A 243,793-nucleotide genomic window follows, 5' to 3' on the forward strand; every position below is an offset into this window, starting at 1 on the left:
GTGCATACTATATGGCTGCATTTGGATAAAATACTAGAATAACCCAAAATAATCTATGGTGACAGCAAGCAGGTTAGTGGTTGCCTGGAACCAAGTGTGGGGAAGGGGGATTGACTATAAAGGGGCACAAGAGAACTTTCTGGGGTGATGGAAATGTTACTTAGCTTTACTGGGATGGTTATTACACAAGTGCATTCATTTCTCAAAATTCATTGACCTGTACACTTAAAATGAGTATATTTATTACATATAAATTTTACTTTGATGACTTATTTTCTAAGTTTTTAAAATGTAGCAAATGAATATAATTTATTCAAGTCATTAAATCCATTCAATTTATTTGTGAAGAGAAACAAGAGATGGTAGTCGCTTAAAAAGTAGTTGAGATAGAGGCAGAGTAGTTGTTTTTAGAAGGAAGATCCTTGAGCATATTTAAATGCTAATAGGAAAATCCAGTGAGAGGGAGTTGAAGTTAAAGGAGAAGGGGTAACAGCGACAGCAAAGTGAAGGAACGAGATAAAGCATGTATCACATCAAATGAAAGTAGTACGGTACCATGGTGCCAAAACCACAGGATTCCCTAGTCTGGGACCTTCCCAGTGTAGAAAGTATACTGCGAATATAGTTTGTGTTCTAGAATCAATTCTTTCTGACATTGAGTTGAGCTGATTCTTGATGGTGAGACTATTAATAGGAGGTACAGGTTGATTATATATGGATAGAAATGGCCTGAGCAAATTATTTAAACCACAATAAGACACAATATATCTATTCTTCTGAAGCCTGGTGGCAGTAGGGCTTAGAAAAGGGCTCATGATAAAAGGAATGAGAATAAAGTAAAAAGATGTAAACAGGCTGGGTACAGTGGCTCATGCCTATAATCCTAGAACTCTAGGAGGCCAAGGCAGGATGATCACTTGACCTCAGGAGTTGGAGACCAGTCTGAGCAAGAGTGAGACCCTGTCTCTGCTAAAAATAGAAAAAATTAGCCTGGCATGGTTGCAAGTGCCTGTAGTCCCAGCTTCTAGGGACGCTGAGGTAGAAGGATCGCTTGAGCCCAGGAGTTTGAGGTTGCTGTCAGCTAGGCTGACGCCACAGCAATCTAGCCCAGGCAACAGAGCAAGTCTCTGTCTCAAAAAAAAAAAAAAAAAAGACGTAAGCAATAAGGTTTTCTTTTTGTCAGACATTCATTTTGTACTGCAATGAACATTATTTTCATTTATTACAACCACCTTGTTGGCATACTCATTTTATAGAAGAGGGAACAAGCGCTGGTCAACTAACCTGCTCTATATCACACAGCAAATAAATTATAAAGGTGGGATTAAAACCTAAATCTGATTTAAAACCCATAATAGACTGGAAGGCCTGTAATCCTAGCACTCTGGGAGGCCGAGGCAGGAGGATTGCTTGAGGTCAGGAGTTCAAGACTAACCTCAACAAAAGTGAGACCCTGTCTCTACTAAAAATAGAAAGAAATTAGCCAGACAACTAAAAATAGAAAAAATTAGCCGGGCATGGTGGTGCACACCTGTAGTCCCAGCTACTTGGGAGGCTGAGGCAGGAGGATCACTTGAGCCCAGGAGTGTGAGGTTGCTGTGAGCTAGGCTGATGCCACGGCACTCTAGCTGGGCAACAAAGCGAGAATCTGTCTGAAAAAAACAAAACAAACAAACAAACAAACAAAAAACCCATAGTATTTCTTACCATTAGGCAGTTCTGCCTCAAATCTTTCTTGAAAAATGTTGTTATGTATTGTAACAAAGGAAATCAAAACATCAACCTATCCTAATCCTTTTGCTTTCTTAACTCTTACCAAAGTAAAATATCTTCAGGTATTAATAACAAATCTAAAAGTATATTAAACATTTCTATTTTTTTGATCAATTGAATAAATGGCTAAATGACCTCTTAATACTAATATTTTAATGTTAATCTCATAGAGGAAAGAGTTAGTATTTGGAAATATTTTATGAATAGTTCTGCTGTTGAGATTGTACTCCTAGTGAGTGGAACTAACTGAGCTATGCATTTTAAAACATTTATTTAATACATGCTGTGTGTAAGTCACTGTGGAAGGTGCTTTGGAAACCACAAAGATGAATGAGGCATGGTCCTTACTCTTAAGGACCTTACAGTGCAGGAGAAAAGAGGTTATAGTACATATCTACCAGAAGAAACTGACACATATGCCATAAAGGGGCCAGAGATAAAGAAGTGTTGGCAGTTCTCAGAATAATTTTTATCTGAGGAATTAAGGACATTAGAAGCAAAGGGACCATTTAGCAAACTATTTTAATGGTTCAGCCAAAAGATTATCAGTGCTTGAACTAGGGCGGTCAGTGGAGATAGAGAGGGCAAGAGGCTATCAGAGCTATTAGGAGCAGAAATTGCTGACTGGTTGAAAGTGAAGAGTGAGGAAAGAGGAATACCAAATGAAGCCCAAGGTTTTTTTTTCCTTTTTTTTTGAGATAGAGTCTCACTCTGTTGTCCTGGGTAGAGTGCAGTGGCATCAACCTAGCTCACAGCAACCTCAAACTCCTGGGCTCAAGTGATCCTCCTGCCTCAGCCTCCTGAGTAGCTGAGACTACAGGTGAGTAGCTAGGACTATAGGTGTGGGGCATGACACCCAGCTAATTTTTCTATTTTTAGTAGAGACGGGGTCTCACTCTTGCTCAGGCTGGTCTCGAATTCCTGAGCTCAAGCAATCCCCCAACTTGGGCCTCCCAGAGTGCTAGGATTATAGGCTCATGTGAGCCACCACACCTGGCCCAAAGCCCAGGTTTTTGATTTGATTAGCCACGTGCATGGTGGAGCCACTTACCAAGCTAAGGAGCTCAAGAGGAAAAACAATTTTATAAGATTAGGAAATAGAAAATGTCAGTGTGCTCATTCCCTCCTGTTCTCCCTGGACTTCCTCCCTGTGGGCTACAGTTGAGCTGTGGCCATTTCCTCCACCAGAGGGCCAGCACTTGTCAGCCCTACGGAGACAAGGGCTTCCCCACTGCTGTTAGTCCCTTAGCATCACCATCTTGACCTTAATTCAGCCTAATCTTTATGTATTCCTTTAACTCTCCTCAGTAACCCTACTTGGGTATGCCAACTATTTCCTGCCAGGACCCCAACACATCATATTTGTATGTTTTTAAAATAAGGTTTCTACTTATAACTGTTTGTAAATGCATAGGAAATATATGGAAGGATGCACATCAAACTGTTAGTAATGGTTACCACCTGGTAATGGGAGTAGAAGAGAGAAGGGATGAGGGACAAGAAAAGAGGGCTTACTTTTATTTTATAACATTTGAATTCCTTAAAAGAAAAGGCTTGTATTACTTTTAAAATAAAAAAACTAATCATTTTAAAAGAACATCAATCAGCCTAGTGTGAGTTCAGTAAATACTCTGAAAGTAAAGAAGAAACCTCCAGTTAATTCCCAAAAACCATTCCGTCAACCAAATTACATGAAAAAACCCCCTAAACTTTAAAAAATATTTAATGATAAATACATAGTGACAGAAATGATTAAATTCTCATATGAATGCAGCATCCTAGGAAACTCTCCATGTTCATGGCTCCCAGCCCTTCCCTCCAGGCTGATGGGGCAACTTGAGACCCACTAAGCCGGCAGACTCCTCCACTGAGCGCTCACCCTTGCCATGAAATTCTTGATGAAGAGCCACGTGTTCTCGGATGCTGCGCAAGAGGCACAGATAGGTGGCAGCTTGGAAATGAAGCTCATGTTGGGCTCTGCATAACTTCTCACTGGTGACCTGGAGAAGTAGCAAGTCAGAAACTCCATTAACACCCCAGATACAGGTCTACAGAGAAAGAGTTAGGAAACTAGCATTCTCTAGAGTGAAAGTAAATTGCACAGAGGAATTTACAAACATGTATATGTGTATACTTAATACACTTATAAACCCCCTCTATAATTGTTTATTACAAAAGCTAACCTCCAGTTAATCGGAGGATTTTTTAAAGGAGTTTCATTGAATGTCCCTGTATTTTAATACTGAAAGAAGGCATATAGTTTCAACTCCTTCATTTTATAAATGAGGAAACTAAAGCCCAGAGATGCTCAGTGATTGGTTAATGGCAGAGATGATCATTCATGTCACCTAAGGAATATAATACGGAACTTTCTCCATTTCAAACACATGAAGAACTGCTTTAGTTTATGTTTCTGTGGCTTTGGTTAATGTGGCACAAACCTTTTATTTCAATGAAAATTGAAAACTTATCTTGGCTGAAACATAATAGCTTTGTCTTCAATGGTAACAAATGAAAGTTTTATATATAAAATATGCTTATATTCATATTACTTAATTATACAGTCAACCCTCCGAATCTGTGGGTTCTGCATCCTTGGATTCAAACAATCTCGGATCAAAAATAGAAAGAAACAACAATGTTTGAGTCTGTACTGAACATGTAAAAACTTTTTTTTCCTTGTCATTATTCCCTAAATAATACATCAACTATTTACACGGCATTTAAATCATATTAGGCATTATAAGTAATCTAGAGATGATTTAAAGTATACAGGAGGATGTGCATATGTTCTGTGCAAATACTATGCCATTTTATGTCAAGGACTTGAGCATCTTAGGATTTTGGTATTCTGGGGGTGGGCAGGAGGGTTCTGGAAGCAGTCCCCCACAGACACTGAAGGATGACTGTACTTGGCTTTCACAATTTACTTATCCATCTGAAAAATCCAGATTCTAATGACTTTAAGAAGCTGGAAACTCCATATCCATTCTAGAGTTCCCAATGATTCCAAACTGTTTTTTCATCATACTTAACTTTGAGATTAAGTCAATACACTGTCTTTTACTTGACTGGTTTTGTGTTCTGAGGTTGTGAGAAAGGGAACGGTGAGATGGGGATGTGCACATAGCCTTGAATGACTGAAGGAGCCCTGTCCAAGTGTGGATTAGTTTCCGGGCACCACTGCCTATATGATCCCCTTTCCTTCCCTATATGAATATCTAGGACTGGAATCTGAAAATTAGAATGTGTGGTTTAAGATCTGCAGATCACATGTGTGAATGTGGTACTTATGTGTTCAAACATAGAATTCATCTGGTTTAATCAAATTTCATTTTTTTTATTTTTTTGAGATAGAGTCTTACTCTCTTGCCCCCGGCTAGAGTGCAGTGATATCATCACAGCTCACTGCAAACTCCTGGGTTCAAAGGATCCTCCTGCCTCAACCTCCTGAGTATCTGGGACTACAGGCACACTCACCTCACTATGACACTCACCTGGCTGATTTTTTTTAATTTTTTGTAGAGACTGGGTCTCCCTATGTTGCCCAGGCTGGTCTCAAACTCCCGGCCTCAAGTGATCCTCCCACCTGGGCCTCCCAAAGTGTTAGAATTATAGGTGTGAGCCCCTGCACCCAGCCAAATTTAACTTTTTAATTAAAATTTTATAAGACTTTCACATTGACACCAATGTCAAAGTATTAACAAGGGGTAGCATCCATTTCTATTATATAAACCCAAATCTGTAGTACTTGAAACAGGAATTGTAGGTTAATGTAGGATAGGAGAATACTGATCTTGATTCGGCTGAGCCTGAGTCATGAGAGGTCAGGAGAAAAGGGTCAGCAGCATACAGGACAGAGTAAATGAACCACGGAGACCAAAAGAGACCAAATACATTGAACACTACATTTTCCTGAAGGAGAAAGCAGGGGTTCCTCCCTTCTCCATAGGGAAAGCATAGAGAAAATAGGCATAGACCGTCATTGAGTTAGCTCTGAGCCAAAATGGAATAGAAACCATTCCCCATATCCTCACATGCATTCCACACAGGGGTGTTTCTAGAATTTCTAGCATGAATTTCATATGTATTTCCAAGGAATTTCAGAGCCATTACCAAGTCTCTCTAAAGAGTAATGTTACTTCCATAAGGCACAACTATTAATATAATCATGTCACCTCCTTACAAATCTTAGAATGGCCTCTCATTACCCTACAATAAAATTTAAATTCCTGCCCACCTCCTCTTCTTCCTCACTTTACCACCACACCCTAAGACTCAACCATTCTCAACAGTCAATTCTTCTCCTCTCCAGGCTTTCAATTCTGCAGCTTTTATACCTGGATATTCAACTTCCCTAAACCCATTTACTTGCTAACTGCAATTTATCCTTCAGGTCCCCAATTAACTTATTCCTGAAAGTGTTCCCTAACCACCCCTTCTTTATACCGCAGCCCCCTGTTGTCTACACCTCTAGCACTTATTTTGTCCTAAGTGCTTCATTACAGGCCTCCTCAGGTGGACTATAAGCTGCTTAAATGACAGGACCAAATGCATCTTATTCTTCGTGTTTAGCCCAAGTTCCCAGCATAGTCCCTAACATTGTTATTTTTTAAAAACTAGGTGAATTTTAGTTCCAAGATTTTGCATTCTGACTTCCATGGCTCAGAAATTCAGTCAAGATGATGGGTCTCCCTTTTTCCATATTGCTCAAGGATACGAAGTGTCCTTCCCTAAAGCTTCAGCTTTAGGGACTCTCCAATTTATTTCTGAGATAGGTTGCAACTTCTTTCCAAGCCAGAGCCATAACGCCAAAGGCAGCAATTAAGTGTAAGAATCCTATTTGGGAGCCTGGTAACCTAGGTTCTAGTTATTGTTCTACGAGTCCTTGTACAGTTCACTGGCCCTGAGCCTCAACTTTCCCCATTTGAAAAATAAAAGTATCTTCCACTGGCTTTCGCCTAGGGGGGATATGGAGCCTGGGTTTCACGATGGGATTTACCAGGGGATGGCCTCCCGCGTGTTTAGATTTATATGCTACAAGTAAAAAATGTTTCTTGTCATATTCCAAGCTAATGCTTTAGCTGATGGTACAACCTCCTTACAGGTTTCTAGCACCGCTCCTACAAGGCACCATTTTCTTTAAGTGGTGCAGGGGACTACAACATAAATAAAACAGTTCCTGCTCTTCAAGAAGCTCCCAATATTCCTCACCTTCCTACAGTTTTTTTCTGCCTCAAAACATTGCTTCTCAGAATAGTTCTTTTATAGTGTAAGGGTGAGCAGAGTGTTGGACAGACGCTGTGTCTTAGTCTAGTGGCGCCCCTCCCTTCACCAAGCCCATCTTCATTCTTTCCCCCTCCATTTCCTCCATCCCACTTTCCTCCCACTGTCCCTCCGTACAGGCCACAGACCAGCCAATGAAGTCCTTCGGGGCGGCTCCACCCCTCCGGAGGACAGGCACGACGTCCCCAGGGCGACTTTGCGCCCTGCTAGGCTTGGTTGGTCCCTGGGTGGAGGCCTGGGCTTGAGTTTGGTCCGCGCAGGTCTCGGTGGAGGTTCGGCCTCAGACAGGCCAGAGTGAAACTCAGCGCCCCCTACCCCCGCCCACACCCCACTCTTCCTCCCGGGACGTGGGACGTGGAGCACCCGGGACATGGCTTCCGTACCCGATGTGCACGAAAAGCCTTCATGAGGTACCGATAGGCCGCGGTGTCGCGATAGGGTCGGCCAGTAGCTGCGTTCAGGTAGCGCAGCTCCCGCAGAAGGCCTCGCAAAGTGCGCGCTGGGGACCCTAAGGCCGCCATTTTCCTGCCCTTGGATCCCGGTTCCTGACAAACCTCCGCTAACCCCGTCACCGCGCGCGCGCCCGGCCCCCCCGCGCCCAGGCGCTTAATGGTACGGTCGGATCCAGACTACCGGCTCCCCTATCGACTGACGAGCAGTGGAACGTCTCCCTCCCCTATTTTTACCAAGACATATTAATCGAACGCCGAGGGGCGCCCTAACGAGTTAAGAGAAAAGCAAACGAAGGCCGAATGTAACTGAGTACCAGGTCCTGAAACCCTGAGAAAGGCTGGCGAGGGGAAAGGAGGTCCTTTCCTTACTGCGTCATTTAAGACGCCGCCAGGTGACCGACCGCTGAATCTCCGGAGGACCGGGCCTAGCGGGAGTGAGTGTGGATTTGATATGGAACACGCCGAGAAGATATTTTTGTAATGATTTCTAGAAGAGATATCAAAATTCAGCATACCGACAGACTTCTCAAAATCCCTACGGGACCTAAGGCTCAGAGGAAGGAAAAGAAGTATGTTGGTTCTCGAGAACTACACCCCAACATGTAGTAAAACCACACACACACGCTTCTCATTTGGAAAAAGTAGAATTAAGTTGGCAGATTTTGCTATAATTGTTTAAGAAAGGAAAAGAGAATTTTAAACACAAAAGGCCAGTCCACCCCAGATGGGACTCGAACCCACAATCCCTGGCTTAGGAGGCCAATGCCTTATCCATTAGGCCACTGGGGCTTCTATGAACGAGGCGCTTAGACAACGTATTCAATTTTTTTCCTCTTTGGTACGTCAGCGTCACTTAAGTTTCTTTTTACCCTATCCTGGGAAACCACACCTAACACCAAGACGAAGGCCCGGCATGCTGGGAGTTGTAGTTCAGAGAACAAAAGCCTGCGTTACAGCTCCAAAGGCTTTACCCGCCGAACAGCACCGCTACGCCGGGCGCAGGACGGGCGCGCGCACGCTTTTGTGTACGCGCTTGCCTGCGCAGTAGCCCCCGCGCCTGCGCAAAAGCGGGCATGCGACGTCGCAGAGCCGAGCTCGCTGGGCAAACTTGCCGGATCTTCGAGACTCGCCCTTTGAGCTTCTGCTCCGTTGCGATATTACCGGAAATAGCCAGGCCCCTTCCGGTGTTGCGACTTTCCGGGTTTAGCTTCATTCCAGCCGGCCGTTAGGTGGCGCGCGCATTGGTCAGTTTCTGCTTCCGGTTGAATACTTAGGCCATTTCCGCAGAGCCTGTGACGCGTTAGAAACCTCTTCCTTGACCTTGAATTGGCGGGTCAGCGGTAGATATGGGACAAAGGGGAACTAGTAGTTAATTCACTAGGAATTAGTTACTTAGAAGTAATTAGGAGTTAGTTCATTTTCTGGTTGTGTTCTTACTTGTATACCTTGGACAAGTCACTTCTCAGAGTCTCAGCGACCTTACCTTTTGCATTAAAGTCTGTCAGTGGCTCCTTGTCCCTAAGATACAATTCAGACTACTTAAATTGACATACTGGAGACTTCTTAAGTTGACCGCCACTTATATCTTAACCTTCGTCTTTCACTATTTGTTTCTTGCCACCCTCTGTTCCGAGTATCTGAACTCTCATTGCCTCTTCCCAGCCACACATCGCGTGTTATTCCCTCTGCCTTAACCGTTTGTGTTTATAATATATTCCTCTTTACCCTTTCGGCTTCAGCTTACTCCGGAAGTCTAGGTCAGATGCTTCCCTAGGCCCTTATGGTCAGTATGGCAAGATTAAGATGATTCACTTCACCTCTTCCGGTCTCCTGTTGCTCCCTTTATTTACTCTCATACATAACTCATCGTGCCATATTAATAGTTATCAGTTTCCACCATCAGACTGGGAGATTGTTCAGCTCAAAAAGCCCTGTGCTTCCAGAAAAGTGTGTTCGTTCACCAGGCTGACTCCTTAGTAGGATAGTCATGACAGCTTAGTCTGGGGCTCCTAAAGGGCCTGGCACCTTATGGCTCCAATGGCTAGGAGACATGCTGTTGAGTAGGAATGACAAACACAAATGGAACACTAGTGGTACATTAATGAGTAAAGCAGAGTTGGTGGGAAACCTGGTGAACTGGAGAGCACCTAGCCCACCCATCCAGGGGTGGCCACTACTCACCTCCATTGACTGGTGCCATTTAGGAAAGCAATTTTTGTGGGGTTTTCTTTTTTTCCCCCCCAAGAAAAGCTGGAAGTTCTTTTTTTTTTTTTTTTTTGAGACAGGGTCTCACTTTGATACCTGGGCTAGAGTGCAGTGGCATCATCATAGTTCACTACAAACTCAAACTCCTGGGCTCAAGCCATCCTCCTGCCTCAGCCAAGTAGCTGGGACTACAGGTATGCACCACCATGCCCAGCTAATATTTCTATTTTTAGTAGAGATGAGGTCTTGCTATGTTGCTCAGGCTGGTCTGGAACTCCTGGCCTCAAGTGATCTTCCTGCCTGGACCTCCCCAACGTGCTGGAATTACAGGCGTGAGCCGCCACCTGACAGGAAGTCCATTTTTTAAAAATGCTATATCTTTCTTTCTAAATATCAGCCAATATTTTTTTTTTTTTTTTTTTTTTTTTGAGACAGAGTCTCACTCTGTTGCCTGGACTAGAGTGCTGTGGCATCAGTCTAGCTCACAGCAACCTCAAGCTCCTGGGCTCAAGCAATCCTCCTGCCTCAGCCTCCAGAGTAGCTGGGACTACAGGCATGTGCCACCATACCTGGCTAATTTTTTCTATATATTTTTTAGTTGTCCAGCTAATTTTCTTTCTATTTTTAGTAGAGTTGAAGTCTCACTCTTGCTCAGGCTGGTCTCGAACTCCTGAGCTCAAACGATCCACCTGCCTCGGCCTCCCAGAGTGCTAGGATTACAGGCATGAGCCACCGCGCCCAGCCTATCAGCCACTAATTAATACTTTTAAAGTACTACATGCCAAACAAAACACTTAGCTCACAGACTTCTAGTTTGTAAAGAAAGAAGGAAGAAAAAAAGGGAGTAAGAGGAAGTTGAGAGAATGTAAAAATACATGCTGAGCCTACTTCTTCGGGAAACAAGTTGCTTTGGTTACCTGGCCTTACCTTTTGGAAAAGAAGCTCCTGAGAGGCCGGGCGCGGTGGCTCACGCCTGTAATCCTAGCTCTGGGAGGCCGAGGCGGGTAGATCGCTCGAGGTCAGGAGTTCGAGACCAGCCTGAGCAAGAGTGAGACCCCCGTCTCTACTAAAAAAGTAGAAAGAAATTATCTGGCCAACTAAAAATATATATACAAAAAAAATTAGCCGGGCATGGTGGCTCATGCCTGTAGTCCCAGCTACTCGGGAGGCTGAGGCAGTAGGGTCGCTTAAGCCCAGGAGTCTGAGGTTGCTGTGAGCTAGGCTGACGCCACGGCACTCACTCTAGCCTGGGCAACAAAGTGAGACTCTGTCTCAAAAAAAAAAAAAAAAAAAAAGAAGCTCCTGAGAATAAATATAAACAGAGTAAATTCATTTGTATTGACTTAACCTGGGAGATTCTGTTCAAAAGGCAGTCTCAGTACAAGTATCTCTTCAGCACCCTCAGCTGATGACCATACTGGCTAAATTATGGAATGAAACCACAACATCTTAACCTTCTGAAGTTTGTTTACCTTTTTGAATGTCTCCCACATTTTATGTATTTTCAAATAGGGTTTTCAGATAGTAACTTTTTTAGGGTGAACGTACAGTGATAGAATTAAATCACCCAGGGAGTTTGGTGCCTCGCTGGCTTATGATGATGTAATATAACTCACTGGGACCAGTGGGACCTGTGTGTGGATTAGCTTTGGTCTTTAGGGCTATCCCTGGAACAGTAGATCTCTAGAATAGAAGCTGCAAGTGATGTCAGCCTTGTTCAGCGATGGGCCACCATTATGGCATATTGTACACCTGATGATATTCTGAGGCAGCTCTCTCAGTTGCCTCTATATTTCCAGTAATTGAAAGAAGGAGATCCCATAGACCCTCCACAGAGGACAGTGTTGTTCTAAGACTCTTAGAAACCCAAACAGTTTACCTGTTTAGTTCCTATTCACTATGCTTTGTTTGTTATAAGACTTAAGGAAGATTATATGATTCACTGAGGTAAAACCTGAATATCAGGTTGTCTCTGCCTAGCATCATGAATGTAATGAGAATAAATTGGTAAACTCACAAGTCTGAATTGATTCAAATGAAATGGAAGTGACCTTGGAATTTATTTAGGTGCTACTCTCTTATATGTGAGGAATCTTAAGCTCAGTGAATTACACAAATTCATTCTGCTAGTGACTTGACTACCAAGCCAGTGCATTTTGTTCTTGTTACAGCATGTGACTTAGGATTTCATTGTGGCATCAGATGAGGATAGGGAACAGCTTCCCATGGCATCCTGGCCACCTTGTCTTTCCATGCAGGCCATGTAGACTGCAGTTGGGTAGCCCCAACATCTATTTCCCCACTTTTGGGTAGAGTGCCCTGTGATTGCTCCTGATACAAAAGGAGATGAGCCAGGTAAAAGCTACCATAAGGCAGTTTCTCATCTCTGTTTTTTGGGAAACCAGTACAAGGTCATTTCTCACCAATTGCTCTAGTTTCAGCTGAGCACAGAACTTTCCATTTCACCCTGATGGTACAGCTGCAGACTTCTGTGTAAGTCTATAAAACTGCATGACTATGGTTTAGATTTGGTTCCTCCATGGCTGAGTGATCTACCACTGGAGGTATCTATCATCTGGCCTCTCTGATTCAGTGTCATCCTTTTGGACTGAGGAGATGGAAGTGGACACCATGCTGGCCTTGCTTTTGCTGTCCATATAAATAATAAACTGTCTGAATCCACTGGACTCATCGTCTCCATATTGACTGAATCTATGGAAATTTGGCAAGCCAATCTAGAAACCACTGCAGTGTTAGGCACTGAGCTATTGCTTAGGGACTGCTCAACCACTGGAAAATGAATTTGAATGTAAAAGGAATGACATCACATTTGGAGTCACCCTTGATGAGTGAATAATAGAAATCAACTGGTCACAATGTCTATCAATGGCAATGAATAAACAAAATGTGGTATTCCATACAGTGGAATACTCCTCAGCAGTAAAAAGGGACAAACTACTGACGTATGCAATAAGAATCTCAAAATCATTATCCTGAGCAAAACGAGAGACACAAAAGCTACATACTATATGATCCATTTATATAAAATGCAAATTCTAGTGACAAAAAACATCTTATTTGTGGTGGTAGTTTCATGGCTGTACAACTGTTAAAAACCATTGAATTGTATACTTTATTTTTTTATTTTTATTTATTTATTTTTTGAGACAAAGTCTCGCTTTGTTGCCCAGGCTAGAGTGAGTGCCGTGGCATTAGCCTAGCTCACAGCAACCTCACACTCCTGGGCTTAAGCGATTCTACTGCCTCAGCCTCCCGAGTAGCTGGGACTACAGGCATGCACCACCATGCCCAGCTAATTTTTTCTATATATATTTTTAGTTGGCCAGATAATTTCTTTCTGTTTTTAGTAGTGACGGGGGTCTCGCTCTTGCTCAGGCTGGTCTCGAACTCCTGACCACAAGTGATCCTCCCACCTCGGCCTCCCAGAGTGCTAGGATTACAGGCGTGAGCCACCACACCTGGCCTGAATTGTATACTTTAAATGGGTGAGAGTAATTTTATATAAAATATTTTTGGTGATTGTAATTTTACTATTCTAGCCACACAGAACACCTGGGCTCTGTGTGTATCAGTTAGTTATCTGTTCTTTCTGACTTGATTTCCCATCTGTATTAAATGCTAAATTGCTATAGCAAAGAAGCTTCAAACACAGTGGCTTAAATGAAAAATTAAAAAATTATTTCTGTCTTACAGGATAGTCTAGAACTAGTTACTCTAGGTCCGTATGGCAGCTCTCCAAAAAATCATCTCAGGACCCAGCCTCCTTTCATCATTTTGCTCTTGTCGCCCTGCCTCTCCCAGGGTGCTGTTCTCATCAGTGTGGCTTCCACGCTCACATACTAATGCCAGGAAAGTGATTTCCTTCAAAGCAAGGCATGAAGAACTTATGTCATTCTTATTTTGTAAGGACAAAGTCACACTGTTACATTTGGCTGTAGGAGAAGCAGGGAAATGTAATCTCTAAATAGGTACCCACGTAATATTTAATAATAGCTACAGCACTACTATTATAGAAGAAAAAGTGAACGTAGTTGGGGGGAGCAACTAGCAGTCTGCCAGACGATCTCTCTCCTAGGATCATGCCTCAGCCTTTCCTGACCTGTCTGCCCCATCACAAGTTCGTGTTCTTTAACTTTGGCTGGAGTTCTTCGTTGCCTCTGATACTTTAAGTCTTTTTTATCCTTTCAATCCCCAGCGCGTTATGGGCTTTTTCAAACCATGGCACTTTCCCTGAAGGCCTATTCAGAAGTCTCCCCTTATCCACAGGAGATGTGTTCCAAGACCCACAGTGGATGCCCAAAACCTTGAACAGTGCAAAACCCTATGTACACTATGTTTTTTTCTTATACATACATATCTATAACAAAGTTTAATTTATAAATTAGTCACAGTAAGTGATTAACAACAATAAATAATAATAAAATAGAACAATTATAACAATATCCTGTAATAAAAGTTATGTGACTGTGATGTCTGTCTCTCTCTTCCTCTCTCTCAAAATTTCTTATTGTACTGTGTGCACCTGTTTTGGGACCAAGGTTGACTGTGGGCAACTGAAACCACAGGTAAGCAGTGGGGAGACTAGTGTATTCCATCAGATCTGCTCTTCCACAGATTAGCCCACTGACAAGGAACTCCTTCTGCTACCCTCCTACTTGCCTGCCCTGGCTTTCTGGGAGGAGAAAGACTTTCTGAAAACCATGTTTTTGTAGTGGAAACCACAAATTACCCATGAAGAAATCCAAGATAGGGAGGTTAAGTGTCATTTTACTCAAATATTAATATGATCTTAAATATAAGTCACTCCTCCATTTTTCTCAAGAAGACTTTTTAAAAAAAGTTTTGGACAACATGACTATATTAACTTTTAGGAACGTAAATGACATAGCCAAATATCTACACATACTATTTATTAATTTAATTAGAATTACATTTTTAAATACAATATGCAGATTCAGAAAGCACTTTTCGAATCTGGACATTATGGTGCACTAAAAATGTTACAAGTAACAAGTACTCATTCACGTAACCCTTTGAAGACTTTGGTTTTTGTTTTGTAATTCGTGGTTTCTGCTACATAAATACTCTGCATTATTGATTTTCAAAGGAATTTTTTAAAACCTTGTTTACAACAACATCAAGCAATTGAATATAAGTGGTCATATCACACATTTATACAAAGACTAAACCTGTGTAAAATTTCCCTGCCACTGGCTACTATCAAAAAATAGAAAACAATCAGTGTTGCAGGGTGTAGAGCAGCTGGAGCTCTTGTGCGCTGCTGGTGGGTATGATATTATAAGAAACATAGTTGGTATTTGTGCCTGGTTCCTGACACAGAGCTACTAAAGTCCTTGGAATTGCCCAAGTTATAAATAAGCGGATAGGGGTGGCTTTTGGTCTAATGGGGTGACTGGGCAGGCCCTAGGTGGCTTAAGAATGGGGGCTGGTCATCAGAAAGACCAAGCCCTGATTAGAAGCTTGGAACTTTCAGCCCCAGCGCTCACCCTGTGGGGTGGGGAAAAGGGCTGAAGATTGAGTTCATCACCAGTGGCCAGGGATTTAATCAATGATGCCTACACATGCCTACGTATGAAACCTCCACAAAAGCCCCTAAACGATGGGGTTTGGAGAGATTCTGGGATGGTGAGCACACTGAGGTGCTGGGAGGGTGGGGCACCCAGAGTGGGCATGGAAGCTCCTTGCTTCCCCCATCCTCACACATTGCTCTGTGCACTTCCTCCACTTGGCTGTCCCTGAGTTGAATCCTTTATAATGAGCTGGTGACAGTAAGCAATGCACTTTCCTGAGTCCTGTGAGTCATTCTAGCAAGTTACCAAACCTGGAGGAGGGAACCCCCTACATTGGTAGTTATGTTGGACAGAAGTTTGAGTAACCTGGGGACCCAATACTTATGACTGGCCCAGGTCTATGAGCAAGCGTAGTCTTGTGGGACTGAGCCCTTAAACCTGCAGAGTGTGACACTAACTCTAGGTTGTGTCAGATTCTAATGGAATTGTAGGACATCCAGTTGGTGTCTGGAAAGTTAGAGTGTTGGTCAGTGTCAAGAGGGAAAATAAAAACCTCATTTTGTGTCAAAAATGATGTGAGAAAAAAACCTAACAGTGGTATTGTAAAATGGCGCAACCACTGTGGAAAACAGCATGATGTTTCTTCAAAAAATTAAAAATAGAACTACCATATGGTCCAGTAACCCCACTTCTGGGTATATGTCCAAAAGAATTGAAAGTAAAGACTCAAACAGATATTTGTACACCCACGTTCATAGTAATATTATTCACAATAGCCAAGAGGTGGAAGCACCACAAGTGTCCATCAATGGATGAATGGATGAAGAAATGTGGTATACATGTACAATGGAATATTATTCAGCCTTAAAAAGCAAGGAAATTCTGGCACATGCAACATGCATGAATCTTGAGGTAGTCATGCTGAATGAAATGAGCTAGTCACAAAATGACAAACACTGTATGATTCCACTTATATGAGGTATCTAAAGTAGTCAAAGTCATAGATGTAGAAAGTAGAATGGCAGTTACCAGAGGTTGAGGGTAGGAGGCCAAGAGGAGCTGTTGTTTAATGGGTACAGAGTTACAGTTCTGCAAGATGGAAAGGTTCTGGAAATCTGTTTTATAACAATGTAAACATATTTAACACCTAAAAATAGTTAAGATGGTAAATTTTATGATATGGGTTTTTAAAAAAATATAAAAATGAAAAATTTCTCTGCCACTTTTTAAAAAAACTGATTTTGTCAGGTGGCCTCTATAAACACCCCAAATTTGCATTAATTGGGGTCATCTAAGGATGTATGTTTGAAGCAAATACTTCTTTTTTTTTTTTTTTGAGACAGAGTCTCGTTCTGTTGCCCAGGCTAGAGTGCCATGGCATCGAGCCCACAGCAACGTCAAACTCCTTGGCTTAAGCAATCCTTCTGCCTCAGCCTCCCAAGTAGCTGGGACTACAGGCATGCGCCACCATGCCCGGCTCTATTTTTTTCTATACATATTTTTAGCTGTCCAGATCATTTCTTTCTATGTTTAGTAGAGACGGGGTCTCACTCTTGCTCAGGCTGGTCTCGAACGCCTGAGCTCAAGCAATCCTCCCACCTCGGCCTCCCAGAGTGCTAGGATTACAGGTGTGAGCCACCGCGCCCAGCGGAGCAGATCTCTTGATGTCCAATCTTTAATCTCTGCAACTACAGCAGGGGCTGGCTACCTGGCCATGCATACAGACATCTGGGGCAAATTTTGATGGGAAAGTATAAGGACTAATGAAAGAGGGTAGACATGAGAGAATATACATATGTTTGCATGTGCTTCTATCGATTGCGATGCTATAGATACAGATGTGTGTCCTAAAGCAGTGATTTCTAAACTTTTCAAATTGTTTACTCATATTGTTAAAAATCTGTGCAGCCCTGTCTTTGTATTTATTTTAAAATTATACATATGTACTACTGAACTATGTACTATGTACATTATTAAAAATGCACAAAATAGAAATAAAGGATGTTTTTAAAATGAGATACACCATATTTTGAAAATATTTTTATTTTATTTATTAACATAAAAAAAGTCCTAATTTCTCCCCGTAAAGAAAGATTATTGTGTATTTTATTGACAACAATGTAACTCATTATGTTTCATTATTTTGAAAAATCTTTAACACATTATTTTTGGCAAAATCACATAATGATAAACATTTCTAAACATCTATTTTTAAATTTCTCTCTTCATAGCATAAATTCTTTTCAAATGGCAGTTAATGTCTCATTATAGCTTAAAAAAAAGTCACTTTTAACTTAAAAAGACCAATTCAGTGTGTCCATTTCTCCTAAAATATCAGCTAGGCATCTGTATCAGTCAGGGTTCAGTAAGAAAAACAGAAACCACTATAGGCCTTTCAAGCAGACAGGAATTGGGGGCAGAGGGTTTAGATGCTTAGAACACTATTAGAAGGGCTTCGGGGGTTAGGGGTTAGGGGAAGTTTGTCGCCACACAGGAATTCAGAGTATAGGAGGGTGGTTGCTGCTGTCATCCAGGTCAGAAAAATGCAGGAACCCCTGGTGTTGATCACAGAGGCCCCAGAGCACTGAGATAGGGGCTGATGGGTCACTTGGAGCCTGCGGCAGGACTTGAAGTCTAGCGTGCCCTCCACATTTGCTAGGTGCTGCCAGAGAAAACGGTAGTACCACTCTCTCCTTGCACCTACGAAATTTTGAGTAAGCACAACAGAAATCACATGCAGAACCTTGAAGGCAAGGGAGTTTGGGAAATATGGTTTCCATAATCCTAGTCCCTGTGATATGGAGAGTAGCACAAAAGGATTGGGGGGTGAAGGCTGTTTGCCCCAACACGCAACAGACCGCCCTGCAGCACACTGCTGACAGCCTCTTGTTACTAAAGGAAAGGTCAGCAAATGAGAAATGCTTATCTCTTTTGTAAAAGACAACTAGGTGATTCATTTTGATGTTTGATGACTCTCATACATGAGCTTTTCATGGCTACTTCCCATTCCATAGTAGTATCTGTTATTTAAAGGTCTTACTTTTAATCAAATTAACCCCATTGATACCATCCTGTAGCATATAAATTGCAGTACATTATGATACCCAGAAGGAGATGTGACTCTTAGCAAGCGAGCTGGACCTGCTAGATGCAAGAAAGAGCAAGTGATTCCTTCCCACCACGGCCACCTGTGAACCTGCTGGGTGACTTCTTCCTCTCTTGCATGAAATTGGGGGTGGTTCACAGAGCTTTTCCAGGAAATAGAATAATCATCTTCTTTGGTTTAAAAAAAAACGTCCAGTCTGTATAACATTAAAACTCCCAAGTCCATCCCATGAAACTTTGCCCCATTGCTGGCTTAGGCTGCCTGGGGCTGGAAATGGGCCGGGAGGGCAAGGCGAACCTGCTTCCCGGGCCTGCTCTGCTCCTCAGACGCAACCTTCTGCTGCACAAGACAGCAACTTTGCTTTCCCGTGAGTGCCCCTACAAATTGCTTGTAATGGTATGCTTTTTTCTAGGTCTAGGTGAAATCATAGCTTTTCCAGGCTCTTTCAGGTAACAGACAGGTTAAAGAGCTTTACTTTTTTTTCTTACTTAAAAAATAGTCTCTTTTTCTAGCTATTAGCAGTCTCATCCAGTGTTATATGGAAACCTCAAATGTCATTTTAAGTTCAAGCTTCTCCCCGCCTCCAGCCCTGAGTCTGTGGCAGAAGAGCTCACGGCCAGCGTCACTTCCCTCTGTCACACTCCTTCCTCCATGCCGGCTGGCTGACGCCCTGGGCTGCTCTCCTGGGGAAGCAAGGGGAGAAAGGAGAGGTCAGATCTAGGAGCCTGGGACTGGCAGATTCCAAATGGCGCTTCCTTTCTCACAGGCGCTTTCTCGTCAGTTCTGGACCGTGTCTCCACTGCCAGGCAGCTCTCGCCTGCTGTCCCCTGGAGGCCATGCCTCCTCTAGCTGGACGCCAGGATTCCTGCCCCAGTCCCTTTGTTTCCAGCAGTCTTCCCCTCCACTGAGGTTATCCCATCCCTCTGGGTGTTCCCTTGGGCTGGACCAAATCTGCCTCCCTTCCTGAGAGCCACAGCAGGCCCAAAAGAACCCTGGGAGCGCAAACCATTCCAAAGGCAGCCATGTCTCTTCTGTCTTCTCCAAGAGCTGGTCACCGACGGTTTGTCTTTAGACATTTTAGGAGTCAGATACCAGTCCCTGTGCCCCTCAAACTCCAGAAGATGTGTCATGCTTTCCAAATGGTCCTCCTGAAGTGCCCCCTCCTTTGGCGGGAGGTGAAGAGGAAGCACCTCCACTGTCTCCTGCTCGGGGCGAAGGGAAATGTCCCCCACATGGACTACTGCTTCCAAAGCAGTCTTCTTAGTCCTCTGACACAGCCTGGAGGTGCACGCTGAGCTAATCCTTCCCGACGTGGAGCTAAGGGTTTTACAATCTCTTAGCATGTGCCGCACAGGTGATCCACCTCCTTCCTTTAGAATGTGGAAGAACTTGGCACCTACTGTTTTGTTTTCAGCCTTTGGGGTCTCTGGTGAAGCTGACACAGAAAGAGTCCCATTTTAGTAAATGAAGTTACCATTGTTAACCCCTCCTCCTGTGGGACTCTTGTTTTTGCATTAGGATACCTGATGCCCTGTGGGTGTCTTATGACAGCCTGACTTACGAACTGCACTATGAAGGTACAGTTAATATAGAACTATTGAATATTTATATATTATATACTTATATTAATTTGATTATTTTTACACAAAATATATACAGGACTTTTTGTTTTTGACATTATGGACAATTAGATGTGCAGAGAAATATCTGTCAATATAGAATAGCTTAAAGTGTTGGGTGAAATTTTAACAAACAAACAAAAATACTTTTTTAAACCCTGACTGAGTTGGCAGGAAAGTAAAGGCGGCCAGAATAACCTCAGGTCAGACAGGAGCAAAGAGTAAGAGTACTGACAGCCGATTCATCCTGAGGGTATTCACTGTTCCTTGGAGCCTAGAGTCTGAATTTTTTTTTTTTTTTTTAGAGATGGGGTCTTGCTACGTTGCCCAGGCTGGACTCAACCTCCTGGGCTCAAGCGCTCTTCCTGTGTAGCTGGGACTACAGGTGTGGCCACTGCACTCAGCTTTAGTGTCTGGATTTTTAATTTGCCTCAGGCAGACAAAAGAAAAGAAAGCCTCAGCCTAGCAGCATGGGAGGGCAGATCACAGATGCCTGCATAATGCTTGTGCCCCAAAGAGTAGGGGATTGCTGAGAATGAAAAAGAAACAATCCCTGACCTCAACAAGAAGAGACTTTTCAGTCTTCACCACAGCTCTGGGCAGGGAACATCCTACAGGAGTTCTTAACCACCAGTGTTAAGCACGCATGTGCATTTGTGGCTGAAATTCATCCTATTTCTATGGCCCCGAAATCCTAAGCTGAAAATTCAGTTTGAAGTGGTCTTGTGTTGGTAATGTCCCTAGGAGCCTGGAAGAAGCAAACTCAAGCACTCTCTAAGAAGAACGCTTTAAATCCAGGCCTCAAAGAATGCCCATAGCTAATGTTCCAAAATACAGGGATATACGATTAAAAGAAAAAAAAATCACTAAACACATAAATAAGCCATTGTGAGCTAGTTAGCAGAAAACAATAAACTCCAACCTATCTGTTCAAGCACAGGCTTGTTAGAGCACATGACCTTGGCCTTGCCCCTCCTATACATCACCAGCTGAGACAGCTGATAAACCCAGGGGAAACAAGCCCATGGGTTAAAATGACCAGCTATATTACGAGTACAATCACATTAGAGGAGAAAATAAACTGAACTGTACCAGACACACCAGAATGGAACAAGACAGATCAAGAATCTAAAATAAGCATTATAAAGATCCTCAGAGAGATAAGAGGATAACAATAAGGAACAAGCAGTTACACAGAACCAAATGGCAATACTGAGCATGGCACAGGTACAGTCAACAAACTCAACAGAGCAGATAAAAACAAGACCACACAGCTGAAAAATGAATAATGATCCAGATCAGATGAAGGAATTTTCCCAGATGTACTTACTGAGAAGTAATAAAGAGATAGGAAATACGAAAGAACATTTAAGAGAGCTGGAGGATAGAAGTGTCACTATCTGCCCAATAGAAGTCTCAGAATGAGAGAAAATGGATGTAAGAAAGATTTTAAAAAATCATAAGTATAAACTTTTAAAAATTAAAGATAAAAAGGACTTCAATTCGAAGGTCTCATGGAGCACCAAATAGAATGGATAAGGAAAAATCTAAATTTTGATACATTATAGTGAAATTTAAGAACCTCAAAGACAAAAAAAATTTCAAAAAGCTTCTGAAGAGAAGAGAGTCTACAAAAGAATAAAATTTGTATTGACATTAGTCTTCCTAATGGAGGAAACAGAAACAAACAAAAAAATCAATGAAGTTATATTTCTAAGCGATGAAGGAAAAGAACCCAGAAATTGTACCTAGCTAAACTATTATTTAAATGTGAGGAAGCAAAGATGATACTTTCAGACATATAAAGCCTTCGAAAGTTTATAGCACAAAAATCCTTTGAAAACTCTCCTGGAACAAGTACTTTTATACTTAATATACTAACATAAGTATGTTATACTTAATATACTAAGTACTTACCAAGTACATGAAAAGATGATCAACACCATTAATAGAGAAATGCAAATCAAAAGGATGAGATACCACTTAATATCCACTTTAGATCTACTAGGATTGGATAGTTTTAATTTAAAAAATAGACAATAAGTGTCAGTGAGGATGCAGAAAAATTGGAACTCATACATTGCTGGTAGGAATGTAAAATGGTTCAGCTACCGTGGAAAAGAGTTCGGTGGTTCCTCAAAAAATTTACAGCTGGATGCAGTGGCTCATACTTGTAGTTCCGGCACTTTGGAAGGCTGAGGCAGGAGGATCACTTTAGGCCAGGAGTTCGAGACCATGTCTCTACAAAAAATAAGAAAAAATTGGCCAGGTGTGGTGGCACATTTTTGTAGTCCCAGCTACTCAGGAGGCTGATGCAGGAGGATTGCTTGAGCCCAGGAGTTTGAGGCTATAGTGAGCTATGATCACACCATTGCACTGCAGCCCAGGCAATAAAGCAAGACTCTATCTCTTAAAAAAAATGAAAAGAAAGAAAGAAATTTACCATAAGACCTAGCAATTCCACTCCTAAGTATATGCCCAAGAAAACTGAAAACATACATTCCTACAAAAACTTGTGCACAAATGTTAATAGCAGCATTATTTATAATAGCCAAAAAGTAGAAACAGCCCGAGTATCTAGCAACTGATAAATGGGTAAATGGTGGCTGGGCGCGGTGGCTCACGCCTGTAATCCTAGCACTCTGGGAGGCTGAGGCAGGAGGATTGCTCAAGGTCAGGAGTTTGAGACCAGCCTGAGCAAGAGCAAGACCCTGTTTCTACTAAAAATGGAAAAGAAATTTTCTGGACAACTAAAAATATATATAGAAAAAATTAGCCGGGCATGGTGGCGCATGTCTGTAGTCCCAGCTACTTGGTAGGCTGAGGCAGGAGGATTGCTTAAGCCCAGGAGTTTGAGGTTGCTGTGAGCTAGGCTAACGCCACAGCACTCTAGCCCGGGCAACAGAGTGAGACTCTGTTTCAAAAAAAATAAAGAAATAAAAAATAAAAAAATAAAAAAGGAATAAATGGGTAATCTGTGATATATCCATACAATGGAATATTATTAGGGATATAAATATCTGGAATATCAAATTTAATATTAGACAGGGAAAAACATCATAAAGAAAAATGAGGGACATTGTATTGGTAAAAAGAACATTATATCAAAAGATATAACCATAATGAACATATATGGACGTAATAATATTCATGGTTCTTTGAAAAATTATTAAGAAAGAATGGCAAGACTAAATAAGAAAAAGAGGGAGATGTATATAAACAAAACAGAGCAGGAAAACAAACATTGTAAGAATAAAAAAACTACGACAACATTTCTAAGAAATTTTCTGCAAGTGTTGATCATACATAGGTATTATGTGAAAAGCACCTGATCTAATTCAACTCATGTATGTACTAAACATTTCCAGAAAATTAGGAATAGAACTTTCTTCACTTCATAAAATCTATATGTCAAAAATGTAGAATAACACCATACTTAATGGAGAAAACTCAGATAAATAAGGAACAAAGATTTTAATGTTCCCATTAAAATAATGAACAAGGATGCCATTTTTAGCACTACCCGTTTAGTACAGTATTAAAGGACCAGTCTAATGCTCTAAGACAAGACATAAAAAGTGAAAGAATTGAGAGAGGAGATAAAACTGTCATTATTTGTAGATTATATTATCATCTCCATTGAAAAGCTAATAAAATAATCAGAATAAGAGTTTAGCAAAACTGCTGAATATAAAATCAACTTTCAAGGATCAATAGCATTCCTTAATACCAGCAATAACAAACTATTAATAGAAAATGAAGAATAAGATACAGTTCATGAAAGCAACAGCTATAAAGTACCTAGAAATCATTATATAAACAAGATCTTTACAGAGAAATTTTAAAAGCTGTATTGGAAGACACAGAAAAAGATTTGAATAAATGGAGATATAAGCCATGAGTGGAGTAACTTAAAGATTCTATTATTCTTCTTAAATCACTCTACAAACTAAATCCAATCCTAATCAATATTTCAGCTGGAGTTTTAAAGTGGAACTTGAAAATTTTATTCTAAAATTCATATGAAGAATAAAATCAACAATTAATTGAGTCAACATAAAAGAACAAAGAGGCAGAGACTATCTTTACTATTTAGTAAGGCATACTATAAGTCTACAGTAATGAAAAACAGTATAATACTGGTGCACAAACAAAAAGAACAGTGCAACAGAATAGAGCTGAGAAATAGACCCGTCCATGTATGAGAGCTTGGCATATGATAAAAATGTTACCACATTCATGGGAGAAGTATTCATAACATAAAATAGTGCTGGGGATTGTCTCACAAATACAGAAAAATAAAGCTAGACCCCCACATTACACAATACACAAAGGTGGACAACAGATAGATTATAAATAAAAAAGTGAAAGGTAAAACTATGAAGCTAATAGGAAAACATGCAAGAGGGTATCTTTGGGGTCTAGGGGTAGGACAACATTTCATAAACAAACTCCCCAAAACAAAAACAACAAAAAGCCTCATTTGATCTATTAAAAAAGTGAAGATTCCTGTTCAATAATGGATGTCACAAAGTTAAAAGACAGGTAATAGATTAGTGTAACCGACACATCTAAAATTGATAAGAGATTAATTTCGACAATGACAACAACAAAAGCCAGAAAATCCAAATGCATAATGAGCAAAGGAGATGGAGAAGCAATTCACAGAAGGGAAGACTACCTATAACCCTGTTTGTGGTATTAATAATAAGGAGTTGAAGACAACTGAGGTATCCACCACCAGGGAACAGGTATGTATAATGTGGTGGACGCACACTGGGGAATCTATGCAGCGGTAAGAAGCAACACGTAAGATATACACACAGCAAACATGCAAGATGTACATATAGCAGCATGGATAAATCTAAGAAGGCAAGAAAAGTAGGAAACAGCAAAATTTATAGCATAGTACTAGTTGTACAAATTAAAGTTGTATATACACAAAACACCACTACTTATTTCAGAAGGATGCATGCCTAACAAAGGGCACACATCAAAAAGGTAAGAGTGGTGCCTGTGGGGCACAGCAGAGGGGACACTAAGGAAGGGAGGGAAGGAGTTCTCATGCTGACTGATGACGACAATGTGCTAGGAATCAAGATATACGATTAATGCACTGCTTTGCATTTGAGGTACAATGAAGTAAAAATAACTTATACACAACACACACTCGCATATGGTTTGGAACTACAGCAGGCATTTGGCTATGAAGGGAGAGGCTGAGGGGCTGCCCGTGGAGCCTGCCCTAGGCATGGTGGAGTGAAGACAGAGTGCTGAATCTTGGTGACATGGAATCACCGGAGAAAGCTTCATCGCACCAGGGTTACCTCTACAACTACTCAGTTATACAAGCCAAAAGATTCCCTTTACTTAAGCCAGGGGTTTCTGACAACTGTGATGACAGAATTTTAACTGATCTTTACCCATGACTGTACTTTAAGCAGTAACTATACCAGACCTTTAAAAACACCGTGGCTTCACTTGTATATTTTGGAAAATCAGGGGAACAAGAGGAAGCATAAATTTAGGAAGTGAAAAGACAGAGAAGAGACAGAATAGTAGCAGCCACCATTTGTAAGTTCTCATTATGTGCTAGGCACTACGCTAGGTGCTTTTCACATCTGTCTTTAATCCAAACAACACATGCACCACGGGGTCTTATCACAGCACAGAAAAGGAAACAGGCTTGAAGGGGCCGAGAATCTTGTCTAAAGTGACACAGCTTCACAATTGGGTCTTGTGAACCCCAAGTCTGGCTAATGTCAACCAAAAGATAGTGGGGAAATGGTGAAGGGACACACATAGGCACATAGAGGTAAATATATACAGAGACAGAAAAACAAGCCACGTCAGGGCACATACCGATGAAGTACATCGTTTTTGAAGTAAGGACACTCATGACATATTGGAGTATACCTACGTGAGAGGTTGTCATTGTCCTTTGAAAAGCATACATATCACTTTCAATGTAACCCAACCCTTGCTGTACCCAGAATCAGCTCTTTTGCTTTTGTTTCCAATTTTCAAAACACTTTTAAAATATTTTCTCAAGTACTACTCAAAGTTTCATACATAGAGGAAGCAATGTCACAGATTCCAGACACTGACTTTCAAATCTAGAGTGTTAGATCGTTTATTGTCCATGCCAAATGAACTTTTGATTGTCCATCTGCTATACACACAGATTACAAATATCGAAAGGATATTGTGGTTTTACCTGTGATAGTAATCTAAGTGCCTAACAATAGGTGGTATCACAACTATGGAATACTATGCAGCTGTTCAAAAGAACATGACAGAACTCTGTGTGCTGATGTGAAATAATCTCCAAGACAATAGAGAAAACGCTAGGTACAGTGGATATGTATGCCAAGTTTATATTAAAAAGTCAGATACATATTTCTGCTTATAGCTGGAGAAATTGGTAGTTGGTTGCTCTGGGGAAGGGGAGCTGGGATCAGGGATAGGAAGAACATAATGCTTCGCACTCACTGTATACTCATGTACTTTGTACTTTTTTTTCCCACCAAAAGCAAAGTTAATCTCTTAAGAAAAAAATCTTTATTTTAAACCAAGCAGTTTATTGTGTCTTCCCTCCAAGCCAAATCCACTTTCAGGATCTCACAGGGTCTGGGTGGTATACTTTTCTTTTCCCTTCTCCAGTGATGAGACAGGAAGAGCCTTCTTCCTCTCCTTCTCATTTCTTTCTCCCTCTCTTCAACCAAGTCCACCTATTTGTGTCTTAAAACAAAACAAAACAAAACAAAAAAACCAAAATAACTTACTCATCCATGTTCATCGAAAATACATTTAAGTAAAAGGAAAAATAAAGTACTCATACCACCACTTTGTATTTTAGGGTGTATGTTCTTCTATATATTTTTCTATGCATATGTACACACTTACAACTGCTTTTCCATTTAATAAATAGACATCTTGAGGAATTTTTAAAGAAAAATTAGCATTAATTTTATTTATTAAACCAATCCCCTCTAACATGGCACTAAATTGTTTCCAACTTTTACTGTCACAAGCAACACTGATGAATACCCTTGTACACAAACCTTTGTATTAGGTTAAGTATGAAATGTCTGATTTCCTCAAGTAGTAGTTTGACAGTTGCTATCTCTGTTTCACTTTGACGCTTGTTTTATTATACAAGTCCATTTTTTCCTTAGAATAAATTTGTAAAACAAAGTAGCATCATCACCAGTTTGTTATGTTTGCCTTCCAGCTCCACCTGTAGTTGCTCCCTGCACCCTTTGCTCAACCAGCCGCACTTTCCCAGGCCAAAGCTCCAGTCTGAGACCATTTCTTTCCTACACAGAGAAGTGTAAAACATACTTCCTGCTTTACATATTTTTCTATACTACCCTGAATAATCCTACCTTCTGGACACCTGACCTTTATTCAGTTCAACCCTAGGGAATTGGTTTTATTTATCTATTTGCTTATTTCTTGGCTCTCTAAACCATTAGCTTATTCTGAAATCCTTTAACTCCTCAGGCTGTATTTTTTTCCTTTTAAAAACTTTTCTTGGTTTCTTTTATGTACGGAATAATAAAACAAAACTAGTACAAATGACAGTAAAGTTAACATTTATCTAGCACTTACTGTGTGTTAGACATTGTGCTAAGTGCTTTACACACCTGAAATAATTTACGGGTAATTGGAGTTACATGAAAAGTGTTCCATGGTCAAATACTATTGGGGGAAATAATGCATTAAAAAACTTTAACAATAACACCTTTAACATGTTAATATACATTTGCAAGATGGTGAAAACATAGTTAAGTGCAAATTATTTAACAGGGCCTTTTTTTTCTTTTTGGTCAAAAAACATCCTGAGGAGCTATTACTCCCAAGAACACACTTTTGCAAAACTGTCCTTAAATGTTAGCTAGAGGCACTTGCAGCCCACCCTCCTCCCCCAGTGCCTAAGAACCATGCCGTTTTGAAATTCTTACTTCTTTTCATTGTCGTGATTAATACACTGAAAATACACAAAGTAAAAAGAAAAAAATAAGAAAAAGCACCCATACTACCATTCTCCATATTTGGGATGTATGTCCTTTTCTGTATTTTCTATGCATACATACGTATGTACTTATACGTGACAAGTTGTCCAGTTTCTCTGACAAGTTGCTCTCTCTCCATCTTTTTCCCAACCCTCTACCTGGATTTCTAGCACTGACAACAGAGTCATACCCCTAGGCCAAGAAGCCAAGGTCCCTACCCGGATTTCTAAGGTTGAATTTTTTCGTTTTTCTTTTTCTCCCCACTCACCTCCAAAGTTTTTCTCTCAGTAATACTTTTCCTATAAGTAAGGCTTTAAAAGATGATCCCTTTTGTGAATAACTTCCATATCTATATGTCAAGCCCTGACCCAGGTAGCATCAAATGCACACACCCTGTCACCCAAAGGAAGGACCTAGTGAGCCACATTCAGACTCCCACACTCTGCCCTCCCCTACTAATCCAAAGGCGCACCTCACATCAGATTGCCTGCTTCCTGCTTCTTCCTGACTCTTGCCAATTCCCACCTATCCCTGGAGGCCCACCTTAAGTGCCACCCATTTGACCAAGACTGCGTAGATCGCTCCAGTCCCACTTCTCCCCCTACCCAATTCAAATGTCAGGTGGTAAAGGACCACACTTTTTCGACAAATTTTGAATCATTATCTTTTAACATGACTCATTAAAGGCTCATGCGATTGCTAATTGTTTGTGAATATACTGAGAGTGGGGGCTGTGTTTTTTATTTCTGTATCTCACTGTGCCCAGCGCAGTACCATACAGACAACAGCTACTCAACCACTACTGAAAGAATGTGATTATTTTTTTTCGAGAGACAGGGTCTCGCTCTGTCGCCCAGGCTGGAATGTAGTGTTGTGATCATAGCTCACTGCAGCCTTGAACTCCTGGGCTCAAGCAATCCTCCCACCTCAGCCTCCTGAGTAGCTGGGATTACAGGTGTGTGCCACCACTTCCAGCTAATTTTATTTTTTGTAGAGATGGGGTCTTGCTATGTCACCCAGGCTGGTCTCAGCCTCCCAAAATGGTGGGATTACAGGTGTGAGACACCACACCTAGCCAGCCACAAATGTGATATTAAAATCCAAGTTAACACAATAATACAACAGACACGAGAATAATATGTACATTCCTCTTTATTTAATACAACAAACAAGTAACACATACAAAAAGAAAAAAACACTCATGTAAAAGGCCCTGTCACAAAGGATAGACAGGAAACATCTACACTGAATCAAATAAGGCTCTTGCTTCAAAACAGGGGTTTGCTAGCTACACCTGGAATATGAGCAAGGCTGTTGCAAAAAAAAAAATAAAATAAACAAAAATCCCTGCACTGAAGGAGTATATCCATAATTTACTAAATTCACAGATCCATATTTAGGAATGTTTATGCTTTCTCATATACCCAAAATTCATCAGAGTTTTATGAAATGTGTGATATTTTTTGGTTAAAAAAATTTACCTTCCTCCCCCTTTTTAAGGAAAGAGTGACAAGAGCTTTCTAAAAACCAGAGACCAGCAAACCACCCAAAGTTTGAAATGTTTTACTATCAAAGTTCAAAGGGCATGAGGAACTGAGAATACAAAGGCAAGATGGCAGTGGGAAGAAGAATTTAACTTATAAGTCATTTCCTGGTAGCTGCTAGCATTTAATCAACCATATGGAAAATGACAAAATGGAAATACCTCGGCTCAGTGCAGGGTTCAGTAGCAGCAGTTTGTCCATATTCCTGCTCCGATTTGAGCTGGAAATCAAACAAGCACCAGTTCATCTCAAAAGAGCCTTATACAAACATACACACATACATACCCACACCCATTCACATGTCGTCACCACCCCCTTTTATTTAAATTTATTATTATTTTTTTTACTAAAATAATACAAAAAAGGGAGACAGGTATATTTACAAAAGTCCATGGCTGGTACAGTACATAATTTTTAAGACACACTAAATGCTACAATCTTTCAGGTCCTGAGATTATTACAAATATCAACTCAAAGCTTGTGTTCAGGTCCAGTTTTTAAAGGAGGGGAAAAAAACTCCCAAAATATTAAGTCACACACTTAGTTGAAATACAGTATACCCCTTCAAGTTAGCAAAAACACCTCCCTATAAGCAAATGCAATACAGTGATTCGTGCCTTTTACCTAGAGGATCATAAATTGTTTAGGCTTCCTCAAGACTGGTTTCGAAACATGTTGGCATCTATATCAAGTGTGGAGGCGGCTAACATCAGAGGAAGATGTGTAACTGGGGGGAAGTTCCTCTGAAGAGTGAACATTCACTGTATAAATAAGTCCTGTTTTTCCTTCTGCTACCAAACTAAAGTTTTTCCCTTGTCAAAATTCATACCATAAGGGTTGGAAATATGTGCTTACCCAGACTAAAAATCAGAATAATTATTTCCAATCAGTGACAGCAAATAGGTCTGCAGTTTCATAATGATTTTTACAACTGCAAATAAACTTTCTTGCTTGTAATAAAAGACAGAAAACACTCGTCACTTAGTTACCTTGGTAGACTTTTTTGTATTATTTGGGCCACAAAAGTTTCACCAGCCAGAGATTTATTTTCTTCTAAGTTTGACAGTGTTCAGCAAGTGAAATGCAAGAGAAAGCCCCAGATTTATATACTCTTCTTAAGGAATAATTTGGTATTTTTGATACTTTCTAAAATAAAAAATTTTTCAATGACGGCCAATAAAAGGACAATGCAAAGCTTGAATCTTTCTCTGGAGACTGGCCATGGATCAAAGGAAATTATTTGTAGGCTGGAAACCTACATACAGTGGTGGAAGGGCCCCATGATTATTTGAATGTCCCAAAGGTATATGTAATTAATTACACAGGCATACCCAAGATTTAAAAAAAAAAAAAAAAAGCACCCAAAGTTGGCCAACTTTTAAATTATTGAAAACAGTAATACCTTTGTCAACTGAGAATAACTTCGCTTTCTTTTAATGCCTCTTAACCAATATTGGGACAAACCTTGGTAATCTTGCAGGTATGGTAAAGAAAACCCAATTTTCTGACAGAGGGCACAATACCCCTGCAAACAGCAGAGATAAGCAAAAAAGGAAGAAAGTTTATGGCTGCAAGGACAGAAAATGCAAGATAGCTAAGATTTGACAATTTAAGGGTAGGTTATACATAGAAAAACATGTCCACTGCTTGGTCTTAGTTGATGTTGACTCCTGAATGGATTTTGAGGATAGATGGAGCTGTTAACTTTAAAAACAGTATTTCCAAGTTATCTTAAGTAATAGTCATCTTGTTTATATTTCAATTAGCTTTCTATTAGTGCTCTATTATAAAATCTTAAAACACAGATTTAAGATAATGTAATTATATTATCATTAGCAAAATGCGAGCAAATAATGAAGAGGGAGAGTTTTCTGAGAAACAAACATAAAAGTGGTACTAAGGATTCACATGGCCCATTTGCAAGAGTGGCATATTCCAGGGGAAGTATGAAAATAAGGCAGACGATTATGAGAAATAAGAACCCCTAACAAAGGTCTGCATTTCTTTTGAATAACTTTGAAAAGTATCAAGGGGGAAGGCATGAATGTAGCTACTACACATTATATAGTAGCAAAATCTGTTTTTTAATACAAAGGAGAAGAGGAGAAAAAAAATCCAGTCAGCAGTGATAACCACTGATGACCCTAAGTCCTGGACATACAGACCCAAATCATACCAATGGGATTTCTGAAAAGCATTCTTGACCTGTTTGGGTAACAGTTTGGAAAAGTGTCCAAAGCTTAAGTACTAACCCACTTTGAAATGGAACTATGTAGGACAGATTACAATACGAGGAAATTAAAAATAAAGATCACAAATAGCTACTTTCAAGCAAATGGTACTTTGGGAGTCTATGAGAAAAATGTAATTTAATATCAAGCTATTCAAAGGCAGTCTGAATAAAATCCTAAGAGCATCCTTGCCTGAGTCTTCTGCTAGGATGTAACAGTCTCTTGAAATAGGCCTGTAGGCTTTACTGGAGTTTGATGGGGACACAGGCTAGATCGCCAAAGTGAGTGAGAAGAGGATGTAAAAGACAGTTTAACCTTCTTTCCCCATTCTAACAACACACAACTTATATCCTAGTGTAGCAACTGGCTGATGAAATGGTTAACTTAAGAGTTCAGACTAAAAGAAGATGCAGACTAAAGGAAATGAAGAAAGAATTCAACATTAATATTCAAAGCTATTTTTAATTAGAGTTTGACCACCTGTTCAGCTCTATAAACCTGAACATTGTGTCACAGAATCTAAAACTTTCTCAGAATTGAACACTGGGATGACTTTATCATAACAACCCAAAGACATTCCATGATACTAACTACAGTTTTGCACCAGTGAAAGGGTTTGTAGTTAGTTTTTGAATATAGAATTAACATTTTATCTCTATTTTATGCTTCTGTTAATTTTCCCTAGAGGAACAAACACACATTCAATAAAACCTTTATGCCTTATTTCTTTGGGTCTTGATATTTGTTATTTGAGAATGGAAAAAGAGGAAAATGTGGAAAATAAGGAGTATGTTTATCTGCATAGTTGCTATTTAGAGGCTACTAAGGCCTTATCTGGAAAAAGCAACAAAAATCCAAAGAGTGATTAAAAAACCAACACATCATTTTACTGGGGATTAACCAGGCCTTAGCCAATTCTGGGAATTAACCCAGATGCTTTGTCTGCTTGGGCTCGGTTCTTTCTCCTAACTCACTTGAGCTACATGAAATGTGTTCCTCATTCCCCGTGTTCTCACTTTTCTGACCCTGAATGTGTTCTACAATTTAAATCTATATATACACTCCAACAAATGTTGCTCTGCATTTAGCATCCAAAAAATGCAGCATCCATTTTTTCCTGTTGTTTCAAATGATAAAAGAAAAATTCTACATAGTAATACTTAATATGCAGGGATGGAAGGTGGGATAAGATGATCTTCTTATCCACCTGGGAATTGGGGAAAACATGTTTCCTTCTACCCACACCTAGGAAGTGAATCCTGCCTTCCCTCTCCCATTTTCCTCCAACCTGAGCAGCTGGTGGCTCCACCTCTTTCACGGTTCGAAGAAGCATGAATTACAAAGGTAGACTGGCTAACCAGTGTCCAGCTGGCTGTGTGTAGTGTTTGCCCCTTCAGTGCAGAGCTGGATACACCTAGTTATAGGAATAGTACAAAGTCTCTGATTTACAAGAATGAGGAGACTCCCATTCATTCTTAGAAAGTGAAAAGCTTGTCACCAAACAAGTAATGTAAGGAAATTAGATCGAAAAGATGGAAAAGTGAGGCAGTTAAAACTTTCAGGATCACTTATCAACTCTAATAACCAAGCATCCAAACTTTACCTAACTTTAGCTCCACAACCTTGGGAAAAATCACACAAGTAATAACACCATAAAAGGCTAAAAAAATCTACTTATAATTAAGAAACTTAGCGTCACTTCCCCCCTTGTTAATCTGAAACTAACCATTTTATCCCACCGCATATATAATGTTTACATAACAAATATGTATCTAAATTAGAATTCCAGTGATTTTTTTTTTTAGAACTTAAAAACCATAGGGTGCTTTTTATACTCATCACAAGGAAAACATTTTTTAGCCTCTGCAGGAAGATAATAATACTATTTTTACTTATATAGGACATTTTAGAAAAACACAAAATATTTTTGAAATAGTAAAGTCTCTGATATCCCTGGGAGGTAGGTGAATATTATTATACCCAATTGTCTAATGGGTAATCTGAGGCACGAAGGTTAAATGATATCCCCCCTAGACATAGTAATTCAAGAGTAATATTTGCAACTGAACTCTGGCCACCTGACAGTAGGTTTGCTATCAGGTAACATTACCAGGAGCCTTTGCTTTTTCCTTTTTAGCCACCAGTCTCTTCTTTCCAATTAGAATTTATTTAAAAGGGGGCACTTATTAGATATATTTGTACTGGGTATGAGGGATGGTTCAACTTAATCTCCCTTAAGATGTCACATCTATTTGTTTTCAACAAGAACAGATGAATCTTTATCTAAGATTATGAAGATTATGTTATTTTGCTCAAGGGAAAAATCTAAATAACCATAAAATCAGATTAAGCCAAATGTAATTATCTGGCAAATAGAAAGAAAACTGAAGATCTCTCAAGAATGCTACAGATTATATAAGTGTTTTCCTCAGTATCGGAAGTCTTTCTAAGTTTATTAACCTTTTAATAGATATGCAGCTATATGATTTCTTCAAAAATCATTTCCTAGAAGAAAATATGATACATTTTTGATGTTGACAAAGTTGCTACCTTCCTTTAAAACTTACTCAGATACCATACCATAGTTGTGACACCAGCCCTCCCATGTGTTTAGTCTCACCTGCCATAGTGTACCTTACTAATCTGACCCACGATGTACTTATTGTGTTATTCCAATGCTTTCTCCAATATTGCTTATGCCAAGTTTGCAGGGCACAGAGCATGGGTTCCATCCAGGAATAGTCAATGAGTCCATTAAATTTATTTTATTTGTAATAACCGACTTATTATGTATATATATTTTTGTTGTTGTTGTTAACGTCTACAAATAGATATTCAAAAGGGGAAGATGGCACCTTGTGAGAAGATAATTGCCCAATCTGCCCATTTTAATAAACTAAACGCAATGGAATGAACAAGGCAGAAGTTCTGCAAACACTGAAAGGGGGGTGTTCGGAAAGGATGCAATGGTATAGCAGCTACTGGTTTTGTATGTATGGTTGTGTGGATCTTACATATATATCCACATAAAGAAAAGGAAGATGGTGGTGACAGCATGACATGATGTTGGCAAGTTTGAGATTCTTCCTCTTGAATCCCCTGCCTTAGCCTGTACTTTAAGATATCTGAGAACAGTTTCAAAAGAGGGGAAAAAAGAAAGAAAAAAGGCACTTAACAAAGACAAAGGCCTGAATTGAGCATGTTTTAGAGGAGTAATATAAACATTTTACCAGAGCTAAGAAATGATTTACAAAGACTTAAACTTTTCCCCTTAAAACTTTATAAAATAAAATTGCATAATATGTTTGTGATCAGTCATTTATCTACTACTGCACTTTTCTTCTGCTTCATTATTACAAAAACAAAAGCCCACCAAAAGCAAAAAACAAAACAAAAAACAATCATACATGCACAATAGAGAGTGAAAGTGCCTCTTTTGAGAACATTAGGTCAGCAGAAATTACAGTGCTGAAGCACAGGGAAAGTTCTCAAGTTTGGCCTGATTATAGAGTTTTCTCATTCTATTTCCAACTTCAAAAACAAAACAAAACAAAAACTAACAAACAAAAATGCAAACAAATTCAAAACCTAAATGATAAAAACAATATAGGGACCAGTGTGCTTTTATGGTACACTCCTAAAATAAAGTTTCCTAATTCTATACATGGGTCAAATTATAGGACACGATCTCCCAGAAATAAAGAACTGTAAATTAGATTAAAGTCAACCAATACAGGCAAAGTTCATCTTACAAACGTAGCAGCAAATATGATAGATAACTGGAGTTCTAAGAGATGATCCCAAAGGACACAGAGCTCTCATAATCAATGGCAGTTTGATTAACAGCAGAATTTTCATTTCAGAAAATGTCTTTAACCAACTAGAGGTGGAAAGAGGTGTGGGAGAGGGCCACCAGAGGAGAAAGACTAGAGGTGCCTGCCCTTTCCAACCCTGGGTAGTAAACAATTTAGATCTGCTTTGGGAAAAAAATATCCTGGGTTATAAACCATTTCCAATGAGTTGTTTTCAAACAGGTGTCAAACCCACAGTATCCAAACATGTATGTGCCCGGTTCTTCCCCTTACCTTGGTAATCCCATAAACCTTACTCAATATCTATAATATAAAAAAATGTAATTTGGGCTAACAACATCCATCAAAGGGGTGGTGGGCATGAAATAATGTACTAATACTCTGATCGCCTCAAAAAATCAGGACTTTGTGACTACAGACTAACTTCACTTCTTTTCCCAAAACCTTTTTCTTCAGGCTGTTTTAAAAATCATGATTTTTGTTTACCATCTCATCTCAGAAGCATATGAGAAAGAACTATAATTGACTTATAATGGAAATTATTGCTTGCATTTATTCTGGAGGCTCTGAACGAGCTTGACACTTTGCTCCCAGTCTCCAACTGAGGCTCAGCACTGCTGTCCCTTAGGACAACTTTGCTGACCACCATTATTGCTTGTGAATACTGAGGATTAACTTGTATGTACAGTAACAGCTTATATATCAGTGAAGGCCATTTAAAATATAAGACAGTTGAAAACAAACAGCTTAATCTTCCTGAATCAAAAATCCCACTGAGTGGGACATAATTATGTGTGCTGATTATTTTTGCATCTGGATGTTACTAATGCTCTTTAGAAATACACATTGTTCTATAGACATCCTTTCCAATTACTCACCATTTTAAAAAATAACGTAATTTGATTTTTAAGTGCAAAAATACAGTATGAGTCACAAGTCTCTGTGTTAAAAAATAACCAATTTATGTTTGTGTTTTTAGTAATAAAAACTGTAAAGATAGGTGACCATAAAGTAAGGACACCATTTTCAATGTTATGATCTAGAAAAGAAATGTAGGTATTTACATGTAGAAACTCTCTGATCATACTTTATCTATGAAGGAAATACAAGTATGTTTGACTCATTTGTACAACATAAAAGGAAGGGGAGGTCTTGATTGAAATGGATGTGAGCAGTCAGTGAAAATGGGGGCTGGGGGGTTAAGATGGGGACCTAACAGGAGTCCTCAAGGACTCAAGACTGAAGAGAATAGAATATAATTGCAATATTATATTCTTAGAGCCAAGGGCATTCAGATATTTTTACTGGTTAGCATAAAATGACACAGGAGGAAATAACTGATTATTCTGTTCTTTTCTAATGATGACAAAGACTCATCAGGGATTTTCATATGGCATGATTCAGACTTGACGGATTTAAGAAATTATTTTTTGACTCAAATTAGTAATTTACATGTGTGTATTACACACACATATATACACAAACACACAAATACACATATAATTATCAGCAGGAAGAGAGATTAATACGCACTTTCACTTCTCTCCTGGTATGAAAAATAAAACAAACGCCACCTTCCCAAAGGAAAACTCCCATCACTTACCCAGATAGTATTGGCAAAGACTTTTTTTTTTTCAAATTTGATAAACACAAGAGGTCCACTACATTGGAATAAATCAAGAATTGGGTAAGCTTCCCTAATGAAAACCAAGCAAACTTTTAACCAACATACTGAATTCAAGTCAAACCTCTCTGCAACATCCCAGCATCCTTGCAAAATATCTATAGGGCTTCATACAACATCCATGTTTGTTTTGTTGTTAAATAAATTCTTAGAGTCAAGAAATTAAATCAATGATTCCTTTGAAATAATTCTTTCCCCTTATTGTAACAAGTTCTTGGAACTAAAGTTTTTAGTTATTCATTAACTTTTTTGCTATGAAGCAAGCCAATGTGACTTTGAAGTGAAAATATAGGCATACAGATCTGAACAGATCTGTGGTTATTTATTCACAGTTCTGTAGGCTATTGGGGACTTTTGTTTACAAAAAGAAAAAAAGGGCCGGGCGCGGTGGCTCACGCCTATAATCCTAGCACTTTGGGAGGCCAAGGTGGGTGATGGCTCGAGGTCAGGAGTTCAAAAGAGACCAGCCTGAGCAAGAGAGAGACCCTGTCTCTACTAAAAATAGAAAAGAAATTTTCTGGACAACTAAAAATATATACAGAAAAAATTAGCTGGGCATGGTGGCGCATGCCTGTAGTCCCAGCTACTCAGGAGGCTGAGGCAGGAGGATCACTTAAGCCCAGGAGTTTGAAGTTGCTGTGAGGTAGGCTGATGCCATAGCACTCACTCTAGCCTGGGCAACAAAGCGAGACTTAGTCTCAAAAAAAAAAAAGGAAAAAAGGGCCCGGTTAATACTCTTATTTGAATAAACTTAATAGTATAATGTGTAATAAAAACATATGCAAGAAATCTTGCTACTATCAGTCTAATGTTAAGTTAGTTTGCCATTCATTATAAATGGACCAAGCTTACACCATTCTTGGATATAGTTAGAAAACATTCAGAAGCTTAAAAAAAAAAAGAGCCACCAGAATGATCACGAGGCAAGAAAAAAAATCTAATAAAATGTATCCAAAGAGAACCATAAATTTTTCCCTCATCCTTCGTTGAATATGCTATCTGCAAAAGGAAGCTATAATAACTAAAGAGGCTTCTCATCTGTAGGTTTACTCACATATCAATACTCTGAGTAAATATAATACCAATAAAGCTTTAGGATCCCAAATGCTCCAAACAATTCCACTACACTGGATATAGGGAGTAGAAATACATTGTGATTGTTACCCTAATGTAATTTCTCCCTTTAAAATACCATCTTAAAAATTCAAAAGCCATATTCATGCCATCTGAATGTCTAATAAAGAAACAAAGCATATACTTCTATCTGTTTATATCGATAGCTCATAATCACCTGAAGTACCACTAGTTAAAAGAACAGAAGAAGCTGTGAAGTGAAGTGCATTTGGGGGGAAACTTATAGTTCATGTTGCTGCAAGGGCTAAGAGCAACAAAGCAGCAGCCCTATATCAAAGATCCCCATTTCTTAAGAAAAAAATGTGAACACCATCACATTTTAACATCAAGAATGGAAATAAGAATAACCAGTCAATACCAGATGCACAAATCACCTGAAGAAAAGAGTTAAGTACCTGCTTCTGAATGGAAGATGAAATTGACCCTTTTACAAAAAGGTGACATCTAGGTTTCGTCTGTTAAGAGCAACAGGCTCAACTTCCTGACTTTGAAAAATCTAGATGATTTAATAATACACATCACTGTGCTAAAATAACTTTCCTGACGCATCTTTAGTCCACTGATTTACGTGCGGAGTTGCTACACACTGGAGAAGATTCAAGTTTGCTCAGGATTTTTGAGGGTATGATATTTCTTTAGCTACTATCTATATTAGACAGAGCCATTAAATTTTTTTGTGGCAAATTCGCTAAATAATCTACTCACATAGACATGATCATTACTCCTGACAAACTGGCCTAATTCCAGATATAGTGCCTTTTATTATGTATTTATGTCTACAAGTGTTCAGATCCAACCCCCAGGATGGATGGAGTTTACCCAAATCCTCTGGACTTCCTTCTTTCTCCCCCCCCCCGGAAAAATCAAATTTGTACATCTGTGGGTTTGACAACTGAGTCTCTCTCAAGTCAGTTAATATGGTAACTTTGTTTTTCTTTAGAAGAGACCAAAAGGTCACTAACTTTGCACAAAAGCATTTTTTCCTCCTGCACCTGGCTTTGCTCAAGTAACGTTTTCTTTGCTTTTTCCTCCTCACCACAGTGCTTGGGACGAGAGAATGTAAACATCGACAGAAACAGCAGCCCTATGACCACATAAGTACTTTCCCATCAGGTAGATTCCATCAGCCAACCAAACGTTTCATCTCCTTTGCTTGCTGGGAAGTCACTGAGATTTCCGTGGTAATTTAGTGTCCCCTTTACTTTGGCCTCCATCTGAGAAAAACAGATGTTAAATGGGTATGAGTCTGCATGTTACAAAAAATAGGTAAGAAAAACAAAGCAAAAAGAACCAATGATCCTCTTATTTCAAATGACTGTGGTTCACAGTTGGTTCTCAGTGTCCTAAATACTATTTCAACAAGTAATTATCATTTACCTCCTAGCCAATTATGTCAAATGCTGAGAGAGGATCATAAAAGAACCAGAAGACACAATTCCCACCTTTTCAAGGGACCCCCACATCTTTCAATTTCTTTAGAAGACAAAGTCAATTTCATTTTCTTGTAATTGAAATTAAATTTCTTGCCAGGATACAGCATTTGATAATTAATTCCCAATTATTTATGTAAATGAATGTAGCACACTGGTAGTGGAAAAAATCCAGCTGAGTCTCTGTTTTGGTCCTTACCTAGCAGTTAAGTGACAGGAAAGTCTGCTACTGGGACCAATGGTTTCTGTTTTTCAGAGACAGGGTCTTGCTACAGTGCCTAGGCTGCAGTGCAGTGGCCACTGACAGACATGATCATAGCATACAACAGCCTGGAACCCCTGGCCTCAAGAGATCCTCTCGTCTCAGCCTCCTGAGTAGCTGAGACTATAGGCACATGCCACTGTGCCGGGCTCACAATGGTTTCTATTTTTACATACTGCTGTTTAAACGTTCGTGGGGAAAAATGTTGATTACTCCATTTAAATCTCAGCTAAATTACCTACAAAAACTGGAGAGACAAGAGAAAAAGAGTGTATCTGGGCAAGAGTAGGGCCCAGTGACCTGGAGAGCCAACAGAATATAGAGAAAGTCTCTAACAGGTCATTGCCTTAGCAAGAAAAATGAAGCCCCAAAGATAACCCAAGCCTGATAGAAAAAGATAGGGAAGGAAACCTTTACTTTGAGGGAAAAGGCATGAATGGTAGAAATACACAGGTGAAAAAGAATAAACTATTGCATTACAGTAACAGAATCTTAAGGCTGGAAGAGACCACAAAAGTCACATTGCCAGGTCCACTCATGTGATATCTAAATCAGTCTGGTAAAACATAAAACAAAAAAATGGCCGGGCGCGGTGGCTCACGCCTGTAATCCTAACCCTCTGGGAGGCTGAGGCGGGTGGATCGCTGGAGGTCAGGAGTTCGAGACCAGCCTGAGCAAGACCCCGTCTCTACTAAAAGTAGAAATAAAAATTATCTGGACAACTAAAAATATATATAGAAAAAATTAGCCGGGCATGGTGGCGTATGCCTGTAGTCCTAGCTACTCGGGAGGCTGAGGCAGTAGGATCGCTTCAACCCAGGAGTTTGAGGTTGCTGTGAGCTAGGCTGATGCCACGGCACTCACTCTAGCCCAGGCAACAAAGTGAGACTCTGTCTCAAAAAAAAAAAAAAAAAAAAAAAAAAACTACCTCTATTGAAGAATAGATGTATCAATGAAACAAGATGATTATTTCAAAAGCTGCATAAACAGAATTCTATTAAAATAACTTCAGTGACAACATCTAAGGCTTTTCCATTTATAATATTACATACCTGCATTTCTAGAGAGAAATGATTTGGTCTGAGGTATAAATTCATAAGATGGCAAGGCACTTTTTTTTTTTTTTTTTTTGAGACAGAGTCTTGCTGTGTTGCCCGGGCTATAGGGAGTGCCGTGGCATCAGCCTAGCTCACAGCAACCTCAAACTCCTGGGCTTAAGCGATCCTACTGCCTCAGCCTCCCCAGTAGCTGGGACTACAGGCATGCGCCACCATGCCTGGCTAATTTTTTCTATATAGATTTTTTAGTTGGCCAGCTAATTTCTTTCTATTTTTAGTAGAGACGGGGTCTTGCTCTTGCTCAGGCTGGTCTCGAACTCCTGACCTCAAGCAATCCACCCGCCTCGGCCTCCCAGAATGCTAGCATTACAGGTGTGAGCCACTGTGCCCGGCCGGCAAGGCACTTTTTGAATGGGATTTTGCTCAAGGAAGCTTTGGTTAATTAGCAAAATGAAATAATCACATTAACAGGACTGTGAGATTCTTTAGACCATGATTTGGCAAATTACAGCCCAAGGGCCAAATCTGGTCTACCACCTGTTTTTGTAAATAAAGTTTTATTGGAACTCAGCCACACTCACTATTTACATATCGTCTAGGGCTATTTTTGTGGTACAAAGGCAGAGTTGAGTAGTGGTGACAGAGACCATATGGTCTGCAGAGTCTAATATATTTACTGTTTGGCCCTTTACAGAAAAATTTTGCTGACTTTTGTTTTAAACTAAATAAAATTAAGAGAATTAACATTAATTGAGCTTTTACTATGTACCTGGTACCATGTTAGAAGCTTTAAATCAATTATTTTTTATTAAATTCAAGTATTTTCATTAAATTCTCCTAAGAAGCTATTAAAAACATTGTCCCCAATTTACAAGCTAGAGAAGCGATAGTCAAAAAAGTTAAGAAGCTTGTTAAAATTGGCAGTTCTGGAATTAAAAATTCCAAGCCTGATTCTCAAGTTCATTGGCTTATACTTTAACGTTTTCAAAATAAAAAGTCTTAAATTTTTAAGCTTCAATTATTTAGAAAATATTGACAGTCATATTTCCTTTTTTCGTCTGGAACAGTGGTGCTACCCAGACAGCTTAAGATACTTCATATAAGAATCAACTACTGGGGTCTTTTTGAGTCATGAGATCCCGCATGTCTAATTCCTTGCAGGTGGTCACATTCATGTCCATTTACCCCATGAGTACACGATCCTCAGCTGGATAAATTATACCAAGGAGTTGTCCACACCCATGGAAGAACTGATTTAGTCACAGAGCAATTCTCCTTTAGCATTTAAACCTAGTCAAGGAGTTGAAAATCAGGATTGCTAACGTTTGTGTCTACTTTGTGTTACCTATTTCATGCCAGTGTGGTTCACTCAGGTCTTTTAGAGGATTAATAACCATCTGTTGCCTAAATATCGCTACACAAGCTCCCGTCTCTGCATTGTGGTCAACGGTAAACTGGTTCAAAGATCATTTTTAATGCAGTGGCCAAAAAGAACAGTGAGGCCCTAGTCAACTTTCAAAGTCAAGAGGGCAGCTAAGCAGTTATTTCTGCTCAACAGATCCTGAAAATGGGCTTCAGAATGGTCTTAGCAGTCTATGGAGGTCAACTGCTGGTGAGAGCAAGAAGCTGGAGGCCAATATGTTATGTATAGTACTCACTGTCTAATGTCAGATTTCATTTTCTCTTTTCTTTTTTGAGACAGAGTCTTGCTCTGTCGCCCCACGCTAGAGTGCCATGGCATCAGCCTAGCTCACAGCAACGTCCAACTCCTGGGCTCAAGCAATCCTTCTGCCTCAGCCTCCTGAGTAGCTGGGACTACAGGTATGTGTCACCATGCCCGGCTAATTTTTTTTCTATTTTTAGTAGAGACAGGGTCTCACTCTTGCTCAGACTGGTCTCTAATTCCTGACCTCAAGCAATCCTCCTGCCTCAGCCTCCCAGAGTGCTAGGATTACAGGCGTGAGCTACCATGCCTGGCCCTAATGTCAGATTTCAGAGTGATCTGGATGGGCTGCAAATACATAAGGCATACAGTTTGGGTCATATCTAATCACTGCTAAGATGCAGAAGTTTAATGGTTAAGAATACAGTCCATGCAGCACTCTGGGAGGCCGAGGCGGGTGGATTGCTCGAGGTCAGGAGTTCGAGACCAGCCTGAGCAAGAGTGAGACCCCGTCTCTACCAAAAATAGAAAGAAATGATTTGGACAGCTAAAAATCTATATAGAAAAAATTAGCCGGGCATGGTGGTGCATGCCTGTAGTCCCAGCTACTCGGGAGGCTGAGGCAGTAGGATCGCTTAAGCCCAGGAGTTTGAGGTTGCTGTGAGCTAGGCTGATGCCACGGCACTCACTCTAGCCCGGGCGACAAAGTGAGACTCTGTCTCAAAAAAAAAAAAAAAAAAAAAAAAGAATACAGTCCATGAAGTCAGACTTCCTGGGTTTATAGCTCAGATCAAACACTTAACTTGTATATTATCTTGGGGGAGTTGCTTACCTCTCTGATTCAGTTTCCTGTCTGTAAAATAGGGATCATCATCCACCATTCAGGGGCTTGTTGTAAGGATTAAGTTAAGCTAATCCATACAAGCAGTCACAAGACTATCTAGCATTTAGTAAACTTTCAATAAATGTAAATTATTATCACTACTATACATGACTTTTGTTAACTATCTTATGAATCCTCTTCTTATTTGCCATTTCTGTATAATAAACACCTTCAACAAAAAGGCTCTTTTCATATGTAACAAAAGATCTCATTTACCTATTTCCTTTCTCTTAAAAGGAATTTGTTGCCAATGAGGATTCAGTCATATGAAAATTTGCTTTTTCCAACCTTTGTCATTCCAATCACACTGATTTCAGGAAAGTATAATCCATATCTATAAAACTGCACTAATGATAAAGAGATGAAGAAATAGGTGGTTTTCTTACCATTAAATGTTTGTTGTAAGCGTGTAGGCAGAGGTGAGTGGGAAAGTGTTGCTGCATGCTGAGCTCCTGGCTGTAAACCCTTTAGTAAATCTGAGAAGAAAACAGATTTGTTAGTTATCTTACTTAAACTAAGATTTGAGCTCTCTTAGATCAAAATTGAAAATAATTTGATATATCTAATGCAGGCACAGCCCCTGACTTCAAAGGTTTTCTAAAACTAGAGCCATATATTTTTTAAAATTTACATATTTAACTTATATGTGTATACAAAAAACAAACTTGACTTCCTCTTATAAATTTCATTAAGATTGAAATGTGGCATTGATGGCTCATGTTAAAACTGCAAATAAAACCCCACAGTGCAATAATTTGACTTATTATATACAGATGAAATAAACTGCATTTCTTTAAAAAAACAAAACAAAACCCTATAATCTTCATTAACTCCAAATAGACTACTTTTAATTAGAATACATTTGAGACATTTCCTGTTCTATCAAACTAGATAGCCAACTAAATAAAAAAAGCCCCACTTACTCTGAGTTAGGCTATGGTGGAAAGCGGCTGAGGTAGATCCCGAGGTGGTTGTCACTCCAGCGGTGTCCGTTCCAAAGCCAAGTAGCTCCAAGGGAAACTGGAAGGGCATGGTCACTGGAACAAGGCCACCCAGCATCCCAAAAGGAGTCACATTTTGATTTGTTACAGACAAAGGTGATGTCATGAGAGTCAGAGGTGAGGCATTAGCCAATAATGATGCTCCTGCTGTGGACTGTGCAGAAACCAGGGGTCAAAATATATAAGAAATAAAGTGTTTAACCTAAATTGATTTATTTTATATAATATCTTCACGGATGCAAGACTGTGTCTTACATCTGCTCTAATAGAAACTTTGTGAGACAGGCTTTTCATTACCACTGTAGACTCCTTAACTGTCATTTTAATGCCGCCTATATTAACAAGCATTCACTCTTTTAATCTACTAATTCCTAACCTTAAATTCCCACCTCTCCAATTTTGTTCCTAGCCCACAGACCTGAACCAGGAGTAAATAATTACATGCAATTCCAACTGGGGCTCTGAAAATGCTCACTTTACTATTTGTCTTATAATCTTTTCCTGGCACAGTCCTGGCAGCTGCCATTTTAGAGTGCTGCTCTTTTAGAGCCTCCTACCTCTGTATCTTTTACTTTCATCATGTCACTTTAAAGAGGTGAGGCTATGCCAGATGTTCTTTCTCCTTAGCCTTACCTGCCCTTCTCCAAAGCTAACCACATGATCGACGTACACCGTGAATCCCACCTTGCAGAACTTTCTTGTACAAACATCTATTAATAGTAATGCATCTTCTCCATGTTTCCTCTGCCTTCTCAGATACAGTCTTCATTTCTTTTTACAATCATTGTTATTCCAGTTCTTCCCCAACTCCTAGCAACAAACTGATTTATTTGTCTTTCCTTTATTATCAAACATACTGAATTATAGCTTCCATTTTCCACATTTCTAGTCTCTCCTAACTCCTAAAAGCTGGTTTCCACTTACTACTTTTCTAAAATTAGACTCCCTAAGGTAAAAGGTAAATGAGAGGGTATTTTCACATTCCCCCACATGGCTTTTGATGCCATGTTTAGGAATAAAAACACTTAAATCAGAAATATGCTAACACTGGTCAGTTTTCATTGTGAAATTACTTAAATATACTCCTTAAACCACTTTCATTCTTTGAATAATTTTCTATAATTAAATTTTTCCCATTTTGATTTTTTTCTTTTCTATGTGCACTTATCAATAAAGATTTGATACAATCAAATTTTCTCAGTATCAGATATTATATATTATAGTTTCTGCCACTTTAAGTTTTCTTTTGTAGCCTTACTTTACCAAATCCAAATTTCCTCGGTCAAAAATTTTACAGTTCTAAATTTGATCAGGAAAACTGAATTCTCTGAATATTTTTAAAGTCAATAATAAATGTCAGCTATTGTCAATTTTGTGTTACTTCTACCAATAAGCATTATTAATAAAAAGCTGATTGTTTATTTCTTAATGTGTGAGAAAAATGTAGGCAATTTTCCCATACATATATGCCACATTACCTATATTTGTACCCTTAAGGTCCATGTGACTACTTAATAAAAAACGAAGAACACCCTCCAGAAGCCTTCTATTCTGGTTCTTCCACAAGAAGAAGGGGAAGGTTGCCTCCCCTTCCCTTTTCTCCTTTATTTGTTATCACTGAAGTTTACATACATAGTTCTGGCCTCTCATCTCAATTTCCATCCTGTCTATCCAAGAGTTCAGTGAATAATTCCACTTGGATATCTAACACCCACCAACCTGATATATCCAAAATTGAAATCATCTTCTCTAATCCCTTCCCCCACTTTCTGCTAACTGCTATCCTCAACAGTATCAGTCTTTCCAGCCACTCAGGCTTGAAACCTTAGTTTTCAGACATCATCAAATGAAAGCCAAGATGAGCTCATAGTCAACAAACCCATTCTTTTTTACCAAAACTTCCTCTTACACTTAAGTACAAATCTTCACCAATTCATGCTTGGACTTTACAGCTTTTCTTATTTGCCAGTTTTTTCTTCTACTGTGCCAACCATGATATACAAAACTGGATGCATTTAGGAAAAAAACTACCAAATTAGAAATAACATCTTAAAGCAACTAGGATAGAAAGGATCCTGTATCAATTTAAAAATTATCAAGAGTTGTTTCTCCTTTTTCATTATAATTCTATTGTAGCCTTAGGATGATAAGGAGTCTCCACGGCTGTGTGCTCCAACTGGAGTCCTCTAGCGAGGAAATACTGTTAATAAGGAGACCCTTTTAAAGCTTTTCTGGAGGAATCTAACTGAAGCACTAAAATATATGGAAAATGTAAATTAGGGCAATTTACACAATTAAATAACTTGAGTATTAGCAATAAAAAAATACCATCACATAACTATTTAGTATTTTATATTATACTTTCAAAGAACTTTCATGTCCACTTTGTTTATAAATCTAAATTGAAACATCAGATAATCTAAATGTGACATGGGCATTTATAAATTTCTCTATCCTAAAAGATGGAGACCTTTCAGAAGTGGGGTATTCCACTTATTGGTATCACTTGGGAGCATACAGGAGAAGCTGTCAGCATGAAGTAGGTAAATAATTCAAGATAATGCCCCATTATCAAAAATACTTTGCATGATCTCTACATTTCATTACCAGGGGAAAATATGAAGAGAAACTTTGGTCTTCCCATCGTGGGCATTAAATCTTTTTTAAAAACACATGTTCTATTTTGGTGAGTGCATTTGCCCCCATTCTCCACACCACCCAGAGTAATCTTTTGAAATGTAAATCAGACGATACCACTCCCCCATTTAAGAACCGTAAATCAGACCATACCACTCCCCCATTTAAGAACCTCCAACAGCTTCCCACTGTATACAGAATAAAATCCAAAGTCCTCACTGTGGCCCACAAGGTCCTCCCCAGCATGGTTCTTGTCTCTCTCCACAGTCCAGCCAGCAGGCTTTCACTTCAGGCTCTTTTCCCATCTCAGAGTCATCCTACTACCGTTCTCTGTGGCCTGGACTGGTTTTTCCTCTTCTTTCCATATGGCTGACTTCTGCTCATTCAATTCTCAGCTCAAACGCTACCTCCTCAAAGGCAGCCTTCCCCAACTCCTTTATCTACATCAGCAGCAATCACTCTTTATCATATCATCCTGTTTTATTTTTTTCATAACACTTTCCTACATGTGTTTTTCTTATCTTCTTACCTAGAATATACGCTCCAGGAGAGCAGGGATATTGAATATGCTGTTCATCCCTGTTTCCCCAGCACCTAGAAGAGTGCCTGGCACACAGTAAACACTCAAAATACATTTGCTTAATGAACAATTGATTTTTTTAAAGTGGCAAAGACAAGATTCATAGAAAATCAGTAAGATGAAGAGTTAAGAAAGAAGAGGAAACCCCTGGGTGGAAAGTTATTAAATAGAAAGCAGGTAGAGCTAATAACTTGAACGCAGAAAGATTTTACCTTTTGTCATTTGTTAAAGAACCTGTCATTTTTACTCTGCAAATGAGTAGATAGCTGCAGATGCCTTTCAGACAGGAGGTGAATGCTTTGCAAGCATAGATAGGAAATCTGCTTTCAGTGTCGGAGCGCTAAAGACAGGATCTAGAGGCCACAAGGTAGCTAATAAAGCTTGAATGAGATGCTATATTAAAAATAAAAAGAACCTTAGGGTTCACCAAAGGGTAGAAACCACCTTATTCAATTACTGACCTTTTCTTCTGTCAAACCAATAAGACAGGGGAAAAAACCCAACAAAAACAGATCAGATATGAAGGCAGGAATCCTCAAGTCTCCAAATCATAAAGCCATTTAGGAGAGGAAGAAAACAAGGAGGGAGTAGTTACTTTTCAGAAATACAGATTTTTGCCATGTAGTTTCCATGCTGACAAGCCAGTTATTTGCTGGCCGGTATATGGGTTCTTTAGGGATAAATGATCAAATACAGGAAGGTCTTTGGGAACAAAATAGTACTGACAGATTCTGGAGATGACAAAGGATGAAGAAAGATTTAATCTTAAGTTCAAGAAAACAAGTAAAAATAAAAAGCAATTTTTAACTCTAGGAAAAAAACCCCAAATTTATAATAAAATTGATAAAATTAAGAGTTTTGCATGTATTATTCTTATTTTAAAATACAGAGAAGAAAAAACTAAGAGAGTTACAAGTAGTTAACACTAGGAAGGAGGATATGAGGTAGGGAACTGCCATTTCTGTTATAATCCTTTTACTTATTTATCAAATTAAATATTAATTTTAAAAAGAATCAACGTTTCAATAAAGGTAATACAATGTGGATAATACTCTCAGACCTTACATATAACTTAAATTTTAACATATAATCCCTAAAATCAATTTGTTTGTTTTGTGTTATTTGCTCATTTCTGATGAAAGTAAAATTATATAGAGAAAACAGCAGTTAATCTTAGATTTCAATTAATGAAGCATCAGTTAATTGAATTTGTTCTACATTAGACTTCTGGAATCAAGTCATTCCTAAGCCTACATTAGTGGCAGAATGATGATTTGGATGTTTTTGTTTTTTTTTTTTTTTTTTTTTGAGACAATGTCTTGCTCTGTTGCCCTGGGTAGAGTGCAGTGGTGTCATCATAACTCACTGCAACCTCAAACACCTGGGCTCAAGCGATCCTCCTGCCTCAGTCTCCCAGAGTGCTAGGATTATAGGCATGAGTCACCTCGCCTGGCCAATTTGGGTGTTAAAGGCATAATCAACATCAGCCCTTAGACTGTTCTGAACAGCAGGAAACCTCTACAAATAGCAAGTGGAAAATCCTTTCATTAGATGTTCCTGCTCTACATAAACAGGAGCCAGTACAAAGAACACTTCTTTAGACAAGAGAATTCCATAAATCAGTAAGTCATGTTTTCAAAGAATATTTAAGAACCCCAAAATTATCATAAAATGGTATATTTTTTAAAAAGCTGGTTATGAAACAGAGTATTATATAAAACATACTTTCTTGAAGAGTCTAAGACAGTACCTACAAAGTACAAATAGTGTTGGGATGATAGGTGATTTTTATCTTCATTTTTCTAAATTTGCCTACAGTGAACATGTATTACTTTCAGGGGAGAAAAAAAGTTAAAGAAGCCAAATCATTAACATGAAAGACAAATCTGAGAAACTGTCAGAATACAAAGAAGTAGCAGAGAGATGAATAACAGTAGGAGATGATGATATGGAAGACATAGAGATGAAATATATGAATAATACAGAGTTCTCAAAAAACCTAGGATAAATGAATGAGAAACAATAATCAGATATATAACAGAATAAAATATTCTTGAGCTAAAAAAAAGCCAGGTCTGAGACTGAAAGGTGTTACTATGTTCTAGGTACACAATTAATGAAACCTAGAAAACCCCCTAGCCATAGTCTGGGGACACTTCAATTTCAAGGAAAAAAGAAAATCCTACTAGCATTTAGGCAAAGAAAATGCATTCCTTATAAGGGAACAAAAAACCAGAATGGCCTCAGACTTCTCTATAATCCTAAATACTAAGCAAGGATTAGTGGAGCAGTATTTACAAAATTTTGAGTAGAAAAGTTAGTGAGCAAAGAAGACTATACCTACTCAAGTGTGACAGCACAGAAAGAAATTATCAGGTATATATGAGCTAAGGTAAAATAACACTTGTGTTACCCTTCTTGAAAGGATTCCTTAAGTGAGGCACTCGGCTAATTGAGAGATAAGTTTAAATTAAAAATTCATGAATGGGGAAACTGTGGTATAAAAGGACCACTAACACTAACTTGACACAGAGAATTATACATAACTATAAAATTCATGCAAAATAAAAATTTTATTTGAGAAAATGGTTTAAGAAAAATCATGAATGTATAAATTTGGTTAAATAAAAAAATAAGAAAGTTGGCAGGAAAAAAAGGGAAAAGACAAGTGAATGTATGTTAAATTCATAAATTACTACTTTGTTCTGGACTTTCATAAGAGATATGGTTTTAAATATGTATTTTAGTTGTGTTTTAAAAAAATTTTTAAGTAAGCATGTGATACTTTGCTTGGGAAAAGAAATTCATATCCCAAAAAAACCTCCTCTGCAAGTGTATTCAACTGCCGCTGTGATATCAACATCACGAACATTCCATGGCCATAGGCTGTAATAAGCCTATTGATAAATAATCTATATATTATAATAAACTTATTAAAGTGACTCACAAGAAAGATTATAAAATCTTACATTTTATCACACGAATGCATAGAACATACATACCTGCACACTGGCTGTTACCGCTGAAGACCCTGAGGCAGAGGATGGTCTATGTGGAGTAGACAACGGTTTAGTAGCACCCTGTGTTCCACTTCCTGTTCCCCCAGATAGACTAGTCCTTTTAGTTCCACTTGAGTTAAGGTTGCTACCTCTGCTGGCAGGTACATTCATTGCAATTCCACTCAAGCTGTTCTTCCCAACAGTTCCAGTGGATGATGAGTTTGTTAGCTTTGAAGGGGCCTGGAGATTTTTTGTAGACGGAAGGCCTGATGTGCGATTAGCGGGCAATAAATTCAAGGTGGGAGACTGTCTGCTGATGTTTATTCCACTGGGCTGTTTATGGACTAGGTTGTTACTACTGGGGTGGCTACTCTGGGCTACTAGCGCATTTGGACTGGAAGAACTTGGGGCTACAGTAGGCTTGGGAGTTGGGTTGGATTTAGAAATAAGTTTAGATGATACTGAAGGCTTTGCTGATAGAGAGGGCTTAGGTGAGGCAGAAGGCTTAGGTGAGGGCAAGGGTTTAGGGGATGTTGCAGGCTTGGGAGATGCGGCAAGTTTGGGGGATGCAGCCATGGAGAAGGGAGATTTGAAACCCTGCGTGGAGATTTGTGACACCATAGCCTTGGCTAAATAGTTACTAGAGGTAGTGGTGCTAGGTGCTGTCCTAGAAACCAGGGGGTGGGACCCTTGAGAACCATTTCCAGATGAAGGGGTAGATAAGGGAAGGCGGTACATAAGTGGCTTATCTGAAGTCTTAATAAGTGGGGATGAACAGGAAAGTTGGGGATTATTACTTAATTTCACCACTGGGTTGGTCTGTGATTTACTAATGGTTGCTTGTAATGGAGACACATAGTTCTGTTGGACAGCCGAATGCTGGTGCACCTTTGTTACTTGTGTTAACGAAGCATCTTGGGCCTCAGACGTTCCCAGAGTATGAGGGGAGGCAGCAATTTGGGCTTGGGATGAGGAGACGTGAGTCTGTGAAGAGGAAGAAGCATGAATCTGGCTTGACCTCTGTAGTCCTTGCTGAAGTAGCCTGGCTGGCAATGGTTCTAATGAAACTTTAGGGTTCTGAATTGAAGAACCAGCAATAAGGCCTGAAGAGATGCCAGTATGAGCTAAATCCTGGGGTTTCTTTGGTACTGGCCCTGTGTGACCAGCAATAAGACTTGAAGAATGTGCAGTCTGAGTAGAATCTAGTTTTTTAGGAGTAGCCAGCGGCAGCTTACTCATGATACTTGCTAATTTTTCTTCTCTCAGTCCTGGACGAGGTTTTGTAGTTGGCATGCTTATCCTTGAGCCAATCGGAGGGCCCTTGTTCCCATTGTTGATAACAGCTAAAGCCCCAGAAACAAGATCCAGTGAAGGTGAATGGAAAGAAAGTTCTTCATCCAGCGAGTCATCAAGGCAGATGGTTTCTTGGGCTGGTGCGGAGCTAGAGCTGGCCGCAGCAACAGCAGATGTGCTAGAGCTCGTTGGAGGACCACCAACTGAAGCCATCAACGATGCAGGAGTTTTCTGGTCCTTTTTTGGACTACATTCCTAGCACAAGCAGCATGATATTAGAAAAAATAGAAATGGTTAATAAAAAACTACAAAGTTAATTTTAAAGAACTAAGAAATTCTCATGATAATTGCTGCCATACTGTGTGTGGTGAGCCATTCTAAGAAAAGGGCCTTTATTTTTTTTTTTTAACATTTTCTCCCCAACGAACAAATGAGTTGTATAAGAAAAGAGCTTAAAACCAAGTGGAAGGAACATTAACACTCTAATTACATTACTGATGAGACCCTCTACCACCTGTATCAGATCTTTAGATCCTATTCCAAATCCACCTATTCAAACACTATTCTCTTTTTATTCTCCTTATATTCAGGAGAAATTCTGTCTTTATATTAAGACTCCTTCCTCTTGTCTAGTGCACTGCGCTAGGATGGTGACCCTCACTTTCCACTTCCTTCCATTCTCTGTCCTGCAGCTACCCATAGCTAGTACATAAAGCGGCACATCAAACTGGCAGATGATTCAATCCAAGCATACTTATGTTTTTTATTCATTAGATGAGTTTGTAATTTATTTGTAAATTACTCATTTGTAATTTATTCAACATATATTTACTAAGTGCCCACTATGAGCAAGGCTCTATGCTAAGAAAACAAGGTATTAAGAATTAAAACTGGCCGGGCGAGGTGGCTCATGCCTGTAATCCTAGCATTCTGGGAGGCCGAGGTGGGCGGATCGTTTGAGCTCAGGAGTTCGAAACCAGCCTGAGCAAGAGCCAGACCCCATCTCTACTAAAAACAGAAAGAAACTAGCTGGACAACTAAAAATATACAGAAAAAATTAGCCGGGCATGGTGGCGCATGCCTGTAGTCCCAGCTACTCAGGAGGCTGAGGGAGGAGGATCACTCGAGCCCAGGAGTTTGAGGTTGCTGTGAGCTAGGCTGACACCACGGCATTCTAGCCCAGGCAACAGAGACTCTGTCTCAAAAAAAAAAAAAAAGAAAGAAAAGAAAACTCTTAATACCTAAGGGTTTTCTCAAAAATCTTAAAATTCAAGGAAGAGATGAGAATTAGACAATAGTTTATAATATTTAAAGAGCAAGAGAATTAAAAAGCAACTATTTCTTTTTTTAGAGAAATATAAAGTATTTGGCTTGTTTCATTTTTAAGATTAAGAAAAAATGATTACATAAAAGTCATTTCAAAATCTCTTCAGCTGGTTTCTTAAAAACAAACAAACCCAAATAAACCCAAACTCAGAATGTTTTATTGTATATGGATTTATACAACCATAGCACTTACCTTAAGCATAGTGGGGAAAGAATGGAAAGGAAGGGTCTTTACCATCACCTCCTAAGGTATTACAGTAAGGAAGCTGTTAAGAATGTTGTTACACTCTAACTTCCTTAGCAGTTTCTCTAAGCTTTTATTCTAAACCCCCTGATTAAAAACCTTAGTGCCCATCGGAAGCATGTGGTTTAATTACATTAAGGTCACAATTGTCTACTAAGATGAATGGATAATACAGATGAGACACACGTTTGCTTTGACACACCATACAATGACATGATCAGTGAAAATTCCATCACTGTAAAAAGTACAGAACTGACGGTAAGTAAATGTAACAGAATACTGGAAGTATTATTAGTATAAAATTGCTGTTTTTAAATAACTTTTTATTATCAATTTTTTCTTTGTAAAAATAACATCAAATCCACCCAAGAGAATACTGTATAGATTTATATTGGCAGAGAAAATTGTTCAAGATATATAATTGAGTCAAAAAAGCAGGTTATCTCATTTATGTGGAATGTTAATTCAATAAATGAATGGATGGTTGGATGGATGGATGGAAAGGAGGGAGGAACAGGGATCCAGAGAAGAGAAGGCAGATATGCACCAGAAAGTCAGGAGCTTTTTTGCTCTAAGTGAGGAGAAATTTCTGGATACTTTTACATTTCTCCTTCTTATATTTCTGTATTATTTGTCTTTTCTACTATATGCATTTCCTTTTTTTTTTTTGAGACAGAGTCTCACTCTGTTGCCTGGGCTAGAGTGCCGTGGTGTCAGCCTAGCTCACAGCAACCTCAAACTCCTGGGCTCAAACGATCTGCCCACCTCGGCCTCCCAGAGTGCTAGGATTACAGGCGTGAGCCACCGCGCCCGGCCTAGGCATTTCCTTATATTACCTTTATAACTAAAAAAAAAGTATGACGGGGTAAGGGTAGAAAATAAAACATTAATAAAGCTTTTCCATTCTTGGAAAAGGAAAAAGTTTAATCCCTGAGAAGCAAACAAATGAAAAAAACTGATGATTCCTCCATATCATCCAAATACATCCATTAGAATTCTGATAAATTTCCTACCCAATTATTCTATTAATCATATGTTTGAATAGATGTACTAAAATCTAACCAATCCTTTATGAGGGGTATTAAGTGTTTAATATTCTAATATAACAATGAAGTCAAGTGTCAATGAACACAACAGATTTAATGAAAGATTGGCTATTATCTGGATTAGAAGACAAAGTAGGTTACTAAGAACTATTTACTCTGTATTTAAAGAGGCTCTAAGCCAAAAGCTTGGAAGGCCACAGAGGAAAGAATACTAACCTGGCCATAATCTCACAAGCAAAGAAACTCATGTATTCAAAGAGATGAAAGCTATGGAGAATAGTCTAAAACCTAAAAAGTGTGGGCTTCCATTAAAATTTTAATTTCAAATGATTATGGATTTTATTTCTAGAAGTTATACTTGGTTCTCTTTCAAATCTATTTTGTTTATTTTTACAGGATATTTTTTACTCTCTCTTCTACTTCATTAAATAATTAAAAATTTTAAGTAAAATTATTTTATGTTCTAAACCCAACAAATCCACCATATGCCTTTCTTGGGGATCTAATTCTGTTGTTTATTGTGAGTTACTCTCACTCACAGTAACTTCTTTGCTCATGTACTCTGCATTCCAGACTGTAAGCTCAGGTCTGACATGGATTACAGGTGGTAAGCCTTTGAGGCCTAGGAAGAGAGCACATTATACCAGGGAGAATTTGCTTTCCCTAGTTGCCCCAGGTTATTATCAATCTGATGACTTTAAGTTATTGTCTCAGCATCTCAGCTTGGAGTTTTCCCAGATTGTACAGGGAGTATAAATTAAACTTCTAAACCAGGGAAATTTTTCAGGGAAGAATTTCTTCCTCCAATCCAGAATCCAGGCCAAAAAGGTACTTTTCTTAATCTTTCTGCTGGTAGGTAGACTTTTTCCTAGTCCTTTCTTTTACTAAAGATGTTATCCTTTGAGGGCCCAGCTCTATGCAAGTTTCATTCTAATTTCTGACCTATACAAGCCCAAGAAAACCTGATCTGTTACCCTTTAAGAAGAAATGTAAAAAGGTGATGGACAGAAAGTGGTAAATGCCCCCAAAGGCAACCAAAGTTTAAGCAACAAATTAACACTCTGTCAGCTCCTTCTTTGTTTTTGGCCTCTTTCACAACTGTGGTCTCAGCTACGCTTTTAAAGGATATTTGTTATATTTTATCCAGCATTTCTAAGTAGAATTAAGTTAAGCTTTACAATTCAATTAATGTACGCAAATTTCCCACTGCTACACAGTCATCTATTCTCCCAAATACAAAGGTCCTAGGATTCTTACAAAGTTGAAAACACCCATCTTATAGTACCTATTGACCTTTGCTAAATATATTCTTTTCATCTTAAGAATGTATTTCAACATTCACCAATTATGACTAATTAAAGATTTGGTTCAATACTTACTTTTACTTTGGGTTTAGGTGCAGGAATCACCTTTTTCTTTGCCCTAAAAGGTTAAAAAAGAGGCCATTTTAGTAGTAGTTATATCACTCATTAGAAAATTATAACATACAGACTTTTAATTATGTGGGTAAACAATTTCTTCTGCTATTTGGAAAACTCTTTGAAGAGAGGAACTATATATAAAGGCTCAGTTTACATGTGAATACAAGCAACATTTTCCCTAATTCAGATTAATGGGAAGAAAAACTAAACAATTAGTAAAATATGAAATGTAGATGATATTTTAAAAAACTTAAATATGAATACATAAAACTTAACTCAAAACACGCTAACAAAGCTGTCTAAGGAGACTCATTTCAAAAAACTGGTAAGCATCTACAATTATTTGTAGGAAACTAGAGTTTTAAGGAACTTCAAGCTCAAATTGTTTATTTTTTTGGGTCTTCCGGTGAGGACCGGAAAACCTGCTAGACAAATTTTAAAAGAGCTGTAACACCTTCAAGCTCAAATTAAACCTTGCCAAGAAGCTGTGAATGAGATTTAATTTAAAGAACTTTTTAACGTAAAAATTCAAATAAAAACATGTCAAAACGACACGGGGGAAAAAAGTAAGAAAAATGACTGTGGAACCTTAGATCTTTTAGAAACAAGTGAGAAAAGGTTTGAAGATTAAAAAAATCTTATGAGTCCTATATAGTAAGAGAAAGTGCTCAAGTGTTTGTTAAATAATTAAAGTATTGATAAGCTAAAACACCTTACCTTGTGCAACTATTCCTACTTTACCAGGATAAAATGTCATTCATTAGATTAACAAGTATCTTGATTAAAACTGTCAATTTACAACTTCATTAAGGAAATAGTAATTTTCAAAGTTTTTTTTTTTTGATGAAAACCACTTGGGCAAAAGACCTCCAGCCCCATCTAGCCCATAGATTTTTACTTTCTGGTACAAAACAAAACAAAAATAAGTGATGATAATGAAGCTATTAAAAACACTGAGGGAGAGGACCTACATTAAAGCCTGTAGAATTAAAGGAATGAGTTAGTAATACCTGAATTGTAATGCATATGTGGGTTTAGAACTACAGTGTCTCCCCCTTATCCAAGGTTTCAGTTTCCTGTTTCAGTTACCCCCAGTCAACCAACGTCTGAAAATATTAAATGGAATATCCCAAAAATAGAGATATCACATTCACATAACTTTTACTACCGTATATTGTTTAAAGTGTTCTATTTTATTATTAGTTATTGTTGTTAATCTCTTACTATGCCTAATTTATAAATTAAACTATCATTAAGTATGTATGCATAGGAAAAAACATAGTATATATAGGATTTGGTACTCTCCGCAGCTTCAGGCATCCACTGGGGGTCTTGAAACACATTTCCCAAGGATAAGGGGGGACTACTTACTGTTTAGGAAAATTAAAACCATAAATAATATTGACACAAATACATATGTATATAAAATTTATTTGAAGAATAACAAATGACTTGCAACAAAGTAAACCTACAATGTATGAAACCAAACTACTTAAAATTTACACTCAAAAAACGAGAATAAGAACTAAAAACCACAACCAATTCAATACATCCTTGATGATATACAGCTGACCCTTGAACAACACATGTTCGAACTCACGGGTCCATTTATACGCAGATTTTCTTCCACCTCTGCCATCCCTAAGACAGTAAAATAGTAAGGCCCTCCTCTTCCTCAGCCTACTCAATGGGAAGACAAGGATAAAGTCCTTTATGATGATCCACTTCTACTTAATAGACAGTAAATGTATTTTCTCTTCCTTATGATTTTTAAAATAACATTTCTTTTCTCTAGCTTAAGAATAGAGTATATTATACATATAATGCACAAAATATGTGTTAAAATGTACAAAATATGTGTTAATGGACTGTTTATGCTATCAGTAAGGCTTTTTGGTCAAGAGTAGGCTACTAGTAGTTAAGTTTTGGGGAGTCAAAAGTTATACATGGATGTCTGATTGCATGGCAGTTGGTACCCCTATGCCAGCAATGTTCACGGGTCAACTGCACTAACAGTGTGTCCTTCCCCAAAACTAAAAAATTCCTAGACAATTATATACGAGAGGAGGAATTTTATAATGTTGCCCAAAGGATGTTACACAGATCTCTTAGCAGAATATTGAATTAAAGCTTTCAGTAACTTGCTAATTTTTTAATAACCCTAAAACCACACTTGTAGGCTACAGAGAAGTAGTTCCAAGCCGTAGGTAAAAATAAAACTCTTGTGGAGTTGACTAATATTTACCCAAAAGTGTAACCACAGAAAAAACCTGCCTTTTTCTTGTATGTCAGAGAATAAGAGCTCTTTCTCTAATAATCACATCACTAAGGAAACATTCAGTTTTGAACAGAAGGAAGGACATGAAGAGCAGGTTAATTTTGCGGCATACAACCCTCTGCAGGGCAAGGAAGGTCGGTATGTATAAGGATCTGTCCTGGGAAGCTCAGGGCAGCAGAGGGCTGTGGGTTACCCATGCAGATGGCCGTGAAGAGGTAGAGAGGAAAGACACAAAAAGACTGAAAATGGCCCAGGTACAAAGGAAAACCCCTGGGCCATCTTGCTTCTAGGGCTCCCAACTAACAGAATCCCAGGCTGGTATGTGTCACAATATGGATTTAGTAGGTGTTTAGAGAGTAGCCTGACAGCTATTTCAATAGATAAATGTGTTCTGAGGTCCAAACAGTCAAAATGACTGTTTTTTTAAGATGGTGGTAAAACGGAGATTGCCTACATGTACATTTAAGTTCTACTTCAACTAGTATTTAATACATGATACTTTTGTTTCTTAAAGCACATAATGTGAATAAAAATAAATGAAGCAATCTGGAATCTGCATTTACTCACGGAGCAGAAGTAAGATGGTTATGTACACTTCGGCTTTCCTTAAAAAGCATTCTGGAAAAATTAAAAGGACACAGTTATTTTTTTATAACACATAATATGATACTTGTTTTATGTATTTTTTAATCACTTGACTTTCAATAGGCTTTACTTATATAACAAGTTGTAATGGTACAAATATACTCAATAATGTACTTTATGGAGAGTTTTATATCACCTCTATTTATTGAAATCTTTTAATAGATGGATAGATCTTTTTTGTTGATTTAAGAGGAAGCGCTCTAAGATCATAGGTTGAGATAGCCAAGTTTATCAATTTTTACATTCTTAACTCTTGAGGGCTACCTTTAGTTTCTTGAGATACCACTCTCTATACTGACTCTTTTCAGTGGAACCTAAGGCTGTGTCTCCTTTCCTATACTCTAAATGCCTTATTCAGTTCCTTATCTTCACATTACCCATATGAAGTCCCCCACCCAAAGTTCATAACCCTTTGGAAGTCTTCCTCCCTTCCCTTTTCTCTACTAGTAATTCAGGTGCAAAAAAGAAAAAGCACTCAATAAAAAAATCACCTTTATGCCTATCTTTACATCTTTATGTCTACATGACTAATTGGTTTGTCTTTTTTTTTTTTTATGTCAGCATATTATGGGAGTATAAATGTTTGGGTTACATATAATGCCTTTGCCCCATTTGAGTCAGAACTTCAAGCATACCCATCCCCCAGATGGTGTGCACTGCACCCATTAGGTGTGAATATATCCATCTCCCCACCCCCTTCCCACCTGCCTGATACCCGGTGAATATTACTACTAAATGTGCACATAAGGGTTGATCAGTTAATACCAATTTGATTGTGAGCACATGTGGTGCTTGTTTTTCCATTCTTGTGACACTTTTAAGTGCTTGACATTTTCAAACCAAAGATCATCTGAGATAACTGTACAGGATGTTGAACATGTATGTTCTTAGCAAAATCAACGTCACATGTGTGTGTGTTTGTGTCTGTGTATCTTTAATAATAGCAATAAGAAGAAAGTAAAATAAAATCCAGGAAGTCACATTTCTTACCTTGCCTGCATCCAGCCCTTAGGCCACAAGGGTTTCACCTCTGTCTCCATAAAGGATTTAAGATAATCCTCAGCAGATTGGCTTTTATTTGGCTCTAACTCATAGCATCCCAATTTGATCTCAACAAGGTTACATAACAAAGTTCTAAACAGATTGAAAAAAAAATATATATATATATAAATCTGACTATAAAACTGTAGAAAATTAAGTTTGAAACTGATTTATCAAAAAGCACATAAATCTGACAGCAATAATAGAGAATATTATCTAAAGTATTCAGAAAATGACATGAAGATAAATAATTTCCAACATACATCATTCACTGCACTATAGTCAAACCCTCAATATAAAAGAAATTTCCTTTGATAACTTTAATCAAGGCACTAAAGATTAAAAGAGATAGTTCTCTACTTGGGGTATAAAAGTATTGGTAAGAGAGATGGCTAAAGAAAGTCTACTGAGCATTTCACCTTCTGAAACCAGTATGACTTACAATATTAGAAGGTTAGCTTATAAAAAGTATTACAGTGTATGTGAAAATAAAAGTGATAATACTCTAAGGATATTAGGACCAAATTAATTTTTTTTTGAATAATTTTTCCCCCAATACTAATCTTTGGTTGCTTCCAATCTAGTTTTATATTTACCATAGATTCTCTTTGCTAGGAATCTTACTTCTGTATTATATATTTGGTTAAAAGTAAAAACTTATTAAATCTTACCTGATGGTGTCATCCCAATGGAATTTCTTTCTTGGTCCTATGACACGTTTCCCTGGTTTCTCATCATCATCTTCCTCGGATCCATTTTTTTCTCGTTCTTCATCTGTTTGCAATCTAAAAATGAAAAACATTTTATGAAGCGAAGTTTTAACCCTACATAGCCTATAATATGCTCCATAAACACTTGCTGAATTGCTTAATCAGCAATTAACTCAACTTTAAAAACTCTGAAAGTTACTATTTCCTTAATGAAGTTGTAATTCGACAGTTTTAATCAAGATACTTGTGAATTTAATTGATGACATTTTAACCTAGTGAAGAAGGAATATTCCCACAAGGTGAAGTGTTTCAGCTTGTCGGTACTTTAATTATTTAATAAACACTTCAGTACTTTCTCTCACTATACAGGACTCAAAGGATTTTTTTAAATCTTCAAATCTTTTCACACTGGTTTCTAAAAGGTCTAAGGTTCCACAGTAATTTATTTTACCTTTTCTTTTCCTCTTGTCATTCTGACATTTTTTTATTTGAATTTTTACAATAAAAAGTTTTTTCTTTAAGTTAAAATCTCATTCACAATTTCTTGGCATGGTTTAATTTGAGTCTGAAGTTTCTTAACTTAACTCAAAAGACACGGTAAATAGGGGATCTACCTTTCCACGTAATACTTTGAATTTGGAGGGAGTTATAAAGTAGTTTGGTAAATAATAAGGTCTTCAAACTATAATATAAAGGCACTCATCATTCAGGTCAGAAAACATTTGTGTCCAATCCTAGCTAGTCAAGTTGGTCAAAATGTGATATGTCTGAGCAGTGTCAGCTCTTGCTCTGCTCACATCCACACATGTAATCAACAGACGTCTTTTGCCTTTGACTCCACAGCAACTGAGTGGGAAGTGACATGTCATTTAGAAAACATTCAATTATATCATGTCAGTAGTGTATATGGATTTGTACTTGAAGACGAGGTCCATGCAGCACCAACCCCTAACAACTAAAAGTAGTCATCAAATGCAAAAGTCAGCCCAAACAGAAGAGATACATACTTGGCACACTTAGCTTGACTACGAGCCTGGCAGTCCTCCTGGTATTTAAATAGCTGTTCAGGCATGACATTGCTAACAGCCAGTTTCAGTTTTTGCAGAGGTTCTCTTAAACGATCATCCTGAGAAAAAAACATACTGAAAGTTTTTTTAAACATATTTACAAAATTTATTTTGTAAGCAGACCCTCAAAAGATGAAATTTATGTTTTAGATATTGATTACACATTTGAAATAGTAGCATATTTAAATATGGACAGCACTTTTTATAATGCACACTGGATATAAATCAGGATGACCATATTTCTCAGCCAAGAAAAGCCCCAGTTTTTGCCTATTGCCCTAGCATAATTATTAACAGTGCTCCTTTACACTCTTTTTTTTTTTTTTTGAGACAGGGTCTTGCTCTGCCTACCAGGCTAGAGTGCAGTGGCTTCATCATAGCTCACTGCAACCTCAAACTTTTGGGCTCGAGCAATCCCCCTGCCTCAGCCTCCCGAGTAGCTGGGACCACAGGCATGCACAACCACACCTGGCTAAGTTTTCTACTTTTTGTAGCGGCAGAGTCTCACTCTTGCTCAGGCTGGCCTCCAACTCCTAGCCTCAATCCTCCTGCCTCAGCCTCCCAAAACACTAGGATTACAGCATAAGCCACTTGTGCCCAACTCCTTTATACTCTTAAAAATGCCTCATGGACACTTTAACTATAATACAAATGATTAAATAGAGGGAAAAAAAACCTACTGTAATCCCAGCACTTTGGGAGGCCAAGGCAGGAGAATCGTTTGAGGCCAGGAGTTCAAGATCAGCCTGGGCAACATAGTGAGACCCTGTCTCTACAAAAAAACTGTTTTAAAATTTAACTGGGCATGGTAGCACGTGCCTGTAGTCCTAACTACTCTGGAGACTGAGGCAGGAGGATCATTTGAAGCCAGGAATTCGAGGTTATGGTGAGCTATGATCATGCCATTGCACTCTAGCCTGGGTGACAGAGTGAAAACCTGTCTCAAAAATAACTAAATAAAAATTCTACATTGTAAAACTACTACGGGTTAATCCCATTATGATAGGGAGCCAGCACCATAAGAAGAAACGCTGCTGTAGAACACACGATTTGGATTAGGTGACTACCAGCAGGATGTTGGCATCCTGTTCTCTCGGTTATTATTAGTAATTGTGATTTATGCTGCAAGCAAAAATGCAAGATCAAGGACAAAGTGAAAGAGGAACCTGGAAACTCTTATTCATGTCGATTCAGGGCAAAAAGGAAAGCAAGTAGGTTTGTATCTGACAGCTTTAATTAGCCAATTTATTATTTTCATTTTACAAATAACAATGTATATATGTAACTATTTGAAACATACTTTTATCATTATCACAGGTGCAGAAATATTGTAAGACTTTGTTTTTCTTCACAGAAACAACTGTTTTTAAAATGTGATTTTTGGTAAAGATAAAGATTTTTAAAACACAAATAATATTACCAATAAGCAATTTAACCCATTCTATGCATACCAATTAGTAAATATATAACACATATGATAGTGTCTGCTATAAAATCCTATTTTTAAAAACATGAATCAAGTGTCATAGCTCTTAAATGATCACTTTTGAAGAATTATATAGCTGAGACTATCTGCCTGGAAACAACCCAAATATCCATCAACAGTAAAATAGACAAATTAATTGGGATATATTCATACAATGGAGCACTGTATGTATATATACCAGTAAAAAAATGAATGGATTTCTACTACATATAGACATAAGATAAAATTGAATTACATAATGTTGAGTGGTAGAAAGTTTCAGAAGAAAACAGTGTATCTCTATACGGAGCTCAAAAATTATGCAGAACTAAATCATATAATATTTAGGGATACATATTTGTGTGACTGATACTATATAAAGAAAAGCAAGGATAAATGTCTTTCTTTCATAACCAAAGGAATATTAAATAACTTCAAACATCACACTTCAAATGTTCCTTAGAAAATATGTTATAATCTGCAAAAAGCTGATTTTCTACTTCTAGTTCTTTTTTTATTAGTACCCGTTTCTGTCACGTGAACGTACGGCAGGAAGCTCCAACTGCCAATGTCTAAAGGAGCCACGCAAAGGCACAAAATTTGAGACTTCAAACGAATTTCATTTGTTCATTAATTTGCTTTAAATTGAGAAAAAAACTATAGTTTCTGAAATCAAAGTAAGTATTTTATTAATAGATATGAAAGACAAAAAAAAAAGTGAGTACTGATATAAAGAATTCTGTTTGTCAATCACACCTTAGAAATTCTATGCCTTAGAAAACATTTTTTCTCACAAAACCTATCAATTAAAGTAATTATTTTCAGGGGATCTAACATGTCTTTAATAATCTCTTATGGTTATTAAATACATACAGTACGACCATAAAGCAATTAAGGTGCAAAGGCCCCAGTCAGAAACAAGTCTCTTTACCTTACAGGTTACCAGACCCCAAATGCAGATATTATTCTTCCTCTTACCTGGACATTGAGATGTAATTTCTTCAGACGTTTTACCAGTGTTTCTTTATTGCATGGCACAAAAGCTTCAAGGTGGGAATACACACCACTACGAATGACAGGGCCTAGTTCTTGTAGCTGTAACTCAATGCTGACCAAAAAAAAATCAACAATAAACCATATAGAATTTCTTTTAGGTGGCACCACATAGGCAAGAAGGCAAGAAGGCAGTTGATTGTTTTCATTTTACCTTTCCATGATTTCCTCCGGTTTTTTTTTCTGAGACAGAGTCTGGCTCTGTCACCCTGGCTAGAGTGGCGTAATCATAGCTCCTTGGACAACTTCAGACTCCTGGGCTCAAGTGACCCTTCCTGCCTCAGCCTCCCAAGTAGCTGGGACTACAAGCCCGGCTATCGTGCCTGGCTAATTTTTTCTATTTTTAGTAGAGACAGGGTCTCGCTCTTGCTCAGGCTGACCTCAAGTGATCTTCCCGCCTTGGTCTCCCAGAGTGCTAGGATTACAGGCATGAGCCACCACCCCTGGTCCTAATATTCTTCATGCAAAAAAACCCTACCCAATAACTAGTAATGAAGGCCGGGCGCGGTGGCTCACGCCTGTAATCCTAGCTCTGGGAGGCCGAGGCGGGTGGATCGCTCGAGGTCAGGAGTTCGAGACCAGCCTGAGCAAGAGTGAGACCCCGTCTCTACTAAAAATAGAAAGAAATTATCTGGCCAACTAAAAATATATATACAAAAAAATTAGCCGGGCATGGTGGCTCATGCCTGTAGTCCCAGCTACTCGGGAGGCTGAGGCAGTAGGATCGCTTAAGCCCAGGAGTCTGAGGTTGCTGTGAGCTAGGCTGATGCCACGGCACTCACTCTAGCCCGGGCAACAAATGACACTCTGTCTCAAAAAAAAAAAAAAAAAAAAAAAAAAAAAAAAATAACTAGTAATGCTACAGAAAATATTCCAAGTCTAGTTTAAAAGCAGAATAAAGCAGAATTTATACGACCACAAACAAGGAGGCAATAAGGCAATGCCTTTTTGGTGACAGGGGCAATGTCTAAATTTTTGGGTAAAGCCTAAAAAATCCATTATTAACCAAAAGCTTATTTCCTCAAAGAAATATTATACTACCCCTCTCTCCCCATGGCAACTGCTACCTGAGCATGTCACAGTTTCACTGAGTTCCTAGAGTATTCTTTTCCTTAGAAGTGTTTGAAAAAAATAAAGATTCAGAAGAGTTTCCCCTCTAGCTATATGTACAAGCTATCTTACCCATCTTCATTTCTTTTATTGTGTCTGTACTGCACAAACTATATACAGTATTTAATAGTTTGTTCAATTCATTCTAGTTCTCCAGTTCCCATTTCCACTTAAAAATCAGACTTTTGAGACAGAAAACAAGTTGTTCAATGTGTATTTAGTTTAATAGCTACTTTTTTTTTTTTTAAAAAAGAGGAAAACAGTTTGTAACAGCCATCATATTTTCAGCAGAACGCACCTACTAATAAATAACTGAGGTGTCTCCCAACATGGAAGACATTATACCTGGCAGCTGCTATCATAGAAAGATGAGAACAGATGTTAATTTGAAGGTCAAGACCAAATTGGGGCTCTTAGCAACAATCTATGTCTAAATCATCACATTGTATTATAGGAGAAGGTACAGACAGATTTAAGTACTTCTCATAAATGTAAGATGCATCTGAAAATTCAACAAATAGCTTTTTGGGATGAAAAGAAACCCTATTATATCAAATGTATCCATAACTTCTAAGATACTCTGCAATTTCAGAAAAAAAAAAGAAATATGGAAAAATTATTCCCCTTGGAATTGGTAATAGAAAATTCTTAGTATTAGAGAAGCCAGACAGATAATAAAGAATGGCAAAAAGCTTAAGAACTATAAGAACCAGAGGGTCAAATGCAAGGGTGCATATGGAAAACAATCACTATGGTCATGAGGTTCTGTGTATAAACATTTGGTTAGATACCAGTATGTGGTTAAATCTTTATTCAAAGTCTAGACTCTAGGTAGTAGGCCTTTTAGGCTTGTTCTATTATTAAAAATTAGTTGAGTTTAAAAATAAAATATAAACTCCAAGTACTAAGAGATTAAGGTAAGCACAGACTGACATAATGACCTACTTATAAAAGTCAGTGGTTTCCAAAAAGGTTAACTCAGCTATAGGAAGAGCTGACTCTCTGATGAGAATACAATTGATAAGTCCCTTTATATTGAGATTCAAGTCACTACTCATTCACAAGTTCCTTAAAGGAACATCTGACAAAGAGATGGCAACCAGGTCTCACTGCAAGTGTCCAGTACCAGCTCCAGACTACAAGCAGTACCTGTCTAGAGCAATTTGTTAGGCAGAACTGACAGGCTGAATCAAGATCACAGGCAAAGAGTGTCACAATTTGTTAGCAATGTTTGCTTCAGGTAACAGGGAACGAAATCAAATCAGCATGTTGTATATTTGTTGATCCAGGTCAAAATTCAATTAAGCAAAAAGAAACAGGGTTCCCCTATTCCAGCAAATTGATCCCTTTTTTCCCCTAGCATAAGGAAGCAATGGTGAGGCAGAGCCAATACACCTGGATAACTTCATAGGAATTACTATCCCAAATAACTATGTTCCATATGCCCTTAGAAGAGCAACTCAGTCCAGAAAAACAGTGCATGTTTGTGTAGGAAAGTGGAAAAAGAGGCCGGGGTAATAATAAAGCGACTAAAAGGGAAAAAATTCAACTCTGAACACTGGGGCTTGTGGAACTGGAGGCACACCCTCTGTGAAATAAAAAGTAGATGGGCTCCAAAAAACTAGAAGATTTAAGATAGACATGAGAGGAATGAACAAAGAAGCCTATTAATGAAATGCTGTATTCTGCTTATGTGAGATGCTACGTCCCAATGATAGTCTTTTGACTCTCCCAGGGGAGAAATAGTTGTTCTCTCTTACAGAAGAGTAAAATAAAAGAGAACAGTCTCAGTCACAAGAGAAGGAGCTGATCTAGCACACTCAGGGCTCTCAGGTGGGAAGAAAAAGAAGAGCTGGTCAGATCCCTGATTATAGAATCTGGGACAGCCCTGTTCAATGATGGCTACACTGTTCATTGAGTCTGGGGTTTTTAAAAAGGAGCTGGCACAGCCAGGAAGCATTTGCCTGGCTTCCAGGCATACAGACTGAATCTGAAAATTCCTGGCTAAAATAAATAAGAACAGGAATGAGAAACGTCTCTGCCACCATACTATCAGCACACTAGGTTATATGTTTTCTGAGTTTACGTTTAAGTACTCCAGGATAAGAGAGATTACAATTAATTACAACAGATATCAAGACCAGTGAACCAATCAGTCTTTCTTCATGTCTCATGAGAAACTATCTCCATTATGTATTTAAAAGTCAGGAATCATAGTGTTAGAAATATTGCTCTCCTGCGTCTTTCTATATGATGCTACTAAACCACCAAGAGCAGGCATACATTATTTTCCTCAGAAAGGAATAAAATTTGCTGCTTTCCTTGTTAGCACTTTTTTGCCCAGTTCTGTAGCCAATTATATATGTGATTCCTGCAACCAACGGTTAAAATCTACAAGCCAGTAGGTTTACAAGTACAGTTTATTTGACCACAATCTTAGAACCTATAGCTTCATTAATATCAAACTCGAAGAGTAAGAAATTATGGCTAAGTTAAATACAATTGTTAATTTAAACACAATCTATATCATATATCAGCACTCATTTTCTCATTCCCAATCTAACTTCTTTTGTCTTCTCCACATTATCTCCATCATACCTCACAACCCTGACTTCTTTAAGAAACCACACTTTCCATTTGGCTAGAAAAGTTTTTATGAATTATAATTAAACCCACTAGATATCAATGGAATTATTTTCCCCAAGTATATGTAATGAAAAGCAGATGGAAAATCATGCCAAATCTAGTGATCCAGGAGAACCAATACATTGAGAAGCATAATTCTGCTGAGAAATTAACGCTAATCATATATGCTGTAAGGCTGAAAGGAAGAGCTAATGCATGAGACTAGCCAACCACTCAGCATCTGTATCTCAAAGGCCTACTACATTTTAAAATAAATCATTCTTAAGATTTTTTTTAGTAAAAAAAGAAAATTACTTACTCCAGAAGAATATTATTCATATCCTGTGTAAAGAATTTTTTCCTTCCTTCTTCATCAAAAAGTTTGGCAGCCTAGAGAAACATAAGAAAGACTGTCATCACCTGCAATAAACAACTATTTTTTTTCTTTGAGAGAAGGTCTTGCTACATTGGTCTCAAATTCCTGGGCTCAAGTGATCCTCCCATGTAGCTGAAATTATAGGCACGTACCACCATACCCTTCTGCAACAAGCAATTATCATACTTTGAGATGAATATCTAATGAAAAAAACCAAAGAACTTTATACTGGTAGGATATCACATGAGTTGTGATCAACAGGCAGACAAAGCTATTTGAGAGATCCAAATTCAACTGGATATTGTATAAGTTTCCCACAGCTGCTGTAATAAATTACTATAAAGCTGGTGGCTTAAAACAACAGAAATTTATCCTCTCGCAGTCTAAGGTCCAAAATCAGTATCACTGAGCTGAAATCAAAGTGTCAACAGGGCTGAGTTCCCTCTAGAGACTCCAGGGAACAACTCATTCCTTGCATCTTCTACCTTCTAGTGGCTGCTGGCATTTCTTGGTTGCAGCTGTAGCTCTGCAGTCTTCAAGGCCAACATCTTCAAATCTCTCTGCGCAATCCCTTCACCTGGCCTTACCTCCCTCTTCTAAGGACACATGTGATTGCATTTAAGACCCATGGGATCTAGGAAAACACTCCCATCTCAAGATCCTTAACTTAATCACACATGCAAAGATTCCACTCCCCTTTTGCCATATAAAATAACATTCACAGATTTCAGGGATTAGAATATGGATATCTTTTGGAGGCCTACTACAGATATTTTAAAAATTCATATGACCCTAAGAATACGAAAAAACAAAAGATCAATTCCCATAAAGGTTAAAGTTCTTTAGAATTAAATAGAAAAGACTTTTAGAATTAGTATAGGTCACAGTAGGGTAACTACAGTTAACATTAATCAACTGTAAATTTCAAAATAGCTGTAAGACAGTAATTCAGAGTAAAGATAAATATTTTAGGTGATGGATATTCCCACTTAGTCTGATTTGATTATATGGATACATAAAATTATTACATGCATTCCCAAAATATGTACATAATACATATCAAAAAAATAGTATAGATCAAAGAAATGTGAAGTCCAATCATGTGATCAATCCAAGTTGAAGTTGCAGACGTCTAAGAGTAGACAAAACAATCTGGTAATGTATCTAACAAGAACATAGATTCTATGACCACATCCTTGAGTTATGGAGTCACTGACATAATTAAAAATAGGGTTCACTGTACTCCATCAGGATTGCTGACCAGAATATAGTCAACGATCCAGCTAAAATGTGTGTTTGGAGGCAAAAGGCTATATATGGAGGGGGGAATAACATTACGCATGGTCAACAAAAAAATTTGTAGAGTTGGTAACCCCCAAGAGGAAGCTAAAAGCCAAACATGTAGTGAATAAATGAAGTAAGATGGAACTGATGGTACAACTGTTGAAATAAAGGATTTTTAAAAAGGCAATTTAACTGATGATTTGGTGAAGGGGAAAACAGTATTTAAAAAGAAGCAATGTGAATAATAAATTAGTACTACCTATTTTGTTTTTTTGAGACAGAGTCTCGCTGTGTTGCCCGGGCTAGAGTGAGTGCCGTGGCGTCAGCCTAGCTCACAGCAACCTCAAACTCCTGGGCTTAAGCGATTCTACTGCCTCAGCCTCCCGAGTAGCTGGGACTACAGGCATGTGCCACCATGCCTGGCTAATTTTTTCTATATGTATATTTTAGTTGACCAGATAATTTCTTTGTATTTTTAGTAGAGACGGAGTCTCGCTCTTGCTCAGGGTGGTCTTGAACTCCTGACCTCGAGCAATCCACCCGCCTCGGCCTCCCAGAGTGCTAGGATTACAGGCGTGAGCCACTGCGCCCGGCCTACCTATTTTTAATAGTTTCAATCATTACCACAGATCATAAAAAGTATGAAACTGAAAATTAAGTAATAATCTTCTCTTCATGATGCCTACAATACTATAGTGAATAAAGAAAAGACATATTTCCTTTGAGTAAAAATACTTATAAATAAGAATTTTTGATGACATTTCAAACTTTATAACCTTAAATTTTTGTATGACCTAGTTATGGAAAATCAGATTTAGTCATCCAGTAGTCACAAATGTGCATGCATATAAACAAAAACGTCATACAATACTTATTGGGTTCACTTTTGATGTACTGGTACATATACCTATTTTACTTCATTTTTTAAAAATGGTTTTTACCTAATGATACTAATGTGATTTCACAACCCATTGATGAATCACAACCCACAGTTTAAAACACAAGATATTATTTGTTTCCATATCTGTTTACTAAAGAATAAGCTCCTTGAAGAGCTATGATTTACTTAGCTTTGTTTCCTTGGTACCCAGCTTAGTATCTAGCACAAAGTAGTTAAGACAAAATTTAGCATATATACCTTTCTTTCATATTTGATACACACATATAATATCTGTATTTATCTCAATTTTCCTAAATTCACAAAAGGATACGCATAAGACTTTTTAGTGCTTTGGGTGTCTTGTATATTTTTACTATCCATAAGTTTATTAAATCTTGCTATGAGCTCCAAGATAACAGAAAGCAGATGTCTCATTTTCTACAGACATTACTGATTGTCTACAATATGTCTGACATTTTATTATACACTATATAATTATCACCATGTTTAATCTCATAACAGAAATTGGTATTATAGCCCTCATCTTATAAACAAAGAACCTCAACTTTAGAGAGATTACATGATATGCCCCCAAATCACACTGCTAACGTACAGTGGGATCCAGGATTCAGACCAGCAGCTTTCTTACTTCAACTGTGCAACACTGCCACCCAGCACAAAGACACTGGCTTACTACAGCCAGTCTGGGTTCTACGTAATTAATAACAATGAAAAAATTAGCCAAGGTTATTATCAAAGGATAAGCACAAATTAATTAAATAAGCTTAAGGATAATATTTCCATCACTATGTTTCCTACCTTAACCAGATGACCAAAAACAAAGTTGGTAAGTCAAGAATCAGTTAGGGCAAAATTTACCATGGAGAGACCTGATCCAATAACCTGAGCAAGCCATATGCTGACTCTGTCAATCCATTGTTATTTGACAATTTTACATGCTACAAAGTAGAAGCAATTTTTCCCCCCCAAAGCTAAGCAGCAGCAGCAAATTTTTGAGATGTGCTTCTTAGGATAAAGATTGGGGCAGGGGGCAGAAATACAGGAATAAAGCTAGAATTAAAACTTCAAGAAAGGGAATAAAAAAAAGTCAAGAGGTTGAACAACGGAAGAATGCAGCAAAGTAAGAAAAGAGCAGCAAGAAACAACTTATCAGACAGACATGAGCATTTTTGCTGAAGATGAAATCTCATTTCCTGAAGAAAATGTACCATCTCATATTTCCAAGAAAAATATGGAGAATTCACAGGTATCAGTAAGTAAAATGAATCTTATTATTGATAATTTCTTACTAAGGGGTTGGGAAGAAACAGTATAAATCCTGGCATAACTACTAAAGAGACAGATGACATTTTTTGATATGAGACATGACAGAGCCTTAGAAGACTGAAACACATTCATCACTAACCAATTTTTGTTTAGGAAGTGAGCATGCACATAGAATACCGCAGAACATCAGCTACAGGGACTGACGGTCCTGACTTCAAATCTTGGCTCTGCCACTTAAAAATTATGTGGTCTTGGGCAAATCATTTAACCTTTTGAACCTAGTTTTCTCACCTGTTAAAGGGGAGAAATACTACCTACTCAATAATTGTTGGGAGGATCAGACTATGCAGTACATAAAATGTATCAAACCCAGTCAGGGCCATTGTCTCCTGAGAGGTGAATGGGGCCTTGGGAAGTGGTGGGACACAGCAGCACTGCACCCAATACATAGGGTTGGTTTTTGCCTAATAAAAATAGCTATTATTATTAATATTAATAATTACATCTTGAAAAACCTGAATCACATCACTAGCACTTTTTAAAACCTAGAAGAAACAAGGGTTTTAGAGATGGGGCAACATGGGACAGCAGAAAGCATATACTCTGAAGTCAAGCGAATCCTGGTGTTTAAATTCTGGCTCCATCACTTACTAGCTGTGTGGCCTTGGTCAAGTTATTTAACCTATCTAAAACTAAGTCTCTTACCCATAAAAAGGAAATAATACATATACTTCATACATACAGTTGAAAAGATTAAATAAGAAACCTATTTGATTAATAAACCTACAAATAGATTGCATACTTTTCAAAAAACAAGCACAGAAAATAGTAAAAGAATGACAACAAAGAAGGAGGAGGGAACAATAAAATAGAATATAAAAAAAATGCAATAAAGACCAATTCTAACAACTGAAGGTCAGATAAAATCTTTTGTTAAGAGAAAAAAACCTCAGATTAGGTCAATAAACTAATTTTCATTTCTATGCTATCTATAAGTAAAAGAGCTAAAATAAGGGAACTCAAAAAGACTAAAGACAGGCCAGCCACAGTGGCTCATGTCTGTAATCCCAGCACTTTGGAAGGCTTAGGCAGGAGGACAGCTTGAGGCCAGGAGTTCTAGACTACAGTGAGCTATTATTGCACCAATGCACTCCAGCCTGAGTGACAGAGTAAATGCAAATGATAGGAAAAGTTCTACCATGCTAAAATAAACAAAGAGAAAAGAGTCTACAGTAAAATCAGACAAAATTAAAATTAAGGTGAAAGCATTAATAGGACAAAAATGATAATCATCATAATGAAGATACAGTCATCAAGAATCCCATGAACCAAATAACAAGCACAGAAATAAACAGCAAAAACTATGGTAGAGACAAGTTATAACTAAAAGAAACAACGGCAATGAGATACTTTAACACACTTCTTTAACTCCTGGATGGATGAAGTAGATTAAAATAAGTAAAAACATAAAGGATCTAACTAGTAAGTCAAGACCTCAGAAGAAACACTAAAGAACAAAAAATAGAAAAAAGAACAAGGGCTGGGCGCAGTGGCTCACGCCTGTAATCCCAGTACTCTGGGAGGCCGAGGTGGGCGGATCGTTTGAGCTCAAGAGTTCGAGACCAGCCTGAGCAAGAGCAAGACCCCCCCTCCCCCGCCTCTACTAAAAATAGAAAGAAATTATATGGACAGCTAAAAATATATATATAGAAAAAAATTAGCTGGGCATGGTGGCACATGCCTATAGTCCCAGCTACTTGGGAGGCTGAGGCAGTAGGATTGCTTGAGCCCAGGAGTTGGACGTTGCTGTGAGCTAGGCTAACGCCATGGCACTCTAGCCTGGGCAACAGAGTGAGACTCTGTCTCAGAAAAACAAAGAAAAGAAAAGAAAAAAGAACAGAATTGATAAATAAAATCCAAGAGCCAGTTGTTGGAAAAATTAAATAAATATCTTGTTCCCCTAATCAGATATTTAAAATTCAGAAACAGTTTAGTGAAATAAATATAACATAGAGATTAATAAATTTTAAAATGTGATTTAAATAGAGAAATCCTAGGAGAAAAAAAGCAGGTTGTAGAATAAGTCCATACATTATAATCCCATTAACATTCATTCATTTATTTATTAATTTAGAGACAAGGTCCCACTCTGTTGGCCAGACTGGAGTGCAGTGGCCCAATCATGGCTCACTATAACCTCAAACTCCTGGGCTCAAGCGATCAATCCTCTTGCCTCAGCCTCCTGTGTAGCTGGGGCTATAGGCATGCACTACTTTTGGCTAATCTTTAAAAAGTTTCTGTAGAGACAGAGTCTAGCTATGTTGTCCAGGCTGGTCTCGAACTCCTGGGCCCAAGTGATCCTCCTGCCTAGGCCTTCCCAAAGTGCTGGGATTACAGACATGAGTCACTGTGCCCAGCCTATATTACTTTTATAATGGGGTGAGGGGAAAACCCAAAATGACTAAAATATGGAATAGGTTCAAACATGTTTAAGTAATCAAAAAAAGGACAATTTAAGCAAGGCTTGGCACATTTTAAGACAAAATATGTGAGATATATAACTAGATTTGCAGCTAGTTAAACAAATGAAGATTATGAATCTAAGTCAATCTGGAAAGTAATCTATTTCAGCAAACTACAAAGCTCAATTTTTATGTTTGCCCCAGTAGGAACACAATGCATGCTTACTAAAGCTGATTAGCTGGAAAAATATTATATAAAATAACTAGATGTCAACATAGTTTGGACCAAGTTTAGGTACACTTCTGCAATGTTACTGTATTCCTTTCTTCACTCTATTTTCTTTATGTGACTATGTAGCTTATAAAAATTGAATCCATGAAACCTATGCAGAAAAATACTTATAAGGTAAACAGCCAATGCCTAAAAGGAAATATGAAAAATAAGAAGTTGTTAGAAGGATTGTGGGTTATTTTTGTCTTTAAAAGAAAAGCATTTATTGTTATATTTGTAGAGCAAATAAAAATCAAGAGAATTATTACACTTACTACACGGAGGTCTTCGATACGTTTCTCAAGAAGTACAGGTAGACCCTCTGGGAGTGTAGGTACCACCTTGGGCATAACCTGAGAGGTGTAGATTGGCTGGGTGGTGTTTCCATTTTCTCCCCCTGATTCAGATAGGGGGCTACCATCAGAAGCAGCATCCAGTAATCTGTCCAAGTCGAAACCATCTAGCATCTCTAGGGCATTTTCAGCTTCCTGAAATAGTTCATGTTCATTTGTGCTAACAAAAATGGGAAGGTCTGGATCAGCGCTGTTAAGATTTAGGTCCTGGACGTCATTTCCCAGTGCTGCAGCAGCACAGGGGGGTTTATTCAGAGAGGAGGTTGATAAGGTCACTGGGATTTTAGGGTTAGATTCCTTCTTTAATGCATCCTTCTCTTTCTGAAATTTTCTTATCATGGCAGCTATAAGAGAATCTTTATAACGTTTCTTCTTTTTTTCAGACTTGTGTGAATTTAGAGCCACAACTCTGTGAAGAAAACAGCGATCAAATTAGGCTGTGTGATTTCATTTTTTTAAATGATTTTCAGCACTTTAGCTGAAATTAGAATTGCCTAACAACCAACCAAGTTCTCATCAAACATCTTCAAATTGGCTTGTGCTACAAACTGCCAAAGAAATACAAAATCCACTGTCTTTATCTGTGAGCCTTTACTTACTACCATGTAGTCTTCCTAGACCCTAATCTGTCTGCTAATGCCTTTTGATTATTTTTCATTTTCCATTCTAGAAACAGCCGTGTTAGACAATCAGACAGGTACGTATAACTTTCGGTGATAACCTCCCTACAGGAACTATGGGGAAGATCTCAGTTTAGCTACCACTTCCCTCGAAAAAATCTTTTATAAATCCTATGGCCTATGCTTCTAGGTGAACTACAGAATCTAAAAGATCATTAATACCTTGAAGGTAGGTATTTCAGTCTTTGTTATATACCCAAAACTTACAACAGTGCCGTAAAAAAATAAACAGGTACTTAATAAATATTTGCTGAATAAATAAGTTATAAAGTTTGAAAATAAATTCAATAAAAGGCATTATTTGTAGCCTATGTTTCCAAAAAAGTTTACCTGTAAATAATGAACATTTAAGAAAACTATTAGTGATATATACCTTTTTTTTTTTTTTTTTTTTTGAGACAGAGTCTCGCTTTGTTGCCCGGGCTAGAGTGAGTGCCGTGGCGTCAGCCTAGCTCACAGCAACCTCAAACTCCTGGGCTTAAGCAATCCTACTGCCGCAGCCTCCCAAGTAGCTGGGACTACAGGCATGTGCCACCATGCCCGGCTAATTTTTTGCTATATATATTTTTAGTTGGCCAGATAATTTCTTTCTATTTTTAGTAGAGACGGGGTCTCGCTCTTGCTCAGGCTGGTCTCGAACTCCTGACCTCGAGAGATCCACCCGCCTCGGCCTCCCAGAGGGCTAGGATTACAGGCGTGAGCCACCGCGCCCGGCCTATACCTTTTTTTTTTTAAAATGATTTCTTAATGACTCAAGGTCATGATTAATGGCTGTAATCCTATGTTTTGGAGGGGAGAAATACTTCCCTACATCAACTTTCTGGATACTGATAGCCCCAAATTCAAATATACCTCCCTGTTAAGGAGAGGAGGAAAACCTAGCCTCTCACACATGTCCTTCCCTTAGCTCTGTGAAAAAAGCCCTAGAAGTAGAGGCAATCAGTAATTTTTGATTGTATGGTACAAATATTTTATTCTTCTGACATAGGCTTTTGAGAAATTTTACTTGGTTTCTAGCAGCACTACCATTACCTAATGTCACAAGTGTTAAGAACAGCTAAATAAAATCAATGAAATTTTTTATATTACAACAGCCATAAACTATTTATGTATAGGCTACTGTTATTCCTCAATACCCAAGCAGCTACGCTTAGTTTTAGTACCAAAAAAATTAAAAGTTTTTTCAGTAATATCTTTTCAAACTGGTTCTTATTGGTAAAAAGTTGTAATAAACAAAATACTTAATGAACCAATCCATAAATTTGATCTAAAACACCATGAGTCTCTAAGGTGACAAAGCCTTCTGCTTACTAACAAATACTACAATATTATTACAAGTTAAGAGTTATTAATATTCATAAATAGTATATTAAATTAGACCCAGCTAAATTAATTAATTAGTGGTGAATATATCTTTCTAAAAGGAGAGACAGTCACACTGTGACACTAGTTCCCTTATTAGGTTTAATTTAACGTACCCCAGTTGTTTGGGTACTTTTTTCCTTGGCTTCTTCTCCGTTTCCCCTTCCTCTTTCCGCTTCCGCTTCTTCATCTCAATATCATCTTCTTTTATTTTGGGAATCTGCAAAATGATAAAAGAATGCATCATTTATCTAAGTATCAATGCTTTACTCTTTGATGTTAGCAATCCAGGATCCATTTTTCTCAAATGTCAATGTGCATTAGAATTGCTTGTTAAAAATGCAGATTCTTGGGGTCCACAAACACTCTTACCTCTAGTTTTGATTCAGTTATCTGAGGTAGGCCTTATAATTTGCATTTATTTATTATTTTTTAAAAACTTTCCAAGTCTAATGAGAATAATTCGCATTTTTAACAAGAATTTTAGTAATTCTGGTACAAGTCAGTCTTTGGACCACACGTCAAGAAACATTTATCTAAGGACACTATTCCTTTCCCAAATATGGTACATGCAAACTCTATAGAGTTAGTTACAAATTACATCTTAGGAAAAGTAACAGCTATTAAAAATCATTTTCTATAGTAAATCTTAACCTATCCCAGAAACTTAATTTTATACCAGAAACAGATTATTAAACCACATAGGTAGAGAGAAGTTTTTAAAGGAAATATAATTCTACTATGATATAAATACCAATTTTTCCATATCTACATAAGTTTAAAATATATAATTAACCACAGATAGATTCAATAAACAATGGTTTGTATTTTACTTTTCTTTACATTCACAGTTGTGGCACAAGTTAACATTCAAAAAATATATACTATTAATTGAATGTTCTCATTGCAATGTCAGATAAACTCACTTTGGGTGGCTTGTGCTTTTGGTTGTCTGTAATATCTTCTTCTTCAGTATCTGAAGCTTGGCGAAACTGCAGAGTGCCAGTGTTGATATAAAAGCCTCCATATTTTGTTGTCAGAGAAGCAGGAACTAATTCATCATACTAGATTAAAAAAAAATTTTCAGCTATATCCTACTGTCTTTAACTCTATAAATGCCAAAAAAATTCTTTCACCGTGGCAGCATCTTCCTTAAATCCTAACTGCAAAACTGACTACAATGAGGATATTTGTGAAATAAATTTAGAAAAAGTTAACACCTGAAATAAAAATTAGCTCTGATCATTCAGTATATATAAGAAAAAAACTTCTGTAGTAATAAAGCAAATTCTAAATATATCAACTGCTAAGAAAAATTTAAGGATTATGGCTACCATTACTTTTTTTCCTTCCCACTGCTACTATTTTTTTTTTTTTCATTTTTTGAAGGGGTGGGGACTCATGAGGAGGGGTGTTCAGTTGTCTTTTTTGTTGTTGTTGTTGTTGTTGTTGAGACAGAGTCTCACTCAGCCTCTCTGGGTAGAGTGCAGTGGCATCACTGTAACTCACTGCAACCTCCAACTCCTGGGCTCTAAGTGATCCTTCTGCCACAGCCTCCCAGGTAGCTAGGACTACAGGCGCGTGCTGCAATGCCCTGCTGGTTTTTTTTTTTTTTTCTCCTTTCTTTTTGGTAGAGATGGGGTCTCACTCTTACTCAGGCTAGTCTCAAACTTCTGAGCTCAAGCAATCCTCCTCCCTGAGCCTCCCAGAGTGCTAGGATTACAGGTGTGACCCACCACACCCAGCCCACTGCTACTATTCTTAATGACGAGTGGATCTGATGAGAAATTGAAAAAAGTTAAAACAGATGCGTAAGTGTCTCGATAAGGAGCAAATTTCATTTCCCACAACATCAGTATGAAATTTCATTCATAAGGAGATTATAAAGAATGACAAAACTATTTTTTCTGTCTTAGCTCTATGCTTTTAAGTGGAGAAAATTTTTTGAACATTTAAAAGAAAAATAGCACATACATTTTAAAGAGAAGCAGAAAAACAAATGCCCAGTTTGCTAAGCATATACTTGAGGACCTAGAATGAGCCAGGCACTTTGCTTGGAGCAAGGGACACAAATTGTCTAAATCAGATTTATGTCCCCAAAGTCTGGATTTTAAGGTTTATTACTATTATCTCACCTGATGAAGATGGACAAAAAACAAACATTAAATGAAGGTCAATCTTAACCAAATGAAGGTGATCAAAGGGGGAAAGAAAAAAGGAACTACTTATCTAACAGCTAAGAAGTACCTGCTACCTGGGGCCCCCAGAACTCTACTTTTGAGGTTCTTCATATAATCTAGTCTTTAAGAAAGTCAGACTTTTTTTTTTTTTGAGACAGAGTCTTGCTCTGTTGCCCGGACTAGAGTGCCGTGGCATCAGCCTACCTCACAGCAACCTCAAACTCCTGGGCTTAAGCGATCCTCCTGCCTCAGCCTCCCAAGTAGCTGGGACTACAAGCATGCACCACCATGCCCAGCTAATTTTTTTTCTATATATATATTTAGCTGTCCAGATCATTTCAGAAAGTCAGACTTTTAAGGAAAATTCTTTGCCATGGGTGAGGAATGTCTTATACATATCTTACTAGTTACTGTAAGAATATTATGGCAGGGCGCGGTGGCTCACGCCTGTAATCCTAGCACTCTGGGAGGCCAAGGCAGGTGGATCGCTCGAGGTCAGGAGTTCGAGACCAGCCTGAGCAAGAGCGAGACCCCGTCTCTACTAAAAATAGAAAGAAATTATCTGGCCAATTAAAAATATATATAGAAAAAATTAGCTGGCCATGGTGGTGCATGCCTGTAGTCCCAGCTACTCGAGAGGCTGAGGCAGTAGGATCGCTTAAGCCCAGGAGTTTGAGGTTGCTGTGAGCTAGGCTGACGCCACGGCACTCACTCTAGCCCAGGCAACAGAGCGAGACTCTGTCTCAAAAAAAAAAAAAAAAAAAAAGAATATTATGGCTACATACAAAAGTTGTGATTTTAACCTGTATTCTTTTTAATTATATGGAGAATGGAATAGGACAGAGGATCCAGTTTAATCATACTGAATTAAAAAGAAATAAAATGAGTAAAGAAAAAAAGAAAAAAATGAACTATTTTCTTATTGTTCTACTTGATACACTACTATAAAGATCTACAGGTAAGACCTCACAGAAAACGGCCAGTACAGTACAATCTGCAAGTAAAGGAGTAAGGAGTAAAAGATTAAAAGTGAAAAGACTTTGTAGTAATTATTTTGAAAATGTTTAACTGTGATTAAGAAAAATACACCTGTACTCTTTGCTTACGTGTACTTGTACAATGCTTTATATTTCTCAATGCTTCTCCATATAAATTATTTCATTTGGTCCTCATGATACCTTTGTAAGGCAAGAAAGGCAAATATCATTCCCATTTTATAAGTGAAAACCAGGTAAGTACCTCACCAAAGCAATTTTATATGTTTATGGCAAAGTTACTGGCTGCCTCCAACCCATCCAACACACCAAGCAGCTTCTTCGCATGGGAAACATTTATCACCCAGTAAACAGGGCAATTTTGATGTGGTCAAAGTCTATCTTCCCAGGCAATATTTTGCTCAGCTTTCCCTATCAGAACACCCTTCTGGTGAATAAACTCTTCATGAATATTTAATTTAGCCTTTTAAGAATGCGTTATGAGGCAATGGACACTGAACTTGAGAATCAGAAGGCCTGGATTTAGATCCACTGCCAATGACTAGCTATTGTGACCCAGGGCAAATCACTTAACATCAATTTTTCAGGGGTTGTAAAACAAGGACATTACTTCACAAAGTTCTAGTAATATTTTAAAGGGACAACCTAAATAAAAAAGTGTTACTCATGCTTCATATTATTAATAATAAATAAAAACATTTTCAGTCCTTTTACAATTTGGCAGCATAAATGTTAGACTAAAAATAATCTTCAAAAGCATTTATCTTAGGTATTTTTAGTAAGTAGTATATGATTCTGAAAATTAATTAGAAACTGATTATTTTCACTCTGTCAAATAATATACCAACACTGAAAGCTTACTGATAACACAATCAGCTAAAAGAATAAAAAATCATTTTGTTTGCCCATAATTGTTTTATGTCTGAATTATCTCATAAAAATAAGCAAATAATATGTTTAGGGTAACAATACTAAAGTTATTTTGTAAGTCAACCTGCATTTTAGTTCAATTTCCTCTTTTAAAACAGGGACCTACCTTGTCCTACATATGTCAGTAACTAATTATAAACTTACACCTACAAAATTTATCCTTACTAAAAGCAGTAGCTTTCCAATTTTCTTTGCCACAACCCAAGTGGAAAATACATTACACATCAAAACCCAGCACACACATAATAAAAATTATATAATCTACTAGTGATGTACTATGATAGCTCCTATTCTATTAGATTCCATTTTCTTTAAAAATACTGGTCACACTCACTAACTTGATCCATAATCCAATTATGGGTGGCTGCCAGGGTTAGGAGGGAGGGGGGAGCTGATAGGCAGGGCACAGAGGATATTTACAGCAGTGAAACTATTCTGCGTGATACTATAATGGTGGACACATGTCATACATTTGTCCAAACTCACAGAACACCAAGAATGAACCCTAATGTAAGCTATGGACTTTGGTGATAATGATGTGTCACAATGAAAGTTTATCAATTATAACAAATGTACCACTGTGCTACATGACATCAATAGTAGGGGAGGTTGTGCATGCATGGGGGCAGGGTGTACATGGAAACTCTGCACTTGCCATTTAATTTTGCTATGAATCTAAAATGTCTCTAAAAAAATAAAGTTTATTAATTTTTAAAAGCTATTTATCTAACTGTGAATACATGCAATGCCCATTTATATATGGCTGAATTCCTTCTTGGGTTATTTATAAACCAAAATCTACATATAATGCTAACACTGCTATTGATGTTTTATACTTGCTTTATGCTTTTCAGCATGTTCACATTCATTACCTTATTTGAGTCTCAAAATAATTCTGGGGAATATGCAAATCATAGCAGAGAAAACTGGGTGATGCTAAAAGACTAGCTGCTGGTCACATGGTGAATCACAAATGGAGTTAGGACTAGAAAACATTCCACACGCTAACTTACTGGTTGACAACCTTTTTGGTAATAGGAAGGGCTTCCCTACTCCAAAGGGCATCGTCAATATGTTACTTCTACAGACCAGGCTGCCTGGTATGACAAACAAGTTTATGTCAAGACACCAGATATAACTTAGAAGTATGACAAAGTATCCAGTATGTCTCATGCTTAAAGTTCTTCTTATCGCTCTTCTACCTGAATATGCTTTTTATCAACTTTACAAGCAAGCACTGTAGCAACAGGAAAAAGACATACTAATTTATGGGTAGTGTAATAGTAACCTAGTGTCACTTTCTGTGTATCCTAGTAATCACTGCACATTGCAGGGGACATGATAATCCCAGGGATTAGATTACTGATAAGAATGGAAGAACATATACCTTACCTACTGCAAAACATGACTTGCCCTCATTCATCTGCTGTGATCAAAGGACTACTACAGTCCTTAAATGCTCTCCTAAATTCCTCTTTCTTTTATAAGAGGAAAGAGGATTCCTGGGGAAAAGCTGTAGGGCTTGATCAAAACAGGCTGGTGATACAGACTGGCATTCAATATACCACCATTGTAGTTAGGCATGGCAGCAATAAAAAAAAATTAAGTACATTTTAAAGATGTCTACCAGATTAATTTCAAGCCAGTGGCATCAATATTCAAGATAAAGTGGTTCTCATCTTGGAAGTCATTTCAAAACACACCTGCCCAAGTTTGGGAATGTTAATAAAAATTCAAGATGCAAATACTCTTTGACCAATAAGTTCCACAGCTAGAAATTTATCCTACCCATACATTTGCACTCTATAAATATCCTCCATACACATTTACTTAAGATGCTAAATGCACACAGATCCCCAATTATTTGTAAGCATATAAAACTGGAAATAATTTAGATGTACATCAAATGAGATTAAATAAATTTTGCAATTTAAGTATATTCTCTATCAGTCATTAAAAGGAATATATCAATGTGTTAATATGTAAATATCATTAAAATATGTTGTATTTTAACAGAAAAGCAATGTCTAAAATATGACAGGTACTATGATCTTGTGTTAATTTTTAAAAAGGATAATAGGTTGTAGGCTTAATATACATGAAAATTTCTGGCCAACTACAAAAGACACTTATTTGCATTTACCTCCTGGGTGTGAGGCCTTTAAGGTACTTTACTTTCTACTTCATCACTATCTTGTGCTTTATTGTTGCTTTACCATAAACATATATTAATTTTATAATAAGAAAACACCAAAAATAAAACCAGAAAACCCACAAATACCAAAAATCTCTTAAGCAATCTAAACAGACTTCACCTCCAGAAATTCTAATTCAGTAAGTCTGAGTTAAGACAAGTATACCAATATTTTTCATCCCAGATTTTCATCCCTGATTGAGAAGCATTAGTTTAATACATTGGTTTTCAGCATTTGGTTAGAAATTTTTTCCTTTTTCCCTTTTATTAAATTTATTTTTGTTCTCAGTTTGGGTAACGGGTCATGATAGAATCAATGCTAATTACATGTCTGAACATGAGCAACTATTAAAGACCTCAAGGAACTGGAAAGGAGAACGGCACACTGAAAATAATGGTAGAGCACAGGATCAGCAAATTGTGCACTGAGCCGGCCAAACCCAGCCTGCCAGTTTGTTTCCATATAGCCTGCAAGCTAAGAAGGGATCTTACATTTTTCAAATGGTTGAAAAAAATATTAAAAGATTAATATTTTTGTGACACATGAAAATTACATGAAATTTAAATTTCAGAGTCCTTAAGTAAAGTTCATTTTGACACAGCCATACTCATTCATTTACTTATTGTCTATGACAATAGACAATACAGCGCAGAGTTGAGTAGCTGTGACAGAGAACATATGGCCCAGGGGACAAAGTCTACAATATTTACTATGTGGATGTGGCCTTTTACAGAAAAAGTTTGCTAAAACTTGGTCTAGTATAACAGTGTAATAATGACTCGCCACTGACCAACCCAACATAACAGAATTTTAAATCTGCAGTATTCTTTTTTAAAAAAAAACCTTTAAGCAGTTAACATAGCTTTAAAAAGCACAAATAAAAACATTCACTGAACTATTTAACTTACTTCACCCTTGACTTCTACTATCCCAAACAAAGAATTTGCTGCTATATTAAAGATACATTACTTACAGCCTCTGAGTTATCAATAAATGGATCTGTCTCATCATAGCCAAAGCCTATATCAATTAAATCTTGTAGCCGATCCTTCCGGTGTTTACGGGGTTTCCCACCCTGCAAAGAACAGATACGTTAGACTGATTCAGTATTCAAGCTGTTTCCATAAAGTTAAAAAGACCTGTTGGAAGAATTCAAACAATTTTTATATATAATCCCTCCTCCAGGAGGTTGGGTTTAAGTCCCCTGCGCCCATCTTGAGTATAAGTTACACTTAGTGACTTACTTCCAGAGTAGAGTATGAATGGGGATGGGGGTGGGGACAGAGTAACTTTATAGTGGAAAACCTGGCCAACATGACCTCACCAGGTGATCACAGTCAACATCAAAAGGGATAAGTCACGTTGATAGCATGTATCATTGACACGATGTGATAAAAATTGCACTTTATCTCTGTGGTCTTCCTCTCAAAAGCCTATAACACCAGCCTAACCTAATGAGAAAAACATCAGACAAACCCAAACTGAAGGACATACTACGAAAGTAAGTGACCAGTGTTCTTCGAAACTGTCAAGATTATCAAAAACAAAGAAAATCTGAAAACGTGCCACAGTCCAGATGAGCAATAAGGAGAAATAATAACTACATGCAATGTAGTATCCTGGATGAGATTCAGGAACTGGAAAAGGACATTAGGGTAAAAAAACTAGCAACATCCAAATACAGCGTGGAGTTTCATTAATAGTAACGTCCCAGTGTTAGTTCCTTAGTTATAACAAATATTATAAACAGTATGAACGTAAGATGTTCATACTGGGTGAGGATTATGTGGAAACTCTGTATTATCTCAGCAACTTTTCTGAAAATCTAAAACTATTCTTAAAATTATCTTTTAAATGTCATAGAATTATACATATAGACATACATACAAGAAAATGGAATATGAGTACGTGCAAAAACTGGTAAAACCTGAGGTCTATTGTCCAGTTACTTATACTGTGCCAGTGTCAATTTCCTAGTTTGGACAACTGTAAATATGTAAGATATCACCATTGGAGAAGCTGGGTGATGGGCACAAGCAACTTCTCTGTACTGTATTTGTAACTTCTTGTTAGCCTATAATTCTTTTTAAATAAACAGGTTTTTAAAAGTAAAACAACAACAAAACAACACAGTGCAGATTTCATCATTCAGGTCATATCTTACAGAACCTCTGGACTCTAGCTGATTACAATATAAAGAACTCATTATATCGCAGGTACAAAACGTCACATGTATTTCGAAGGTTATGTACAAGCTCATTATTAGGGCACTACTAAAACAAGTATGGTATGTTAGCTTAATCTTCAAGACTCATTTTAGATACTTAAATTTACTCACCCAAATTTAACTAAACTTTCTAAGCATCTTCTAACACACCTCTCTGCCCTATGATGTTTTTGGTGCTGGAGTGGGGAAGAGGATGCTCACAAAGAGGCAGAAAGAGAGAAAACAATTAGTACAAAGGATTCTGCTGACCAATATGCCACCAATGAGCCACAGTGAGCCTTGCAAAAAGCAGAAAGTGCAAGATAGGAATCTCTACCACCTAGTTTGGTTTCAGTTCTCACAGTGCATAGGGCTCAATGTAAAGTGTGATTCTAATGGTTAAACATGGGTAAGTTGTATGCAACATGGCCCTTAAAGACAAACTGCTTCATCTTGTTTCCATGCAAAGAAACAGTGATTTGTCCCAGTGCTTGAGGGGAAAATCAAGTATGTTGGACTTATCAGAGACGTCTCCAACATGGTACAAAGGTAATACTGACTAAATACCATGTTTGTATTACATACTGATGCTAGAAAACCTCATCCTCACATAAGCTATGATTCCACTGTACGCTTTTCAGTGGATAAAACCACACTGTTATTATACCATCACCACCAAGAGAGGCATTATGGTGTGAGATAAAGTAATAGTTTCCATGTTTTTAGATTTTACAAGTTAGGTGAAAGTTTCAAAACAATTCTAGGGACTAACACAGGGTGGCAATGCTTTTATTTTGCTAAATGAAACCATGGAGGGCATAATCTCAGAACGACAATCCCTCTCAAGAAATATTAACACCAATTGGCAACCATAAACAACATGCATACATGTGTATATATACAGATGTAGTATATATACACACACAACATATATGTGTGCTTAGATGCAACATACATGCTACATTGTCTTTATTTTTTTCATTTTGCCAGGTCTGCAAATGGAAACCTTTACATTTGGTTATGGAATTATGGTGAGAATCAGAAGTCAAGGGAAGGGAAGAGATACTTCTAGGATCAGAAGAGGTACTTCTATTGTGAAAAAGTTACACACAAGCAATTAAGTACATGAGGGACGGTTTTACCCTAAAAAGTAAGAGACGGAGGGATCTAAGAAGTATATAAAAAAGAGGACTAGCCCTGCCACATATTAAATATTTTAAAGTTATGGGAGTCAACATAGATATAACAGGAATATAATACAGCATTGTTCAGAAACATACTCTACTATATAAGAATTTGAGGCCAGGCACGGTGGCTCATGCCTGTAATCCTAGCACTCTGGGAGGCAGAAGGATCGATTAAGGTCAGGAGTTCAAGACTAACCTCAGCAAGAGTGAGACCTCGTCTCTACTAAAAATAGAAAGAAATTAGCCGAACAACTAAAAAATATATAGAAAAAATTAGCCAGGCATGGTGGCACATGGCTGTAGTCCCAGCTACTCAGGAGGCTGAGGCAGGAGGATCGCTTGAGCCTACAAGTTTGAGGTTGCTGTGAGCTAGGCTGATGCCACAGCACTCTACCCCAGGCAACAGAGTGAGACTCTGTCTCAAAAAAAAAAAAAAAAAAAAAAAAAAAAGAACTTGAGATTTGAGATGAAAAAGGAAGCATTACAACTCAACAGAGAATGATTAATAAATTAAATAAATGACATTAAAGTAAAATACCAATTTTACTTTAATGTCATTTATTTAATTTATTAATCAAATTACAAACTATTAAATTTTGGAATGATGGAGCAAAAATAGGACTGCTCAAACACTGCTGATAAGAGTATACCAACAAAACCTTTTGGAAAGCAATCTGAATCATCTGCCAAGAGACTCTGCAATACTCTTACATTTTCTTATCTTTATCTTACTTTAACCAATAATTTGGCTAAGTTACGTAGCTTACTTCAAACTACTACTTAGATTCAAAAGTATCTGTTAAGAACTTATGCTATAGAGAGAAATATGTTAAAATTTAAGAATTTAAATATGAAAAGTCCTTGTTCTCAAGGAACTTATGATAATCTCAACAAATTTACTGAGCATTCACCATGTGCCAGCCTTTGTACATTTTATAGTTATACATAAGCAGTTAAGTAAAGAGAGGAGAGGAGACAGATTAAACAAATAGCTACAGTAGCTATAAACAGTAGAAAGGAAAATCACAGGTTGTATGGAGTCCTTTTTAACCAGAGGACCTAATCAAGGCTTTTTGCTAAGACATTGACACCCAGATGAGCACAAGTGGAGTCAAGCACTAATGGAAGCCACTGAAAGGATCAGCACAGGGAGGTAAATGATGAGATTAGTGTTTAACAAAATCCTCTGGCTATTGTATGGGGAATTAACACAGATGGAGAGGAGATCAGTTAGAAAGGAAAAAAAAATGCAGAGAGATTTGCAAGAAAGTCACCAGTTACTGGGGACATAAAATATATATTTAAGTACCAATCATGATCATGATGATGATAGCTACCATTCACCAAGTGCTACCTTTCCAACTTTTTTCTCACCATTTTCCAACGTCAACACTTTGATTCATTTAAACTATCTACCCACTGTCCCCTGAACACACCTGATCACCTTTCCTGGTGCTTTCCCCTTATTTGGAAATCTCTTACTCCTCACTGAATCCTCCCATCCCTCACAGAGCAGCCTAAGTTTTAAATCTTTTCTCCAGGATGCTTTCTAATTAAAATCACAAAGACACTTATCTTTTTCTGCTCTCCTAACATATTTTTTGTCTAGGCATAACTAGCTGCCTATGAGATTTATCTGGGAAAAACTATTAATAAATAACCAGATAGGTTCTGTTGTAATGGGCACAATCAGACACATGCAGAAATGCAAATAATTTTCAGGCAATTATATTTAGGAACATCTATGTCTGGTCAAGGTGACTAGTTTGTTTCCACCGAAAATTATGACTGTTGTTAATAGTTCTGAGCCCATAATCCAATATTACAATAAAATGGTTAGTGCTGTTAAATAAATGTGAATCTTATCAAGAAGAGTAAACAAAATAGTTAAAGCTTTACTTGATCATAATATTAGTCTGACCAAAATGCCTCCCAAAATATGATCTTACAAACAATAAGATCTTTACCAAGCATCAAATTGATTACAGCATCACAATAAAAGTATACATCAATAAGCTATAACATACCCATTCATATAACAGCCATTTAAAACCAGTGTGGTAGAAGAGTATTTATTAGTATAGACAGTAACAAAAGCAGTTTACCAAATGTTATGTAGAGTTAAGGCAGTTCACAGAAAAGGTAGTATCAATGTTCCCCAAGCTTTTGAAAAGGTGCTCAACCTAACTGGTAATCATGGAGACAACATCTAAATAACAAAGATTGTTTTTTCCACTACCATAGGAACAGGATAATCTCATTTATGAAAAACACAACACAACCATATATATCTGTAGATATGTATGAAATATTCAAAGAATACACAACAAGAAGACAAACATGGTTATTATCTGTGGGGAAAGAATATAATTGGAGGCAGTAATGAAGGAAGACTTTGGCTTAACATGTATTATTTGAATTTGTTTTTAATAACATGAATGTATTCATGTATTGCTCAGGTGATTACCAAATTTTTTTAAAGAGCAAGAAAGCACACATGTAATTACATATAAATTTTTTTAAAATCCTGAAAGGATACACATCAAACCATTAAACTAGGCCGGGCGCGGTAGCTCATGCCTGTAATCCTAGCACTCTGGGAGGCCGAGGTGGGTGGATCGTTTGAGCTCAGGAGTTCAAGACCAGCCTGAGCAAGAGCGAGACCCCGTCTCTACTAAAAATAGAAAAATTATCTGGCCAACTAATATATATATATATATATATATATATATATATATATAAAAATTAGCCGGGTATGGTGGCGCATGCCTGTAGTCCCAGCTACTTGGGAGGCTGAGGCAGTAGGATCACTTAAGCCCAGGAGTTTGAGGTTGCTGTGAGCTAGGCTGACGCCACGGCACTCACTCTAGCCCGGGCAACAAAGCGAGACTCTGTCTCAAAAAAAAAAAAACAAAAAAAAACCCATTAAACTATTCAGTGGTCCTGCCTGGCAGTGGGCTGACAGCTGATTAGCTGATTTTTACTTTCTTCTTTTTGTTTATCTGTATTTATACATTCTTTTACAGTGAACAAAAAAAAAACCTTTGAAATATGTAAATGCCTACATATACATAGCTCTCTGGGACAAGAAATTCACAGTGTCTGGAAGAACTGGTTAGCTGGGAGCCAGGGGCAGGAGGGACATTTACTATTCATCACATCATCTTTTGCATCTTTTGAGTTTTTATTAAGTATATGTACTACTCATTCAAGAAATATTATCTGTTCAATACCAAAGTTTTGGACTCCTCCTCATATGGTTCTGTTTCCCAGTGCCACTGAGGGACACAAGCTTGGGAAAACCTGTATTTGACATACACACACCTGAGTAGCTCTTTCTTACTCTCCAAAAGCCAGGGTTCCAACAGCTTTGCTCCACCCATTAACAGATCTCCAGCAAAGCACTTCCTATTAGGCACATTCCAGTTCCTGCCTTCATCACAGAGGCTACTAGAGTACAGTTTTCTAGCCATAGTTTACTTTTCCTCACCTTTTGGACTTTCTGGAAAACTTCCACTCTGACCTGCCCTCCTGCTTTACCTCCCTTTCTATTCTCCACCCTCCAGTTCCCTCATCGTGCTGAAAGTCAATGATGTGCCAATTATAGAAACTGGAACCAAACTTTTGACAGCAAAACGGAATGTATAAATTACTTCACAAATATTAAAATTTAACCTAAAGGAACTTAGGCCAGACAGGCAAAGGATTATATTGGAGTATCTTTCCTACTAGACAGAGCTATTTTGAATTACTCTCTTTTTCAGCATCCTTAGCAAAAATAATCCCTGCAGGAGAATCAAAGTCATACTTCATAAATATTCTGGACTTTTGCAGGTGTTGATATCACACAATTTATACATTAAATAGCTCTTATAAAAATCAAAATGTATTTTCCAAACAACCAACCCCTGGAATTTCGCTACATCTAAAATGAAGAACCCCCTTTATATCTATTACTTTAGGCACTAGTTCATTGTGACTCAGAAGAATATTACTTACTGAGTCACTAGTACTTGCTTAACCTGATAATCAGTGTTTCCAGCCAATGCAGTTTCATTACACTGTAACACTAAACTGGAAAACAAGCAAACAAGATGTTCTTAGAACTGGACAACCCCACTGCCTCCAGATAATAGTTAACTGAACTAATAACCAACATTCATTGATCACCTCTGGTAAACAGAGCAAGCATGACACTAATTGCCAAGAAAGACCTTAGTCTCGGAAGTGAGAAGAAAACATACCTTGGTCACAACCCTCCCTATTTGTCCCAGCCCTGCCATAACCTTATCTCTTTATATCTATGCCTATTTCTTCAACCTACTACTAGAAAAGGATAGAGTTTCAAGTCAGTGGAAAGATAGCCAAAAGCTGACTACACAGCACAGAAATAGTATACACAGATTTCTATAATCACCACTTACAGATATAGGACCTTCCTCCCAAATACCCTAAAACTGCTGATTCTCAATTGTTCCTAAAGGATTAAAGAAGGCTGAAGAAAATTTGCTTAGCTCAAAGAGGCCAAAGAATTAAAAGGGCATGTCATGACAAGCAATTAGAATTGGTAACCACAATAAAGAAACTATTATCTGAGCTAGGAATTCTTCTTTGCCCTTTATTTGAGACCCTCTCTCCCTTCCCTCAGTTTGTTTTCAAAGGTTATTTTATGTTTTTACTGTATAAGTAATATCATACTATTGTTGGTCTACAGAACCCTAAATACAATGGTATTTGTTTTGCAACACAGTTTATTTTTTGGTGGTGTTAACAAGTTTACTCAAACAAATTCCTTTACCCAAAGCTCTACCAAGTTGATTCTTGGGACCAGACTCAACATAAGGCCAAAACAAACAGGAAAACCAGCCTAGGAAGTTCCCAAGGAAGCACTAACCCCTCACAGGTGTGGACGATTAATTAATGTAAGTAACTGATATAATTCTTGAAACTCCAGAAAGAATACATAAATGCTTTCAAAACATCCACTTGTATCAGTCTCATGGTTGAAGACACTTTAAAAAAAATAATCCATAATTATTTTAGGACGAAATTTTATTTCTTTCCACTCAATTGAGTAGTATTTACTGTGAAGAAGTCATTCATCAATTATACAGTTATCCAAAGATATTGCCATTCTGTAAAATATATCTGGATGAAATCAGTTTCATAAGTCATACCAAAAGAAAATCAAAATTTTTTAATTTTATTTATTTTTTCTTCTCTTTTATCCCTCAGCAAGTGTGAGAAATCAAATCTTTTTAGAAATATAATTTGTCTTTGTGTAAAAATAGTATTACTCCATTTGATCAACTGTTTATAAGACTGCTCAGAATTACTTTTATACCACCAAATCTACCTCTATTCTCCCTTTTAAAATAAATATGAAGCTAGAAGGACTCCGAGAATCCAAAATCACATAGAACTAAGCATGAAAAGTGGTATTCAAAGACTCCACGGCACAGTAAGTAGACTTTAAAGTTATAATGTAATTTCATGAATGTTAATAAATGCATGGCAGAATACATGTAGTCCCACCCAGTCATTCAGATTCAGATTGTCTTAAACGAGCCCCTGCTAGAGGCACCAGGTAATATGCTAGGTGTTTTAACTTAGGTCACTGAATTTATAACCAGTTCTAGGATAGCATGATCTTTCAAGATGGCTGGAGTAACTGAGAAAAATCACTAAGTAATCATCCAACAATTACAGATTATCCTATGTCCTAGAAGGCTAAAAGAACAAGACTATACCTATCAAATTGAACCTCATTCCCTACTCTCGAGTATAGATAAGGTATAAACCACCTAGAAATCATCTAAAAATTTAGTTGGAAACTGGAATGTTTAGCCTAAACACTTGGAGCCTTAACTGAGAATGAGGGAAGGCACAGGAGCTTCTTAAACTGCATCCTGCTTTCTTCCTACAGCAACTATCAAGACTAAATTTGGAGCCTATAGAGTGGTAGAAATGTCAAAACTTGGACTTAGCTATGTAGTAAGACTTATGTACAATTACCAATTTAGCATACTCCAGGTAAAAATAAGTACTTAATAGTCATATTGACCTTTTCCCAAAAAACTATTTAGCAATTGCTGCTGAATATGAACTGTCACATTATCCGAGCATTAAGAGCAACATAACAGGAAATATAACGTACCCCATAAAAATAGGACGGAAAGGAAGGGGGAAACCCTGTAAATTCAATTCAGGGTACTCCTTTTACAATTTTATACTCTATAATTTCTGGTATCGCCAATTTCAGCTACTAGAATATCTGAATTTGCTACCTCTGAACATCTATAAGGATCTTTGTTAGGCCAGGCACAGTGGCTCACACCTATAATCCTAGCATGTTAGGAAGCTAAAGCAGAAGGATTACTTGAGGCCAAGAAGTTCAAGACTCCATCACTACAACAAATAGAAAAATTAGCTGGGCGTGGTGGCATATGCCTGTAGTCTCAGCTACTAGGTAGGCTGAGGCAGGAGGATCACTTGAGCCCAGGAGTTTAAGGTTGCAGTGAGCTATGACGACTGTACTCTAGCTGGGGAACAGAGTGAGATCCTCAAAAAAAAAAAAAAATCTTTATTGTTTAAGAAAGATCTTTTGTGGCCCGGCGCGGTGGCTCACGCCTATAATCCTAGCACTCCGGGAGGCCGAGGAGGGAGGATCGCTCAAGGTCAGGAGTTCAAGACCAGCCTGAGCAAGAGCGAGACCCCATCTCTACAAAAACATACAAAGAAATTAGGCCGGGTGTGGTGGCTCATGCCTGTAATCCTAACACTCTGAGAGGCCGAGGCAGGTGGATCACTCGAGGTCAGGAGCTCGAGACTAGCCTGAGTCAGAGTGAGACCCTGTCTCTACTAAAAATAGAAAGGAATTACATGGACAGCTAAAAATATATATAGAAAAAATTAGCTGGGCATGGCGGCACATGCCTGTAGTCCCAGCTACTCGGGAGGCTGAGGCAGGAGGATCACTTGAGCCCAGGAGTTTGAGGTTGCTGTGAGCTAGGCTGACACCACGGCACTCTAGCCCGGGCAACAGAGCGAGACTCTGTCTCCAAAAAAAAAAAAAGATAGTTTCGCGATAGCCTAAAGCTCTAGGTCTAGATCCTAGAGCCAGAGAAGGTACCTTCTCTTAGGTCAGTTCTGACCTGATGATTTTCTTAAAAGGTTCCAAACAATTTGTTATTAATATTTATATTTAATGTTCATAATACTTGTGGCATGCTTTTAGGTTAATGTACATAAAACCATCATGTAAGACCTTTTAAATCTTTAATTAGAATGGAAATAAAACAGTAAGTTAGCAAAATAAAAATCTAGAGAAGAAATATAGCCCATTAATCTGGATTATAACAGGAGTAATATTTTATCCCTGCACAATGACAATGCTTGGATATATCCAAGTTATCTGAAATTCAATCTTATACATCAAACAACTTCTTCAGAACATTAGGTATTCTATGCCAAGTACTATCCTAGGGTTAACCAATAAAATTTAATGCTAACTTTGAGGGAATATATCATATACTAAGTCACATTACTTATAGAATCATATGCTAGGAATCTTTCCATTTGCAAAGGGCAATTCTAATCCTTGGTTTTGTAACCCACAGCAAAATAGGCTCTCTAATATTGTACTGGAGGGAGTAGCAACTGGTAACTGAGTAATATATACCAAAATTATAAATGCATAAATCCTCTGACCAAAATCTCCCACTTCTAGGAATCTGTCCTACAGATAAACTTGAAAATGTATAAAATGCCATTTTACAAAGTAATTTATAGCAGCACTGTTTATAAGAGCAAATTTTTGAAAACAACCTAAATCATTTGAGGACTGGTTAAATAAATTGTGGTATTTCCATATAATGAAATACCATGCAGCCTTAAAAAAGAGAAAGCTCTTTGTCCTGCTACAAAAAAACCCAAACTCCAAGATATAGTAAACACAAAAAGCAAAGAGCCGAAGTTATCTATAGTATTCTGTAATATGTATAAAAGGGTAGTGAGGGAGGAAGAGATGTATATGTAGAGAGATATAATATCTCTGCGACAGCCCCCCCCAAGAATGTTACTTGCTTAGGAACTGGGATTAGGTGGGTGGGCAATACAACAAAAGGAAGATTTTTCACTCTATATATTCCTTTAGTTTTTGAATTTTGAACCACGTAAATGTACTGTTTAGTTAAAACATTAAATTTAACCAATATATAACTTCTATAAATCCTAAAATACTATCTATATTTTTTATACATCACAATACAATATAATCTCACAAGATTATACTGTCACAGAATATAATCAGTAAGAGCCAGAAGGGTCTCTGAAAAATCTGAATCTATAAAAATCAATTTATAGATAAGAAAACTGTGGCACAAAGTTGTTAAATAATCTCACCAAAAGGATATAATTAGTAGGTGGCAAAGTACTGACTCCAATCCTAATCTATTCTCATGTATTTCTGCCACCCACAGTTTCTTAATTATCACAAGGAGCCAGCAAGTGGTGGCCAAGATTCTAGCTGCATCTTGGGGATAATATGAATGACAGCACTAGTGTGAGCTGATGTCCTAATCCCTGTAAGATACTGTTCAATGCACACAGAAAATCAGAGGGATAAAGTCTTACTTCTCAACTGGGTTACATTTTAGCAAAGTGCCAAGAGTACTAAAGATATGGGTACAAACATGGGGTGAGGAGTGGGGCTTCCTAAAAAGTCAATTACACTAGAAAATTTTAGAAAAATATTAAGCAACTTAACAATCAGGTAATTAAAAATTATTCTTACACTAAAACAAACACCAATATATTATGGCACAGGATATAGAATACACATAAATATTTAAGGTAAACATGACACTTCCACAGAATTTTTATGTTGTTTCTAATTGAGTCTGATCCAAGGGGCCTAGAAGTATACACATTCACTCTCAAACTCTTAAGAGGCAGGAAGTTTTGAGAACTACTACACCAAGGAAATTAAAAGAATGTTCTCAATGGCAGTGAAATAGGGTTGGAGCTAGACAGCCTATTCTTGCCACTGTGTAATCTTAGATCACTTACTTAAATCTTGAGCTCAGAGCCTCAGTTTCTTCATCTGTAAAATGTGGTCAATATCACTTAGCTTGTAGTTTTGTTGCAAGGATTGGAGATAATATGTATATTAAACAAACTGCCTAGGCTCTAGAAGGATTATAATAAACAATGGCTACTATTATAGCCATCACAAACCTATCAGGATCTTCATTTGACTGTCTAACCATTCATTTGGTTTCAACTTGGAGAAAAAACAAGGCAGGCAATAGATATTTATAAGCCCTCCCAGTTAGCCACAGAAATAGGCCAATAGGATAAAATTACCTAAGCAAACAGTTTATTATACTCACATATTTCATTTCAAACTTCTTAGCCAACATTTCCACTTCTTCCCTCTCCTGATGCTCATCATTAAATGGGTCTTCCGTGTGAATGAGCTTCTTCTGATTTAAGGTGAATGGGAAAAGAAATAGAAGTATTAATATTACTGCAACTATTATTTTTATATATTGGTTATTGTTATATATCAACTACTTCCATTATATTTTAATATAATTGAATGTACAATTATACTAAAAAATGTTCTATGTGTTATATAATTGTATTAATATTGTCAGAGTTGTATAGTTAAATTTAATCAATAATGAAAGATGATCTTTCCTAATACGAGTAAGTCATTAGAAGTAACTAAAAATAAAGGTTCATAGCAAAACATATTTGCAGTTTTAATAGACTCACTCATATATATTACACATTCCACAGGTTTTTAGTGGCTAAGAACTCAACAATCCAAATTGTCTTCTCCTGCAAAATGATCATATGGTCACCCTCATCCAAGTAACAAGGGGAAAAAACCCACAAACTTTAGGTAAAAAAATGAAAATCCCACTTATAACTCTAGTTTGCCATTTTCCCTAACAAAGATTAACTGTTTTGGTCAGAAAATGCTTCTAAAAGAATCTCTAGATTATTAATTGGGGTCAATGTTTAATTATCTGCCTGGGAATTATCAGTTGAGCATCTGTAGCTACTACAGCTATTAGAGACTCAGTGTGAACAATCTCTCTATCATCAATATCCTGACAATCGATATCCATTCAGGGAATACACAATACTTGTAAACAAAGCTAGAAAAGTGAAATAGCTGTTAAAAGATTATATTACTATGGCTTCCTTCTAGCAGAGAGGAGTGATAGTTTAATATAATACATGGTTTAAAAACATGCACACACAGAGCTAGGATCCACCCATTTACCAAAACAAACAAAAAGATAAATCACATCCTCAAATTTCCTGTTAGCAGACACATTTTATACATATGGTTTTTCAACATACAAAGAATTCAAAACAAGGAGTTATTTATAGATAAAAATACTATTTTTATCCAGTTTCAGAAGATTGATTAGAAAGGTAAAAAGAGGAAGGTTAGATGTTTTTACTGAAGTCTAATCTTCAAGTAATTAAAAACGAAAGTATATTACAGCTGAAATACTAGATACAGATTCAGCTGACCCCGAGTGGCATGAAAAAATGCAGACGGAATGATTTGCCCACTTTGGAATTGAGATACTTCATCCTGGATAGAAAGGCTGAGATATGATCAGTCTAAAAAACATGACAGAAAAACATGGACAGAATGAACACAATTCATCATACTTGGGACATCACAATAAAGGACTACTCCTTAAAGCTTAAAGGAGTTAATTTTAGAATCAATTTTTTAAATTATGGTAATAAATAATTAAATCCTGTATCCCAATAGAGTTACCAATGGAAAACATAAACATGATCCAAAAGGAAATAAACTACTGAGAATAAACTGATAAGGAAATAAGGAATACTAAGCACATTCAGGGTATAGCCTTAACTTGAGACTAAAGTTAAGGACTGATCAACCGCCATAGCTTGCTCTTTCATGCACTGGGAAGTCCAAATACTAGGTCTTACTATGGGTGTGACCCATTTTATATGTGTAAATATAAACACGTGGATGTACATTTTTCATAAGGGTCATCTTACATGGCATTCTAAAATATTTTATGTACTTTATATAAGCATCAAAAGTAAATCTTAGGCTGGGCGTTGTGGCTCATGCCTGTAATCCTAGCACTCTGGGAGGCTGAGGCGAGCGGATCGTTTTGAGCTCAGGAGTTCGAGACCAGCCTGAGCAAGAGCAAGACCCCATCTCTACTGGGAAAAAAAAAAAATAGAAAGAAATTAGCTGGACAACTGAAAAAAAAATACATATATAAAAAATTAGTCAGGGCCGGGAGCAGTGACTCACGCCTGTAATCCTAGCACTCTGGGAGGCCGAGGCAGGTGGATCGCTCGAGGTCAGGAGTTCGAGACCAGCCTGAGCAACAGTGAGACCTCGTCTCTACTAAAAATAGAAAGAAATTATCTGGCCAACTAAAATGTATTTATAAAAAAAAAAATTAGTCAGGCATGGTGGCGCATGCCTGTAGTTCCAACTACTTGGGAGGCTGAGGCAGAAGGATAGCTTGAGTCCAGGAGTTTGAGGTTGCTGTGAGCTAGGCTGACGCCTAGGCACTCTAGCCCATGCAACAGAGTGAGACTCTGTCTCAAAAAAAACCAAAAAAGTAAATCTTTTAATTATTCTTGACAATCTATAAAAAATTTTTAAAAACGGACTCATTTTCTTTATAGTTACTAACCCTCCTCTCCAATCAAGACTAAGTTAGTGTCTTTGTTTTTTCAGGTAAAAAAAAAATCTCAAAATCACCAACTGCCCACATTCAAAACTGATGCAGTAATTTTGTTCTTTGATCTTAGTTCAACACCATTTTTAGGAGATCTATCACAAATCTTATCCAAAATATGCAATATTATAAACAATGAAATACCACAGAATTCTCAAATAGCATAGTTACATTAACACTATAATCACTTATTTTCTTTTTTACAATAAATGTTCAATTAATCATGTTCACAAAAGGGTGTTCTGGTTAGCTGATTTTCTGGTGTACTAAGCGTTAAAAAAGTTTTCTTTAGTATCAATCACTGCCAAACTTATTTCTAAAATGCAATATTACCCTTTAGCCAGAAATGGTTAACAAATTAATCTTTCAGAATAGGGATGATTCCAATACCTGTCATCATTCTAAACCACCTCTATCACAGCACAGGACTGCATAAAGATAACAAGATTAAGGGTTAGCTAACCTGTGGTTTTGTTTTTCATATTTTCCAAGCATAAGCTTATTTAATCGTCCTTTTCCTCATTAACAAAAATAGAGCATAGAAAACGTTCAGATTGCATTCTGGTTAGTCAGGGTTTTACTGTTGATTTAGTATTTATGAAGGGCTGATTTAAACGTACCCTAATATAGACAGCATCCACATGTAACACTTTTTTTTTTCTTTACACAGCTCCACATCCATCAACTTTGGGATCTGGAACTAAAATCTCATTCAGAAAGAAATTTTACAAGATCTCCTTTCCTTCCCTGTTTATTTTCAGCCTACTACAAGGTATACTGTTCAATTACAATAACTCAAAATTAAAACTATTTTGAAAATATTACAACATCCCTAAAAATAAATGGACTCTCCTTCAGAGGGAAGGAAAAACCAGATTTGGGAACCACCACTTTCCAGACAAATTCTAATGTTCACATTTTACTTTCTGATGGTCTCTCTTCAGGATTTCCATTCATGGATCCAGAACAATTTTACTTAAAGAGATGTCTTCACTTTCTTATGCAATAAATATATTCACTGCGAGTAATTATAGAAAAATGTGGCAAATCTTTGTTGCAAAGGTGTACTGTATAAACAATGGATTTTTTTGTTCAGTGGAATAGGACAAAAGAGGTATGGCTGAATATTCAACGAGAAAATTGGACCAATAAACTCCTAAATTGATAGTGTAAATACAAAATTTAAATGGAATTATTCATCTTTCTCTTATTGCATGAGAGTAGTAGTTCTGGTATTCTCAAGTTAACAAAGCTAAGGTGTCAAAATAAACTTTTTTCCTAAACTTTCTCTTTTATAATTAAAAGATACATGTCTATTATTAATTTACCATGGCACGGGAGTATTACAGCATAAAGAGTTGTAAGAGAGGACTTTGTATTTCTACTATGACTCTAATTTTACTTCATTTTGGCAGGATCCTCTAAATTTAAACTGTGTTAAGTTACTTGCAAGAAATTTTGTTTTACTAAGGATTGGTACTACTATGGAAAGAAGTACCAATAAAATTTCATACATGGAGTTCTGCTGAATTAAACTAGGTAAACCATGTACAGTGCTCGCTTAGAGCTATGTCTAGCACATAGTAAGAACTTAGTAAATGTTAGCTATTATTATATATTTTTACCCAAAGATAATGCTTTTCACCTGTACTTTATACAAATTGCAAACCTACTTAGAAAAGCAGGTCAAATACAATTTATTTGAAAAATGCTCCAATCCAATGTTTTCAATACTTTTTTGGGAAAAAAATGACATCACATTTATAAAGAGGAGCAGTAAAACTAGTCTAAAGGGCAATATATTATGTGGAAGTGACCAAAATGATCTAAACCCTTAGAAATTCATCTTGACTGAAAACAGTTTAGTAAAGATTTGACCATACATTTGTAAATAATAATCAAAAAATTAGCTGGCCATAAAATAAACAAAATCTAGTGACACTGTTTAACATGATACTTCTGACTAAGGAGTCACCACCTCAACTATAAAGACAGTTGAGGATGAAAACAAAACAAGTGACTGTCTAGAGTCCATTAGACCTATGCTAAAGCAAAACCTAAAAAGGGCATAATTGCTCAACAACAGAGAAAATTGTTCTTTCTTTACTATTACTCTATCATTTCCCGTACTAACTTAACTTTTAAAGATCCATCAGCCTACAACAATAAAAATTAAAATTACCAACAAACCCCTGTCCTATCTCCATTGTTCACCAATTACATCAAAAGTATTCTTACATATTTTCAATAAAGTTTGTAAAAATTCAAAGCTAAGTGTTTTTATCATTCTCCAAAAATTTCAATGGCCAAATACAATATCCTCCTATAATCTAATGCTACACACTCAAATAAGAATATAATGGGTAGGTGCCAAATAAAACAGGAGACACCTTCCCATTCAATTACAACATGAACTCCACAGAAAGCAAAGCTAAAAATGTTTACCAATACTAACGCAAGGGAGAAAAATACGTAACCGGATAACCAACCCGCTTCTACATTCCTAAAGTGGAATCCTTAGTCTCTTAAAATCTTTAATTACTCTTAAAGCCCCTTCAATTAAAAAAAATATCACACGCACGCAAGCACACCTCAGCAGCCACGGCGCCCCGCATAACAAATAGTGATGAGGATGAGGATGATAGGGATTACACAATCTCTCTGCTTCAGAGTGGGGGGCGTGTCCCCCAAGGTTTTCTCTTCCTTTCTACCGGAACAACAGCTGGAGCGCCACATGGAGAACCCCAGCCGCACGGCTTGCAGGGCCCCAAGATTTTGGGTGGGGAGCAGAAAGGAAAGGAGGAAAATCTGAGGTTTCGAAAGGTGTAGAGGAAAACAGGCTTGGCGCGGTGCTGGGAGCGAATGCGGGCAGCGGGGTGTCGGCGCGGCCGGGTGAGAGCCTCGGTAACCCCGGGGAGCGGAGCAAAGCAGCGCTCACCGCCCCGTCCACCCGCTCGGCCCCTGCCCCCTCCACCCCACCCTCGGGGCGACCAGGACGTGCTCCGTGGGCGCCCGAAGGTGCAAACCAGCTGGGGAAGGCGGCGGGTCCTGAGGCTCCCGGGGTCTGGGGCAGGAGGGAGGAATCTTCTGTACCCGTTGTTCTCCGCACAGCAGCAGCTCCGGGTAACTGAACTCCACGCAGCTTTCGTCGGTGGGGTCCTTGAGCACCAGCTCCAGGCGCACTGTCTCCCTCGGCGGCCGCGGCGGCTGCTCTGCCCGGGAAGCTGACTCCCGCAGCGGGGGCGGCTGCAAGGGCAGCTGCGGGGGCGGCGGCGGCGGCTCGGGCCGCGGGGGCTCGCGCTGCAGCGACATGGGCGGCTCGGCTCGGCTGACCTCGCGCTGGGGGAGCGGCTTCTCCCGCGGCGGGGGCTGCGCGTCCGAGCGGGGGGCAGGATCCCGCGGGGCCGGCGGCTCCGCCCGGGCCGGCTCGCGGTACGGCTGCGGCTCCAGCCGGGGGGGCTCGCGGGGGTACTCGGGTTCGCGCTCAGCTCCTGGGTACTCGGCCTCGCGCCGCCTCACCGGTGACAAGCTAATGAACGCTACTCTGCGCGGCTCCGCCATCCCCACTGTTCTGGCCCTCGGCTTTCGCTCGAGCCGGCGCTCGCTTCTACGCCGCCTTGCGTGCCTGCCCGCCCTTTCCTTTGCTCTCCGTCGTTTTTCTTCCCTCCACCACCCTCAGCCGTCTCCGCCGGCGCCACGGTGAGTGCGGACCGTGCCCCCGTCCCCGCTACTATGTTCTGATGGGTTCCGCCGCCATCGCCAGGGTCGCCGCAGCCGCCATGTTGGATCCCCCACATAAATAGAAGCAGGCCGCTGAGCGGGCGCATGCGCAGAGAGGAGACGCTCGCGTCCACTGTCGTGGCTGTTGCTCAGTTTTCCTCTTTTCCTCCCAACAGTCTGGAGTCCAGACAGGTCGGCGGAAGTGACGTCACGGAACGACCTGTTTCCTTGGAAACGGAGACGCCGTCTGCGCCCTTCCTCAAAGGGAGGGTTCTGGCGTTTCCCTAGGAGCTTCCTATTCGCACCCGGAAACCGAAGGCGCGTTTGGAGCTTCGAAGGGCAAGCGTCGCGATGTGCTTGGGACCGACCCAGCCATGGCGCCGCGTCCCGCCAGACACTGCCTCCCGCTCTTGATTCTAGGGAGTTGGGGCTGTTAGCTGATTGTCCAAGATGGACACTGGGCAAGGGTAGAGGGACGAGCGGACTGTCCGCTGTGCCTGCCCAGTGCCCCCGCAGCCCGAAGTACCGAAGGAAGAAAGGAAATGCCCAGCTCCAGCCAGACTAGCCCCAGTGGCTCCTCTCCCGAAAGGGCTACGCTGACTCCCACGGGCCTCCCGTTCCTGGACCAACTATTGTTTTCCTCACCCGGCCGCAGTGGGCGTTACTTGGGGCAAGGTCGTAAATGCTCAATAACGTTGTGTAGATGGAAAATTAACACGCAGATGAACAGCCCTGGGCTCATTTGTAAGGTCTTAACTGTTGACATCAATAGAAAACTTGTTGAGGGGTTGGTGGTTATCTGAAGGGACGCACTCCCTGAAAGAATGCTGAATGACCCATTTGAGGCTGGAGGAGGAGTGTTGATTGGGCACGTCTTGTAGGCGCGCCTGTGATAAACTAATGGAATTCAGATTTAAAAGGGCGAGAATTGCCGCTTTAATCCATTCAGAAAGTACATTTGAGGACTCGCCCTCCACATCCTGAAGGGAGTCAAGCCTTCTGTTAATTGCATTAACTGGACTAACTGCTGAGGAATTTTGATTGAGTCAGTGTGACGTCATAAACAAATTGCGAGTAGGTTCAATTTTTTGCTCTTCCATTACTTTCCCTGTTTGTACGAAGATGGTGATGGAATTGACGATTCCAAAGGTCCCTCCCAGCTCTAAAATGCTGTTATTTCTCCTTGGCACCATGTTTTGCCTCCGTTATCTCCTTTCCCATTGCTCCTCTTCGGATTCCGAATTAGGGTCTCATTTTTGGATTGTCTTAGTAGTACTTAATTGGTCTTTCTGCCCTCAGTCTCTGTTCCCGCCAGTCTTGCAATGGGCCCATTTTAATGCTTCTAAAACACTGCTTTTGATTATATCATCCTCTGTCCTAGCTGCAACTTACCTACAAACGATGTTTTATACTTATATTCAATGTTTTCCGCAATTTAGCTTAGAGACTGCAAACTGGTGGTCTGTGGGCCAAATCGTCCTGCAGTTGTGTTAGTTATCCAACAGTACCTTCTGCTAACTTCTGCTAGTTGGATGTTTTTCTAACTTTTTGATCTACAAACCACAAAAGAAATAGATTTTATTTTGTAACCCAGAGTACACACATGTGTCCATATCTGAAATATAAGTTTCACAATACTTTTGTGTAGGATAAAGTAAAAACAAAGTTAATTTAATATAAAAATATTTTATAATACAGTGTAGAAACAAATCTTAATATAAATAAAACAGAAGCAAATTAAGAAAGACTTTATTTACTGCCATGGACGTCTTTGCCTGTTCATAGATTTAGTCCACTCCAGAATTCATGAGGACGATAGTACCAGGACAATCTGGTCTACTGTTGAGTGTTGAGCCTGATCTTCTTTATTTTTAAACAGATCAAAATTGAAAATCCTATTTCACATACATAGTTGTGAACAGTATTAATATTATAATAATGTATATCCACGTTCTTCTTAGCAATAAATTCTTCTTTAATCTTAATCCAACATCATGATAAATTTCATATATGGCAATCATTTTTCTGTGTAAATGAAGTACTAAACTGCAATAATTTATTTTCTTCATAGAATACCAAGGTTAATTCAGTTATTTAAGGTTTTGAAAACCAAATGAATCTTAAATACATTATATTTAATGTTTTAAGTTCTGTTCTGCTTTTAACAGTTCCTTATGATTTTTTGTGTCTCTACTGTTTCCTGATCATAGTTGCTGTTTTATCACTTGAAATTCTGTTATAAATTGTGTAATTTAATTTTTATCAACCTACATACTCTTTTGTGATTTTTTTTTAACCACCAAAATGTTTTTATTTTTGTCATTGACAACATACACAACACTGCAATTGTATCAGTATTTTGTTTGGTTTCTTAAGTATTAATATGCATTAAAAATATATGTTTTTATATTTAAGAAATGTGACACATTAGAGAAGTCCTGTATGAACATAATCCCTTCTCAATATATTTTCCTGCTTTGTTTCATACATAAATATTAATGATTTAATCTACAAAGTCATAAACTGTCAACTTTCATGGTATAGAAGTATATACAAATTTTATAGTTTGACAAAAGTGTTCTTATTGTGACTTTATAATTAACAACATGAAGTATTTGCAGTGTTTATTATCAATCAAATGACTTATCACAAGTTCTTAAAGTCTCCCAACTTGTTCTGCCAATAATAGACTTTTCCAGTGCACTTGGTAAAGATACCATGCATTTAAAAAATCAAAATGGTCAAAAGCCTAGATTTAAAGAAAAAAAGCAGAGAAAGTTGATATTTAAATATTACTAAGTCTTATTAAAACCACTACAGTTTGTGTGAAAAACAAAAAAATGCTACTAAAGAGTGAATGTTTATACCATTATATTTACATGATATCTAACAAAATCTAAAATTTGAGAAACAATAAAATCAGATTAAATCCATATTAGCCTTGCAAAAAATATTCCATAGAGATTCTGTTAGGAACAGAATCAATATTATGCTAAATTTTCTAAAATTTTTGAATCATCACTTTGATGAGTTAAAACTTTATGGGTAAAAATAATGACACAAAAGGACTTAAGAAAGCCATGCTTGGCCGGGCGTGGTGGCTCACGCCTGTAATCCTAGCACTCTGGGAGGCCGAGGCGGGTGGATCCCTCGAGCTCAGGAGTTCGAGACCAGCCTGAGCAAGAGTGAGACCCCGTCTCTACTAAAAAAAATAGAAAGAAATTATCTGGCCAACTAAAAAAATATATATATATTTAAAAAAAAAAATGAGCCGGGCATGGTGGCACATGCCTGTAGTCCCAGCTACTTGAGAGGCTGAGGGAGAAGGATTGCTTAAGCCCAGGAGTTTGAGGTTGCTGTGAGCTAGGCTGATGCCACGGCACTCACTCTAGCCCGGGCAACAGAGCAAGACTCTGTCTCAAAAAAAAAAAAAAGAAAGCCATGCTTATAATTCTTGATACAGAAAATTTGATTATTTGGTTTTTGTTTAATGACTGGAAATCCTAATTTCTTCAGAAAATATTAAATACCTGTTGAAGCATACCACCTGTTGATTTATTAAATAATCACTCAAGATGTATTAAGTGCTCAAATTACTTTTATGTAATAAAAGTAAACAGTAATTTGCATGTTGTCTGTGTTTTTCGTTTTATACACTATTTTTTTAGGCCTTCATTTATAGGGTTTGAAACTGAGAAAGAAAAACATTCTCACCTAATATTCTCATTAGATTTAAATTATTCAAACTACAAATAATATTAAGCTAAGTATTGTCATTCCTTTTAAAATCTTAGGTTCTAAAAGTTTTATTTTTCAATCAATACAAAAATGATCTGGTTCACATGATTAACTGCCCAATAAACTGTTTAAAAAACTAAATCTTGGCCAGGCACGGTGGCCTATAATCCTAGCACTCTGGGAGGCCGAGGCGGGAGGATCGCTCGAGGTCAGGAGTTCGAAACCAGCCTGAGCCAGAGCAAGACCCCATCTCTACTAAAAACAGAAAGAAATTAGATGGACAACTGAAAATATATATAGAAAAAATTATCCGGGCATGGTGGTGCATGCCTGTACTCCCAGCTTCTTGGGAGGCTGAGGCAGAAGGATTGCTTGAGCCCAGGAGTTTGAGGTTGCTGTGAGCTAGGCTGATGCCATGGCACTCTAGCAGGGGCAACAGAGCAAGACTCTGTCTCAAAAAAAAAAAAAACCAACCAAACACACAAAACCTAAATCATCTTTGTTAAAGAACAGATTGCAGATTACAAGAAATATTTTCCATGGTCTTATTTTAAAAAATAATATTCTGATATACATAATGAATCTAAATCACAATTCACAAATGATGGCTGAAATCCTGTCAACTTTCAGCCCAATACAACAATTGTTTCTGCATAAACAATTCAAAATTAAAGATTATAATGGAAATGTCAAGTCATTACTACACATCACTACTGATGGGCTCCACTATACTTCAACTAGGCACAGCAGATGTGCACATCTGATAGACTGCTTAGAAAATTAAAGCTATCAGAGCTATAAATAAGGAATACATAAATATGAACATGGCAATACCAAAGCATTAGGGCTGTTAAAAAATGTGAATAAAATGCTATTGAAACAAATCTGATAGTTCTCTCTGTAAGCCACTTTTCATTGATTTATAAAGCTATGGCTTTATAATTCTTTTAAAAAGGAAAATTTTTCTACAGTGCTGCATATGGTAATTTCATTGTACATTCTTGAGGATAATGCAATCTTCAGTTCCTCTTGCTGAGCTTGACATATCAGGATTTCTCCAGAAAATCAGCTCGTCATATTTTCCGCAGCCTTTAGTACTTCAGTAGCTCCTTAATAACTGATGATAAGGTCCTGGGTTAATTCCTTGTTCGTAAAGCTGTGTGCAAATAAACGGAGTTTCCATATCTAAGCTAGGATTCAGAATTGAAATTTGCAGTATAGGTGCCCTCATCAAGTTGGACTATGACTGCTTCGTAACTATTGCTTCTTTTAAATGTTCTATAGTGATAGACTTGATATTGTGTTACTGTTAGGTAGATGGCGAGGGATTCCGGGTCTCCTAGGAATGAAAGTGGATGCTGCCTGAAAATCACCCCCGCCAATGGGCTTTCAGAGAGGCTCATGGAAGATCTACATGTGCAGTAAGACACAGGTCATGCAGTTCCCAACTGTGCAATCAAGTGGTTCCATGGCCATGTCTGAGCCACCAGGGAGGTCCCAAATCTCTGCCCTGTAAAACAAGACGCAGACCGTAACCGGGCCCTTTTTGCACCCTTACTTTGGCTTTCCCTTTGCTGTGACAATGGGTCCGGTTGTCAACCATGACATATGTACTGTAAACCTATATCTTGCTCTTGCCCTGTAATCCTATCTTTCTTTCCTCAATAAACCTCATTTTTGTGCTTGCCTAACTTTGGTGTGTCTGGTCGTGCTTCAGCCATGAGCGCGCTAAGAACCGACATTTCAGACTAAAACCTTACAGTACCACCAGAAGTTTTTCATTTATCAGCTGATTTGTCACCAAAAGCACCACACTCATAAATGCGGGATGAAAAAAATTTTCAGCACTTAGTATGATTCATTTTTCTTTTGCCACATCAATAGGCAACTAAATACAAAGATTGTCTTTCTCAAGCTTTGTGGAACTAAGAAATTCTGTCAATAACTTTACCCGCTTTTTTTCTTAAGAACGTATTTGAGGGGCTTATTGACAAGTTCATCATACTGTATTTTCAGATGTCCTTTTAATTTGGAAGGTATTAGCTTTCATTTGCGGGAAATGCACTTATCTTTCTCTTTATAGAATAAGATGTAAAGTCAATGTTTGTTGATTAGAGTGAACATCTTCTCAGTATTTTCACTATTTACAATTTCAGATCCAGCAGCTAAATTTGAACATTTCTCTATTTTTCCCTTTCTTGTTCCTTTTTCTTCTAATAATAAAACAACCTCTTTGAGAGCAATTTATGCTAGTTTAATTAACATCATAGTTGACATACACACATCATAGTGATGACATCCTTTCCCAAAAACATACTGTAAGTTCTTCACTAGAATCCAACTGAAAATTCTGGGTTTCCTATCAACAAAGTTCTCCTGTACTTCATTTCATAAGTCACAGGTAGTTATGATAATATGAAATTAGGCTGCACAATGTTATCCGTCCAAAAATGAATGCGGGAGTTCCAGTGAGACGCCAGTGCATGTAGTCACCCCTCACTCCCTGCCTTGGGCCCTACTCTTCACCCACAGTTGAAGTATCATCAGTTCTGGATAAGGATCAGTATGGTGCATTTTGATATTTGCTATTAAATTCTGTTGTAGTCTATTTCTTTTTTGGAAAAAAAATGCTGCTTGTGACCCTCAAAACATTTTACAATTCTCTAATTGGTTGCAATCACCAATTTGAAATAGATTATCCAATTTAGCAGATAGAGACTGAACAGGTGAGGAAAAAGTAATTTTGTTACTAGGGACTCAGGGTAGAGCATGTCTACCTATGCATTTCTGAGCAAATTTGGAAAATTCCAACTGCTTTTGTTGAGTGGTGAGTGGGGGCCTTCAAGGAGGCTGGGAAGAGGTAAAAGTCTATTCCTGTTGAATGCAAAGTCAAAATGTCTTTAATTTTACTTAACTGTAGTGCTATAAGATCAAATCAGGCACTCTTGTTTTTGTTTTATAAATAAATAGCCTTGTGAGATGGAGCTGCTCATACCTTTTTGACAGCATTTGAGTTAAGACCAGAATGTCTGTGAAGATCCAAAGGAAGAGTGTCACAGAGAAGGAAAAGCAAGTGCAGAGTCTGTGAGGGGAGTGAGCTTGGTGGGCTGGAAGGAAGGTGAAAGCGGCGGAAACACAGAGAGCAAGGTGGGCAGAGATGCAATCTCCGTGGGAGCCAGGGGCCAGGTGATGGAATGGCATAAGGAATTGGGATCTTGTTATAAATGAAACCAGAAGCAATTGGAAAATTTTAAATAGAGAGGTGACTGGATCGTACAACAAACACATTTTGAGAAAGTGGGAGTAGTCAACCCACTGTGTTGAATGCTCCCAAGAAGTCCAGTAAGATGAGGGAGGGAGATGATTGCTGGATTTGGCATAATGGAGATTATTGGTGACCTTGATGTGTTGTTTTCTTTAATTTTCGCTTCAGGCAAAGAAGGTAGCATTAATCCTATTCCACAGTTTGTGGCACATTATCATCATTTGCCTATTCAAGGCCCTTTTCAACCTTTGTCTCTCTCTCTCTGCCTCTCTCTCTCTCTCAGTCTCTCTCTCTCTCTGAAATTCCTCTTTATTTCCATTCCTTGCCTCCAATGGCAAAAATTATATTTTTTATTATTTATTTTGAGACGGAGTCTCACTGTGTTGCCCTTAGTAGAGTGCCGTGGCGTCAGCCTAGCTCACAGCAACCTCAAACTCCTGGGCTCAAGTGATCGTCCTGCCTCAGACTCCTGAGTAGCTGGGACTACAGGCGCACGCCATGATGTCCGGCTAATTTTTCTATTTTTTTTTTTTTTTGGTAGAGATGGGGGTCTCACTTTTGCTCAGGCTGGTCTCGAACTCTTGAGCTCAAGAGATCTCCCACCTTGGCCTCCCAGAGGGCTAGGATTACAGGCATGAGCCACCGTGCCCGGACCCCAAAATTCTAAATATAACTTTTTATTTGCATGTGACCTTGGATATGTGTGTATTATTTCATGTGCATATATTTTTTTTGTCTCTTTTTTTGTTTTGTTTTGTTTTCTTTTTTTTTTCATTTTTTTTTGTATTTGTATTTTTACCACATCTGAGTTTCTGTATATATTTTTAATTTGTAAATTTCTTGTTATATATCTCATTTTGTTTGATTTGCTCAACACCATATTGTTTAGATCCACCCATATTGTCATGTGTAACACATCTAGTTTATAACTTTTCAGTAGTAATCTGCAATAGCACATTTTGCCTATTCACTTCCTCAGTGACAGACACTCAAATTGCCTCCAACCACCCACCCACCACCACCTCCACCACCACAGTGCAGCTATGAACACCCTCATTTGTGTGCTCTTTGGATCTGTATGAAAATTTGTTCGGGACGTAGCCCCAGGAGAGAGCCATTAGGTCCTAGATCATCCATACACACTAAGGGACTACCCTCCAGAATGGCCACAGCAGCGCATGACGGTTCCTGTATCATCCCCTCTCCTTCCACCAGGCTGCCACCAATAAATCCAGTTTAATTTCTGCCAGTTATTATTATTTTAATTTGCATTAGTCTGATGACTAAGGAATTTGACCATTTCTTCATATACCGGCTAGTCTTTTAAGTTTCCTTTCCTTTAAATTGCCTATTTATCATTGCCCATTTTTCCATTATGATTCCTGTCTTTTTCTTTCTTTTCTCTTCTTTTCTTTCCTTCCTTCCTTCCTTCCTTCCTTCCTTCCTTCCTTCCTTCCTTCCTTCCTTCCTTCCTTCCTTCCTTCCTTCCTTCCTTCCTTCCTTTCTTTCTTTCTTTCTTTCTTTCTTTCTTTCTTTCTTTCTTTCTTTCTTTCTTTCTTTCTTTCTTTCTTTCGACAGTCTTGCTATGTTGCCTGGGCTAAAGTGCCGTGGCATCTTCATAGCTCACAGCAACCTCAAACTCCTGGGCTTAAGCAATCCTTCTGCCTCAGCGTCCCGAGTAGCTGGGACTACAGGCATGCACCACCATGCTCAGCTAATTTTTTTCTATATATATAATTTTAGCTGTCCAGATCATTTCTTTCTATTTTTAGTAGAGATGGGGTCTCCCTCTTGCTGAGAGCTGGTCTCGAACTCCTGACCTCGAGCGATCCTCCCGCCTCGGCCTCCCATAGTGCTAGGATTACAGGCGTGAGCCACTGCTCCTGGCCACCAAGATCTATTCTTAAGCAAAAAAAAAGGAACATGCAGAACAATATTTAGTATACTACCGTTAGGATAAAAAGAGGAGAAACACTTTGTTAAAAGGGAGAAATAATGTATTATTTATATATGTTTATGTGTATATATAAACATGTCTGTGTGTGCATATATATGTGTTATTGTATATATACATATAAATGTCTCTGGACGTATATTCACAACACTGAGAATGGATCTTGGGAGAGACATTATGTGGCCCAGTTTTAGAAACAGAAGAGAGACCCTTAGGTTTAACTATGGAGACAGCCCAGCTATGCTTGTTTTGCCTTGCAGCAAACTCTGGTAGCTGAACATTTGCATCTTTTTAAATTTTTAAATGAATTAATTCTTAACATACAGAAGATGCATTCAACTGGATGAATTTTTCTTTTTGCACACACTCCTTTAACCACTGTCCACTCAAGATGCATATGCTTTCCACCATCCCGATAGGTCCATCTTGCCTTTTTCTAGTTAATATCCTTTTAGAGGTAACCCCCATTCTGACTTCTATCACCACAAATTAGTTTTGCCTGTTCTTGAATTTTATATGTACATGGAATCATGCAGTATGTACTCATATATACTATGTCTGGCTTCTTTCAACATAGTAGTTATCAAGTTCATCCATGTTATCGCATATTATCAGTAGTTTATTTTTTCTTGCTGCATAACATTCCATTTATGAATACACCACAATTTGTTTATACTGTGAATGTATTAATGGACATTTTATATACTATTCAGTTTCTACACTTATGAAGTGTAATAATTTTCTGTTTTAATTTTAAGGGAAATGTCATGGAATTAATATTAAATAGTTCCCTTGAGCAGGACCTGTTTTATTATAAATTGTGCTTTAAGTAGTGAAATACTAAACTAATAAAATAGTAGATTTTGTCTTGAATAGGTTCACTAGATTTTTTTTTTTTTTGAGACAGAGTCTCGCTGTGTTGCCCCGGCTAGAGTGAGTGCCGTGGCATCAGCCTAGCTCACAGCAACCTCAAACTCCTGGGCTTAAGCGATCCTACTGCCTCAGCCTCCCCGGTAGCTGGGACTACAGGCATGTGCCACCATGCCCGGCTAATTTTTTCTATATAGATTTTTTAGTTGGCCAGATAATTTCTTTCTATTTTTAGTAGAGAAGGGGTCTCGCTCTTGCTGAGGCTGGTCTTGAACTCCTGACCTCGAGCAATCCACCCACCTCGGCCTCCCAGAGCGCTAGGATTACAGGCATGAGCCACTGCGCCCGGCCAGGTTCACTAGATTGTAATCACGGGGCAAGGCTGTGGGAATTTCACTGCAGAAGCGGAAGGACTAAAAGATTCTGCATGAAAGTCATTCAGATGCTTGAGAGGAAAGAGCATTGAGTGTTATTTGCATAGCTGGAGTAACATTTTTCAGCTCCCCCCAACAATATATAAATGTAATATGGAAATTCAGTGTAGGGAGAAATCCAAGAGGTTTGGAAGAGTCAGAGAAAAGTTCATGAAGGAAACAGGGACTTGATGAGGATGTGGATGAATAGAATAAGTCAGGCCTGACCATAGAGTTAGAGATGGACTTAAACAGCCTGGTGGGTGGTAGGAGCTGCCATGTCCTAACAGAGTTGGAAGAAGGGCAGTAGGAATTAGAACTGAAAAAATATGTTAACAATTTTGGTTGCATGTATCAAAAAGAAATCAACTCAAGCTAGTTTAAATACATTAGTTTATACACCATATGTAGGGGTGCCGCCCAGAACCCAAGGGAAGGAATGGAGTCAGGCCCCATGAAGATGGAACCAGAATTAGGAACTAAAAAAGCCATGTGGACTCCAGACAATTTTCTCTCTGTCTCATTTCTGCTTCTCTCTGAGATCTGCTTCATTCTGCTTCCCTCTCTCTGTGGATTAGCTTTCTCTGCTCCTGAAGTGACATGGTTAAAAATATGGCCTTGTTATAATTCCCCCCAATTTTTTACATCTTCTCTGTTTAAGCCCAGACTAAGACTGGGAGCCCTTTCCCCTAATTCCAGAATCCTGGGGAAGGATCTGTGATTGACCTAGTTTGACTCAGGTGCTCAGTCCCAGAGGAAAAGTATGGCTACCAGGAGCTTCTGCTGGGGTGGAGGGTGAGTTGGGGGACAGGACACTGTTCCAAGAAAGGGCAATGGGCCTTCCAGGTGATCCACCTGATGTCAAAACATGAGATAACAGAACAAAACTACAGATGACACTTCATGGCAAAAATGTGAATCACAGTAATGGTTTATCCATAGGAAAAAAAAAATACAAGTGTAACAAAATTGATGCCAGAAAAGACAGAAAATCTAGACCAATTATTATAGAAGAAATCAAGAATGTTGCCAAAGAGTTAACTGCTCTTCTACTCCAAAGAAAAAAAAGAAAGACTAGGACCAGACAGTTTCACAGTTTGTAAAAAGAACAAAACAACTGAGACCAACTCTTGCTGCTCCTTGCTTGGCATTGAGGCCGTGGGGAAATGCCCTTTGAAGGGGCCCTTGCTCAGGGTGTGCACTGTGAGCTGGACCTGTTGACGTTGCAGCGGGCATCCATTTAGCTTCAGGTTGTCACTTATATAGTGACATAGCATTCTGCTGCCATTTTTAGCTGTGGATAAAGGGGGGTCAGCTGGCATGAGAAGTGTTTGGATTCTTTTTTTTTAGTTAAGTGAGATAGTTTTTAAACTGTTTCTTTTGAAACAAACTGTAGAACTCTTCATTGTCAGCAAAGTGGACACTGCATCAATGAAAGTTCAAGAACTTTCTGTACTTAAACACATTTGCAATGTTCTGTTACTTTTTATATTTAGAATACTGAAATGTTTTGAAATTTAAACAGTATTACATTAAAAAAACAATTTATTCTTATTATTTGTGATATTTGAATTACCTACAAGCTTTACTTACATTTATTTTATTTCATTTTTTAAACCACAGCTGCTGTTGGATTTTTTTTCATTTTGACTATCCATGAGCTGTAATCTTCTGCTACTAGTATTCTGTGACTCTTATCATTTTTGTTTTTGAATATTGATGCTATTTTCTTTGTTGCATATTCATAGTTGTTAATATCTTCATTGGGAAATGGACCCTTTATAATTCAAAGTGTGTTTCTTTGACTTGCTTAATGATTTTGACCCAGATTCAACCTTGTTTGATTGTGACACCTGCTCTCTTTTTATTTGCATTTGCCTAATGGTACTATTGCCCATCTTTTTATTATCAACATTTATGCATTACTTTGTTCAGAATGGGAGTAACAGCACAGAGTTAGATTTTGTTTTGTGATCCAATCTGCCAATCTTTTTCTTTTAATAGATGGGTTAAGCCCATTTACATATTTAACATGAGAGGTATGTTTGAGCATAGACCTGGCACATTATTTTATGTCATTCTTTCTGATTTAAACCTTTAAAAAAATCCTCCATGAGGTTATCTATTTGCTTTGTTTTGTGTGTGTTACTTCTGACAGTTTGGAAGGCTTACATATTTGTTTTAATGGAATAACTTTTAATGCCCTTAATCCTTAATTTCTCTGGACATGGCCTATAATTTCATACCATAATTTCAATGATGAAATTAATGTATTTTCTCTTTCTATACACTTTGTGTTGTAAAACACACTCATATACTTACCACTTGATTTATCACCTTTAAATGATACCTTAAAGATACCAATGTACTAACACTACTTTCTACCTTTCTGTGAGAGTAAAGTATTTGGCTATAGCTTCATATACACTGATTCTCTAGTTATCAATTTTTTACTGAGATTGTCTGTCAACCGTTTTATTTTTTTGTTCCTTTCCTTATTTTTTTCTTGTGTTAATTTTCTATAGACTCTAAGCCATGTTGTCTGTTTGGTTTGGTTACTCATGTTTAAGGAAGATGAACTTTTCTGGACCAGCTATTTTGATGAATATGTATGTAGGGGGACCCCTGGGCCATGCCCATGTAGCAGACATTTACCTTGTGACTCAGAGTTTTGCATTTACTCTTCTCCATCTTATTTGATAAGGAGCTGTGGAGCTGCTCACAATGGTATCTTCTCTGCTGCAGGGCAAAGTGCTTTCTACAAATATGGCTTATTTCTGTGAGTCTCTGTTTTGCTCAGCCTTCTCTGCTTCTCAGAACTAAATCTTAGACATTTTTTGTCTAAATCCATGCATTTATTATATTGCATGAAATATGGGGCTTTCTCTCTCTCTCTCTCTCTCTCTCTCTCACACACACACACACACACACACATGGATACTTCCTATCTCCCCATCCTCCTAACACAGGTGGATCAATTTCTGGTTGAATCAGCATTCAGTGCTTATAGTTTTATGACCATATAAATGCTTTATACAGATGATCCACGAAGTACACTATACTTTTCCTTAATAATTTTCTTCTTAACAAGAAATAATAATGTTCTTATTTGCTTAGTTTTCTATATAACTCACATCTAAACTCTATGTTAGTAAGTGTTAATATGTTAATAAATGAGGTATTCTATGTATTTAATCATGAATGAGCCACTCTGGAGCCTTTTGTCCGCTCCACTCAGTGCTGGTTGATGGCTGGGACTGTCGCAGAGCTTATGTCCTGTCCCCCTTTTCCTGGGCATTCCCTTCACCCCTCTCTTAAGTTTGGGGCCCCTGTTTCTTATATGCCATGTGTTCTTTTTTTCTTAGTTCGTTCCCATATTTTTGATGGAGTGCATTACTCAGGAGATAATTTTATGTTATATACATGGCTGAAAAGATATTCATTCTACTACATATTTGAATGACAGTTTCTAGTTGGAAATATCTTTTCTTCAGAATTCTTAAGGGATTGTATCGTTGGTGAACAGCATTCAGAGTTGTTATTGAGAAGCCCACTGTCATTTGTCAATCTGATTTTTGATTATTTGTTTGCAATTTGTGCCTACCTCCCTCCACCAGAAGCTTTAATTCTCTTTGTCTCTGGTGTTCCTATAATTTTAATCTCATTGATACTCGGGACTGATGCCCAGGTCTAATTTCAGTCTCCGAATAGCAGTTGTGACCATAGAGAGTGAACAAGAACTTAAACCTGGGATTATTTTTTTAAAAAAAATAGCTTTGTTATGCAAAAAGATCACCTAAATTATTGCACAGTTCTGTGAGTTTTGGCAAATGTACACAGTCATGTAATGACTACCATACACGTGTACTTTAACGATTTCCCCAGTGTTTTCCCAATAGGACCAATGGCCATTTACTCAGGTGACAGTACACTAGGGAATACCTAGCTATTTGGAGGATTATGAGATACAGTGTGTTAGTAAACAGTGATAAGTTGGGAGACCAGGTAATAAATGCAGTCCTGGCCAAAGTCCATCTTACTGTGGGTTCACTGGATCTGCAAAGTCACCCGGTGGTCATTTCCCTTCCACGGAACCTATACCAGTAACCACCTACTTCTAGTCTTTTGGTTATATGAGAAGAAAAGAAAAACCTTATTTTTTAACTACTTTTAGAAGATGCATAATGATTATTAATAAAGGTCTAAATTTTTTTTCAATTTTCAAGATTATGGGGCTACAAAAGTTTTTGGTTACATGTATCGATTTTGTTATGCTTGAGTCAGGTTTATGTGTGCCCATCACCCAGACAGTGTTCACTGTACCTATTAGGCAGGTTTTCACCTACTCCCTCCTCCCCCATACATGATTTCCACTGAATTTTACTTCCCTCTGTGCACATGTTAGTTCCAGTTTAATAGCAGTCCATGTGGTGTTTGTTTCTCCATTCTTTAGATACTAATAAAGGTCTAAATTTAACTTTTCATGAGCATCCTTCTTGACATCTATGTGTATATACACAGAAATATGTATGCAAAAATGGAATCACACCTGTCTTAGCCCATTTTGTGCTGCTATAACAGAATACATGAGACTGGGTAATTTACAAAGAACAGAAAGTTATTCTCTCACAGTTCTGAAGGCCAAGAAGACCAAGATTAAGGCACCAACATCTGGTGAAGGCCTTGTTGTTGTGTCCTCACATGGAGGAAGGCAGAAGGACAAGAGTAGGTGAACTCACTGCTGCAAGCACCTGTCAAAAGATCCCACCTTCTAACACTGTTGCATTGTGAATTAAGTTTCCAACAGATGAATTTTGGGGGACACATTCAAACTACAGCAACAAAAATGTTATCTGGTAACCTATGTTTACAGGCGAGAGCCACCATGCTGGCCTCTGGTATATGCTTTTAATTAATTTTTTTTTTTTTTTTTTGAGACAGGGTCTCCCTCTGTTACTCGGATGTGAGGGCAGTGGTGTTATCACAGCTCACTGCAACCTCAAAATCCTGACCTCAAGGGATCCTCCCACCTCAGCCTCCCAAAGTGCTAGGATTACAGTTGTGAGCCACCACACCTGGTTCCAGTATATACTTCTATGTATTAACTTTGTTCTTGGCTTGCTTTACTTTCAAGTGCCATCTATCTATTGATTTATATATATTTTCATAATTTTCCTCAAACTTTTTCTGGAACACAGTGGGATATAAGTAACTGACCAAATAAATACAGGAATGAATGTGCAAAAAAATATAATAAACAAATTAGATAAAATACACTCACAGATTATGCCCATTGCCCTCTCACTTGAGGCTGGGTATTTATTCCCTTTGTCTGAGGTTTGTAAACTGTGTTACCCTGCAAGGGGCAACGTAAGGGTGAACTTGCCTCATTTCCTTCCTCTCTTCTCCTTTGCCCCAACCACCAGAGCAGCCCCAAGGTGTATTTGGCATTCAAATTTGATTTAAAGAAAGGGTTTTGATGGTAACAAATATGCAAACTTGTCTATACACTGTACGCCTAATACACACACATCAGCTGATAGTATTCATTTTATTGTGTGCTGTCTTATATTCTCAAATTCCCTAAGACCAGAGTTAAGGTAGATTACAGGAACATCTCTAGGTCCCTAGCTCTGCTGCTCTGAGATCATCTCTGAATAGTCAGGAATACTGTTACAACATTATTATAAAGTACATATAGGCCAGGCGCGGTGGCTCACGCCTGTAATCCTACCACTCAGAGAGGCCGAGGTGGGTGGATCATTTGAGCTCAGGAGTTTGAGACCAGCCTGAGCAAGAGTGAGACCCCATTTCTACTAAAAATAGAAAGAAATTATATGGACAACTAAAAATATATATAGAAAAAATTAGCCGAGCATGGTGATGCATGCCTGTAGTCCCAGCTACTTGGGAGGCTGAAGCAGGAGGATTGCTTGAGCCCAGGTGTTTGAGGTTGCTGTGAGCTAGGCTGATGCCATGGCACTCACTCTAGCCTGGGCAACAGAGTGAGACTCTGTCTCAAAAAAAAAAAAAATAATAATAAAGTACATAAAAGCCTTAATGTATAAGTATTTTAGAGGATGAAAAAGAAAAGAGAGATGAGATGACTTTTCATCTAAGTCATATTGAGAGAGTCTGGAACATAGGAACTAGTAAATCACTAATTCACTTTTGCCATTAGAAAGTAGATATAACTACTGTAATATACTGCATGCTTGCAACTTTTTAAAAGTGTACTAAGCCGTACAGGAGGAAAGCAGTCTCTTGGCTTCTATGTACTTGGATGCATGTTGTGTGTATTGTACATATGGCAGAAGTCTGGGCATCTTGCTAGTTGTTGAGCTTCAGGATCCATTCTGATTGTTTTCCCCAAATTAGGCAGGAGGTGTCCCATTTTCATGGGTACAAACATTCCCATTGCCGCCTTTTATCTCTCAATACATTGTTCCTACTCATGATGTCAATCACATGTTATTGTGTTTAGTTGTGTATACTCTGTTAGACTGAGTTTCTTAAGGGCCCAGGACTGTGCATCATTTATATTTGCATCCCTAAGCATTTGGCATATGCTTAGCACACAAGAGAACAATAATTATATGGGAACCAGAATATATGAGGTCAGATCTCACAAGTCCTTTTCTCTACCAGTTACTGTATGTTCAGTTATTCAGTCAAAAAGTATTTGAGACCTTGCTGTGTGTGAGGCATTGTGCTATGCACTGGTCTATAACGTCTGAATGGGCTGCAATTCAGCAAAGAGCTAAACCTAATATGACTCAGCAGGAACCACCAGCCTCTTAGTGGAAAGGGATTCTTAGGGATTATCTACTTTCCTCTCTTGTAAAGAGTAACGTGTGGGGCCCCAAACTTTATTTCATTCACTGTAGGGCCAGGAAAGAGGAAAAAGCACATGACTTACCCAGGTCCCATACTCATCACACTCAATAGAATACCATAATAAGAACCAAATAATAAACTTTAATTTGAATATAATACAGTAGTGTATAGTAATTCTTTTGAAGTATAAAAATAATTGTAAAAATTATTTTTCCATTTGCAAGTAACTTATGCTACAGACTATAAATAGTACATTGAAGCTATAAACTATACACATTTCACTACATTCCTAAATGTGGGCCTTCCTCTCTGTCATCACATGTAAGAAAAATAGCCATGGAATACTACTCTTCAATCTTGAAACTTTGTCAAGACATTTCAGAAGTAACTGTCCTTAATAACAGAATTGGACGGTACCTCTCTTTAAACGAGTCTTTATGTTTTTTGGCTCAATCCTATAGATTAAAAATTTTTAAAAAATTAGTCTAAAATTCTGCTATTTTTGGAATATCTGGTTTTTGCCCAAAAGACAGGAAACTGTCAGAGAGAATCGAGAGTATTAAATTCAACAAAAGTTCATTTAAAAGTAAATCACCATCAATGGAAAAGCTTTTCAAGTATAGGAAATTTGAAATAATAATAATTCACTGTCAGATTTCACTGCCAAAATCTACTAAGGAGTTCTATCTGTCTTTTCCATTACTGTGTTGTCTAATATTTTAAATGAGGTAAGAATTATAAGAATGATTCTAAAAATTACAGCAGATTCTGCCCAGGTCTGACCCATCTAGTACCTTATGTGCTGAGAACCAGTTATTATTGGTAGGAACAACACAATAAGGAAACAGAGAAGCTTTGGCATATGAAAAATGATGTATCTTTGTATCCCAGAATTCAGTTATTCAGGCCAGTTTATTTTGATTTATGCTCTCAACTGATTAGATCTGGGTCTAAGATACAAGATAGGAAAACTGGCCATCTTCCTGAGTAAAGTGGAAATAACCCCTTGCGGCTGTCCAGAAGGTAAAGGCTATCTTCAGTCATTGATCTTCTCTCCTTGGCTGCTTTAAATCCTGTTATGTTTTAATCTCCGTTCTATACAACTTCATCACCCAGAGTGGGATGTCGGGATGTTGGTGGAATAAGTGAAACAGCTAATGGAGTGCTTATACGAATTTTTCTGACCTTAGTGCCTCAAGGAATTCTGACTTTGAATTCTCTTCCCATCCATTCTCTGTTAGGGATGATAGAGATGGCGCTGGACTTTCTAGACCTGTAACACTAGGTACCTTAAGCTAACAGAAAAAACTCACGTGGTATAGGAAGGCAATCTGAAAGGCAATCTGAAATATAAAAAGATGTGAGTCTGTTTTCTGGAAATAGGCTATGAGCATATGCTCAATTGTATAGTAGGTTTATGTTGTCAGAGCTCAGAAACATGGGGCTGGAATATGTCTTAGGACAGAGTTTAGCCATTAGGAGGTCTTTCAAAGGGTTTTACACAACCCATGTTTTATTATCATTATGTTAATAAATGCCCACAATGCACATAATCTTTGTAGCCCTACTTTCAAAATTGATGTTTATTCAGCAAGACACATTAGGAAAAATCTAACCTGTTTTGTTCCCTAAAATATAATGGAGAAGTGACTAACGAGATTTATATATTTTATTTCCTGAATATCTTTAGAGGTACTACACACATTTTTTGTCATAGTACTAACCTTTTTAAAAACTGCAATACTCCTCTTACTCCACTGTAACATGTTATTATCATCAATAATTTAATTACTGAAAGAGTAATCCCAGAAGCCTATTATCTATTAATAACTGGGCAGTTTGATTAAGGATCTTATCTGCCATTCTCAGAATCTCATAGCTAGTTATAATCTTTGTTCTCCCAAGATTAAGAGATGCATTTACAAAACCCTTTATGGAATTCCCCAAGAAAATGGGATGATGTACAGAGATGCCTAAACATAAAATGATAGAACAATGGTGATTCTTGAGTGTCAAAGACATTTGTTACTGCAACTATGAGAAAATGCCATGAAATGAGAACATAAAAAAAAGTTATGCTGTTCTCCTTAAAGTCAATAAATATTACATAAGGGTACTCTTATGTAATTTTCGGAAGAAAGGCACCAGATAAGTCCAAAGTCTTATTGCTCGTAGGATCATACAGGGGCCATGGACTATAGTATTTTGTTTAGCCAGGAGGCTAAATCTAAGAAAGTCAGTCACTGAACTTGAGGCTTGAAGAGCAAGGAAAGAAAATGTCAGTAGAACCCTGCATCTTACATTAAACTTGAGGAAACTGATTTCCAATTTTATGTCAAGGTGGAAGCTGGTTCCTAGGACTCTGGAGCTATTTTAGATAGGCACTCTATTTTCCTTGGCCCATTTCTTCATGATCCGGATGATGTACTCAACTTGAGTATTACCTGTGCTTCTCAGTAAATGGAGCACTTCTCGAAGGGTCTCTCTGAGGAAGAGATTTGAAAGGACATGTTTCAATAAAGAATGAAAATTAAGAAATAAAATAAACTCATAACTGTTCTTCATATTGTACTTCCAGTAGGGCATTTTTGGTAATAGACTCCTCCAGTATGCATTCATAAAGCAATTACAAACCTCCTAGCCTTTATTCTTATGGTGGCATAGTAAAACGGAAATTCCGTGAGATCCTTCTCACCAACCCGTGTTCCTTGTTCATCTGTACTATCTATGTATGTACTATTAATCTCTTGTCCTCTCTGAGATGACCTAAATATTCCCATTTCCATGCTTATTCTGCATGATAGAGTAGAAAAGTATACTCAAGAGTTGGGTTCAAATTCTAGCTCTGTCACTAAGAAATCACTTAATTTGTTTGAATCTTAGATTTCTCCCTTGTTTAAGGTAATCACCGTAAACTGGGTGTCACTACTGTATTTGTAAAATTTTACAAAGCCAGAGGAATAGGTGATTTCTTCAAGAAAGATAATACATTAATAAATATAGAAGAGAGGAACATTAAGGACTAAGACTTGGCAAATATCCAGCATTCATGTTTTAAGTAATTTAAATTTAATTAAACTTATATTTAAGTAATGTATACTAAAACGTCCCTATTGCTTTAGTAAACTTATAGGTGACTATGAACCCATTTCCCTAAGACTCTTCTCATATTTTCCATTCCTAATTCTTTGAGGCCTAAAAGATACAAGAAAAAGCCAATAGGTTAAAAAAAAAAAGTAGAAGAGTGAAAAAGATTTTGTTTATGAAAATGCCTATTTATTTAAAACCAAATATACATCTTGCTCTTATATTTAAGAGCTGTTAGTATACCCAGTGTCCCTAGCATATATGATTTAGAAAGATCTGATTCTATAAAACAAAGCATTTCCAGAGAAAAATGGTTAGATAGAAATATTTAATATCTTAACATTTTTTCATCATTCTAAAACATCATTATAATTTTGATTTTTCAGAAGATATCATCCAACAAAATAATTATTTTCCCTCAAAAACCAGCAGTAAATGAAAAGAGGCAGTATTTCTTGTCTGTTTACTTACTTGGGCTCTCTGCCAGCTAAGATCATCTGGAAAATGCCTACACAGGCACCCCTTTTGCCTTCCCAATATTCAGGGTTGGGATCCAGTCTCTCTAGGACATCAAAAGCTTTGGCTGAATAGTAAAACTGGCCCATCTGAATAAAAGAAAGTACTGGGTAATACTTAGTCAAAAGATTGCACAGAATGAAACTAAACATAAAGATGATAAGAAACAGAACTATATGAAATAAGTATATGTGGAATGACAATATTTTCAGTTAGCAAAATAGATCAATTTCAATTCCTAATTAAAACAAGAAGAAGGAAAATCACAGTTTGGGTACATAAGTTCAGTTTAAACCAGCTTACCTTCGTTCAGTTTTCAACAGTATATAGCATTTTTTCTATATATAGCCAACTTATGCTATAATCAACACATTCGTTATTTCTTCTAATTATATTCTAATCTTGAGAATAAACTTGACAACTGTGATTCGAACTGGGTATTTTTCAAGTCTCCTCAACACATTCTTTTCAAAGGAGTATTATCACTCACTTTATGCTAATCTGATCATGCTCATCTCAAGAGGGTGGTCTTTCCCTGATCTTGTTCCGAAATTCTCGGAATGCCTAGACACATACTGACTACTACTCCAAACACTAAATCTTTAAAATATTTAATTCATTTTGACAGACATCTTTCCAAATATACTACACATTTATTTGGCCTCACAGAACATGCTGAATACTATTAAATTTTGCTTTGATGAGTTTTCTTGATTGGCAATCATAAATGCATACTGTTGCCAATTTTATATAAGGCTTCAAATTGCTGGACTACCCCTCTTTACTCAGTGTGGTTTAGTTACTTCTCTATTCCTGCTAACAGTTTTTCTAAATCTTTGACAATTTCCTTAAGCCTCTACTGCATCATTACCTTAGCTTTATTCTATACTTCACAGGGAAAACACAACTTTCCTCTCTTCAGTTCAAATTATATTTATGCCTTCATTCATCCTTCCCTCTTTTTCTGCCTATCTCACAGGAAGGAGTGTCATTCTTTTCAAGGTGAATTCTTCTACCTATGTTCTCCTAAAAAATATTTTTATTGTGAAATAACACACAGATAGAATGGTGGATGAAACATAACATGTACAGCTTGCTAATTATAATGTGAATACAGTGTACACACCACCCAGGTGAAGACACTGACAGCAAAAGAAAAGCTCTCTGTGTGTCATTTCCAAACCATAACTCCCTCTTTCCCCACCAAGAGGAATTACCATTCTGACTTTTATGGTCATCAGTTCTTTGACTTTCATTATGGTTTTATCTCCTATGTATACATCTTTAAACAACATAATTGAGTTTTGCCTCTCAGAACTTTATATGAAATAATACTATAAATATTCTATTGTGTCTTGCATCTGTGACTCAACATTATGTCCATAAGATCCATTTATATTGTTATACATAGCTCTAGTTAGTTCACGTAAGAAAACCTTTTTATTTTGAAATAATTAGAGACCCACGGAAGTTACAAAGATAGGACAGAGGTCACATGTATCTTTCACCGCGTTTCCCCCAAAGGTTGCATCTTATATAACTATAGTACACTATCATAATACTAAAAACTAGGAAATTGACATTGGTGCTGTGTATGTTGATGATAGTCTTATTTCATCACATGTGTAGTTTCATGTAATCACCACCACTATTAAGATACAGAACTATTCTATCACCACAAAGATTTCCCTTTATAAAGTCATTTATAAATGATTTTATAGTCACACACATGCCCCTCCCTGCTCACCATCCCTAACCTCTAATAAACACTAATTTCTTCTCCATCTCTATAATTTTGTCATTTCAAGAATGTTTTATCCAACACATGGAGCAGCAGGCAAAAAAACAAAAAGAATGTTTTACATATATGAAAGCAAGCAGTATGAGACTCTTTGAGACTGGCTTTTTCTACTCAGTTTAATGTCCTTGTGATTCCTTGTTAATCCAAGTTACTGTGTTTGCTCCTGTTATAGTCACCTGGCAAAAACAGGAGGGACCCCCTCTCCTACCCAAAGTTTAGTTTGGATGTTGAGACTGATGACACCACAAACACAACATTAGCGTAGGGAAAGTTTTCTTACTTACATAATTGAGGTCTCTAGGGAGAGTAGAGCAGCCCTCTTAATAAGCAGGTCAGAAATGGCCTGAGAGAGCAAGGAAAGGAGGCTGGCTTGGGTGTTATCTTGGTTAGGAAGTGGGGCTGGGTGAGGGTTCCTGGGCATGGGTGGGGGCTTGTGTGGTCTGAATCACCCAATGGTGACAAAAAAGGGAGCACATAGGCTTATCATTTTGTCCAGATGTGGGGCATAAGGGGAAGAGGCAGGGGTGAGGTTTAAAAGCTGTCAGTAGTCAAACATCAAGAAATGGAGTCAGACTCTTCATTACAGTTTCTTTTTACTGAGTAGTAATCCACACCAAACCAGTTTGTTTAACCATTCACCTATTGAAAGACGTTGACTGTTTCCAGTTTTAGGTTATTACAAATAAAGCTGCTATTAACATGTGTGTATTAAAATTTGTGCTATTAACATTTGTGCATTTCTATAGATATAGGTTTACATTTATCTGGGATAAATGCACAGGAGTGCAATTGCTGGGTCAGATGGTAAGTATATGTTTGTTAAAGAAACTGTCAAAATATTCATGGTATATATTTTTCTATCCTTTTACTTTTTTTTTTAGAGACAGGGTCTTACTCTGTCACCTAGGCTGGAGTGCAGTGGCATGATTATAGTTCACTATAGCCTCGAACTTCTGGGCTCAAGTCATCCTCCTGCCTCAGTCTCCCAAGTAGCTAGGACTACAGGTATGTGCCACCATGCTCGGCTAATTTTTTTATCTTTTGTATAGGCAGGGTCTTGCCATGTTGCCCAGGCTGGTCTTGAACTCCTGGCCTCAAGCGATCCTCCTTTCTTGGCCTCCCAAAGTGCTAGAATTAAAGGCATGGGCTACCATGCCACATCCATCCTTTTATTTTTGACCTATGTATATCATTATATTTGAAGCGAATTTCCTATAGAGAGTGCACAGTTGGATTATGGTTTTTTTTATCCATTCTATCAATATCTATCTTATAATTGGCATATTTAAACCATTTATATTTAATGCAATTATTGTTACGCTAGGGTTAATTCTGCCATGTTTCTCCCATTTGTTCCGTTTTTCTTGGACAAAACATCTCACATATGTCCCTGTAGTTTGCGGCTGGAGAAAGACGTGACCAGGTAATCCCCACAGTTGGAGGATAAGAAAGCCTGTGTTTGACTTTTCTAGCCTTCACCTATATATAGCTTTTTCCTGATGTTTCTTCAGTGTAATATACCTTAGCCATGAGTATAACTTTAATATTGAGTCATATGAGTCCTTCCAGTGAATCATCAAACTAGTGGGTGGTCGTGGGACCACTGAGACACTGGGCAAATGCTATCTTTTTTTTCAAAGTAGTTAACTTCCTTTGATCTTTTTTTTTTTTTTTTTTTGAGACAGAGTGCCGCTTTGTTGCCCTGGCTAGAGTGAGTGCTGTGGCGTCAGCCTAGCTCACAGCAACCTCAAACTCCTGGGCTCAAGCGATCCTACTGCCTCAGCCTCCCGAGTAGCTGGGACTACAGGCATGAGCCACCATGCCCGGCTAATTTTTTCTATATATATTTTAGTTGGCCAGATAATTTCTATTTTTTTAGTAGAGACGGGGGTCTCACTCTTGCTGAGGCTGGTCTCGAACTCCTGACCTCAAGCGATCCACCCGCCTCGGCCTCCCAGAGTGCTAGGATTGCAGGCGTGAGCCACCGTGCTCAGCTACTTCCTTTGATCTTAACCCTATTCCCCTCTCATCTCCTCTAACACCTTACTCCATCAAAAATTAACCCACTCTCTTGAATTTTTAATCTTCCTGTTCAATGGCTCATTTTCTTCTGCCTACAGATATACTTTTTTATCCCTCCTCCCATTTTAAAAGAAAGAGAACTCCCCACTTTTCCCCTCAAAAATCCTAAATCCTGTTTTTCCTTCTAAGTTAGCACCACATTTGTCTCCTTAACCTCAATATCAAAGTTGTAAAGATTCTGGTACATTGCTTCTGCTTTCTAATCTGACTCTCTTCTCTGTCCACTCCTGTCTTCTCAGTCCTCATGCATTTCTTTCTAGCTTCAGATTTGACACTTTCTTTCCTTGGCTTTTGATTAAACAGGAACAAGAAACAGAGTAATGAGTAAAAAAGTCCTTGTTCTTCTCTTTCTTCTTTGTTCCTTCTGTCTCTTTCACTTGTTCTTTCTATTTGTATCCCTTAAATACTGGTGTTCCACTAGGTTCCTTACATTCTCTCTCATACTCTGCTGCTGCTGCTGTTACTATTACCACCACTAACTACTGTTAACTTCTAAATCTACACCACTAATCCTGATCTTTCACATGAATACCTAAGCTCCAGGCTCAGCCTGTTAATTTCCTACTTCTATTATCTCTGCAGGGAGCCCCAAAGACACTTCAGATTTAATACATCTAAAATTGAAATATAATAATTTCCTGTCTTTTTTCCCTCTGCCTCCTTTAACTTACTTAACAGCATTGCCATTCACCAACCCATATTAAACTATTATTTTCAAGTTTCCTATGTCCTGAAACCTTTTCCACTGATGGTGATTCACTTCCCTTTTTGGTAATGATTCACTTTGACACGAGCTATTGCTGATTAATACAATACTAGACTCTCTTTACCTGACATTTTTCTGTCTTTTAGATAGGATGAGATATTCCAAAAATAGGAATTTCCAGAATTCGAGGCTAATTTTTTTTAATGGAGACAAGTTCTTGCTCTGTTGCCTGGGCTAGTGCAGTGGTGTCATTGTAGTTTAGTGCAACCTCAAACTCTTGGGCTCAAGCAATCCTCCTGCCTCAGCCTCCCAAGTAGCTGGGACTACAGGTGTATACCACCACACCTAGCTAATTTTTCTATTTTTGCTAAAGATGGGTGTCCTGCTATGTTGCCCAGGCTGGTCTCAAACTCCTGGCCTCAAGTGATCCTCCTGCCTCAGCCTCCCAAAGTGCTTGGATTACAGGTGTGAGCCACCACGGCCAGAGGCTAATTTTTAAAAAAATCTTTTAATCTATAGGCTAGGGTCCCAAACTACTCCCTCTTCCCTGCCTTTCTGACTCCTTATAGACATACACACATACACACACACAGACATACACAAGAGAGCCAGTCCTTTACTAAATCTAACTGTTTTTAACTCTCTTTTTTTGGTTCCTTCATCTATCCTGTCTACCATTTGCACCTTAGTATTCCTCAAAGTTTGGTTTGAGTAAAACCAAACTTTCTTACCTGGGTAATCACACTCTCTTTCAGAGCTTCAATTAATAGTTATGCATTCCATAATAACATTTTGGTCAATTATGTACTGCAAATGTGATGGTGGTTCCATAAGACTATAGTATAGTATTTTTACTGTATCTTATCTATATTTTAGACATATTTAGAGACACAAATACTTACCATTGTGTTACAACTGCCTACAGTATTCAGTATAGTAACACATTGTACAAGTGTGTAGCCTAGGAGCAACGGGCTATACCATATAGCCTAGGTATGCAGTAGGTTATACTAACTAGGTTTGTGTAAGTGTGCTCTGTGATGATCATACAATGCTGAAATCACCTAACAATGCATTTCTCCGAATGTTTCCCTGTCGTTGAATGATGCATGACTGTACTTAAATGTTGATGATGATGGCCACTCCATGTCTCTAGCTGTCAGATGACATCTCTCTTAAGCTTTAGAACCAAATTTCCAATTATAAGATGAATATTTCTAACTTGATGGGATCTAAAGATTCACAGCCTTTAGAAATCTAAAACCTCCTCTCTAAATCATTATTTCATATACATGTAAAACTCTTAAATTCTGCCTATCTCTGAGTTCAGTTAATCCATAAAAATGATGACATTTCTAGTAACACTATGTAAATCCTCTCACTAACAGCCATTTAGTCTCTAGGACATTTCCCCCTAATAGTTAGCCAGTGCAGCAATATGATTCTGACCTTCAATTTTCCCTTTAGTCTAACGCAGACTCACCTTGTAGCAGTCATTAGCAATGAGTTGTAAGAGACTAAAGGACTCGCCAGAGGTTTCCATCTTGAGATAAAGTTCCCAGGCTAGTCTTGGTTTGTTATTCATAATATCTACACAAGAAAACAAAGCTTTATGCTTTTTAAATGTACAAAAACAACTTCTGCGTCTTGTTATTCTATGGATTTTATTCTACATTCCAAATAAACAAAATAATGGTAGAATACCTCTTACATGGAAAGCCTGCAATGTTGGCATTTAGCTGGCTCCCTATAAGAATTCTACTGTACTTAAAATATTTTAGTTAGGAATCACATAACTATGTCTTTTAGATTAGATTGACTTCCAGTAGTTCCCACTTTGCTCGTCTGCTTAAAAGAGCATACCTGTCATTCATTCAATTCTACTCACGGTTTCAGCCTCATTTAGAATATCTGATTGCTAAAATTTTCCTGTGACTACAAAAACTCAGTGAACATTTAAAATCTGAGTGAAAAAAAGGAGCAAGAAAAGATAGTGAGTGAGTAAGAAAGAGAGAGAGAGAGAGTATAGGCTCTATAATGTACCAAAAAATTGCATTTTTGACATTTTGCCACTTTTCAGATCTGAAACATAGTGAAAAGGTAAAATTAGTGTAATAATGTATTTCACAAACAACACTGTAAGCTGAGACTCTGGAAACTTTAACAAGGCTAAAGGAAGAACTTGACATCTTCAGGACTGTAAGAGCTTAGATCAATATTGTATAGTAGAACTAATCATAGGGTAAACTTACATAACATATTTTCATGGCAACCCTTACTGAATAGCATTAACAACCCTTAATTTCAGTGTTCACTCATTCTACACAATAAAATACAAAATAAAATTAGAAAACAATCATTGTCATTTCCAAACAGATTATGTAACAGAAAAGACATTGGCCTAGGCAAAGAATTTATGAAGAAGACCACCAAAGCAATCACAGCAGCTACAAAAATAAATAAATGGGACCCAATCAAATTAAAAAGCTTTTGTACAGCCAAGGAAACTATCATTAGAACGAATAGACAACCTACAGAATGGGAGAAAACATTTGCTCTCTACACATTTGATAAAGGGCTGATAACAAGAATCTATCTAGAACTCAAAAAGATCAACAAGAAAAATCAAACAACCCCAGCAACAAATGGGCAAAGGATATGAACAGAAACTTTTCAAAAGGAGACAGAATAGTGGCCAGCAAACATATAAAAAAATGCTCAAAATCTCTAATCATTAGGGAAATGCAAGTCAAAACCACAATGAGATAACACCTAACTCCAGTAAGATTGGCCTCTATCAAAAAATCCTGAAGCAACAAATGCTGGAGAGATGTGAAGAGATACAAACACTCTTACACTACTGGTGGGTCTGCAAATTAGTGCAACCTTTGTGCAAAAGAATTAGGAGATACCTCAAAGAGCTACAAGTAGAACTACCATTTGATCCAGTAATAGCACTATTAGGCATCTACCCAAAGGAACAAAAGTCATTCTATAATAAAGACATCCGCACTCGAATGTTTATGGCAGCACAATTCACTATAGCAAGGATGTGGAAACAACCCAAGTGCCCGTCAATCCATGAGTGGATTAATAAAATATGGCATGTGTATACAATGGAATACTACTCAATTATAAGAAACAATGGTGATCTAGCACCTCTTATATTTTCCTGGATAGAGCTTGAGCCTATCCTGCGAAGTGAGGTATCATAAGAATAGAAGAATAGGCCGGGCACGGTGGCTCACGCCTGTAATCCTAGCACTCTGGGAGGCCGAGGCGGGTGGATCGCTTGAGGTCAGGAGTTCAAGACCAGCCTGAGCAACAGTGAGACCCCATCTCTACTAAAAATAGAAAGAAATTATCTGGCCAACTAAAAATATATATAGAAAAAATTAGCCGGGCATGGTGGTGCATGCCTGTAGTCCCAGCTACTCGGGAGGCTGAGGCAGTAGGATCACTTAAGCCCAGGAGTTTGAGGTTGCTGTGAGCTAGGCTGACGCCATGGCACTCACTCTAGCCGGGTAACAGAGCGAGACTCTGTCTCAAAAAAATAAATAAATAAATAAAAATAAACAAAAATAAACAAAGAATGGAAGAATAGGCACCATCAAACTGGCACTGACTGATCAACATGAAGGTACTCACACAGTAGTAATATTCTTTGGGGGTAGGGGGGTAGGGGGTGGGTAAACTCACAACTAATGGACTCGGTGAGTGTTGGGGGGGGGAAGTCACGTCTCAAATCATGGTTGGGATGTGGCAAAGTCATAACATGTAACAAAAATGTTTGTACCTCCACAATTTCATGAAATAAAAAAATTAAAATAAATAAATAAACAGAGATATATAAAAAAATAGAAAAAAGAAAAAGAGGATTCCTCTTGTAATATTTAAAAGAAGACTCACAGCACCGAGCTAACCAACTGAGGTAAATGTAATCATTTTTTATCTTCTCACTTTGGATCAAGAGGAATACCTACAAGAAGAAGAAAGAAAGGGAATGAACATGAGGATGGTTTTGCAATAAAAATACCCATCACTGGTTTGTCTTAGATTGATAATCACTGTCGCCTTATAGATGATCAAATTCTATAAAGAGGCTGGGCACAGTGGCTCATGCCTGTAATACTAGCACTTTGGGAGGCTGAAGTGGAAGGACAGCTTGAGGTAGGTGTTTGAGACCGGCCAGAGAAACATAGTGAGACCCCACTTCTACAAAAAATAGAAAATTTAGCTGTGTGTGGTAGTGCACACTTGTAATCCCAGGTACTTGGGAGGCTGAGGCAGGAGGATCACTTGAGCCCAGGAGTTTGAGGTTGCAGTAAGCTATGATGACACCATGCACTCATGCCGGGGCAACAGAGCAAGACCCTGTCTCCAAATAAATAAATTTAATTTAATTTAATTTAAAAATTCTATACACACTGCTAAGTGAAGGATAAAATTGTGGTGATTTTAACAAATTTCACTCAGAAATAGACATTATAAGCTAACAAAAAGTTGTTAAAGATATAGAAGGTTTGAACAGAATAATTAACAGCTGTATGATACATATTCTTTTCAAGCCTACGTGGCAAGCCTCAACAAATGTTAAAGGACTAGTGTCATACAGACACAATATAATTAAGTTAGAAATTTAAATAAATAAAAAAATAGATATTCATCGAGCTGATACTTATGATTTTTATACTTTTCTGCACATGTCATATTTCCATAAAATTCCTCAAAAAATGGAAAAAATTAACATGGTTATAAAATCAATATCTATTCACATTGTACTTTTTCTTTTCTTATTTTTAGAGACAGGGTCTCATTATACTGCCCAGGCTGGAGTGCAGTGGCATAATCATAGCTCACTGCAGCCTCAAACACATGGGCTCAAGTGATCTTCCTGCCTCAGCCTCCTCAGTAACTGGGATTAGAGGCGCGTGCCACTATGCTCCACACTGTACTTTTTAATATAACCCAAGAATAAAAGAATCTTTAATAATCCTTTACCCTTGATGATTTTATTTCAGCAAGAAAAAGATAAGGATGTTTTTATATAGAATCATTCAAATGCCTTCAAAAGCAGGTACCCACCTCTTCCCCCTCTCTGGTATTTCCTGTTGCAGCTTTGGCTTGGGCATAATTAAAATTAAAGATGTCATCATTATAGAAGTAACTCTGAAAAACACCCCAAGAACAGGTCACATAAAGCATTACCATATAAAATATAAAACCATCCGTTATATCAGATAAACACAAAAATAATCTTAAGGAATTAGCTGATGCCCCCAGTGCCACCATAGAATAAGGGCCATCTCTAAGGGTATCTTTTCTTCCCTAACACATTATATACATATATAGTATTGTATATAAAGTTACACAAATAATTCTGTACTGACCTTAAATGAGTTGAGGTAAATTAAGACATCATCAAATTGCTTAAGCAGGAAGAAACAGGAAGCCATGCACTGCCTCCCTGGTATTGTATCTGAAATGGAGTGAGAAAAGAAACCACATATATTCATGAAACTAAAAGTTCTCTTTAGCTGCAATTTGAGTCATTTTATAATTTAGAGTTAGGAAATGTATTCCAAGACATCTTTCTAGATTCTTAAATTATAAATGCTGTTCAGTGGACAAAACCCCAGCATAATGGAAGTCATGGTACCTGAGAGTAACCAATGATCTCTCTGGGGATTAACTTCCAGAGTCCAAAATGAACACATACTCTGCAGGTATACTGGCTATAGTATTCTCTGAATTATTTTCCAGGACTTTGATTTCCTCATCCAACTCTAACATCTGCACGCTCAATTAATATGGCTTGGTCTCAATCATCACTTGTCTAAGACAACGTACGTAGCACTTCCAATCTCAAATGGAAAAGTAATTTTCCATGGAACCATCTGATTCTGATCCTGATCCAACTTTTTGTCTAATATCTACTTGAGGTAGTGGAGGATTAGTACAACCCCCACCCTTGCCACTGGCATTCCTAAGACTCTTTAACCGTTCAATGTTTTTCCTATAGCACTTAGTCTGATATACTATGTAATCAATTTACATATTATGTTTCTAATCTGTCCAACTAAACCGTAATCTCCACAAGGATAAGAAATTTTGTTTGTTTTGTTTATTGCTGTATCCTCAGCACCTCAATAAATACTTGTTGTATGAATGAATGAATGAAATGAGGAAAGGAAATATTATTCAATAAATGGTGCTGGTGAAAAATTTGTGAATATCTAGGGGTGATAACAATGTTTTCCAATCAGTTCAGCATGAATACTGTTAGAATAGATGCTGGCCATAGACAACTAGTATAGGCAGCCATATTGGTTTATACTGGCTAACTATCAGCCCCTTTCATAGCCCTTTCTCAAATCTTTCATAGAATCTTGACTGATGAAATCAATACTTTCATAATAAAAATGAAGCCACAAGACTACTAGTGGGAAATATAGGTGAATATTATATATAGGTGACAGTGGTGGTAAGAAAGCACTTTCTAAACTTGACACCCATGTAAGAAATGATTATAAAAAGATAAGCTTAAATTAAATATGATTTTAATATTTTTATATAGGAAAAAATACCATAGGCAGTTTAAAGGCAAATGACCCACCAGAAAAAATATCTGCAATGTGACAAAAGGTTAATACATAAAAAGCTCTTAAAAAATCAACAAAAAGCTAACATTTTAACTAACCTACCTAAAATGGATTCAAATTTTTAAAACTCACATGAATAAAGAGTAAATTTATTCTCCATTATTTATTCTCTCTTTCCACTTTAGCTATTTAGAAGAGCTAATTCCAATATTCTTTCCTATTTCTGACCTCCCATTTTATAATGCAAAGCCTAATTAGATATATTCCTAGACAGTGAATCAAACTTCACCAGTCAATATATGTCTAAGGCCAGTTATGAATCATGCTCATAAGTACTGATTTCAGACATACCACATTCACTAGCTGATCCTCCCACCAACTGGAAGAACTGCTGGGCAATTTTCATATGATCCCTCTGAAAAACAAAACAGAGCTGATATAGATGAATACGGTAAAATATTTTATTTGTATTACACTTTATGGTTCTAACATATTTGCCAGGATTTAACATATACCCTTATTTTAAATCCTGTCAAAAACAATACTAATTCTTGTTAGCATAAACAACTAAAACTGAATTAAAACCTACACAGGGTCAGATAGAAAAGAAGAAAAAAAATCCAATCCCCAAATTCTATCCGTAAATTATCTTCATTAAATGAAATCATTCATTTACTCATTCATTCAACAAATATTTATTGTTCTTTTACCATATATTAGACCTTGGCATAGGAGCTATGGATATAACAAGGAGTATTTATTAAACTCATTTGTTCATTTAATAAGTATTTACTGCTTATCTACTATATAAGGCACTGTGGAGTGAGCTAGAGATAAAAATATTTATTTACATTGGGCTTTGTTTCAAAAGAACAATGAATGCTGTATGAAGATGGATAAGAGCTTAATTTTATAGCGTTTTGGTGTTTATAAAAAGCTTTTCCAAAGAAAAACAATTTTCCCCGTTTTACAGATGCCAAAGTTATAGCTCAGAGATGTGCAAGGTTAAAAAAATTCCCTGCAATAAGAATGAAGCTTTGTAATGATTTTTTTGTTTGTGATTAAATAAAACCACTTTTTAAAAATTGGACTCTTTTAAACAAAGTAGCAATTTTAGAGTTAAAGCTGCTTTTTTTTTTTTGTTTCTAAATAACATAAAATTCTTACAGTGAAGTCTAGATTGGGGCATAGGAAAAAAAACTGCAGAAGAGACTATGCTGGTTGTACTTTGATATTCATTTTGATCTTTTACACACACCTACAATTTTGCAAATTATATTATCAGTGATTTCATACTCACTGAACCCATTTCCTGGCCAAGGGCTGCATTAACCACTCCTTTGAGGATATACTCCTAGAAACATGGAACAACACTGATTAGTTCAAGAGGAATGTGGACCTATCAGATAACTTTCAAGTTAATTCTTTGCATCAACTTAACACTTTATATAAATTATCAAAGGTTACCCAGAGTCACTTTTCTCTGTTCTATCCCTGTCTTGAAAGAAAGAATTAAGAAACTTTCATTTAGTTTCCAGCAGGCAAGTATCTATATAACAGAATTCACCATATTTGTAAATTCTCAATCTTAAGCAGAAATAACTCAGTGGAAGCACCAGGAGATAAGTTTCGTTTATTTCAATTCAATGAAGAAAAAAAAAAAAAAACCCAGTAAAATGTTTATGTAATAAGTTTTATCACCTTATCAGTCACTGCCATTCTCTGTGACCACATCATATATATTATAGTCCCTTTCCAATGTTATAATAATCTTTCTTAGCTAGTGATCCTTTTCCTCAAGAAAAAAAAAGTGTCCTCTGATTTGCATATGTAAGGTATTTTCTCTTTTGGAGTCCTGGAGCCTCTCTTGTATCCTTTTCTTCAGACTTGGTTCAGTTCTTTAATAGATACCCTCCTTAGCAGTTCTATTAATTTTCATTTAAGAGAGCTCATAAAAAAAAAAAAACCAGCATGAAAGATGCTGAAGCTTTTAACACACTTGAGAAATATACTTGTTTAGACTCCATGGGGTCTGGAAATATTTTTCATTCAGTTTCTTCATTTAATAAATGGCACACCTACTAGGTACTTAACGTACACAGTGTTGGAGATACAATATAGATACAGTTTGTGAATATAAGGAGATAAGAATATAATGGGGAAGAAAGACAAGTTATAGACAATTAGTGAGATAAGTGTTTATATCTAGTTGTTAGTTTCATCAGAATTCTGGATTTTAGTGTTTTAAGATCTTAATCTATATAAGAGAGTTTAAAAATATCAAAAAAGCCCAGAACATTCATTGTCATATCAAAAGTTTCAAATAACATTCCTAGATTGGCATATACAGTTTTTCCTGGAAGTCTACTAATACAAGCAGGAAACTTCTCTAATATGCCCTCCAGTTATATTTCCAAAGTTTCACTTTCAACAGAACTTGATTAGTAAAAATGTAAAACATTCTCAATTACCTGAGGGGTAGTAGGTTCCAGATCCTTGATTAAGTTATAAGCTTCTTGTACATCATCTGAAATATAAAAAATAAGTCATTATACTAGTCTGTATTCCAGCAAACTCTTCTTTTTTTTTTTTTTTTGAGACAGAGTCTCACTCTGTTGCCCGGGCTAGAGTGCTGTGGCATCAGCCTAGCTCACTGCAACCTCAAACTCTTGGGCTCAAGCGATCCTTTTGCCTCAGCCTCCCGAGTAGCTGGGACTACAGGCATGCACTACCATGCCCGGCTAAATTTTTTCTATATATTTTTAGTTGTCCGGTTAATTTCTTTCTATTTTTTAGTAGAGACAGGGGTCTCGCTCTTGCTCAGGCTTGTCTCAAACTCCTGACCTTGAGCAATCATCCCGCCTAGGCCTCCCAGAGTGCTAGGATTACAGGCGTGAGCCACTGCGCCTGGCCCCAGCAAACTCTTCTGAAGCAGTCCTCCAAAAGATAAGATCCTTCAGTACTCAAACATTCACGGGAAATATGATCTGTTTTATCTGTTTTCTAACTCTCCATCAAGTTCATTGTTGAGTAGTTATCCTAAAGATAACCAAATATCCTGAGAAAACTCATATTAGGCCATGAAGCACCTTAAAAAATGTTCAGCCTAAGAATATGGACAGGGTGTTATATGCCAATGGCATTGTATTTAGATAAGAACAACAACCATTTTTTAAAAAGGCATACAGATTAAGTATATAGGAGTGAAATGACATGAAGTCTGATATTTGCTTTAAAATACTTCAAGAACAAAAGAGAGGGTGTTGAATGAAAAAAGATGGGCAATATCTTGAAAATTGTTGAATCTAGGATGAGTATTTGAGTATTCATTATAACTCTTTTATTTGAAATTTTTCATAATAAAATTGATTTATAAAATATATATGCTGTTTCTTTAATTCTTGTCCAAAAGCATATTTCTTTTTGTTTATATATCAAATAAAGAGGACTGCTTGCAAGTCGATGTCCTTATTTTAATAAACACTTATATTTTCCTCAGTAAGGAATATGTTGTCTGGTTGGTTTCTACCATGCACCTAAAAAGGCCCACACTGTTAGTTCAAATCCATGTCAGAGTGCTACCACCAATGCATGGTAGCTACTACCCTATACTCATAACTGTTAGAAAAGGCTACTTTAGGCATGTGTCTAACAATTTTAACCTTACTTAGGGGCAATATACAGCACTTTGAATAATAGTATTTATTATAAGAAGCCTGGGTACAAGCAAACAGAAAGGCAGACAATCAGAGTTAACAAAAACAGGTAATGATTTAAAAAAAAAAAGACACAAGAAAATGTGGATGTACACTATACATAGGAGGAAACTAGAAAAAGAAAGAAGAACTACAAGAGAAGGGGAGGAAAAACAATGAATAAAAACCAAAAAAGAATGGGTAGAGAGCAAAGGACAGAAAAATAAAAGGAAAAAAGAAAAACAGAATGAAGGAGAAGAGGGTAGGAAGCAACAGAAGAGAAAAGAGAATAAAAAGAAAAGGCACAACAAATAAGCACCGATAAATTTGTGCTATGCCATGAACTTGTTGCAAACACATTTTTGGAAGCATTATGGATTTTAAAAGTTAAGCAAGTAGTCCCATCAGATTAAATATTCCAATAAACATCTCGTTATAAGTAAAACTAAGACAAATTGTTCTTACCTTGACGAAGGTAGTAAATCACTAAGTTTAGCCTCGCTTCAGGAATGACATCAACCAGGGGAGGTAAAACTTGCAAAGCCCCTTCACCTCCTCGGAAAACAACCTAGAGATAGAGAAATTGTTATTATGGCAAAAGTATGTATATATCTATTGGTGGAAATGTTTCAGGTGCTGCTACATATAACTGGATTCATGATATGCAACTAAAATTGCTCTGGGAATCAGTTAATATATTGAGAGCTTTTATTATTGGCTCAATTTATTATTGCTTAACTAATCCCTATGCTTCTTACGTTCTCTCTTCTTTTCCCTCCCCTCTGTTTTTGATCCTTCTTAACAGCCCAGTCATATTTAAACATTTCATTTTTCACCCTATCTAAAACCTGTTTCCACTATCATTCTCTATACCCTTGCCCTTCTTTATTTTTATTCATAACCCTTATCACTTCACATTATTATATATTTCTTTGTTTATCTATTACACCCACCAGAATATAACCTCCATATGACAAGGAACTTTGTATTTACTGTATTCTCTCAGCCCCTAGAACTGTAGAGTTGGCACTCAGTTATTGTTTAAAAGGATGAATATATTTTTGAAGCTTTTTCTGTACACATGACCTTGATTTCATCGGAAGAAAGCCTGTATCTAAATTATAATAAAAAATAGGATAAAGGTATACCCCTTCCTGCAAACATTTCCTTTTCTCTTCATAAGAACTGCAGAAAACTCAAGTACCCAATAATTAATGTAACTTTTTTCTCGACAGACATTTTATATTGAAACTCCATGAAAGAATTTATATAACCTTTTTGAGCCTGTTTCCTCATCTCTAACTAGCATTAGTAATGTCTACCTTTCAGGGTTATTATGAGGGTTAAGTGAGTTAAAGTGGGCTAAACGTGTGGCACATAGTAGGTAATATTTCACTGAATTAATTCAGTAAATATTCATTAGCACCTATAATAAACACTGGGGTTACAACAGGAACAAGTCACTCCCCTGTCACCATAGAGACTAGTCAAGTGGGGAGAGCAAATGAATAAATATGTTGTCAGATGATAAGTTCTATAGAGAAAAGCTAAAAAATCAAACCAAAAAAAAAAAAAACCATCTATGAAAGGACAATTTGTTTTGTGCACTGTTGTATTTCTAGAGCCTAGCATAGTGTCTGGCATATAGCAAACTATTTCACAAATAAATATATAGAAATCAAGGCCATCAGGCATGAACTACCTAATCTCCTATTTCTACCTCAAAATATCTATTTGGTCTTTTTTGATTCCTCTTTGAGATATTCCCTTTTTTTGCCAAGATTAATCCAGTCACCTGTCTTCTCGATCCCATGAGTTACAACTCCATCTGGACCTCATTTCTCCATTAATCATTGTATCTTCAATCTTCCCAAAGCCCTGGTCCTACTTCTCATCATTAAACATACAAAAGGGTTTTTGTTCTATTGAAAAATCTTCCACTTGGCTCCATTGTTCCCTCTGGATAGTGCTCTATTTTTCTCCTTTCTTTTAATGCCACACTTAAAAAGTATGTGGCTTACTGTTTCTACCTTCTCTCATCCTCTCACTCCCCAACCTCCCCCCAAATTGGCTTCTGCTCTCAGCAAACAAGTCCACAAATTAATGCCTTTAGCCAAATTCCATGGACTTTTCTGTCCTCTTGTTCTATGACATGTCTGCAGCTTTGACACTGATGCCTATAAGATGACAATAACAGAGCCATTTACTAAATGCACACTATGTATTACCTCATTTAAACCTCACAAAAAAGTAAGATAAGTACTTTAATTTTCCCTATTCTAACATACGAGAACACTGAGACTCAGCAATGTTAAGTGACTTACCTGAAGTTACAAAGCTAGTACATGGTATGGCTTGATTTTTTATCTCAGATTTGACTTCAGAAGTTGATTTTTTTTATTTCGAAAGATTTAGGGGGTACAAGTGTTTTTCATTACATGGATGAATTGTATAATGCTGAATCAAGGCTTTTAGTGTACCTGCCACCATAGTAGTATACATTATACCCAATAGGCAATTTTTTTATCACTCTCCCTGCTTCTTAGTTGCCAATGTCCACTACACCAAAAAGTTGATATTTTTAACAACCATTTATATTGCCCCAGTATTTTCCAGGTTTTAAAAAAAATTATAAAAGTAATGTGTGTTCATTGGAAAAAAGCTTAAATACAGTATTAGGAAATTATAAAAGGAAAATTTATAAATTTATTATAAAAGGAAAATTTCCATATTCTTTTTCTCTCTAATCCCACTCTCCAAGAATAATCCCTATTTACTATTTGGCATGTTCCTTCCAGTCACATATAAATACAGTGAATGGTTCTTTACCTTGGCTATGTATTATATCTACCTGGGAAGCTTTTAAGAAAAATACTGATAGCTGGGCTCCAGACCAACCATTAAATAAGAATTCCTGTTTCTTCTGAATTTTCTTGTGGCAAACAAAAAAGGAAAGGAAGGAAAGAAAGCAGACAGACAGACTGACTCCCTTGGGGTGGAGCCCATGCATCCTTAGTTTCAAAAGCCTCAGGTGATTACAATATGCAGCTGTAAACGACATTACATTGTCTAGGTGCTGCTTCTTATCTGCCCTTTCTTGTCTCATTTGCTGATCTTCCTTCCTTCAGCCCCATAAATACAGACGCTCTTTTGGAACCATAGTTTTCTGTTTTTAATTCTTTATTCCAAATTTAATTGCCGGGACTTCAGCAATTGAAAATCTTCCATATTTAATCATTAGGACTCTTATGATAATTCCTAAACCTAAAGTCTTGATCTGTCTCCAAGCTTAAATTCCAGACCACTATCTCTAATGTATCATTCTCCAAAAAAATTAATGTGGCTTCAATTTATAAACCAGATTAGAAGTGAAAAGATTAGATGCAGGAGCCCATAATAGAAACTATCCAAATAAAACTATATCTGTGATGAAGGCCTGAATTAGAGAAGAAATGGAATAAATATAAGACATTGCCAAAAAAGAATTACTAGGATTTAGTGACTGAGTAGGTAGCAGAAATAAAGGGAAGTGGAGTCTAAAACAGCAGTGTTTTTCAGCAAGGGTATTTGGAGAACTGGTGCTAATGAAAGGCATAGAGAAATCAGAGGAGAGAGGTGTAATGATCATCATCACCATTTTTAGATGGGGAATCTGAGACTCAACAATATTAGATAATTTTCCCAATGTCCCCAGGTGTCTGAATTGAAAGCAGCTTCTCTGAATCTCACTATATTACATGGTCAATAGAATAAAACTTAACCTGAGCTTCGATTTTTTTTGGCAATGGCCAACATAATTTAGCCATAAACCTAACCACCCCTATTTAACTTTAGTGTCCGCTATTCCCCAGGGCAAACTTACTGTTTCAGTAAGATCAATCTGCTCTTTCATAAGTCATCCTCATTCTAGCTCCATGTCCTTGACTAGAATGAACCCTCAAATGTCAATTATCCTTAAAAGACCTGAAAATCTTTCCCATTTATTCGAACCACAGTGATACGTTACTTTTCTTTGCCAAAAACCAAACAATTGGATCTATACTGCCTTGTACTTCTTTCCAAATGTTATATATATTCCTGCCCTCCCAATCAGGATTTCCTTGAGGAAAGAAACTAAGATTTTAAACTCATTTCCTCCACAGCAAGGAGGGGTTCCCTTGGAGGGGAGCATTATTTGCTGGAGCATCTCATTAATTCATCTTTCTAATTGCTGTGATGTACCAAAGTATAGGAGGACTGAAGGCAGTCAAGACGGGAAACCATTATTCACCAGATTGTGCCTGATGAGTTCTTTAGCAAATTCAAAGGATGAAGAAGCGTTGTCCATCAAGCTTTTGAGTTCTGTCTGAAATTTAAGAAGAAAAGCTTATGAAAATGACAAGTGTATAGTTCTTATACCACATATTTATATAATGCTTTATAATTTACAAAAAATTAACATGCTATTTCATTTGGTCCTCATGATTATAAGTCAATGTAATTATTGCTATCTACATTTTATAGATGAGAATAATGATGCCTATAAATCTTAAGTGACTTGAACCTTATATTAAGCAGCAAGTTTGAAAACTGCTGCACTCAAATCTGAAGACTTCTAGAGTTAACCTTTTCTTTCAGTGCCAAGGGTGATAAAGGAGCTAAGCCTTTAACAACTAAGGTTGATTCTTTTTTTTTTTTTTTTTTTTGAGACACAGTCCCACTCTGTTGCCCTGGCTAGAGTGCCGTGGTGTCAGCCTAGCTCACAGCAACCTCAAACTCCTGGGCTCAAGCGATCCTTCTGCCTCAGCCTCCCGAGAAGCTGGGACTATAGGCATGCACCACCATGCCCAGCTAATTTTTCTATTAATATTTTTAGTTGTCCATATAATCTCCATTTTTTTTTTTTTTTTTTTAGTAGAGACGGGGTCTCGCTCTTGCTCAGGCTGGTCTCAAACTCCTGAGCTTAAACAATCCACCTGCCTCAGCCTCCCAGAGTGCTAGGATTACAGGTGTGAGCCACCTTGCCTGGCCACTAAGGCTGATTCTTTAATCTGACCATTCCACTTATACACTGAATTCTCATAGTTCCTCCTTCCTACGGAATTGCCCTTTATTTACATAATGTAATTCAAAAGTACCTCCTATCTTGTTTTATTGTTTATTAGATCTATCATATCTATCATATCTCTTCTGTATCTCTTGCCCCCTGCCCTTTATTTACATAATGTAATTCAAAAGTACCTCCTATCTTGTTTTATTGTTTATTAGATCTATCATATCTATCATATCTCTTCTGTATCTCTTGCCCCCTTAACTCTCCTTAGAACAAATGGTCAGCCATTTCCACTAATATCCTAGACATCACTTACCCTTTCCTCAGGTTTCTGCTATTCCTACATTGCCAACCATAATTTTGAGTTCCTCTCATTCCTTTTCTAACTCTATCAGTGGGTAGCTAAGTTTTTCTGGATAAAGTCATTAAAGTCTTCATTCTTCGCACTAACCACCACAACCTTGTTCTGCCTGATCTCACAGTTGGGAGAGCACATTTGCTCAGAATCCTTTTATTAATCTATTCTCTTGTCCACAGTTGTTGTTTTGGGATTTTTTCTCCCCTAGTATATATTCAATCTACTTTGAAATCATGTAGTTCCTGGAAAACTTCACTGCACACTTGACAAAATGAAAGTGAAAAGGTAAAAACCTTTTAGAACTATGAGGATAGTATTGATCTTAGGCAGGGCCAGCCAAAGGACTAAGGGTGGGTGAGACAAGTGAGGTGCCCAGGGCACAAAACTTAAGGAGGCGTTTATTCATGTTTGTGCAAGTGGTGCAAGTGCTAATGCTTAAACTTTGTGCCTAGGCAGCTTGCTTGCCGCATCCTAGTCCCGGCCCTGCCTCACAGAGTGCCTGAAAAGGTCTCAGGAACCCCAGCGGTTGCAGATCATATTATAATGACTGCACTCGATTGTTCAAATTAATGTTTCCACTGAAAATAATTTTTAAAAAACAGGTAAATTATTAAAATATTTTCTTAAGAATATCAAAGAGATGACAAGAAAGAGTTACCATATAAAAAATGAAGGGGAAAAGCTGAACTCAGAGAAGTAAGAAAGCACAGAAACCATTTATGCTCTGGAGGTTTTACTGATTTTGGAAAATTAGAACTTTTAGTTGATAGTCTTGCCAGGCAACAAGGACAAAAAACAAAGCCCAGCACCACAAGGTGAGAAGTCTAAAAGGAGACCCTTTTCACAATCCGCTAGGACTCCAAAGAGCTACCTACAGTGTCAAGGGAAGGATGGTATGGAACTAGTACACCCCTTGTGCAGAATTACAGCTCAGTTAGAATCCTATGGGCAATTCAGGGAATCTCAAGTCTCGAATTTGGTTTAAAGGTGGTCCCAACCTGATGGTTCTCCTGGGTAGCGGGCAGAGCAAATACATACCATTTAGGGAGGAAAGTGCCTTTGTTACAGGGTTTAAATTATTCCTATAAGTAATTTTTCAAATACTGTGTCCAACATACAAAGATAACCTGACATACAAAGAAACCGGACTCCATTAAGGCAAACCAGGAGAAACAAGAGAAAACAGAATCAAACCCATAAAACTTCAGAAATTCAAATTATCAAACTCAGATCACAAAACAACCATTTTAAGAAATGTTTAAGAACGTTTAAGAAAATAAAAGGCAAACATAAAGACAGGAAACTGTAAAAAGTAAATATTTTTTAAAAAGCAAGAACTTCTAGAAATATAAAATACTGCTAATGAACTTACTAACTGAATAGCCAAGTATTCTATAAATGAGCCAAAGATTGTATATTGGCTTCTAGATTATTTACTTCTTCATAGCAGCCTATAACCTGTTAATTCAGAAGCCTTCTGGAACCAAACTCAAATTTTTACACATTCAGTTGTTTTAAATGTAGGCCAAATGAGCAGATTTCTAGGCTTTAAGAGTCTGCTGATTTGCATATCTAACAAAACTGTGCCCAACATCTGCTAGTCACAGATAAGGTAAACCCCAGGGATAGAAAGATCCCAAGTAGCTACTGCCCTCCAGAGCTCTCTGACCCAGAGACTGCTCTGCCCGCTCATGCTGCTGAGAGACATCATCTAGACATGCGAGTTTCCAGTCTGATTCCCCTCATGCCTGGAGTTACCTTGCCCTTCTCCCCTTCTGAATAGTGGCTCCTGTGCCATTGCCTCTGGACAGTTGCATACTATGAGGAACTTCCTCATTATCCCCATAAGGTTTGTGTGTGCAATCATCACCTCATGGTCTTATCTTTTTCCTTGATCAGCCCTGAAATTCCTCAAACCCCCTACACTAGGTTTGACAGCAGGCTAGACACATCATAAAATAAGAATTAGTGAGTGGAGGCCAGGAGCAGTGGCTCATGGCTGTAATCTCAACACTTTGGGAGGCCCAGACAGGAGGACTACTTGAGCCCAAGAGTTTGAGACCAGCCTGAGCAGTATAGCCAGACTCCTGTCTCTACAAAACGTTTAAAAATTAGGGCATGGTGGTGCATGCCTGTAGTCCCAGCTACTCGGAAGGCTGAGGCAGTTGAGCTCAGGAGTTTGAGGTTGCTGTGAACTAGGCTGACGCCACGGCACTCTAGCCTGGGCAACAGAGTGAAACTCTGTCTCAAAAGAAAAAAAAAAGAAAGGGTGAATTGTATGGTATGTTAAAGCTGTTTAAAAATAAAACTATAAATAGAAGATATATGTCATCATATCTATGTTAGAGTGAAAGTGACCTTTCTAAAAACATGACACCAATGCTAGAAACCATGTAAGAAATACTCCACATGAAACACATCCTTTTACAAATTTTCTCTCCTATTTAAAGCATATATTAGGGTTTTGTCTTTTCTAATTTACTAATCTTTGTCTTTTAACTGGATAAATTAATCCTTTTAAATATAATATAATTATAGGTAATTTGGGTTTAAAAGGCAAAATAGGCTTTTAGAAGATATTTTCAGAAAATGTGATCTTGGGCTAGGAAATCACTTCTTAAACTAGGTACAGAAAGCACTAAACAAAGAAAAAGATAAATCTGACTATGGTTCAGCCTACAAAATCTTTGATAATTGCTTATATTTACTGAGAGTTTACTATGTATATCAAGTCAAGGATGTTACGTACATCATACCATTTAATCTTCACGACAACCTATGATGAGTCAGTACTATTATTTTCCCTGTTTTATAGATGATGCTTAAGAAGATTAAGTATTTCACCTAAAGTCACATAGCTATTCTTCCAGGATTAAAATTTGGGTCTACCTTATTCCAAGCTCAACCCCATAATCACTACTCTAGAAGCCATCTCAGTTTTGGGGGAGAAGTTCTTCAATACTTTATTCTCTGAAACGAGCAGCTTTCTACCCCCTTTTACCAGCATCCTACATTCAATGCCTCTATTTCTTCATCATTTACTTGTTATTCCTTCTGCCACATCCTCTAAGAGAATTCCCAGTCTGGATTATTACTCACTTACTCCTTATCTCCTTGCAACCTAGCTCCAAGCCCCAATAATGATATTCTAATCAGAGTAGAAAATCCTCATAATGAAATCTAATAGCCTTTCCTCAGTCTTCACCATTATTGACCTCTTTTGCACCTCCTCCTTCTTTAAACATGATTCTCTTTATCAGTCATACTTTAAATTTCTTATTCAACAAAAACATAGTTGGCATCAACTTTGTGCATGCACTGTGCCAGATTCTGGGATATAAATGTCAAAAGACAACAGTCCCAAGCCGAATGTGATGGTGCACACTTGTTGTCCCAGCTACTCAGGAGGCTGAGGTGGGAGGATTGCTTGAACTCAGGAGTTCGACACCAGCTTGGGCTACATAGAGACCCCCTTTCAAAAAAAAAAAAAAGTCACAGTCCTAACCCTCAATGAGCTTTTCTAGATTGAAGATAAACAACTACCAAATAAGCATAATGGAGACATTTACACATACACATATATACGCCTATGTGCATGCATCTTTATGTGTATATTAAGAACACCTAAATTTGCAGTAAATTTTAGTGGTTAAGTCTATAGGCTTTAGAGACAAGTGTTTGAAACCTGAATTTGCCACTTCCGTTAGTTGTGTAAACTTGGACAAGTTATTCAAAGTATTTTAGGAATTAAACCAATCATTACAAATTATTTCATGCTTACCACAGAAGAGCAGAATGTTATTGGTGTTTGTGAGAGACTGAACCATATAATATAGACCCCATTACACAAATTAATAGAAAGCCTGATTTTAAATAGTTTAATAAAATTATCATAATTAAATACAAACTGTAGATTCTTAAAGTACATTTGACATAGCCTTCTGCTGGAGCCCGTTATACAATCTATATGTAAACTGTACTGACACAATTTAAAAGGAAAAAGCATGCCTTCTAGGGTTGGGAAGTATGGTCTAGTGTCCTGACTAGGATAGTTCTAAGTATATATAATATTGGTTAACCATGCTACCCATGCCAGACTATGGAAAGGACATGTGCAAACATAATGTAAACATTTAATAGATTGTATCTGATACCAAAATTGACAAAGTTCCCAAGACTGACTCAAGGTAGAATGGCAAGAATGTATTTCTTTTATTTGTTCTTACTAAAGGAGGAAAACTCAAGATCAAATTGCAAATCCAATCTACTATTAAACTGCTGATTGCTGGAAACATCAGCCAATTAGGCAGACTCAGGGGACTCTAGTTGAAATGACTATTATCCCAATAATGCATTTTATGTAATATACTCAATTGCATATTAAGCAATTTAACTGATGATCATTTGTTTTGCCATAACTGACCACCTTTATCTACATGAGCTCTGAAATGTGAATCCAGGCATATGCTAAGGACATGTGCTCTTCACACCACACCCTTGCTACCCCACAACTAAGCACTGTTTCACTCAAAGGTTAAATCTCCTGTCAGCGTGAAGTGTGTTAATTGTGCTCCTTGCTGCTACATTTTCTCAATAAATTTTGTTTTGATATAGTTAACTTGCTGGTTTAAGTTTCCTTTTCTCTTCCCACTACCCTAGGGTGGCACGATGCCAACTGGAACCAATTTTTGGGACAAGGGTAGGAATCTCAAATTTTGATACATGCAGAAATTTTACATTTAAATTTTGGTAGCTTCTAATATCAACTAAAGCAATAGCAATGAAGGTAATTTACAAGCATGGCCCCCTCATAGGACTAACCTAAAAATATCTATTTATATCTATGTATGTGTATGTAGATATAGTATAGAACATGTTCTCCATTACATATCTATTTAAGTATCTATCTATATCTATATAGATGTATGTAGGTATATATAATATGTTTATGTAATGTTAAATAACACTGTTATTTAAAATGTTATTAAAATTATGTTATTTAAAACATGTTAAATAAAATGAGAGGAGATGATAATGTATGGCCTCCAGTGCACTCTCAGTTTCCTATAAAGTGAAAACTATAATATCTTCTATCCACAGACTTGTCAGGAAAATTAAATAATGGATATAAAGTATTCTACACAGTACCTATGAGTAGCCAATTTCCAAGTATTTATAAAATGTCTACTATATTTGCCTCTTGGTGGTGACCTTAAAGAAGATGAAGGGTACCAAGCAGAGAAAGAAGGAAGTCATTCCAGGAGTGAGAATGATGTATGCAAAACTATAATGGTAAGAAAGTATGGCATGTGGAACAAATTCCATGGCTGGAATGGAGAGGACAAGTCTGAGTAGAGGCAGGAAAATTATTTAAAGGGCCAAAATAAGCGGTGAGGAACTCCTGGACTAGAGCAGTAGCAAAGGAGAAGAGAATAGATAAAAGAGATATCTAGGACATATAACCGATAGGAACTGGTAGATGATTACATGGAGATGAAGGAGAAGAGAGTGATGGATATCACAGGCTTCTGATGTGGTTTACTGGGTATATATTGGTGACATTCAACCACAGAGCCACAAATATATTTTAGAGGAAGAAGTGGAAGCATTTGGTTTTAAACATATTTAAGTTAATGTAAGGCATCTCTGTAAAACCATCTACAATTTATCAGACATGACAAAATATTCTTTTTAGAATACCTGATAAACATAAATATTTATACCATTAGGTTTTTAATTTATACAATTTGGCAATGACAAAGGGATATTAATCAAGAATCATATAGATAATACAGTTTCATAAATAACTTGGAAAGTATAAAGTAATTCAAATTGGAATTAAGCAAATTAAAAACACATTTCCATCACTACCTCGGCTGCTTTGCCGTTGTAAAGGCGAAAATGATTACAGGCCTTAAGATTGAGCGCGATGGTGCTATCGGGAATTTGCTGAAGGTAAACAGCCAGAACTTCTTGAGACACATCATAGTAATCCAACTTGTAATAGCAGAGGGCCACATAAACATTGAGGGCAAGGTATTCCCTATTAGATGAAAGAATTAAGGGTTAAGAATTTAAGTCTACTTCACAGAAATGTCAAATTACAAAGATCAAATGGAAAACAAGGCAAGAGGACAGTTCATGAATTTGCCTTGTGAGGAGAGAAGGCAAGATATAATCAGTGTGATTTTTTTTTATTTTTGCATTATATTTTGGTGTTTTGACATTAAGTACTGTAAAAGATGACAACTAGAGAAGAAAGGGAAAAGGTCATACTATTCATACTGAAAAACTAACATATGCTATAATTGAACATAAACACAAACAAGCACATACCACACAGATGGTGGCCAGAAAAGGCAAGCAGGTTTGATGGCTGGAACTGGGTGGGAAGAGGCAGGCGACTAAGAGGGGTATGCAAAAGAGGTGAGAAGGAAGGGGGATGAGGTATCTCGGGGATGGGCGAAGGAGGTCAAGTGTTTAGTGATAAAGTTGGAATATCAATTCTTCAGAATGGTTTGTTTCTAATTTTGTCAGCAAGTTACCTAGAATGTGACTACAACACTGAGATTGATACATCTAGACCAGTGGACCCCAACCTTTTGGCGCCAGGGACCAGTTTCATGGAAGATAATTTTTCCACAGATAGGGGCGGTGGGGGGAGTCAGTGGTGGTGGTGGTGGTAAGCTGGAGCTCAGGTGGTTATGCAAGCCTGACAATTTTTCCATGCAAGGGTGGAGGAGTGGAACTTAGGTGGTGATGGCGGCCAGGATCCTATCAGGCCACGGACCAGTACCAGGGTATGGGGGGGATTGGGGACTGCAGATCTAGACCACGCATTTTCAAAAGGGGCTGAATCACCTGCAAAGGGGCAAAAATTGGTTCTTATGAGGGGGTGAAAAAAAACATACCATTTTATGTATAAAGCATGGATATGTATACAGTATATAAACGGATATACAATATGTTTATATATATATATCAGCATACATTAAAATTTCATGGAAGAGCAATTAGGGGTGAAAATGTTTAAAAAGGCTCATTAGAAGGGTGATAATGCAAAAAAGGCAGAGAAAGCCTGATCTAGACAGTATCTAAGGAGTTCTTAATCTCACCAGATTATCAACTAACAGATTTGAGCACATGGTAGTACTAGATGCAATGGTCACTAGGTCCTTGCCAAACTAGTTACAGGAGACACTAACATAATGAAAGAGATTTCGAGTAGGCATAAAAGGACACAGACCTGTTATCTAGCAGTATTCGCTTATATATATCAATAGCTTCTTGGTAGTGAGATCGCATATAGTGGATTGAGGCCAAACTAAGTTGATCTTCTGTGATATCCTGAAGGTTTTGATGAAAGTTCATCAATTTTTTCTCATCATTAAACTAAAATTGTGAGAGAGAAAAAGACATATAAAAATTCACAGTACTGTACAGTTCAAGATATCATCACCTATGTGATAGAGATTTTAACTCCTGCTTCTTCCTCAGTCAGTGTGTCTCTATCTTCTCCCAATTTCCCTCAGGCTCCTCCTCTTCCCTTCAAAGAAAAGACTGCAAATAGCTTCTAGAGGCATAGATTGACACTGGAAAGCCTTTAAATTACAATTAATATTAATTACTTAACCTCTCCCCTTATCTTCTTTTTCTTTTGTCTTTCTTATATAGTTTCTTCCTTTCCCTTTCTTCTACATCTCTTTAGTATTATCCTGTAACAATTTTTATCGGTTCTTTTGTATCTCTTTCTCCTTGGTGGACAATAGGAATCAAAATGTCTTTCTCATTGTTACTTAGTAAAAAAATTTTTAATTTCTCTCTAGATTTTTTCATCCTCTCTTCAATTACTATACATTGTTGTTGTTTTAGGCTGTCAGAATTCCATTCCAATCCTGTATGGTTATTTTTTTAAATGGTAGCTGGAAATAATAGCTGCCTTTTGTTTATACAGGAGGTAGAACAGATATATTTTTGACAGTGACCCTTAATAAATAGATTGCACACTCCTGCCTGGTGTAGAGTTTGGCCTATTAGCTTAAAAATTTTTTAAAGAATCTATTTCCATGAAACAATAAATTCTGAAGCTGGCTTATTTCTAGTTTGGTCACTGATAAATTATAGATATTTTTTATATGAGTTATTTAAATCTTATTTTGTTGTACAGGCAAATGGACGCAACTACTACATTCCAAAGTCTAGCCTGGAAAGGTTTCTATTAAGACTAACTTTTCTAATCTGCCTGATTAACATATTTGGATACAGAAAAGTAGAAAGCGAAAGAATGATAAAGAGATATAATGGGCAAGCACTAATCAAAAGAGAGCTGGTGTAGCTGTACAAATATGACAGAAATTTTTTTAAAGATAAAGAGAGACATTTCATGATAATAAATGTTTCTCTACTAAGAAGACAACAATTCTAAATTTGTGTGTACTTAATGACAGAGGCTGAAAAATAAGTAAACCAAAAATTGACAGAAGTAAAAAGAGAAAGAAACAAAGAGACAATTATGGTGTGAAAGTTTTAAATGCACCAAAACCAATTATTTTCATATACTTCCTGTGGGTAATTAGATAAACTTTCTGCAAGGCAATTTAGCAATATCAATTAAAATCTTTAAAATTGTTCATACCCAATAATTCAGTAAGTCCATTTCTAGGATGTTCAGAAGGACATTTTTAAAATTAAAAATTAGAAACAATCTAAAAATACAAATAACTAGGAAACGTTGAATAAATTATGGCATATATGCTACATATGATAGAATACTATGAAACCACTTTAAAAATTATGGTTTTGGCTGGGCACGGTGGCTCACGCCTGTAATCCTAGCACTTTAGGAAGCTAGTTTTTTTTGTCAAAAAAACAAAAACAGACAAACAAACAAAAGAACAACTTATGGTTTTGAAGCCTATTTAGTGACAGAGAGAGACCCTGTCTCAAAAAAAAAAAAAAAGAAAAAAAGAAAAAAGAAATATGTATTAAGCATGAGTCCTATTCTGCAAAACAAAGAAACAAACCAAAGGATAAATATGCATGTAAAAATAATTATCTTAAAAGGAGACATAATACCAAAAAGTTAAAAGGTAGCTTATATCTTTTTTTTTATTTCAGCCTATTACGGGGGTGCAAATGTTTAGGTTATATATATTGCCTTTGCCCTGCCTGAATCAGAGCTTCAAGTGTGTCCATCCCCCAGACGGTGTGCATTTTACCCATTAGGTGCGAATATATCCATTCCCTCCTCCCCCCTCCCACCTGGTAGCTTATCTTGGAATATGGTAGATATTTCCCTTTTTTTTTGCTTATTTATATTTTCTTTCTTTGATACAATAAACACGTAACTTTTATAATTTGAAAAACTATTATTTTAAAAAATCATTTGATGATGATCAAAATCATTGCCATAAGGTAATTCTGGAAAGGCCGGGCATGGTGGCTCACGCCTGTAATCCTAGCACTCTGGGAGGCCGAGGCGGGAGGATCACTCGAGGTTAGGAGTTTGAGACCAGCCTGAGCAAGAGCGAGACCCCGTCTCTACTAAAAAATAGAAAGAAATTAGCTGGACAGCTAAAAATACATAGAAAAACTTAGCCGGGCATGGTGGCACATGCCTGTAGTCCCAGCTACTTGGGAGGCTGAGGCAGTAGGATTGCTTGAGCCCAGGAGTTTGAGGTTGCTGTAAGCTGGGCTGACGCCACGGCACTCTAGCCTGGGCAACAGGGTGAGACTGTCTCAAAAAAAAAATAATAATAATTCTGGAAAGTGTATTTATTTCCACGAGTCAGGACAAGATGGCTCTGGATCTTTTTTTAAAAGATGATAGAATAGTTGACACAAAATGACCACTGCTTAATAAGGAGAACTAAAACCTAACACCTCTGAATAAATTAAGAGGGTAAAGAACATTGATGGGGGAGGAAAATCCTATAAAATTAATATGTATATTCCACGTGTTCCAGAAATACCATTAATAAGAATTTCTAGTTAATTATCTTTCACTAGTGTTGGTAACAAGAAGGAAGAAAGAGAAAAACATTTTTAAAACAAAACATGTAAAATGAGAATAGAAATACCTTGTGAGCCAAGTGGAAGAGCAGGCGGTTTTGGAGCCGGCTTTTTGGAGCTGAAAAAAAATTCAAAGTGCTTATTAAAGAACTAGTAGTCTATGGCACTTAGTCTCTTACAAGGATGAAATGAGACTTATTAATAGATGAATCTTCCCAAATCTTTACCTGTCTGATCCTGATATGTCTCTGCTATCTGGTCTCTACCTGTAGTAGTGGTAGCAGCATCAACAACCACAAGAGAAGTGTTCTAAGATTCTGCTCTTCCTCACCACTTTGTTCTACCCGATTCTATTATGGTGACCCACAGCACAACACTCCACACATATAGTTACAGTAGGAGCCCACCTCTGTGTTGTTCATATACTAAAACAAACACTGGTAGTAGATAGTTATGGTCACCTCAATATATGTATAAACCCACTCTCATTCAGATGTGTGTCCCAATATTCTTTGTGAATTTCTTCTGAAATCTCCTTTTCTGAAATTATGCTGCCATATTTTCCTTAATACTAGCCCAGTCTCTATTCCATAGATCTTCTAACATGATAATGTGCCACACTGAAACAGGTAGCCAAGCAAAAAGCTTAACACCTTTCAATTACCAGATCTCCTTTGCACTCTTTGAAAATTTTCCAATTCTGGATTCCCAATTCTATATCTCTTTTATAGAAAAATGTCTATAATATCTTTAATGTATAAAAAAGAAAAAATATATATGGAAATAGAGCTAGCGACCTTGATCACCTTTTATATATCTAGTACTATTCTAGGCACAGATAAAGTCTAGAAATATGAAATAAAGTAACTTACAGGACCTTATAACTAAATTAGGAAAAACAACACTAGTACATACAAAACAATTTGGGTATAAATCAAGAAAGGCTTCAAGTTCCACATTTTCCATTAATTTGAGCTGGAATATGTGTTGGAATACGTTTTTCCCCAACAAATTTCCTAACATTCCCTTGCCTACTTTCTCTGCATTTCCTTGAATTTAATTCATCCACATTCTAATTATCCTTAATCTTCTCTCCCATGTTCCCCTTTTACCCTACTCTTATTGGCAAATTTCAGTATAATTCTCCTGAGATGATTGCATGACAAGTAAAAAGGCAGAAGGGAAGAAATCTGGATTCTTTAAGCTGCAGTTACAGGGCTTCTCACTTAGAAACAGGAAAAGTAGCTATAACATACATCCACAGCCATAAAAGCTTGAATAACTATAACTAACTACTACCAACAGCATAAATATCCTACTGTGATGGGGCTTAAGAAAGATACCTTGGTTGCCCTTTTTCTTCTCATCCTTCTGCTTTTTAGCTGGAGGTTGGGGGTGGGGGCAGGATTAACTTTCTCTCTCTCTCTCTCTCTCTTTTTTTTTTTTTGAGACAGAGTCTCGCTCTGTTGCCCGGCTAGAGTGAGTGCCGTGGCGTCAGCCTAGCTCACAGCAACCTCAAACTCCTGAGCTCAAGCGATCCTCCTGCCTCAGCCTCCTGAGTAGCTGGGACTACAGGCATGCGCCACCAAGCCCGGCTAATTTTTTCTATATATATTTTTAGTTGGCCACATAATTTCTTTCTATTTTTAGTAGAAACGGGGTCTCGCTCTTGCTGAGGCTGGTCTTGAACTCCTGACCTCGAGCGATCCACCCGCCTCGGCCTCCCAGAGTGCTAGGATTACAGGTGTGAGCCACCGCGCCCCGGCCACTCTCTCTCTTTTTAAAGAGCCCTTGCTACATTGCCCAGGGTATAGTGCGGTGGCTATTCACAGGCGTGATCATATGGTACTGTAATCTCAACTCTTTGGCTCAAGTGATTCTCCTGCCTCAGCCTCCCAAGTAGCTGGGAATTATAGGCATGCTCCAATATGCTTGGCAACTCTCTCTTTAAACATAAAGTTGCTCAAATCCAACATTCTTTGAAGAGAAAGTCTATTTTTTAGCTTTCTAATGTTAGTTAGAAATAATAAGAAATAAGTTTTTAAATCTCCAAAATGACTCTTACTATGAGTGAAGAATATCAGATACAAAGAGAGTCCATATTACCTTTAAATCCAGCTGCTTCAGCTTGTTTATACATCCCAAGAAAGAAGTAGGTGCAAGCTAGGTTCACCCAGACTTCAGGATTACAATTTTCCTCTTTTGTCGCATTTTCATATTCCTGAAATATATATTAAGCAGAGATCTCACTTTGGCAGTAAAGCAATCCATGGACCATTCTTCTATATTGGAATAGGATTTTTTACTGAGATTGAGCAACTTCACATTTAAGGAATTCTACATGCTCCTCAACTATTCTATACCCGAAAAGGTTAAATACTGAAGCAGGGCTGTTGTTCATAGCATCTTAAACTTGTTTTTCCCCCCTATTTATACTGATGTGGGCTAACAAACTGCAGAAATGAAAAATAATTGAAATACTTTATTTTCGCTAACTTAAAAAGACATACAGGCCAGGCGCGGTGGCTCACACCTGTGATCCTAGCACTCTGGCAGGCTGAGGCAGGAGGATTGCTCAAGGTCAAGAGTTCGAGACCAGCCTGAGCAAGAGCAAGACCCTGTCTCTACTAGAAATAGGAAGAAATTATCTGGACAACTAAAAATATATGGAGAAAAAAATTAGCCGGGCATGGTGGCACATGCCTGTAGTCCCAGCTACTCAGGAGGCTGAGGCAGAAGGACTGCTTAAGCCCAGGAGTTTGAGGTTGCTGTGAGCTAGGCTGACGCCATGGCACTCTAGCCTGGGCAACAGAGCAAGACTCTGTCTCAAAAAAAAAAAAAAAAAAAAAGACATACAAAAGATACCCTTTAATAAATTCATACATTCAATTAACTTAAAATTTGATAAATTTAACACACTATAAATTTAATTTCATTCTAATAGCCTTCTAGCTTTGTTTATTGGGCTTTACGTTTTTAAAAAGTTTTTTTTTTTTCTGCCAAGGACACTTTCTGAGGTTCATATTGTCAACTCCACTTTCCACATACTCTTAACTTTTTATCAGTCTTTCCCAAATGGCTTTTTCTCATTACATTTAGGTTACTCTTTCTTTCCTCTTACACCTTTCACAAGTACAACCAGCCTCTATTCTGTCCTTTTCACATCTTCCTTTTTCCTTCAGCAATTTTGTTCCTTTTGTTCTTCATCTCACCTCCTCATTACCTGTCCTTGCATATTTTCATTTTAGTTATGCAGGTTTTCAAATTCCCTTAGATTACATTTTGGGAGCAAGAATATATGGGAAATGTTTAAGCAATTTCATTTATGAATTAGAAGTTGCTTGACATAAGGCATCTATAATTTTATTTAGATCCATAATCCTATTTATTAGTCATTGTAGATGGGCAGAATTTACAATGACCAAGAAAAACAATTTCCAAAATAATTATACCTGAAAAAATATAAAGATAATATAATCTTTCATATGTCTAAAAATAACCGAGCAAAATCAAAGTCTTGTCTTTTGAGAAAAGACTCATGGAAGTTCTTATCAAAATGGCTATTTTTCCTCTTCTGAAGATTTACTTAAGAAATACTAATGCCAAATGCTGTTGAATTTCATTAGTATATACGTAAAAGTAAAAAGTAAACAAGATACAGGCTGGGTACAGTGGCTTATGCCTGTAATCCCAGCACTTTGGAAGGCCAAGGCAAGAGGATCACTTGAGCCCAGGGGTTCGAGACTAGCCCAGGGAACATAGCGAGACCCCATCACTAAAAAAATTTTAAAAATTAGCCAGAAAAGGTAGCATGAGCCTATAGTCCTAGCTACTTGGAAGACTGGGGTGAGAGGATCGCTTGAGTCTAGGAGTTTGAGGTTACGATGATCTCTGATCATGCTACTGGTACTCCAGCCTGGGTGACAGAGCAAGAACCTTCCTCCTAAAAAAATAAATAAATAAATAAATAAAATAAAAAGAGGCCAGGTGTAGTGGCTCACACCTGTAATTCCAGCACTTTGGGAGGTGAAGGTGGGAAGATTGCTTGAGGCCAGGAGTTTGAGACCAGTCTGGGCAATATAGTGAGACCCTATCTCCACAAAAAATAAGAAAAATTAGCTGGATATGGTGGTGAGCACCTGTAGTCCCAGCTACTTGGGAGGCAGAGGCAGGAAGATTGCTTGAGGCCAGGAGTTCGAGGTTGCAGCGAGCTGTGACTGTGCTACTGTACTCTAGCCTAGGAGATGGTGTGAGACGCTGTCCCTATTAAAAAATTAAAAGATACATACAGAGTAGTCCCTCCTTATCCATAGTGAATACATTCTCAGAACCCCAGTGGATACCTGAAACTGTGAATAGTACTGAACCCCATATCTGTTTTTTATTATATGTACATACCTATGATAAAGTTTAATTTATACATTGATATAGCACAATTATAACACTAAGATGTAATAAAAGTTATGTGACTGTACTCTTGCTTGCGCTCTCCATCTCTCACTGTCTCTGAAAAAAAATCTTATTGCACTGTACTTACCTGTTTTCAGACCATGGTTAGAAACCACAGAAAGGTAACTGAAACTGCAGAAAGCAATACCTTGGATAAGGGTATGTACTGGAACATATATAGAAGATTTCTGAAGCAATACAACAAAAAAGTGCCAGTGGATGCCTCCATTAACAAAGAAGTAGAATTGTGGAAGGCAAATAGAGTGACTTTTTTTCATTTTTGTTTCCTTCTGCATTGTTTGAACTTTACCATCAGTATGCATTATTATAATACAAAGTTTAATAACATTTTAAGTATTCCTGTGTTAGAAATTTTTTTTACTAACCTCTAGAGCTCTCTTATAGTCACCCAGGTGAAAAGCACAGTATCCAATCCACAAATTAGTATCCTCTTCTTGCTCCCCAACATGACGTTTGAACTTCAGGTTGAAAATTCATGGGGAAAAAAAATGAAGTACTTTGAATAGTAAACTCTCTGTTTTAAACAAATGCTATGTTAAGCTACTGGTGAATAATAGGCAATATAAGAATATAAACAAGAAAATACACAGTTTAATTAAACATTTACCTCTAGGACTTAGTACAACTATCTTCTAATTGTCAAAGAAATTTACATTTTCAAGTATTTCATGTTTGTTCTTCTGTATTTACTAACACCTTTCTCAAGAAAGTATTTGAGTTATCTAACAATTCTGGATGATATGTAAGGAATAGAAGAATCTTGTGAAATATTTAAAACCAAATAACTGAAGGTTAGAGAGGCTGAATAATGAACTCAAGGCCACACAGCCAGTACCTCTGGTGACAGGGACTTAAAGTAACATCTGACTCCAAAGCCCATGTTCTCATCCTGCATGCTCTACTACATTCAACCTCACACTTCAATCATGTCTCATTAAGACATATATATTTATTAATAGGTTATAACTTTTCACTGAGGACAAACCATTAAATCTTTCTATTAGTCTTGCATAGGCTAGCTTACCAGGACTGCAAGAGTTAAGGATGTTCAGAAGACGGGCCACATTTATGTCCATTATGAACAAATATTTATGAATTTCTCAGTCCTATTTTGGAGGAAAGGACTGAGACTTTAAAGGAAGATTCTGAATTACCATTCCAAAAGATGGGATTTTTTTCACTCTATAGGGTAATAAATCAAGTAGTGAGCCAATACATACTCACAGAGCATCACTACAGAACTTTAGGTACCTTAGTCATTATAAGATGAAGACATCCCTTTGATACTTTCTTGTCTAGCATAAGAATTTAATACTGTATCAAACTACACAACATTAGAAGTCCTCCTCTCACCAAATGCTGTGAATTTGAGTATAGTGTCTTAAGTATGGAGAAATTCTTATTTGAGGTCTCCTTGAATTTGCCCCAGGAATTCCCTGGAGCCACAGGAGAGCTCATGAGATTTTCTCACCCTATTCCCGTGCAGCATGGTACTCCAACTAGCTACCTAAGAAAGTAAACATAGAGAACAGAGCCTTCCTGACAATGTAAAGGCAATCTGGGATTATGCAATAAGGAAAATGTGGTCATTGCCTTAAAGAAAAGAGAGGAAAAGAACAGACTGACAAAAAATAGACATACACATAGGCATTCAGTCCACTGATTTCCAGAGCTAGAAAGCCCTTCCAAGTCAAATCCCCTACTGTAAAGATGACACCAAAAAAGCTAAACAATGTGCTCAATACCAGAGCACTAGTAAGAAACATAGGACTATACATGGAAGACTGAAAAATATATGTAAATTAAAACAATTATTGTTGATAGATTCAGAGTAATATGAATAAAGTAGCATTTTGGAGAAATGACTGTGGCACAACACAACCAGACCATGCTGTCAAAACTCTTCATTCTTTAGTATAACCCTTTATCCTTCTATAACATGTGATTTCCACAAAGCAGTTTCTCAAAGTGCAATCTCTTTGGACCATCTATATCAGAAGCACTTAAAGTACTTGCCTAAAATGCAGATTCCTGAGCAATACTGCAGACCTAAAGAATCACCAGGAATATACATCTTAGTAAGTACCCTAGATAATTCCAATGCATATTAAAAGGCGAAAACTGCTGCCATAAAGATTTGAAATACTTTCTGGGGATACAGTATTTTCAACAATAAGCATGGTGGAATTATTTAAATTTGACCAAAATTTTATAACACATCATAGGAATAAAGCATAAATTGGTCAAGGGTTGGGATAAACAATGTGTGAACTGACACTGTATTAAATATCCCTCCATATTTGCAAGTTGTATTTACTATCAATGGGACTAGACATAATCAAAAGTATCCCTCAAGAAATAAGTTTATTTTTTCTTAGTTCATCTGGAATCTGCATCTGACTATATTTTTAGGCAATTCCTTGAAGAAGCCCCAGAATGCACCCACCTGTTCCAACAGCATAGCAACAAGCATTCACCCAAGCATTCATCCATCATCTGGTATTCACCTTCTATGAAGTAACGTTCTTTGGACATTACCTCCAGTAGGGTAATAGCTCCAGTGAAATCTCTTTGTGAAAGTAGCTCCTCTAGTTTTGGAACCTTCCTACCTTTCTTCTTTCTCTTGTCAGTGTGCTGCACGTCCCCGCCTACAGCAGGTTTGGCCCTTGAAAGCATCTGTGAAAGAAACAACAAAGACAGCTGTATCGTCCAATTCCCATTACCAGTTTTAAGCTGAGAGTGACGGCTCCACGATTTACATGTCAAATGCTTAACAACGAACCCCGGGAAGCCTATTGAAACTCTTTTTGTGAGACATTTTACTAAAAGGGTCATCACCCTGCAATTGACCTGAACCAAACAGCTACTCTCAACTTCTCCAATTCGACAGGAGATGCTTTCGCACAGCTTTTGTCATCTCAGCCTCCCCTCACTCTACTTTCTATCGCACGCTCGGCGCAGGTGTGGGGAAACAGAGACGTACGAGAGGAAAAAGCATCGAGGTATTTACTGTTGCATCCCTGTCTCCTGCAGGAACGCAGGGAGGAGGGCAAGAGAATCACCCGCTGCTGACACACCTAGACTTTACCCAGAAGTGTGCTGGGAACCTGCAATTGCCAGTCCCAGGATCTACTCAAAGTTCTCCCTCACTATTCAGAGCTACTAACCATCTTGCTGTTGGTCCTTTGAGCCCCCTCCACAGACAGACAGCAAAGGCCGCGCCTCAGCGCGTCGCCGAATCCACACCGCACGCTCTGTCTCCAAGGCAACCCCGCGGGGAGGCTGGTCCTTCCGGGAGAAGAGTTCGTCGAAGAACCAGTGCCCTCTGCATCTTTGTTCCGCTCCGCTTCCGCCACCGAAAAGTGGAAGTTTCTCTCTTGAGAAGAGATCGTCGTTCTCTGTGTTGAGAGCGAAAATTTGGTTGTGTCTCTGTGAGCTTGCTTTAGGAAAAGACTAATTAGAATGGCATTTTTCAAATGTACGTTTCACAGGAAAGTGATTTTCAAGGACCACTTCCGTTGCACCGCGTTGGGCTCCATGGAAACGCCTGGTGCTGTCTGGCACAGGATCTTGGCCCCTGGCTGGTGCGGGAAGCTTAGAAAATTTCTGCTGAACCGAGGGAGCTGACATTAGGAGGCGGGAGTGCGCCAAAATATACTTGATTATTTCCACAGACACACCTACACACAATAAGGAACTGTAATAAATATTGTTCATTGGAAGGCTTAATTTATCTTACTCCTCAACCCAGTTAATACGGCTGCAAGGGCCATAAAAATCACAGAGTTGTGGAATATTAGAGCTGAAAGGGACCTTAGAGGATATCCAGTCAAGCCCTCAGAATAAACAGACTAAAGATTAGTTTAGAACAAACAGACAACAGATTAATCTTATTGATTAATAACTTGGGTGAAGTCAGGTAATTCACCCCAAATGTGTGTAGATAATCGTGGTATAGTTGAATTATATTACACAAAAAAGCTGGTTGCATGGATACCAGGCAAAGCTGGAACTTGCAACTTCATTACAGTTGCAATAGAGCAGTAGTTTCTGAGGAACTGTAAAAAACAATCCGGGTTGTGAGGATGGATGTATGATTATATAAATTTATTAAAAAGCATTGAATTGTACATTTAAAACAGTTGGATTATATTATATGTAAATTGCATCTCACTAATCTTGTCTTGTCTTGTTTGTTTGTTTGTTTTAAAGATAATCCAGCTCCTAGCTCACAGAGGTATTCTGGAGTTTCTGTTTCTTTAATTTAGCCCTGATGCACAGTGATACTGACTCCAGGTCCTCAGAAACCACTGTGGAAATCATGTCTCTGTCATCCACCAGGGCATGAGTTGCTGAGGGAATGCAAGATGTTATGAAGTTTTGGCATTTCTTGCTAGGGTGGATTTTCCTTAAGGAAAAAAAAATATATATCATCAAAAGAAGAACCCTCCATTCTCTGCTGCAGAACCACAGTAACTCTATTCATCAGTTCTATTTGAGTGTTGTTAGTTTTTTTTCTTCTTTTGTTCACTAGGTTCATGGATATTCTACCTTACTATAAAAATTTTTTAAAAACAGTGATTGCTTCTTTTGAAAAAGAATATTTTAAAAACCAAATTTTATTGGACTCCCCCTTAGTAAGCTATATGGACTCATGCGGAGATGATTATTGTTCTAAACAAGAACAATAATGACTCCTTGATGAAGCATTTGAAAATATACTCCTTAAAGAAAACATTTTTCAAGCTGGGTGTGGTGGTGTGTGCCTATAGTACCAGCCACTCAGGAGGCTGAGGCAGGAAGATCTCTCTTTTTTTTTTTTTTTTTTTTTTTTTTTTTGAGACAGAGTCTCACTCTGTTGCCCAGGCTAGAGTGCCATGGCGTCAGCCTAGCTCACAGCAACCTCAAACTCCTGGGCTCAAGCGATCCTCCTGCCTCAGCCTCCTGAGTAGCTGGGACTACAGGCATGCGCCACCATCCCCGGCTAATTTTTTCTATATATTTTTAGTTGTTCAGCTAATTTCTTTCTATTTTTTTAGCAGAGATGGAGTCTGCTCTTCCTCAGGCTGGTCTTGAACTCCTGAGCTCAATAGATCCACCTGCCTCGGCCTCCCAGAGTGCTCGGATTACAGGAGGAAGATCTCTTGAGCCCAGCAGTTTGAGGCTGTAGTGCACTGTGATTGAGCCTGTGAATAGCCACTGCATTCCAGCCTGGGCAACATAGCAAGAACTTCTCTCTCAAAAAAAAAAAAAGAAAGAAAGAAAGAAAGAAAGAGATACATTTTTCAATTATTTTAAAATAGTGTACTTTCTCTTATTACAAAAGTACTTCATAGTCACTGTGGAAATTTTGGATGATACTAAAAATTAAAATCTGAGAATTAAAATGAAGAAAATGAATTGTACATTTATAACTAAGAAACAATACCTATTAACATTTTGGTTCTTTTTAAAAAGTGATTTAACAAGCACTAAAAGGTAATATGTTGTGGCTGAACTACTTATAAGTTGGCAGACCTAGAAACCTATAGGTGATAATGGTTGAAGCTATGTGGTGAGCACTTGAGAATTTATTATACCATTCTACTTTTGCATAGAAATTTTCCATAATCTAAAATTTTTAAAAAGAAAAATGTATTTGAAAACTCAACAAATTCTCCTTTATGGGCCAAATTTTGACTGAAATGAGTTAAAGACATGGGAGTTGATATTTATTTAAATATAATAGGTGACTTGCAGTTATACCAGTTAAAATTAAGTGGGGCCAGGCTCAGTAGCTCACACTTGTAATCCCAGCACTTTGAGAAGGCTGAGGCAGGAGGATTACTTGAGGCCAGGAGTTCGGAACCAGCCTGGGTAACATGGTGAGAGACACCTCCCTCCCCACTCTCACTGCCCTCCCAACCATCTCTACAAAAAACTAAAAAATTATTAAATAGCTGGGCGTGTTGGCACGTGCCTGTAGTCCCAGCTACTTGGGAGACTGAGGCAGGAGGATCGCTTGAGCCCAGGAGTCTGAGGCTTCAGTTAGCTATGATCACGTCACTGTACTCCAGCTAGGGCAACAGAGTGAGACCCTGTCTCTAAAAAGAACAACAACAACAACAAAAAACCCAAAGAGCAACAAACAAACAAAAACTTAAGTGGCTTTGTCTATGTGAAGATACAGTAAAAATAATTTTCAACTTTTGATTGTTAGTGTAAATGTTTATTTGGCACAAAGATAATTGAGAAATCAGAAGGCAATATAAACATAATAAGATGTAAACAGGATAAATATCAGGTGTTCCAATGAGGAACACCTGAGAGGAAGAATATCCTACGTCAACCAGCTACTGATGTGCTGGATCCTGAGATGGCCGCATTCGCTTCATACCCTAGTGCTGAAGGCAGCCACTAGCAAGAACTGAACATGACATAGCATTGTATGCTTTGAGGTCAGGAAGACCTAGATTTGGATCATGCCTCTGCCACTGAGTTTTTATTTTCTTCTCTGTAAACAGAAGTAATAAAACTCACCTCACTGATTTGCTTAAGACTCACCTGACATCATTTATAAGTGAGAAGCAATATAAGGTAAGCAGTCAACATTCTTATTTCTCACAGTTTCTGCTGAGTGGCTTAGCTAGGTGGTTCTGGTTCAGAGTCTTGTGAGGATGCAGTCAAGCTATCAGTTGGGGCTGCAGTCATGTAATTGTCTTGACTAGGGCTGAACGATCCCCTTCCAACTGGCTCACCCACATACTGGGCAAGTTAGTGCTGGCTGTTGGTGGGAGGGCTCAGTTACTAGCCACATGGACCTCTCCCTAGGGCTGCTTGAGTGTCCACACAAGATATATATAGATATATGTGTGTATATATATATATATATTTTTTTTTTTGAGATGGAGTCTTGCTCTGTCACCTGGGGCCAGAGTGCTGTGGCATCAGCCTACCTCACAGCAACCTCAAACTCCTGGGCTCAAGCGATCCTCCTGCCTCAGCCTCCCGAGTAGCTGGGACTACAGGCGCACACTGCCACACCTGGCTAATTTTTCTATTTCTAGTAGAGACAGGGTCTCACTCTTGCTCGGGCTGGTCTTGAACTCCTGAGCTCAAGCGATCCTCGCACCTCAGCCTCCCAGAGTGCTAGGATTACAAGTGTGAGCCACCACACCTGGCCCACACAAGATATTAATAACAGATGGCTTCCCCAGAGCCAGGGCTACCAGAGAGAGCAAAGAGCAAAGTCACAACATTTTTTATGACCTAGTCACACTGTCATTTCTAATATATCCTATTGATTACACAGATCAGTCCTATTCAATGTGGAAGGGTGCACAGGTTTCAACTATCTGGAGGTGAAACTCTCTGGGAGCCCACTGGCTACCACATCAGGCCCTCACCACCAAGTTAACCCCAGCTCTGGATTACTGCACCCCTGTTTCCTCTGCCCTCAGATTAGGTTACTGAAAGAAAGTTTGTAGCCTGCAGTTCCTCTTTTTAGGGTTACTGGAAGAAAGTTTGTAGCCTGAGGTTCCTCTTTTTTTTGTTTTGTTTTGTTTTTAGAGACAGGGTCTCACTGTGTTGCCCAGGCTGGAGTGCAGCAGCTATTCACAGGTGTGATCCCGGTACTTATCAGCACGGGAGTTTTGACCTCCATTTCCATCCTGGGAAGGTTCACCCATCCTGATGCAACCTGGTGGTCCCCAGCTCCTGGGAGGTTAGACACCCAATTGGCATAGTGTACTATAGCCCGAAAGTCCTGGGCTCAAGTGATCTTCCCATCTCAGCCTCCAGAGTAGCTGGGACTACAGGTGCACCACTGCCCCGGCAAGTTCCTCATCTTAACACCACCAAAGCAATGTGTGTAAATTTATCCTCATAGAGGGATATGGCCTTTCTCCACTCTAAAATTAACTCCTCCACCTATTCCTACAGTTCCCAGCTTAGTTCTTCCAAGGGCACCGTGCTGTGGTGCAGGTTCAATCTAAGGAACCCCTGTGCCTGCCCCCTGACTTCCACTCTGCCCCAGCTCTCTGATCATTTGACTAATGCCTCTTTCGACTCCTGTATCTCTTGAAGAACACCTGTTTGGCATGGACTTTGGACATTCCATCTGACTCAAGCCTCTAATGTTTATGTACTTTTAATTTCTATGACTTAGCATAGCTGACTCATCGCAGCACGTGTGTGTTTTGCTTCTCTCTCCGAATGGTGGTTCAACTGATTCATATAGCTAGGTATCACCCGAATGTCCCCTAGCAACTTTGCTTTGCACTCTCCTCAAATGTATTTCTTTCACATATGCCCAGATCTTCCAGTAAAACAATAACAAACATATTTCCAAACAAGGTCACAAAGAAAAAGAAAATAAAATAATAATAACAATAAACAAAATAAAGCGATAAAAAACAAGGGTGATTAACAAAACAAAAAAGCTCCTCCTCTAGTTACCTGAGCAATCTCTTCCTTTCCCTTTCCTTGTCAATCCTCTAAAATGAATGATCTATAATCAATTAATCGTTCTATTTCTTTTCTATCCATACTTGATTTCTAACCTTTCATTCTGAGAAAACTCCTCTAGCAAGTGAGTTGGACTGTAAAAATGTATATGGGAGAATTTATTGACTTAGGGGCACACTCTCAGGACACAAGGTTTAGCATCCTGGCGCAGTTCAGGGGATGTTACACAATTGCTGCTAGGGTGACTCCCCAAAGCCTAGAAAAGTGATGGCTCATGAAGAGTAAGGTTGAAATGCCTAAATTGCTGTGTCACGCAGTAGAGGAAAGGATTAGAAGACTCAGAAAAGTGAAAATGCTGAAAAAGATATATCATCTTAGTCCAGAACACCCACCAGAGGATTATGCCCCACAGGATGGCTCAAGGAGCCACATTCATCAAGGCTATCAGGAATGCACTGGTGAGAGGGATGTCAGCAGTGCCAAGAGCTCGGTGGTGCTTCCTCCACTAGGACATAACTGGTGGGAGGAGAGATCCTGGACTTGGCTCTCTGATAGCAATCGGTTTGAAAAGGCCCTGAAGCCAAACATCAGAGGATGGCCCTTAAGGGCAGAAGGTGGTTTGCTCTTAGGGGTTTGTAATGACAAAATCAGAGTGGCAGCCAATGGGACCTGACCTATAGAGAATTGTAGAGATTGTGGATAGAACAGAATTTCTCTAGGAAAAACATAGATGGGTAGTCAACAAAGTGCAGATGGTCCTAAACTTAGGATTTTCCCACCTTACTATGGTTCGAAAGTGGTATGCATTTGGTAGAAACCGCACTTTGAATTTCGATCTTTTCCCAGGCTAGTGATATGCAGTACGATACTCTCTTGGGATGCCAGGAAGCAGCAGCGAGCCACAGCTCCATCAGCCACATGAGTAAACAATACTATACTCTACAGTGCATTCAATAAGTTATATGAGATATCCAATACCTTATTATAAAATAGACTTGTGTTAGGGGATTTTCCTTCAACTGTAGGCTAATATAAGTGTTCTGAGCGTGTTTAAGCCTCACCTATGAAGGGGTCCCATATAACCAGCTAAAGGAGGAAGGAAAAAGGCAAAGCTCGGCGTATGGATGGGTTAGCTCAGTATATGGATACAAACTGGAAATGGATGGCAGCTATATTACGTTCTCACTCAGGGAAGCCCTTGAGAAATAGTGGTGAGGGAAAATCTCCGCAATGGGAGGAGCTTTGAGATGTGCACATGGTCATCCACTTTGTATGTATGCATGGAGAACGGCCCAGGTTAGAACATATGCGGACTCATGGGCAGTGATAGTGGTCTGGCTGAAGGAATGGGAGCCTACAAGAAAAAGTTTGGAAAATCAGAGACAAGAAGGTCTGGGGTGGAGGACTGTGGCTGGACATATGGAAGTGGCACAAGTGAGAAGTTGTTTGTATCACATGTTGAAGCCCACAAGTATCTACCACAGAAGATGTGTCAACTAGACAAAATAACTTGGCCAGCCTTTGTGAAAAGCCCCATCCCCTACTGCTACATGGTGGGTATCTGAACAAAGAGGCCATGGAAGTAGAGATGAAAGTGATGTCAGAACCTAATAGCATAGACTGTTACTTGCCAAAATGAATATAGCTACTGCCACCTCTGACTGTCCAATCTGCCAGCCATAAAGACCAATGCTAAGCTCTCTTCCTTAAGGAGACCAATAAGCTACTTGGTGACCAGTAGACTACATTGGGCCCCTGTGGTCCTGGAGGGGCCAGTGGTTTGCTCTCACAGGAATAGACACTTATTTAGGATGTGGGGTTTCCTTTCTTCCCCGCAGGCCTTAGCATCACCACTCTCTGGGACCTTAAAGATTACCTGATCCACAGATGTGGAATCCTACATAGCAGAGCACCTGACCAATGACTCTCTCCATGGCACAGGAAGTGGAGGGGGTGAGCACATGAACATGAGATCCACTGGTAGTATCACACACCTCACCATCCACAAGCTACTGGATAAAGTACTGGAATGGCCGGTGAAAGATGGAGCTGAAGCACCAGCATGAAGGTGTCACACTACAACAATGACATATCTTCCAGTACCTTGTGGTATATGCCTTGAATCAGACAAGTTAGTATGGTGCTGTGTCCCCAGCAGAAAGAATATATGGGTCTAGAAGGAATGAGCAGAAGCCTGAGTGGCCCCACTTACCATCTTTCCAATGACCCGCTAGGATTTCCTGCCCCACAAAACTGGGATATGCAGTGTTAGAAGTCCTGGTTCCCAAAAGGGGCACACTCTTGTCTGAAGACACAGGAGGGTCCCACTGGTCTACAGTGATGGCTGTGACCAGGTACTTTGGTCTCCTAATGGTCAGAGACTAGCAGATAAGAAAAGGAATGGCCGTCTTATCAGAGGTGATTGATGCTGGTCAGCAGAAGGAGGTGGGGTGCTGTTACACAATGAGGGAGGGTGGAATATGTGTGGAATTCTGGTGACGTATTTGGGTGCCTTTTGGTACTCCTTTTCCCAACTCCTTTGACTGTGAATGGACAAGACAAGAGCAGCAAGCCTGGCCTGAGAATGTGCTCAGACCCTTTAGAAATGAGGGTCTGGGGCACCCAACCAGGTGAGCTACTGGGAGCAGCTGAGGTGATAGCTAAGGGTGAAAGGAGTTTGAATGGACAGTGGTGGAGAGACATGATGATGACCAGTTGTGGCCTTGAGGCCAATTGCAGTGACAGGGGCTAAGGGGTTCATTCCATTATCTTTGCTCTTGTAAGTTTCCTCACAGGAAGAATGGCTCTGAAAGAGCTGTTCTCTGAATACTAATGGTGCAAAGGGTGGACTATAGCTGACACAGTGTGGCACTCAGGTCCCCTTTAAGCCAGGGCTTGCTGCCCAGCTTCAAGGAATATGTCTAGCTGGTAGCCTCCAGCTTTGGCTCCTTTAGGATCCACTTCAGCATCTGAGCTGAAGTCATTGACTTCTCGGGTGGCCCCCACCAATGACTGAGCAAGGCAGTGGTACAAGGGCCTAGCCTTTTCTTCCCAAAGCTGGACTCCTGCTCCAGAGCATCCTATTGGGTTGGTGGAGACTGTAACAGAGGGAACAGCCTAGAAAAGGGTAAAAATATTTTACAAGCTCTCTTTAAAACCTCCCCTACTGTTTTTTGGGAATTATAACCTGCATCCCTGCCTGAGGTCAGTGGTTGAGGCCAGTGATCAGGAGGGACAAGAGAGTATCCTTTGTTCTTTGTGTCACAGGAAATGGCTCAATGGAATTGTCCAAGGAGAAGGTCACCAGATTGTCTTCCCTGGAGATAGGATGGATCAGGACCATCAACTGTAGTTAACAGCAATTGCCTGAAGCTGAACAACACCCCCCAGCCCCTTTAAAACTCTGTATTTCTGCTTGTAGATAGGAAAATGGTACTTTAAGATGGGAGTCTGCCTTTTCTTCATGTACTGGCAAATTAACAAGCCTCCCTTTCCTTCTCCTCAACCACTTGTCCTTGTTTTTCTGATGTAGCCCCAGGGACAAGTGCTGAACTTTCAGTAACAAGACTTTGTCAGGTCTGTATGCAAGTCTGACAGCTCCCGCCAACCAACTATGCTTCTTCCCTTCACTTTCACTGATGTTATACCCCAGGAAATCTTCTGCCCTCTTAACTCTGTTCCACGGTGGGCAGGTCTATGCAAACCTACCCCTAAAGTCTGAGGAAGCTGAGAGGCTGAAGAAAGAAGCTGACGTATCCAGCTTCTCAGGAAGTAACATTTACTAGTGACTTACAAACAGAATTCATGTCCTGGGAGGCCACGAGACAGTTGGATCCCCGAGCCATCACCCCCTAGACCCAATGTTTATATAGCACAGGGACAATCAAAGTTGACCCCTCAGAGAAAGGCAAGAATGCTCTGTGAATCTGCCTGAGTAGAAATCTAGGGGCATTCCCAGAACAGGGGTTAATCAGCATCCGGGATGGAGTTGCTTTAGCCTCCACAATTCCACATCCACCTCTCCTTCCTGGAGAACCCAATCTGTGAGAGCACACATTTCAAAATTTCCCAAAATGTCTCCCTTTTCCTTCCCACAACTCCTTAAATCATTTTTCATGGCTTTGAGGGAGATTTTACAGCTGTACTCCAACCACTCTAGCCAGACTGGACTCTTCATTGCTAATCTTCTGTATACCCATTGCAGCATTTAACCACTGATTCTCTTATATGTCATTTTTTTGTGTGTCTTCCTAAACACATGCTCCTTGAGTGCAGGGACTGTCTCTTAAACTTCTTCATGTTCAGAGTGACTAACTTCTTCTGTAAGGACCACAGAGAAGACAGTCAATAAACATGTTGAACTTAGTTGATTTGATAATAAAAGGTCCCTGGGAACCTATCATACCACAAAGAAGGCCAAATGGATTAAAAGACAACTATAGAAGCAGCAGCCAGAGAGAATGACAAGTCAGATGATTCTATGTGGGCCCCACGTTTGGCTGGTTTCCATAACAAAGTACTCTATTGCTGAAAGACACTGTTCATCTATCATGAATGACCACACAAAAGAAGAATTCTCATTAATTATTTTTAAAAAATTCTGATTTGGCAACCAGATTGTATTATTTTTTTAAAAGGTATTTTTCCTATCTTATCAATGATACATTTACTTTATTTGGTGGTGCTGGGAGGAAAAACTTTTTCGTCTTCCAAGTTGTGTCCTGTGTTTGGGGATCTACACATTAACTGGCAATAGACAGATTAAGGAGAAAAGACAAAGTGTACACATGCAGGAAGGAGCTTCCAGGAACAGAAAACTCATGGAATAGTCCAAAGCAAAGGTTTCTGTATCTCAACTTAACAAAAGGGAGGTTTTTAGGGCTTCAGTAGGAGAGTATGGAAGGTTCCACTGGGCTTTTTGATGCTAATGGTAATGAGACGTCTGTCTCCCTGGCACTGAATATTCCGAAAGGCAGTTAAGGCACTGTATTTTCTGGAGGTTCTGCTTCAGTCAGGCACAGGAAGTTTCAATGAGATTTCTCTCAACATCTTCTGTAGCTCAAGTGTTTTCACTTAAAAACAATCTTTATGCCAACTCTGGGGGTCTGAGTGGGTCCCCAGGGAGACACAGGTTCTTGTCCAAATATCTAGAGAGGAACTGATCTTAACTCTTGGGTTATGTTTAGACATGTCCGTCGGTGACTTCTTGCTATTAGGGGATTAAGCAGTGGTTTGGGGCCCCCATGTTAGCGGTTATAGGTAGGCAAGAATGGGCCAAGAAGTGATTCTTCAGAAGGCAAAAAAGAGGTAGAATAATGATCGTTGTTCTTTAAGAGGGCACGGTGGCGTAAGAGAAAGTTGCACATCGGTTCTGGACCAAGTGGGACCGCGATTTCAGATTTTGGGAACCTCGGTGACATCGGGCTCCACTTGATGGTAGGGCTTGTTTGTTCAAGTTACCTCCTCCAGTACAGAGTGAGGGTAATACCTAACTCGTGCGGTTGTTGAGAAGATTCACTAAACTGGAGGCAGCGCGCCCTGCTCGCAGAAAGCGCTCCGTTCTTTCCGGGAACTGGCGGGCTGGGGAACTTCCTCAACAGGGCTCTCAAGGCTTGCGTCGCCCGCCCCTATCGACGGGCTTATATAAACTCCAGCAGCGACCCACGATCATTCTAGTTCCTCTTCTTTCCGAAGAAGCCTCGCGGAGCCCAGCTAGGGAACCTCACCCTCGCCGAGCCTAGAACCGGGAAGAGGCCAGCGGGGCGGTCCTGCGGTCGCCAGCAGATTTGCCCGCGCTCGTTCACTTCCTTTCTTCCCGGCTGCCGTCGCAGCTGACTTTCCATCTGACGCAAGGACCCGGTGGGTGAGAGCTGACCTCTGGACCAGAGAGCCGAGCGGGAAACCGAAACTGCGGCGCCCAGCTAACGGCGGCGCAGAGCGCGCACTCGCGTGCCCGGGGCGCGCCCGGCAGCAGCACCGCCCGCGCCCGCCCCCCCGGACACTTGTAAGTTTCGATTTTCCTGCGAGCCGAGTCCCGCGCCCCGGAGGAGCCTGCACGTCGCGCGCGCCATGGCGGACCCGGCGGTGTGCTGTTTCATCACCAAAATCCTGTGCGCCCACGGGGGCCGCATGGCCCTGGACGAGCTGCTCGAGAAGTTCAGGCTCCCTGAGGAGCAGCTCTGCGACTTGCTGGAGCAGGCCGGGCCCGACCGCTTCGTGTTGTTGGAGACGGGCAGCAGTCCCAGGGTCACCCTGTCCGTGGTGGCCAACACTCGAGCCCGGGTCTGCCGTCGCAAGTACTGCCAGAGACCCTGCGATAACCTGCATCTCTGCAAGCTCAATCTGCTGGGCCGGTGCAACTATTCGCAGTCGGACCGGTGAGTGCCCCGGGAGGGAGGGGTGGCTCCCCGTGGCCCCGGTCGGGGCAGCTGCTCGGGGAGGGGCGCGCCCCCGCCGGGACCCAGCACCTGACAGCCTCTCCCTTCAGCTGCTGCCTTCTCCGCTCCCCTTGGGGAGCCCCAGCTGGGCCCGCGCTTCTACCCTTTCTTTTCCCTTCCTTCTAGCACCTCCAGACCTTTCCTTGAACATGGCTAAAGCGACAGTGCCTGGCGAAGGCCAGGCTAAATCTCCACCCCTGCCCCCCCCCCCCCCCCGCCTGTAAGAATCAGAAAAATAAAGTACTTTGGGGCAAGCCAGGGCCTAGAAAAGTGGGGGGCAGGTTTGAGAACGAAGGAAATGCCTCCACTCTCAGGTATCTTGAGGCTTTCCCTCTCCACTGCCTTCTACCCTAGACGTGTTGTGGTCGTCCCCGCTCCCCAGCCGCGCCCGCCACCCCGTTCCGTGTCCACCGCGGCGCGCTGCGGTCTCTGCCTGGCGCTCCCTTCCTCGCCGCCTTCATTCCTCGTCACCACTTTCCTGGTGTCTGGCGCCAGTCCGCACACCTGACCGGAACGGTCCTCTTCAAGGTCGCCAAAGATGTGGCAGCCTCTCCCGGTGCCCCTTCCACGTGTCTCTCCTCGGTGGCCCGCACCGTCGACCACCCCCTCGTGGGACCACGCTCTTAAATCGGTTTAAAATAGTGCAGCTTACATCCCAGGCATCTGCTTCTGTGTTTCCATTTACTCTTTTTTGCCACAAATATACGTCTGGTCCAAGGTTTCGGTTAAGCCTTTTGATGCAGTTGTCTTCCAAATCCCTCTCTAAGGGAGATCCCTCCCGTGGGTTCCACTGTCACATCCAGCAAGATGGCCTCCGGGCGCACGTTGCTGCGCGGGCCTCCCTGCCGGGCCCGGTGCTTCCTCGCCGTGTCTGCGGAGCAGCTGCGCCAGCATCCTGCCCCCATCCTGTCCCCACCGGTCAAACTCATCTCTTTCCCGCCAGGCCAGGCGTGGTCTCTGACCTTTTCCCCCACGTCTTAATCCTTCTCCTCCTCCACAAGCCGTTGAACACCAAGTCCTTTTTGCGGAGTCTTTCATTCCCTTTCTGACCAATTTCTCCTTCCCATTTCTGAATGAATGCCACCTTGAATTAATGAATGCTTCTCTCAGGCCATTGTTTTTCCTCCCATCTTTTATGTCCCTGTGTACTGTTGCTCAGTTATTTTTCTCAATAGTTTTCACACTTTGTACATCCTTAAAAAGTTTTTTTTTTTTTTGGAGACAGTCTCACTCTGTTGCCCGGGCCAGAGTGAGTGCCCTGGCATCAGCCTAGCTCACAGCAACCTCAAACTCCTGGGCTTAAGCGATCCTACTGCCTCAGCCTCCCGAGTAGCTGGGACTACAGGCATGCACCACCATGCCCGGCTAATTTTTTCTATATATTTTTAGTTGTTCAGCTAATTTCTATTTTTAGTAGAGACAGGGTCTCGCTCAGGCTGGTCTTGAACTCCTGACCTTGAGCGTTCCACCCGCCTCGGCCTTCCAGAGTGCTAGGATTACAGGCCTGAGCCACCGCGACCTGGCCCTTAAAAAGTTTAAATGGTGTCTCAGTATCCAAAATGATGGTCATCAAAACTTTTGATCGTGCACTCAACAGAACACTCTGTCATTCACCCCCAATATGTGTGTAATAAAACACAAAAGACCAGTGTTTTAAATGTATTAGATGAGATAATATTTTTTAAAAAATTTATCTGTTGAGAGCAAAAATCCTTTTCGATCACTCTAAAACTTAAAAAGTGCATTCTTGATGTTTCCTTATTTAAATACTTAGTATGTTTTGAGGCAACAATTTGAAAATCTGTTTTGTGTATAGAGGAAGTCATCTAAGTCACTGACGACTGAAGAAATAAGGAAAGAAAAATGGGGGTGGAGCATAGAAAAGGGAGGACCGTTCTAGCACATTCTAGCACTATACTGAATAACAACAGCTTTGAAAAGAGTGTTATCTTTTTCTGTTCTCATCTGTTCTGTTATGAAAAATTTCTCACCAACTAGTGTTGACCTTTAGTTTTAAATACATATGCTTTTTATCTTTTAATTTCTTACTATGGATATTTTCAATGTACTCGAAAGGAGAAATGATGAATCCTACATACCTGTCATTTCATTTCAACAGTTTTCAAAATATGGCCAGTCTTGTTTCATTTATTTTTCCCTCTCTGTCCTTATCCCCAACCTCAAGGTGTTATTTTAAAAGCAAATCACGGTGATCATTTGTTTTGTAAGTACTTTAGTATCTCTAAAAGATAAGGATAATATTTTATTAACATAATACAATGATCGCTTTTAAAAAAAAATCACAATTTTATTGTCATCTAATATCAAGTTGTGATTCAAATTTCCTTGATTGTCTTGTAAATCCAACTGGTATTTTCAGGAAGAAAAACTCATACAGACATAATTCATAATTGTTTCTATTCGATATGTTATATACCTGGTATATTTAGAAACTTTGTTTCAACCTATTGTGTACACAATACGTTTAGAAATTTAGTTTTATGATTTTATTATGGTATATTTTTGCCTGGTTTGAAACATCAGCCTTTTAAACTCATTAACTGGACCATTAACCTGCATTTTTCTATATTTTATAAGAGTATATATGATACAGGGATTATTTGGTCTATACAAGTTTAGACAGAACCTCTAGAGAATTCATTAAATTTTTTTTTTTAAGTAGAGTGATAAAATTTTATTTTCTACATTTATTGGTCTAGCCATATTTTTAATTTCCTTTTACATCACTTTTGAATTTGGGAATCACAAACTTTTAATTCGTTAATGTATAAAGTATGCTAACAAGGACCTCTGGGAGAATTTTTTTTTTCCGTCAGAACCTACAAAACATGTCCTCCCCACCCCAAGTGTGCTTTTTAAATATTCTCCTCTTAGCAACTTATAAAACTTTGTCTTCTAAAACTTCCCACTTGTGAGTCTAAGGACTTTCTTTGTGGATTACTGGTTAATGGGGTCCAATTGATACCCATGTTGAGATTACTATTCAGTTCAGTAAACTGGTCTCTATGTTGGGACAATTTTCATTTTGCTGGACTTACAAAATTTCGTCTATAGTACTATAATTTTTTTGTTTATTCTTTGGACAATTTATTCTTTCCTTGACATCGCTTTTCTTTTTTTTTTTTAATTTTAATAGATTTAGCGGGTACAAGTTGAATTCCATTACATATGTATATTGGATAGTGGTACAGTCTGGGCTTTTGGTGTACCCATCACCCTGGTAGTATACATTGTACCCCATAAGTACTTTTTCATCTCTTACCCTCTCCCACCCTCCCCCCTTGTGAGTCTCCAATATGCATTATACCACTCTGTGTGCCCTTGTGTAGCCATAGTTTAGCTCCCACTTATAAGTGAGAAATGCATCATTTATTTTTCTGTGCCTGAGTAACTTCACTTAGGATCATGGCCTCCAGTTCCATCCAAGTTGCTGCAAAAGACATTATTTCATTTTTCTTATCAATGAGTAGTACTCAATGGTATATATATGCCATATTTTCTTTATCCACTCATCAGTTGATGGGCACTTAGATTGATTCCATGTCTTTGCAATTGTAAACTGTGCTGTGATAAATGTATGAGTGTAGGTAGCTTTCTGATGTAATGATTTCTTTTCCTCTGGGTAGATATCCAGGAGTGGGATTGCAGGATTGAGTGGTAGATCTGCTTTTTTAGTTCCTTGAGAAATCTCCATACTGATGTAGTACTGCAATTTATAGATGGAATTTCTCCTATCTGTTCTGTGGTTCTTGTCTTTCCTTTTGTGATGCTTTTAGTTATACATTTTAGTCAACAACAGGGCTTGCTTCGATGTTGGACAATTATTTCTTTTGGTGCATTGCTTTGGATATTTCTATTTGCTTTGCTGAAATATATGCCCATACATGGAGTTCTAATCACAGTTCTGACACAAAAATAATCACCATTTATTGAGTATGATAAGCAGTTTAGAGATAATATCCAAGTTAGTGTTTACCATAGCTCCTGAGGTAGGTATTATAAGTCCCATCATTAATGTAAGGAATCTCAGACGTAGAGCTCTTTAGAAATTTACTGAAGGTCACATAGCTAGTAGCTAGCAGAGTTGGTATTTGAACCCAGATTTGAATGACTTCTTAACTAGCTACTTCCATTGTCCAGTAGCCATATGAGGTTATTAATTCAAGGTTTTTTTTTTTTTACAAGCATGATTTCTGTTTAACTGTTTAAAGCAGACTGTCTTCTGCTTGCTTTGTGGTTTCTGCCAATGTGGGTGGTTCCTCTGGCTTCTTTCCTGTTTGTGTGCCTTTTCCTTTTGGTTAATTGAAACTCTGGGTGGGGGTGGGTAGATGGGAAGAGGACTAGTTGACTATTTCCTAAATTGAAAAAAATACTGAAAAGCACAAAGATTAATATAATAAGCATTAGAGTATATGTACTCTGAATATATAAATTATATTATATAAAAGGATATATAATATAAGAAGCTTATAACTAAGAATGAATAAACGTTTACATTTTTCAATTTGGCTTCTTCTCTTTTAAAATAAACTAAACAATCACAACAGGCCTAAGGTTATTATTTTTCTCTTCCCCAGTCTCATTCCCCTCCTTCCCCAGAAGCATTCTCAATCAATGGTGTGAATCCTGACCTTCCATGATTTTATAATTACCTCACATATATATTTATTAGTTTTAATTTTTTTCTTTTAGAGACAGAGTCTCACTTTGTCTTCCAGGCTGGAGTACAGTGGTGTGATTTTAGGTCACCATAACCTCGAACTCCTGGGCTCAAGCAATCCTCCTGCCTCAGCCTGCCAAATAGCCAGGGCTACAGGTGCGCCTCACCATGACTGGCTAAATTTTTTTCATTTTGTGTAGAGACAGAGTCTTGCTATGTTGCCCAGGCTGGTCTTAAACGCCTGTCCTCAAGTGATCCTCCCACCTTGGCTCCCAAAGTGCTGGGATTACAGGCCTGGGCCACTGCACCCAGCCATCTCAAGTATATGAGGGCTATCCAGAAAGTATCCAGCTATTGTTAATATATCTTTCATATTACATGGCTGGATACTTTCCAGACGGCCCTCATACATTTGTATCCATATACAAAATGTAGTATTATTTTATGTGTTGTAGAATTTTTACTCAATGTTGTTTCAGAGATCTGTTCATATTGATACATAAGGGCCTATTTTACTCATTTAAACAGTTGATTCGTATTTCATCATATGATTTATACCACAATCCAGTTACCTATTTCCCCAATAATGTATATTTGTTACAGTTCTAGTCTTTTGCTGCAACAAGTCATGCTGCTAAGAATATACATGTAGGTGTCTCTTGGTTCTCACAGCAAGAGCTTCTCCAAGGTAGATCATTAGGAAGTAAAATTTTTGGGTTGAATGCTTGCACAGCTTCAACTTTTCCAGATTCTGACAAATTAGTATTAAAAGTGGTTGTGCCAATTTGTACTTTTGTGTTTGAGTGTCCCAGTTTCCCCATTTTCTGGTCAATTAACATTTGGTGTTTTCATACTTTTTTTATTTATGCCAATTAGAAAGGTATGAAATGGCATGATTGTTTTAATTTAAAAAGAATTTTCTCACTAAAGTTATGCGATAAGTCTTGTGAAAAAAATGTATTTTATATATTATGTTTAGGTCTTATAAAATATAGAAAGAGTGTGATGAATATCTGTATACCCACAAATCAACTTAAAAAGTAGAATATGGTAGTTAAACCTGCCTGAATTCTCTTCCTTGGTCATCTCCCTTTTGTAGAGATAGTAATAAGAGGTAAATGCTGTTCTGTAGTTGGTGTTTATTTTTTCCATCCATGTATTATTTTCCTACATATTTGTGTATGGTATTTTTAAACAATATTTAGAACTGTTCTGCCTGTTTTCAAACCTGCGAACCTACAGATGATATCAATATGGACGGTGCAAATATTTGCTCTATTTGCTATTATTTGCTCGACATGATAATTCTGAAACTCACTCCTAACATACAGGGCCCTATTTCTATACTGCTTTGAGGCCTGGGCAAAATAGACTTCTACCCTGGGCTCTGTGCTTTATGATCCTGGTTCTGGCCTCCCCTCCAGTTCTATCCCTGCCCACTTTTCAAGGAGTGTGTGGGACCAAGGAGTCGTGCCCATCTAGAACCTGTGGCCCCCACTGCTTTTCTACACTATGCTCTGGGTTGTTGGGCCCCTGGAAGTCTCAAGCCTACTGCTGGGGCCTGTGTGGGCTTCTTCCCTGGGTCTTCCCACGTGTGGAAAGAATTTGCACGTACAGACTAGTGTGTCCATTGCCTCTGTGTGATGGCACTAGCAGTGTGAGACAGAGCCCGGGGTAGGAAGAGAGCAATGGGAAGAGAAATTGGGAACCAGACCTGACTTCTTCCCCTCTGCAATATTCTGTTATAGAACTCAGAGGAGTCCATGAACTCTAAATTCAAACTTGGCCTTCCTGGTTGTTATGAAAGTATATTTGTTATGATAGGAAGATAGAACATATTTTAGTTAACTGTTAAATATTTAGATATTTGTATAATACATGGGCCTCCGTTTATAGCCTTGCTCTGGGCCCCACAAATTTTAGAGAAGGACTACTCTGATTCATTAGCTTTCTTTTGTATGAATGTAAAAAATTTACATATCAATTTTCTTATTAAAATTGAGATTGTTTTTAATGTTTTGCTATTGAACTATAATGTTTTGAACATTTTGGTACATGCTTCCTTGTGTACATGTAAAAGAGTTTCCCTAGGTATAGAGTAGTGGAATTTTCATACTTAAATTTTATGAGATAATACCAACTTGTTTTTAAAAGCATGTTTGCCAAGTTAGACTCCCATCAGAAGAATATGAGCATTCCCTCACTTTATGTCCTTGCCAACTGGTATCATCAGCCTTTTAAAATTTGTGCTAGTACAGTACAAGGAATGTGAAATTTTATCTCATTGTGGTTTTTGTTCTTCATATATTCTGGGTCTCTAGCCCTTTTAAATCCTATTCTTCATTTTTAAAAGTTTATCTCACGTGGTGTCTTAGTAGTTGCTTCTTACTTGCATTTTACTTTGTTGGCTATTTTAGTGCTCTATTTATTTTTGTTTGTAATAGCCTCTATTTATTTATTTTTACCATTTTTTAAATGGTAAAATTTACTCAGGAGAAGTCTTCCTGGAAGTTTCTTCTGTTACCGCTTGTGCTCTGTCCATAGAGTCCTGAGTCATGTTGTTAAGCTGGTGGCCTTAGAGACGTGCTATTTTCTGCAACATTGTGACACAAAGAGGATCACCCCTGAAGAATCATTGGGGAATTTTTGTTCTTTGTACATTTGCTACATTTTATAATTTTAATTTGATCAAATTCAGCTTTCAGTGTCTGCCGTTTCTGTAGAAATTAAGCTAAGAAGCTTAGCGACATTATAAGTGATACTGTGAACCATGACAAAATCTTAAGTAGTGACAAATAAGCACCTGATAACAAACAATTTCCTACTTTTTACGTAACATAGAGATTGAAAAATTAAACTTTTAAAATAAATATAGATTTGTTTTCCTTCCATTAAGTCGTTCTAATTTGCTTACTGCTCCTGCCCATATTTACTTCCAAATCTGTGTGATCTTTACCTACAGGCGACTTTGGAGGTGATAGTGGAAAAGGAGCAAAGGTTTCCAGAAGGACCTAGGATTTCAGGCCCAGTGGGAAGTCAGTGAAACCAAGTTGCAGTAGGGCAGCTGGACTTCAGTTGGGAGGACAGAGTAGCGACTGTATCATGATCTTTTAACTCTTTCCCATCCAGAGAAGAGATTTTAATATGTTTCAGACCAAGTCAGGGTATCAGGCCAAGAAAGGTCATCCAGGGAAGTAGTTTCCAAACATTTTGATCTCTCACTCCTGTCTGTAGAAAACATTTTGAGTATGTACTCCTAATATGTGTACCTTTATTTAAAAATTATATGATATACAACTTTTAATTTGTATATTCAATATTTACTAATTACATTTACATGCAATACAATGTACCCATTTAAAAGATACAGTTTAAAGAGTCTTGGCAAATGGATACACCCATGTAATCATAACCTCAATCCAGATATGGAATGTTTTCATCAGCCTTAAAGGTTCCCTAGTGTCCCTTCTCAGTTAACCAGTGAACCCTCCACCCAGCCCTTTTAGCCCACACCATAATTTTCTACTTTCTTTTAAAAAAAAATACACATAAGGAGTTCTAACATTTTTTCTCACATGCTGATGGATTGTTTTGGGTAGCGTCTGGGCTGTAGGTACGCAGCTTTGGAGCAGCACTTCTCAAACTTCAATGTGCGTCTGAGTCACGTGGGAAAGCCTACTAAAACGCAGATTCCCAAGTCACACGCTGGAAATTCTGGTTCTGAAGGAGGTGTGCTGGGCCTGGGAGTCTGCATTCTAACCACCACCCTAAAGGATTCTTTTGCAGGGGCCCAAACCACACTTTCAGAAACAAATAGTTCGCCAAGGACATACTTCCTGGAAGATTACAGATGCAAGGTTTTACGCGGCTTCTGAGCTTGAGGGAGTAAAAGAGAAATGAATTCTTTAGTCCAGAATGAACAGAAAAATTTTTTTTTAAAAAGTATTGCTTTCTCAAAGGTTGGGGTGATATGTCTGTTCCTTTCATGTGACAGAACCACAAGACATAAAGGAAAGCTTCGGCATTCTAGTCACCCCATCAACAAATATTTATTGAGCACATACTTTGCGTGGCAAACGGTGGACTATTCTAGAGACTTCTACGCCTTCCTCTCCTACTAAAGGGATCCTCAAATACTATTAACCAGTTAATTAATCTTTCTGTCTAGTTTATTTTAATATTCATGTTAATTTTCAAAGGGATTTATGTTGGGAAGTATGGGTGGGGCTGAAGAGGCCTGAGAGCAGAAGAGGCTTGTGTGACCTACTTTCTCTAATCATTAAGATTTTGGCAATAACACCACCACCTCCGGCCCTTTACTCTCCTTTTTCTCAGTACTGATGTGGACTTAGGGCGATGTTTCCCAGACTTTGCTGTGCATTGGAATCACTTAGGGAATCTTTTAAAAAATACTGATGCCCAACTCCTACATTCTGATCTAATTAGGGTATGAATTGGTCATTGGGAATTTTTTAAAAGTCCCTACGTGGTGCTATTGGGCAACAAAGTTTGTGAACCACTAACTTAGGGGGTTAGAGAAATAAGTCAAGACTAGGGAGACTGACCACAATAACAGAGAGATGACTCTTTGGTGCCACCAGCACTGTTTGTCCCACTCTTGATATGACCGTAGAATACGAGTAGATCTGCTCCATCCTCAGTGGGCCCGGGTCCCTCGTGTTGCCCTTGGCTATCCAGAGGAGCATTCCTCTCCCCGGGCTGAGGCTTGTAGCGGCTGCAGCCTGGGGCTCACCATCTTGCAGCAGTGGGCTAGGGCTGTCTTCTTTGTGCCTAGAATATTCTGGGTGTTACAGCTGTGGTTAAAGCAAGCCCATATTTCAGCTCCACCCTCTCTCCCCACATCCTTTGTTACCCTGCTCATGTGCTCTCTACTGGTCTGTTCTATTCCTCCTCCATCTTACTAGGGTTCCAGATTCAGTGAATCATCCCTACCCTCTAATAACATGACAATCTGACCTTGAACATCAGAAATACAAACTCTTGCTCAGGCTGGTCTCGAACTCCTGAGCTCAAGCCGTCCTCCTGCCTTGGCCTCCCAGAGTACTAGGACTACAGGCATAAGCCACCATGCTGGGGTTGTTTCTGATTAATGGCATTTTATTCTTTAGACCAATGTTCTCTAGATTTTATCTCTCACACATTCTGGTTCCTTTTTTACCTGGCTTACACCATGATGAGCCATTTCCTGTTTTCTATACAAATCTCTCTTTGTTTTTATCATGAAATGTTGAGGGGCAGAGAGGGTGAGAGGGGTATTTTAATACAAATTACTGTCAAGAAACAAGAGTCTCTCAGGTTGTGATCTCTTTCTTTTTGGTCTGGCAGTTGAGCTGAGAGCTAGCCCAGTGTGTACCGATTTGTGAAGCTCAAGAGCTCGGGCATGAATATCCAGTTCAGGAACCTAACCTAGAATCGAAGCTGACAAGCCCAACCGGCGATTCTCAGCCCTGACTGCACACTGTCGTCACCTGGGGTCCCACCCTAGTCAAATTAAACTGATCTCTGAGGGTGCGGCCCAGGTTTAGGTATTTTTAAACACTGCCCAGTTGATTATTATGTGCAAGCAGGGATGAGAACCACCATGCAGGCTAGCTGTTTAGACTGCACCCGCCATGGGGGAGAGCACTTACTTATTGCCTGGGTTAAAATAACATTTTGTTCTGTGGCTGAAAGAGAAAAGTGAAAAGGTCATTTGTTTTTAGGCTCTTGGCCTGAGATTCCTGAGAGACAATTCTGCCTTTTTCAAGGCCATCTTGCTCTTGTTTTTTTTTTAAAGTTATCAGCTCCTAACCCAACTCATGCTGTTTTTAAAAGTTTGTCTGCTCCAAGCTCCTGAAGCATTCTGCAAATGCTTGTTTTGTCCTCGGGGCAGTTCATAATGGTTTGTAGGCGAGCTCTTTTTTGTACTGGGAAGTGGGGAGTTCCTGCAGCTTCTAACCAACCTTCTGCAGGACCCATTGCCCTTTTGGGGGAAGGTAGCCCTGAGCCTCCACACTGCAAGTGTGCTCCTAAAACCAGCTTGTTACAAATGCAAATTCTCACTACCACCTACTGATTCAGAGACTCTGGTGCTGGATTGAGCCCATTGATCTGTGTTCTAACAAACTGTCTAGGTGCATGCTAACAGTTTGAGAGTCACCCAGTAGGTCTAGGATGGGGCCCAAGAATTTGCATTTATGACAACCTCTGAGGTGTTGATGATGCTGGACCAGGGAACCACACTTTGAGCACTGCTAGCTTAGCGAACCCCAAGAGGCCATGGGAGACTTTCACATTATTTCCTGGCTTAAGTCTACTGGGCAATATTATGCATCTGGATCTGGGACAGAATGAGCAGAATGAAGTGGAAGGATGCTTTGGGCACCTTAAAGCTAAACATGAGCTCCTTCAAGCTCTATTCATGTCCCATGCTACTTGTCCCTCCTTAATGCTAATTTTAACAGTTTTTATCTTTTTTTTTTTTTTTTTAAGAGACAGGTTCTTGCTCTGTTGCTTGAGCTAGAGTGCAGTGGCACAATCATAGCTCACCGCAGCCTCGAACTTCTGGGCTCAAGCCATCCTTCTGCCTCAGCCTTTCCAGTGGCTGGGACTACAGGCATGCACCAACATGCCCAGCTAAAGTTTTCTATTTTTTGTAGAGATGGGGTCTCACTCTTGTTCAGGCTGGTCTGAAACTCCTGGCCTCAAGCAATCCTCCTACCTCTATGCCTTGCCTGATTTCTCTTTTTATTGGGCCTCAGTTTCCCAAAGTAGGATTATCCCAACTAAATTAAATAACAAACATAAAGTTCCTTTCACTTAGTAAATGCATAATAAATGTTGGTTTCTGTACTTACCCCCAAATAGAAGGTGAGCACAAACTGCCCCATGTTCGTGGCTGATTAAAATGCTGAAATTACAGCAGAGATGGAGCCTGTAAGAAGTGGCTGGGGAGAAGTGTAGACTTGGGAGAATTCGGGGAAACGGATCAGGGCTTGCCAGGGAAGGGGCCACAGGTCAGACCAAGGCTAGACACAGATGTTGCAAATTGAAACTGGGTTCAAAGTGAATATCATGGAATCTAGAGGAATAAGTAGTGTGCTTGAGGATGGAGATGAGAAATGAGAAGTATATGGAACTAGGCCCTCAGATGGGCTCAGCGTGTGCTAGGTATGACTCTTCCTATGGACATGAGTGTCTTGGAAAGGCTTGGCAAAGTCTGGACACTTGGGGTTCCAGGCGGAGGGGTCCCCAGCCACCTGGCTGCCTTTAGTTATTTAGAAGAAGTGCTGACCTCAGGGACCTTGGAAGTGCCACACTTCTCGGCTAGGACAGGACAGGCTCAGGGTAAAAACGACCAATCCTGCATTTCCCAGTGACCTGCCAAGGTGCTGTAGACTTGGCTACAAGTTCAGGGTACCTGGACTGGAACTAAAGGGAAAGCAAAGATTCTTAATTCCTTCTGACTAACAGTCGTAAAATGTCTCAGAGCCAGAGGGCAGAACCTGTCCAGCAGTGGGGTGTTTCAGCATGGTCATTTTCAGCTCAATATCAAGAACATTAATGGCAATGGCTGTCTAAACAATGAAGTGAGATGAGGTAGTGAGGCACATGCATCTGGGCAAGCTATGATGGTGGCAGGGTTAGCGGGGTGGATTCTGCTTTGGGCTGGAGAAGATTACCTTTAGAAGGCCCTCCCGGCTGTAAGAGACTCTTCAGGTTCCTCCTCCCATGGGGAGGTGGAGTGATAAGGTGGAGTCTTAGCCCAGCTGCTGAGGGTTCTGGATGGTGGGGGCTGTTGGAAGCAGTCATCTGAAACTGTAGTGCAGAACCCAAAAGCCAGCAGAGAGCTGAGGTCGGCCTTATCAAGGAGCACTAGAAACATGCTAAAAGCTGCGGTCACTGATTGGAGAAAGCAAGGAGAGGGCTTGCCTGGGAAAATGGCTGGAAGACAGCTGCCCCTGACCTCTCCAGGAAGGGAGGTACCTGGGAAGGCTGGCCAGGTTTCAAGGGCTCGGCCTGTGGCTGACAGTCATTGATTCTGTGAATTTTCTCGTGAGGTTCCACTGCTAGATCTGAAGGCAGTCCGGAGAGTTTCAGAAATGTTCTACACACAGACAACAGCATTTGAATAAGTGACTTTTAAAGATTAATTCTTAGAGAATAACTTTTACCTAGAAGTTTACATTTTCAAGAAATCATCAATTTCGTTAAGATCATTTTGCTTTTATGTTTACCAGTGACAAACAAACAAACAAAAATAGTGTCAACAGAAAATATTTAATATTTGGGAAATGAAAGAGAACTATTAAAAGAAAATTTTTAATTCACATTAGAAAAAAACAGAACAAGACTTGAATAAATAGATATTTTCTGTTCCAGAATCAGAAGATGTAATGAAGTTAAGATGACATACTTAATATCCAATCTAATTTATGGAGTTAATAGAATTTAGATTCCCAATATATTATTTTATGGAAATTGACAAAACTCTAATAAAATTTCTATAAAGAAAATAAGGTGAGCACACTAAAGAGTTTTTTTAAAAAGGAATAAGCCAATGATATGATAAATTACTCTGTTTATATGTAGAATATGATGGAAAGGACATTTAAATTCTGTGGTATTGGAGTCAAAGCAGAACAATAGATTTAAAAACAGAGTAGGGATTCTAATAGTTCTAAACTTGGTAAAAGGTTAGCATACAATGATCTAGGATGACAAAATAATAAGAAAGGAATTATATTTAATAGATGTTATATGGGTGGATATTCAACACTTATGTCCTCCCGTGACATCATTTGTCATAATAAGTTCCAGGCGTTTTAAAGAATTAATGTTGAAAATATCACTATTAAAAGTAAAACAAAATGATGTATTATAGTTATCCAGCTGTGGTGGATGAATTAACTTTGCAGGTGTTAAAGCAGTAGGCTAAATTATGAATGGCAGAGTGGGAGGACCTGATCATATAAAAATTCATCAGTAACAATCTTAATCAATTCTTAATAAAAAGGAAGAAATGCAAATCTCCTTGAAATGAACAAAGCTGGTAAAAATTAATATTAAAAATATAAAGAACAATTACAAATCTGTAGGTTAGTACCCATTCTCTACTAGATAAACAGTTAAACGATATGAACAAATAGTATATATAAGAGGAAATGTAAGCATCAAGCCAACATTTGGGAATATTTTCAGTCTTGCTAATAATAAAAGTGTGAACAAATGAAAGTATAAGTCTATTTCATACTTATTGAGGTAGTAAAGTGACAAAACTCAATGTTAAAGTGCTTGTGGGGAAATACACACACTCCCAGGTTGTTGGTATGTTTTCTGGAGAGCAGTAGATGAAAATGAAATACAAGTTCTCAGGAAAATTATTCTGTTCTTTGTGGCAATACTCCCAAAGGAGTAACTCTCAGGAAAATAATGTAAAAGAAGAAAGGTTATTTGTACAAAGATAATTGTAGCCACGCTATTTAAGTAGTAAAATTCTAGCCATTACCAACTACCTGACAACTTGATCATTGTGGTGCAAACTGGAACATATTAACATGTTATCATATTAATAACTACTAAAGCCATAAATCTAAGGACTTTGACAATATCATATGTAGCATATGTAAGTTAAAAAGTGGAATGAGTTTGTTATGCGGCTGTTGATAACTGTCAGGTTATATTTGTCTAACGAGAGTGTCAGTGATCTTTGGGTTTCTCAATGATCTAAATCAATACTTCTTAGACTTTAATGTGATTCAATCAAGCGTTCAGTCACCACATATGGCTTACATATTGGAAAGCTCTGATTATTCAACAATTGGAATTCTCCTGACTTCATTGTCAGTCCCTGGGTGTGTTATAATAATTCGTTCTTTGTTTATCAATACACAATCATTTTTAATAGATTGGCTTCAGTTTCTTTGCCAAATTTTTCCTCTTCTGACCTTTCTGAGCTATATACAAATTATAACTTAATGTATATTAGGGGAGATACTGTTTAAATAAGTATTATAATAATTTAAAGTCAGTTATGTATATAATTTGTGAAGAAAATACACTGCAAAAACACCCCCACCTAACTGTTTCATAAATTTATTTTATTAAAGTGTATTCTCTAAGCAGAACTGACCTGTGTTAGTTACCAAAGGATGTAGGCATCATTCTTTATTGACTGACAGTTTTATGGATGATTTCTTTTTCTTTACTTCTGTGAAGTAGAAACACTGACAATTGTCATGTTTTCTTCCAGGAATTTATGCAAATATTCTCATGAGGTTCTCTCAGCAGAGAACTTCAGAATCCTCAAAATGCATGAGCTCTCTGGACTTAACCAAGAGGAATTAGCAGTGCTCCTCCGACAAAGTGATCCTTTTTTTATGCCTGAGGTAAGTTACGATTTTTCAGTTTAAGAAGCAGGGAGAAAATATTGGCAATGTTGTGGCATGAACATGTTGGAGTAGGAACCAAAAAACTCAAAAGTTAGCGTCAGGGCTTTGTAGGTGGCAGTTAGGGCTGTTGCTGAGTGACCTAAGAGAGCCCAGCAATTTCTCTCCTATTTGAGGTTTCATAATAATTTGAGTCTGGAATGTCTCCACCAGGCTGCTGTGGAGTCCTGTGTGAGCAGGTATGAGCTGAAGAGGTAACAGTAGTAGGACGAATTGATGCTTTACATCAGGGTGGCTTCTTGGAAGAGGTGAGCTTTGAATTGAGGTTTGGAAGGTGACAGGGAAGATGATGGTACAGGCTAAGCTGTTGTAACAGAGACCCCCAAAATACAGTGATTCAAATAAAAGATAATTTTATTTCTCTATCACTTGATAGTCTAGCTCAGGGGTCAGCAATCTATAGAGGTCTGAGGAGCTGGTTTCTGGAGTTAGTATTGTTGGCATAAGTTTCTGGGCAAGAAAAGTCCCTAAAGGAGTGTTTTAACTTGGGGAGTAGGACGGTATTTTTTTCGTGGGGCTTTAGCAGGAGGGGGTCAGCCAGAGTTCAGCTAGTTTTAAGAACAGTTGCTCAGGGTGGCTTTCCACAGAGGGAGGAATTATCCCTGCAGATTAGCAGCCGTTGTTTGGGTAATTTGGACTTTATCAAAAGGGGTGAGGAGGGAGGGTGGGGCTAAGTTAAGTGTAGGGGGGCATGTAGAGAAACAGCTGCAGGCGGACGGTGGACAGGGAACGGAGGGCCACAGTGGAATGTTCTCAGTCACTTCGTTGGTTGCTTTGCATTCCTTCAGCTAAGATTTAGGAGTATCTGCAAATGTTAGGCACCGTGTTAAATACTGGAGGCAGCCGTGGGCCAGATACACTCTCTGCCCTAAAACACTTAAAATATTCACACTTTTTCACTTTGCTTTGACCTATGAGAACATAAAAACATCAGGTAAACCTGACTTCCTGGTATATAAACTTGTAAAATTGCAGTGTACTTATTAAAGGAAAAAGTGCTTTCATTTATTCTGGCCCAATTAAGGCAGGAACATTCTTGCTTAAACATGGGTATAGTAATAGGAATGTTAATGTTACCAAAGCATCATTTATGGAGTTGCTAATTGTTGTTTTTTGCTACAGCCTCTAGGAGGTGCTTCAGAATCACCTGGAGGGTTTGTTAAAATACAGATTGTTGGGGCCACCTCTGGTGGTTCCGACTCTAGATACCGGGAAGGGCCTGAGGAGTTGTGTTTCTAAGTTTCCAGGTGGTGCCATGGATGGTGCTGGTCTAGAATCTGGACGACAGACTCTATAGCAATTACGACTATCTATTTGAATCGGGTTTTGGAAGGTGTCTACGTAGCTAAATCATTGTTACTGGAGTCTGAATCCATAGCTTTGCCATCTAGACACATCGCCGTGAACCACGTTGATCTGGTTTTCTCAGAATCTATTGAAACAGCTTATAAATGTTTTAATCTTTAAAATCTGAAATTCAAGTTTCTTACTAATTATATTGATTTCCTCATTTCTTGGTTCAGATATTTGCATCACACTTTATATTTTGCACAAAACATTCACGTATTTTGTTATTTGGTCTGCTGAACAGCTTTGTTTAGGTAAACAGAGCAAATATTTTCATCCTGTTACATCAAATGAAAAAGAGGCAGGGAGTAGGTAAGTGGGTCCCCTGAGGTCACATAGCTGCTTCCAGGCCCTCAGACTGTAAAACCAGCATCTTCCAGTCCTGCCTCATATGGCCTGACCTCCATGACAGTATTCCTTCTGCCCTCTTTTCACTAGGAACTACATATACGTAGAGCTAGATATGTAGATGTATCTATTTAGATAGAGATATGAAAATCATCTTCTTTCATTGATCTTTTGAGAAACTTCACATTCTGCCTAGCAGAGTCTAAATTCTGGATTTCCAAACAGTTGTAGGTCAGACCCACATGTTCTTGTAATTGCTAAGTGAGTTGATATCCAAAAATAAGTCTTCTTTTTTTGAGTTCCTTTATAATGTAGGGCTCACTTTGGGTCCCGTTTGTAGATAGCCATCTTATTTTGATTTTCCAAGAGTTATCAAATTCTTCAGTATCTTTTAGTCAGTCTGCAGGCCTCTTCTGCCTCTAATAAATCACCAATTGAATACAACTCATCAGAGATTGTGGGATATATGTGTATTTTTTTTTCCTTCGGTGTATCTCTGCTAGCTTCAGAAATTTTTGTGCACTCGAGCCGTCCTTAATGAATTTTTGCCAGGTATAAAAAGTGTTTTGTCTTTGGCTATCGTTGCTCCCTCCTGCAGATATGCAAAAGTTATAAGGGAGAGGGTCGGAGGCAGATTTGTAGCCAGCAGCCTGGGTGTGACAGACTCCACATCTGTGACCACTTCACCCGAGGGAATTGTGGTTACCTCAACTGTCTCAAGTCCCACAACCTGATGGACAGAAAGGTGCTGACGATCATGAGGGAACACGGGCTGGACGCAGACGTGGTCCAAAGCATCCAAGACATCTGCAACAACAAGCACATGCGGAAGAATCGCCCCGGGTCGAGAGGTAAATGCTTTTTCCTTTTTAATTGTGTGAACTTTCAAATAAACAGAAATTACAAGGAAAGAAAAACTTGACCTATAATCGCTCTACTTTATCACATAAAACTGTCTTCATTTTCCCTTCCAAACCTTGCCCATAAGCATAGACCATTTTATGTTATCATAATCAGAGCATATATGTCACTCTACAATTCGATCTTCATACTTAGCACTATTTCCTCCCAGATTAAAAAAAAATGTTTATCATTTTTCTAACAGCTAATTGATAAGGCTTTTTTTTTTGAGGGAAAGAAACATAAAATTTTTTTAGATTCCCCAATTGCTAACATTTTGTCTCAATTGCTTTCTCTCTTTTTTCTGTATTTATATACATGCACACATGTGACATATTTGTGCTTAAAGCATTTGATGCATGCAGACATCATGACACTTCACACCTGAATATATCAGCATGCATCTCCGAAGAACAAGGCTGTCTCTTACATAACCATAATACAATTAATACACAAAATTTAGCATTAATGCAAAACTGTATACAATTTAATTTATAGTCCTCAGTGCCATTTCTTTAAGAAATTATTTCTTAAATTAATGGTAAATGGTACAAAAGTGATAAAATATACATAGCATAAAATTTACCATTTCAACCATTTTTAAGTGTAAAAATTCAGTGGCATTAAGTGCATTCACATTGTTGTACTACCATCATCATCATCCATCTTCAGAACTTTTTCATCTTCTCAAATTGAAACTCCATACCTATTAAACACTAACTCCTCATTCCCCCCTCCCCCCAGAAAGTAGCAGAACTCACACGTTCTGATTCCATAGCTAATGTTTTTTCTCCACACCACAGTGGTCTCTGAACAGGGGAGCGTCTGGAGGGATGGGTTTTGGTGTAGTTTCTCAATGTCAATGCATTATGTATGAGAGAGATCCAGCCGGGCGAGGTGGCTCACGCCTGTAATCCTAGCACTCTGGGAGGCCGAGGCGGGAGGATTGCTCGAGGACAGGAGTTCGAGACCAGCCTGAGCAAGAAGCGAGACCCCGTCTCTACTAAAAATAGAAAGAAATTAGCTGGACAACTAAAAATATATAGAAAAAATTAGCTGGGCATGGTGGTGCATGCCTGTAGTCCCAGCTACTCGGGAGGCTGAGGCAGGAGGATCGCTTGAGCCTGGGAGTTTGAGGTTGCTGTAAGCTAGGCTGATGCTACAGCACTCTAGCCCAGGTAACAGAGTGAGACTCTATCTCAAAAACAAAAACAAAAACAAAGGAGGGTGTCGTCTGTTATAGTACCACTGCTGCCTGGGTTTGCAAGAGAAAAGATTTCTCTTCTACACACAGTAGCACAACTCACACACACACACACACACACACACATGAGCAGAGGCACACTTCACATGCACACACCACATATGCACACATGTCTTACACACAGACATGCACATTGATAACTTAAATAGTAAGTGACTGAAACCTAGAGTCCTGCTCAGATGGGGTTTATTATGTCACAGTCTAAGGACGCACCCAGGATAAGCACAGGCCAAGAATGAATCTTTCTGCTTCATAAAATTCTTCACATCTTCTACACAGGCCACAAGGCCCTGGGGCATTGAAAGGAGAGGGCACACAGAAGAGAAGGGGACCAGGGAGAGGTAGGCAGTGAGGCAAGTGGTTACATTCTTGGGAGGCTCTAATGAGTGCTCAGTGCATCTACAATCTACATAAGATAAGGTGAACATTCAAAAAGGGAGCAGAGGGAAAGAAAGTCAATGCTGCAGCCTTCACAGTCGGCAGAGGAGTGGCTGGTCGAATCTGTCCTTCGTTCACATCTGTGGAGATAAACTTGCGATGACTTGGTCAGTGTAAAACTTAGAACTCAGGAGCAAGGATTTATTTGGGTTGTAGCTGTAAGGTTGTAATTGGCATGTGCGTTTTATAGAGGCCATATGCCCTGAAAGGTTTTAGGGCTAACAAGGCAGTTCCTGGGGGGCAAAGGACCTTTGCTGTTGTGGGACCGGCTTGTACGTGAAGCACAGCTATTCGTTTTGGGCAGAGGATGGCAGTGCTACGTGATTCAGTTCTCAGGCTTGGTCTTCCTTTTGGCATTATGAGTTTTGAGGGTCCCGAGATTTTATTTTTCCTTTACAGCACCTTCCACACATACCCTCAGTGTACGTGCACACACACACACACACACACACACATACAACATTGCACACACTCCTCACACACACGCACACACACACCCTTGCCTCTTCCTTCCACCCTGCTTCCGGGAGGGTGTGACTCATCGAGTTTCTAGCCAGAAGCCAATTCCCTCCAGGCCACTGCTTTGTCGCTTTTGACTCTTGATATTACACTTGAGAATTGGGGCTGGGGGGAGGGCTAGAGAAAGAAATCTGGAAAAATTTCTAGCTTAAATACAATCAGACCTTTAGAATGTAGTTTCATTTTCTGTTTAAGTATTGTGAATCCTTAAATTGTCAGGTACCCATATTACAATACAGGCAAAATTGAAATGATTTTTGGAAAATCTTCCCTGATTTGCCCTAGTCTGTCTCTCCATTCACCATAGTGGTGAACGTTGACTTGGAACGGGGGATAGTGGACACCCCCACCTAAGAGTTTTGGGGTTTGGGGACTACATCGCAGTCCTAGAGAAGAAGCTAGAAGAGAACCAGGGTCCAACTCTTACCCTAGGCCATGGAATGATGTTCTCTGCTTTGCTAGCAGAATGTCAAGATTCTGTCATGGGAGTAACCACCCATCCTCAAGATTTTTCACACACCAGGTTAGGACAAGTAATTTGGTAGAACTTGAGTAGCAAAGGTGGAAAGGCTAAGAGGAAGAATGGTGGTAGGAACTCAATCACGTTAAGTCTAATTTGCATTATTTCCTTTCGTTTTGATTTTCTTTTTTTTTTTTTTCCTAGCTCCTTCCTCACATCGTAGAGCTGGGCCATACAGAGCTAGAAGCAAAAGTAGAGAGCGATTCTTTCAGGGCAGCCAGGAATTTCTGCCATCTGCTGCAGCTTCTGCTGAAAGGTCCTCCACGCCCAGTCCAGAGCCGATGGGCCGCAGGGCTCCCGGGGATGACGTGCCTGTGGATGGTCTCACCCACAAGTTCACCTATCTGGGGACTCGGGATTGCGCTCAGCCCTCCTCAGCCTCCGCTAAGGCTACCGATCTTGGAGGAGCAGGTAAGGGCGGGGCAAGCCAGAGGTTTTCAGAGAATGGTAGTCCCAAAGGCCTCTTTTATGGGAATCAAGGCAACACTTACCTTGTTTCTGATTCAACACCAGCCTCCAACTGGAAGGACTCCACACCCTGGCCGAAGGACCAAGGCACTGGGAACGAGAGTGTGTTTTCTCCAATTCTAACTGCCACCCGCTCTCCTCTCGGTTCTGCACAAACGCCTGAATCTGTGACCACCGGAAAGAGCACAGGCATGCTTTACTCCGACCTGAGGGACGTCGAGGGCAGAAGTGGAACTCAACATATGCAGCACGTTCCTCTTTTTAATAATAATGCTGATGGAGGGGCCACTGGTGTAACTTCTGCAAGATATTTCAATTACAACAGCACAACCAACGGTCAGAGAGAAACATCACTACCTAGGAATCGGGACACTGGACCTACTTTCCGGGATCTCCAGACCACTGGCAAAATTACAGAAGGTGATAATGTAGGAGTGGCATTTGTTAACGGTAAATACGGAGGGAAGACGTTTTCGGCTGGTAAAACTGTCCACAATGCACCAAATGGCTCTAGTGAAATTACGGATAAAACTACTAATATAGTAATAGAAAAAACTGGTGCCACTGGTTTTGGCTTAAAAACAGCAGTCATTGGGGAAAAAGATGTATTATGCTCTGGAAGTCAGAGTCTGAGAAGCCAGGTCCCGGCCACACGTGGAGAAACCACTGCCCCTGCACTAGTCAGCACCCTGCTTCAGTCACCTTCCTCAAACAACAGAGCTGCAGCCTGTGGGACCCTTGGCCAGAACTCCACCCAAGTCCCTGTTCCCCCTGCCAGTGAGTCCACAAGGAGGACCCCAGGCTCTGCTCAGCGTAAGTCAAGGAGAGACTTGAGTGTGCAGCAGGGTGGCTGTGGCTGGTGGTTTCTCCTTGGATGTTCCACTGCAGCTCTTAAAGGGCATAGAGTTAGAGGGTTCTGGTTAAGGGATGGTGCCGGAGAGGAGGCTGACTTGTGAAGACGGGAAAGGACCAACCAGTAGAACCACACATGGAATAAGTTGCTACATTTATTGACAGTAGGAATAGTTTGACTATGGTTTAAGAAAGAAACATAGCTGTCACATGACTCTAATGTCCGTATTTCATCTCAGGGAAAGGCTGTCTAGACACTCAGGAGCATGAATCACAGGTGTTGTCTTGCACATGGGCCCTGTTTCAGATAGTCTTTCCCACTGTGAGACCAGGTGTCTTGATTTTGGGTTTAAACATTAATATCATCTTACATGCATCTGCTTCTGTCTTATAGATTCCATATCTGATGTTGCAGATACCAAGTCTTCTAGGGTGCATGATCCTAGCTTAGAGAACATTTGTCTTGACCATCTGCATGGGAGATGTCAACTCAATGGTGAGTAAAATAAGGATTTTTCTATAAGTTTCTACCTTTTGACCATTTAAATAATGCTGCTATAGGCCAGGTGTGGTGGCTCATGCCTGTAATCCCAGCACTTTGGGAGGCTGAGATAGGAGGATTGCTTAAGGCCAAGAGTATGAGACCAGCCTGGGCAACATAGGAAGACTCCTTCTCTAAAAAAGAAAAAAAAATTTTAATAGTTGGCCGGGTGTGGAGGCTCGCACCTGTAGTTCCAGCTCCTGGGGAGACTGAGGCAGGAAGATCGCTTGAGCCCAGGAGTTTGAGGCTGCAGTGAGCTGTGATTGCACCACTGCATTCCAGTCTGGGGAACAGAGTGAGACCCTGTCTCTTAAAAAATATATATATATATATAAAGATGTTGCTATGAACATGTGTGTGCAGATGTCTGCTCAAAACTGTGCTTTCAGTTGTTTTGGGTATATACCCAGAGGTGGAATCGCTGGATCGTATAGTACTTCTATGATTCATTTTTTGAGGAACTGTTTTCCGTAGTGGCTGTACCACTTTTCATTCCCACCGGCAATGCTGAAGAGTTCGAATTTCTCCCCATACTCATCAACACTTGTTATTTTTCTGTATTTGTTTATTTTTGACAGCAGCCATTCTAGTGAGTGTGAGGTATGGACTATGATGCGTGGTTGTGTACTTTTGAATCAGCCAAGTTTTAAGCAGTGCCACTCTGTGGGTTTCGCCGTGGTCTCTGAACCTGCCTGTTTATGTTTTAAAGTAATCACATATCTTTTTGAAAATCTCTAAGCGATTTAAATATAACACAAATGTTGAAAAACAAAACTACTTTCTGTCTTCCTGTATTATGGGCTTATGACATTAATTTGCTATTCAGCCAGCATTTCTGTAATGACCATCTTTTATGTGCCCGGCCCTATGCCAGATATGCAAGGGGGATGTAAGCTAAACAACGATGCACCCTTTTCGTTAGTGAGTTTGTAATTAAGGTGAGGCATCAAAACATCTGCAAATGAGAAAACTGCATAAAGCAAAAACATAAGTAACAAAGCCCACGCTGGGTGTTGGGTCTTGGCTAAGAGAATACAAAATACAAGTCTAATGAGAGTGGAGTGAGGTTAGTTGGGGGAATCTTTCTGGAAAAGATGAATTATAGGCCAGGGCTTCAAAGAAATACAGGCTGCTGCCTATGCCGCAGAGCATTTTATCTTAATATATACACTTGAGGGGTGCAGAAAGGATAACTGTAAATCTCTAATGACCTCGGATTTCCATGTTGGTAAAGTGACTTTTTGGGGAGTGGGGAATTTTAGTTTTCTGATGAGTGTCCGAGGGTACTAAGGGAACCTGGACAGTAGATATGGGGGAGGGGAGCATGAGCGAAGGTAGAGATAGGAGCTGTCTGGCAGGGCGGGGAAGATAGGCCAGGATGGGGAAAGCTGGCAGTGAACTTGGTTGAATTGATTAGAATCCTCGAGGAAAGGGCCCTCAGATCCCTCTGTCTTTGTAGGGAGCTGCGATAAAGACCACTTCCACCTGCCTTACCGGTGGCAGAAGCTCAGAGAAAAGAAGTGGGAAGACTTCGAGTCCATGGAGAAGATTGAGGAGGCCTATTGTGACCCCCAAAACCATGTGTAAGTTGATGGCTGTACTCTAGCTTTTGAGATCCACATCATCATCAAAAGAGAGCATAGTGCTAGGCTTATGTGAAAAGAAAATACACTTTTGTTTCAGAATCCCATTCAAGTATGACAGCTCTTGAGATGAAAATGACAAATTCCTACTGAGTTAATGAAGAAAAAACACAGCTGGGCTGGTTTGCAGTTGCTAACTGCAGTTGCACTGAACCTGGCTAATACTAGGGATTCTGGGGATATTTGCCGACTCAAAGGAAATAAATAGTGCCGTGATTGTTTATTTGATATATGTCAGTGTGTCCTGCAGAAAAACACAACGCAGAGATCGGTTTGTATTCTTATCAGTTCATCACAGAACTGTTAAAAGTACTGAATGATTTAGGACAAAAGAGCCTTTGGCTTAACCTCATAATTTTAGAACATGATTCGAGTAATTTCATATAGTTCTAGTGCAGAATTTTGTTGTATAGTTTAGCATTTTATACCTTCCTTATGTTTGCTATTTTTCTGTATCCTGGAGGCATTTAAGAGGATACCTTACATTTCTGCTTCTGGTAGAGCTGAAATGGGTGATACCACAAGACCATTTTTACCTATGATGTGTAGGGATACAAGATGCATTTCAGGCATGAGCCAGGCGCAGTGGCTGATGCTTGTAATCCCAGTACTTTCAGAGGCCGTGGCAGGATTGCTTGAGGCCAGGAGTTGTAGACCAGACTGGGCAACATAGCAAGACCCCATCTCTACAAAAAATTAAAAAATAAAATTAGCCAAGTGTGGCAACACATGGCTGTAGTCCCAGCTACTAGGGAGGCTAAGGTGGAAGAATCACTTGAGCCTAGGAGTTTGGGCTATAGCCCGCTATGCCGATGGGTGTCTGTGCTAAGTTCTGCATCAATATGGTGACCTCTGGGGAGCGGGGGACCATCAGGTTGCCTAAGGAGGGATGAACCAGCCCAGGTTGGAAATGGAGGTCAAAACTCCTGTGCTGATAGCCGCTGCACTCCAGCTTGGGCAACACAGGGACATGCTGTCTCTTAAAAAATGCAACCTAATTTTACAAGGAATTTCTTTAGGGGGAAATTTACATATTTTTCATCATATGTGAACTTAGTGAATTTTTGGTGAAGATTCTGTGTTGCTGCGTTTTGCCACTAGAGGGTGACATGAGCTATTTTTTTGTTTCTAGGTATATAGTTCCCTCACCCTACCCAGGTAAATGTAGAGCAGTGTTTCTCAGCCTCAGCACATTGACATGTGGGGCCAGATCATTGTTTGTTGTGGGGCTGTTTAGCAGTATTCCTGGCCTCTGTCCCCTAGATGCCAGGAAGCACTATTCCCCTATGGGCCCCTGCCAAGTTGTTGTGGTAACCAAAAATGTCTTCAGATGTTGTCACACGTCCCCTGGGGCAAAATCATTCCTCACTGAGAACCACTGATCTAATAGGTCTTTGTTAGAGCAGCAATTCTCAAACTTTTTGGTATCAGGGTACCTCAACACCTCAAAATGTATTGAGGATCCCAAAGAATTTCTGTTTATGTGGATTATAGCTGTCGATATTTACCATATTAAAAATTAAAACTGAAAATTTACATATTGATTCCTCTAAAAATAAAAATAATAAACTTGTTATATGTTAACATAAATAACATATTTTATATAACTATATTTAATACTGTGTACCTATTCGTGTATATCCATTTAATATACATACTCATGTATATAACTCTTTCTCTACATATAGGGAACTATAAAATAACTGTTTTCCAAAACAAAAAATTTATTGAGACATTGTTTTATATTTTTGCGAATCTCTTTAACCGGCCTTAATAGAAGACAACTAGATTCTCAAATCTGCTCCTTTATTCAATCTGTTGTGAAATCATATAGCATGTAGCCTCAGGAAAATGCCATTGTGCACTCATGAGAGAATGAAAATGAAAAAGGCAAATAATATTATCATGAAAATAACTTTGACCTTGTTGATTCTCTGAAAGGGTCTTGGAAAACATTTTGATAACTATTACATATTAATAAATAATTATTAAACCTGACCTACTGTGACTGTCTAAGTCACTTTCTGACATTGAGTCAATCAGTTGTTTCGTGGGCACAGTTTTATTTTGAGTTTTTTTTTTTTTTTTTTTTGAGGGAAGAATACATTTTGTGACACTGCGAAAGATGCAGCGCTGGCGAGTCACTTGTCTCTCCGTCTTTCAGTTTTTCTTTTCTGTGTAAGACTTGGAGCTGCATAAAGAAAATCGGAAGATGCTTGTTAGCCCTAAAGTCTCCTTCGGGAAGACCAGATAGTAGAAAACAAAGGCCGATGAAACATTGTGTTAACTTTATACTTTCCTCCTTCAGCTTTTCTGTAGCAGAAGGCACAATCAATTTCCAGGAAATGATGTGTGGTTCCATGCGCATCCGACGCATGTCCACTCCCGCATCTGTCACAAAGCCAGTTGACTCTGTCTTTACCACCAAATGGATCTGGTATTGGAAGAATGAATATGGCAAGTGGATTCCCTACGGGGAAGAGGTGAGTATCATTCCTCCTTGTGGGAGGCTCTTGTTTAAACTTGCCAATTTAAAAAGAAAACTATTGATAAAATGTCTGAAGCCTCCATGGTTGCCCGTCGTGTGTGGATGTAGTGGAGGAAATGATGTTTTTTTACTTTACACACAGCCATATTTGTATTTTACAGCAAGCATTCACTCCAATTGCAATCACAAACAAGAACATGTATGAATTATTTTTAAGTAAACTTTGAGACATGAGTCAGCGGTATATGCCTCTTTCTTCACCATCAGAGATGGAGGTGGAGCCTGGGATAGTTTTCTGTGTATTAAGACATAAATGTATAGAGGCTCCTGCTTTGAGCCACGAAAGAGGGCGAGAGTGAGAAGTTATAATACCGTATAGGTGATGGGATGGTTAATTGTACTAGGGGATGTGTTAATTCACTCAAGCAATGAAACCACATCTGATACAGGTGGTCACCAGTATTCAGTCAGGGTCTGGGTTCAGATGGATTTAAAGGATTAGAACTAGAAGACTCTAGGCTGACCCACAGAGGGGACAGAGTAACAGGGGATAGAAGTTTAGATAAGCAGAGCTTCTGCCATTCTAAGTGTCCCTGCCTCCCTTTGATTCATAGGATTAAAGAGGGAAGGAGGGAAAGAGAGAGAGAGAGAAAGCGCTTAAAGTAGGTAATGAAATCAGATGACAAAGAGAAAATAAAAGCAATAGATGGAAATGAAGTCAAAGATAAAGTAGGGACAAGGGAATGCCCACATGAGGTTCTGCATAGTTACAAGTCAATAGGCTATAAATGTGGCTCTGAGCTGCCTAGCTGCCAAAGCAAACAAAGAAACACAGTCTGTTACAAGATCCTCTGCGCTTCTATGGCAAAAACACACCAGCTGCTCAGGAGAGCAGCTTTTTTCTGTTGGTGGGGCTTGAGAAAAACACCTCCAACGTACGTGCTGGTGAGTGGGGTCCTCGACAATAAACAGCCCTGCCATCAATTCAGTGGCATAGTGGTTCCCACCTGTGTTAGCAGCAGCTACGTTTTGTCAAACAATCTTTCAAAGAACCTAAACGAGCAAACTAGAGTAAAGCAGAGCTGCCCTGTTGCAATAGGATGGGGGCTGAGCCCAATCTCCTGGTCCCCTTCCTTGGTCTCACCTCTCGCCCTTAGTGGCCCATGTAGCATCTCTGCAGAACAGAGTTCTGTTGAACAGTGTGTGACAACTCCTGTGTTGTTGAACTTTGCACAGATTCTTATTTTTAAGCCAAGGATGATATAGACTAAGTGGTCTTGTGAGACACCTGTGGAAATAGAAGTAATAAGCCTAAATTAATTAGCCTTGGTTAATATGAAAATATAGATCTCAATGGTTCTTACATCAAATATTTGCAATTTTCAGTAAGATAAGGGAGAAGGGTTGGAAAACGTTTGCATTCTAGTGACATCAGGGTTCCAGGAACCAGAAAGAACTATCACTAGGGAATAGATGGTATTTAAATTTAAATTTATACAAGTTCTGTTGAACTTCTAGGGAAATATGTACAAACAAACTTTGTTAGACTAATCCTTATTCTTCTACCCAATGTAACAACCTTAGCCCAAGCCCCTTTCCCTCGTGACATTTTTATAATTTACTACTTAAGTCTAATTCAGTGTAAGTGTTCATCTCTAACTTCATCTTTGAGTCTTCATTTCCTTATGTATTCAATAAATCTGTATGCTTTTTTCCTGTTGATCTGTCTTCTGTCAGTTTAATTCTAAGGCCCAGCCAAAAAGCTCTAAAAGGGTAGAGGTAAAACTTTGCCTCCCCTACACTACCACATAGGATAGCACAGAGAACATTTCCGTCATCATGGAACGTTCTAGCGAACAGCTCTGGTCCAGACTTCAAGCCTTGCTAGTCAAAGTGAGGTTCACAGAGCAGCAGCATGAGCATCGCCCGGGAGCTGGTTGAAGCACAGAATCTAAAATCCTTCCCCCGTTTCCCCGAATCATGTCTGTACTTTACTAAGATCCCTGGGTGACTCACATGCATGTCAAAATTTGAAAGTCTCTGGCCTTTTAAGCCAGGAACAGGATGGGTTCTACAGACCTGAGCAGGCAGCTGATGGACACAGGACTTCAGTTATAGGGGTGGGAAATTGGGGGCGGGGATTCAGCTAGGGGTCAAACAGGGTATACAGAGGTGACAGAGCTGCCCCACCCCACCCTGTGCCCAAAGATGTTTGCCCACTTCAGCTGCTGTTGGGGCCCGAGGAGGGCATATGGCTTACCAGGCGTCTAATCGTGGCAGCGATCTCTTTTACAATCACTCTGGGAGATACTGTCCCTGAAGCTGTTGTAGCAAACATCTTCATGGTATGACTTAATTGTTGGATGCTGTAGGTTAGAAAGTTCTGCTAAAGTCTACCTCCTTGTCCCTTCTACCCTTTCTCTGGTTCCACTTCCTGAAATACGTCCAAGTTTATTCCTGCTTTGGGCTGTATGCAGATATTTGAACACAGCTTTCTGCTCCAACCATGCTCTGCTCCAGGCTAAAGAGACCCAGCTCAGGCCCTTCCCCATCTAGGACATTGTCCCTGGGTGCTTTCATTCTGGTGCCCTCCTCTATATCCAGCACGCATTTCCATTAGGGAAGGGGAAGGAGGGTAGGTATAGCTGAAAGCCGGAGTCTGGAATGCCATTAAAAGGCTGCCAGCAGGATTTTGCTGTCATTACTTCCTCCATTCTAGATCACAAGAAACAATGTCTTCTCACCATTAAATATTGGGAACCCCTACTCTTCAGGGCTTACATCTAGTCTGCCCTGGTCAGCTGCTCTGGCCATAGAGTGAGGACAGTGGAACAGTGGCCTAGCCTGCCCCCTTGCTAGAATCAACACACTTCTATTTTACCACCCATTGTGTTGTTTGGACGCTTTTTGTATGCCTTGAGACCAGAGATTATATCTTTACATTTAGGGGATATTTATTATTCACTCCTTTCATTATAGCTCCAGTCCATGGCAAATCCAAGTGCATTTTCAGTGTAGGTGACTGGCTTGGTCAATTTTAGGTACTTACTCTGGTTGAAGGCAGAAGGGAGGGTTAGATCATTTCTATTTGGACACCAGTACATCTGTTGGAGCTTGGACAAGGAGCAGGAGGTCTTCCTTTACTTGCTTTTACTACAACTCTAGACTGTGCTATGCTGGAATAGCCCACAATGCTCTATTTCATGCAAGCCTCAAATGTCAGATTCTGTTAGGTAGCAAGTGCAGTCACGGCTTTACAGGAGAGGGGGTGCAAGTTGCTGTGTACACTTGGCTCATATTTTATGGATAGTGCAAAAAGGGTATTGCAAAAAGCTACATTCTTCAGGCATCCACAAAGTGTTTAGTCGGTTTCTGCAGGATAAACTACTCTCTTAGGCACCATGATGAAGAGGACCACAAAAGGTTGTGACATGGCCCCATCCTGGAAGCCTTACAGTCTGGTTTGGGGAGCAAGATGCACTTCTGTTCAAATCCCTTTGCTAAAATAAGAGCATATGAGATAAAACAGTAGAGGTGTCCTAAAAGCCTTCCCTGAAATCTTTACCTTTTTTTTTTCATTTTTTTTTTAATTAGAAAGACAACCAGAAAGGTTCGAACATTGACTCTTCATACCTGGAGTCTATCTATCAACAATGCCCAAGGGGAATTGTGGCGTTTCAGGCGGATTCACGGAACTATGAGCTGAGTTTCCAAGGTGAGTTTTTGTGTCTGGCAGTGTCGTTGAAATCTGGCACGTGGTATACACGTGGGAGTGGGAGCAGAGCAGATTTGCATTGCTACGCCTGTGGGCAGGGTTCTTTGGGGCAAGACAAGCAGTACCGTGGAGAGGAAGCCAGTGGACATCAGAAGACGCACGCTCTATAGCTCTGGCTCTGCAACCCTGGGAAGGACATCTGGCCTCTCCGGGCCCAGTTCTCCCAACCGTAAAATCAGGGGATTGAACTAAGTGGTCTTGGGGGTACTTTCAGCTCTGCCATTATAAGTTTTTGATGCTGGGTGGGCAACCTCCCAGGCTGAGGCAGAGTTTTCAGGTGATGATGACTGCAGTAGAGGCCTCTGGCCTTTGGGTGCCTTCAGGGTTTTAGAAACTTGCTGCTTCTCCTGGGCTTCATCATCTAGGTCAATGGTTTCATCCATTACATTGATTAAGACACTTTGCCTTCCACCATGTTTATTTCGGCCACTATGGAAAGGTCTTCCGGTTAGCTGCTACCAGTCTATCTGCTGTGCTTAGTTAGAAATCAGAGCAGAAACTGCCCTTCCTCTGAATGTACTGCCCCCTGGGCACAGCCCAGGAACTTCCTGCATGTGGTCAAATATTTGCCCTTTCAGCACCTTTCAGGTGCTTTGGAAGAGGTAAAGGAGAATTTCTCAGGTCCTGGAATTCCCCCAGGTGGTACCTGAGACAAATCTCAGTACTTGGGTCCTGTACCACTTAGTGTGTGTTAGGTAATGTAGCTTTTAAAAGGACCATTACATGAACTATTCTGAAAAGCAACCTGGGAATACTTGTCAAGCAACATTAAAATATGCTTGCTTTTTCATTTCCTCAGGAATCTTTCTTGGGAAATATTAATAATCCACTAGAAGAAGAAGGATAAAAAGCTATAGGCTTCTGGGAGGCCAAGGTGGGAGGATCGCTTAAGGTCAGGATTTTGAGACCAGCCTGAGCAAGAGCGAGACCCCATTTCTACTAAAAATAGAAATACATTATCTGGACAACTAAAAATATATACAGAAAAAATTAGCCGGGCATGGTGGCACATTCCTGTAAGTCTCAGCTACTCGGGAGGCTGAGGCAGAAGGATCACTTGAGCCCGGGAGTTTGAGGTTGCTGTGAGCTAGGCTGATGCCACGGCACTGTAGCCCGGGCAACAGAGCGAGACTCTATCTCAAAAAAAAAAAAAGCTATAGGCATTATCTTTATTGAAGCCTTATCTATACTAAAATATAGGAACAGCCTGTTTACTAGTAGGGTAGTGATTAAATAAATTAAGGTATTAAATTTCAGTGGAGTATTTGGTGGTTATTTTATGAAAACTAGGTAGTAAAAGCAAAATTTGATATTGTTAAATGACAAAGGTAGAACTCCCAATTTATGTTTATGCCTTTTCCTGTTTGTGTGTTATATTTAAAATGGGAAAATTTTCTTAAAAATAATTTCAGTGTGCAAATTGGCCCAATGTATGCATGTGGGCCAAGACTGGAAGGTAATAGAGAAAAATAAAAATCTGTTTTATTGGGTGGTGGAATTAAAAATGACTTCAATTTTTAGAAAAATTCTTTGATGATACTATATTGTTTTTTTCAGTTTAAAAGATTGGTGGAAAAATGAGAGCCAATATACTTTGTTCCTGAATCTGGAGCAATTTGGCCAGCTACTTTTGTTCACTTGGTTCATAGAAACCAGTTCAGAGCAGTTCGCAGTGTTCCAGATGTTTTTTTCTATTTCTAAACTAGACTGCAAGTGCATGCTCTTGTTCATCAAGCTCCTCTCTGAGTGCCAGCTATGTGCCGGGCACTGTTGTAGGTACCGGGGACACTGTAATGAAGTTGTTTTTTTGGAGCCTACATTCAAGAGGGTGGCAAGTGACAACGAACAAAGAAGCAAATCAGGCCATTTTAGAAACTGATAACAGCTGTGGAGAAAATGAAACCATGTCATGAAGCAGAGGAAGGAGGAGTCACTGGGAGGCGCTTAGGCATGCAGGGAGCAGCATGTGCACATGGGCCGGAGGGTTCTCCAGGGGAAGGAAGAGCCGGGGCTAATGCTGGAAGGTGCAGGCAAGCCTGAAGTCTCGCAGGACAGGAAGAAGGTCTGTACGAGATGAGAGCAGAGATAGAAACTTGGATATTTTATTAGACAGAAGCCGTGGGAAGATCATTGTGCATGATCTGATTTGTCTTTTTGTTTATGTCCATTTTGTATTACATCACCTTCGTTGAGGCATAATTAGCCCAGTAACATGCATCGATTTTTAGCATTCAGTTGGATGAGTATTGACATATGCATGTAACCCCACCACGCTAATCAAGACATAGAACATTTCCATCAACCCCAAAAGTTTCCTCCTGCCTCTTTGCAATCCGTCTCTCCACCTCCACCCCCATCACTCACACCCCCTCTTTCCCCATCACAGACCATTGCTGGTTTGCTTTCTGTCCATATAGATTAGTTTTACCTATTCTAGAACTTCATCTTAATAAACTTTTGCGGTATATGCACTGCATGTGGCTGAGTTCTTTCACTCAGGATAATTTTTTTTAGATTCGTCTGTGTTATTGCATATGTAGTAGTTCTTCCCCTTTTATTGCTGAGTAATGTCCATTGTAAGGATATACCATAGTTTATCCATTCACCAGCTGATGGACATTTAGGTTGTTTCCAGCTTTTGGTTATTATAATAATGCTACTGTGAACATTCATTTGCAAGTCTTTGTGTGCGTATAGGTTTTCATTTCTCTTGGGTAAATGCCTAGGAGTGGGATTGCTGCATCATATCGCTGCGCATGTGTAACTTTATAAGAAACTACCGAACGTGTTCCCCCAAGTGGTTGTGCCATTTTACTCTCTCACTAGCAATGTATGGTGATTTACTTTTTAAAGGGATCACCTTTACAGTTGGGACCTAGGTCTACAACATGTGTGAGTTGAAAATGATGTTTCACACTTGATGTCAAAAAAAGCCTTCAAGACATAGCTACCGAATTCCAACCCGTTATCACTGATGTCTGGTGGAGGGCGGCTTGCGTGGATGACGTCTCGTTATCTGGCTGCCCCAGCTCTCCTCTTTTACCATCTGACTTTGATTTAAAGATTAGATTAATTCCTCAATGTCCATTCGCCTCTTTGCTTTCTGAGTCTTCTGATAAGGGCGGTGAAGGATACACGTTTTTTATCATGAGCAATTTTCACTCAAAAGGATTTTCTCGTTTCATACACATACAGTTCAGTCATGAATATTTGTTGTGCAAATAGCCTCTGGAAAATAACAAGAAGTCATTTTCTAGGACTAATTCTTGATGCTGGTTGGTTTTATGTTTTCTGTCTAAAGGGATGGTTCAGACAAACAGAGCTTCCAAGACTCAAAAGGACGTCATCCGAAGGCCAAGGTTTGTATCTCCGTGGGCTGTGAAACATAAGGGAAGACGGCCCGAGTAAGTGTTCTGAAGCACTGTTTGCTGGGAGGTGCTTGGGATGTTCATGCCTTGGGCTCATCAAGTCACTCATGAACCTGGCCCCTGGCCCCTGGTTTCCTGAAAAGTTCCTGCTTGCATTGCACTGCAATTTCCTTTTGCGTTATCTATATTAATAAGGTGCTCGTTAAGCAGCATGGTGTGACTGAAAGAATACTAGCCCAGGAAACTAGTTTTTCCCTCTTATTCACAGGGGACTTTGGGCAGATCTCTTAAATACCCTGCATGACAGCTTCTCCAGCTGTGAATGGTTGGATAAATGTGGGGTGTCTAAGAAATAACCAAATGCACTGGGGTTCTGTTTGCTGTGGATTCTTTCATGTGCCTTTAGTTTTGCTGTGTGATTTACAGAGGATGGGAGGCTGAGACACAGAGAGAAAAAAAGGAATGAAGTAGGTGTGTGAGAAAGGGCTTTAGATAAAGAGAACATTGATTAAAGGAGATTTTTTTTTTTTTTTTTTTGAGACAGAGTCTCACTTTGTTGCCCGGGCTAGAGTGAGTGCCGTGGCGTCAGCCTAGCTCACAGCAACCTCAAACTCCTGGGCTTAAGCGATCCTACTGCCTCAGCCTCCCGAGTAGCTGGGACTACAGGCATGTGCCACCATGCCCGGCTAATTTTTTCTATATATATTTTAGTTGGCCAGATAATTTCTTTCTATTTTTAGTAGAGACGGGGTCTCGCTCTTGCTCAGGCTAGTCTCGAACTCCTGAGCTCAAACGATCCACTCGCCTTGGGCTCCCAGAGTGCTAGGATTACAGGCGTGAGCCACCGCGCCCGGCCAAAGGAGATTTTTTAAAGGAAATTTTGCTATGGGGATTTGTCGTAACTCTTCTCGTGAAACTCTCAGTAAAATCTACATTGTTCATGAACAACTTTTGGAGTTGGATTTTCCTGAGTTATGTGTGATCATGTAAAACAGGCTTCAAGACAGGTATAAAATCAAGGTGTCCTAATTCAGTTCTCTTGTCTGTAAGAATTCAAGGTATTTCATGAAAAAGGGAAATTACTAAAAGGATAAATAACTGTGAAGTAATGTGGAAAACAACTCTCAAGAATCCAAGAACAGGCACGGTGGCTCCTAGTACTCTGGGAGGCCGAGGCAGGAGGATAGCTTGAGCTCAGGAGTTTGAGATCAGCCTGAGCAGGAGCGAGACCCTGTCTCTACTAAAGATAGAAAAAATTAGCTGGGCAACTAAAAACAGAAAAAAATTAGCCGGGCATGGTGGCGTGTGCCTATTCCAAGCTACTCGGGAGGCTGAGGCAGGAGGATCGCTTGAGCCCAGGAGTTTGAGGTTGCTGTGAGCTAGGCTGACGCCACAGCACTCTAACCTGGGTGACAGAGCCAGACTCTGTCTCAAAAAAAAAAAAAAAAAAAAAAATCCAAGAACGGGACCTGAGCTGTATCAGGGTCTCAGGAATGGGAACAAGTTCCAGTTTGGCTTTAGAATTGGAGCAGCCTGGAGTGACGGATCCTTGCCTGTGGCCAGGCTAACAGCCTGGATCTGGATCGCCTAGGTTCAAATTCTACCCTGCTACTCATTAGCTATGTGGATTTGGACAAATTAATCACCCTGCACCTCCTCATCTATAAAATGGGCTTAATAATAGTGCCTTCCTCGAGGTTACTTGAGTGATACATTCCAGACATTCAGAACAGTAGCTAATTCATCAGGGTGTTCAGTGAATGTTAATTGCTCTTGCTAATATTATTTTTATTTCCCTGCTATGAACAGACTCAGCAACTGTATATAAGTTGACTTAATTTTAATTTGGAATTCCGATCTGCATATTCCCTCAGCCTTACCTTCTGCCACTAACTGCCTAATTTTCTCTGAATTTCTTAATTCGATTTCCCAAGAAATTAAGTCTGATTGGTCTAGCTATCTAAAGTCCCTTCCAGGATTTTTTTTTTTTTTTTTGAGAGAGAGTCTCACTCTGTTGCCCAGGCTAGAGTGCTGTGGCGTCAGCCTAGCTCACTGCAACCTCAGACTCCTGGGCTCAAGCGATTCTCCTGCCTCAGCATCCTGAGTAGCTGGGACTACAGGCATGCGCCACCATACCCGGCTAATTTTTTATATATATATATACATTTATATATATATATATATATATATATATTTTTTTTTTTTTTAGTTGTCCAGCTAATTTCTTTCTATTTTTTTAGTAGAGACAAGGTCTTGCTGTTGCTCAGGCTGGTCTTGAACTCCTGAGCTCAAATGATCCATCCACCTTTGCCTCCCAGAGTGCTAGGATTACAGGCATGAGCCACCATGCCCGGCCCAGGATTTTTAATATTCAAATTAATAAAGTAAAAAATATTGCAGGGTTTGGGGAGTGGAGAGGAGTAAAGTTCATGCTCTCATGGAGCTTGCATTCTGGTGGATGAAGCAATGTGTAACTATTTCAGTTCCTGACAAGTGTTAGCTGGGGAAGAAGACTAGGAGGATGGGGAGATGCTACTTGCATTCAAGCAACTAATGAGGTCATCGTAGCTGCTTCCTATTCTTTTTTTTTTTGAGACAGAGTCTCCCTCTGTTGCTCCGGGTAGAGTACAGTGATGTCATTTATAGCTCACAGCAACCTCAAAACTCCTGGGCTCAAGTGATCCTCATGTCTTAGCCTCCTGAGTAGCTGGGACTACAGGCACGTGCCATGATGCCCAGCTAATTTTTCTATTTTCGGTAGAGACGAGGTCTCACTCTTGCTCAGGCTGGTGCTTCCTATTCATTAAAATGGTTCTGGCAGGATGTCTTGGCAAAAGTTTGTTTGAACGGTATTTCCTTAAAGCTGCAAAACTATATGCTTTAAAGAAAAAAAAAACAAGTAATTTTAATTTCTTAACATCTATAAAGAAGAATTTTTCCTTCTGTATGGTTACCCTAAAATATATTGATAGTTCATACAAGAAAGACAGAATTCTTTGCCTTAAATCCTTTAAATGTTTTATCATTTGATGCTGTTAGACACATTTTTTTACTGCTAACACATTAAGACCTTTGAAGGTTGAACAGAAATATGAAAAAGAATCAATGCTTGTGCATTTTAAATCAGTGGGAAAATAGCATTTAATTTACTGATTATGAATAGTTACTGTAGTTTTTAAAAGTGTGCTTACTGGTACATCCATATCAGAAATCTAGGCTGGGTGCGATGGCTCACGCCTGTAATCCTAGCACTCTGGGAGGCCAAGGCGGGTGGATCGCTCGAGGTCAGGAGTTTGAGACTAGCCTGAGCAAGAGTGAGACCTCGTCTCTACTAAAAGTAGAAAGAAATTATCTGGCCAACTGAAATATATATAGAAAAAAATTAGCTGGGCATGGTGGTACATTCCTGTAGTCCCAGCTACCCAGGAGGCTGAGGCAGTAGGATCGCTTGAGCCCAGGAGTCTGAGGTTGCTGTGAGCTAGGCTGACACCACGGCACTCTAGCCCGGGCAACAAAGCGAGACTCTGTCTCAAAAAAAAAAAAAAAAACAAAGAAATCTGCAAGGATGTAGTCCAAAGAAAAATACAGAAATAAACACACTGTGTATTTCTCTAGGAACCTTGGCTTAGTGGCAGGCAATTAAGATAAAAAGTCACTTGGGCATATGGAACAGGGAGCTAAGAGAATTCTCAATCTGTCTTTATTTGTAGCCCTCACCTGGTGCAGACCCCGTCAGAGCCTTTAACCCCGACATTTCTTCCTCAGCAGGACCTTGGCTTCCAACCCTCGAATGGGTTTAAGGTACTTGGTTTTTACTTGTTTGGTGGGTGAATCATATAAAGGTGGGAAAGTGTCCTTTGCTACAAGTGTATATGTTTGTTGTTTGAATGAATGAATTGCTCCTGCAAAACTTGGATCAAGATTCAAAGGCAGACATCTAATGGTTCTCTTTCCCAGAGTTTACGTGTATAAGGCACTTCATTGTTTCTGGAGTTCAGCCACACACAATCTCATTTAAGCAGATCTGCATAGCAACCTTGTGAGAGAGATACTAGTATCTCTATTTTACAGATGATAAAACTGGAACTCACAGAGCAAAGGTGACTTGTCTGTTAGTTACAGTTAGAAAGTTAAAAGGTTTCTGTGGGAATCAAACAAACTGTGTGTCACCGTCAACCTAGCCAGGTGGGGGCAAGACTCTTCCTAGATCTGCCTGCTAGCTTTGGCTTTTGTGCAGGCGGGTCTGCCTGGACTCCACAGGCGCTTCCAAGTCCTCTGTCCCTGCACTGCTTTCAGGGCATTAGGCAAGGAACTTGCCAGGTCACCGGACTAAATCGGACACCAAAGGGGACCTTTCTTTGCCCATAATCATAATGTTTTGCTAGCCTTAAATTGGCCTGAGCAGACAGGCCCACTGCCTCTCTGGTTCGTTACTGCAGTGAGCTGCCAGATGTGGAAAGCCTAAGCCTGCTGGTCCCACCTGCAGTCAGAACCCTGGCAATGATCCTTCATGGCATTAGGGGGCGTACATATCGATGCACCATGCTTTAAATGTTTCCTGTTTCACACTTACGTATTTTTAAAATTTTTTAGTTGTTAGAGCTCAATAACCAGCATCCGGAATATGTCCAAATAAGTGAGCATTTTAGAGCTTCCATGAAAAATTTCAAGATTGAAAAGATAAAGAAGATCCAGAATCCAGAGCTCTTGGCTAATTTTATGAGGTTGGTAGTCACATGATCAGATTTCCTTATAGAAAACTGGTAGAGATTAGTTAAGATCTGTCCTTTAAGATTTATATTCACTGGTTTGTTTTAGTAGTCAACAGTTTCTTCAGGCTCTAGTTGTTTTTTCATTGTATAAACTTGAGCTTCTCTCTTTCAACTTTTACAATTTTGCAATTCAATGATTTCATGTGTCTATCATTTAAAAGTTTTCCTAAGTTTATTATTTTATGGCTGCTGCCTTAAAGTTAGTAGATCCATTCTAAAAACTGCTGGAATCAACTTTAAAATGATTAGACTTTAATTGGGATTAATGTTACTAACTAGAGTGAAGGAAGGAAGTTCTCGGTGTTAAGTCTCCCATTTCCTATATTAGGAAGAAACAGCAGATGCAGAAGAAAGACGAAAAACTCCTATTTTATGCAACAAGGCACACCCATGTGGAGTCTATCTGTGCGAAGAATTTTAACTGGACCGTCCATGAAACTCATGAACCCAAATATGGAACAGGTTTGTGCTGGAAGAGAGAAGCCTAACTAGTCATAACTCAGGCTTAATACACACTTCTGTTATGAGGTATATGTAGTTATTTTGTATTAACCAGTAGTAGTCGTGGAAGGAAAAGAAGCTCACAGTTTCTTAAATGTCCAAATTAGAGTGGTTCAACTGACTTCAGGCTTGATTGCTGGACCTTAGTTCTGCTCCTGTCTTCTGTTTTTTTGGGGGGAGTGACCAGAGTCTCATACAGGTTTGTAAACTACTCCATCTATTGGCCACATTGTCTACTGTTACTACTCAGTTCTGGCTATGGCTCTACCTGATCCAGGCCCAGGCTTGCGAAGCCATTGGACGTAGCCTTCAAATGTTGCCACAGATGAGTTCTAATTAAAGATGGGAAGAAGAGGCCTGTCCCCATCTCAGGCGTCACTGGGTCACCTGGGGCCTGATGGATCACAGGTCTGCCCACACACAGAGTCTTTATAGCTATTTCTTTTTGCTCCTAAGCTCCTGCATCCAATTCTTTAAAACAAACAAACAAACAAACAAACAAAAGCCAAAGAATCACCCATCTTTAGGGAACCAGAAATAGTTTATCACAGTTTCAAAGTGGGCTCAACTCATACAACTAAGATTAAATTCACACACAACTGCAAAAAGCAAGAAGTCAACCAGTGAGTCAGCAAGTATTTTTGAGTGTCTTCTATACTGTAGACACCGAGGTCACAGTAGTGAACAAGTGAGACATGGCCACAAACAAATTATTTATATAAATAATTAAATGATTGCAAGTGTGGGGCTGCTGCAGGCGCTGTGGCCGCCTAACCTGGCTATAGAGATGTTCTCAAGGAAAGGCGTATAGTAGCATTCACCTGCCTAGTAGAATCAGCGTGTAGAGAGTACGTGATGAGTGGTACAAGATATAGCCATACAGTAAAGAGTTTAGACTTGACTGCAAGGGCATGGGAAGCTCATGAAAGGTTTCAAGCTGGGGAGTGACTTGATGAGAATTTCATAAGTTTATTAAGTTTAAATGCATCACTGAAACTTACCTAGAAATGTTTAGAGGAAGTGTAATAGCCGTCTTGAGTGACGTATAACACGGGTGAAATTTAAACCCATCGGTTTCTCATGGGTCTATCCTATGTCAGAACTCAAACATTTATCCTAAAAAATGGAATATGTTATATATATGTTTCCAGTCTTTGGTCATAGCTAGTTTTGGCAGTGACACGTATGGGTGCTGTTAGGTATGCGTGTCACTGCCAAAACTAGCTGTGGCCAAAGACTGGGAACGATGCATCAACTGTCTTGAAAAGCTTTGTCAGGGTCAATTCCTTGCCCATGCTACACCCCTGCCTTTGACCTTTTCCAAGACCTTCCCATCGGTAGTGAATGACTTTTGTTCCTTAAAATGTACACAATATAAAGTGGCCTCTGCTCTGAGTTATCTTTGGCTCATGGGTTCCAACTCGGTTCATTCAACTCATCCTGCATGAGTTGCATAGATGGGCCACTGTATCTGTCATCACCACTTGCTTATTTACCCTGATGGCTCACCCCATCAGTGTGAGCCCTGCACTGTATTATGAACATTTTTTGAAGTCCAAAGGAAAGTTTATGCATATCAGTAAGATATTGATATGCTTAGTTCATGCCCTTCATCTGATTATGTGTAAATAATCTTATAAACTAGATACCCTCTTTTATAATAATTCTTAACCTTTTTTGTGATTATTTCTAGGAAATTACTTCGCAAAAGATGCCTTCTATTCACACAAAAATTGCCCGTATGATGCCAGACACATCATTATGTTTGTAGCCCGCGTCCTGGTTGGAAATTTTACTAAAGGAGAGAAGATGTACACAAGCCCTTCACTGCCATACGACAGCTATGTGGACTTTACTTTCAATCCCTCCGTTTTTGTCATATTTGAGAAAGACCAGATTTACCCAGAATATGTGATTGAATATACTGAAACAGACAAAGCCTGCGTGATCAGTTAGAACTGATGAATACAGTGTCCTAAGGATGCCATAACCATTCTATTCTCTTACATAACCAAATTTTCACAGATAGTAAACTTTTATATTTCCTTGCCCTGTTATCTGGTGTCTTAGATCAGTGATTCCCAAACTTTGTTACACATTGGAATCATCTGGGAATGTATCTGGGAAGCTTTAAAAAATTCCAGTGCCCAGGTTGTACCCCGTGCCAATTAAATTACTATTTCTGAGGGTGGGTGGTATTTTTTAAAGCTCTGCTGATGATTCCAATGTGTTGGAAAGTTTGCATTGTTTTAGATGTAACTGATAAAGGCTGATTTCTAGATTTTCTATAATTGCAGCTACATGCCTCCCATCTACTCATTTAGTGTACAGTGTGGCGTGGTTTTTTGTTTTGGTTAAATTGAAAGAAAATTAATTTGGGAAATTTGACAGAAATCTAACAATGCCTATTGAAATAAGGACATAAGAAATGTCTTTCATCCTTGAATGAAAGATTGTGAAAAACTGGGGAGAAAATGTTTGGGCACATGCTAGGGAAAAAAAGTGGAAAGTGAAATTTAAATGTTGTTGCAGACATGGCTGCAGTACTATACCTTATCTTTGTGATGAAACTGATTTGGGTCACACATTTCTTTATTGCTACAATTATTTGTGGGACAAACTCCATCCAGGTTGACTCCTTCCGGAATGCCACATGTGGCTCAGAGAGAAGCAACCAACTAGAGTTAGTTGCCCATTTGGGCTCTTTATATAATTATGGCAAAGTTGACATTTTGTTGTAATTGATGTGATTACAGAGAAGGCTTTTATCAGGTCAGGCTTTCATGAAATTGTCTGTATTTTGAGGGAATAGAATTGCAGTAACCAAATTCACACAAGCATAACTGATAAATACTAGTGCTTTTATAGTTGTTCGCTGCAGCAGATGAGCCTCACCAAGAAATTAGTAGCATTGCCATCCCTACTGAAGGACGGGCCTCCTAAGGAGATGAGATTTGATTCCGGTTGAGGATAGAATCAGAACTAAGAGAACAATGTCCCAAACCTTGTGCCTACTAAATATCTTTTATTTAATATAACGGATTTCTAAATGTAGCAGATCGTATGGAATTGTAGTACAGGTTTTAGAGCAGGGGAGGTGCTTGGACCAATATCTCTTTCCTTATAATGAATCAGCTTTTTTCTTCCAGTTTTCCTTTTTTAACATTCCTTACCAGTCGTCAACATTTCCTGTTATAGTTCCTTCCAGCAGATACATCACAGTTTATTAATTAGCATTAGAGTTGATTTTATATTAGTCAGATTTTGGACCAGTACAAAGATCTCCACAATTCTTGGTTTAAAGGGCTCTACCAGTAACAAATGTATACAGATTTTTTTAGAGTAGGGTTACCTTCTGGGAGCCTTGCCACAAATGGTTATTCTCATTCACATATTTTTTCATGGTATCATCCATTTTGGAGTGTTCATTTCCTGACCTTGACCCTCACATTGTAGAGGTGCATTCTATCCAACTCTTTCCAGCTGCCTGTCAGACACTTGTAGGTGGATATTTCACAGACATCATCATTAAGCACCTGTAGGTGGATATTTCACAGACATCATTGACTTTACACATCTGAGACAAAACTCTCAATCTGCCTCCCTCACACGTATCATTACCTATATTCTGTATATAGGTAAATGGTGCCACCATCCACCCATCCGCTCAAGCAGAAATCCAGAAGTCACCCTTAATTCCTTGCTGTCCCTCCCAATACACATCTAAGCAGTTCCCAAATCCACTTTTACCTCTTAAATGTCTCTGTTACCTTCTAAGTTGTTCTTCTACACAAGCCACTCTGGCTTTCTTTCTGCCATGTGGCTCCTATTTTCACCTAGTTCAGTGGTTCTCAATTAGCACCTTTGCCTTTTTTTTTTAAGGACAAATATAAATACGTCTTCTTTATTATCCTCCAACTCCACTTCAGAGGTAATATGCTCTACCTACGCACAATTTTAGAATTAAGTTAAAAATTAAATAAAACTAATGTTAACATAAAAGGGAAAGAAAAGGCATGTATATATAACTTGGGGACAACTATCCTAGAAGACCTAATGAAGTAGTCAGATGTTTACACCTAGTTATAATCAATAAATTTGAACTTAAAAGAAGGTAGGAGATCAGAAACTAGTTTGTGCAAAGAAGCATGAGAAAATGAAAAAACAGAGATATGAGTGGACATCAGAATAAAAACTAGGGATATAACAACTTACTTGCATATGATAATATTTATTTGTATATGATAAGAGACAGAACGAAGTTACCTTAATTGAAATAAAGATAGTATGCAAGAAGATTTACAGATTGCCGAAGTGGAGAAAATGAGGAAATATTATGTTCTTTCTTGCAGACGAGCTGTCGTCATACACGAATGTCTAGTGAGACATTCAAAATTCGTATAGGGTGCAAAATGATATCTTATTGTGAGGAACTGTCCAATGTATTGCAAGATGTTCAGATACTTGGCTCTCACATACTAAATGCCAGTAGCACCCCCGTCCCCACCCCCAATCATGGTGACAACCACAAACACTGTCAGACCTATTCATCCTTTGTAGAGCAGATATTTTGTAACATCCTCTTTGCTGTCCTGAGATGATTCATAGATGCTACAATCTACATGAATTGCTTTAAAAATCAATTTAATGCCCTAACTCTGTTATAATAGAGAAATAGAAGGCAAGAAATTTGTAATGAAAATAAAATGAATTTCAATATGTAAATGCACAGGCATGACTATGCCATATAAGACATGAAATAGATTGTTTACTCTTACTTATAATGAATAGGTTTGGATTTAAGAGCCGATCAGAGGCTTTCTCCTGTGAAGAAGTACAGGAATAGGAAAGGTTAGAGGTACGGGGGACACTAGAATGAAAACTAGTTGTTAGGATAAATCAGAACATACCATATACCTTGTCTGTATATGGCAAAGGAAATAAGAAAATTTCCTTACTTGAAATAAGAATAGTAGGACAAAACAAATTACAGGTTGTCTCAGAGGAAACGAATGAATTAAACTCTCTCAGACAAGCTGTAGGGTCCTACATAAATGTCCAGCAGGACATTAGAAAGTCGTACGGGGTTCAGAATAATTCTTCGTTGTGTGGGATAGACCCCTCTTCAGGACATCTCTTGTCCCTGCCTGCATCCGCTCAATGCCGGTAATAGTCCTCCACTATAATGAGACCACCAACAACCCACCAATCTCCTAAATACCACAGGGAGAACCACTGACCTAGTTGATGTGTACCACCCTCAGATTAGGCCAACTGTTATCTGCGAAGAAATAGGAAAGCTTAGACCTTTGTTTCCTTTACTTTATGCCTTACTTTGTTCATTTTAAGTGTCTATCCAACTTGAAATTTTCTGCTGTGTGCATTGGAACGTAAGCTCCCCAAGGACCAAATCTATCTTGTTCACTGTGCCACGCCTGATGCCCAGCCTAGCTGATCTGTTGGCTAAGTCTGTTGAATAAATTGCCCTGCCTGATGCCCAGCCTAGCTGATCCCTTGGCTAATTCTGCTGAATAAATTAAGCTCAACTATGTATATTTCAGTTGAGTTGTATTGCTTCTTGTTCTTCAGCTGAATTTGAACCTTCTAATAAAAAGAAAGAATGAATTTTGTTCTGCCTCCTTTATTTGCTCTATTTCTAGGTATCTCCAAAAAGATCATCAACTGCAGACACCAGTGTGTTCAGCAGGGATAGGATGATGTGTTTCCCCCATCCGGCTTTATCATTCCAAGGTTCCATGACCAAGTAGTCTTTTAAGCAGAGCGCCAGGGCACGGCAGGGTGGTGGTGACGGAGATGCCCACAGTCGGTTGGCACATCTTTTGTCTGGGGACTCGGGTAGGGAAGGGCTGGAAGTTGAAGCTGCTCACACCTTTCTTCCTCTGGTCCCATGGGTGGAAAGAGGGTCAGGCTAAGGCACAAAAATTAAAAATGTAAATAGTTATCAGCAGAATTATCCCATCAGCCAGTCCTTCAAAAGGCCTTCTTGACTCAATTGTTCTTTTTAATCACAAAGGTTTGGGTGGAGAGAGAGTGAGGGGAGAAGGAGAGGGAAAAGGAGAGAGAGCAGAGCTGCATGTGGCAGCAGGCAGACTTGATAAAGTGAAGGTAAAACGGCTTTTGATGTGGACCTCAACATACTAATAAATAACGTGAGGTATAGCAAACCCGAGGGGTGCCAAGGCATTCCCATTCGAATACACGAAAATGCTATCAAACCAAGATATTTGAGGTTTTGGTTATTTTTTCTATGTGTTTATTTTGTCTTAATGCTCCCAAGAAAACCTGCCATTATCCGGTTTCTAGGGTGACCCCTCAGTCCAGCATTTGGTGGGAGCAAAGCTAGATAGCAGCCACTTCCCAGTCTTCCCTTAGCTACTGTAAAGATAACGACCATGAAAGGCGACGCTTAGTTGAGGACTAAGTGTGTGGCTAGGGCCACCAGAGCCATTTCTGGGACATGGCTTGGAAAGGGTGCAGGGGATAACAGGCAGGTTTCATTTAGGGGGTTAAGAACAGAGTGGATGAATTTATAACAGTGATAACAGTGTATGTCCCTGGAGTGACTTGTTCAAAAGCTTGTGCCACAGCCATGTGCCTGAGCGGCCATCAGCTTGAGAATGAGCTTCAGAATCCAAGTGGGAGAACATGTCAGAACTTTCTAGGAACTGCTTGAGTCCTAAAAGCTCCAGTCCTAAAATACCCCAGTTTCAACCTCCTATTGCTCTTTTCCATTCCTTTGTGAACCTGCCTGACATCTAATATCTCCCTATTCTTCCTGAAACTCCACATTTCTCAACCTGGGATCTTTCCTTTTTCCCCTCTACACCCTTCCCGATGAAAGGGCTCATTTATTCCCAGACCTCAGGTATCACACGCTTCTGATTTCAGGCTCTATACCTCCGCTAAGGAGTCAAATAACTTGCACAGGGTGTCATGGCTAATGAGTAACAGAACCAAGACTATGAACTCCGGAGCCCAGCTGCAGAGCCCGCAGGTTCAGCACATGTCTGTGGGGACAGTCACCTCTCCACTCCCCTCCCTGCCAGTACCCTGTGGACTCCTGCATAACTCCTGGTCTCTCCTCCACTCTGGCTCAGCCTTCCTCTCCACTCTAAATCCCCACCCACTCTTCCTTCAGCATTCGTCACGGACAGGGCAACCAACGCCCCTAGACTTACATGCTTTTAGCCTCTTCATCATCTCACTATTCCAGGCATCCACACCCATTACTCTACTGTCATCAGTCACACTTGCTCCAGAACTGCTCCTTCTGAAATCTTTTTTTTTTTTTTTTTCTTAAGAGACAGAGTCTTGCTCTATTACTCAGGCTGGAGTGCAGTGGTATCATCATAGCTAACTGCACCTCGAACTCCAGGGTCCAAGCGACCTTCCCACCTCAGCCTCCCAAGGAGCTGGGACTACAGGTGCACCTCACCACACCCAGCATTTTTTTTTTTAGAGACAGGGTCTTGCTACATTGCCCAGGCTTGTCTCAAACTCCTGGGCTCAAGTGATCCTCCCTCCTTGGCCTCCCAAAGTGCTAGGATTACCCGTGTGAGCCACCCCACCAGGCTTCTTTCCAAAATCTTGAACTTCTCTATTCTACCTGTGACCACAGCCTGCCTTTTACTGTCTTGCATCTGCTACATCTACTTTCTCCTCTCACATTCAGCCCTTCTCGTCTTCACTCCTCCCTTATCTAGCCTCAGCCCCTGACCGTTCTTTCAATTAACACTTTCAATCACCCAGAACCTTGGACTTTAAGTCTCATCCACTTGGCAAAACCTAAAAGTGGACTAATCAAATTCTGTCCCTACACATTGAGAGAATTTCTCACATTTTAGGGAGAATTGCAGTGCTGTTTGGATGAATGCCACTACAAATCCGTGGCCTTTGACGGTGGCAAGGTCCCCCCATGCCCATTGGATCGGTCCTGCCTGTCAGCATTCTCCCACCTCAAACCTGTCTGGTCCCCTGAAGTGATTCCCCCTACCCATCCTGGCTCTTACACTTAAAAAGACAAAACAAAACTTATTGGGAGGAATCTTTTCTAGTCCTTGATCTTAAGGCTACAAACTTGTCTTTACACATTCTCATCCTTGCCTCCTTTCCTCTTGTCTGAGTGGACGAGGTGTCTCTCCTGCCTGGGGTTAAGTCCTCCACTGTGTCCCTTTCTCTCCCACTGCTTTGCGGACCTCCTCCACCAAATTACCATTCTTCTTTCCTATATTTTCAGCTTTCCTTCCTATTGGCTCTTTCTACTCAGCATCTAACTATGCTCGTCTTTCCTATAATATTATAACATACCTCCCTGCGTCTTGTGTCTTCCTCTAATTATCATTTTATCATCACCTTACTGATTTTAAAAAGTAGCCTGTAATCCCTGGACTTTTCCATTCTTCATCTTTTTTTTAACCTACAGAAATCTGCCTTTCCTCATTATCCCTCTGCCAAGGTCATCAATGGCCTTGTAGGACAACTCCTCCCTGTAGTCTTTAACACATTAACTGCCATGTGAGTTGTATTTAACTCACGCTAGTTTTGAGCCCGGGACCTCGTGAAGCATATGTAACTCACACGTCTCTTTACCTTGGGAGCCGAGTGGTGTGCAGGCAACTCCTGGTGCCATGTGGTAGCACACATGTTACGTGATGGGTGGCCCCCGGCAAAACCCTGCAGTTGGTTCATGATACTTGTTGACGTTCTCATTGTTACAATTAATATTGACAATTTAATTGCATATAACTCACGCACAGAAAACAATAAAAAATAAGAAATTTTTCATTAAATTAGAAAGGATCATTTTTGTTTTTGAAGTTTTTATTTTATTTTTGTAATAAAACACCAAAGCCCCAAGGAAAAAAGTTTTCTTTCTAGTGGGGCAGTCAATGTGTTAAGCATGCTAACCAGTGCCTCTTTGAAACTCTCCCCTCTGTGTGTCCAGGAATGACTCTCATTTTCCTCTAACCTCTCTTTATAAGTTATATCTTAGGCTGGCTTCCCTCAGAAGCAGACAGACAAGGATTGAATGCAAGCAGTTTATCTGGGAGGTAATCCCAAGAAACACTGGTAGAGGAGTGGGGAGGCAAAATGGGGAAAATAAGGAAGACAGTACAGGGTGTGCTGGTGAGCAGGTTGGGCACTGTCGTTCAGTTCCACCAAGGAACCTCTGGGAGACCATGGACTGTACCCTCCAAGTTGTCTCACCTGAGGAATAATGAGCTGGGATATTTATCTACTCTTGGGGAGGCAACACTTTTCCTGTGCCCTCTTAGGTTCAGTGTCTGGGGCCTGCAAATTCAGCTGACAATAGGACAAAAAAAACCAAGTTTATTCACATGCACATGGGAGTGTATAAAAGAAGCAACTCTCTAAACAGGTAAAGATGACGATTTCTATACCTAACTTGCCAGGGAAGAGGGAAAGGGGCAAAAAGCCTTCTGTGGAAAGAACAAATGGGTTTTCAGGGGAACAAATGGGAGATAAGAAGGGTTGTGACGGCTGGGCGCGGTGGCTCACGTACGCCTGTAATCCTAGCACTCTGGGAAGCTGAGGCGGGAGAATCGCTCGAGGTCAGGAGTTCAAGACCAGCCTGAACAAGAGTGAGACCCCGTCTCTACTAAAAAATAGAAAGAAATCAACTGGACAACTAAAAATATAGAAAAAATTAGCCAGGCATGGCAGCGCATGCCTGTAGTCCCAGCTACTTGGGAGGCTGAGGCAGGAGGATTGCTTGAGCCCAGGAGTTTGAGGTTGCTGTGAGCTAGCCTGATGCCACAGCACTCTAGCCTGGGCAACAGAGTGAGACTCTGTCTCAAAAAAAAAAAAAAGGATCAAAAAAAAAAAAAAAGAGAAGTTTGTGACAATGTTGTTTATGCAGGCGCTAGTGGTCTTCTCCATTTTTATTTTATGGCCATAAACCCCTAGAGAGGGGATGTATGGCTTCTGCTTTAGTGAAATAAAGGAAGCTCCAAGGCAGCTTCTTTCTGCATCTGTTGAATCTTAAGTATCTTTGGTTTAAAATAATCCTCATATCAACTATAGAGGTCTGAGTGGATCCCCACACTGCCATGTCCCCAACATTACTGGTTGAGGGCTCTTCCTGGAGGTGTTAACTCCTTGGTCATTCAGGCCTGCCTCTATTGCTGGCCTGCTCGCTCCTTCTGCTGGAAAAAGACCTTAGGCAGAGAGTCCAGGTACAGATGCTGAGTGCCAAGGGGACATAGGCCACCAACAGTTTCCTTCAGATTGTTTTCTTCTTCCACCTCCTTCTTTAATGTTGGTATCCCCAAGGTTCTGTCCTTCCACCTCTGCTTTTCATACTCTTCACTGTTGATAAGGTGACATTATCAACTCTCACAGTGTCAGTTACCTAATACTCTGATGTCATTCAAACCTATATCCTTTCCCTTCTCATCTCCCTTAAGGTCTAGACCTGAACATATAACACAACTATCTATTGAGCATCTCACCTGGGATTGTCCACTGCAAAATCAATACAACACAACAAAAATTGAGATTATAATCTCTCAAATCCTGCTTCTCTTCTGTTATTCCCTATATTGTCTTGCTTTCCTAGAAATCCATTATTTTTATTGCTGCCAGGGATTTTTCTAAAATACCTACCCTACAATATGGCCAGGCACTGTTTTAGGTGGTGAGGATACAGCAATGACCAAGAAAACAAGATTCCTGCTTTCATGAGACTGAGTTCTACAAGTAAATATATAAACAAACAAGAAAGAAGAAAACTATCAGTGATAAGTTCCATGCAGAGATGGGGAAGCTAGGGAGGTCAGGAAAGGCCTTGCTGAAAAGAAGACATTGAAGCTCAGGGCTGAGTGACACAGAGAAGACGTCCAAGCAAAGATCAGGGGGAAAGTCTTCTAGACAGAGGGAACATGTCACTCCCCAGCTGAAAATCCTGCAGTGGCTTCTCAAAGTCCTCAGGATATAAGTCCAAAATTCTTAGCATGACAGAGAAGGTCTTCGGCATCTGGCCAGTTGCCTTCCTCTCCAATGAGATGACCTTAATGCATTTAATGCTCACAAGCACCTTGTAAGATAGCACCCAGGCTGGCTGAGTTCCCCCAATGGTCTCATTCATCTTTGTACTGTCAGTGAATTAGCAGTTGGCTCAATAAATGTTCATTAAAGGAGCAAGGTGTTGGGCAAAAAACATAGATGCTTAACAGATGTACAGGTCTAGGCTGGTGCTGTTCAACAGAAATATAAGATAAACCACATCTGTAATTTAAAGTTTTCTCATAGCTACGTTAGGAAAGTAAAAGCAACAGATGAAATTGTCATAACATTTTATTTAACCAAATATATTCAAAATATTACCAGTTTAACATGGGATTCATATAAAATTATTAATGAGATATTTTATATATTTTTTTCATTCTCAATCCTCGAAATCCCCTGTGCGTATTTCACACTTACATCACCTCTCAGTTTGGACTAGCCACATTTTGCAAGTGCTAGTGGCCACCTCCTCAGAGACGTCCCCTGGCAACCACCTAAAGCAGCCCGGCCATTCACCTCCTACCACCTCCCCTATTTTCTCTTCTTGGCAGCGCCTACCGGTACTTCCAATTATCTTATTTGCTAGGGGGTCTTTTGCGATTCCCCACCACACAAGCCCCTCAAGTCCTGGGCTAACTTCGAACGGTGCCCGGCACGACCAGGCGCTCCGTAAATGCTGCCCCTGCCACGTCCAGCGCGCAACCGCAGGCCGGGGCCTCGCTCCCACCGCGGGGCGGCCCCTGGCCCTGCCTTCCCCAGGCCCGTCCCCGGGATGTCGGCTGGAAACCGTGGACGTGACGGGGAGGAGTCAGGCCGCCCCCTCCGCGCCGCGCGCGCAGGCCCGGCCACCGACCATGGCGGAGCCCACGGTGTGCTCCTTCCTCACCAAGGTGCTGTGCGCCAACGGCGGCCGCATGTTCCTGCAGGACCTGCGCGGCCACGTGGAGCTGTCGGAGGCCAGGCTGCGGGACGTGCTGCAGCGGGCCGGGCCCGACCGCTTCCTGCTGCAGGAGGTGGAGATGAAGGAGGGCCTCTGGGACGCCGAGGCCGAGGCGGCGGCCGGCGCGGGCGGCGCGGGCGGGAGCGGAGGCGCCTCGGCTTGGAGGGTGGTGGCCGTGTCCTCCGCGCGCCTCTGCGCCCGCTACCAGCGCGGCGAGTGCCGGGCCTGCGACCAGCTGCACCTCTGCCGCCGGCACATGCTGGGCAGGTGCCCCCACCGGGACTGCTGGTGAGGCGGCCGCGGGGCGGGCGGGGCGGCGGCGCGGGGCGCGCGGGCCTGGCCTCGGGCCGAGGGCGGGAGCGACGGGACAGGAAGGGGGACCGCGCGTCCGGGCCCCCCCGCCCCCAGCCATGGCGGAATGAGGCGGGAGGTCCCCTTAACCACCATCCGCCGCCAGAAACGCTGCTACCCCTGTCCCCGGATCCTCCACACCGCGGCCGGTTAAATCGGGGTTGGGACTTTTGGGTTCACTTACTCCAGTGGTCCTTTGGGGACATCTGAGGATCCCATGAGATCCATGGACCCTTTAAGGGGCAACTGCCTGTTTCCACATAACCACACGGTTCTCCCGAAGCGGGTCTGTGCCCTCTAGGTTTAACCACCCTGAGCTAGGCTGACCCCCGGGAAACTGAGGTCTGGATGGTGTGGGCGAGGTCTTGGGGCTGGTGACTGCCAGGCTGGGGTGTGAGGCTGCCTCCTGACCGTCTGCTGGGCTCCACATCGTCCTTGGCTGATTCTAGCCACCCGCCCCCCCCCACAAAGCGAGGCTGGGCTTGGGCTCTTTTTCACATTGGCAGACTGTGGGGCTGCACAGCTGTTCGGAGTAGAGAGCAGGCCAAGTGCAGCCACCTACAGCCAGACGCTCATGCTTGGTCAAGGCCGTGACTGGGGGAGGGGTGTCCTTGGCTTTAAGCAGCCTCACTGAAAATGACCCTGAGGGGAGTTGCTTCAACCCAGCTTTCTTATTATTTATCAGTGCCTATTAGGCTGTAGTATCCATGGCTTCTCAAAAATTGCTTAATTTCACATGTAAGTTGAAAGCTGCCCAAGGCAAGGAATTTGACAGTCTGGCCTTTCACCTGGGTTTCTGACCTAGAGCTCTGTTCTCCTAGGTCTACCTGTACCCTTTCCCATGATATCCACACGCCTGTCAACATCCAAGTGCTGAAAAACCACGGACTTTTTGGCCTCAATGAAGCCCAGCTTCGGATCTTGCTTTTGCAGAATGACCCCTGCCTTTTACCAGAGGTGAGTTACCAAAGAGTCACCCTCATATTGTCACATTCATTACAAGCATTGTTCCCTATGTACTTTTTTGGCTTTAATTGCTACATCAACATGATTCAGTTTCAAATACTTAAAAAGTACCTATTGCTGTTATGGAGAAATTATCATGTGTGTTTCAGTTTAGCAATACACAAAGAATTTTTTTATACACAATAGTAGGAATGCCAAGAGAAAATATTATAAGAACAACTATTAAAAGCAGAATTTGCTAATCTAGCACAAAGATTCTATCATAGACACTCCTACTTTGCCAGAAAAGGGTCAGAGAGAAGGGAGGATGTTGGGAAGACAGAGGGCAGTTCATAATTGTGGCCCAATTTTAACTGTAAGATATTTCAGGGTCTAGGAGGGAAAAAGTCACAAGGCTGGAGGTATGAGCTTTGGTGCAGATGGCAGAGGCCACCCTCGAGGCAGCAGAATCTGTACCCAGAAGGCAGTCCTGGAGTTGGTCTTAGGAGCCAGCAGGATTCTTCCTGACATCCATCTCCTTTTTCATTCCTTAAGCTCTGAAGCCAGGTCCGGTATGTCATGGTTGTGAGCCAAACGCATTCCAACCAGCTATGTTGCTGAAAGTAGATCCAAGCGGCAGCTGGTGCAGGTTCTTGGCAGGAAAGGTGAGGAGGATGGCAGCAGCTCTGAGGCTGGGTCCAGTCCTTTCTCTCTCAGAGAGAAGGCGTAATGCAACTGCCATTTGCCTTTTATTTTTATTTTTATTATTTTTTTTAGAGATGGGGTCTCTGTCACCCAGGCTAGAGTGCAGTGGTGCCATCATAGCTCACTGCAACCTCAAACTCCTGGGTTTAAGTGATCCTTCTGCCTCAGCTTCCCCAGTAGCTGAGACTACAGGCATGCACCACCACGCCCAGCTAACTTTTTTCTATCCTTTGTAGAGACAGGGGTCTTGCTGTGTTGCTCAGGCTGGTCTTGAACTCGTGTCCTCAAGCAATACTCCTGCCTCGGCCTCCCAAAGTGCTAGGATTACAGATGTGAGCCACTGTACCCAGCCTATATTTTAATATATGATAATTCAAGTCTCTATGCCCATTACTTTTTTTTTTCATTTTTTTTGATTAATCCTTGTTTCCTTTTTCAGATAAGCTTTAGAATTATTTAAATTTCTAAAACTATTTTATAGGAATTCTTTGAGGGGGGTAGGGATTGCATTAAAATTATGAATTCATTTTGGAAAATTGGCAGCACAATTAGAATGCTTTATTGTTTTAAACCAGGTCAGCGGTATCCAGTAGCATTCCCCACATTTTCGATTTGACTGATTACAGTCTTATTGTTTAACATCTTCTATTCCCTGAATTTTCTGTAAACAGTTAGATCTGGAGATTTGATCAAATTTAGGATTGATTTTACTAACAAGACTTTTTTCTTTCTTTTTATTGTGTGATGCATGTTAGAGTGACTAACCATCCCCATCTACCTGGGACTGAGGGGTGTCCTGGGCTGTCAGACTTCCATGGTCAAACCTGGACAGTTGTATTTCCTGTTGCAGCACATCAGGAGGCATGTAATGTCTTGTCATCTTTTTGTGCATGTGTGGTTAACACTGATGAGGGGTTTCAGGGTTGCCAGCCTGATCCATCATTAGAAAGCTCCCCATCAGTGTGATCTTGGTTCTGGGACAGACCCATTTTTCATTAGTTGTCCCAATGTAACTATTAATAGTGCTCCCTTGTACCCTAAAAGATGCTCTTGTCTGGATCACAAGTTATGTATTTGTGCTGCCTGTTGAGGTTGGTTTCCCTGAAAGCAGAACCTGTGGTAGAGACTCAGGTGCATGTGATTTATTGAGGGTGGGCTTTTTGGGAAAACCCGGTAAGGGAGAGAGGGAAGCAGGACATAAGGAAGGGAAAGCTACAAGCAAGGTAAAGTCCAGTCTTAACTTGATGCGTCGGGGGCTGTGGAACCAAAATTACACTGCAGAATTTTTCTAGCGTTGACGCAAGGGGGCCAGCCTTTTGTATCTGCACCTAAGGCCATAGTGGCCATAGGCTTTGGGGAGGAGGGCAGGTCAGCTGAGCATATAAGGTAAGAGAGGGGTGGCTGTGAGTCGGTAGCAGCCAGCACTCACAGCAGCTGGGGCATGCTCCGCCCTACCACACTCCCTGTCAGGCTTTCACCCCAAACTTTCAACAGCCATCGATGATCAGAGGATGCCATTTAATCTTCAGTTTAGCTAGAGAAGCTGTGGTATATTAGCTTCAAAGATACAGTGAAAACTAATATTTCAAATGTTGCCTCTTTCCTGTACCAGGTCTGTTTGCTCTACAACAAAGGCGAAGCCCTCTATGGATACTGCAACCTCAAGGATAAATGCAACAAGTTTCACGTGTGCAAATCCTTTGTCAGGGGAGAGTGCAAACTTCAGACCTGCAAACGATCCCATCAGCTCATTCATGCTGCAGCCTTGAAGTTGCTGCAGGACCAAGGACTGAATATTCCAAGTGTTGTTAATTTTCAGATAATCTCTACCTACAAGCACATGAAGTTGCACAAGATGCTTGAAAATAAAGGTAGGGGTATCAGAGGTAGACAAAACACTGTCAATGAAGGATATAGTTTTGAGATTCCTCACTGTAAAGAAATAAGAACAATGAGAACAGTCACATGAAAGTGAGTGTGGGGAAAAATCACTTCATATGTTAATTATGGCATTGTCCTTGGGAAAGCTTAGAGCAGTCACAATCTTAGGATATAGAACTGCGATTCTAATCAAAAGAGGGAAGGATTTCTTTTCATCACTCCACTGCCAGCAAATAGAATCTGCCCAAGTGTAGCTTCTTGGTAAGTTGGGATCAGGAAGTTGAAAGAACAATCTTAACAGGTTGGTTATGAAAAAGTGGAGAGAGATGGGCCCGTGACTGGAAAAGCAAGGGTAATGTAGGGATGGCTTCCTTTTATTAAATGGAATTAAACGTTTTTCTTTTTTAATTTTTTAAGTAATTTTAACCATATTACAGGACAATTTGGAAAATAGACTAGAAATAAAAATTGCCTATGCTTTTGCTCACTCCAGTCTACAATACTTATCAACATTTTTTAACAGGCCTTTCGATTCTGTTATATACAAATACTAATCCAGTTGTGCTCAAAGTACACTTTAGTACTTTACATTTTTACTTTATACAATATCATAAATATCTTCCCATATTACTGCATAGTCTTTTGAACATTTTAAAAAGTCTGCAAAGTGTGGTTGGGTGTTCTTTTAATTTTAATGCATTCATGTTCCTTATTCTATTAGATTTGTTTGTAGCTGAAAGTCAGTGGGTGGTGGGCTTAGGATTACTGTTGGGAAAACCAAATTACCAGAGGCAGAGTCTCTAAGATTTTAACATGGAGTTTTTATATGTTGAGATGTTAGTATCAGACTGAATCAGTTTGCAGATAGGGAGGTTCTGCATATACCAATGTTAGAGGCTGTCCAGGGAACCCTGAGTGGTGGCAGGGACCTTCTACTCTATGCTATGTCCAGGGCCTGTCGCTATCTTCATCTGGTCTTGTTTAGTGAGTCTCTCCTAACTATGAAATAGTGACTTTCTGCTTGCTATTGATATACACACATACATACATACATATATCTAAATCGCTCTCTCCATACACATATATGTATATATGCATACACATATATATTATATATATTTTATATATATATATATTTATATTTTTTAATCCAGAGGACATAAACTCCCCAAATCCAGGGTGTTGGGAGTCTTGTCTGAGATCTGGTTAGCTGGGCTATTGCTCCCAACATAAAATGAAACTTGGGGTGCCTTAGGAAAACTTATCCCTTTCTTCTTCTTTTTAGATAACTCAGCATCTCCCACTGAGCACGCACAGGGCCTTGAGAAACCAGGTGCACACGCAGCCCGGGCTGCAGCAGCCAGCCCTCTGGCTTCTGCCCCTGCTCAGGCAGCCAAGAAGCCCTCCCCAGGTAAACCTTAAAGAGGGTCAGTGAACTAACAAGAAGCTTGTCCAACTTGGAAGATCTGAAAACAAGCCTTCTTTTGAGCTTTAATTTGTAACCATTCATTCCTTTAATCATTTATTCATAGTGGTCATAATAATATCTACCTCACAGCGTGTTGTGAGAAGTAAAGAAGATGGGAAGGGAACAAATGTCAGACTTGGAGCATAATGTTGGGGATGGGTGGTTGGGGATGAGGTTGGACCTTGAGCTGGCAAAGGGAGGGGAAGGCTGGGTGCAGATGGGGTCAGTCCAGGGCAAGTCCTGGACATGGCAGCTTCGCCTGCAGTTCTGAGCGCTTGCCCCGGACTGGGCCGATAGAGCTTTTCAGGGGAGTTTTTCCTGACTTCTGTGGTCCAGCCAGTGGTTTTCTATGTGCCCATAAACACAGTTTACATAGTGGTAATCATAGAGTATGTACACTTTGTACACAATTTTTTTTTACTTAATGTTTGTTTCACAAGCATCTTTCCATATTTATTCACATTATCGTATATAATCTTTTTTCACACAGATACATTAATATATCATAGTTTATTTAACTACTTATTCTGGGATGTTTCAGTTCTTTCTAACAAAGTTTGAATATAATTCATTTCTTAAAATCTGTACAATATTGAATTTTTAAAGTTATTCTTTACATTTGCTTAGCTTATAGGTGCTAAATGACATTGTCTTCTGCGTTTTTAAAAATATATATGTGAGTGAGTAGTTTTCTGTGTATCTGCTTTCTGTATGTCTTTGTCATTTTATACATGGCCTTTTATTAATGGGGACCTTCTGTATGCAGATGTAGGTGGCCTTTAAGGAGGCTCCTTAATTTTCATAAAAGGATGTCAGCCATACTGTGCTCAGAGGATATCCAATTTCTGTAGATCCATCTCAGCCGACACTACAGAGCATATAACCTTCGGGTTCTCACCAGCGATTTCTACCTCACTGTCTCTACTTTTCATCTCTTATTGAACTTTTACCAAAGCCCGAATGCTATAGTTTGAAGGATGTGTGGTTTTTCCATTCCTCTAAATCGAACGCGTTCTTTCTATGGATCAGGATGGGCCACTGGAGGTCTGTCTACCTCGTCCATTTCGTGTGGACTCTCCCCTGTCTCCCTTCTCTCCTCCTCTCTGCTCTCCACCCACCCAGCTGTCCTCCTCAAGCTACACTGCAAGATTTTCTTCTTTGTTTTCTTCAAGGGGTACCACAAAGAAGCAGCTTTATGGAATCCTTTGCTGTGTTTATTGTAGTAATATTCCCAAATGTCATGGTGTAAAGTTGGTTTTTTTTTAATTTAACTGTTCTGCAGTAACACCACATTTGAGAAGTAGGGACAATGTAATGAGTTTTCATAAAGCTAAATTAACTTAGAAAAGTTTTTTTTAAAAATCATGAAATGCTATCTTTTGATTGGGGGGAATGCAAAAATGTCCTTTTTAAAGTGAGAAAATGCTGTGTTTTCTCCTAATGGACAACAGTCATGTAACTTGTGTTAATCTTTTTACTTTGGTTGTCAACAATAGTATTTCTGAAAGCCCTTATTTTCTGCATATTTTGTTTCTTTTTTTCTAGCTCTGATTTCTCCTGGTGCTAATTTCTTAAAAAAATATTTTTACATTTAATTATTATTGTTATTTACACTTTATTATTTTACTATGTATATTTTTGTAGTAAGCCATCTTAAATCCTTAATGGAAACAGAGCAGGGTATAAATGCATACCCCTTACATTGAGAAACTTGGTAGATGTTTACAGTTTTGTGTTCTTTTATATATCTTATAATTATGCTTTTATATATGAAGTTGTTGACCCTCTGTAATCTTGGTTGCAATATTTTATTCAATTCTATAATATTCCATTTTAATCTTAGTTATGTTGGTATTCATTCTGTAAAAATATTTTACATCATTATACCTGTCTCTCTTATTTTCATCTCAGGATGAACAGGATTCAGCTGTTAGAGAGTTTTCATCACATTACAGTTGGAGATGAGTTTTCTTTGGTAATTTATTGGTATTTATGAGGTAAAGCCACATGTCTATAGACTCCCCAAATTCAACATATCCTAAATTGAATTATTCATTTTCCTCCAGTCTTGTTCTTCCTTTTATTTCCTTATTTTTTAATGTCATTACCGTCTACCTAATGACATAAACCAAAAAAAACTGCAAATTTTCCTATACTGTTCTTTCTCCTTGTTCCCTGTATCAAATTGATTACCCAGCGGGAGAGGTTTTTTCCCCTCAAAAACCTCTCAATGTTTATCCCTCTCTGCCCTTTTCTTTCCATCCCCTACACAGCGCCTAGTTTCAAACCCTCATCACAGCCTGCGTGTATTCCAAGGATGCAGAACTCAGTGGTTTTCAAGTTGTGTTGTGGGAGTTGTTGTAGGAGGTGCCAGGTTTATTGTAGGAAGTGCCCTGTCCCACTTCAATGATGGTAGCCCTGTTTTAATTTTTAACATAATAGGATTTTGTGGATTTCACTGGTCTCCTGACCACTCTTCTCTTGCTTTCCACCTGGCTGCCTGGTTGGACGTTTGAAAACAGACCTAATGATATTGCTCTTTTTTTGGCTAAAACCTTCATTGATCCCCATCATGTAGGGTGGAAGTCACAAACTCAGATGCTTTCGAGGACCAGAAGGGTGAGTTGAAAGGATGAAGTGGATTGGATGCCAGAGGAATGGGACAAGGGAGGAAGTGCTGTGGCAATTGGTCCCATCTGAAAGGGGCACCTGCCTCTGGTTTCTGTGTGGGAAAGTGGGCCCAGTTTCTCATATTGTCCCATTTTTTAAAAAGAAGCTGGAAATCTAGATTTTTATGAGACATTCTCTGATTTTTATTAATAAATATTGACTTTTGACTTTTTGAGATGCAGGCCAATATTGTGTGTACTTGACCTGCTTCGAATTTTTGGGATGTGCCATTTTATCTTGTGATTCTCTGTATTTGTCAGTGATGTTCCCTCTTCACAAGTGCCTTTCCTTCTTCCTTCCTCCTGCTTCAAAACCTGCCAAAATTCGATTCTTCAAAATGCCAGATTGGCCTCTCCTGACCTCAAGAGAGGCAGCTCTTGCAGCGTTCTTAGAGTGCTGGCATCATACTTAGTACGTTGCATTGCAATGCTTTGTGTTTTTATCCGTTGGTTTTGAGCAAAAACATTATTTATTCTTGGTAATTCTAACACTTGGTAGTTAAGACATATTTTTTGCCATATAATGAATTAAACATTATTTGAATCTGTTTGAATCAATATATTGGTCTCCATTGTTCTTCCCTCACTTGTATTTTTCTAATATTCAAAAATCTTTTTTCCCCCTAAGGAATGTGTTATATAAGGTAATCATCTTTTTAGTGCTTAAATTTGAATTGTCTGGGTCTAAAATTAACTCTTTAAGGCTTATGTTTATGATACTAAATCTTTCCATTGAGTGTTTAAGTCTCTCCATTATTGTCATGTTTCTTGATTTCTTTCATTACACTTTGTTCTTATTTTTGTCTAGGTCTTATATATACCTTATTAAACCAGTTCTTTCTTGGGTGTTTTATATCTGTATTGCTACTCAGCATGGGAGTCTGTATCATTAGAAAACTTAATTTAAAAAATATTTATCTTTTGATGAATTGTCTTTGTTCTAACAGTTTTAGGTGGCCTATTTGTTTTTTTCCAACTATAAAATCATACTTGCAAAAATACCTGTTTTCTTAGGTATCTCTATTTTATTTTAGCATTTAGTAAAAATTGTGAAAAGTTCTTTTTATATTTCTTCATTAAATATGAAATTAATTGTTGGTTTTAAACAAATGTTCTTTATTCAGATAAGAGAAATAACATCTCTTCTTGTTTGTTAGAAGCTAAAGCCTTGATAAAAAGAATTGGTATCTTTTGATATAATCATATTTTTATCATTTAAATCACCTAATATGATTATACTTAAGGTTTTCATTATATTAAAACATCCTTAAATTCCTGAGATAAACTCTACCTGATTATGGCATATGTTCCTTTAATGTATTATTTTTCCTATTTGTTATACATCTATACATTCATAAATAAAATTCATTTATATTTTATGTGTGTGTATAGTAATTTCCTTTTTATTTTTACTGGCATGTAGTCAAGGTATAAATTTTATTCTAAGTATTCTTTGGAGTTTTCATAAATTGATTTGTAATGTCTCTCTTTTTTTTTTTTTTTTTTTTGAGGCAGGGTCTTGCTGGGCTGGGCTAGAGTGTAGTGGTGTCTGTGTCATCATAGCTCACTGCAGGTGATTCTCCTGCCTCAGCCTCCTGAGTAGCTGGGACTATAGGTGCATGCTAACACACACCCGGCCAATTTCTCTATTTTTTGTAGATACGGGGTCAGGCTGGTGATATGTTGCTCAGGCTGGTCTTGAACTTTTGGCCTAAGAGATCCTCCCCACTCAGCCTCCCAAAGTGCTAGGATTACTGCATGAGCCACTGCACCCGGCCTATAATGTCATTTTTATTTAAAAAATAATGTATTATTGAATTACTGTTATTATTTAGGAATATTTTTCTAAAATAATTTTTTGGAAAATATAATAATATATCATTGTAGAAATTTGGAGAATAGAGGAATGTATTAAGAAGGAAGTAATAAGCACCCATGATACCACTATATAAAGATATTCACTGTTAATACTTTAGGGTATTTTTTCCAGTCTTTTTTATGCATACATTCCTAAATATTGATGTTATACTAGACATACAATTTTATATTATGCTGTTCGGGATTGATATTATTTTGTAAGCATTTTTCTACGTAATTGAAAGTAATCACAATTACATTTGATGGTTCCATTGTATTTTTATGTATTATTTATTTAATTATAGTTCTATTGTTGGATATTTATTGTTTGCAACATTTTAGTATATAAATCTTTGTCTGAATTTCTGATTATTTTCTTAGAACAGATTTCTAGATGTGAACATATTGTGCCAGAAGATATGAATATTATAAAGACTCAAAAAGTATTTCAAAATTGTCTTCCAGAGTAGCCATACCAGATTACACTCATCGTCAGCAAGGGGAATTGCCTGTCTCAGCACACCCTCCGTAGCATGTGTTATAAAGCATATTCTGATGAAAGGCACAGAACACATTCTGTGTCCTAAGGGATTCTTCTGGGCAGGTTTTTAGAAAAATACATTATAATGATTTCTACTTAATTACGTATCCAAGGCTTATATTTTAATGTATTCATTATAGAATAAAGTGATTAAATTATGTATATTTTCTGATGTTTTATCTTTAATGAGATTTCTTTTTTGCTTTACATTTGCATTGTCAGTTTTTCTGTGAACCGATCATGCATTCGCCTTATAAAGGCAATATTTTATTCACACAGCGCCTCATAGGTGCTCATTCTCAGATATTTATCTCCTAGATAAATTTTCAATTTATTCAGGAGAGATACTGCCTCTGTACGGCATACATAGCAAGCTCTCAGTTTAATGAAGAAGTGTCTGCTAACTTGAGTTGACTATACCCACTTTCAGTGTAAACTTAGAAAACTTGGAAATGTCTCAGGTAAAAGCTTCCTTTGGCTCTCACTCATCTACAGGTTCATAAAATCAAGCCAGAAAACATGGGCAAATCGCTTTGTCAGTTGTCTGGGTGATGGGGACTCGACTCTAGTCCTCCTTTGACAGTATAGCCTACCATTTCCTCCAGTTAAGACTCTGAAGAGAGTCCACTGGGTGTCTAGGCCTTCCCAAGTCAAAGATACGGGAACAATCAGGGCTTATGCATAGTATAGAGATGGATCATCCAGGTAGGTTAGGTTATGCTGCAACAGTAACACTCCCAGATCTCGTGGCTTACAACAGCAAAGATGTATTTCTCACTTTTGTTCATCATGGTCAATTTCAGCTCTGTTCCATGTTGTTTCCACTTTGGGACCCAGGTTGACAGAGGAGCCACCATCTGGACCAGTGCTGGTGTCCTAGCAGGAGAGACCACAAGCTGGCTCTTCAAGCTTCTACTCTCCTTGCATTATTCAAAGTAAGTGGTGTGGCCACCCTGTGTTCGATTCGGTGGGGATATATAATCCTACAGGGCACTGCAGGTTACGTGGCCAAACTTAACGTCAATGGACAATGATGATAATGTGCCTTCAGGAGGGGACAGTGAATATTTTTAACATAATACAGTCAACCACAGTAGGAAGCTCACATAAGTGGCCTTTCTTGTGCTGCCCTAGCAGCTTCCTTAAGGATGCTGTAGAATTTCTGATATTGGTAACTTTTATTGCCTGAACCAAGATGTGGCAAACAATGCCAATATGTTGACCATGGAGGTCAGGCATAGATGAGAGGCATAGTGGACAAATCCTTTGGACTGAGGTATGGCTTAGGCTAGGGTGACCAACTATCCCTGTGTGCCCAGGCCTGAGGCAGGTTCCTGGGACAGTGTGGGGCACAGCTTAGACACTCTTTGTGCTGCCTCATTTCTTCAGCAGCAGAGGCTCCCTGTGAAGCAGGGTGGAGGAAGTAGGTTGATGCACTGTGGAAAGTATAATCCCTGATTGAATTACCAAAGCCTGGGAAGAGTGTATGTGTGTTGGGAAAGGAAACACTCATAACATTTTTTCATTGTACATAGAGAGGAATTTTTAAAATATTCATTTGGCTTTAATAACTAGAAAAATGTATGTTTAAGAGTATACTTGATAACCTTAGTAATAATTAAAAACAGCATGCCACTGCCTAAATGATTACAGAAAATCAATAAAATAAAATGCAATTTGTCTAATGAAGCAAAAAACAAGCAAGCAAACAACGACAAAACCAAGAACAGCAAAACCAAACAGACTGTCCAAAACAAAGTTACAGAAATAGGGACAAACATACCAACTGTACACTTAGTCTGTTTTTAGTTGCAAGCTGTAGAAAGCAATGCTGGTGCAAGTAAATAAAGGAACTTATTATAAGAATATTGAGTAGTTCACACTTTCTGGAAGAGCTGCAGAAGGAAGCTCGGAGGCTGTGCTACCAGGAACCACACCCAAAACTGCTTGGGAACCAGCCCATTAAGACACCACCACCACCCCAGGCACAGGATGCTGCAGCTGGCACTGCCGGCAACAATGATGCTAGATCCCGAAAGCTGAACTGCTGCCACCCACCATCCAAATGGATTCTGTGCAGGCTTTGTTTCTCTGGGTTACCAGCTTCTGATTCAAAGTGAGACAGTCTGGAGTCCAGCATCAGGGGGTGGAATCTATGTCATGTGTCTGTGCCCTAGCTGCAAGGGAGGATGGGAAAGTGAGCATCTGGAACTCCATCTTCTGTAGTGGGACATAAGGTCCACCTCAAACAAAGTGATCGTATCCAACATTATGAGGATTTAGAATGACAAGTGCCTACTGCATTCCATTACTTTGGCATCCTAACATCGTTATACCATTTTTCCCATTCCTACTTTAAGAAAGAAATAGGAGATCTTCTGAACACTCTTACAATATTTTTAAATGGGTCAAAGTAAACCAAATAAACCATATCTTCATATATATAACTTCAGATATAAAAAAGAATAGTTGAATAGGAAAAATGTTAACAGTGTTTACTTCTAGGTAGTGTTTTTTCACACCCTTCTGAACTTTGCAGATTTTCTTCAATGAGCATGCATTATTTTTACTAGGAAAAAAAAACACTCAAAACATAATAAAAATGCCCTAAACAAAAGTAGACAAATTATGCCCTATTCTTGGCATTCTTCAATCCAACCTGACTTTACCTTGTTGAGACTGATGTCTCCAATGCTATGTTGGAGACTATCCTGTCCTAAGATCTACCTGCATGTTGATCTATGTCCTAGTGCCTACTTCTCAGGAAAGATGTCACCTGCCTCCTATGGGAATGGATATTACTTATTCATATGATGAGGCTAATAAGGAAATAGATGCTACGTTCTAAATCACAGGAAATCCAGACTGAAACAGACACGTCGTATAAGGAACCATAATAGGGTGGATGGTCAATGCCATCCCACATTGAGGAAGTGGCATTGCCCGTCCTCCACATTGTGGTTCCTTATAGGCATATGTTCCTATTTCTTTATCTTTTAAAAATTTTTATTTATTTTTTTAGAGACGGAGTCTTGCTCTGTCGCCCAGGCTGGAGTGCAGTGGTGTGATCATAGCTCACTGTAACCTCAAACTCCTGGGCTCAAGCGGTCCTCCCACCTCAGCCTCCTGAGTCTCTGGGACTACAGGAGTGTGCCACCACACCTGGCTAATTTATTTTTTAGAAAGTCTTGCAGTGGCTGGTCATAGCTCACTGCAGCCTCGAACTCCTGGCCTCAAGCAACCCTCCTGGCTTGGCCTCCCAAAGTGCTGGGATTATAGGCATGAGCCACTGTGCCAACCATATGTTCTTATCTCTGGGTAAAAAAATAGGGCAGGGACAGCTGGCAGGTGGCAGATCAAAATCCGAGGTTCCAGAGACACCAACTTCTTTGTCCCCACTGAGTGCCAATGCTTTACCACCAAGGACTTCATCATGGACCTGTGTGCCAGCCCCTTCTCTACCAGCTTCGTGGTAAACATTCTCATCCACCCCCTGCCCTGAACCCCCACATGCACCAGCCACTGCCATTCAGCTTCTCGAGGTTTCCACTTCCAAGGACTTCCTAACCACCTTGTCCTGACTGTTTGCATTCTGGTCCACCTGGCCCTGCCCATCCTTCTATGGCAAGAAGGAGAATGTTAGCTGAATTTTAGAGGTGAACTGCTGCCGCCACACATTCTCCAGATAAGAGAGTAGGTTTGTCCGTCTCTCACCAATCCATATTGGAGTTTGTGAATAGCAAAAGCTGGCACTTCTCCCTCTGGGAACGTGTTCGCCATTGCCTCGACTCTCCTCTCAGCTTGGAAGAAGACAGTTGCTCCAGCTCCGTGGGCTGCACCAAGCTAGGTCAACCCTCCTGAGGGGATGAGTTCCGACCATGGTGGCTTATATCCGGGAGCATCCCATATGTCGGGCTGGGAGGAGGGGAAACGAAGTCATCAGTTAACTTGTGAGCTCTGTTCCCTTTTTTATCTCTGGCAAGAGGCACAAGATTTTTGTTCTATGCAATCTGTATCTTTGACAGAGGAAAGGCTGATATCTGCTTCGAAACATTTGCAAGTAGGAAGACAAAACAAAGATTATATGTCCCATAACCATCTGAGTATTTCACCCATTCAGCAGTCAGAGACCGTCCAGCCCTCCCTGCTCCCCTCACTGATGACTGTACAGCACGAAGTAACTGTGCAGGTTGGGTGTTAGGACAATCAAAGTCCATTTTCCCACATTCAGAAACGTCTTATCTTTATTTTTACCTGACCTTGTGGGATTAGTGGGTATTGAACATATTCATTCTACGTTTCTCTGTCCCACGGCCTCCTTGGCAAGCAGGTATTGATCCATAAACAAACGCGTAAGTGTATTAAAGGTACTCAACATTGGTGGAGCCATGTTCTCAGTTCTGTCATTGGAGCAGTTGTAGCCTAAGTTGGAGGCGTTAGAAATACAACACGTAAATATGCCCTGCTCTCTGGATTATCTTGGATTCTTCTAATGCTAAAAACTGTTCACAGCTTTGCTCACCTGCCAACCCCTCATATTTTTGCCTCTGTTCCTGTTGACCAGACTTTTCTAAGTCTGACAGCTTTTGAGATCATGGTAGAATTTGCTGGCAGCATTACCCAGTTTTCAGAAGTCTCAGAGGAGAAGGAAGCAACAAGCCAGAGCAGGTTAAACTGCCTCATGACGAAACCCGAGTTACTCTGTCCTGATGCCATAGAACACGCTGGAGCTGGGTCCCAAGCTTCATTCCTACTTTCGGCTTTTGATGACTTTTGTCGGGACTAGTGGCTACTGGTTAACTCCTGTCAGTGTTTCTTCCTGTCACTCTGGACTCTGCCCATGGGTCAAACTCCCTCTCTCGTTTCCCAAGTGAGAGCCCTCTCTGCTCGGCCCCTGTCGTGTTGGCAATGACAACCTCTTCCAGTTACCACGGCTGAGGTCAACCTGCCCTATTGCAGTTCCTGCGTACAAGGCAGACAGTGTTCGTTTTAAAATGTGCGTTTTGTTTTGATTCAGGTATGGTGAGGCCAAAAGGTCAGGAGACAATTGCCATTGAAAAGATAGTTTATTACGGTACCCAGAAGAGGGGGGTTATGCCGTGTGCCACACAGAGCCACACAAGAGAACACTGGGGTGGGTCACAGGTCACAGGCCAGGGGTGGGGGGAGAGAGAGAGAGAGAGAGAGAGAGAGAGAGAGAGAGAGAAAGAAACAGTGAAAGAGAGAAAGAGAGAGAGAGAAGGAGAAAGAGAGAGAAGGGGAGGGAGGGAGGGAGAGGCAGGCTGCAGGAAGCCTTTATCATTGGTTCCAGGGGAGGAATGGACATGTCAGGTAAGCGGCTGTGCAGGTTTAGGATTGGTTAGTTTGAATGATTTCTGGGGTGTGGGGCTGTCCCTCCTTGCCTGCTGCCTAGCCCTGCAGTGATTCGGGCAGGGAAATAGTGTCCCGCAGAGTTAACAGCCCAGTGATGCAGGCTGGAAGGGGCTGTGGGCTCTGCTTGGTTAGTTTGCATATGAAAGGTCATTTTCTGTCGTCAGGAATCCAATAACCCTAGGAGGGGCAGTCCCTCTCCAGTCAGCAAGGGTCAAAATCTCAGATAAGAAACTAGAAAATGTGATTAATTCAGTATTTTAAATACCTCAACCCTTCACGGGCAAGGCTTAGCGTTTGCTATCTGCCCAAATCCAGTACTAGGTGATAGATGGTGCTCACTTCGCTGCAGATTTGCGGTCTGGTCATCCTTTTCTATCAGGCATCTGTAGTGGTAGATTATAGAGTAGGGAGCAAAAATGGCTCCATACTCTACCTTTCCCTATATCCAAGGTGACTTTGCAGCTTCTTCCTTAAAAGATGAACTCCCTCTCTCCATTCTGAATCTGGGCTGGCCACATGGCTTGTTTTGACAGACAGAACGCAGGGGCACTGAAGGTATGCTGGTTCCAAGCCTCTCTGGGAGGCCTCGCACACTTCTGCTCATTCTCTCGAATCCCGTGTGACGAAGCCCAGATGAGCCTGCTGTTGGGAGGAGAGATCTCACGGAGGGGAGTCCAGTTGTCCCAGCTGAGGTCATCCTATACCAGCCTCTTGCCTGCTGTCCCCTAACGCATGCGAGAGTAGCCGAGATTAGCAGAGTTGCCTACTGAGGCTGCACTTGGCCATCAGTGCATGAGCAAGGCCATCCGAGACCAAAAGAGCTGTTGAGCAGGTGACCTGCGGATTTGCAAGCAATGATAAGGGCTAATTGATTTGAGCCACTGAGTTTTGGGGTGGTTTGTTACACAGCAAAAACTGATATATAACTTATTTAGACATGAGAGCCCACCTGATATGATAGGTGCTATTATTGGCATTATCCCCATTTTACAAATGGTAAAACTGAGGCACAGGGTCCTTAAGTAACAAATACAAGGTCACATACCTCATGAGTGGTAGGTAGAGGTGGGCTCACGGAAGGCTAACCTCAGTGCCTGTTTCTTATCTTTTTCTGCTGTTCTGCTATTACCAGTGAGACCTGAGGTCCAGTTGCCCTCAACAGACTCCGGTTCCATTTCTTTACCTGCTACCCTCTGTCACGTCCCTAGTCCCGAGAAAGGATACTGTCAGTGTCATTGCCCATCTGGCCTAGTCCATAGGGCCTTTTAGAGATTTCCATATTCCTTTTTCAGAAAATCAAGTGGTTCAAGGACACATTTAAAAACTATCTTCTGGGGTAATGCTTTAGGCAATGTAAAATTCTGTTACTCTTTCAACTTTCACCCACTCGTTTTAGCATCTACTGATGATTCCTGCCCACATCAACTACGATGATGATGGCTACCAAGGGGTAATTTTCTGATTCCATAATTTATTCTGCTTTTATTGGTTGACTTTCCACTATGAGTATGGACTCATGGATTGCTTTGATCAACAGACAAAAACATTTTTTAATTACACGAAATTGAAAAAAACAAAACAATTCTGGTTATGCTGGCGGTCACTGTCTAGTGAGCATGTTGAACTAGAAATTCACAAACAGGACACAGCAATCCGACAGCGGACCAATGGCTGGCGGAAGTCCTCTGTAGAAGAACCCTGTGCAAGCAGGTGGCACAAGAAGCCAGTTCTCATTTGCCACCTTACTTAGGAAACTAAGACTTTTCTTAAAAAGAAATGAAACAAAACACATTCCTTAACATTTGCCTCACTCAAATGAAGCTAACTGCTAAATTTTGATTCTTGGTTCATATTTTAAGTTTAAATATTTTATAAAGATACTGACATAATTATTATGTTATTGGGAAGACATAATTATTATGTTTTTGGGAAGACCAATAAATTAATGATTTTGCTAGCATGATCAGCAAAATCATATCAATAATTAGGATTGTCAGTCCAAAGTGACTTCTTCTATTCCGGAGGGGTGGACCCTCCGGAATAGAAGAAATGTTAACTAAATATCAGAGTCAGAAGTATCAGCAAAAAGGTAAACTCATTATGTAAAAGAGGAGGGAGAGAGAGGTTAAGGGAAAACAATGACACTTTGAGTAGACCCTAATAATAAGAAATTGATGGTGAATATTTATGAAAATTTATTTTCATGGTTGGGAAATCTATAAATATGTAAAATCACATGGAATAGAAATACTTTCTATATGTAGAAAACCCATGTGAATCAAATGAAATAATAATAGGGTTGGAAATTGCTCAAATAACTTTGGACTGACAATCCTAATTGTTGATATTGTAACATATTAATAGAAGTGGGCCGTGGCTTAATCGGAAAAGCTTTGATCAGATTATTTTGGCAATCTAGCTGATGAAAATCAGTGGGGGTGCTAAAGACTGCTCCTCACTGTCCTGACACTCGGAACAGCCTTAAAACAATTATAGAGTATTAAGAGTTGGTGTGTTTGTTAAAGGCTTGTGGGTCTGTGATTTAAAAAAAAAAAAACCACATGTATTTTTTTTAAATCTCAAGGCTATGCATGCGTGTTGAGGGTTTCTAGCATGGTTGATGCCCTGATATAAATAAATTTGCATTTCCTCAGCTTACCTCCGAGATATAATCAATGGCCTGTAAAAAGCAAACACATTTTTCTGTGTGCGTGATATGTTCTGGAACTGACAAAATCCTCTAAAATGTCAATGAGATTATCTGAAACAAAAACTCCACCATTAAAAATCAGGAGAAAAACACTCAAAGAATAATCAGGAAAGGGGAAAAAACAGCCTAAGACAATTGAAAAAGTTATAGTATAAAAAGAACAAAACCAATTGTAGAAATAAAAATTCTAAGCAGAATTTTCACACTGCTTGGGAGCTCATGAGAATATTAGAGGAAAAACAGATTAGGAAGGAAACTATTTCAATGCATTTGTACGTGCTATAAGGATTAGATAATACTTAATTGTTTTATGCTCAATAAAAGTCTAAAACCATATAGTCAAATCACAGTATAGCCAGTCAGGAATGCCGAAGATTAATTGAAAAAATAAATTCAAGATACAGATGGATTGAGTGACAGGATTATAATATTGCAAGCAAAATTATTGACCTAGGCAACAGAGCACAGAAATCCAACTGTACATTTAAAGGAATTTCCAAGAAAGCAGCAACAGCTTAATTAGGGTTGAAATAGAGGAGCATTTCCTAGAATTGGAAACAAAAAATCTGCTGAGCCTGAAATTCAACAGTGTAAAAGGTAAATCATTTAAAAGAAGAAATCTGAATGAATATTTTCAATTTTTGAATTTTGACAGTAAAGAATACTTTGTATGACTAAGAAGGGGTTGGTAACCTTTAAAGAAATACCAAATAGAATGTTTTTAGACCTTGGAATCCAAAGAAAAAGCCAGAGGAACTGAAATCAATATCTTTAAGATACTTAAAGCTAATACTTCTCATCAGTGATGAGAAATAGTGATAATTATAATAGCTTCCATTTATTGTAGCTTTACTGTGAGACAAGTACTACGTGAAGTGCTTTTTATATACTACCTCATTCGGTGATCAGAACAGAGATGAGCTGGATCAATACTGCCCTTGGTCCAGGGCAAGAGAGGCTACAACTTGGCCTCTGCTTTGGAGGGCTCCAGACTTGCGCCATTCAAGCCCCAGGAAAATGCCGCTCCACATCCCGTATCCCATGTCCTCGAATCCAAAGGTGATTGCTTCTGGACACTCTGTAGGTCTGTGGGCTGTGCCACTGCCAACATTGGAAACAGACATGGGTTTGGACTTTGCAGAGGATTTTGGGGGTAGAAACATGCAGGTCAGAAAAAGCAAATTAATGCATCAAGTCATGCCTTTCAGATAGCACAGATGCAATGGATTCTGGCAAAATGAAATATATTTCCCTGGTCATTTATAATGTCCATTATCCCTCCTTTTCTTTGCGTTCGAATAAGTAGTTCTGGAAGTAGTCACAAATTGAATAGTATTTGCTGCAAGTGGGAACATTTTGCCCTATGAAACGATTTGTATGTTGAATTTCAATATTTATATAAGTAGTTTTCTATGTAAGTGAGAGGCAGGATATCAATTTCTTCCATTAGTAATTACATGCATATTGAATGTAGAATTGAATATAGCTTTGTGTTTTATTTTTATGAAAATGTTAAGATTTAATTAAATTTTCAAAAAATTAAATGAGGAGTTTCACTTTAGCTGAGGATGTAGGAAGTCACAAGAAAAAGTTAGAAAATCTACAAATTATAACTTTTCTTTGAGTCCATAAAAGACCTGTGGTCACAAGGCAACCAAGTGAACTGAAATCCAAACAATGATACAGCCCTGCAAGGAGAGATGTGACATAAAGTCAGTTTCACCTTTGG

General features: G+C 39.2%; 5 protein-coding genes and 2 non-coding genes across 13 annotated transcripts; 2 read left to right on the forward strand and 5 right to left on the reverse strand.

Annotated features, from left to right (window-relative positions):
- Window positions 1-3,478: 3,478 nt before the first annotated feature.
- On the reverse strand, window positions 3,479-7,663 carry FMC1 (formation of mitochondrial complex V assembly factor 1 homolog). The gene is made up of 2 exons (XM_045565307.1): window positions 7,443-7,663; window positions 3,479-3,773 (listed from the first exon to the last, which is right to left on the reverse strand). The coding sequence occupies exons 1-2, from the start codon at window positions 7,578-7,580 to the stop codon at window positions 3,570-3,572; spliced, it is 342 nt and encodes a 113-aa protein (XP_045421263.1). The 5' UTR covers window positions 7,581-7,663; the 3' UTR covers window positions 3,479-3,569.
- A 564-nt stretch (window positions 7,664-8,227) lies between these two features.
- TRNAR-CCU lies at window positions 8,228-8,300 on the reverse strand. The gene has a single exon. It is a non-coding gene; the product is annotated as a tRNA-Arg (tRNA).
- Window positions 8,301-29,145: 20,845 nt separating this feature from the next.
- Window positions 29,146-102,441, reverse strand: UBN2 (ubinuclein 2). Of its 4 annotated transcripts, XM_045565311.1 has the most exons (19): window positions 101,757-102,441; window positions 96,294-96,386; window positions 84,482-84,583; window positions 78,135-78,272; window positions 77,325-77,428; window positions 75,089-75,575; window positions 68,573-68,643; window positions 64,444-64,573; window positions 61,941-62,059; window positions 60,895-61,008; window positions 60,173-60,316; window positions 59,105-59,155; window positions 56,218-56,260; window positions 53,742-53,792; window positions 50,933-52,477; window positions 44,636-44,867; window positions 44,099-44,188; window positions 39,519-39,630; window positions 29,146-29,775 (listed from the first exon to the last, which is right to left on the reverse strand). In XM_045565311.1, exons 1-18 carry the CDS (start codon window positions 102,222-102,224, stop codon window positions 39,581-39,583), a joined length of 4,032 nt encoding a protein of 1,343 aa, XP_045421267.1. In that variant the 5' UTR covers window positions 102,225-102,441; the 3' UTR covers window positions 29,146-29,775; window positions 39,519-39,580. The 4 variants fall into 4 exon arrangements, with proteins under 4 accessions (XP_045421267.1, XP_045421265.1, XP_045421264.1 ...); XM_045565309.1 differs by lacking the exon at window positions 53,742-53,792; XM_045565308.1 differs by lacking the exons at window positions 29,146-29,775; window positions 53,742-53,792 and having other exon boundaries at window positions 39,167-39,630.
- LOC123647853 lies at window positions 56,654-56,715 on the reverse strand. Its single transcript, XR_006738386.1, has one exon. It is a non-coding gene; the product is annotated as a U7 small nuclear RNA (small nuclear RNA).
- A 17,140-nt stretch (window positions 102,442-119,581) lies between the features above and the next one.
- Window positions 119,582-161,101, reverse strand: TTC26 (tetratricopeptide repeat domain 26). Its single transcript, XM_045565312.1, has 18 exons — window positions 160,988-161,101; window positions 160,359-160,496; window positions 158,186-158,278; window positions 155,457-155,571; window positions 153,419-153,468; window positions 150,586-150,731; window positions 149,211-149,382; window positions 142,220-142,294; window positions 138,415-138,517; window positions 136,726-136,781; window positions 135,555-135,608; window positions 134,606-134,669; window positions 133,043-133,131; window positions 132,738-132,821; window positions 131,562-131,631; window positions 129,136-129,242; window positions 123,019-123,152; window positions 119,582-121,945 (listed from the first exon to the last, which is right to left on the reverse strand). The coding sequence occupies exons 1-18, from the start codon at window positions 160,988-160,990 to the stop codon at window positions 121,834-121,836; spliced, it is 1,665 nt and encodes a 554-aa protein (XP_045421268.1). The 5' UTR covers window positions 160,991-161,101; the 3' UTR covers window positions 119,582-121,833.
- Window positions 161,102-171,952: 10,851 nt separating this feature from the next.
- On the forward strand, window positions 171,953-217,200 carry ZC3HAV1 (zinc finger CCCH-type containing, antiviral 1). Of its 4 annotated transcripts, none has more exons than XM_045565314.1 (14): window positions 171,953-172,642; window positions 187,636-187,771; window positions 190,125-190,377; window positions 193,312-193,578; window positions 193,681-194,448; window positions 194,882-194,983; window positions 196,488-196,611; window positions 198,980-199,154; window positions 202,754-202,874; window positions 206,236-206,293; window positions 210,013-210,103; window positions 210,896-211,026; window positions 211,403-211,536; window positions 213,269-217,200. In XM_045565314.1, the coding sequence occupies exons 1-14, from the start codon at window positions 172,335-172,337 to the stop codon at window positions 213,529-213,531; spliced, it is 2,931 nt and encodes a 976-aa protein (XP_045421270.1). In that variant the 5' UTR covers window positions 171,953-172,334; the 3' UTR covers window positions 213,532-217,200. The 4 variants fall into 4 exon arrangements, with proteins under 4 accessions (XP_045421270.1, XP_045421272.1, XP_045421269.1 ...); XM_045565316.1 differs by having other exon boundaries at window positions 193,681-194,055; XM_045565313.1 differs by having other exon boundaries at window positions 193,312-194,448.
- A 6,270-nt stretch (window positions 217,201-223,470) lies between these two features.
- Window positions 223,471-232,962, forward strand: ZC3HAV1L (zinc finger CCCH-type containing, antiviral 1 like). Its single transcript, XM_045565317.1, has 4 exons — window positions 223,471-223,852; window positions 224,737-224,872; window positions 227,178-227,436; window positions 228,732-232,962. The coding sequence occupies exons 1-4, from the start codon at window positions 223,479-223,481 to the stop codon at window positions 228,866-228,868; spliced, it is 906 nt and encodes a 301-aa protein (XP_045421273.1). The 5' UTR covers window positions 223,471-223,478; the 3' UTR covers window positions 228,869-232,962.
- Window positions 232,963-243,793: the final 10,831 nt, after the last annotated feature.

The sequence above is a fragment of the Lemur catta genome, chromosome 11 (assembly GCF_020740605.2).
Source record: "Lemur catta isolate mLemCat1 chromosome 11, mLemCat1.pri, whole genome shotgun sequence".
Taxonomy (NCBI): Eukaryota; Metazoa; Chordata; class Mammalia; order Primates; family Lemuridae; genus Lemur; species Lemur catta.

Coding starts and splice junctions, on each gene's coding strand:
- FMC1 (XM_045565307.1), bottom strand. CDS start 7,580: ATGGCGGCCTTAGGGTCCCCAGCGCGCACTTTGCGAGGCCTTCTGCGG. Junction 3,774..7,442: donor AGGCTTTTCGTGCACATCGG/GTACGGAAGCCA, acceptor CTACTTCTCCAG/GTCACCAGTGAGAAGTTATG.
- UBN2 (XM_045565311.1), bottom strand. CDS start 102,224: ATGGCGGAGCCGCGCAGAGTAGCGTTCATTAGCTTGTCACCGGTGAGG. Junction 59,156..60,172: donor AAGGGCTGGATGCAGGCAAG/GTAAGAAATGTG, acceptor TAATTTTTCCAG/AATGCTTTTTAAGGAAAGCC. Junction 52,478..53,741: donor CTTTCCCCACTATGCTTAAG/GTAAGTGCTATG, acceptor TGCTTGTGCTAG/GAATGTAGTCCAAAAAAGGA.
- TTC26 (XM_045565312.1), bottom strand. Junction 135,609..136,725: donor TGGAACCTACTACCCCTCAG/GTAATTGAGAAT, acceptor CCATGTTTCTAG/GAGTATATCCTCAAAGGAGT. Junction 134,670..135,554: donor TTGGCCAGGAAATGGGTTCA/GTGAGTATGAAA, acceptor TTTGTTTTTCAG/AGGGATCATATGAAAATTGC.
- ZC3HAV1 (XM_045565313.1), top strand. CDS start 172,335: ATGGCGGACCCGGCGGTGTGCTGTTTCATCACCAAAATCCTGTGCGCC. Junction 172,643..187,635: donor AACTATTCGCAGTCGGACCG/GTGAGTGCCCCG, acceptor GTTTTCTTCCAG/GAATTTATGCAAATATTCTC. Junction 190,378..193,311: donor GAATCGCCCCGGGTCGAGAG/GTAAATGCTTTT, acceptor TTTTTTTCCTAG/CTCCTTCCTCACATCGTAGA.
- ZC3HAV1L (XM_045565317.1), top strand. CDS start 223,479: ATGGCGGAGCCCACGGTGTGCTCCTTCCTCACCAAGGTGCTGTGCGCC. Junction 223,853..224,736: donor TGCCCCCACCGGGACTGCTG/GTGAGGCGGCCG, acceptor CTGTTCTCCTAG/GTCTACCTGTACCCTTTCCC. Junction 224,873..227,177: donor ACCCCTGCCTTTTACCAGAG/GTGAGTTACCAA, acceptor TTCCTGTACCAG/GTCTGTTTGCTCTACAACAA.